The sequence below is a fragment of the Thalassophryne amazonica genome, chromosome 20 (genome assembly GCF_902500255.1).
Source record: "Thalassophryne amazonica chromosome 20, fThaAma1.1, whole genome shotgun sequence".
NCBI classification, from domain to species: Eukaryota; Metazoa; Chordata; class Actinopteri; order Batrachoidiformes; family Batrachoididae; genus Thalassophryne; species Thalassophryne amazonica.
The window spans coordinates 15,648,215-15,892,112 of record NC_047122.1 but is presented as its reverse complement, the minus strand read 5'-3'; the positions used below and the strand labels follow the sequence as shown (position 1 = coordinate 15,892,112).

The following is a 243,898-nucleotide window of genomic DNA, read 5'->3' as shown; positions in this document are numbered from 1 at the left end:
AAGACAGCTGCTTCCAGAATTTTGTCCCCTCATCAGTCCGTCATGATTAATGAGTTGGGCAATGCTGTGTAATCTCAGACTGCGTGAACTCTTGAAGTCAAACGCAAAACAGATTCAATCTCGGAGCAAATCACTGCATTGCAAAGGACTGTACTACTGAGGACCAGAGAATATTCTTCATAAATTTGGACTCTTGATGGTCAGGGGTGCAGTAAATAGAATTCTGTATCTCTCCACCAAACATCAACATGGCAGCCTTATCGGCTCCTGAAGGCCAAATTCCCTGCTCTTCCCCCAGAAGGATCTATGGCCTTGGTGAAGGAATTCGGCTCCCACTTCTCATCTGTTCCCCCTGCCTCCAGCCTGCTGTTGCCTAGCAACATCAGACTTTACACACACACGGACAGAAACTGTCAGACTTTACACACACACGGACAGAAATTGACAGAAATTTAACTCATCTGCACACGATGCATGTCTCCTTCCCTCCATCCCTATTACCCCCCCCCCCCCCCCCCGTGTCTCTCCGCTCCCCTCACCATGACTTCCTCCTTGCCACCTCGAAGGCAGCGCGGTTTTTACTGCTGCAGCCTTCAACCCCCAGGCTGGGCAGCGTGGGCCCCTCCTGCTGCGGCCTTCACCCACTTTGCCTCAATTCAGATGATGGACTGCTTCAAGTTCAGTGCACATAAACAATGTCAAATGTATATGTGTTGTCTTTAATTTTGATGTGTGCCATTATTACGGTAAACAAGTAATTGTGGATTAATTGCTGTATCTTGTCTGAGGTAATTGGAGTGTAAACGTAATTGCCCTTTTTTGGGATCAATAAAGTTGTCTGAAGTCTGAAGACTTTCCTCAGTTACCCACATTAAATAAGAGAACCTCAACCTCAATCAGTGGGCTTCAGACCACGATCCTTGGTTCAAATCCTTGCCAGACTGCAAAAATCATTAAGGGTCCTTCATCCCCCAGTTGTTCCTGGTGTGCAGTTGAGCGTCTTGCATGTCAGCACCTTGACATTGGTGTGTAAATGCAAGGCACCATTGTAAAGCGCTTTGAGCTTCTGACTCAGATGGAAAATGCAGCTTATTTGTTGGTTTATGTTGTGTCTCAGATTTGCTAATTTTCAATTTGACAGTTATTTAAATGAATTATACAAAACATTAATAAGCAACCTCATTGTGTCTCACTGCCTGTCCTTAATGTCTGCATTTACAGATCATACAGTCATTTGTGCAGAGTAAAATGTTACTTTTCGTATTAAATCAACTCAATTAAACAGCTTGATTGAACACAATTTAGAAAGAGGTTGAATATACTGTCCCAGCAGAGTCTAATTTACACAGCAAAAACTAATACAAATAATTCACAAAATACATTCCAGTAATTGATAACAGACTCAATAATAACAACAGTAAGTCCAGACTTCTCCTTTATTTCACTTGGGGTTACCACAGCAATATGAGGTGGAACTGCATTTGATTTGATACAAGATACATCAGATGCTCTTCTTGACATAACTCCACATTACATGGAGAATGTGCAGAGGTGGATTTGAACCAGGAACCTTCTGCTCGAGAAACAAGGGCACTAACAGCTTGGCCTAGCCATCACCTCTAGCCTAATAGTAACAACAACAATAATGATAATAATAACAATGCTAACAAAAACAACAACAATAACACTAATAATAACACTAATAATAATAACACTACTACTACTAGCTCGGTCACTCGGGAGGAGCTCGGAGTCGAGCCGCTGCTCCTCTATGTCGAAAGGAGTCAGTTGAGGTGGCTCAGGCATCTTTTCTGGATGCCCCCTGGACACCTCGCTGGAGAGGTGTTCCGGGCACGTCCCATTGGGAGGAGGCCCCGGGGAAGACCCAGGACACGCTGGAGGGACTACATCTCTCAGCTGGCTTGGGAACGCCTTGGGGTTCCCCCGGAGGAGCTGGGGGAGGTGTGTGTGGATCAAGAGGTCTGGGCGGCTTTGCTTGAGCTGCTGCCCCCGCGACCCGACTCCGGATAAAGCGGAAGAAAATGGATGGATGGATACTACTACTACTACTGCTACTACTACTAATAATAATAATAACAATACTAATACCAACAATCATAATACTAATAATAACAGTAACAATAACAACAGCAACAAGAATAATATTAATAAAAAGTGTAATAATAATATGAGCGAAGCGTTGCGGAGCACCGCGAAGCTCACTCATGGTACAGGGCGTCCTAAACAGGAAGTGCCAATTTTCAAATCCACAGTAAAACAGGAAATGTTAAAATGTCAAACAATTCCTGGTTTGACAGACGAGATCCCATGGTATCTTGCGGGAACTCAGTGGCAAGCTCACACTCAAACAGGAAGTGCCAATTTATCAGTCACAGTCAAACAGGAAATGTCCCATGTCGAACACTTCCTGGCATGGGTGGAGCTAGAGCGGAGGCCAGGGTTTCACTGGACTCTCCTGAAATCTGATTGGACACAGATGACTGACATGTCATGGCACCACACATCTGGTTGGAAGAGCTGCATTTTCAAATCAGTGAGTCACATTGACTGCTAGGTTCCTCCTGTCCAGTAGTTTGTGCTGTGTACCACAAAAAGTTCTAATCCACCTTAGAAGAAGAAAAATTGTTGCTCCAGATTTGAACTGAACACGTCGTTTGAACTATGGACTTCTAATGACACCAAACTTATATTGGTGAGTAAACGACCGTATTTTATGTCAGAAATGAGGTTCAGGTTGTTAAAAGAAGCATTTCTCCTTTAATTCGGGTGGCTTATTGTTGTTGGCTTATTAGTGCAGCAGATAACTGAAACAATCCTTCAAATGGTGATACAAGCATCAGTATTCATGTGCCAAAATTAATGGAGCAACTTTAACTTTTGACCCGTGTAAAAACTGAAAATAACCTTTGTCACCATTCTTGCTGCTTTAACCTCATAACTCCATAACATTCGGTCACAGATTGTCCAAACTATACCTTTTTTTGGAATCTTTATGATCAGGCAAATAATGTGGTGTAGTTGTCTATATGATTGGAGCATCTTTTAATTTTGACCCCTGTGTAATTCTTCAGTTGAATCCTACCTGGCTGCTTATTGAAAATTCAAGTGGCCAATCAGTTTTTTTTTAAGAGTTCATGTCTATGGATTATTTGTGTCAAATTTGATGTTTGTATCACCATTTGCAGGATTCCACTCTAAATATTCTCTTATCTGCTGCACTATATATGAGATGTGAGATGCTGCTCCTCAGTGTTTCTCAGTTGGCCTCAAAAGTATTGGAAGACTTGGTATTTCACACATTTTAATTTGTTTATTCCATTTCAAATACATTTTTTGTTCTAAAATTATCTTCCTTAACTCAAGCTGAAAGCAAATCTCTACAACTTGATCTAAATGAATAAAAAAATATAAAATCCAGCTTCCAGATGAAGTGGTGTAGAGGAGGATTTTCTTAAAAAGAAGACCTGAAAGTTCAGCTACAATTTGACAGAAAGTACATTTGAGGTGAAAGCCTTGTATTTCTTAATAATTAATGTAAATAAAGTCCAAGACATATTCAGTGACTTGGAAATGTTCATGTTTCCATCCCCTGACTTGTCTGAAGAAAACTGGCAATAAAACTGATTATTATTTACAGGTTTTATCAACTTTTAGAGATTTGCTTTCAGTTTGAGTTTGAGGAAGATAATTTTAGAAATTTTTATTCTTTATTTTTTTGTATTGCTTGTATTTAAAATGGCATAAACAAATTAAAATGTGTGAAATTCCAAGTGTTCCAGTACTTTTGGAGGACACAGTATCCTAACCTTATGAGTGCAAAATGAGTGTGGTATTATTACATTTCACTGTTGCTGCACTTTGTGTCAAATTATAGTCATATTGTATATCATATTGATATGAAAATTCAGTAAGGTATATCTTCTATTATACATTCCAAATCTAAGGTGGAACTCTACTAGTGTTTACTAAGGTACACCTAAATATCTTTATAAGAGAGAGAGAGAGAGAGAGAGAGAGAGAGAGAGAGAGAGAGAGAGAGAGAGAGAGAGTCAAGCCACTTAGGTGCCTGGTCTTGAGAACCAGGAATGGGAGGTTGAAAAGTTTTTTTTATTCCATGAGAACTCTCCCTACCCACCTAAGCAGCTCAAGAATATGGACAGCATGTATATGACATTTACATGACAATTTATATGACAGTATTGAGATACAATAATTTGGCCATATTGTACAGCCCTACTGTCAACTAGCTGAAAACTTTGAATATTAATTTACATCTACATTAAAAAAAATGCTTAAAGTGGCAGGGGGTTAAGAGGGCTGTAATGAGGGGGGTCAGCTGAAAAGCAAAAAAAGAAAAATGCTTAAAAAGGTGGAGAGTATGGGGGGCAGAGCCCCTCCAGAAGCTGAAAGGCAAAATAAGGAAAATGCTTAAAAAGGCGGGGGGTCTGGGGGTGGCGGAGCTCCCCAGAACCTGAAAGGTTTTTGCCATGCTAATGCTCCTCTGACGCATTTACTCAAAATAAAGTCTGAAGAACCTAAATGACATGGTGAGATGCTGACGAGCTTCACTCGTTCATGTCTGCGACATATGCATATTAATAATAGAGGGGTGGGGGCAGGTCCAAAATGTCCCATCTTGCTGGAAAAAAGAACACAGACACTCTGCAAGATGAGCAGATGGACTAGTTATGGAGAATGACATGCTAATTAACATTTTCTTGGGTCATGAACAGGTTCTACCATGTTTTCATTCAGGTAACCTGTCTGACAGGACGAGTAAGTGGAGAACCACACCCACACCATGCACCACATACTTAACAATAGTTCAGCTCCAGCAACAGCATCATCAGGCTTTGTTGTCTGTCAAGACAAACAGTGCTTTGTAGATCATGTGTGAGCCACCCGTCGATCCCACATGGATTCATGAGGCGTGCACGATATCCACTGATTTCAAGTTGCAGCACGCCTGATGTGACTTTGTTTCTGTTCGCACGGGGAATAAACACACAGTGCACAAAGGATTACGAGCTGAAGAATGCTTTTGTGCAGGAGTTACAGTATGCGCTTTCACTTTGAACCTTTAAAACCCCCTGACACATTCAGCATGCGTGGTGGCTGGGACCACTGGTGCACAGAGGAGGACTGCACTCTCACAGTCACAGCTGCAGGCACCACTCAGCTGTATGCACTTATTTTCGGACGGTGGGAAGAAACTGGAATAAAAGTGCATATACACACAAATCACAAACTCCACACAGAAAAGGCTCAGACTGAATCAAACCCACAACTTCTCCGTGCCCACCTGCCTAAAACTGATTACGCTTCACATTTAGCCACCACAAGTCTGTTCAGCATGAAATTAACTTTATTTCAGAAATGGAAAGAATGGAACTTGTTTTTGTGAAAATTTAAGGATTGTATGTTACATATCAAAGCAATCAACTTGGAGCAATTAAATACACAAAATCCACATATGTGGTCTGTCCATAAAGTAACGGTCCTTTTTATTTTTTTTTTAAAAACTATATGGATTTCATTCATATGTTTTTACGTCAGACATGCTTGAACCCTCGTGCGCATGCGTGAGTTTTTCCACGCCTGTCGGTGACGTCATTCACCTGTGAGCACGCCTTGTGGAAGGAGTGGTCCCGCCTCCTCGTCGGATTTTCATTGTCTGGAAATGGTGGAATGAAAAGGATTTTTTTTCCATCAGAATTTTTTCATGCCTATCTCGGCTTTCAGTGCTTACCAGTCCAGTGAGTATAAGAGAACTTGTGGAGAGCTGGACATGTCCCAACTTGTCCTCTAACACTACGAAACGGAGGTGTTCCTTTGTCTCGCTTCATCAGCGAATTGGTCGTGACGCGCGAAGCCTCCGCGCGGCTTTCCATGACAAAATCTCTTGTTAAAAGTGAAATCTGCCGGAAAATGGCTGATGTCCAGCTCTTGTGATAACCAGAGAAAGAGCACACGACGGTCTCGTATCCACAGAGCCATCAGCTTAGAAATGATCCAGTGGTTTGTGCTGCGACGTTGCAGCTCGGAGCGCAGCACACCGACCGTCCTTAAAGGGGTCCTTAAAGCTGTAGTTACAAGTCCTTATTCTCTGTGAAGCCCGTAAAATTTTCACCAAAAGCCAGATAAATTTTTCGAATGGTTTCCAGGTGCCAGTCTCTAACAGCTTCTGAAAAAATTCAGATGGAAAAAAAGTCCTTTTCATTCCGCCATTTTCAGACAATGAAAATCCGACGAGGGGGCGGGACCACTCCTTCCACAAGGCGTGCTCACAGGCGAATGACGTCACCGACAGGCGTGGAAAAACTCACGCATGCGCACGGGGGTTCAAGCATGTCTGACGTAAAAACATATGAATGAAATCCATATAGTTTTTGAAAAAAATAAAAAGGACCGTTACTTTATAGACAGACCTCGTACACTCCATAGGTAGCATTGATTATAACCACATTACCTATGATTAGTTTACAATTCTAATGTATTTTTAAGGATATTTGACTTCAAAATGGAGAGAAAGTGTCAGAAAAAAGCTAATATTAATGTGTATGTAACTTCAAAACCATCCATATGTGAGAGAATGAAGAAGCGTCTGCTTGCCTGAAAGCATACAAAATCCTTTCTGCAGGGTTGTGTGGAGTGGAAAAGTTTTAGAATGTAGCTGCTTTTCAATGATCAGAAAATAGTTTATTTCTCTGACTGAATTTGTGGAAATACTGTTTCCCCCTCCACACACACACAGACCCCATTCACTGCTTATATCGCTCCACCACCTCCCACAGTATTTTTCTTTCATGGCTAATTACATAAAAAAAAAATCATTTCCACAGGGCTGTGTGGACATATGACCCTCTTTAGTTATAAATCTTTGAAAAATCTTTGAAAAAGATCAGAAAATAATAATGTATTTCCATGACTTAGTCCATTTATGTACAGAAATGGTCTGTTTCTCTCAAAACAACCACACCTGCTCCTAATACATCACAGCTCCATTATTCACAAATCATCCAGCAGGTGGCAGACATGTCTGTGGGTTCTTACCATAGGCAAAAAAAAAAAAAAAAAAAAAAAAAACGACAATAAAGACTCTTCCTCCTCCTCTTCTTCTGATGTGGTGCATCATGGTTCACTACATATAAATGCATTTGTCCTCATTATGTGTCCTTTTACTTTCACCAAAGTAAAAGGACACATTTTACATTACCTTGTTGTAGAGCTGAAACGACTAAGAGTTAATCGATTAAAATCGCTTATTAAAATAGTTATCAACTAATTTATTCATCGATTAGTTGCTAAATAACTTTGTTTTACCACAAATGTTTCGTTTCTTCCATATAATCAACCGAGCTTTGCTTTGAATCTTGAACTAATGAAGGAGTGCTTCGAGCTGCTGCTTCGTTGGTTTCATTTGTTTTATTTTGCTTTATCTTAATTTTTCTCCACTAAAACCATAAAGAGCATATGTCTGTGAGGAATATTTACCTTTTTTATGTTAAACTGACCTTTTATGGTCTTCTGAAACAGTTGATAGATGTATTTTATGCTAACACAGATGCTAATGCATTAGCATGTCTATGGCGTTTTCAGTGTTAAAGTTAGCATTAAGCTGCTGCCATTTCAGCATGTTTGTGCATTTGTTTTCTCCGAGAAAGAGCACTACAGATGCAATGTTTGCTCTGAGAATACTGTTGGAAAAGTACAGAGAAGGACAGAAAGAGTTACATTGTGTTTTTGTGGACTTAGAAAAAGCTTATGATAGGGTGCCAAGAGAAGAGTTGTGGCATTGTATGAGGAAGTCTGGAGTGGCAGAGAAGTATATTAGGGTAGTGCAGGACATGTACAAGAATAATGTGACAGCGGTGAGATGCGCAGTCGGAATGACAGACTCATTCAAGGTGGAGGTGGGATTACACCAAGGATCAGCTCTGAGTCCTTTCTTGTTTGCAGTGGTGATGGACAGGTTGACAGATGAGATCAGACAGGAGTCCCCATGGACTATGATGTTTGCAGATGACATTGTGATCTGTACTGAGAGTAGAGAGCAAGTTGAGTCTAGTCTGGAGAAGTGGAGATATGCTTTGGAGAGAAGGGGAATGAAAGTCAGTAGAAGCAAGACTGAGTACATGTGTGTGAATGAGAGGGAGCCCAGTGGAATAGTGCGGTTACAAGGAGTAGAAGTGGTGAAAGTAGATGAGTTTAAATATTTGGGGTCAACTGTTCAAAGTAATGGAGAGTGTGGTAGAGAGGTGAAGAAGATAGTGCAGGCAGGGTGGAGTGGGTGGAGAAAGGTGGCAGGAGTGATTTGTGACAGAAGAATATCAGCAAGAGTGAAGGGGAAAGTTTACAAAACAGTAGTGAGACCAGCTATGTTGTATGGTTTAGAGACAGTGGCACTAACAAAAAGACAGGAGGCAGAGCTGGAGGTGGCAGAGCTGAAGATGTTGAGATTCTCTTTGGGAGTGACAAGAATGGACAAGATTAGGAATGAACATATCAGAGGGACAGCTCAGGTGGGACGGTTTGGAGACAAAGTCAGAGAGGCGAGATTGAGATGTTTTGGACATGTGCAGAGGAGGAACCCAGGGTATATAGGGAGAAGGATGCTGAGGATGGAGCCACCAGGCAGGAGGAGAAGAGGGAGACCAAAGAGGAGGTTCATGGATGTGCTGAGAGAGGACATGCAGGTGGTTGGTGTGACAGAGAAAGATACGGAGGACAGGGTGAGATGGAAACGATTGATCTGCTATGGCGACCCCTAACGGGAACAGCCGAAAGACAAAGAAGAAGAAGTGCATTTGTTTTCTGTATAATAATTAATGGCTCAGTGTTTGTCATAAAAGAGTCAAATGTATTACAAATTGTAATATTTTTAATTTATTTTTATTTATATATTAATAATAATAACAAGAATAATAATAGTAATAACTAATAATGCTACAATACAATTTTAGAGAAAGAGACATGAGTCACACGTGTCATTGTGAAATTACCGCATAGTTTACAAGTTATACAGAGAATGTTGCACATATAATGAGTCAGGCTACAGTTTTTAATTTAGGTTTTATGGTTAATTGGTTATGCTAATTGCTCATTTGCAGCAACAAAAATACCTCTTTTCACCGTATATTTTATAACATTTATATGTTTCAATGTTGTTTTATGGCAACTCAGCACTTTGATAAAGCAATGCCATTTGAAATAATTTTTGTTCTTTATTATAAACTGTTTTATTCTTTATTATTTTATATGTCAACAGCCAAGGGTCATTTGATGATTTGTTGATTTTCAAGTATTTTAAGTTTTCAAATAATTTTCTGTTGTTAAATAAAGAGATGGAAGGAGAGAAAAATTGTTTCCCTGGCACATTTAAAAAACTTCCCCGCTAATCCGATTAATTGATTAATCGTGTCGAAACCCCATCAGATTCATCAATGATCCAAATAATCATTTGTTGCAGCCCTACTGTGTTGACAAAGTGGAAGGGACAGACTTGGCCATTTATCTATATTCACTGTTTGCATTTTACAGGCCGAATTAAAGGTTCAACACATCGTAAGAGGTGCGAGTGATGTGCTCCCAAAAGATAACAAGCACCTGTGTTTGACCTTTCTGTTCTCAGGTGGAAACAGCTCTCGGGACGTGTAGCCTGTTAACCTGAGGAACTTCCCACTAGTCCTAGGATACATTAGTCCTAGGGTACACTAACTCTAACACCTAACCCTAACCAGTATTAAGCCTGGGTTCCACCGAATAATAAAGGATGAATAATGAGCCACGCATGGGTGTGTCAGCGATTATTCGAAGAATGATCTATCACATATCTGCTATGAAGGTGCCCGGCATGTGCCACGTAGCAGCCTCTAGTGAGCCATGACCGACCGGTTATTAGAGCCTCGAATGGCTCGCATCATCCACACTAAGCCACGTAGTGCCATGATAACGCCATCCTGGCACACGTTTAAGCATGGGTTTGGTCCAAGCCTCCAGCCCTCACACACCTGGTCCCTTTAAAGTGTGGGTTTTCAATTTACAGATTCACAGCAGCATTTAAAGATGTCACATTTTTTAAATGCAGTCCAAAAACACAGCACAGTGAATTTCAATTTATTATTAATTTATATAGCGCCAACTCACGACAAAGTCGCCCCAAGGCACTTCACACAATTCATAACAACACAAAGTAATTTAAAATCGAAATTAAAATCAAGAAAAACACAATAAAAAAATAAAACACAGTAGAATAAAAAGAAATTACAAAGCAAACATAAAAACAAATTAGATTGATGATAAGACAGTCTAAAAAAGTGGGTCTTCAGTCTTGATTTAAAAGTCTCCACTGTGTCAGACTGCCTAATAACTGCAGGTAGATCATTCCAAAGAGTCGGACCACGGTAGGAGAAGGGGCTATACCCCACAGACTTCTTGTTCACCCTCGGTACACACAGAAGTCCTGCGCCCTGTGAACGCAAGGGCTAACTAAGTCCGCCAGGTAGGAAGGTGCCAGTCCGTGAACAATTTTATAAACCAACAATAAGACTTTAAAATCTGATTTGGCAGAAACCGGTAGCCAATGAAGGGATGCTAGAATGGGAGTAATGTGGTCAAACCTTCTACTCTGTGTCAAAAGTCTGGCAGCAGCATTCTGTACCTGAAGTCCCCAAATGCTAGACTGCGGCAGGCCAGAAAATAAAGCATTACAATAATGCAGTTTGGAAGAAATAAACGCATGTATCAAAGTCTCAGCATCAGCCATAGACAGGATGGGATGAATCCTCGCCACATTTCGCAGATGGAAGAAGGCAGTCCTCGTAATGTCTCTAATGTGGGGGCCAAAAGACAACGTAGGATCGAAAAGTACTCCAAGATTTCTCACTTTGTCCGTATGATGCACAACACACAAACCCAAATTAAGCGCCAGCTGGTCAACTTGATGCCAATGTCTGGCTGGACCAAGAACCATCATTTCAGTCTTATCAGAATTCAAGAGTAGGAAATTACTAGACAACCAACTTCTCACAGATATAAGGCAATCTTCTAAGGCTTTTATATCGGCAAGATTACCAGCAGTTACTGGCATGTACAATTGAGTATCATCAGCATAACAATGAAAGGCAATCCCGTAATGCCGCAGAATATGCCCAAGGGGCGCTATATAAAGTGAGAAAAGCAAGGGGCCTAACACAGACCCCTGTGGAAACCCAAATTTCATTTCACCAAGGCCAGAAGTAGTGTTATTATACACAACACAATAAGAACGACTAGACAAGTATGACGTCAGCCAAGCAAGAACACTTCCAGTAATCCCAAAGTAATTTTCCACCACTCTGGTAAGCGCTGTCTCTGTGGAGTGATGTTTTCTAAAAGCAGACTGAAGTGCCTCAAAAAGATCATTCTCAGTCAGATGGTCCACAAGCTGCCGTGAGACCACTTTTTCCAGAATTTTAGAACAGAATGACAGATTTGATATCGGTCTGTAATTACTCAATACACCAGGGTCAAGACCAGATTTCTTAAGCAATGGTTTAATCACTGCAGATTTAAAACACCCAGGAACAGAACCAGAGCTTAATGAAAGATTAACCATTTCCAGCACAGTTGGCCCAAGAAGGGGCTTTAAACACACACACACCATGATCCCACTATAAACTTTATGTTCGTCTGTTTATTTCTGCAAAATCGCTGTTTTGCACCTGCCCCGCTGTTGTCCATTCCTGGACAGCCGCCTCTCTGCGCCGTCTCACTGGCTTAAATTCCATCCGTGGCTTGCTGGGTTTATTTTTTTCCCTGGCATTAAACACAGTCATTTTTACATCGTGATCACTTTTAACTTTGTGTTCGTCCGTTTATTTCTGCAAAATCGCTCTTTTGCGTGCGGTGCCGTTTTGCAAACAGAATGAGGTGGCCGCTTAAATTATATACACCTGTGGATCACTTAAAAAAAAAAAAAAAAAAATATATATATATATATATATATATATATATATATATATATATATATATATATATATATATATGTGTACATATATCTTTATTTCTTGCGCAGCTTACAAGTCACCAGGATACAACTTTTAACTTTGTGTTCATCCAATATTGACTGAAAAATCACTCTTTTGTGAGCTGGCGTTCTGCCTAAATGCTCGTTTGGAGCGTGATGAGTCACTGCGTCAGTGTGCGCACACAGCGGAGCTCATGTGATCCATTAACAAGATATTAAATCAACCATAGACATACCTTTACAGCTAGGAACTGTTTTATCAAGCTATAAAAACATTAAAAATAGTTACCTTAAGCTGTTTCAAAATACATTCCATGTGGAGCAGGAAAGAGGAAAAAAGTGTCCAGATGAAACAGTCCTCTGTGATTCCAGAAGCAATTAGAGGTGTTTTCAGCATCCAATGTTTGGCAGAAAATGATTAATCTGCTACAAAATAATTATTTCATATACAGCGTCCAGCGCACAGAGCAGGTGGAATTATGTGCGCAAGAGGGCAGCCGCTCCAAAAATAGCCTCTCAGGTCCTGCGTAGTTTCCAGGCGCATGGATAAAGGGCTTTTAGCAGACTTGTAAGCACCACGCAAATGCCCCTAAGCCGTCGCAGTAACTCGTACACAAACTGCGCCATGCTGTTGTTGGTAAATTTTGAACATCTTGAAATTAGCGCCATGCTCAGAGAGGATCCTCTTTAACTGAAGGTAATGCTTCTAAGAGCCACTCAGAGCCACGAAACTCCCACGATAGTTGAAGAAACCCTCTCGTAGCAAAGAAAACATGCTGCGTGGCTCATTATTCATCCTTCATTATTCGGTGGGACCCAGGCTTTAGGGTTAAGGTGAACTTTATAATCAGTTTGGGGTTGTAATATACACCATCAAATAATACAGAGAGGTTAAGACCAGTGGACGCTAGGAGTAGTGGACCCTCCCCGTTGACCTACAGCGTACCCTCTGAGATTACACTTAAAATAAATCTTGGCGCTTCAGTTGTCAGCATTTGACCTGAGGATGGTGGTGAGAATGTAAAAGTTGAGGAATGACAAAGACATGCGCATTAGGATGAGGCCAAAGACTTTTCTAGATTACAAAGGCAGGGCAGCGAAGGCTTCTAGAGAGCCAGAGGTCAACATTTCACACAAAGTCAGATCCGTCATCAGTGCACACACACATAAAGACACAGTGTCTGTGCTTTTAAACGTAGCCTGTTCTGGTGTGCATGAACAGAAAAGCAACAGCTGTGGTCTTATTTCAGGCACCGACAGGGTGGGGGCAGCGAATGTGATCGAGGGAATGTGACTCAACACGTAGACTGGCAGGACGTCAGTGGTGACTCATCCAGTGTGCACGCCCTTTAAAGTGACACCGCGCATCTAATATTCCTCCCGCAAAGACACAATGATGGAACAACCCACAGAAGTGTTTTTGGAAGTTTGACCAACAGACTGAGTTTAAATAGTTTCCAGCAGCTGCAGCATTTAGATTAATGAAAAACAGTGGGGTTTTTTGTTTGTTTTTTAATATAAATCAAGTAGAGAATAACAATGAGGGCCTTGTACATGCAACTATGTTTGTCCTCTGCAGTGAAATCCAGCCACAGTCCAGTGCCCGGGGACCAACTCCAGATCCAGAGACCCTGCTTTGGTTAAGGGCAGAGGAAGGATGGCTTGCAACCCTAATGTGCACACTTTGATGGAGGAATCAAACCCCCAGACCCTGTTGTGAGGCAAGAGTACTAATGACTGGGCCACCATGCTGCCATACAACAAGTATCGATTTAACGTCCAAAATTCAGATATAAAAAGTCAAATCTTGTATTTAAAATGCAGTAATCACACTGCCGGGACTAAGTTGGTAAAGTGTTGATCTAACACATGTGAAGTGTCGGCCCTGAGGCCTATTGTTGCCGGTGTTTAGCCGTGGATACTGTAGCATGAATTTTTCTTCCAACTAAATGTCCATGGATAATTACAGTCAACATATTTTCCAGGTTTCCTTTCATTTAAATTCAGTTTATGTGTTGAGCCGCAAATCGCGTCACCTCCTAGCACATGAGGAAGGTCTTGACGTATGCAGTCATATGGTGAGTAAACTCACTGTGAACCGGTGTAGACTGAAAGTGAGATGTGTACCGCCGTGTGCAAGTGCGCATAGAGAATGTAAAATGGCTGTGAACGTTGCACGATCTACTCGCCAACACTACATGTTGATGCTTGATGGTGCATGAGCTGATACGCGTAGCTCGTCAATTCGAGTAAAGAAGAATTGAACAGTGTGAATGATTGCGTCAGTGCACCGCATCACAGCGCAGCTTGTCTGAGCCATTATAAGGAGATGTTAAAGCTATCATAAATATACTTCTACAGCTGCACACAAGAAGGAAAGAACATGCAACTGTTTTACCAAGCCATTACAATATAAACATGACAATTACTTTTTTCGAAGGCTCCAAATGCTTTCTCCACCTTGTTCAGTGCGCGCAAGTGAGAATGTCCTATCTTCAGAGATTCCCTCCACACTAGCATTCCTGTGTAGGACATCTGCACACTGTATGTAAACAGAAAATGGGCCATCACAGTAAATGCAAATAAAGAACATCAGCAGCACAATTCAATCTCCTGCTGCCCCACAGCTTCAAGTTTCACACATGCAAAAAAAGCACATCTGAATTTGTTCCACACCCACCTTTTACACAAGACTGAAACTCCAGATAAAATCGAAAATTTGATGTTAAATCTGGAGTGGCACCAGAATTTATTAAAACTCTGCCCAAAGACCCTCGATGTTGTCTGCACAGTAACAGACAGGGTGGTCACAGGATCTCCACACCTCTGGTCTGAAGCCCAGTGCTTAATCATTAGACCATCACCTCCCCTACAAAAGAAAATTTTGATTCTTGATGCTAAAAGACAATTACAAGAAACTGATGATCTTGGTGATCCACCAACTCAAGATCAATGGTGGGACATTGTAGAGGAGATATATTCCATGGAAAAATCGACTTTCTCTCTCATGACCAAAGCAGGGACCCATACAAGATCATGGTCCAAATGGACTGCATAGAAGATGAAGGATTACGTTGTGTTTTCAGTTGTCATGAGATCAGATCAATAAGTCTGTGATACAGTTAGTGACCTCTCTTGTTCCAGTGGTGTGTTCTTTTTAACGTGTTCTTTATTTTCTTGTTCTGTGTTATAAACTGAAAAATGAATAATAAGTTTAAAAAAAATATTCAGCAAAAAGAATGGGTAGAAAAAAAATCTAAACCATGCTTATATAGATATATTACAAAGAAGGACCTGAACAATTACTCATTATGAACTACAATATTTGTTCCATTTTACTTTATTCTCTGCAGTGCCTCTAGAAATTTGTGATGGAATTCAGCAAATAATTCACCCAATACATCTCAGTGTTTGTGTCTGTATAGATATCCATCTCTCATCAGAATTCTTTGTTGAATTAATTGCTCAAATCCTGACATTGCAAACTGGGGGTCTGCCACAGGGTTTGTAGTAAAAATGCGGAATCGTTTGTGTGCATGTGTGAGTGTGGGGGGAGGGGGAGTTAATATAGATTTGTGTAAGCAGTAACTTACGAGCAATAAATGCCATCATTGTGTAACTCAACAAATTAAAAGAACATATAATGACAATTAAGTGATCAAATGATAGTTAACTTTAATGCACCCTATCAATGAAAAAAAATCAACTCTGTTTTGCCAATGTAATACCCCACAGATGTGTCTGTCACCTGTTGGATGATTAGTGGGTACTCTATGGATTATGAGGCACAGCTGTGGTTTAACTTTCACATTTTTGGGCAGGCTGGGCGCTCATCGTTACACTTCACCCACCGGCGGCTGCATTCACATTAGCTAACAAGTTAAGCTAGCAAATGCAGAGAGAAACATGATGATTTGTGTGCACAATAGCAAATATATTGAAAAATATGCAACAAAATGGGAAAGTAAAACCATAAAAAGGATATGGCGTTTGGCTTAAGACTATGCTAAATGTTTTTATTCAGACTGCAAATTAGTGATCATGGCAGTCGCTGTTCCCAAGTGTTTCAAAACCTTTGCAACTGCTACATTCCAAACAAACGGTTTAAAAAAATATTCAAACTGACTTAACCCTCTTCTACTGAAGTATAATAAAACACACCAACGGCTACAATCAGTACAGACAAGGAATGTTTACTTTGTGCAAAACTACAGCTGTCATGGCTTGTTTTCCTTCCAGTCCTTCACGGAACAAAGAGGCAAACAAACAAACAGTGATGACAGTTTGTTGTTTTTGGTCATGAGCTATTATAAGGTAAATATTCAGGCTGTTAAAAGAAATGATCATAAACAGATATGGTCATTTCCCCCCAACAAGCTAAAGAGAAAAAAAAAACAAAACAAAAAAACATAAAAGTTGTTACACCCATAGACATTATATACATAGACGCCTCATAACTTGCTGAAACGTAATCCGCAGCGTCGCCGCCATATTGGATGGGTCTCTTCACAATAGTCGCGCACCAGAGTCAATGAAGAGTGAGCAAATTTACCGGTATTTTGTGTTGCTTATGGTTGCAATAACCGGTGCAGTATAGAAACCAAATCGTGTGGGAGTACCTTTTCACAAATAAGACTGAACAATAATTTTGGTTATTTTACCATTTGTAATATTATGCCATCATAACAAACGGTTGTGTTTCCATCCAACTAGTATCGCAACTCGTAAGTGAATTTGCATTAATCCGGCAAAAGGAAGAGTGTATTTGTGCATATTTCCATCCACTTGTTATGCGCTTTTGATCTACAATTCTTTGGAATTGAGAACCATCATTTCATGCTTCAGTCATTTGTGGTGTCTGTATTTCACAAAGTCAGGCTGCACCATATAGCAAAATTAAATACACTAGAGTGCCGGTACGCACAAGAAACTGTGCAAAACAGTTATTTTTCAAGGGTTTTAGCTCTCCAGCCCCAGTTGCAAGCCTAAGACCCTGGACCTGGAACTTTCTTTTCCTGGCCTTGATCTTTACTAAATTATAAAATTAATTTATACATTTATCTATACGCCATATGTCTTTGTTAAAGACCATAAGACAGGGTCTTTCAGCATGAAAGTATGCAAGTATGTATTTTTAATGTGTGACAGCATCCTCTATCATAACGGAACCTCTGCTGTTTCTAACAAACCAAACCGTGGGAAAATCGAGTAAAAATTCAGGGAGTTATGGATTATTGTAGTGCAAATAAATGCATTGGGGCGCAATAGGGACCCATCCAAGATGGCAGCCGCGCTGCTACGTTAGCTCCAATAGGCAGCGACAGTCCATGAGATGTCTAGGTATATAATGTCTATGGTTACACCGGTTTATAGAAAAATAAACATACGTGTCATTCCCCGCCCACAATCTGATGCAAGCGCTTGGTAACGTTAAAAAAAAAACCCAACAACAACTGTAAAGCTTATACACGCTACTATTTTTCAATTTATTATTTAATAGCAAAAGGCAATCGCATAAAATAACTAGTCAAGAATAGATTTTGCACGTTTGAGATGAAATAATGTTTTTAATTTCACTGCTCCACCTGGTGGAAAAATAAAGTAATTGATTAACAGAAAAAAAAAAAACCCGTTTGCCACAACTTGGGATATTTCCTTGTTTGGGGAATATCCACTAAATCACAACAAAGTTTTATTGTGTGTGTGTTTATTTATTTATTTTATGTATTCTGCTGTTAAAAGTACAAAGATTTTAATGTCACCCACACAAACACAGGATTTCTTTCGATAAAACTTTATAATTGCTGACTTATTGTGTATTTTTATGTAAAACATTGTTTCAGCAACTCCAAATTTTTGTATACATTCAGATGTATGTGACAATATAAAAGTAGTAAGAAGTTCATGCTTTTAATAAGACTGATTAAAATAAAATAAAGTCCACAAATGTGTAACTGGTTTTAGTTTAGCTCTAAATAAAACATTTGTTTCTTTTATAATTAAATGTTAAGTGTTATGTTACGCATTTACACATCACCATATGAAGGCACAATATCTTCACAGATACAGTACATTGGGACATAAAAATGTCCAGATTTGTGTATTTCATAAAAACAGTAACTATTCCAGTAGAAACGTGACCTGATGATATTATGCAAAGTAAATGCAATCACAGAACATCACAGTAAAAATGATCAAATTACAGCTGTTGAAGTTTAAAACACTTCATATAAACCTTTCAGCAATAAATACAGGGAAACATTTATTACATGATACAATAGCAACATGACCAAAAATTAAGGCTTTGGATTAACGTCTGTTTGGAAAAAGTGCTCCTATTAGAGTCTGTAAAAGTGGTCAGAATGGATGCACTCGTAGTCCTTACCCTGCTTCTTAATAGAGCATTCAGTCAAAATGCAAGAAAAACAAGAAATACATTAAAAAAACACACATGTTGTTTTGGTCAAAGTTGAGGAAGTGCATAAAGCAACTAATGGGCAGTTAATTCATAATCGCCCAATCACGTCACCCAAATGTGCTTCAGAAGAGTCCTCACCACCACCACCACCACTCTCGAGCGAGCAAGCAGGCGACGGCGGGAAGGAAAAACTTCCTTTGGTGTGTTTTTAGAACAGGAAGAAACCTGGAGTAGACCAGATTCAGATGGATGACCATGTGCTTTTGTTATAACTACAGTAAAAAAAATAAAAAAAATAATAATAAATAATTAAATAATCAAAGCCAATCAAAGATTTGTAACATGTAACAGAGAAGATGGAACTAAAACACATCAAACCTTTTAAAGACTAAAATGGAACTAATTCTAATGCAAATGCGACTTTGTTTATCTGGAGAGGGTGTGTCAGGATTACTGGCGATTTTATTTCCTAAATTAATTTAATTTAATTTATTAATTTAATTTATTAATTTATATAGCGCCAAATCACGACAAAGTCGCACCAAGGCGCTTCACATAATTCACAACAACACAAATTAATCTAAATTCAATATTAAAAGCAAGAAAAGCACAGTTAAAAAGATAAAACACAGTAGAATAAAAAAAAAAAAATACAAAGCAAACACAAACAGATTAAAAAATTAATGATAAGACAGTCTAAAAAAGTGGGTCTTCAGTCTTGATTTAAAAATCTCCACCGTGTCAGACTGCCGAATAACAGCAGGTAGATCATTCCAAAGAGCCGGACCACGGTAGGAGAAGGCGCTATACCCCACAGACTTTTTGTTCATCCTCGGAACACGCAGAAGCCCTGCGCCCTTACTGATCATTACTGATTTTTTCTCTTTGTATGATGTCATTGATATCGGAGTTCTGATACATTTGTTAGGCCCATGAGACCAGGCGTCTGTGCAGAAAACTACATTTCAACAGCTCACCTGGTTGCTGAGATAATGTATTTTAGATGATGACTGGTTTGACCTTGATCTTAGGCCTATGGAGGTCTTCGGTCTAAGCCCTCAGTGCTGTGACAGGACAGTCCACTGAGTGACTCCATCAAGTCTGATTGAAACTGCTCTTCACGTTTTTAAATATACTGACTATGTGTGGCCATGAGAACGACCTCTTTCCGCTTTGCGGCGAACTTAAAGACTGAGCTTAAATCCATTCACATATTTAAACCATTCACTGAGGAAACATTGTGACACTCTGGCCACATGTGCAGAAATAGTTCTACCTGTGGATTTGTTTTACAGACACAGGTCCCTTCATCGCCTCCTTCATAATAAATTCTAAATCTGAGTCCAACGTGCATACCTGACCATTCTGCAATGCAGCGTGCCACTGCTCCTCTTTACCTTTGCAGAGCTGCTGCACCTGTGTGAATTTAGGCAGAAACGGAGCTTCTCCTCTGAGTTTTTGCTTCTGCTCGCTCCTCCTCTGTGACAGCCCACTGCTGGAGCTTCCCACTGCCAAAAATGGCAAAGATGACGGCGCCGACGGCATTGATCCCAGTGGCAACCCAGAACACCTTCTTCCAGCCTGTGAGAGAGTGCTGATGTCCAGAGAAGGAGAGCATTAGTACTGTAGGTTGTTTTGTGTAACAGAAATGGTGAGTTTGTTTCGCTCTCCATGGATGATGATGATGACAGCTGGTTCATCCACTCAGTCACCAGTATCACCAGCCAAAAACAGATGAGGCGGTTGATGAGATTCCTGTTATTAATAGCGTGCTGACACCCGCCACGATGTGATTGTGAATTGCTCATTGATTTAAATGAACATGGTGTGTTATAATGAGAAAGAGAGAGAGAGAGAGAGAGAGAGAAAAAACCCTGCGGCATTACAGTAGCTCTGAGTCAACACCTGATTTGTAGAAAACACGGCAACACAGAGTCAGGGCAATCTGACCTTTGACCTCAATGATCTTGAGCTTCACTCCACTTGCCAGGGCAGTTCTGGAATCCACCCAGTGTGTGCCACATTTAGTTCACCTGAAAATCAAATTTCCTGACCATTGCTCAAATACATTGTTTAATTTTGGGGTCAACCTTCACTGACCTTCCAGGTTTGTTCGAAATCAGCAGAAGGCTCTGGGAGGAGTTGACCACCACACAGACAGGCAGACATGACCTTAACCCCAATGATTGACCTTTGGCAAATTTAAACTCACCCAGCCAATTCCAGAACCTGCTTACATATGTGTGCCAAGTATGGAACAAAATGGAGTGAATAACTCATGTTTTGACCGTTGGGTCAATGATGGCCAACAACTCTGTTTAGCAAAGGCCAACAATGATGTTGGCCTTTGCTAAAACGTAACCCTTTAAAGGCAGTACTGGGGTTGACCGTCAACCACATATCAAGATTGGTGGAAATCAGCCAAAGGACTTTGTAAGGACTAAAAGAACAAACAGACAGATAAACCAAATGTTTGACCTTGACCCCAATGACATTGACCTTTGCCAAAACAATCCTGGTGTCAACCCACACACACACACACACACACACACACACACACACACACACACACACACACACACACACACACACACACACACACACACACACACACACACACACACACACACACACACACACACACAGCAGATTTGGTGGAAACTGGCCCAAGCACCTCGGAAGAGTGGTGGAACAAACACACACATAAACAAACATTTCTCAGTTCGATACTGCACTCAAATACAGCCCAGACTGCTCCCTGTGTGAGGAGTAAGGAACTGTCAGGGAGTCCCCAGTGACTTCACGGGCGAACCCCAACATCACTACAAATATGGATGCCGTTGGTGATGAATACAACCCCTGGCAAAAATTATGGAATCACCGGCCTCGGAGGATGTTCATTCAGTTGTTTAATTTTGTAGAAAAAAAGCAGATCACAGACATGACACAAAACTAAAGTCATTTCAAATGGTAACTTTCTGGCTTTAAGAAACACTATAAGAAATCAGGAAAAAAAATTGTGGCAGTCAGTAACGGTTACTTTTTTAGACCAAGCAGAGGGAAAAAAATATGGACTCACTCAATTCTGAGGAATAAACTGTGGAATCACCCTGTAAATTTTCATCCCCCAAACTAACACCTGCATCAAATCAGATCTGCTCGTTAGTCTGCATCTAAAAAGGAGTGATCACACCTTGGAGAGCTGTTGCACCAAGTGGACTGACACGAATCATGGCTCCAACACAAGAGATGTCAATTGAAACAAAGGAGAGGATTATCAAACTCTTAAAAGAGGGTAAATCATCACGCAATGTTGCAAAAGATGTTGGTTGTTCACAGTCAGCTGTGTCTCAACTCTGGACCAAATACAAACAACATGGGAAGGTTGTTAAAGGCAAACATACTGGTAGACCAAGGAAGACATCGAAGCGTCAAGACAGAATCTCGAATCTGCATTGGGCAAGGTGATGATGCTGGAACTTTTGTTTGGTGCCGTTCCAATGAGATTTATAAAGATGACTGCCTGACGAGAACATGTAAATTTTCACAGTCATTGATGATATGGGGCTGCATGTCTGTCATTATATCATCAATAAATGTACAAGTTTACGTTGATATTTTGGACACATTTCTTATCCCATCAATTGAAAGGATGTTTGGGGATGATGAAATTATTTTTCAAGATGATAATGCATCTTGCCATAGAGCAAAAACTGTGAAAACATTCCTTGCAAAAAGACACATAGGGTCAATGTCATAGCCTGCAAACAGTCCAGATCTTAATCCAATTGAAAATCTTTGGTGGAAGTTGAAGAAAATGGTCCATGACAAGGCTCCAACCTGCAAAGCTGATCTGGCAACAGCAATCAGAGAAAGTTGGAGCCAGATTGATGAAGAGTACTGTTTGTCACTCATTAAGTCCATGCCTCAGAGACTGCAAGCTGTTATAAAAGCCAGAGGTAGTGCAACAAAATACTAGTGATGTGTTGGAGCGTTCTTTTGTTTTTCATGATTCCATAATTTTTTCCTCGGAATTGAGTGATTCCATATTTTTTTCCTCTGCTTGGTCTAAAAAAGTAACCGTTACTGACTGCCACAATTTTTTTTTCCTGATTTCTTATAGTGTTTCTTAAAGCCAGAAAGTTGCCATTTGAAATGACTTTAGTTTTGTGTCATGTCTGTGATCTGCTTTTTTTCTACAAAATTAAACAACTGAATGAACATCCTCCGAGGCCAGTGATTCCATAATTTTTGCCAGGGGTTGTATTATGTGACTAGAAGACTGATAACATGCCCATTTTATGGCACAAAAACCATGTATTTTTGCTAACATGGAAGCAAAAGCAGGTTATTTTCAAATTATTTGTCACTTTCATTTGGAGAAAAACAGGGAATTCACCTGAAGTTCAGTTGGAACCGATCAGCTCTCATTATGCAAATGTAAGGTGCTGTGTGAGGCACCACTGTTCACAAAAACAAGGACATAGGAACAGACTTCAAATTACGACAAATAATTAGTAAGCCCCTTTGGCTGTTTCCTTGTTTTCACTCATCTCAGCAGATCTTGACGGGGCACAAGTTTTATGCTGAATGCCCTTCCTGACACAACTGCACATTACATGGAGAATAGGCAGGGGTGGGGACTGAACCACGAGCCTTCCATACTGGAAACAAGTGCACTTAATATTATACAAATAATGAATGTTTATGAGTTCAATGGCACAAATATTTCATGAGGTGAAAGATGGAATGTACCATTTAAAGAGGCTTCACCTGGAATGGAACAAATCCAATCCATCTTTCACCTCATGAAATATTTGTACCAAAGAAAGAATGGAAAAACATTCATTATTTGTTTTATATAATACCAAAAACAGATCCTTGTCATTTGATATTTTATTAATTTATAAACACAAAAGGGACTTACATTTTGGTGCTCCTCACTCGTGTTTAACAGTCCAACATGAACTTGAAATAGGAGTCCAAAATTGTTTTCAGTAGTCCGCGATGCCATCCACTGACTTCCTGTACAGAATGCTGTCTGCCTTCCTCACTCCAATGAAAAACTGCATCAGAAATTTGTCTACCTTATCATCCTAACTTCATCCTAACAGCTCTTCATGCCTCCAGACAGCTTACGGCGTGGTGGATTTGTTTTTTCTTATTTTGTGTGTTAGAAGAATTGCAGCATCAGTTAGCTCCTTCAAATCATCGTCTGTCAGCAAAAATACTCCACCATGTTTAGCTAAAGGCGACTCCCGGTAGTGTGAGCATGCGTGGTGGTCGGGGTGGGGGGGGTGCAATACCACATTTCATATAGCACCAAAATTGCACGTTAAAAAGAACTATTGCACGGTCATTGAAACACAGTGGCAAATGGTATGAATAATCCATGTCATGTGACATACAAGCAGTGGCTGGCACAGCTAACCAAAAAGTTAGCTTCGATAACCATTAATCAGATAAATGAAAAGTTATCTTTTATGACGATAAACTGCTAAAAAATTTTTATCTTTATTACAGATAACCGATAACTTTTAGTATTGATTTCGACGCGGCCACATCAGATTACACCGTTGGCTTCTGATAAACCAGTTTCACTTTAAGCGTCGCAGGGGCTGCTGGGTAAATTCAAGGATCACAAACACAAAGAACACAAGAAAAATTAATAAATAAAAAATGAAACCCCAAATACTGTCATCATCTTTCAAAAGCAGTAAAACACAGTATTAGAAGTCACAGTTTATCTCGGTATTAGATACACTGTCATTTATGAGCTAAAAGCTGCCGCTTTTTCACATGCTTTGAACCCTGCAGCTTAAACAACCGAAATACGATTGGCAGAATAAAATACAGTTCGTAAATATAAATTCTTACCTGTTAGTTTCAGTGGGATTCATCTGAATAAATAACCTACATAAAGCGTCCTTTTTTAAAATCCAGAACAGTGTCTCAACGTGAAGAAAAGTCCCTCTGTACACACAGCTGCGCTATGAGACCTCCTCTCCCCCACCGAGTCTTGGTGACTAAATTACAGCCACAAAGAAATAAAATAATGTTAAAATTAGTCTGTTTTGTTTTTGTGTCAAGTGGACAAGTCACTGTAACGTCCAAAGTGAACCTGAACTACACTACCCACAATGCTCCCTGCGTCGACCGGCCAATCCCGTTTTGCGTTTAATGATGACGTCATCAGCAAGCGACAGGCAGCCAGTCTGCTCAGTGGCTACAAACACACAACAAATGGACTAAAATATTTGATTTTAGGTTTTACAAACGTTTTTGACCGTTAAACTTTACCATCAAAGAAAATGTTGTCGGACTGAAAGTTATCGGAACTAAATTTATCGGTAGATAAGTGGTCCAATGATTGTTTTAAAACTTATCTGAAAAGCTCACCCAATAGCAAAAACATTAGCTTCGATAATTATCTGCTATCGGATTAGTTGAAATGTGACCACCACTGCATACAAGCCTCCAATCCAATGACAAGGTTCCAGTCAGCCGTTATATAAAGATAAATAAATATATTAAGGTGCATTTTTTTTCCTAAAAGTGTTGACATAAAAGAATGAAAAAGCCAATTTTGAGCCTTGTTGCTGATTGTGCTCATCAGTGTGTAGCTGAATATGCATGATGATGATCACTTACATCTTCTGTAAAGTAGCCGGTAACAATCGGAGCTACAGCACCAGGGATGGTCCCAAACGTGTTTGTGATTCCCAGAAGGAATCCTGCATAACTGAGAGTGGAGAAAAGGAGACATTCAGTCTTATTGTGTAACTGTGCCTCAGTGTGTAGAGTGCTATGAAAACAACACTCTACCGTGGAGCGATGTCGATCTGGTTCATGAAGACTCCAGCGGAACTGATCCCTCCAATGGTTAAGGACAATGTGAAGAAGGTGACGGTCATGATGTGGCTGCAGCCAGTGTAGTTCACTGCCATGAGGAACGCTGCACCAGGCAATACTCCTGCCGAAAGAGAAGGCACGGGAATAAACGAAATGCCACATTAGTTCAAAAACATCATTAATGCTTCATTTTGTTACTTTAAATACTTTAACTAATCAAGGTTAAATTGGTGAGCATTTGCTTGTGCATCCACCAAGGAACCATCTTGGGTCTTGAATGGCAACCACCCAGACAGACATCAAAAATGCAGGGTCTGTCAGCTCCAAGCTTGCCAACTTTGAGGACAGAATATTTGCTAAACTGCTGGCAATTAAGGACAATGCCTCCCACCCCCTCCATATGACACTGGACAATCTTAAGAGCAGCTTCAGCAACAGACTCATGCAACCAGGCTGCCTAAGGGAAAGGTACAGGAGATCGTTCCTGCCCAGTGCCATCAGACTCTTTAATATATTGGTCTCTGCTAGATTGGTGGTCTCTGGTTTTCACAAACACTTTTGGTGCAACTCAGACACATCTTCAGTGATGTATCCTGGGGTCATTGGGTGTTTCAGGTCTCTCAACATTATACACTCTCGCCCAGGCAACCCAGCCGGGGGTGATCAGGACTCGGCTTGTGTCTGAGTAGCTTAACGGTCCTTGGATCACCCCGTTTGATCCACTGCCATCTTGACGCCTTTTCTGCCGCATCAGTGATGTTTTTGATGGCTATTTTGCAATGCAGTCCCTTCACTCACAACATCTTAAGTGCTCTGATGAGTGACTGGTCAACGAATCCTCTGCAGCTGACCTCAATAGGGTTGTATCGAGTCCTCCATCCCCTGCTTCGGCATTCGCTTGCCAACTCCTCATATTTGGCCATCTTCCTCTCAAAGGCCTCCTCCATGCGGTCTTCCCAGGGAACAGTCAACTCCAGCAGGACCACTTGCCTTGTTGTTTCTGACACCAGGACTATGTCCGGCCTGAGTGTGGTCACTGCAATGTTTTCCATGAATTTAAGCTTTCTCCCGAGGTCAACCTTCAGCTGCCAGTCCCGTGCTGTTGCCAGCAGCCCTCCTGTTGGTCTTAGGCTCTGCCATGGTTTCTCCCCAGCCTTTACAAAGGTGATGGAATACCCTGCTGGTTGCTGTTCCCTGCTGCTAGAGACCCCTGTGCTGATGACCTCTGCAATAACCTTCAGCACCTGGTCATGTCGCCAACGGTAGCGCCCATCTCCCAGTGCTCTTGGGCAAGAGCTCAAGATGTGCTCCAGCGATCCTCCTCCCTGGCAGAGTGGGCACAATGGAGTGTCTGCCATGCGTCAGCGGAACAGGTTGGATGGACTGGGGAGAAGATGGTAGACCGACTGAACCAGGAACTTTATCCGATATGGTTCAGACTTCCACAGCTCTGTCCATGGTATCTTCCGGTCTGCTGCCTGCTCCCATCGGGTCCATGCCCTCTCTGAACTAGTTTAAAAGACCAAACTATTTACTATTTACGTATGGTGGTGTGACAAAAACGCTCTTATTATTAATACTGTGAAGACTGAGGAAATCATATTTGGTAAACCAAACTGCCATCTACCCCCAGTAAAGATTCATAATGTAGACATTAATCAAGTTCAAGTCTACAAATATATAGGTGTCATGATGGATGAAAATCTGTTATGGACATCTCACATAGATTATATCTGTAAAAAGATACAGCAGCGCATTACTAAAATCTTTTGGAGCCAGCAGCCAAATAAATTTTTTTGTTTTTTACATCAGTGATTCAGAGTGTCATGCTCTATTGCAGTACTGCTTGGTTGAGTAGCTTATTAGTTAAAGACAAAGCAAAACTACACAACCAAATTAAAATCTGTTCAAAAATCATTGGGCTACCTGTGGATCGATCTTTTCAGGAAGCCCATAACAAGAGTATGCTTAGATTAGCTAGGAAAATTTCTGCTGACTCCTCACGTCTTACATAGAGAATACCAACTTATGCCTTCAGGCAGACGTTTCAGAGTTCCCTCTTTCAGACGTATCAAATTTAAACACTCTTTTGTATATCAGTCAATCCTGCTTTTGAACCAACTATAAGTTCAGTGCAATATTAACCCATGGGGGGTATTCATTGTTGTCTAGGTTGTTATGTTGTCTGCTTTGTTTGTCTTGGGGATCAGCACTTGTACTTGTGCATTTATCTAGTGTGAACACTATGTATATGTATTTGTGTATGTGGTGCATAGCTTTGCATGAATTTATATGTTCAGTTAGCTGTTTTTCAGTTAGCTTTATATACATTTAACTGTTTTCATAGCGATAAATACATTTTTAGATTCAGATAGTGTTATTTTAAGTAAATTTTAGATTGCTATTTTTATATTCATTTAGCTATTTGCATAGCTTTGCATGAATTTATATATTCAGTTAGCTGTTTTTCAGTTAGCTTTATATACATTTAACTGTTTTCATAGTGATAACTACATTTTTAGATTCATATAGTGTTATTTTAAGTAAATTTTAGATTGCTAGCTTTATATTCATTTAGCTAGTCACATAGCTTTGCATGAATTTATGTTCAGTTAGCTGTTTTTCAGTTAGCTTTATATACACTTAACTGTTTTCATAGTAATAAATACATTTTTAGATTCAGATAGTGTTATTTTACGTCAATTTTACAATTTTACTTTGTTAGCTTTATATCCATTTAGCTATTGCTTTGTATGAAATTATGTTCATAGTGATAAATACATTTTTAGATTCAGATAGTGTTATTTTACGTCAATTTTACAATTTTACTTTGTTAGCTTTATATCCATTTAGCTATTGCTTTGCATGAAATTATGTTCATAGTGATAAATACATTTTTAGATTCAGATAGTGTGATTTTAAGTACATTTTAGATTGCTAGCTGTAAATTCATTTAACAATTTGCATATCTTTGCATTAGTTTATGTTCAGTTACCTGTTTTTCAGTTACTTTCAGATTCAGTTAGCTTTATACACACTTCTCTGTTTTCATAGTGATAAAGGTTTCGACTGTGATTGTTTTAAGTGCATTTAGATTTGGTTAGCTTTATATTCCCTCAGCCCCAACCAGTCCCAGCAGAAGACTGCCCCTCCCTGAGCCTGGTTCTGCTGGAGGTTTCTTCCTGTTAAAAGTGAGTTTTTCCTTCCCACTGTCGCCAAGTGCTTGCTCACAGGGGGTCATTTTGACCGTTGGGGTTTTTCTGTAATTGTTGTATGGCTCTTGCCTTACAATATAAAGCACCTTGGGGCGACTGTTTGTTGTGACTTGGCGCTATATAAATAAATAAATAAATTTGATTTGATATTCCGTTTGTTAGCTTACAAGCTATAGTTACATTGTGCTAGATGAATTGTTTTCGGTTTAGATTGAATCAGATTTATTTTCAGTCAGTTTTAGATTGTTTCAGGTAGGTTTTCCTGAGCTGCAGTTGGCTTTTGAGGTTGGCTTTGTGTTTTTGTTGTTGTTGTTTTACAACACAGATATTGTTTATTCAAGTATGGCAGTGGTAGGTCCATGACCTATACGGGATCTAGGCGCTCCCGCCATCACGAGCCTCCCAGCTGACTGGGTTATAGCAGTGGGTAGATGGGACTCATTAGCCCTGGTTAAGGCAGTCCACCTAGGGGAAGGAAAATCCTGATGTAAACCCCCAGCCTGGGTTACTGCCCCCGTGCCTCCGAGGAAGGTTCTTTAGCCAGAGGCTAGGAGAAGGTCACTCTGATGTAAAACCTACAGCCTGGTGGTCGCCACAGCCGTCTCAGCTTGTCTGTGCCACTGTGGAGTGCCACCTTGCCTAAAGAGTGGAATTGGTGTGCGCGAGCTGATCCCCACTTTAAGCAACGAGCACAGGCGGGAAGGAAAGCCCTGCAGCGATGGGAAGAGGCGAAAAACAGCAGGTGCATGATGGCACTGGGAGCTGCAGTCTCGATCCTGCATGCAGGCGGCTCAGGAGCTATGGTCGTTTGATTGCTGACCCAAGACAACAGCATCATCCGGCAGGGCCCTGGGTGACCAAGCAGCCCTGTTTAGGGATAGCCCTGCTTGCTCCACATGGAGACAGACCTAGAAAAGGTGGTCTAAACATGGCTTGTCTCACTAGACCCGGTTGGCTCACCGCTGCCAACGAGCATCACTACACGCGGTGCGAAAAGAAAAACAAAGAACCTGAAAATTGCGTGCTGGAATGTACGCACAATGATGGACTCAGACAATAGCGATCATCCTCGAAGACGCTCAGCCTTAGTCGCCAAAGAGCTAGCAAGGCTTGACATAGACATTGCTGCACTCAGCGAGGTGCGCTTTGCAGACCAAGGGTCACTCACAGAGGAAGGCACAGGCTACACACTGTTCTGGTCAGGGAAGGCTAAAGAAGATCATCGACTCTCAGGGGTCGGGTTCATGATTAAGAGCACCATAGCACACAGGTTACACAGTTTGCCAGTTGGACATTCTGACCGATTCGTGTCACTCCGGCTCCCCATCAACAACAAGGATTTTGCCACTATTGTTAGTGTGTATGCCCCAACCATGCAGGCCGACATCGGAGTTAAAGAGGCTTTCTATAGCGATCTGCACAACCTTCTACAGCGCATCGACACCCAGGACAAGCTCCTCATCATGGGAGATTTCAACGCCAGAGTGGGCCGCAACTCTGATGTATGGAAGGACGTGCTAGGGAAACATGGCATAAGCAACTGTAACGACAATGGCTGCCTGCTGCTGGAGTTCTGCTCTGCACATGACTTGATGATCACCAACAGCCTGTTCCAACAGAAAGAGAGAGCAACCTGGAGACACCCACGCTCCAAACACTGGCACCTTCTGGACTACGTTCTGATGCGACAGTGTGATAGAAGAGACGTACTACATACCAGGGTGATGCCTAGTGCGGATTGCTATACGGATCATCGCTTGCTCCGTTTCAAGATTGCTTTCACTTTCAAGCCCCCTCCTAAGAAGAAAGGCCCACAGTTTAAGAAGCTACAAGTCCACAAGCTGCAAGACATAGACACAAAAATGGAGTTCCAGGCCAAACTAGAGTAGAGACTGGGTGGAGAAGAAGGGCTGCCTGATGACCCTGAACAACAGTGGATGAGATTAAAGACCATCCTTCAGGAGACGGCAGCAGAAGTAGTGGGCTTCTCAGCCAGGAAAAATAAAGACTCGTTTGATGAGTCTGATGCACAGATCCAGGAACTACTAGAAAAGAAACATGCATGCCACAAGACTCTTTTAGCTAAACCTGATGACCACTCTGCCAAGACAGCTTACAGAAATGCCTGCTCCACACTGCAAAGCAAGCTCCACATACTGCAGAACAACTGGTGGCTAGCTTTTGCGGAGAAGACACAACAACATGCCGATGCCGGAGACATGCACTCCTTTTATGAAGCCCTTAAGACCATCCATGGGCCAGCACATCAAGTGCAAGCACCCCTGCGCTCCTCAGACGGCTCCACCCTTCTAACGGACAAGGAAACCATTATGCAGCGTTGGTCAGAACAATTTGAAAACCTCTTCAGTGACAAGCGCAGTATGCAAGAGTCATCAATCGAGAAGATTCCCCAGGTGGAGGTGAAATGGGAACTTGATGACCCCCCAACACTTGAAGAGATCCGAAAGGCCACCACGCAGCTGAATCCAGGGAAGTCTCCTGGCATAGATGGCATCCCAGCAGAGATGTACCAAAATGGAGGTGAGGCAGTCCTCGACAAGCTTCAGATTCTCTTCTCCAGTTGCTGGGAAAAGGGAATGGTTCCACATGACATTCGGGATGCGGTCATTGTCTCCCTGTACAAGAACAAGGGCGACAAGTCCGACTGTTCTAATTACCGGGGCATCACTCTCCTCTCAATAGCAGGTAAGATTTTGGCTCGAGTGCTGCTCAACAGGCTTACCCCTACCATAGCGCATGAAAATACTCCCGAGAGTCAGTGCGGATTTCGGGCCAACAGGGGAACCACCGACATGATCTTCGTCCTGAGACAGATGCAGGAGAAGTGCAGAGAACAGAACATGGCCCTTTATGCAGCCTTCATAGACCTAACCAAGGCTTTTGACACGGTCAGTCGTGAGGGTTTGTGGAAGATTCTTGCACGCCTTGGCTGCCCTCCAAAGCTCCTCACCATCATCCGCCAGCTGCATGAAGGCCAGATGGGACAAGTGAAGTACAACGGGACTCTGTCCGGCAGCTTCCCCATCTCAAATGGCGTCAAACAAGGTTGCATCCTCGCGCCCACTCTGTTCTCCATCTTCTTCAGCATGATGCTTCGTGAGGCCAAAGAAGACTTGACAGATGGCACCTATATCCGCTTCAGAACCGACGGAAGTCTGTTTAACTTGTGGTGCCTTCTGTCCCACACTAAGATCACAGAACAGCTAATCATGGAGCTGCTCTTCGCAGATGACTGCGCCCTCGTCGCCCATACGGAGCAAGCCTTGCAGCACATTGTCAACTGTTTTGATGAAGCAGCAGGAGCCTTCGGCCTCACCATCAGCCTGAGAAAGACAGAAGTGCTATATCAACCGGTCCCCCATACAGCGTATACCCCACCCCAAATCAACATCGAGGGTACCAGCCTGAATGCAGTAGAGCACTTCACGTATCTTGGTAGTGTTATCTCAAACGACGCATCTGTTGCCAAGGACCTAGACAGTCGCCTTGCCAAGGCCAGCAGTTCTTTTGGTCGACTCTCTAAGCAAGTCTGGCAGAATCATGCACTGCGCCTTTCCACAAAAGTGCAGGTCTACAGAGCCATTGTGGTCCCTACCCTCCTGTATGGAGCTGAAACCTGGGTTCTGTATCGTCAGCAGATCAGATTACTGGAACACTTTCATCAGCGTTGTCTCCGAAACATCTTCGGGATCAAGTGGCCGGACTACGTCTCAAATGAGGACATCCTTACCAGAGCCAAATTGCCCAGCATGGAATCTATTATACTCAAACAACAGCTTCGTTGGGCAGGTCACGTAGCCAGGATGGATGATACACGCATGCCGAAATTAATTCTCTTTGGCGAGCTCAAGGAAGGGAGACGAAACCAAGGGGCCCCCAGAAAGCGCTATAAGGACCAGCTGAAGAAACAGCTCTCCCTTGCAGGCATTCAGCATCAGTCATGGCAGCATCTAGCTACAGATAGACTCAGCTGGCGTTCCAGCATCAAATCCACCAGCCTGAAGTTTGAGGCAGAAAGAAGTGAGGCCTCACGCCAGAAGCGTCAAAGACAGAAAGAGCGGGCAGCAGCACAAGCCCAGCCTACTCAAGTGTTCATTTACCCCAAGTGTAACAGGTCTTGTGCATCCCGCATCGGACTTTTCAGCCACCAGAGGGCTTGTAGAAAATAAACTTAAAAAAAAAAAAAAAAAAAAAGGCCTTCCCACTATCCTCGCAAGCGAGGAAACTGCCAACAAATGTGGTGTATTTATTATAATTTTAAACGAGCCTCGCAGGGATGCAAAATGAATTTCAGTTTTAAACTGACAAATAAAGTATCTATCTATCTATCTGTTGCACATATGTGTTTCTACCTCAGCTTTTCTTATTGTCTGTTTGTATTCTTATTGTTTGTATTGTTTTGTTTTTATTTGTCATCTTTTTGAGGTACCTATTTTATTTTTATCTTCCTGAGGTACCTGGCTGCTATGACAAGTGAAATTTCCCTTCAGAGATTACGCAATAAAGTAAAATAAATAAAGGCTGTGGTTTTTGGTTCTTTTTATGGTTATTTTGGTTTGTCCCATGCCTCCTTTATGTGTGTGATGGTGTCCCTCCTGGTACCACGCATGTCTCTGTGCGTATGTGGGTGTGTCTCCTTTGTCCGTGTTTCACATTTATGTGTCCTGTACCGGCATTTGTTGATCACCTGCTGTGATGTTTACTGTTAATCCACCTGCTTTCTGTGCACACAGTTTAGGCCCCCTTTACACATTACACGATTGAAGTCGACTAGTGCACGAAGGAAGAATTGCATGCCATTCGTGAAAAATCAGAGTTTCCTCCAATTATTCGTGCACACCAGTGACCGAAAGAGTGTGTCCTGTGAGAGCCCGTTTGATCCCACTCACGGCAGGTGACACACACAAACATCCAACACTGCTCACTGGCCACTTACAAAATGTGTGGCCATTCATGCTGTCAGCACGAAAACAGTGAGCAGACAATCACATTCGAGCTGGATGTGAAATTTGTCTAAGTGCCCCCACGAGTGTGGCGTAGCAAAAAGCAACACACATGTTGCACACAAAGCTCATCTGATATTGATGAGCTGACTGATGTTATCAGCAGCTATGTAACCTTCTGTGAAGATCTTTTGATTCCTAAAAAGTTAAAATATATCCCAACAGTAAACCTTGGTTTTCAAGATCTGTTAGAATTTTAATCAACAGGAAAATGAAAGCCTTTCGTGAGGGAAATCGGGAAGAGGTGCTAAAGCTTCAAAGGGAGATTAAAACGGAGATCAGGAAGGCTAAATTGGGTTATAAGACCAAACTAGAAAAATAATTTAGCCAAAACCAAATGGGTTCCGTTTGGGATGGTTTAAATTTGATTTTAGGATCAAACAGGAAGAAAAATAATAATCACAAGCTAACTCTTAATGAAATTAAATCTGGAAAAGAACTGGCCCAAGATTTTAATTCTTTTTACTTGAGATTTGAGTCTCTGGATTTTAATCATGAAATTTGTAAATGGAAAAATGACTTGTTATGCCCAGGTTCTCCTCCTTTTAATGAACAGGCTGTGGTTACTTGTTTCAGAAGAACCAAGGCCAAAAAAAGTCCAGGGCCAGACAATATCTGTGGCCGTTTATTATCCTCTTGTGCAGAACAACTAGGCCCAGTCTTTTTTGATATATTTCAAAGGTCAGTCAACGAACAGAGGGTTCCTAATGTTTGGAAACAAAGCACAATAATCCCTGTGGCCAAAACCAAATCCCCCAAGGTCTTCAATGATTTTAGACCTGTGGCTCTTACTTCATTAGTAATGAAGTCTTTTGAAAAATTGATGAAGAATGAACTTCTTTCACAGGTGGAGCATTTATTTGTACTCAATCCTCTTCAGTTTGCTTATAGGGCTGGTTGAGGTGTGGAGGATGCTACTGCCACCCTCTTAAATTTGGTCCTGAAGCATTTAGAAAGTCCTAAGGCACATGCACGTCTTCTTTTTTTAGACTTTTCTTCTGCTTTTAACACTATCCAACCACATATTTTAATAAATAAGCTTGTTAAGGATTGTAAACTGGATTTTACTATGGCAGGTTGGATTTTGAACTTTTTAACAGGGAGATCTCAGCGTGTGAGGGTAAATGGTGGCCTTTCTGATGTTTTATATTCCTCAACAGGCTCACCACAGGGTTGTGTGCTGTCCCCTCTCTTGTATATTTTGTATACAAATGACTATCGCAGCCACTATAAGAATTGCCATATATTAAAATTTGCAGATGATCCTGTTATAATCAGTCTCCTGCATGGTGATGAAAGGGAACATGGCCCTGTCGTGGCGGATATGGTTCAGTGGTGTGATGACTCCTTGCAGCTGAATGTTGACAAGACAAAAGATATGGTTATTGACTTTCGGAAACGGATGTCCTCACCCAAAACCACTACAATCAATGGCCAACAGGTGGAGCATGTGGACAACTATAAATGCTTGGGAACGCTGATCGATAGCAAGTTGAACTTTAATGACAATGCAGACCTGCTCTACAAGAAGGGTCAGCAGCATCTGTTTTGTCTTCGTAAGTTGTCATATTTTCAAGTGGACAGGACAATAATGACCCTATTTTATAAATCTTGTATTGAATCGGTTTTAACTTTTTCGATGATGTGCTGGTACGGATATCTCAGCATTAAAGCAAGGAAGCCACTTCACAACATTGTAGAATTGTGCAGCAAGCTTTTGGGGGCCCAGCAGACCTCACTGTCTGACTTGTTTTCCAGACAGGTGAGGAGGAACGCTCAGAGAATTTTATTTGATCTGGCCCACCCTCTCCATGGTGAATTTTGTTATATGCCATCTGGAGCAAGGCTTAGGTTTCCTACAGTGAGGAGTAATAGATATAAGCATTCCTTTGTACCTGTGGCTATCTCTGTTCTGAATGCTGATCAGAGGAGAGAAGCAGGTACTTAGGGTTGATGGCAAATCGTGTTAGGTAACTCGGTTCCTTTTCCATCGATCCAGGTCTGTACTGTGTCCCCCTTGTGTACTGAATGTTTGGTGTGTTTTTGCTTTTCTTTTTATTCTGTGCTTTTCTGTATACCCATTGCTGTACAGCTCGTTGCTCCTTTGGAGATATTGAATAAATAAAGTGAAGTGAAGTGAAGTGGCGTGCATGTGTATGGCACATGTGCGCATGTTTCGCGCCCCCCCGCTCCACCTACACATGTGGCGTGGGGGGCACACCTGCATAAAATGCTTATATGTATGTACAGACATGATCACATGGGGGCCGGACAGCTACATCTGAGCGCACAGAGCATGGGGAGGAGCCTGTCAGCTGATCACAGCACACTGACAGCTGGAAATGATTGGTTGCACATGACGTGTCACATTACAAACACAGAGACCACCACCTGGAAAGGTATATAAATAATTATGACAATACCTACATACGCAGTTACATAACATATAACTAAAATGAATGACCACATAACACAGAAACAGAGAGTGACATGTTGTTCTGGGTGCACGGTACATGTTCCCAGGTGTGGAATATGTACCACGTTTTGACGGACGTGAACTTACAACTTTCCTCTGTGAGGCACGTGTCTCTGCCTGCTGTACTCACGTGGAAATGCATGAGACATCTTTTGCCTTTGCGCTGGGCTGCAGCGGCCACACACAGTGCACCTCAGCAGGCTGCGAGCCGGCCTGACACGCATGTCCATACATTGTCTAATTTCTCTTTTTTGAAAACATAAGTTTATCTCCTTGTAGATTTTAAGCATTTCACCCTGCTGTTATAAGACAGTGACTGTAGCACAGTGGTAAAGTTTCCATCTGTTAATCACAGCTTTTGTAAACTGCAGGTTCGAATCCCGCGAGTGGCATTTATTTTTTTATTTTAACCAGGGTTATTTAACTGCAGGGTTCTGTATTGGGTCCCCTTTTATTTATTTTTTAGATCAACCCAGTTATTTTCACTAATTATACACCAATACACCACTGGACACTCATCTATGAGTTTATTATTTATATAGCCGGCTGGACATAATAAGACATAATGAGAGTGCACTGCACCATTCATGTCATTTCATGACTGTATGTCTGTGACCATGGGTCATCTACAGAGGAACAGACGGTTCTTACTTGTATTGTCTGCTCAGTAAGAGGGATTTAATAAAATTCGGTGTTTGTTATGGTGTGTGGGTTTTTTTTCTCCACAGCAGAGGCACGATGTGGTGCAACACGTTCCAGCGGAACGCGCACAAGCATGCACGAAACCGCAGCCCGTTTGTCATGTACGCCTGTCCGAACATGCGTTCCTCATGACAGTAGGTGGGTATTTTGTGGTTCCCCATTTTGTGTTTGGTTCACAGATTTTCTTCCGGTTTCTGCATCTTTCGTGTTATGTGTGAAGGGGCCCTTAGTCTCTGTTCCACATCCATTGTTAAGTTTAGTTCTGATTGTTATCCAGTTTTATCACCTTGTTGTATCTTTATCAGTCTTCTATTAGTTGTGTTGTTTTGCCACCATCATGGATGTCTTATGTTCTGTGTGTATTCAATTATTGGTGAATTCTTTTAGTGCTATTTTCTGTATGTGTTCATTTAGTAATTTTGTCTGTATAGGTTCATTCATACACATCTGTGTCCTGATGGTCTGTGTCCCTCATGTTCCACCCCTGCATCGTCACCTGTCAGTATTGTTGTCTTCCAGTTGCACTCCTTCACATGTTTGAGTTCCACATTGCTTTTCTATGTTAGTTCTGGATTCTGGTTGGTCATTATTAGTCTGTGTTCTGTTCACCTCCTTATAGTTTTATGTTCTTTCACTCTTACACTTTATTAGCTCCTGAGTTCTATGATGGTTTGTGGTTTTATGATTTCTCCTCTTCTTTTATTATTGTATTTTATTTCATTATCACCTGTTATTAATTTTATCATCATGATTATTCTTATACCAGTTTTTCTCTGTTCAATTATTTCATCTCCCTGCACTCTGCTTGCCACTTACCTGTTGTTCATTTCACCTTGTTTGTCAGTCAGTGATGGTTCCTTGTTAATGCTTCCCACTGACTACTTTGGTTCTCGTTTGTTCGTGAGTGTGCTACAAGAATCAGTGTTTGAAGTTCCCTGTGTCTTGATTAAGTGACATTCTGGTTTGTTTTTGGAGTGTGTTTTCTGTTGCTCTGTGGATTTTTTGTGGGAACTTGGTCACGTGCACATTTGAGACTGTTTTGGATTTTTGGGGACTTAATAAATCACCTTGTTTTTTGCACCTTATCATCTTGTGTTTTCCTGCCTGCAAAACTGGGGTCGACTAGACCGTATAAAAAAGCAACATCTATCAATATACAGAAATTACCTGCATGTATTAGTTTTGGATGACCAGTCGGATACCATTAACCATCACCTAGTCAATCACTATTTTTAATGAATAATACCAAATGTAAAATGTCTTTGTTAAAAATTATAAACATGCACTAATACAATGAAGTTGTCAGTGAGCAGCTTCAGGCTAATTTCTGCAAAGTGACTTTTGATTCCTCATACCTGAGAAAAGGCCTCTTTCCAGGAAAACTGAAACTGAACAATAGATTTTTTTTTCAACAAAAACATTCTAAGATTCCCCGATTGATTCTTGTGAATAAATATAATCATTGTTGAAGCTCGGGGCCATTGCACATCAACCACAGTGGAAATGTACCGCACATTAAAACTAGTCGTAGTTGACTATTATGACTAGTCATCCCAAACCCAGCATGTTTTATATACATCAGTGGTCGTAAAATACTTGAATTAACAAATTATATAAAAAAACAAAAACAAAAATTGGATGTATGTGTATAGAAAGTTTAATTATCTCTCCCACATTTGTGGATCCAATTACACACGCACAGAATTAAAAATACATTTGTAAATACTTCTGCTACAATAATGGCCCTATACATATATCCACCAAATGTGGCTTAAAGGTTAGCATAAAAATGTTAAAGAAACCAATTATTCACTTCAAGGTTTTATGTAAAACAGCAACATTTTGGTCTGAAATATACAACCCCTGGCAATAATTATGGCATCACCGGCCTCGGAGGATGTTCATTCAGTTGTTTAATTTTGTAGAAAAAAAGCAGATCACAGACATGACACAAAACTAAAGTCATTTCAAATGGCAACTTTCTGGCTTTAAGAAACACTATAAGAAATCAGGAAAAATAATTGTGGCAGTCAGTAACGGTTACTTTTTTAGACCAAGCAGAGGGAAAAAAAATATGGACTCACCCTGTAAATTTTCATCCCCAAAACTAACACCTGCATCAAATCAGATCTGCTCGTTAGTCTGTATCTAAAAAGGAGTGATCACACCTTGGAGAGCTGTTGCACCAAGTGGACTGACATGAATCATGGCTCCAATACGAGAGATGTCAATTGAAACAAAGGAGAGGATTATCAAACTCTTAAAAGAGGGTAAATCATCACGCAATGTTGCAAAAGATGTTGGTAGTTCACAGTCAGCTGTGTCTAAACTCTGGACCAAATACAAACAACATGGGAAGGTTGTTAAAGGCAAACATACTGGTAGACCAAGGAAGACATCAAAGTGTCAAGACAGAAAACTTAAAGCAATATGTCTCAAAAATCGAAAATGCACAACAAAACAAATGAGGAACGAATGGGAGGAAACTGGAGTCAACGTCTGTGACCGAACTGTAAGAAACCGCCTAAAGGAAATGGGATTTACATACAGAAAAACTAAACAAAAGCCATCATTAACACCTAAACAGAAAAAAACAAGGTTACAATGGGCTAAGGAAAAGCAATCATGGACTGTGGTTGACTGGATGAAAGTTATATTCAGTGATGAATCTCGAATCTGCACTGGGCAAGTGATGATGCTGGAACTTTTGTTTGGTGCCGTTCCAATGAGATTTATAAAGATGACTGCCTGAAGAGAACATGTAAATTTCCACAGTCATTGATGATATGGGGCTGCATGTCAGGTAAAGGCACTGGGGAGATGGCTGTCATTACATCATCAATAAATGCACAAGTTTACGTTGATATTTTGGACACTTTTCTTATCCCATCAATTGAAAGGATGTTTGGGGATGATGAAATCATTTTTCAAGATGATAATGCATCTTGCCATAGAGCAAAAACTGTGAAAACATTCCTTGCAAAAAGACACACAGGGTCAATGTCATGGCCTGCAAATAGTCCAGATCTTAATCCAATTGAAAATCTTTGGTGGAAGTTGAAGAAAATGGTCCATGACAAGGCTCCAACCTGCAAAGCTGATCTGGCAACAGCAATCAGAGAAAGTTGGAGCCAGATTGATGAAGAGTACTATTTGTCACTCATTAAGTCCATGCCTCAGAGACTGCAAGCTGTTATAAAAGCCAGAGGTGGTGCAACAAAATACTAGTGATGTGTTGGAGCGTTCTTTTGTTTTTCATGATTCCATAATTTTTTCCTCAGAATTGAGTGATTCCATATTTTTTTCCCTCTGCTTGGTCTAAAAAAGTAACCGTTACTGACTGCCACAATTATTTTTCCTGATTTCTTATAGTGTTTCTTAAAGCCAGAAAGTTGCCATTTGAAATGACTTTAGTTTTGTGTCATGTCTGTGATCTGCTTTTTTCTACAAAATTAAACAACTGAATGAACATCCTAAGAGGCCGATAATTCCATAATTTTTGCCAGGGGTTGTATAAGACTGAAAGCATTAATTCTCACAAATTGGAAATATTACAGCTGCAACTTCAAAGTTATATTTAAATATCAGCTTTTATAACACGGTAATGACACCCTTTACTGCTAAAGTGCTAACCTGTTAATTTGTTTTCAAGAGTCAACCGAAATTGAACCTCTAAACACAATACCTCCCTCATCAGAATGCCTTTTGGTTTCTCTGATCTATAACTCACTCATCAGAATGCCTTTAGGTTTCTCTGATCTTTAACTCACTCCTCAGAATGCCTTTAGGTTTCTCTGATCTTTAATTCACTCCTCAGAATGCCTTTAGGTTTCTCTGATCTTTAACTCACTCCTCAGAATGCCTTTAGGTTTCTCTGATCTTTAACTCACTCCTCAGAATGCCTTTAGTTTTCTCTGATCTTTAACTCACTCCTCAGAATGCCTTTAGGTTTTCCTAATCTTTAACTCACTTCTCAGAATGACTTTAGGTTTCTCTGATCTTTAACACACTCCTCAGAATGTCTTTAGGTTTCTCTGATCTTTAACTCACTCCTCAGAATGCCTTTAGGTTTTCCTAATCTTTAACTCACTTCTCAGAATGACTTTAGGTTTCTCTGATCTTTAACTCACTCCTCAGAATGCCTTTAGGTTTTCCTAATCTTTAACTCACTTCTCAGAATGCCTTTAGGTTTCCCTGATCTTTAACTCGCTCCTCAGAATGTCTTCAGGTTTCTCTGATCTTTAACTCACTCCTCAGACTGCCTTTAGGTTTGTTTGATCGATAACTCGCTCCTCAGAATGGCTTTAGGTTTCTCTGATCTATAACTCACTCCTCCGAATGTCTTTAGGTTTCTCTGATCTTTAACTCGCTCCTCAGAATGCCTTTAGGTTTCCCTGATCTTTAACTCGCTCCTCAGAATGTCTTTAGGTTTCTCTGATCTTTAACTCGCTCCTCAGAATGTCTTTAGGTTTCTCTGATCTTTAACTCGCTCCTCAGAATGTCTTTAGGTTTCTCTGATCTTTAACTCACTCCTCAGACTGCCTTTAGGTTTGTTTGATCGATAACTCGCTCCTCAGAATGGCTTTAGGTTTCTCTGATCTATAACTCACTCCTCCGAATGTCTTTAGGTTTCTCTGATCTTTAACTCATTCCTCATTTAGGTTTCTCTGATCTTTAACTCGCTCCTCAGACTGCATTTAAGTTTCTCTGATCGTTAACTCACTCCTCAGAATGTCTTTAGGTTTATCTGATCTTTAACTCACTCATCAGAATGCCTTTAGGTTTCTCTGATCTATAACTCACTCATCAGAATACCTTTAGGTTTCTCTGATTGATAACTCACTCCTCAGAATGCCTTTAGGTTTCTCTGAGCGATAACTCACTCTTCAGAATGCCTTTAGGTTTCTCTGATCTTTAACTCACTCCTCAGAATGCCTTTAGTTTTCTCTGATCTTTAACTCACTCCTCAGAATGCCTTTAGGTTTTCCTAATCTTTAACTCACTTCTCAGAATGACTTTAGGTTTCTCTGATCTTTAACACACTCCTCAGAATGTCTTTAGGTTTCTCTGATCTTTAACTCACTCCTCAGAATGCCTTTAGGTTTCCCTGATCTTTAACTCGCTCCTCAGAATGTCTTCAGGTTTCTCTGATCTTTAACTCACTCCTCAGACTGCCTTTAGGTTTGTTTGATCGATAACTCGCTCCTCAGAATGGCTTTAGGTTTCTCTGATCTATAACTCACTCCTCCGAATGTCTTTAGGTTTCTCTGATCTTTAACTCACTCCTCAGAATGCCTTTAGGTTTCCCTGATCTTTAACTCGCTCCTCAGAATGTCTTTAGGTTTCTCTGATCTTTAACTCGCTCCTCAGAATGTCTTTAGGTTTCTCTGATCTTTAACTCACTCCTCAGACTGCCTTTAGGTTTGTTTGATCGATAACTCGCTCCTCAGAATGGCTTTAGGTTTCTCTGATCTATAACTCACTCCTCCGAATGTCTTTAGGTTTCTCTGATCTTTAACTCATTCCTCATTTAGGTTTCTCTGATCTTTAACTCGCTCCTCAGACTGCATTTAAGTTTCTCTTATCGTTAACTCACTCCTCAGAATGTCTTTAGGTTTATCTGATCTTGAACTCACTCCTCAGAATGTCTTGAGGTTTCTCTGATCTTTAACTCACTCCTCAGAATGTCTTTAGGTTTCTTTGATCTTTAACTCACTCCTCAGAATGCCTTTATTTTCTCTGATCAATAACTCACTCCTCAGAATGTCTTGAGGTTTCTCTGATCGATAACTCACTCCTCAGAATGTCTTTAGGTTTCTCTGATCTTTAACTCACTCCTCAGAATGCCTTTAGGTTTCTCTGATCTTTAACTCACTCCTCAGAATGTCTTGAGGTTTCTCTGATCTTTAACTCACTCCTCAGAATGTCTTTAGGTTTCTTTGATCTTTAACTCACTCCTCAGAATGTCTTTAGGTTTCTTTGATCTTTAACTCACTCCTCAGAATGCCTTTATTTTCTCTGATCGATAACTCACTCCTCAGAATGTCTTTAGGTTTCTCTGATCGATAACTCACTCCTCAGAATGTCTTTAGGCTTCTCTGATCTTTAACTCACTCCTCAGAATGCCTTTAGGTTTCTCTGATCTTTAACTCACTCCTCAGAATGCCTTTAGGTTTCTCTGATCTTTAACTCACTCCTCAGAATGTCTTGAGGTTTCTCTGATCTTTAACTCACTCCTCAGAATGTCTTTAGGTTTCTTTGACCTTTAACTCACTCCTCAGAATGTCTTTAGGTTTCTTTGATCTTTAACTCACTCCTCAGAATGCCTTTATTTTCTCTGATCAATAACTCACTCCTCAGAATGCCTTTAGGTTTCTCTGATCGATAACTCACTTCTCAGAATGCCTTTAAGTATCTCTGATCAATAACTCACTCCTCAGAATGCCTTTAAGTTTGTTTGATCGATAACTCACTTCTCAGAATATCTGATCAATAACTACATGTGCTGAGGTGTGTGCACAGAGACATGTTTGCTTACCTGCTAGCGTAAAGATCTTGCGTACGGTGGTAACAGTGAATACCTGGCGCTCGATAAGTTTGTCTGCCACGATGCCAGACAGCACGGAGACCAGCAAGGAGCCCACGTAAGGCAGCGCAGACAGGAAGCCATTCTGAAGACACCAGCGGTATTTTTTATTAAACAAATACACCCGGAACATGTTAAACAGTTTGTGCACTAAAAGGGAAGGGAAAAAAAAGACTCACTGGGTGAACTCATTGTGTCAGATTTGCATTCAGCTAGTTTTTAACTAATGTATGTAGGATGTATTGTAATTTTATCTTATCTTATCTCTTTTATCGCTGTTTTATGTGCACTTTGAGATTTGCATTCAAATATAAAGTGCGGTACAAATAAAATTTATTATTATTATTATTCAGTGTCGATTAAAGTCAACAATGTCGCTCGGACGTACTTTGTTTGAGTTTGGTCTACAAATACACTGGATAAAAGTTGAATTTAATTCATCACGTTGTTGCATGTTTTAGAAGAAAAAATGGACAGAACATCAGGTTTTTTGTCTGGAGAAAATGTGTGACATAAATGGGATCCATGCGTGCAAATAAATCAACCAAAGACAACGGCTGTAACTGCAGCAAGTTGGACTCTGAACTATGAATAACTACAAATAACTGCTCCATACCCAAAACACTGTTTGCATCTTTGTACCATCTCACTGTCAGGGCACTAAGATCAAATTTTTATGAAATTTAGCAAAATCTCAATCTTTGATAAAGTTTTACAGAATCACTTCGGGACCATGAGACAAAAGACAAAACATATTTCTACACCAGTGTCTCAAACGTTTTCAGATCAAGAACTATTTAACCAAATAAATAAATAAATATCTGTCAGACCACTAAATTCCCCAGATATCCCAACAGCAATAATAATTTACATACAAGTGGAGCTAATAATGAAAATAATACATACAGTTGAGCTCAAAAGTGTACATACTCTGGTGGAATTTTTGTTTTTTTTTGGCCATTTTTCAGAGAATATGAATGATAACACAAAAACCCTTTTTTCCACTCATGGTTAGTGGTTGGGTGAAGCCATTTATTGTCAAATAACCAGGTTTACTCTTTTTAAATCATAAAGACAACACAAACTACCCAAATGACCCTGATCCAAAGTTTACATGCCCCTGTTCATAATACTATGTATCGCCCCCTTTAACATCAGTGATAGTTTGGAGTCTTTTGTGGTGGTTGTGGACGAGGCTCTCTGATGGTAAAGCTGCCACTGAATATGTCTTGGACTTTATTTACATTAATTACAAAGAAATACAAACAGTATGGCACTTTATGGTAAATCTGCATGGAGTAGACAGTTCTCAAAAACTGAGTGACTGTGCAAGAAGAAGAAGAGTGAGGAAAGCCACCAAGACACCCAGACAACCCAGGAGAAGTTATGGGCTTATGTGGCTGTGACTGGAGAAATTGTGCACAGTGCAAGCTTTGCATTTTGTATCACTACTCTTAGCTTCATAGTGGAGTAGAGCAGAGAAGGATTTTCTTTCACCAAAACAGATCAAATCCAGGCTTGCATCTCAGATGTACCATCTGGCAATTTGTAGTTAAACTTTCAGGTCTTCTTTTTAAGAAAATCCTCCTCTATACCACTTCATCATGAAGATGGATAACTGGAGATACAAAATGCAAAGCTTGCACTGTGCATAATTTCTCCAATCACAGCCACGTAAGCCTATAACTTCTCCTGGGTTGTCTTGGTGGCTTTCCTCACTCTTCTCCTTCTTGCACAGTCACTCAGTTTTTGAGAACTGTCTACTCCATGCAGATTTACCAGAGTGACATATTTGTATTTCTTTGTAATTGATGCAAATAAAGTCCAAAAGATATTCAGTGGCAGCTTTACCATCAGAGAGCCTCATCCACAAAGACCACAAAAGACTCCAAGCTGTCATTGATGTTAAAGGGGGCAATATGCAGTATTAAGAACGGGGGTATGTAAACTTTTGATCAGGTTCATTTGGGTAGTTTGTGTTGTCATTATGATTTAAAAAGAGTAAACCTGGTTTTTTGACAGTAAATGGCTTCACCCAACCACTACCATGAGTGAAAAAAAAAAGTTTTTGTGTTATCATTCATATTCTCTTAAAAATAACCAAAAAAACTAAAATTCCGCCAGGGTATGTAAACCTTTAAGCTCAACTGTATATGCTACAAGTTTGTAATCATTTTTAAACAGTTTGAGAAACACATTTGAGTTTCAGTTCTTAATTTAAAATGTGAAATTTTACCAATTTACTCACAGACCACCAGTGGTCAGCAGACCAATGTTTGGCAAAGGCTGCTCTATACCGTGCCATCAAACCGCCAGATTTAACCTCATCATTTTAACATAACTAGTTCTACTCACAAGAGGGCAGTGGCACGCTAAGCTACAGTGGCGGTTGTCGGTTACCTTGCTTGCTGAGAGACTGGAAGAATGTGCTTCTAAACTATGCTAGCAGCAGGTATGTTTACATTTTTTGTTTTAATGTGAAGGTAATATATAAAGTCCATATTCATTAATAGGATCATCCATTTGGTGCTAGTTTATCATTTCTTTCTCCAAAGTTCTAATTTAAAAAGTTTTGATATTTATTGCTGTTTTGGCGATCATAATGGTTATAAATGCTGAGATCTTGGAGACATCAGATTTAGCTGCTGTACTTTATTATTAACTGACTTTGAAGAACTTTTAGGTAAGTTCTTTCTGCTTCTCCCATTTTCCCCCACTTGAGGGCGCTGCAGCAGATTTGCATGTTGATTTGGCACAGGTTTTACACAGGATGCCCTTCTTGATGCAACGAACCTTCTGCTCTGGAAACAAACAGCTGCCAACTGTTAACCAGGCAGTGGAACTGTCAGAGCAAAAAGTCCTCTTTGGACGTGTTGACGATGTCTGTTCTCTTCTTTCTGTTAACTTAAAACATAAAAAATAGGCAAACAAATGAAGTCCAACCTCACCGACTGGAGGTCAAAGTGGAGGATGTCGGTCATGTAGGTGGGCAGGGAGGTGAGCAGGATGTAGTAGGACCAGTTGGAGCACATCTGGGTGATGATGATGGCCCACAGAGGGACGGACAGCAGCATGGCCAGCAGGGGCACTGACCACCCGTGACCTGTCCCCTATAATTATAAATAATTACCATTCAGATGATTTCAAATGTGTTCTCCACTGCACAATGTGAACGAGAGAAGCTGCAGATAATTTCTCTGTGATTCTGGGAGCGATGAGAGATGTTTTGTGAGAGCAAATGCATCCTCAGCTACGAAATGATTATTTTTATATAACATGGTGTCAAACGGGAAAAAGCACGGCATCCAGCGGGACAAGGTGGGTCGCACTGGCACGATGAATTTTGCACCAGTGAGGGGATCCAATTCGTGGAAGTGTCAAGGTGGCTTAAGGCTGTCTTAAACAGACAAGACGGTGAAAAGACAGAGAGAAGGAGAGACATTCTCTGTATGTTGAACGGCAGTGACTCAGTAACACGCTACCAGCTCGATGGTGCAGCGATAATGTTTGTGGTTGACCTCATCAGGAATGATCTTACTTTTCCCACCCAGTGTAGTAATATAATAACGTCTGAGATGAAGGTCATCACAACATTCCAATACCTGGCTACGGGTTTGATGTGTGGCTATAGAGCGCCATTACTTTTCCCCTCCACCAGGGGATGCTATGCGCATCCGGTATGTCTACTACATGTACCAGAAATAAACGGGTTAACACACAGCTAATTGTGGTCGGTCTTCTCTCGCTCTGTTCAGCATATTGATGCTATACAGTAAGTTAATATTTCGTAAGTTATGACTGAGTCACAAAAATGGGGAAAAAAATTTAAATTCTATAACATTCATACAATTATTAATATAAAAGTAAGCGATGTCAGGAGCCATAGTCTAAATGGTAGCCTACAACACACCTGTTTGAGAAGAACTTCACCTGTGTGCTGCAATATCCACTCTCACTTTGGAGTGTAGCACGTACCAGCACTTCTCACACTCATCGCTTGTGCACAATTACCAGCATGGAGAGTAAACATAATAAACTAATCAATATAATAATCAGCATGTGAATGAGGTACATTCAAACAATTTGAAGCTGTGTAACAATACATTTAATTCTGCTGAGTTTCATCATGATATTTTATTATTTTCACGATTACACATTTCTTAATACAGTTCAGGTTATATGATCGGTTTCTTTTACTGTCCATTCATAACTAGGAGCGTGGAGCCCATTTGTTTTTTTCTCTTTCCTGTTTTGTGATAACCAATCACAGCTCTTAGAGGGCTGCGTCATACCTAGCAATGTGTTCAACCCCGCCTCCTCACAAAGATGTAAGTTTCTGTCCACTCCTTGCTCAGAGTTGCTCTCAGATACTTCCTGGTTCACTCTTTGGCTATGATTCCTTGCTAAGAATCTTTAGGCTAAGTTGGGAACTCCCCGAGACAACTCTGACATTCTTTGTGAATTCGGGCCCAGAACTTTAGTTGCAGGTGGCTCACAATATGCTAAACTGTTATGAAAGTGTAACACAAAGGTCAATTTTTCAAGTTACATGTTTTTATTGCAAACTAGTTTGAAATTGTAGTACACATATATTTCTTTCATAAACCACAAAGCTCAAGATAACTCATTAACTATTAACTTTAAAAATGTCACTTTTCCATTATGGAAAAGTGAAATTAATAAGTGAGTATGGACCCTTGCGGAAGTTATTTTTGACGGACAATTCTCAGGTTGTTTTCAACTTGTTATGATTTCTTAATACACGCATCGTTTATACAAATTGACGATGTATATCGGAGAATACATATTTCAAAGTAGAATGCCCATCTAAGTGTAAATGTTAGCTATATCTATATAACGTCCGCAAGGGTCATTTTTAATTTAAATTTTTTTGTACTTAAAATTGACTCAAGGGCCTTTTATTTACTTTTAATTTTTCATTTCATGGGTTTTCTATTGACTAATGCACAATGCAATTGCCTTGAGGTTGGTTTAAAAAAAATATGACCTGGTTGAAAAAGTGAGGTCCAATCATGTTATATGTGATGGAAAAAAGTGGATTTTCCAAACTTCTTTTCAATTTTTCTTTATTTTATGAGCAACGAAATACACTCAAATTATGCATACTATATATACATTAGTTACAATAGTGTTAACAATAACAAACATTTCTATTCAACAATCCATATTTAATAAACACATTCATGAAGTACCTCAGGTGTAATATAATGGTTTAGCATATTGTGAGCCATGTTTATATTTTTCAGCAGGTGGGCACCACATAACTTCAGCTTTATAAGAATACAAATATTGAAATATTATAGTTGCTCTAAAATCAGTCAGACCTCTTCTGTTTTTGAGTATTTTTTGCTTCCTGTAGCCACTTTTGGTCCTCACAGGATTTTTAAACCATGAATCAATCGCACACTAGAAGATGTGCATCACAATGCCCAAAAGGTGTGAATGTTACACATGTACCTGAGATCCGATGGAGTTGGTGATATAATCTCGCTCCTGTTTGCTGATTCGGCGATGTGTGTGTGGATCATCAGCGACAAAAATGAACCAAAAGACAGACCAAAGGCAGCCAGCGCCCCCTAAGGGAGGAAACAGAAAATGTTTATTTCAGAGTGGTGAATAATTAAAGGAATCTGATGTAAACACGTGTGTATGTGTGTATACCACAGCAGTAGAAAACAGCTGGCCAGCCCAAAGTTTGACAGATGTATCCGGTGAGCAGCAGAGATACAAATGCTCCAAAGGTGCCGCCGGATCCTGACAGGGTCAGCAGACGCGAGCGCTCGAGAGGAGGAGCCCAACGAGCCCACATCGCCATCATGGCAGGGAAGGTCGTACCCTGAAGCATGAATACAGACACACAAACATCTGAATAAAAAATGTGACATAATGTGAGCTCATTTGAAAGGATTAAAACAGATTAATAACTTAATCATTTAGTTTTAGTATGAGGTCTGTTAGAAAAGTATCCGACCTTATTATTTTTTTCAAAAACCATATGGATTTGAATCACATGTGATTGCGTCAGCTAAGCTTGAACCCTCGTGCGCATGCGTGAGTTTTTTCATGCCTGTCGGTTGCTTCATTCGCCTGTGAGCAGGCTTTGAGTGAGGTGTGGTCTACCCCTCTCGTCTATTTTTTATTGCGAATAAATGTCTGAACGATTTGGATCTTTGCTGTATCAATTTTTTTCCAGAAACTGTGAGAGACCTCCAGGTGGACACCGTTCGAAAAATTAATATGGCTTTCAGGGATGATTTTATGGGGATTAAACAGATTACAGGGTGTTACTGCCCCTTTAAGGACGGCCCACAACTGCTGAGAGCGCAACGCGATGGACAGGCTGACACCCCGCACAAACAACCAGATCATTTCCAACGTGAAGGCTTTGTTGATCCGGGACCTCGTCTGACTTTCACAAAAAGGCAGAAGATGTGGACGTCAGCACTTTTTCCAGCACATTCCACCGTTACAGGAGTTTTTTTTTCATGGAAAAAGAAGCCGAGGGACGCACCACGGAGCCGTTCATTACGCGGGACAAAACCACCTCGGTGTTGGTCTCACAGGACGGCTTAAAGGTGGATTTCAGACGGATTCCGGTTGCTTTCCAATCGTGTGAATACCCAATTGTGATTGTGCATGAGCTGGACATGCCAGAACATGTCCTGTGAGGCTTCATCACAGCGTTTCTTTTCGCCATGCAGCTCCGCCGCGACGTGCGGAATTCCGCCGCCTTTGTTCCTCTTTCCATGACAAAAACTCCTGTAACAGTGAAATGTGCCATTCACTTCTAAACTGGATGCTGTCTTGATCTGGTATGTCCTCTAACTAGCACAGGAATTGTGAAAAGACGTGGACATCAGCACTTTTTCTGGCACATTCCACCTTTACAGGAGTTTTTTTTTTCATGGAAAAAGAAACTGAGGGACGCGCCACGGAGCTGTTTATTACGCGGGACAAAACCACCTCAGTGTTGGTCTCACAGGACGGCTTTCAGACGGATTCCGGTTGCTTTTCTGTTGTGTGAATATCCGAGAAATTGAGCTTGAGCTGGACAAGCACCAACATGTCCTGTGAGGCTTCATCACGGCGTTTCTTTGCGCCGAGCGGCTGCACCACGACGCACCGAACTCCTCCGCACATCTGTCTTAATGTGCCGGAAAAAGTGCTGATGTCCACGTCTTTTCACAATTCCTGTGCTAGTCAGAGGACATACCGGATCAAGACAGCGCCCAGTTTAGAAATGACCGGCACATTTCACTGTTACAGGAGTTTCTGTCATGGAGAGAGGAACAAAGGCGGAGGAATTCTGCGCGTCGCGGCGGAGCTGCATGGCGAAAAGAAATGCCGTGATGAAGCCTCACAGGACATGTTCTGGCATGTTCAGCTCATGCACAATCACAATCGGATATTCACACGACTGGAAAGCAACCGGAATCCGTCTGAAATCCACCTTTAAGCCGTCCTGTGAGACCAACACCGAGGTGGTTTTGTCCCGCGTAATGAACGGCTCCGTGGCACGTCCCTCCACTTTTCTTTCCATGAAAACACTCCTGTAACGGTGGAATGTGCCGGAAAAAGTGCTGATGTCCACATCTTCTGCCTTTTTGTGAAAGTCAGACGAGGTCCCGGATCAACAAAGCTTTCACGTTGGAAATGATCTGGTTGTTTGTGCGGGGTGTCAGCCTGTCCATCGACGCTGGGAGCGCGCTGCGCTCTCAGCAGTTGTGGGCCGTCCTTAAAGGGGCAGTAACACCCCGTAATCTGTTTAATCCCCATAAAATCGTCCCTGAAAGCCATATTAATTTTTCGAACGGTGTCCACCTGAAGGTCTCTCACAGTTTCTGGAAAAAAACTGATGCAGCAAAGATCCAAATCGAGACATTTATTCGCAATAAAAAATAGACGAGAGGGGTAGACCACACCTCACTCAAAGCCTGCTCACAGGCGAATGAAGCAACCGACAGGCATGAAAAAACTCACACATGCGCTCGAGGGTTCAAGCTTGGCTGACGCAATCACACATGATTCAAATCCATATGGTTTTTGAAAAAAAATAAGGTCGGATACTTTTCTAACAGACCTCGTATAAATGGAAAAGACACTTCCTTCTAAAGGAGACTGATTGTTTTTAGTGCAAAAATTCCTTTTAACATCATCAAACTTAAATCAAATTTGATTTACACTCGAAAATACTGATCAGCTGATTGAATTTGTATGCATTTTCTGTGTGGATGTAAGACCTGGAACTAAAACTACATCCATATCCCTCCACAACCATTAAAATAAGCCCTCAAAAGCAAGTCTAGTTTTGAAGCTGATCCATTCACAGTTGAGACGTGTAGAATCTTTTAATAAACAAGTACATATTAAGAAACTCAAACCTGCATGTTTAAAGATGATGATCTCATATTAACCTGGGCCCATATCCACAAAGCAGCCTAAGGCTAAAAATACCTCCTAGTGATGTTATTCTAAGAAAAAAAATCTTAGAATTCCTTGAATTCTTAGATATTTCGTAGAATTTTCCCTTGGTAAGATGAAAGTTGTCCACAACCTGAGTGTCTTAAGCAGAGAAGATGTCAGAAAAGACAGAGAGGAAGCAGAGATATTCTCTGTATGTAGAATGACATTGAGTCAATAACACACTACTGGCTTGATCTACGTAATTATTTTATGTTAATTTACTGGCTTAAAGGAAAAGAAAACCTACTGATAATTTACAATTGGGTTGGTAGATTATAATATTGAGAGCCCATATGAAAAGTTGTAGGCATGTGTAATCATTTATCTTAAAGTTAGGGGGTTTATGTAAAGCCACCAGCAGGCTGCCATGCCTTCTGCTAGGGATGTATGACATCACATGGACACAGAGGTTCAACGCTCCACCAGTGTCGCTCTTCAGTAAAGAAGGGGCAAAGCACGTAAGCGGCAATCACCATCCCAGACCGGTATCGGGTTTCGATACGATGTAATTCGTGGATCAGACTTCCCATTCCAACCTGCGGGATTTTCCGATACTGGAGAGAAACCACATCTGTGAAACCTCTCCCGTGCTGCCTGCTCTCTGCTCTGTTTACTCTTTCGTGCCAATGCTACGTCACAGCATTTCCGCAAGCGAGCCGAGGGATATTTTCTGACTGGTTAAGGTTGTGTCAATGGCGACATTTATGAAATCATTGATGACAGATGAATTGTGCTTAAATGCTGACTTTCATTGGTGGATATTTCAGCTGTAAGAGCTCTTTACTTTCATTGATACGCATCAATCAGTTTACAGCAGTATTTTATCAGTGGGTTGTCTTTTCCTTTAATGTATTTCTAAACTGTTTAGGTTCTTGTTATCATATACACACTGTTACTATTATCATTATTTTTATTATTATCATTATCATTTTATTATTATGTTCTTTTATTACTTCTATTTTGTCATTTGATTTTAAATGGACCACAATGGAAATAAGTGTTTTCACTTTCTTGTGTCATGCATGTATTTTTAATGTATTTACAATTATATTATGTACTCACAATGAACATACTAAAACTCATGCATGCACGCTTTTAATATATAGATTTTCGGCATGTGAATGAGGTACGTTCAAACAGTTTGAAGCTGTGCAACAATTCATTAAATTTTGCTGGGTTTCATCGTCATAAAGTTATCCTTACAATTATGCGTTTTAATACAGTTCAGGGTATTTGATCGGTTGATTTCACTGTCCATTCATGACTAGGGGGGCGGAGCCTGTTTGTTTTTTATATTTCTCCTCCCCTTTCCATGACAATCAATCATAGCCCTTAGAGGACTGTGTCATACCTAGCAACAGGGTCAACCCCGCCTCCTCACAAAGAAAGGCATTTCTGTCCCCTCCTTGCTCAGACTTGCTCTCAGACACCTGCTGGATCACTCTTAGGCTAAGATTCCTTGCCAGGAAATTTTAGGCTAAGTTAGGAGCTCTTTGAGAGGGCTTTGAGTTGCTTTGTGGATACAGGCCCTGGGTCCGTACCTTAGAATTCCTTGAATTCTAAGATTTTTCTTAGAATTTTCCCTTGGTAAGACAAAAATTATTCACAGAGCATCTTAAGCCGTAAGAGAGCTCCTAAGGTGAAAAACTGTTAAGAGGAAGGAGGAGGACTTTTAAGAAGCCTACACACTACTGACTTGATGGTGCAGGGATAATGTTTGTGGTTGACCTCATCAGGAAAGAGTTTACTTTTCCCACCCAGCGTAGTAACACAATAACACCTGAGACAAAAGTCATCACAACATGGCGATACCTGGCTACAGGAAAAATGCAACAAAGTAACAGTGTTGACTTGTCTGTCACAATCCTCAGTCAGCAGACTGCTCAGCCTTGTATTGTTGCGCAATTTGTTCACTTTCTGCTGGATGCTCATTAGTTGCAGGCCAACAAACGGGCATTCATGGGCATAGCAGGTTTCCTTGGAGTTGTTGGTGTTATTTATGGGACTCACATCTGCATAGCTGAGGCTGTTTATGTAACAGAAAACAGTTATCAAAGCATCAACACTCAGATTGTCTTTAATGCGGACTATATGATTTTGGACGTTGTGACAAAATGGCCAGGCTGAAGGCATACTGTCTGAGAGCGGTATGCGGTAACACCATGCCTCCGTCCAGACCCAGGACCACAACTAAATTATAACAGGTAATGTAAATATTTTTTGAATTATACACTATTATTCATGAGAATTGAAATTAAAGAGCAGTCAGAGTATCTTATGTCACTCTAAATGTTTCCCTAAAATAATTTTCAGCCATCTATGATTATTTACAATATCCAGCTGTTGAGTGAAGCTGTTCTGTTTTCTTTGCATGTGTATAGGGCCCATAAGAAAACACGGCCCGTGGTGTAGCAGGGTATTGGACAGCTGAAACGGAGGTTCCACGTGTTGCACGGAGAAGTGAGTAGTGGTGGGCATAGCTAACCAAAAAGTTAGCTTCAATAACAGTTAAGCCGCTAACTGAAAAGGTAACTTTTGTAAAGCTAAACCGATAAACCCCTAAAAGATTTAGCAGAAGTTACAGCTAAAAGCTAAACCGATAACTTTTAGTATTGACTCCAGTACAATGGCAGCTACTGATACTTCTGAATAAATTCAAAGGCAATTACAAACAACAGCAGGCCAGCGCTTCTGTCTAAGATCAGCCTTCTCTCAGCAAAAGAAACCTGGTGACTAGAGAGAGGGAAGGAAAAAAAAGGGAGAGAGAAAAAAAATTATTTTTATAGTCACAAGGAGTCATGTACAGCAAGGCAGTTTTGACTTATGGTTAAAATTTTAAACAAACTAATTGTGGACAAGTTATCAAAATTAATGTCACCTTTGTCGATTTTACAAAGTGAAAATATCAGCTATATGTTTTTGTTTTAAAGTACTGCAGGAATTCTGAAGGTTTGATGTTAAACAGACACGTGCCAAAATGCATTATGTATAAAATTCAAATGCCCTGCTCTCATCACCCCCCCCCCCACCTCTGTCAAAATGCAGAGAACACTGCCATCTACTGAATGGGAGTGTAAATAGACCAACTGTAATTTAACTGTATTGACGTTTCAAATTCCAAAAAATGTGGGAAAATTTGAGACAGTTCGCACTGAGACTGTCTGATCAGGCTGCAATTTAAAAGCTGCACTGTCATCCCAACATAAAACTCTTTGTATATTGTGCCTAAAACTCTCGTGAATATATGATCTGGGTTTTTATATGTTGTTATTGGGTTGATTTTATGTAAACCTGTGAAAAGCTCAGATTGTTTCATCGTTATTTACAGTGAGGAAACGCTGTGAGCTGCAATCTCTTTATGTTCACATCATTCTGGAGGAAACTGAAGTTTGCTCTTTAACATCCTGCTTATTGTCCTTTACAGCACTGTTTGTTCCAGAATAATATATATATAAAATGTTTGAAATTCGGTTTGTGTTTATGAAGTTCCACGCAGGTTAAACGTAGCAGACACGGAAATTCAGAATATTTGGAATATTTGTTTCAGCAAGTTTTCAGGGTCTCATGCAGCAGTCTCTTAAAAATGTTATTAAAGGCATAAAATTTATATTTTGGTTAGATAATGTTCATTTGCAATTGTCGTCATGTAGTTTGTAGCAACTCTCTAGTGCACAAGGGATTATGGGATATCTCAATGGGGTGAATTGTGGTACTTTAAAATGATAAGCTGAAATAAAGCTGAAATAAACAAAAACGTGCCAATTTTGACACCCCCTGTAAAGTTACTGTAACTTGTTTGTTGGTTTTTACAATGCCTGTGATCTGTGATCCACTTATATTGAGACGTTCTGAATATGTTGGTCTATTTACACTCCCATCCAGTAGATGGTAGTGTTCTCTCCATTTTGACGGGGGGGGGTGGGGGTGGGGTGGGGTGATGAGAGCAGGTTATCTGAATTTTCCCATAATGCATTTCTGCACGTGTCTGTTTAACATCAAACCTTCAGAATTTGTGCATTACTTTAAAACTAAAACATATAGCTGATATTTTCACTTTGTAAAATCAACAGAGGTGACATTAATTTCGGTAACTTGTCCGGAATTAGTTGGTTTTAAATGAAACCATGACTGAAAGGTGCTTTGTGCTTCATGAAAATTCAGTAGGTATATCTTATATCTTATATCTTATATTCCAATTCTAAGGTATACTAGTAATATAAGATATAAGATATAAGATATATCTAAAAAGGAAGAGTAAAATAGAAGAGTAGAAAAGAGGAGAGTAGAGCCACTCATGACTTCCTGCCCACTCTGGGTATTGATATGTTGAAAATAAATGAGTTTTTTTTCTTCTTCTTTGCAATAACAGCTTGTCTGCCGTCTTTTACTGGGGGAGAACTGAGCTTCTCACAGCGGTTTATTTATTGCAAAGCACATGAATTAACATGTAGGATTTTAGGTTTTACACACACACACACACAAAAATGTTAGCCAGAACTAAATTTAGCGGAAGCTAATTGGTCCACTGATGGTTTTCAAAGTTAGCTGAAGTGCTAATCTGGTAACAAAAACGTTAGCTTTGCTAATTAGCAGTTAGCGGAACTGTGCCCACCACTGGAAGTAAGGCTGTTGCCTGGAAAGGTCTGCGAAATAATAATCGCCTGCACAGTACGCCACAACATCTGTAAGGCCAGGCAAATCTCAGAACCTCACGAGGACAACCAGGACAGCAGTTATGATGCGTATGATGACGTTCATCCTCAGCAGGAGGGATATTTCACTCTGACTGGAAATCCTTACACAGCTCAACTTACACAGTTGGACTTTAGGTACTTTCCCATCAGTGTAATGGTCGCTGCATTGAACCAACATAAGTAAGAATTAAAGATTGTTAAAGTAAAGATACATGATGCACCTGTTGGAGAAGAACTTTGCTTGTGTGCTGCAATCTCTGCTATCACTTTGGACTGCAGCACATACCAGCGCTTCTCACACTCATTGCTTGTTCTCAATTACCAGCATGGAGAGCAGTGATGCCGGTAATGCGTTACTTAGTAACGCATTACTCTAATCCAGTGTTTCTCAACCTTTTTTGAGTCGCGGCACCCTTTTTATATTTACAAAATCCTGCGGCACACCACCAACTAAAATAATATTATAATGCTATTACCTCTGGTTTTGCGCAAAACCCAATTATCGCAATAGAAAATCGATACAGAAAACATCGCATTTCGAAAATCCTCAAGCATTTTGCGCTCTGATCTCAAGTAGGGCTGTCACGATTAGACATTTCTGGAGACGATTAATTGTCAGACAAATAATTGCGATTGACGAATATATTGTCTATTGTTTTTTCTTTTTTTCCCCTTCTTTATATTCTACTATTGTAGTATAATTACACAACTCTGGAAGAACGTTTGGCTTCTGTGAAACTGGGAATGGTGCAACATTTTTATTTTTATCTTCATTTTACATACAGTCCCAACTGTTTCTGATTTGTGGTTGTTTCTGTTGCATTTCTGAAATTGTTTCTCCTCATCAGTCACGTTTTGTGCTTAAACACTACATTAAGCTCAAGACTGAACAAATAAATACCTTTGGAAAATAACAGCTGTTAAAGTTCAGAGTTCTCACCTGCTTTTTGTGATCTGTGCGTCTGAACATTTTTTTTTTGTGTATCTCAGTTCATTCATATATTCGCATTTTTTAAATATGTTTTTAAAGATATTTGACCGTTTATTTCATCTCATGATCTCATAAATTCAGCATACGACGCGCACATGGTGTGAACAGGACGGTAACGGCAGAATCACACCTTTAGAGAAAGTTCAGAGAGAAGTAAAAGCTTCACGTTTTCGTTTTGTTAACATGTTCACTCCATTTAAAATCCTCTCTCTGCTCCGCGCTCGCTGCGCACTGAACGTGTCGCGCCTGCATTCAGGAATCTCCCTCACCCACCCCCTCCCCTCCCTCACCCACCCCCTCCCCTCCCTCCCTCACCCACCCCCTCCCCTCCCTCACCCACCCCCTCCCCTCCCTCCCTCACCCACCCCCTCCCCTCCCTCCCTCACCCACCCCCTCCCCTCCCTCCCTCGCAGTCTGCAGCCTGTTAACTCCGCGCGCGTGCACACACAGGCACAGACACACACACCGACAGCTCCGCATTTTAGACGGCTTTTGAAGGAGACGGCACTGTTTTAATCGGCCGTCAGCCTCCTTGTTATTGTCCCGCCTTAAGACGAGAGCGAGGCTGTAGCACAATGACGTCAGATTCTGAGTCTTTTTATGTTTTGTGGATAAAATAAATAATTCACGGTAATCGCGAATATGAAAAATAATCGCGAATATGAAAAATACCCACGGCACCCCTGACGATCGGCACCCCGGTTGAGAATCACTGCTCTAATCTAACCACTTTTTTTTAGTAACGAGTAATCTAACGTGTTAATCTTTCCAAATCAGTAATCACATTAAAGTTACTTCTCCAAGTCACTGTGCGTTACTATTACTTTTTGCACTGTGGGTCGATAGCAGCATTAATCTTGGTCCGTGGGCAGGAGGCCGGGGTTCGACTGAATTGCCCACTTTAAGTGAGCTGTGAGCTTTTCATCCGTGGTTTTCTGCAGCAGCTATGACTCATCCTCACCTCTTAAAGCGTGGTGACAACAGCACACCTGCACTGAGCTTTACAAAGACATTTTTATGCTTTTTTCTCCTTTATTTAGAATTCTGGGCTGCTCCGTATCTGCTCGCTAAAAACAGCTGATCCTCCGCGACGCGTCAACAACTAACGCTATTTTCCACTCAAATGCACCTAAACTCTTTTTCTGAGGACCGCATGATGTGAAAACGCAATAAAACTTTGTTACCTGTAAATCTGGTCATGTTTTCTGCATAAATAAATGTTATCCATTCTTTGTGCTCAAATGCCAAAGCAGGGGCGAATCCAGATGGAATGAGGGCGTGGGGCAAGGATATACCCCCCCCCACAACACCCCTAGATTAAAGGTCCAGTTTTGAAGTCTTTTTTTACTACAACTACTGATACTACTTATAATAATAATAATTTCGATAAGTAAAATGTTTAGAGAGAATTTAAATGTTAGAAAGAATTTAATAGTTACATTTATAAACAATGTAGGTTAGAAATAGCAAGTTTTACTGTTACAGTGCTGTCAACAGTTAAATATGAGGTCAAGAAAGACTTTACTTTTTATAAAACAAGTATTTTTCATTGAAGTCAAGAAAGGGTGACTATAAAGTGAGTTTTGGCAAAACAAGTATCATTGTCATGTTGAGGTGGCAGAGGGTTGTTGTCGACAGCTGGGGAAAGTAACTAAAAAGTAACTAGTAATCTAACTTAGTTACTTTTACAATTGAGTAATTACCGGTAGTAAAGTAACTAAGTTACTTCTTCAAGGAGTAATCAGTAATTGGATTACTTTTTCAAAGTAACTGTGGCAACACTGATGGAAAGTAAATATAACAAGCTAATCAATATAATAATCGGCGCGTGAATAACATATGTTCAAACACTTTGAAACTGTGTAACAACATTTAATTTTAACGAGTTTTATCATCGTGATATATTATTTTCACGATTACACATTTCTTAATACAGTTCAGATTATATGATCAGTTGATTTTACTGTCCATTCATAACTAGGAGTGCAGAGCACAGTTTTTTCCTCTTTCCCTTCTTGTGACAACCAGTCAGAAGTTTTAGAAGACTGTGTCATATCTAGCAACGGGGTCAACCCTGCCTCCTCACAAAAACAAAGCTTTCTATCCACTCCTTGCTCAGAGTTGCTCTGACACTTTCTGGATCACTCTTAAGATAAGATTCCTTACTAGGAAATTTTTAGGCTAAGTTAGGAGCTCTCTGAGATGACTCTGAGATGCTTTGTGGATACGGGCCCTGGGGAGAGGAGCGTACACCAGGTTTTAGTGCATGCCATGCGCACGCTTTGTACATGAGGCCCCTGGTCTTTAAGAACGTTGCTCAAAGTCCACCTGTTTAACTGTCAGGGGTCCATGGACTCGCCGATGCATCCACATCAATGGTTTTCTTCAATATTTCTGGACCCGTAAGGGTTAAACAGGAAACTGAATCTTTAAAGTTTTGATGACAAACCAGTTTCTCTGAGCTTCAAGCCACAACTTCCTCTTAAATTTTTTACAGTTGCAAAGGATACATGTGGATCTTTATTCTGTGCCACTGTGCATGTTAAAAGATGCCAACATGGTCCAAAATAAGAGGTTCACTGGTCCTCAACCGTATCTATCACAGTGTTTCACAAATCTTTTCAGAGCAAGGACCATTTATCCAAAAAAAAAAAAAAAAAAAGGCTTGAGGATGACCTAACTCCCGAGATATGTAAAAATGGTCTGCAAACCACTCCCACAGTATATTATAATCTATTAGACTTTGGAGTCATTTTTTAAACGGCTTAAGTGTCACTTTTAGGTCAGAATACAATATAAATTTAAACTGATATTTTACCAATATACAGTACTCACAGACCACCAGTAGTCCACAGACCACTCTTTGATTTAGAGGCAAGTATGCATCAGTTTTCATGGAGTTACTGATATAAACACCCGCTGGCTGACTCCATTAATTTTATATTAACTCTGCTGAGAAAAACAGCACAGCTTGTCATCATGAAACAGATTACATCTTTAAGTCGACACCTGGTTTTGTAGGTGATACTGTACTCAAACGTATCCACAACTTTTCCCTCTGCAGGTAGTAAGAAAAGCATTAAGGGAATCCCCCAGAAATAAAACCAAATACGGCTGCTGGTTACAAGGCTGAAAATGTGTCCATTTTAAGGCACACAAACCACATGTAGCCTGGTCACATCTGAGTAATATCTAAAGCAAATTTCTTAACATTTGTCACTTTTCTTTGGAGGAACTAGTCAACCTGTATGCAACCACTCCAGAACAAACTGACTTCAAATTATGTCAACTTACTGCATCGTTTTGATTTGGTATCAAATGTATCTGGTTGGGAAAGTATGGACAGTTGTCATGGTAACAGAAAAAGATACTTATGCCCAATAAATCTGAACCAAAAGTCAACATCAATATATTAAAATGACACCACACAGAAAAATCACAGCATCAGGAGGTTCTCCTCAGGTCATGTTCTTACCTCCGTGAAGCCCTCTAACACCCGTAAGGCAAACAGCCAGCGGGAGCCCCAGCTAGCAGCCAGCGGGGTGAGGAGGGTGAGGACGGCCGTGCTCAGCACACCCACACCCAGGAAGAACTTCCCTCCGTAGTGACTGGACAGATAGCCGCCCGGCATCTGTGTGCACAGGTAGCCAAAGAAGAAGGCCCCCAGCAGCCAGCCCTGAGTCTCTGACTCCCACGTGTACTGTGGAATCTGGGTGGGAGGATGGAAGGTGTGAGTGCAGCTAACAGTTAATAAATGTTTACTGAGGTCACTGAAGGTCGGTTTTACCCCATCAGGCTGGCTGAAGGTCTGACTCGTGTTCTCCTTCACTGATGGCAACGGACAGTCATAGACTCTGGAGCGGTTTAACTCCGGCTTGGGGTCTGTGGTATTCACCATCGCTACCAAGGCAACGCTGAAATTGACTCGCAGGCCGTAAACGACGCAGAATCCAAAGAACATGAGGATGGCCAGGTTGAACCGAACTGAACAGCACTGAGGAGGGACTGTCCACACAGAGAAGAAAAACCAGAATTACCATCAACAGCATTTAATCTTCTCAATGTTTCTTCTTAAGTCTCATCATTCTCCCGATCTGTTCCAGATCTGACGAGGTTTCTGTGCAGGACATTCAGTATTGAGAGAACCACTTCAGATGGAATTTGTAAAGGGCGTATGAAAATTTAAAGTTAGATAAAAATGCCAACTCTCTATTTATCACAAATAACATTCGCAAAGCTAAAGATATAGTTTGTAGAAATTTGCAAACGATTTAAACTCCCTACAATTTTTTTAAATTCATGTGTCAATAAAAACTGTAATTTGAAATGTCAAAGTATTTGTATGGCACAAAAAAGTTAATTTTTTAAACCATCTGCTTCTATATATATTGCTCAAAATAATTAGAAAAACACTGTTTTCCTCTAATTAGCCTTTACAACAATGGGGTGTGGGTTCAAACCCTGGTCAGGACACACATCCAGTAAGGGTTCTCAGACCTGCTACTCCCCCAGCCTTGAAAACATGAACGAGACACAAATAAATAAAACCATATCAGCTTGGATGTCGCCCAGATTAACAAGTTGTTGAGGAACCAGGACACACTGACGGGAAATTAGCATCTGGAACAAGACCTACATAGACAAGGACAGACAAAATGGAACTGATGGAATGCTACTATGACAGCAGACCTAATGAGAGAGGTTTACATGCAATGCATGTGGGAAGTATGGACGAACAGAAGACCAACCTCCACACTGACCAAAAAGCACCTGGTAGCTCAGTGTTCTAAGATCAACAGAAGGAAGCGACAATCGAAACTGGAGATCCAGAGGCTACGGCAGCATGGTACTGAACAATGTGAAAGCAAGGAGCAGAGCCTGGTAGAAGAAAGTAGTGTTAAGAAAGCGGCTGTTACCCAATGAATGCTGAGATGAGGATGAAGACTGTGGCTGGACTACAGCAGATGGCAACACAACCAAGGGTACAACTCCTATGGGCTACTGACAAAGTCCAATCAGAAGAGATGCTTGCAGACATTAACACAGGTCCACTTACCATCCCCACTACCACCATTACAGGAACCAATGAGCTCACTTCATTTCATTTGTTATTTGACAGGGACAATGCAATCCGACATAGACATAGAGCAAGCAGCGTTTGTAACTGATGTGATGCACAAAGAGTTTATAGCTACAGCTAATTCACAACTCTTGTCCCTGGTTGGGCCTTTCTACAATTTACATTATTAACAACCTCATTCACAATTTAATTCAATCATTTGTCCACCTTCTCACATCTAAAATTTTCTTGCATTTCCACACTTACCAACACATTTCTATAATACACAAAACACACTCACTCCTTTTCAGTCCTTCCTTCACCCACTCTCCGAGGAATGAAGAAAAAGCCTGATTTGTTGACTTCTTTTAATAATATTTTTTTCAAGCAGAATCATTTATTTATTGTGAATAATTCATTCATTAATTTTCTAAACCCATTTACTCCAATCAAGGGTCACGGGGGGAAGCTGGAGCCTATCCCAGGGCTTTCCCTGGACAAGACGCCAGTCTGCACACCTACGGTCAATTTAGAGTCACCAATTCACCAAACCTCCATGTCTTTGGAAGTAGGAGGAAGCTGGAGCACCCGGAGGGAACCCACGAGGAGAGCATGCACATTCCACACAGAAAGGACCATGCGGGAAGTGATCCCATGACCTGTTTGCTGTGAGGCAAAAGTACTAACCACTAAGCCACCGTCTCGCCCTCATCGTGAAGAATCTGAAAAGAAATTCAAGCGATAAATCCTTTCAAACCGCACAAACACACCTGTGTCATTACTGATGAGGGGTTCGCCATCCTCGCTGTCATCTGGTGCTGCTGAGTTGATGCAGTAAATGTCTGGTGGCGTCATGGTCGTGGAACCAGACGGGAATACTCTGTAATGTGATGCTACCGGGCCATGGTGGTCAGGAAAACTGCAGCATGGATGAATAATAATAGGCAAAACAAACACAGATTAACACACAAGAAGGAGGCGAGATAAACACATGATAAGTGGCGTGTCACAGCATGTCAGCACATTTTGTTAAGAAAATGCTGACAGCACTTGTTCTTGTTGTTTTTAATGATGCTGCATTGTTCTGTTGTGATTTTTTTTTTATTTTTTGAGGATGCAGCCAAAATTTGACCACAACAAATATATGCCAAACGGGTATCTCCCGGGGCCAGATACGTCCTGGGACATAACCACAACAACACATCTAACTTTGACCTTTTATTCTCTCTGTTGGTTGAAGAAATTTATCCAGACTCGAGAGCACACTCAGTCATTTACAATACCCAGTGGAAATTTAATTGTAGTTCAGGGTCGGACTGGACAATTACTGAAGCACAATCCAAGAATGCCACAATCCTGATAATGTTCCGGTTCAATGTTTTACCCAAAACAGTCTAAGATCAAATATTTGAGTAATTAGACATGAAAGTCTTTGTGAGTCCCATTATGAGGTATGAAGAACAAGTGCACAACATTGGCATCATAATACAACCCCTGGCAAAAATTATGGAATCACCGGCCTCGGAGGATGTTCATTCAGTTGTTTAATTTTGTAGAAAAAAAGCAGATCACAGACATGACACAAAACTAAAGTCATTTCAAATGGCAGCTTTCTGGCTTTAAGAAACACTATAAGAAATCAAGAAAAAAAATTGTGGCAGTCAGTAACGGTTACTTTTTTAGACCAAGCAGAGGGAAAGAAATATGGACTCACTCAATTCTGAGGAAAAAATTATTGAATCACCCTGTAAATTTTCATCCCCAAAACTAACACCTGCATCAAATCAGATCTGCTCGTTAGTCTGCGTCTAAAAAGGAGTGATCACACCTTGGAGAGCTGTTGCACCAAGTGGACTGACATGAATCATAGCTCCAACATGAGAGACATCAATTGAAACAAAGGAGAGGATTATCAAACTCTTAAAAGAGGGTAAATCATCACGCAATGTTGCAAAAGATGTTGGTTGTTCACAGTCAGCTGTGTCTAAACTCTGGACCAAATACAAACAACATGGGAAGGTTGTTAAAGGCAAACATACTGGTAGACCAAGGAAGACATCAAAGCGTCAAGACAGAAAACTTAAAGCAATATGTCTCAAAAATCGAAAATGCACAACAAAAGAAATGAGGAACGAATGGGAGGAAACTAGAGTCAACGTCTGTAACCGAACTGTAAGAAACCGCCTAAAAGAAATGGGATTTACATACAGAAAACCTAAACGAAAGCCATCATTAACACCTAAACAGAAAAAAACAAGGTTACAACGGGCTAAGGAAAAGCAATCGTGGACTGTGGATGACTGGATGAAAGTCATATTCAGTGATGAATCTCAAATCTGCATTGGGCAAGGTGATGATGCTGGAACTTTTGTTTGGTGCCGTTCCAATGAGATTTATAAAGATGACTGCCTGAAGAGAACATGTAAATTTCCACAGTCATTGATGATATGGGGCTGCATGTCAGGTAAAGGCACTGTGGAGATGGCTGTCATTACATCATCAATAAATGCACAAGTTTACGTTGATATTTTGGACACATTTCTTATCCCATCAATTGAAAGGATGTTTGGGGATGATGAAATCATTTTTCAAGATGATAATGCATCTTGCCATAGAGCAAAAACTGTGAAAACATTCCTTGCAACAAGACACATAGGGTCAATGTCATGGCCTGCAAATAGTCCGGATCTTAATCCAATTGAAAATCTTTGGTGGAAGTTGAAGAAAATGGTCCATGACAAGGCTCCAACCTGCAAAGCTGATCTGGCAACAGCAATCAGAGAAAGTTGGAGCCAGATTGATGAAGAGTACTGTTTGTCACTCATTAAGTCCATGCCTCAGAGACTGCAAGCTGTTATAAAAGCCAGAGGTGGTGCAACAAAATACTAGTGTGTGTTGGAGCATTCTTTTGTTTTTCATGATTCCATAATTTTTTCCTCAGAATTGAGTGAGTCCATATTTTTTTTCCATCTGCTTGGTCTAAAAAAGTAACCGTTACTGACTGCCACAATTTTTTTTCCTGATTTCTTATAGTGGTTCTTAAAGCCAGAAAGTTGCCATTTGAAATGACTTTAGTTTTGTGTCATGTCTGTGATCTGCTTTTTTTCTACAAAATTAAACAACTGAATGAACATCCTCCGAGGCCGGTGATTCCATAATTTTTGCCAGGGGTTGTATCATACCGGTGTCACAGACCAAACGCTCCCCCCTAAAACTTTGCGTGCCCTGCCTTCACTGCGCATGCATCATTTGGGACCAGAGCAGCTCGTCTGAGTCTGATTCTCTACACTCAAAGCGATCAAATGGAATAATGTGATGATTAACCATCAGATGACAAAGTAAAACCTCTTAAATCATTCTAAAGTCAATTTTAAGCATAAACAAGGCTGTTTTAAGCAGAAAATGAGGAGATAATCTGTGAGTTTCAACTGTCGCGTGCAGCAGCACGAGTCAGACGCTCTGCTGTGGCGCTCTGATCGCTTCCCCCGTCTTTATGAAATAATGCTGAATTTATGTGGAAATAATTGTTGTACAAAAGCTTCAGATGTCTGTTGCTGAGATAGATGATGACTGAAGTGCAGTTTTAAGAAGAAACGAGGTGATAATCGGTGAATCGCTGGTGACGCTCAGAAATGTTGCTGCTGAGCTCTTAAATGAAGCATGCGCAGTGAAGGCAGAGTGGACCGATTTTTAGGAGGGATGGTTCGGTTGACGACACTGGGATTATGATGAACTCCCGCTGCATGCCGGGGGAGGATATGACCAGAAACTTGATAACTCTAATAAAGGCGAATGTCCTTACGGTCTGCCAGTCCGATACCGCTGTAGCACAGCGTGCTTCGTTGGATGACAGCCGGGAGAGTCGGGGAATCTCAGACTTGCTATGTAGGTTCTGAGGCTACTAAAGGGATCTCTCTCCTCCATATTATTAGCGTGCCTAAATTGAGAGATCGGTCACGTGACTCCTGGTGCCATCTTGGGTTCAAAATAGCGTTCGCTGTTAATCTGTCTGCATGTAAATCCAGCTATTTTATTTATTTATCCACTAAAAATGTCTGGTTGTGCATTTGGAGGCACAAACAGACACAACAAGGGCTTCAAGATGTACAGATTCCCTTCAGATCTGAACAGAAAAAAATTTGGGAAAATAAAGTCAGCCATGTGAGATGGAAGCGACTTCATCGTCAAAGCTTTGAGAGGTAAATTTATTGTTCAGTCTCTTGTACAGTAAAACTCAACTAAACTGTCATCGTATAAACCAGATATTTGCAGTCACCGGACAAAAAAGTCCCAAGGTTTTTGTATTGTTTTCCATGTAATAAACACCGTATAAAACGGATTTTGTACAACGGATTTTCGCTCACATCGGATAAAATGTCCTGTCCGATCACAAAGTACTTCCATTAAACTCCTCGCATGTGGGACCGGAGTCATTTCTGTGATTAAAAGCCTGACCGTTTATTTTTTTTTTTTCCACTATGCTCAGACTCGGACCCGCAGCCTGACGTGCAACTGTTACATGAGACACAAAAGGCTGTGTCAGGATTTGAGTTTGGTTTGCTTTTATTTCTCTGATTTGCTTTTTGGTTACTTTCTGTTTGTTCTCTTGCTGGGGTTTTTCCTGTTTGGGTCTGTCTGTCCCTTTTTCTCTTGTCTGTCTCTGCTGGCTCTTGGTGGTGGGTGTTTCCCTCTCTCTGGCCACACCCCCTTTCTGGTGCGTTCCACACACACCTGCTCCCAATCAGCACCTCATCACCCGGGTGTATTTAAGCTCCTTTCTTTGCCTTATTCCTTTGCCAGATTGATGTGCCTAGTGCCTTCTCTCCAGCTCTGTTTTGTGTATTCTTGACCTGCCTGCCTCACGTGTGTTACGATTGCCTACCTGTATCCTCGACAACGCCTTTGCCTGATGATTTTGATATTGTTACTCTTGTTGGACTGCCTTGCTGTGTACCGGACCCCATTTACTGTTTCAGTAAACTGCTTTTACTTACAGAGCTTGTTGTCTGAGACCTGCATTTGCGTCCAGCCTAACCCATCACCTAGACCTGATAGGCTGTGATTTGACACTTTGCTGCCTTCATTGCTTCATCTGCCATCATATCATAATAGCTTTTTGCAGTGCGCACGCTGATCACATTTTGATAATGTATCAAATACATTTGGCAGAAAAAATTTTCAGAGGAAATTTTTACCAGGTCATTAAATAAGGCACAGTGTTGTGAAAGTGTAGTGACACGGACCCACAACAGGGGGCGCAAATGAACGGCCAATAGATGAGCCAAAAAGTAACAATTTAATGTTGTGAAACGTGCACAACGAATATACAGACAACCTCAGAATATAATTACAGTCAAATCACAAAGGTGACGTGTGGGCAGGCTCGAGGATAGAAGACGTCTGTCCTGAGATGAACTGGAACCACACGATTTCCTCCGCCACCGAACCCAGAGAATACTGGATCCGCCAAGTCCCGAATTCCCAGGTTATCACCGTCCCCGACTGTCGGATCTGGTACTGCTGGCGAGAACAAAGACAGTCAAGTGTGGGTGTGTGTACACCCAGTAACAATAACGGTGGGAATGCCACCTCCACCTCTCACTCAATATGCTGATGTGTTTGCAGTGATCCCTCAGAGAAAAAGAGTGCCGTCCTGCACTCACTCAGCTTCCACAAAACAAGGAACCGGTACGCCTGCAAACACTCACAATGTACAGATTACAGATAAACACAAAAAGGCTGAGGATATCACCTACAATGAAGTACGATATCTCGGCAACGAGGTGGAGATGACGTCTGGTCTTTATGGAGTGTGATGATGAAGAATGTGTGACAGCTGTCAGGAATTAATGAGTGACAGCTGTCACTCCCGGCTGTGTCCGTGGCGGCAGCGCCCTCTCGTGCCTGAAGCCCGCACTTCAGGCAGGGCGCCCTTTGGTGGTGGGCCAGCAGTACCTCTTCTGGCGGCCCACACAACACACAGGTCCCGATTCAGGATTCCCTGTAGATGTTCGGTGCCTCCTGACTGTAACTAATCCATTTCATACATACTCGTATTGCTCACATCAGATCACAATGTATTTCCATTAAAAAATACATTGCTCCCCCCACAACAACACCCGTAGATTAAAGCTGCACTTTTGAAGAAATTTTTCATATTACTACTACAACTGTTTATAATAATAATTTCAAGAACTAAAATGTTTAAATGTTTAAATGCTAGAAAAATGGCAGAAACAATTAAATTGTTACATTTATAAATAATGTAGATGATAAATTGTAAGTTTTACAGTTACAGTGCTGTCAGCAGTTAAATATGAGGTCAAGAAAGATGTCTTTTTTTAATAAAACAAGTACGAGGTCTATTAGAAAAGTATCCGACCTTTTTTTTTTTTTTCAAAAACCATATGGATTTGAATCACGTGTGATTGCGTCAGACAAGCTTGAACCCTCGTGCGCATGCGTGAGTTTTTCCACGCCTGTCGGTTGTGTCATTCGCCTGTGAGCAGGCTTTGAGTGAGGAGTGGTCCACCCCCTCGGCGGATTTTCATTACACTGCTGTGCGCCATGCGGCACCGCCGCGACGCGCGAAGCCTCCGCTCCTCTTTCCATGACAAAAAGTCCTGTAACAGTGGAATGTGCCGTTCATTTCCAAACTGGACGCTGTGTTTTATCCGGGATGTCATCTGACTAGCACAGGAATTGTGAAAAGACGTGGACATCAGCACTTTTTCGGCACATTGAGACAGACGTGCGGAGGAATTCTGCGCGTCACGGCGGTGCCGCGTGGCACACAGCAACGCCGTGATGAAGCCTTACGGGACATGTTCTGGCATGTCCAAGCACATCCACAATTTCTCGGATAATCACTCGATGGAAAAACCACCGACAGCTGTCTGAACGCCATCTCAAAGCCGTCCTGTGAGACCAAAACGGAGGTGGTTTTGTCTCGCTCCAGTAGCGAATCCATCGTGACGTGCGAAGCCTCTGCTCGGCTTTCCATGACAAAATCTCTTGTTAAAAGTGAAATCTGCTGGAAAATGGTTGATGTCCAGCTCTTGTGATAACCAGAGAAATGGCACACGATGGTCACGGATCCAGACAGCCATCCGTTTAGAAATGAAATGGTCGTTCAGCCTGTCGATGGCGGCTTCAGAGCGCGGCGCGCCCCACAGCCGCTGGGGGCCGTCCTTAAAGCGACAGTAACACTCCTTATTCTCTACCAAGCCTGTAACACTTTCACCGAAAGCCAGATAAATTTTTCTAATGGTTTCCAGCTGCCAGTCTCTAACAGTTTCTGAAAAAATTCTGATGGAAAAAAAGCCCAAATCATTCCGCCATTTCCTGACAATGAAAATCCGCCGAGGGGGCGGACCACTCCTCACTCAAAGCCTGCTCACAGGTGAATGACGCAACCAACAGGCGTGGAAAAACTCACGCATGCGCACGAGGGTTCAAGCTTGTCTGATGCAATCACACGTGATTCAAATCCATATGGTTTTTGAAAAAAATAAAAAGGACCTATACTTTAAGGTCGGATACTTTTCTAATAGACCTCGTATGTTCCCACAAATTAAAAATTCTCCCAAAATTTTAATGGGTTCTAAATATGATGTAGTTTATATATTAAACTTCAGACTATATTTTATCTATTGAAGATTGCTGGTATTGTAGCTTTAAGTTTACTAAGAGAAATGTTTTCGATGTTTCAACTCTATTACTTAAATTTGTAGGGGGGGGGCACCCCTCTTGGAAAAGTGTATCTACGTCCCTGTAATTTATTTAGAAATAAACAGACAGACATAAAAAAAAATCTATATTGTAAATTAGTCTTTGCCTTACTCAGCGTGTTACACTGTATGCAACCATATTTCATCTCATTAAACTCTGTTACAATCTATTTCGACAAGTTATGACATGTTCCTAACAGTAGCTTACCTTTAAAATAAAGGCCGCTGGTTCAAAGTCGTCTGTGCAGAAATGAAGATTCGCTTCAGTATTTTAGCCGGTTGGACACTTCTGTTGTTTTTCCTCTTCAGTGAAAACAGTCATGTGATCGCCGTTCGACAGCGCCGATCTCTAGAACACCACAGCTGCAAATCAAGCGCTTCAATCACGGATGTTTTACAAATCAACGCTGACGACAGCAGGGGGCGACATAACGAGCCGGAGAAAGTCGATCACGTGACTCATGGCGCCATCTTGGGTTCAAAATAGTGTTCGCTGTTCATGTATCTGCATGTAAATCCCGCTATTTTATTTATTTATTCGCTGAAAATGCCGGGTTGTTGTGTATTTGGATGCACAAATAGACACAAGGGCTTCGAGATGTACAGATTCCCTTCAGATCTGAACAGAAGAAAAATTTGGCAAAAAAAAAAAGTCAGCCATGTGGAATGGAGGTAAATTTATTGTTCAGTCCCATTCCCCCTATTGCGATATCCCATAATCCCTTGCGCGCCAGAGAGTCGCTGCAGTCAAAACAACATAGAGAATCCACATGATGACAATTGCAAATCGAATATTATACTACAAAAATGTAATTTTTTATGCTTTTTATCACGTTAATAAGAGACTGCATGCATGATACCCTGAAAACTTGCTAAAACAATTATAACAAATAATCCGTGTCTGCTACATTTAATCTGCGTGGAGTAAAAAAAAAAAGAATTTCAGACATATATTAGTCTGGAACAAAGAGGACAAACAGTGTTGTAAAGAACAATAATCAAGACGTTAAAGAGCAAACTTCACTTTCACCCACAACGACGATCAGGAAGCACACAGCAACTCCGATCGAAAATAATGGAGACCTAGCCTTTGATTCTCAAACGCAATAACATCTATAACCCATAGAACATATTCATGAGAGTTTTATGTTGCGATGTTAATGGTGTTGTCCGTGTGCAGCGGTTAAAGTGCAGCCCGATCAGAGTGTCTCAATGCAGATCTCAGTGTTACTGAGATATTGCAGCGCAGCGACCTCTTCAAAGTTTTGTGGGATTTGAAACCTGAAAAGGGCGAATGTACAGTAAAACTCAACTAAAACTCATCGTATAAACCAGATATTTGCAGTCACGGGACAAAAAAAGTCCCAAAGTGTTTGTATTGTTTTCCATGTAATAAACACCATATATAATGGATTTTGTACAAGCGGTTTTCACTCACATCAGATAAAATGTCCCGTCTGATCGCAATGTATTTCCATTAATAACTCCAAGCAGTCTGGACATGCACAATAACAGAGGTACAAATTAAAGTTCAGTGCTCTGACACTCGCCAATTTCAGGAAAGTGTTTTTACAGTGCGCGCTGATTACAATGGATCAGAAAAGTCCGCACATTTACAGCAAAAAGTTGATAAAAGAGGAAATTATACAGCTTACCTTTGATTTGGAGCTGAGAATTGTAGAAAGAAAAGCTTGTTGAGGGTCAAATTAGTCCAGAATAAAGCATAATCCAGAGATAAAAGTGTACATCATTGCATGTCACCGAGTTACAGAGCTGCAGCTGCATACGAGGGCTGTCCATAAAGTATAGGTCCTTTTTATTTTTTTCAAAAACTATATGGATTTCATTCATATGTTTTTACGTCAGACATGCTTGAACCCTCGTGCGCATGCGTGAGTTTTTCCACGCCTGTCGGTGACGTCATTCGCCTGTGAGCACTCCTTGTGGGAGGAGTCGTCCAGCCCCTCGTCGGAATTCCTTTGTCTGAGAAGTTGCTGAGAAACTGGCGCTTTGTTTGATCAAAATTTTTTCTAAACCTGTGAGACACATCGAAGTGGACATGGTAGGAAAAATTAAGCTGGTTTTCGGTGAAAGTTTTAACGGCTGATGAGAGATTTTGAGGTGATACTGTCGCTTTAAGGACTTCCCACGGAGCGAGACATCGTGCAGCGTTCCCAGGCGCCGTCGTCAGCCTGTTTCAAGCTGAAAACCTCCACATTTCAGGCTCTATTGATCCAGGACGTCGTGAGAGAACAGAGAAGTTTCAGAAGAAGTCGGTTTCAGCATTTTATCCGGATATTCTACTGTTAAAGGAGATTTTTTTAATGAAAGAGGTGCGGGCGGATTGCAGCGTCGGCTCACAGCCACCGCGATGCTCCGCCACAGGAAAAACACCTCCGTTGGAAGCCTTAAGGACAAGTTGGAACATGTCCAGCTGTTAAACAATTTCTCATATACTCACTCCACTGAAAGCCATCAAAAGCCGCCTGGATTTTACAAATGGTTATCAACACAGAGGTGTTTTTCCTGTGCCGCCGCACTGCGCCGGCTGCGTCCTGACGCGCGGACCCGTCCGCACGTCTTTCATTAAAAAAATCTCCTTTAACAGTGGAATATCCGGATAAAATGCTGAAACCGACTTCTTCTGAAACTTCTCTGTTCTCTCACGACGTCCTGGATCAATAGAGCCTGAAATGTGGAGGTTTTCAGCTTGAAACAGGCTGATGACGGCGCCTGGGAGTGCTGCACGACATCTCGCTCCGTGGGAAGTCCTTAAAGCGACAGTATCACCTCAAAATCTCTCATCAGCCGTTAAAATTGTCACCGAAAACCAGCTTAATTTTTCGAACCGTGTCCACTTCGATGTGTCTCACAGGTTTAGAAAAAATTTTGATCAAACAAAGCGCCAGTCTCTCAGCAACTTCTCAGACAAAGGAATTCCGACGAGGGGCTGGACGACTCCTCCCACAAGGAGTGCTCACAGGCGAATGACGTCACCGACAGGCATGGAAAAACTCACGCATGCGCACGAGGGTTCAAGCATGTCTGACGTAAAAACATATGAATGAAATCCATATATTTTTTGAAAAAAATAAAAAGGACCTATACTTTATGGACAGCCCTCGTATATCAGGCTTTAAATTAATTCAATAAATTATCATGATTGTAAATTTATGTAAATTTGATAGCTTAACTATTTTTATATTTATTTTGATAGTTCCTGGATGTGTTGCTCTATGTTGTTGAGTGATTAAAAAAAAATGTTGAAAACATTAAAGGTTCATTCAGGAGCTCAGCACAGTTGGAACCAAAATGGCGCCATGTTCTGAGTTGACGCCACTTTCTCAATGAACACTACCAAGGTGTTCCCCGCCTCACGCCCTATTGTGCCTTGAATAAATAAAGGCACTGAATAAATAAATAAAATAGCTGGGTTTACATGCAGTTAGATTAACAGTGAATGCTATTTTGAACCCAAGATGGCACCAGGAGTCACGTGACTGATCTCTCAATTTAGGCACACTAATATGGAGGAGAGAGAGGGCAGCCGATCTGCTCTGTGTAAGCCTGTTCCCGTCAGATCTCAGAAGCTAAGCAGTGCGGCATCTGGTTAGTACTTGGATGGGAGACCTCTTTGGAACACCAGCAGCTGTGTGTGTTTCTCCAGGTTACACTGGAGTTGCGTCAGGAAGGGCATCCGGCGTAAAACTTGTGCCACATGCCAATGCGGATCTGGCTGTATCCGCTGTGGCGACCCCGAACAAAACGGGAGCAGCTGAATGGACAACAATATGGAGGAGAGAGAACCCTTTAGTAGCCTCAGAACCTACATAGCAAGTCTGAGATTCCATGACTCTCCCGGCTGTCATCCAATGAAGCACACCATGCTACAGTGGTATCGGGCTGGCAGATAGTAGGGACATTCGCCTTTATTAGAGCTATCAAGTTTCTGGTCATATCTGGCCCTTGCGTGCAGCGGGAGTTCATCATAATCCCAGTGTCGGCGACTGAACCATCCCTCCTAAAAATCGGTCCACCCTGCTTCATTTCAGAGCTCAGCAGCATCATTTCTAAGAATCACCAGCGATTCACCGATTATCAGCTTGGGACTCCGACAAAGGCGGTCGCATCTCCTCCACTCTTCCTTATCTCTGCTTTCTGCTTTAACCTTCAAGTCCCTACCTCACCAGACTGTGAATTCCTCAAATTATATTGGCTACTGGATCTATTGGACTACTATTGGATTTACCATGGAATTGATCAGCTGGTCTCTGAACGCTATTGACACCATTTTTTCTACAAGAAGATCAGGACCGGGGGATCCTACCTGCCCAGATGGAACGTATCCTGCGGGCTATGTTATCGACTCCTGGGACTCTTGGCGTGTGGCATGCTTGGTGCCTTTCTCCGTTGAGGACGTAGAGGATTTATTCATGTTTGGTCTTACGGTAGCAGGGCTAGTACTTTTTGGCTTATGTACTGCCCTGATCTACCAGAAAATTGGCAAGATGGCAGCATCAAGAACCACGGCCCCTCGCTTGTCCATTATGATTAATGAGGTTGGCAAGGCAGTGCATTCTCAGACTGCGATGACTCTTGAACTCAGACACTTATTGGATGACATCTTGGAGCAGATGCGTGCCTTGCAGTTGAAGTTGAAGGTTTCGGAGGCCGGTGAATATTCTTAATTCATAATTGAGAATATTCTTAATTCATAATTGGGATTTGGTTGTTCAAGTGGAACTGTTAAAAGTGTTTTTCACTGCTCAACCACAACACTGCAGGCTTATCAAGCCTGAAGGACAAATTGCCCGACTGTTTTCCTCCAGAGGAATTTATTCAGGCCTTGGTGAGATTATTCAGCTCCTTTCTTATCTCAACCCACAAAGACAATAAACTGACAGACTTACACATGGACAAAGACTGAAGCATGCTCCATTTTTCCCTTCACCTCCCTTCCTGCTCCCCCATCACACACCCCATCCCAGCCACTGCTCATGCCACCCCTTTCCCCTGTGGGGGCTGCGCGGTTTTTAGCTGCGGCAGGTCCCCGTTCCCCCTCAAGCTAGCGATGGCGCAACTCCAGTTGCAGCAGCTACCACACACTCACATCGCCTCAATTTGGAAAACGGACTGTTTCAAGTTTAGTGCACATAAACAATGTCAAATATATATCTTCTTCTTCTTTGTCTTTCGGCTGTTCCCGTTAGGGGTCGCCACAGCAGATCAATCGCTTCCATCTCACCCTGTCCTCTGTATCTTCCTCTGTCACACCAACCACCTGCATGTCCTCCCTCAGCACATCCATAAACCTCATCTTTGGCCTCTCTCTTCTCCTCCTGCCTGGTGGCTCCATCCTCAGCAACTTTCTCCCTATATACCCTGGGTCCCTCCTCTGCACATGTCCAAACCATCTCAATCTCACCTCTCTGACTTTGTCTCCAAATCGTCCCACCTGACCTGTCCCTCTGTTATGTTCATTCCTAATCTTGTCCATTCTTGTCACTCCCAAAGAGAATCTCAACATCTTCAGCTCTGCCACCTCCAGCTCCGCCTCCTGTCTTTTTGTTAGTGCCACAGTCTCTAAACCGTACAACATAGCCGGTCTCACTACTGTCTTGTAAACTTTCCCCTTCACTCTTGCTGATATTCTTCAGTCACAAATCACTCCTGCCACCTTTCTCCACCCACTCCACCCTGCCTGCACTCTCTTCTTCACCTCTACCACACTCTCCATTACTTTGAACAGTTGACCCCAAATATTTAAACTCATCTACTTTCGCCACTTCTACTCCTTGTAACTGCACTATTCCACTGGGCTCCCTCCCATTCACACACATGTACTCAGTCTTGCTTCTACTGACTTTCATTCCCCTTCTCTCCAAAGCATATCTCCACCTCTCCAGACTAGACTCAACTTACTTTCTACTCTCACTACAGATCACAATGTCATCTGCAAACATCATAGTCCATGGGGACTCTTGTCTGATCTCATCCGCCAACCTGTCCATCACCACTGCAAACAAGAAAGGACTCAGAGCTGATCCTTGGTGTAATCCCACCTCCACCTTGAATGAGTCTGTCATTCCGACTGCGCATCTCACCGCTGTCACACTATTTTTTTTACATGTCCTGCACTACTCTAACATACTTCTCTGCCACTCCAGACTTCCTCATACAATACCACAGCTCTTCTCTTGGCACCCTGTCATAAGCTTTTTCTAAGTCCACAAACACACAATGTAACTCTTTCTGGCTTTCTCTGTACTTCTCCAACAGTATTCTCAGAGCAAACATTGCATCTGTAGTGCTCTTTCTCGACATGAAACCATATTGCTGCTCACAGATCTTAACCTGTTTTCTAAGCCTAGCTTCTACTACTCTTTCCCATAACTTCATGCTGTGGCTGATCAACTTTATGCCTCTGTAGTTACTGCAGCTCTGCACATCACCCTTGTTCTTGAAAATAGGAACCAGTGCACTTCGTCTCCACTCCTCAGGCATCCTCTCACTTTCCAAGATTTTATTAAACAATCTGGTTAGAAACTCTACTGCCATCTCTCCTAGACATTTCCATGCCTCCACTGGAATGTCATCTGGACCAACTGCCTTTCTACTCTTCATCCTCTTCATAGCAGCCCTCACTTCTTCCTTACTAATCTCTTGTACTTCCTGATTTACTCTCACCACATCATCCAGCCTTTTCTCTCGCTCATTTTCTTTATTCATCAGCTCTTCAAAATATTCCCTCCACCTTCTCAGCACACACTCCTCACTTGTCAGCACATTACCATGTGCATCTTTTACCACCCTAACCTGCTGCACATCCTTTCCAGCTCTGTCACTTTGTCTGGCCAATCGATACAAGTCCTTTTCTCCTTCCTTACTATTCAACTTCTTGTACAGCTCACAATGTGCCTTTTTCTTTGCTTTTGCCACTTCTCTTTTTGCCTTACGCCACATCTCCTTATACTCCTGTCTACTTTCTTCATCTCTCCGACTATCCTAAAACTTTTTCACCAACCTCTTTCTCCTTATGCTTTCCTGGACCTCTTTATTCCACCACCAAGTCTCCTTGTCTTCCTTCCACTGTCCAGATGTCATACCCAGTACTGTCCTAGCTGTCTCCCTCACCACATCTGCAGTACTTTTCCAGTTGTCCAAAATTGCTTCCCCTCCAACCAGTGCTTCTCTCACCTGCTCGCAAAATTTCACACAACAGTCTTCCTCCTTCAGCTTCCACCATCAGATCCTTTGTTGGGCTCTCACTCTCTTCTTCTTCTTCTTCACCTCTAAAGTCATCCTACAAACAACCATCCTATGCTGTCTAACGACACTCTCTCCTGCCACCACCTTACAGTCTCTGATTTCTTTTAGCTTGCATCTCCTATAAAGAATGCAGTCCACCTGTGTGCACCTTCTTCCACTGTTATATGTTACCCTCTGCTCCTCCCTTTTCTTAAAGTAGGTATTCACCACAGCCATTTCCATCCTTTTTGCAAAATCAACTACCATCTGTCCTTCCCCATTCCTATCCTTGATACCATATATACCCATTACTTCCTCATCACCTCTGTTCCCTTCACCAACATGCCCATTGAAGTCTGCTCCTGTCACCACTCTTTCATGCTTGGGCACACTCTCCACCACCTCATCTAATACACTCCAGAAATCGTCTTTCTCCTTCATCTCACAACCTACCTGTGGGGCATATGCACTGATGATATTCATCATCACCCCTTCAATTTCCAACTTCACACTCATCACCCTGTCAGACGCCTCGCTTAACCTCCAACACACTTTTAACATACTCTTCCTTTAAAATGACCCCAACACCATTTCTCTTCCTGTCCTCACCATGGTACAACAACTTGTACCCACCGCCGATACTCCTGCTCTTACTTCCCTTCCACTTGGTCTCTTGCACACACAATATGTCTACCTTTCTCCTCTCCATCATATCAGCCAGCTCTCTCCCTTACCAGTCATACTACCAACATTCAAAGTCCCCACTCTTATTTCCACCCTTCTAGTTTTCTTCTTCTCCCACTGTTTGTGGAAACGTTCTCCTCCTCTTCTTCGTCATCTTCGCCCAGCAGTAGCCCAATTTCCACCGGCACCCTGTTGGGCAACAGCACCGGTGGCGGACGTTGTTAACCCGGGCTGCGACCAGTCCTGTATGGAAATTCGATTCTTAGTCTGCATAGTCGGGTTGGTTTGTTTTACGCCGGATGCCCTTCCTGACGCAACCCTCCTCATTTATCCGGGCTTGGGACCGGCACTCAGAATGTACTGGCTGCACACCCCATGTGGCTGAGTTCACACCCCATGTGGCTGAGTTATTCTTTTGCTGGAAATAAATAAAATAAAATAATAATGGAAACACAGCCAGACAAAGAAATGAACACAACAGAAAAACACAGAAGTGCAGTCTGACAGGTTTTGTGTTTGGTATTTTTAAAATCATTATTATTAATAATATTATTATTAAATTTGATACGTGTTGGGTCTTGTGACAACAGCAAAGCAACTACAAATCTTATTTACGGATGGTTATTTCAGCAAAATATTTCATCTCCAGTTGTGAATTCTTTAACACCAAATTTCCATTTGTTATATTTGTTTATTTTGTCAAGAATAATTAAAAGAAACAAGAATAGAAAAAAAAGTTTTTGTTCCTTATGTGCTGTAGATTCTGAAAATAAAGTTATAATAATTATATATAATCATTATAATTATATAATAATAATATATAACCATTATAATTATATAACAATAATATATTATATAATAATAATTGTAAATAATTATTGTTATTAGTAATTCAATCATTTCTGATGGGATTTAAAGGTTTTTGGGAAACTATTTGACGTGACGTTTTTGAACATGCTGACGTGGGTCACGTCACTACAACATTGAAACGTATTTCAACTAAAATAATAATAAAAAAAAAAAAGTATTTCCGCGTTTGGTGTGTTGCCGTGGCAACACATCCACCTCCTGAGTCCTGAAGCAGCTGCTCGCAGATCGCATTTAATTATAAAAAATCTCAAGCGGACCAACATTTTGCAGCTCAGGTCGCACTCATGGCCCATTACAGAGTGAGTATGTGATAAACTCGCTGTAGGTGCTTCATTCTGGCCAAGTTTTGGTTCTTCTGTCGTTTGTTGTTAGCATACGTTAGCATAATATGCTCGCTGTATTTAAGAGCAGTGAATACGTAAACGTTTATAGAAGGACTCTGCTTCTGTTCAGTGCAACTAGGTCATATATGGATAACTTTCTCAAAACTGTGACTCTTGATTCTACTAAAAACTGACCCAGCATCAGGAGTTAATGTACAGAAAATTGAGTCAGTATTGGGAGTTAATGTGCAGAAAATTGAGTCAGTATTGGGAGTTAATGTGCAGAAAACTGACCCAGTATCAGGAGTTAATGCACAGAAAACTGAGTCAATATCAGAAGTTAATGTACTGAAAAGTGACCTCGTATTATCAGGAGTTAATGTACTGAAAACTGAGTCAGTGTCGGGAGTTAACGCACAGAAAACTGAATCGGTATCAGAAAGCCTGATTTATATCTCTGCAGCTCCGTAGTGACGTAGAGCCCTCTGTATCACTGCAAACTCTCCCTGAGCCCCTCTTCGTAGCCTGACATGCATCCCCCCAAACACATCAAAATGACAGAGACCACAAGGGCTGTGATTGGTTACTTTCCCATTTCATTCCTTCCTCTTCTGTCATATTTAAAAGTTTTTGCAGTGGAGGGTGATTACATTTTGATCATGGATCAAGTAGAGGAACGTTTGGAGGAACAAATGACCCACAATTCATGGAGGGAAATTGCACATAATGTTGGTTTGGAGGTTGATGATTGTACAAAGATGTGGAGCCTGTAAAAACGGGAAGGAAAAAAAAAAGATCAAGAACATTGGCTGTGCAGGTGGACAGAAAGCCCCAGTCATGTTCTACCCATCGCATCCAACTAAATGTGTACTTATTGTGTGTTTCAGTCCTCAGAATCAAAGAGAGAGCAGTTTAGAAGATATCTTGAAAAATCTGGAGTCCTTGACACGATCACGAGCAGTAAGTATGGCGCTATATCTAAAAACAGGTTGTGTGCATGAGAAACCAGTGCATGCAGTCGTTGTCCTGCTTTAACACCAGAATTCTTCTTCCCCCCAAGTTTTAGTGGCTCTTTATGAAGAACCAGATAAACCTGACAATGCCTTGGAGTATCCTTTCTGTCTATATGAGCTTCCTCTGGGTTTATGGGTGAAAAGGTTTAGCTTTTAGTCATAAATGTGTTACAATTGGCCAGAGATCACTCTGAAATCATACATTTAAAATATTGCAAGATGGGACATGTTTTATATTTATGGATTTGGCACCTGCAATTATTCAAGTCAAGTTTCATATTCAAAGAGGAGGACTAAAGGGCCTTTCATACTGCAAGCTTCAGCGCGATGCTTTAACGCCCCCCTAGCGCGTCAGGCCCATGCATTCCAACGCGTCGTGACGTCAGACGCGTCGCTTCAGAAGCGGCAAGGGGGCGGAGATTGCGGCTATGTCACACTCTGGCTATTTCACACCCTGAAAAAAGTTCAGCAATCGCCATCTTGAATTTGGGTCGCCTGAACCACAAAAAAGCTTTAAAAAACAGCAGTAGAACGATTCTCCCATCACCCTGCTGGGAGAAGCTTTTTTTCCAGCTACTTTTTGGAGGGAGGACTGACGACTTGGTGGGATATCGATCGAACTGCGACAGCGGGCCGACCCGCACGGAGAAGACGGCCTTCAGGCATCATTCTTGGGCAGATCGAGGCAGGCAGCCGGGGTGATGGAGCAAACCCACTCAGTCCGAAATCTCCCACTTTTTGGATATATGCGAAGTCCCAGTTTGCCCAACGGAGGTTAGTTCTGCAGCTTTATCGAGGTGAGGATAAAATGAAAGTAAAACGTGACGTTTCTGTACTGCTGTGAAGGTTTAATGATCGGCTAACGTTAGCTTAGCTTTTTAGCACAGTTGATCTGCATGAATGCTTTAATTTCTAAATGGTTCAGTCTTTTTTATTTTTACCAAATAAAGCTACAGCTTTTTTCAGACACCACAAAAGCTCACCTTTATATAACTTATTTTTTCGGGCGTTTTTTTCCATTGTTTTTTTTTTTGCTGTTTTTTCCCTTTTTTATATATAAACTGTTTTGTGTTTCTTTATATTTAAAAAAATATTTTTATTTGTCCCAATCAGGAACATTTGCTGTGCAGACAACTAAACTTCTACTGATGAGCTGAACACCACGAAGTCCAGTTGAAGGAAAACATCTCTACTCTTCAAAATAGGACAAACGTGTCTTCAGCAACACCACCAGAGTTCAAAGCTGCAGAAGAGACCTTCATCTGGTCCCAAGAATCCAGCATAACATCACCTGCTTCTAAATAAAAGGCTCTTTGAACAGCAACTATTTTATTATTTTTTAAAAAGCTGTTTCATTTTATATTTTAACAATAAATGAACGGATCATTAAAAATGTCCACGAAATCAAAGTCAAAAGACATTTGCACAGGTAGAAGTTCTCCACTTATTGTCCTCAAATTCATATTTTAGAAATGACTCTGTCCTGATAACAGCATTAAAGGCAATTACATATTTTGACGAAATTACAAGTTTAAATGACTATATAAAAAAAAAATTCATCATGAGGTTTATGTCACAGAAATCCTACTTTACAATCACACTGCAGTCATTGTTAAATATTTCCTGTTACATTTATAATACACATTTGTATTTATTTAGTGTCTTTTTCTGGTTGAAATGAGATATAATCTACCAGACTTTAAAAAAAAATGTACAAGTTTCCATGTTATTTTATTTGTCTAAATGTCCAAGGTTCCTTATGTTAAACAAGAAATTATCTAATCTGAAATAACAGGTGGTTTTAATTTACAGATGAAAGAACCATTTATTGATTTATTTAGCTATTTTATTGTTCTAAACTTGTTTTTAACAGTAATCAGAAATTTTGAGGTAACAACAAAAAAACATTTCCAATGATTTTTCTTCAGAAAACTGCTCTATAAATGAGCAGTCCTGTGACACGTTTCTGTTTTGTACAGATCAGTGGTTTCTGCTTGTGTTGTGGCCCGACGTATCGTTGCTATTGGATCACACGAAGGTACGTCAGCTCAGTGTGTCGAAAGTTGGGTTGAACTTTGACCGCGTCAGCCTGCTGACAAGCGGCAATGCGCGCTCCCGCGGCTTTTGACGCGACGCTTCCGACGCATCTAAAAAGCAACGCATCTCATTGAAAATAATTCTTTTTAGACCGATTTTTGATGCTTCTGACGCGTTCAATGTGAAAGGCCCTTAAGAGCTTCAACATTCAGTGAATCTGGGAAGTATTCACAATGCCTCACTTTTTCCACATCTTATGTTACAGCCTTTCTCCAAAATGGATGAATTTTTTTCCCTAAAAATTCTTCACACAATACCCCATAATGACAATTAGGTTTCTTTTTTTGAGCGCGAGAGAGAGAGATATGCAAATTCATTAAAAATAAAAAACTAAAACCACATGTACGTAAGTATTCACAGCCTTTGCCATAAAGCTCAAAATTAAGTTCAGGTGCATCCTGTTTCCACTGATCATCCTTGATGTTTTACAGCTTAATTGGAGTCCAGCTGTGGTAAATTCAGTTGATTGGACATGATTTGGAAAGACACACACCTGTCTACATACACTCAACAAAAATATAAATGTAACACTTTTGGTTTTGCTCCCATTTTGTATGAGATGAACTCAAAGATCTAAAACTTTTTCCACATACACAATATCACCATTTCCCTCAAATATTGTTCACAAACCAGTCTAAATCTGTGATAGTGAGCACTTCTCCTTTGCTGAGATAATCCATCCCACCTCACAGGTGTGCCATATCAAGATGCTGATTAGACACCATGATTAGTGCACAGGTGTGCCTTAGACTGTCCACAATAAAAGGCCACTCTGAAAGGTGCAGTTTTGTTTTATTGGGGGGGGGGGGGGGTACCAGTCAGTATCTGGTGTGACTACCATTTGCCTCATGCAGTGCAACACATCTCCTTCGCATAGAGTTGATCAGGTTGTCAATTGTGGCCTGTGGAATGTTGGTCCACTCCTCTTCAATGGCTGTGCGAAGTTGCTGGATATTGGCAGGAACTGGTACACGCTGTCGTATACGCCGGCCCAGAGCATCCCAAACATGCTCAATGGGTGACATGTCCAGTGAGTATGCCGGCCATGCAAGAACTGGGACATTTTCAGCTTCCAAGAATTGTGTACAGATCCTTGCAACATGGGGCCGTGCATTAACCTGCTGCAACATGAGGTGATGTTCTTGGATGTATGGCACAACAATGGGCCTCAGGATCTCGTCATGGTATCTCTGTGCATTCAAAATGCCATCAATAAAATGCACCTGTGTTCTTCGTCCATAACAGACGCCTGCCCATACCGTAACCCCACCGCCACCATGGGCCACTCGATCCACAACATTGACATCAGAAAACCGATCACCCACACGACGCCACACACGCTGTCTGCCATCTGCCCTGAACAGTATGAACCGGGATTCATCTGTGAAGAGAACACCTCTCCAATGTGCCAAACGCCAGCGAATGTGAGCATTTGCCCACTCATGTCGGTTACGATGACGAACTGGAGTCAGGTCGAGACCCCGATGAGGACGACGAGCATGCAGATGAGCTTCCGTGAGACGGTTTCTGACAGTTTGTGCAGAAATTCTTTGGTTATGCAAACCGATTGTTTCAGCAGCTGTCCGAGTGGCTGGTCTCAGACGATCTTGGAGGTGAACATGCTGGATGTGGAGGTCCTGGGCTGGTGTGGTTACACGTGGTCTACGGTTGTGAGGCTGGTTGGATGTACTGCCAAATTCTCTGAAACGACTTTGGAGACGGCTTATGGTAGAGAAATGAACATTCAATACACGAGCAACAGCTCTGGTTGACATTCCTACTGTCAGCATGCCAATTGCACGCTCCCTCAAATCTTGCGACATCTGTGGCATTGTGCTGTGTGATAAAACTGCACCTTTCAGAGTGGCCTTTTATTGTGGGCAGTCTAAGGCACACCTGTGAGAAGTGCTCACTATCACAGATTTAGACTGGTTTGTGAACAATATTTGAGGGAAATGGTGATATTGTGTATGTGGAAAAAGTTTTAGATCTTTGAGTTCATCTCATACAAAATGGGAGCAAAACCAAAAGTGTTGCGTTTATATTTTTGTTGAGTGTACGTTCCCACAGTTGATAGTGCATGTCAGAGCACAAACCAACCATGAAGTCAAAGGAATTGCCTGTAGACCACCAACAGGATTGTCTGGAGGTACAGAAACCTTTCTGCTGCTTGGAAGGTCCCAATGAGCTCAGTAGCCTCAATCATCCGTAAATGGAAGAAGTTTGGATCCACCTAGAATCTTCCTAGATCTGGCCACCTGTCGAAACTGAGCGATCCGGGGAGAAGGGCTTTACCAGCAGGTGGCAGTGTATTTTCCCTTTTTCTGTTATTTTCAGAAAAAAAGATTGTTGCATGTATACTCAACAAAAATATAAACGCAACACTTTTGGTTTTGCTCCCATTTTGTATGAGATGAACTCAAAGATCTAAAACTTTTTCCACATACACAATATCACCATTTCCCTCAAATATTGTTCACAAACCAGTTTAAATCTGTGATAGTGAGCACTTCTCCTTTGCTGAGATAATCCATCCCACCTCACAGGTATGCCATATCAAGATGCTGATTAGACACCATGATTAGTGCACAGGTGTGCCTTAGACTGCCCACAATAAAAGGCCACTCTGAAAGGTGCAGTTTTATCACACAGCACAATGCCACAGATGTCACAAGATTTGAGGGCGCATGCAATTGTCATGCTGACAGCAGGAATGTCAACCAGAGCTGTTGCTCGTGTATTGAATGTTCATTTTTCTACCATAAGCCGTCTCCAAAGGCGTTTCAGAGAATTTGGCAGTACATCCAACCAGCCTCACAACCACAGACCACGTGTAACCACACCAGCCCAGGACCTCCACATCCAGCATGTTCACCTCCAAGATCGTCTGAGACCAGCGACTCGGACAGCTGCTGGAACAATCGGTTTGCATAACCAAAGAATTTCTGCACAAACTGTCAGAAACCGTCTCAGGGAAGCTCATCTGCATGCTCGTCGTCCTCATCGGGGTCTCGACCTGACTCCAGTTCGTCGTCGTAACCAATTTGAGTGGGCAAATGCTCACATTCGCTGCCGTTTGGCACGTTGGAGAGGTGTTCTCTTCACGGATGATGCAAAGGAGATGTGTTGCACTGCATGAGGCAAATGGTGGTCACACCAGATACTGACTGGTATCCCCCCCCCAATAAAACAAAGCTGCACCTTTCAGAGTGGCCTTTTATTGTGGGCAGTCTAAGGCACACCTGTGCACTAATCATGGTGTCTAATCAGCATCTTGATATGGCACACCTGTGAGGTGGGATGGATTATCTCAGCAAAGGAGAAGTGCTCACTATCACAGATTTAGACTGGTTTGTGAACAATATTTGAGGGAAATGGTGATATTGTGTATGTGGAAAAAGTTTTAGATCTTTGAGTTCATCTCATACAAAATGGGAGCAAAACCAAAAGTGTTGCATTTATATTTTTGTTGAGTATATGTTGAAGTTGTTCTGATGTTATTTCCCCAAAAAATATTTGCACTTTACCTGAAAATAAATGTCTAAATTCTGTTACGTCTAATATCATGCACTCAAAGGCGTGCACAGAATTTATGAATTTCAAAATCAGAAAAGGGCAGTCTTTAATATGTCATGCCAGTGTGTGAAGTGCATGAGCAAAAACATTTCTTGAGAATCACAATCCCTGCAAGACTCTAATCTTACTTTCACCTCTACCTCCATGACAGGATTGTTTCAAGGCACAAATCTAGGGAAGGGTACAGAAACATTACTGCTGCTTTGAAGGTCCCAATGAGCACAGCGACCTCCATCATCTGCAAATGGAAGAAGTTCAGATCCACCAGGAGTCTCCCCAGAGCTGGCTGCCCGTCTAAACTGAAGGTTTGGGAGAGAAGGGCCTTAGTCAGGGAGGTGACTAAGAACCCAATGATCACTCGGTCAGAGTTCCAGCATTCCTTTATGGAGAGAGGAGACCCTTCCAGAAAGACAACCATCTCTGCAGCAATCCACAATCAGGCCTGTATGGTTGAGTGGCCAGACAGAAGCCACTCCTTAGTAAAAGGACATGGCAGCCCACCTGGAGTTTGTCAAAGTGCACCTGAAGGACTCTCAGACCATGAGAAACAAAATTCTCTGGTCTGATGAAACAAACTTTGAACTCTTTGGCATGAATGTCAGGCACCATCCCTACAGTGAAGCGTGGTGGCGGCATCATGCTGTGGGGATGTTTTTCAGTGGCAGAAACGGAGACTGGATTGAGGGAAAGATGAATGCAATAGTGTAGAGACATCTTGGATTAAAAACCTGCTCCAGAGCGCTCTTGACCTCAGACTGGGGTGACAGTTCATCTTTCAGCAGGACAATGACCCTAAGCACACAGCCAAGATATCAAAGGAGTGGCTTCAGGACAACTCTGAATGTCCTTGAGAGGCCCAGCCAGAGCCCAGACCCGAACCCGATTGAACATCTCTGGAGAGATCTGAAAATGTCTGTGCACCGACGCCCACCATCCAACCTGATGGAGCTTAAGAGGTGCTGCAAAGAGGAATGGACAAAACTGCCCAAAGAAGAAGACTGGGGGCTGTAATTGCTGCCAAAGGTGCATCAACACAGTATTGAGCAAAGGGTGTGAATACTTGCGTGCATGTGATTTCTTAGTTTTTTTATTTTTAATAAATCTTTGCAAAAATCTCAAACGTTTTTCATGTTGTAATTATAGATACCGACATGTTCAACAGAAGATACATGTTGCTATGAAGGAGAAGCACTTTGCACACATCCTAATGGATAAATGAAGGTTATTGTGCTGTATCTTCTGCAGAGGAGCTTTAATTCTCAGACACTCGTGAGAGAGTGCACATGCGCACACACCACCACCTGACAGCAGTATCAGACTCTCCAGATCTGTGAGGAGGTACACAAGTCAGGCTACAATAATGTCAATTAATTTTTCTCTTCACCACCTGCATAGTTTCATTAAGCTCCACCTCGGGGCAGCTGGCCCAGAACCGGCAGATGCTGAGTCTCTTCGCACAGAACTGGTTGAGCTGCAACAGAAATGTAATCTGCTCATGGAGGAGAACAAAGAGCTGAAAAACAGGGTGAGGTGCTGTTTGACATTTCGCTACCATCACAGTCACATCAAACCAGCTGTATTTTGACCTCTAACCTCTGTCCTTATATAATGTTTCAGCTGGCACAGTTTGAACCGCCGCACGAGGATGGAGCAGTGCAGTAGGAGCAAGGGTGTTTTCATATTGCTCTCTGGGGAGAAAACACTTTTTTTTTCTTTTTTTTTTTTTTAGTAGACTAAAAGTTTATTTTAGAAGATGTACAGTGGAGCCTTAAATCACTGCTAGTTTTTGTTATATAACTATGATTTTTTTTTGTTATAAATAAAAACGTTTCCCAAGCAAGAAGTGCTGCTAAGTTACTCGAGCACTGCTATTAATAATTACAAGGTTACTTTGAGAATGGATATTTACTTTAACCAAACTTGTTAAAAAAATATAAAATTGTTTTGGGTTTCATATAAACTCAAACATTTTCACATAAAAATAAGATGTTCTTTAAATACACGAAGTGAAGGTCTGTTTGACATGTTACCATCTGTACCAAGATATTTAGTTGTTTTTTTTATGTTGAGTGATTTATTTGACTGAAATAAAACATGTTGCAGTTGAATTACTTAAGTGTGTTACAGAATCACAGGTTCCAGGTTATGTAATGACACTGTTGCCACAACTAAATTTATTTGTGGCCCAGTTTTGTGTTTCTCTCTGACATTGTGCATCTAAACCATCACAGGTCCATCTGAAACGTTACAAAACAACAATACAGTGTGGTCCAATAAACAGATGCTCTGGTTTATTCTTTTTTTTTTTTTTTTATGAAGTGAAATTCACAGTGAAGCGTAACAGAGGGTTTTGCTCATATTACATTGTTTTTAAAATTAAAGGTATGAAAACTGCAGCTACAAGGACACTGACCAGAGTGCAGACCTCTGCCACGGTTGATGTCTAACTTTTGTGAGAACAAAAAGATTTTTTTCCCCCACTTTCCCATTTGTTTCAGTAAATTGACCAAAATGCTAGTTTTAAAAAGTACTTAAATAAACCAGCCACAGTTTAAACTTTGCATTTCAGGACTTTTTTTTTCTGAGGTGTGATTTAAAAGTACAGGATTTTGAGTAATCCTGCTAAAAAACAACAAACAGGCGGGTGAAAATGTGACCTCTGTGGTAATGGTAACAATACGCTGTTAGTGTTCCTTCAGAGAAGGCTCATTATTCTGGCTAGGGAGGCAGTTTTCACCTGCATGCTGCGGATTTGTGCTGCCCTGTTGGCAGGTTCGTCTATATCTGCAGATCAGTTGGGGCGCGCCGGCTGCTGGCGCTACTTGCTGCTGATGCTCTGCGATTGGGAGAGGAAGCACTGGGGCTGTTGCTGTCACGGCTGTGCCGAGATATAGAACTGAGCTCCCCAGCAGAGTCAGGACTCTGAGATCTGCTTAGTCTTCTCATGTCTGATTTAGACAGAATCCTCGTTCTAGGAGCAATACAGCCACTACGTGGCTTCATGCTGCTATCGGGATAAGAATTTCCGCTGTCCGAGCCATGTCCCTCCACCACTGTGGAGCAGTTCCACGGTGGACTGACCCGCCGCGATTTCCTGGCAATGTGTGACAACTTGGTACAGGAGGAAGTCATGGGTACAGGGAGGACGGGAGATTCAGAGCTCACACATTCAAGGTCCTCATGATGTACTGAAGACTGCTCCTCCGGCTCATCTTGTTTGTCAGTAGGAGGAGAACGTGTCTCACTGCTTGTGTTGTTGGAGTTGCTTTTCTGCTCAATAGAACTTGGAACTCCCTCTGTGCCACTCTTGTGGCGCTCTGATCCGAGCTTGGCTACAGGGTCTCCTTGTATTGGGACAAAGGCGGAAGAGGCACTGAGCAGTGGGTAATTGGGGCCGTTGCCCTGCTTTTCAAACAGCAGCGTGTATCCACTGGGAGCTGTGGGAATTGTATTCTTGCGGCCCGCAGAAGGGCCCATGCAAACCTGATGCACTACGGAGTTCTTTTTTGACTTGTTGCCATAATAATCATCAAGCTCCTCCCTGAGATGTGGGTAGTAGTCCAGGAAACCCTTCTTAAGCTTCTTGAAGCCTAAGTGCATTATCTCAAGGAGGCTTAGGAAAAGAGAGATGCAGGCGATCGTTTGCATGAACATCATGAAAACCGTTTTCTCTGTGGGTCTAGAGACAAAGCAGTCTACAATGTTTGGGCACGGCTCTCGTTCACATTTGTACAGAGGTTTGAGGCGGTGGCCGTAGAGGACGTACTGGCCTGTCATGAAGCTCACCTCAACCACAGAACGAGTAACAATATGCGCGATGTAAGTACAGAGCAGCGACCCCCTCAGAGGAGCCTTGTTGAGCTTCCCCTGCTCCAGCTGCCTCATCTCCTTCTCAATCCGTTTCCGTACCTCCACCAGCTCAGTGTCCACCGACTCCAGCTCCTGACGGAGTGCTACCTTCTTGCAGTGACGCTTCTTCTCCAGGGCTCGTAGCCGGTAAATTGCATGACCCATGTAGACCAGGGAGGGCGAGGACACAAATATCACCTGTAAGACCCAGTAACGGATGAGGGAGATGGGGAAGGCCTGATCGTAGCAGACGTTGCGGCAGCCAGGTTGCTCAGTGTTGCAGATGAAGTCCGACTGCTCGTCGTTCCACACGTCTTCTGCTGCAATGCCCAACACCAACATCCGGAATATGAAGAGGATTGTCAGCCAGATCTTACCCACCATGGTGGAGTGGATGTGCACCTCCTCCAAGATCCCACCGAGGAAGTTCCAGTCTCCCATTTTCACACAAGCAGTGCTATAACGAGGTATCAGTCAATCAGTTATACTACTGGAGCACACTCGTAATTTTCAAGCAGTTATCCTCATGTTACGGTGATTTATGACCACAATACTCTGAAACTGTTTAAATAAATATACAGAGGTGTTTAACGGGAAGGTATATTTCTCACAAAATAATGACTGGATAAAAGGTCAAATGGCAATAACCAGATATTAGTGTTTATTCCTAAGAAATCAAAAGAACAGGAATGTATTTGCCACACAGCAGCTGCAGTTAGTTCCACATAGTCTACATTACAAAAGAAATCTGAAAAACTCACCTTTCATTTTGGATAGAAATGGTACTGCAGCTCTGCTGTGGAACAAACTCCTGCACGTGCCTAAATAATCATCTTTATCCTCTCTGGTTAAAACTGATTTTGGGCTGTGTTCTGGCTGAGAGCTGTGAGTTGCCTGCCGTCCGCAGCTTGTACCCCGTGAAAGATAAAAAGTCAATTCCTCACTCTGCTGCCATTTCCCTTGCAGCAACATGATGGAGCGTAATGATCGCCCCACGATCGGGTCACACAGGGTGAAACCCGGTGCAAAATATTCAACTATGGTGCTGACTGATGGTTGGCTCGAGGGTGCCATGGGGTTGCACGCAATGATTTAATGCCCTATTCTATATATTAAAAGCTAAGTGGCCTCTGTGTATGCGTGTGTGCATGGCTTCGATTACAGAGAAACTGGGGAGAGCTGACATTTGCCATTTGGAATGTTTATGTGTTTTTGGTCAAGGATGAACTCCGCCTAAAGGACTAATATTTTTGGAGAAACTACAGATAATACATAACAGTTAACAGGGATGTTGATGATTCCTTTCTGGACTCACACACTGTTCCAAATCATTAAAGAAACTTTGCACAATTTATTACCAATTTTACAAACACTACCCATTCTAGAGCCCGTGGATCCCCATGGGCAACATTAACAGTGACTCATTTTGGAACATACAACAGGGGCAGCACAGTGACATGGTGGCTAACACTGTTGCCTGACAGCAAGAAGGTCATGGGATTGATTCCTACCTGTGGCCTTTCTGTGTGGAGTTTGCATGTTCTCCCTGTGTTTGCGTGGATTCTCAACAGGTGCTCTGGCTTCCTCCCACATCCAAAGACATGCAGGTTAGGTGGATTGGAAATTTTAAATTGTCCTTAGGTGTGGGTGTGAATGTGTTTGTCTACATGTGTGGCCCTGTGATGGACTGGTGTCCTGTCCAGGGTGCACCCTGCCCCCGCCTCATGCCCTATCACTGCTAGGATAGGCTCCAGCCCCATGTGACCCTTAATTGGAGTAAACAGTTAAAGATGAGTGAGTGAGTGTCTCCTACAGCTATACAGGTGCTGGTCATATAATTAGAATATCATAAAAAGTTGATTTATTTCAGTAATTCCATTCAAAAAGTGAAACTTGTATTTTATATTCATTCATTACACACAAACTGATATATTTCAAATGTTTATTTCTTTTAATTTTGATGATTGTAACTGGCAACTAATGAAAATCCCAAATTCAATATCTCAGAAAATTAGAATATTGTGAAAAGGTTGAATATTAAAGACACCTGGTGTCACACTCTAATCAGCTAATTAACTCAAAACACCTGCAAAGGTCTTTAACTGGTCTCTCAGTCTAGTTCTGTAGGTGACACAATCATGGGGAAGACTGCTGACTTGGCGTCTTGCCTGGGCTAAAGACAAAAAGAACTGGACTGCTGCTGAGTGGTCCAAAGTTATGTTCCCTGATGAAAGTACATTTTGCATTTCCTTTGGAAATCATGGTCCCAGAGTCTGGAGGAAGAGAGGAGAGGCACAAAATCCACGTTACTTGAGGTCCAGTGTAAGATTTCCACAGTCAGTGATGGTTTAAGGGGGGCCATGTCATCTGCTGGTGTTGGTCCACTGTGTTTTCTGAGGTCCAAGGTCAACGCAGCCGTCTACCAGGACGTTGTGGAGCACTTCATGCTTCCTACTGCTGACCAACTTTATGGAGATGCAGATTTCATTTTCCAACAGAACTTGGCACCTGCACACAGTGCCAAAGCTACCAGTACCTGGTGGACCATGGTATCCCTGTTCTTAATTGGCCAGCAAACTCGCCTGATCTTAACCCCGTAGAAAATCTATGGGTTATTGAGAAGAGGAAGATGTGACATGCCAGACCCAACAATGCAGAAGAGCTGAAGGCCACTATCAGAGCAACCTGTACTCTCATACCACCTGAGCAGTGCCACAGACTGATCAACTCCATGCCACGCCGCATTGCTGCAGTAATTCAAGCAAAAGGAGCCCCAACTATGTATTGAGTGCTGTACATGCTCATACTTTTCAGTTGGCCAACATTTCTAAAAATCTTTTTTTTTTGTATTGGTCTTAAGTAAAATTCTAATTTTCTGAGATACTGAATTTGGATTTCCATTAGTTGTCATTTGTCATCATCAAAATTAAAAGAAATTAACATTGGAAATATATCAGCCTGTGTGTAATGAATGAATATAAAATACAAGTTTCACTTTTTGAATGGAATTACTGAAATAAATCAACTTTTCTAATTATATAACCAGCACCTGTAAATGATTAGAACATTATCTCCTTCAGCACTTAGGTGCCTTTTGAGAAATTAATTGTAAATTTTCTTGCCAGTACTGGAACACACTGCACCTGTCATTTAGTAAATTAGTTGGTTCCATTCTTTTCAAATAAACCAACCACTTCAACTGAGATTGTCCAGTCATCATGTTTCTCTGCAGCCATGTCCATGATTCAATTTAATCCACTACATTCAAACTTTGGACAGTTCAGTCACATCAGTGTCTCTGCAATAAACTGGAAACTCTTCTTTTGCATTTAAAATCAACTTTTTTTCTTTCTTTTTCCAACTATGACATGAAAACAACAGACCTTTAGGTCAGGCCAGAGAGCATGCCGCCACATCCACAGCACAACGGAACTGTCCTGGATCCTGGATGGCAACCAGTCAGCCAGACAACTCGTTCATCCTCATCTCTCTGTCATTACCAGGTGAACCATGGGCGTGTCCAGGGGCGTAGGTTTGCATATGGACCATAGGGACAAGTCACAACCAATATTTTGGGATGGCAAAATAGACCCTACCAATATTTAGCATTTTTGTTTATATAACAAAATCATTCACTATTTTTTTTCGAACTCGATACTATAATTTTAGTCGTCACGTTTTGTGTTTTCGACGTGCCAGAGTGACAGGGTTACCCATGTTGCAATTTCATTGGCTCACGTTCTTCTCACATGGACGTAAACAAAGCGCATCTCGTGGCAGGCAGCGCTTCATTTGTAAAGTGGGAGGTCCCGGAGCGCAGAGGATGGGTGGCTCCGGTGCAGTGTTGCCAGATGTACGATAATTATCGTATTTGTACGATAGTTTTGCCCTCTGTACGATCAATAATGGGAAAAAACCCAAATATGTACGATAATTTCAGTTGTTGCCCAAACACGCATCTCTCTCTGACGCCCAAGAATCATTTTGCAGGCGTTGCACTCAGGCGGCATCAAAGACACACCACACACAGGGCTGCTGCTGGCTTTGGGCTGCCGGGACAGTCATTTGAATGAGTTCCCATCCAATCTGTGCAGGACAGGACAGGAAGATTCCTCAACCAACATCTTTTTTTTTTTTTTTTCTCAAAACTGTATTTCAACAAATGCAATAACAAACGAACAAAATACAAGAGCAAAGAGATATACAAGAAAAATAAAAAAAAAAGTTCAAGTTCCTTATGGAGGTGTCAACATTTTTTCTGTGTTCAACAAAATCTGCACAAGTGGCATCGGATGACGACAGCGACCTCGAGGTTGAATTCGACTCTTTCTAGTCTGGTATTTAACACGTTTGTGTTACTTCACAGTCTGGTAGTGCATTTGCTTGTGCGTTTGCGTTCTTTTTGTGCCATAGTTTCCCCATTACTATAATTACTGTTTAAAAATGTGACATAAAATTCTTTGTAAATTAAAAAAAAACGCTAAAATAGCTACGTTGTATGCGTTTTGTTTGTGTACGATAATTTCTCCGAAAATACGATAATTTTGAGGTTTTGGTACGATAGTTTCATATTTCATATCTGGCAACACTGCTCCGGTGCAGAAAAACAAGAAGGGCGGGGGAGAGGGGTTGCGAACAATGCTGTGCACCACTCTTAAACTGCACACCCACACAAACACACCTTCACAAATGACACTAACACCCTGCCTTTTCCTCAAAAAATACTACATTTATGTTTGCTGTCTGTCTCTGTACTTTTCTGTCACTTTTGCGCTTTTTCATACTTTTCCCTCGTTTCAAAAGTCACCGAACGCGCTTTACCGTAATATATGCAACATATAGCACGCTGTTGGAAAGCACGGGTTCTTGGCTTGCTGTCAGTGTTGAAATTTTTCAGAGTGAGGGCTTACATGAGAACTTACGGTAATGAGAATCAGCGGCGCACTAGTGTGAAACTTCCGTGTTTTTCCTCTGCGTTATGACATCACAGGCTTACGTTTACCGTAATACACCATATATATAATTGGAAATCCTTTTTTTTTTTTTTTTTTTGGCAAATTAGGTTGCCAGATACCTACAACTGCATTATTGATGAAGAGAATAGATTATACATCTTGTTTGCAAAAACTTTTTTTTGTTAGCTCCACAAGTATTTTTTTGTTGTCTTGTTCTCTCAGGTGTAGGCCTATAGAATAGATTCGTGATTTTGGGTGCAATTTTGTTATTTAAGCTATTTGTTTGTTTGCCTACACACTTAATATTGTAAATAAAGTGTTAAATTATTCAGCATTATGTCGTCATATGTTATGTATTATGCTGTACTTGTGCATCTAATGGTATGAGTGGGTTAGGGGGTGATGGTGGTGCGCAGGGGGGCCGGGTGGGGTGTGTGGTATTGTCCCTACCAAAGCTGAGACCAAACCTACGCCCTTGGGCGTGTCATTGACCTTCTCCAGCTGGTGGAGTCTTGAATACTGAGGCTTCTGCAACTTGGATCACACAAACTTGATCATGTGCACAAAATGTGGTATCTGATGTGTACTCACAAGCAATCCTCCTCATCAAAGTCTCACTAAGTAACCATTTATTTGACACTGTCATTCCAGCTGGATCCAAGGAACCTCGAGAGAGAGACCTGGTACAAAAGACATCCAGTCATCACATTAGGTCACTGGTAGAGTCCAAGTCTCACCATACAGCAAGACAGGAAGCACCAGGATCTTAAAAACTTGGGCCTTTGTTCTCCTGAAAACATATCGGCATCACCATCATCTCTGACCTCATGTATCCATAAGATTTTCCCAGGCATCTCTTGATCTCAAAAGCCAAGGTGAAACCTATTTATTAATTTTAAAACATCTTGTTAGAAAGTGTTTGTAGCTTCCCCCCCACCAGACAAGTATCAGAAATGCAAAACTATTCTTCCATTTCACATTTAATATAAAAATGCTCTCAGTCATCAAACTCTAAATGCCAAATGTAGATCATAGACTAGTTACATTGTACCAGGTCAATTTAAGGTTGTACTTCATCATTGCTCAGCTAATTAACCATTTATTTATTGGATTGAAAAGATTTCTTCAATTACACAATACATGCCACCTTTAAGTCACGACTATTTGGTGTGGTAAAAAAAAAAAACAAAACATACTGTGCAACATCAGCTCATTTTCAGGCCACCATGTGTTACTTAATGATGTGGGTTTTGTCCAGTAGTGATCAATGGGACACGTCCCATTTCATACACTGCTGATCCACTGTTAATCTTTAAAGTTCTTCCTCCCAGCGAGTGCATTTTATGTTCCATTAAGAGGAAATCAATGGGCGTGGCTGGACCGACAGACTGGGTCTGTTTCCACGGTGGATTCAGTTTGTGTCCCACTGAAGTATCAACTTATTTGCACAGCTCCAAATCATAAGTACCCAAAGGCCATCACCACCTGAGACTCACTCACACATTCTATTAATCTTTACTGGGTCTGTGAAGCTTCAACATGCTGCAGGTTGGGTCTGAAGCACCATAACGTCTCCAGTCAAAGTCCTTCAGGTCCGACTCTCAAAGCTACCCAAGTAAACAGGAGCAACTGAGTGTTAGCGTATCCTTGAGCAAATCCTCAACCCATCGACTCGACTCCACATGAATACGGGGATTTAAAAAGCCCTGTGAAGTCTATTTGGATACTTTTGTGCAGAATCAGTACACTTCATCCAGGTCATGCCTACAAGCCAAATGATCACAACAGGATGTTTTACTCATTTATTACCTGCAAAATAATACAGACAAGAGGTGAAAACAAGCTGTGGAAGGATTCATTCTGGAAAAGCTACAACAGCCACTAATAACTGTCCACAGACTTCTATTTTCACAAATGATATCCAGAAATAAGTCTGAACATACACTCAACATAAAACTGAAGATTTGAACCAAACCAACAATTTGAAGAGACCAGAACATTTCTGTGTATTGTCCTGGTTGATATTGGTCAACCATTGTCTGGCAGCCCCTGGCGGTTAGTGATGGTGCTGCAGCTCAGCTTTGATTTTATACACTGAACAAAAACACAAATGCAACATTTTTGTTTTGCTACTATTTTTCATGAGCTGAACTCAAAGATCTAAAACATTTTCTGTCAAATATATCCAAATCTGTGTTAGTGAGCACTTCTCCTTTGTCAAGATAATCCATCCCACTTCACAGGTGTGGTGTATCAAGATGCTGATCAGACAGCCTGATTATTGCACCAGGTGTGCCTTAGGCTGGCCACAATAAAAGGCTACCCTGAAATGTGCAGTTTTGCTTTATTTTCTTTGGGGTTGGGCAGAAAACAAGTTAGTATGTATCTGGTGTGACCTCACACAGTGCACCACAACTTCACAGAGCCAATCAGCAGCCAGATACCAGTGAATATGAGCATTTGTGCCCACTCAAGTCAGTTACAATGACGAACCACAGTCAGGTCGAGACCCCGATGAGGATGATGAGCATGCAGATGAGCTTCCCTGAGACAGTTTCTGACAGCTTGTGCAGTAATTCTTTGGTTCTGCAAAACGACTGTTGCGGCAGCTGTCTGGGGGGCCGGTCGCAGATGATCTTGGAGGTGAACATGCTGGATGTGGAGGTCCTGGGCTGGTGTGGTTACATGTGGTCTGCGGTTGTGAGGCCGGTTGGATGTACTGCCAAATTCTTTGAAATGCCTTTGGAGACGGCTTATGGTACAGAAAGGAACATTTACTACATGGACAACAGCTGTGGTGGACATTCCTGCAGTCAGCATGGCAACTGCACTCTCCCTCAAAACTTGTAACATCTGTAGATTGTGCTGTGTGATAACACTGCACATTTCAGAGTGGCCTTTTATTGTGGCCAGTCTAAGGCTCACTAATACAGATTTGTCAACAATATTTTAGAGAAATAAGTCTTTTGTGTATACAGAAAATGTTTTAGAACTTTGAGCACATGGGAGCAAAAACAAAAGTCTTGCATTTATATTTTTGTTCAGTGTATTTTGTAGTAAAGTTTTCAATTACCAACATATTTATTGTTAAATATTTTTCTGGTTGGGTTCAGAGAAACTATTTGTGTGTGTACAGGAGAAGAAATAGGAGAAAGTCCTCTTACTAAAGCACCTCAAAGAAATTTATGAAACCAAACAGCATCTGCAGCTTTCTAAAAAAAAAAACAAAAACTGTCCAGAAGACTTTATGTTCATATGAAAAATCTTTCACCCTTTTGTTCCTGACAAATGCTCAAACTTTCAGAGCGGTCTGATAGGAAGACAGAAGTTAACACTTTCTACCGCCCCCTGACTTGCGTCCAGACCAGGATCGGGAGCGGGATCTGGAGATGGACCGAGACTTTGAGCTGGAAGGGGAGTGCATGTCTCGCACTCCGCCCTGCGTGTAACGGGATGGCGACGCTGGGCCGGCTTCATCCCGATGACCTCCAGATCTGGAGCGGGATCGAGAGTGGCCTCTGGATTCTTTTCGCGGTCTCCGTCTGTATGTGAAAAACAAATTCAGAGAAAACCTGTGAGTGAGCTGAAAGAACAAATTTAAACAAAGCAACATCAAAAACTAGAAGCATTCAGAGAGTGCAAACCTCCCGCCAAGGCCACGGGGTCACTGACGCCATAGCATCTACACGCCGTGGAATCATTGAACCTAAAAAATTCTAACGATGTTTGCTCAGTAGTAAAAAAAAGTTTCATCTGCTGTGACTGGATAGCATGTATCCTTAGCGCTTGGCATCACAGTTTATTGCAACTTGCACCTTTCCCAGAAGCTACTGTCATTACAACATAATCTGTGTCCACAGAAATAACATTACAACCTTATGACATAAAGTAATATTTATCCTACAGTGAAACAAATAACACATTACCAATTTGATAATAACATTACATTATGAATGTCAAAATAACCCCTATCCTGCAATGGTGAAGAATCCTTTAAAAAAATTCCTGGATCCGGATCACCACTAAAATTTAATCACTTGTTCCTCTTGTCATTTCCAACCACTCCACAAAATTTCATCAAAATCTGTTCAAAACGTTTTGAGTTATCCTCCTGACAAACAGACAAACAAACGCGACCGAAAACATAACCTCCTTGGCGGAGGTAACAACATCCAATGCCAAAGGATCACTATTAAAGAAATGTGTGGCATTGGAACATAGCTCTTTCATTTCAAGAATAACTATCCTTAATTTGCGGTAAATTAACCATAAATCACAAATGACTGCATGAACATGCACCCCCTTTACTACAACACACCCACACAATAAATAAATGGACTTCATTTACAACCCCTGGCAATAATTATGGAATCACCGGCCTCGGAGGATGTTCATTCAGTTCTTTAATTTTGTAGAAAAAAAAGCAGATCACAGACATGACACAAAACTAAAGTCATTTCAAATGGCAACTTTCTGGCTTTAAGAAACACTATAAGAAATCAGGAAAAAAAAAAAAAAAAAAAGTTGTGGCAGTCAGTAACGGTTACTTTTTTAGACCAAGCAGAGGGAAAAAAATATGGACTCACTCAATTCTGAGGAATAAATTATGGAATCACCCTGTAAATTTTCATCCCAAAAACACCTGCATCAAATCAGATCTGCTCGTTAGTCTGCGTCTAAAAAGGAGTGATCACACCTTGGAGAGCTGTTGCACCAAGTGGACTGACATGAATCATGGCTCCAATACGAGAGATGTCAATTGAAACAAAGGAGAGGATTAACAAACTCTTAAAAGAGGGTAAATTATCACATAATGTTGCAAAAGATGTTGGATGTTCACAGTCAACTGTGTCTAAACTCTGGACCAAATACAAACAACATGGGAAGGTTGTTAAAGGCAAACATACTGGTAGACCAAGGAAGACATCAAAGCGTCAAGACAGAAAACTTAAAGCAATATGTCTCAAAAATCGAAAATGCACAACAAAACAAATGAGGAACGAATGGGAGGAAACTGGAGTCAACGTCTGACCGAACTGTAAGAAACCGCCTAAAGAAAATGGGATTTACATACAGAAAAGCTAAACGAAAGCCATCATTAACACCTAAACAAAAAAACAAGGTTACAATGGGCTAAGGAAAAGCAATCGTGGACTGTGGTTGACTGGATGAAAGTCATATTTAGTGATGAATCTCGAACCTGCATTGGGCAATGTGATGATGCTGGAACTTTTGTTTGGTGCCGTTCCAATGAGATTTATACAGATGACCTGCCTGAAGAGAACACGTAAATTTCCACAGTCATTGATGATATGGGGCTGCATGTCAGGTAAAGGCACTGGGGAGATGACTGTCATTACATCATCAATAAATGCACAAGTTTACGTTGATATTTTGGACACTTATCCCATCAATTGAAAGGATGTTGGGGGTGATGAAATAATTTCTCAAGATGATAATGCATCTTGCCATAGAGCGAAAACATTCCTTGCAAAAAGACACATAGGGTCCATGGCCTGCAAATAGTCCGGATCTTAATCCAGTTGAAAATCTTTGGTGGAAGTTGAAGAAAATGGTCCATGACAAGGCTCCAACCTGCAAAGCTGATCTGGCAACAGCAATCAGAGAAAGTTGGAGCCAGATTGATGAAGAGTACTGTTTGTCACCCATTAAGTCCATGCCTCAGAGACTGCAAGCTGTTATAAAAGCCAGAGGTGGTGCAACAAAATACTAGTGATGTGTTGGAGCGTTCTTTTGTTTTTCATGATTCCATAATTTTTTCCTCAGAATCGAGTGATTCCATTTTTTTTTTCCATCTGCTTGGTCTAAAAAAGTAACTGTTACTGACTGCCACAATTTCTTTTTTCCTGATTTCTTATAGTGTTTCTTAAAGCCAGAAAGTTGCCAGTTGAAATGACTTTAGTTTTGTGTCATGTCTGTGATCTGCTTTTTTTCTCCAAAATTAAACAACTGAATGAACATCCTCCATCAGAAGCTCAAAGCACTTTACAATGACGCCTCACATTCATCCATTCAAGCACAGATGTCAGGGTGCTACCATGCAAGGAGCTCACTACACACCAGGAACAACTTGGGGATTCAGGACCTTGCCCAGGGGCTCTTAGTAATTTTCCCAGTCAGGGTGGAGTTTAAACCGAGGATCCTCTGGTTTGAAGCCCAACGCTTAACCACTAGACCATCACCTCCCCAAAGCTACCTTCAAACATTTTTAAATACCATGAAACATTGAAATGAAAGGTTTTAAAACTTCTATCGAAGAACAATATTTACTGTAATTCAACCCTCAAGCAAATTTTGAAAAATTGTAATATTTTATCTCATTCATATTTTAGCTTGATACTGTAATTATTTATTAGCAGTATTACTGAAATAGGCAAATCTAATTAATTCTGGTTTCCTTCATACTCGCATATGATTATATAATACATATTTTCTATTCAAACAAATATAAAAAAAAAACAAGACTGCTAGGCGTAGCTGATGATCATTTCCAGGAGCTGTGAGACCATTTCATTCGATACAACTGAGTACCCAGCTACAGATAAATAAATAAAAACACTTTTACAGCTAGTAGGATGATTGATTCGAAAGAGAAAAAGAAAAATCCTGAGTACCTTTTGAAGTTCAGACAATCATTAAGAATTGGAAAACCGGACAACATATCAAGAGTAGACTGAACATGCAACACTGTAGACACACGAGGGACCAGACCAGAGAACTTCAGTCAAGTTTTAACTGTCGGAAAAATACCAGTACTGTTCGTTCAGGGAACACTGATGAAAAACAATTTAAAGGCTCTAAATATGAATTAGCACCTGGTCACATGAACAACTCAGAGCAACAAAAGGAGAGGCAAGCAAGCGGAAAACCATTTAGCTGTTCTGATCGACAACAAATACTGGAACAGGAGGACACTCGGCTGGATAATCCACCAGATCAGCATAGTTCTGATCCTGGACTCCTGCAACAACAACAGCATCAATGGGCCAGAAGAAACAAGCGAAACTACAGCACAGTTAATTGGACCACTGAAGAGGAAAAAAAGATCTTTCACTGCTTCACTTACTCAAGGCATGAGAAGTGGGGCAGAAAGAAAAAGGCAGTATTTGAGGAACGCATAAAAGAAGCGGATTTACCTACACAAAAGAAAGAAGCCACCACAACCGCAAAACTGGAATCGATCGCCTCACAGATCACAAAATATCTGACGGCTGAGAAAAAAAATAAAAAAAAATAAAGGAAGAAGCCCAAAAGGAAGCGATAAAAGACCATCAGTTGCTGGATAAAGAGAAGCAACTCCAGTTTAAAAGGAGTCAGAGTGGATACTGTTGTGGGCAAAGGAATGCCAAAATAAAATACCCCAAAAATCAGACAAAGAGATCCAAAGAATGGCAAAAACTATTCTACCACCACTGCCCAAATAAGAAAGACATCACTTGTAAGAATCTCACAACCCAAAAATCAAACTTTAACAAGAACATTTCTCGGATAATGAAATAAAAACGATGCAACAGGAGGTTGAGCAAATGATGAGACGGCATCTGCCCTCTGACACAACCCATTATACCACCAAAAAAAAAATGATTCCCCGAAAAAACAAACCATCCACTGCCCCCCGAAAAAACAAACAAACAAAAAAAAACGAGCAACTCACTGCCCCCCGAAAAAACGAGCAACTCACTGCCCCCCCCAAAAATGAACAGTTCACCAGCTCATCTACAAAATAATATACAGGTGCACACAGACCCAGAACAGCAGGAACGAGAAGAGGAATTGGCAAATAAGATTGAAGAAACAAGAAAAATAGACATGAAAGAGCGCCCAAAGCTGACTAAACTAAAGGAGAATACAAAATTTAAAAATATCCTTCAAAAAGTTAACATAGGACTGACCAAACTGGTCCCAAAAGGACCCACACTGACAGAGTTAAACTCTGTAAATTATGGAGCGGTATGGTACATACAAAGTAAATTAGCCCCACAAGATTTGGAGAGAAACGGCACCACAAATAAGAAAAAGAATACCATGCCACGATGGAAAAAGAAATTACAACAAAAAAATCAGCCACCTAAGAGCAGAGATCTCCCAAATGGCCACATTTTTGGGAAACAAGAACCAGAAAAAGTAAATCGCATTAAAAGAAAATACAATGTTGAAGACAAACTGCTAGGTGGAAGGCTGGCTGAACATCAAGCCTTAGTAAAAGCTTTCGCAGCACAAATTAGGAACAAAGACAAGAAAATACAAGCAAAACAGATGAACTATTTGCAAAAAATCCCAGACTAGTGTACAGAAAGCTGGCAAACGACACAATAGAAGTACATCAGCCACCTGAGAGAGAAGCAATTGAAAAATTCTGGAGACCACTCTTTGAAGACCCAAAACAACACCAAGAGGCTGAGTGGATTGAAAAAATAAAACAGAAAAACCAAGACAAACAACAAATGCCAGCAATTGTAATCACTGAAGAGGACATTAGAAAGAAAATGAGTGAATACAGTAACTTCAAGGCACCTGGCATCGACAAAATCCAAAATTTTTGGATGAAAAGACTGACAGCATTACACCAACATTATGCTGTGACTTTCACAAAAATACTGAACGGAGAAGAAGACACACCAGACTGGCTAACGACAGGGAACAAGCCTAATTCCAAAGACCAAGGAAACACAGCTTCCCAACAAGTACAGACCCATCTGCTGCCTAACAACAACGTACAAATGACTGACAGGAATCATAGCTGATGCCATTTATGAACATCTTGACACTGGTAGCTACCTGGAAAATGAACAGAAAGGATGTTCCAAAAGAAGATTAGGAGCTAAAGACCAGTTACTGACAGACAAAGTTATCCTTGAGGATTGCAAAACAAGGCAAAGGAACCTCAGCATGGCCTGGATTGACTACAAAAAGGCATTTGACAGTGTACCACACTCCTGGATCATGAGGTGCTTAGAACTCTACAACATCAATGAGGAAATAAGATCTTTCCTGAGAGCACAAATGAACAAGTGGAACACCACCATCACCCTCAACCACACAGAGGGACAACACACAGAGTTCAGAGAGGGATACTTCAGGGAGACAGCCTTTCGCCTCTCTTATTCTGCTTAATCATGGACCCGCTCAGCAAGATCCTGAAGGAGCATGACATCGGATATGACTTAAGTAAAGACAAAGGAAAGGAAAACCAAAAGCTTGTGAACCATCTGTTGTTCATGGACGATTTGAAAATCTATGCCAACACAAAAAACGAACTCACTCAGCTTGTGGAAACTGTCCATAAGTTCTCAAAAGACATTGGCATGGAATTTGGACTGGATAAATGCTCAAAATGCACAATGACAAAAGGGAAAGACAAAAACCGAAAACATACAATTGGATGAAGGGAGCTACATTGAAGATCTGGCTGCAGACTCCACATACAAATACTTGGGAATTGAACAAAGTAATACAATTGAGCACAAGAAAATGAGAAAAAAAACAACAAAAGAATACCTAAACCGCTTAAAAAAGATCTGCAAAACACAGCTGACACCAAAAAACAAGATCACAGCCATAAACCAGTTTGCAATACCAGTGGTGACCCATGGGTTTGGCATAGTGAACTGGCCACAATGTGAGCTTAATAAGTTGGACACAAAAACCAGGAAAATGCTCACCCTCTACAAAATCACATACAGAAATCAGTGCATGGACAGAATATATCTCCCTCGCAGAGAAGGCGGTATGGGTCTCACTGAAATCAACCAGGCCTACAGAGCATTGATAATAAGTATTGGACAGTACTTAGAGCTCTGAGGAAAACGTAAAAACGGTCACACAACACCAGGAGGCCATAATTGAACGGACCTCAATCACTAAACTGGCAAAAAAAAAAAACTTTGGCGGAGAACTTCTACAAGAAAGAAAAAGCAACAGTCTCATGCCTGCAACAAAACTTGCAAGACAGACCAGAGAACAATACAGCAAAAGAAAACATCGAGTGGACAGATGGAAACAGCACAAAAGAGCCGGACGTTTCCAAGAAGAACTCGAAAAGGAATACATCGACAAAGTTGGATCAATGCAGTGGCTAAAAAATGGAAAACTTGGTTTTGATGGAGAAAGAATTGATTGGAGCACAAGATCAGGGACTTTTAACAAATGGCTTCAAAAAAATGGCAGGGATCTCACAGAATGATAAATGCCGATTCTGTCATACAGCTGTTGAGAGTGTAAACCATCAAACTTCAGCATGCCAGATCCTCATGGCAGATGGGCATTATACATCCAGACACAACAAGATCTGTCAATATCTCCACTGGAAGGTCTGCAAGGAACTGGAGATGGAAGTCAAAGAACATGTCTGGGAGCACGAGCCAGCACCAGTCTCATCCAACGGAAAAGTTACGATCTTCTACGACAAAAAGATCCCAGCAGGAAGACACATTGAAGGAGGTGCAATCAAACCTGATATTGTCATCTGGAACAAGCAAGAGAAAACAGCCAAAATCATCGATGTGACAGTCCCCAATGACTACGGTCTGAATCGAGCTGAAAGGGGAAAGATCTCAAAATACCAAGACCTGAAAAATCACCTACGAACAACATGGTCATTGAAAGACATCGATATCATCCCAGTTGTGGTGGGAGCAACAGGCCTGATGAAGAAGAACCTGAAGAAATACCTTGAGGCAATCCCCGGTCACCCAAGTGCACATGAGGTTTAGTTGTCTGCAATTAAAGGAACGATCACCATCTTGAAGAGAGCCCTCGGATACAATGCCAGATCTGGTTAGGATAACTATAGAGCCTAGAGTGCAACTTTAGACCCCAGGTTTGGGGCCCATTGCATTCTACTAAAAAGACAAAGATAAATGAAAAACCAAAAGACGAGGGAAACCAGCAAGACACCCATGAGTCTGAAGTTACACGCTGTGGTCTAGACATGGGCCAATAACCAGTTTCATGGTATACCGCGGTATGAAAAAGCCACAGTATCAAAACCACTAAAATTTTCCATTATACTGTCCCTACAGTATGAGCGGGTTATGAGAATTCTTGACAGGCAGAGCGGACGCGGCCGCTGCCACCCTTCCCCCTGGCGCGCACCTCTGTCTCTGTTTACAAAACAGGCAGCTAACATTAGCTAGCTCTGCATCATGGCTGAAGGAGGCGAAGCCTGCACTGAACTTTTCCCTCCATCTAAAAGGACCAAGTCTGCCTTTTCATTTTATTTTCAGCGAAATAGCCCTTCAAACCAAAAACGGTGGCAACAAAGCACCGCAGCTATGGCCTGTGTCGGACACGAAGTGATTCAAGATACCCGCAAAGGATTACATAGAAGGAGTAAACTTTATCCCATCTTTGAAACCACTGAGAAATACAAGGGGTGGACTCGAGTCGTGCTTGTGGTCGTCCAAATTTCTCCCACAAAGATGTCAAGGACAAATACATCTATTCCAAGCACTTTGTTGGTGAAGCTGGGCGAAGTATTGAGCATCCGGAGTTCCAGATGTTAATCCAGCCACGTTTCTCCCTACGCAAGTAAGTCATGTTTCCTATGGGGCAGATGCTACATGTCTAAAAGACAGACGATCATTTTGGTATTTTCTCTAACTTTATCAGTGGCATAGTGCTTGTAGCGGTAGACATCGCATCAATTAGTGCACCTGAATCATGCGCGCTTCATATGCAAATAGCCATAATGTTGTTAAAGCACATTTTAAAGCTATACATAATACCATGAAACTGTGGTATTTTGCCCACGGTTATCATACCGTCCAAATCTCATACCGGCCCATGTCTACTGTGGACACAAGTTTCCATACATCTTGGCAAACAAATGTATAAATAAATTATCTAAATTCTGTTTTTATTCCTCATGTCAGATTTTCGGTGGGTGAATTTTTTCCAGTTCTTATGTCTGCAACTGTACCTTTTTGCCAGATCCTACACCAGCAACATGGTAGAGTGACGGAGAGAGAAACATTGCCAAAGCATCTTCAAACCACACTCTGGTTCACCTTCTACATCTCTGACACAGGTCAGTTAATTGTAGGGATGGGTACTGATAAGAATTTTTTGATATCGATGGCATTATCGATTCCGCTTATTGATCCGATTCCCTTATCAATACCTCCTGTGAATTTTCTGTGTACTAAAAGTACGCTTTACAGGTTTTCTATGCCAACATTTTAAATTGGTCACTGGATCCATGATCTCTAGACATGAATAAAATCTGCAGTTTTTGTCAAAAGCATTTCCTTTCAGGCATTTTGGCATGAATGTCTCTCCATACCTCTGAGCTGAGCTCAGCCGGCTGCTGCACATCAGTGCAGGACGTCTCATTTTGGGAGGAAAAACACGGTTTGATCGACTGCAGCTTGTTTGTATTACAACATTTGAAAAGAGGTGTCATTTGATTTAAACAGTGTTTTTCTCTGAATTTATCAATTTAGACTGGACTCTATCGTTCTAATTTGACTCGGAAGAGAGCCGCGCAGTGTTTGGAGCTATGTGAACAGAACGGAGGATGATTTTCATTTCTTTCTTGCAACAAGACAGGAGTCCCAGTTAGTGACTTTAATCTGCACAAAAGTGACTCATGATTGACATATTCAGAGATGAAGGTGGTGAGAAAAAAAAAAAAAAATCTGAAATGCAAAATTATTTACATAAAAATTTTTGAACTCTAGAAACTCTAAAATGCAATCTGGGGCTATTCCAGACAATAAACTGCAGTGAGTGCAGCATCCATTTTGGTAATAAAAAGAAAAAAACATTCCTTGTTCAAATTCATTCCAGTAGTATTCTGCTCTTATTAGGATGCAGCAGTTTTCTAGCTTTGGTAGATAATTCAGGAGGAAATCACAGAAGAAATTAACAAACTGAAAATATGGTTTGACCGAAACAAATTGTCACTGAACTTAAATAAAACAGGGATGAAGTGGAGGTGTCACTAGGTGTTCACAGGAAACAGTTATTTATTTCTATATTTACTTATTTATGTTCATTGTTAGTTGTTTTTTTTCTTTTCTGATGTGTTTTGTTTTATCAGGTTCTTTTTATCTCTTTCTCTAAAATTGTATTGTAGCATTATTAGTTATTATTACTATTATTGGTGTTGTTGCTATTATTATTAATAATATATAAATAAAATAAAAATATTACAATTTGTAATACATTTGACTCTTTTACGACAACAAACGCTGAGCTATTAATTATACAGAAAACAAATGCACACAAACGTGCTGACAGCTGCAACAGCTTAATGCTAACTTTAACATTGAAAATGCCATAGACATGCTAACACATTAGCATCAGTCCCATTTTTAAGTTATAAAATACATCTATCAACTGTTTCAGAAGACCATAACAGGTCGGTTTAACAAAAAAGGTAAATATTACTCACAGACATATGCTCTTTAGGGTTTTAGCGGGGAAAAATTAAGAGAAAGTGAAATAAAACAAAGAACCAACAAAGCAGCAGATCGAAGCACTGCTTCATTGGTTGAAGGTTCAAAGCAAAGTCACGCTGCAGAAACTGATGATTACAGACACGCTGCAGGGTCTGTAATCAATGTAGAGCAATGATCATTTTCCTGACAAACACCCCAAAAATAACGGCCGAGCTGAAGAACCGATAAGGGAATCATTAAGCAAAAAGGCTATTGATGTCGATTGACAAAATCATTTCTTAACGATACCCGAAAAGAACCGGTTCCCGATACCCATCCCTAGTTAATTGTTATCCCAGTGCCCCAAAAATATCTAAAAGTTTCACCTGTCATCTTCACGGCTCCGACTTTTTCTTCTTCTTCTGGACATCCGTCCACGAGAGCTGAGGAGGAAAACTCATAATTCAATGAGGTGTTTACTGAGAACTCAAAATGCACCAACAAGCTCCTTACTTAAGACTTACTCTCGAGGACTCTCAGATCGGCGGCGTCTGCGATCATATGATGGGCTACGTGATCTGTATCGCTCAAAGCTGCGGCTTTGAGAGCGTCTGCGTCGCTCATAGTCATCATATCGCGAGGATCTGCCCGGAGATCGCCGTTCCTTTGCCTTCATCTGGTTTGGTGCTGGTCAGAGACAGCATGAATACAACACAATATATAAACTTTCCACCATTATTACACTCAACAAAGGGACTCTGCTGTTACCGCAGTTTAATTCTGTTAGCACAAATTACTCAAAAACAGCTTTATTAAATCTTTTAAGACACAGTTGTTGCTATAAGAAAAATAGCCCCCCTAACATATCAGGATAATCTGTCAGCTAATTTATAACCGATGACCATTGGACAGAATGAGTCACATGACTTCATGAATTAAATATAAGCTGGATTTGAACAAAGGTGCAAATCTGACAAACTGTTGGCCCTTAATATAGTTTTGTATCACAATAAATCAAGTTGGTTTTTCAAATATTCACAATATGGTTCTTTCGGAAAGTATTCACAGCACTTTGCTTTTTCCACATTTTATATTACAGCCTTATCCTAAAATGAATTCATCCCCCCCAAAAAATTCTATATACAGTACCCCATAATGACAATGTGAAAAAATTTTTTTTTAACCCCTTAACACCTGAATTTATATAGCTGTATATAAAAAAAAATGTTTTGTGTGTGTTTTTGCCTTTAAGTAGATGGTAAATAATGTTGAGATTATTAATTTCACTTTTGCACAAAAAATAAATAGTAATTTGGTATTTTGGCAATAATTTTTGTTATAATAATAATAATGGTATGTTGCAAATTTGCAACAACAGGCATACTGGTCAATTTGGTATGTTGCATATTTGAGTCAAATATTGTAGCATATATGCGACAATAGACGTTAAGGGGTTAAGATTTTTTCAAATTTCTAAAAACAAAACATAAAACTAAGAAATCACATGTACATAAGTATTCACAGCCTTTGCCATGAAGCTGATAATTGAGCTCAGGGGCATCCTGTTTCCACTTATCACCCTTGAGATGTTTCTACAGCTTAATTGGAGTCCACATGGGGTAAATTCAGTTGATTGGACATGATTTGGGAAGGCACACACCTGTCTACATATATAATAGGAGTATTAACAACTCAGTCACCTAAGTCCAGAAAGGGCCGAGATGGTGCAGGTTTTCTTTGCAACCACCCACTGCACCAGGTGATTTCACTGATTAACTGATACCATCGTTAATCAGTGAAATCACCTGGTGCAGTGGGTGGTTGCAAAGAAAACGTTTTTTTTTGTTTGAGACAAAAAAAAAAAAAAAAAAAAAAAAATCTGAAATGCAAAATTATTTGCACAAAAATTTTTGAATTCTAGAAACTCTAAAATGCAATCTGGGGCTATTCCAGACAATAAACTGCAGTGAGTGCAGCATCCATTTTGGTAATAAAAAGAAAAAAAACATTCCTTGTTCAAATTCATTCCAGTAGTATTCTGCTCATATTAGGATGCAGCAGTTTTCTAGTTTGGCAGATAGTTCTGGAGGAAATCACAGAAGAAATTAACAAACTGAAAATATGGTTTGACCGAAACAAACTGTCATTGAACTTAAATAAAACAGGGATGAAGTGATGAAAAAGTTACACAAACTTTACAGAGGATAACCTACAACAGGAAAAACAACATATTCAATAACAGGTTAATTCACAAAACAGATCAAGCCGATACACCTCAGAAGAGCAACTTTCACCCCTTCACACAACGCGAGCCCTTTCAATTTTCAAGCGAATTTCTCCTAAATAAATGTAAATTTGATGAATACACAAGAATCATCAACAGAATGTGACACCCGTGACGTGTTGAAGTATATTTTAGTGTGCCGAGGGTTAAAAAGAAATTAAATATTTAATGTCAAGGATTTGAGAAACATACTGGATGATTATCATCCTTGTTTATGCATAGTACAAGTGTTATATCTTATTACTGAGGCATAGTACCTTGGTGTTTTCTGTTTTTGTGTTCAAATAAACAGCATCAGCAGGACCCTAGAAGCAATAAAAAAGCCTGCAGAAGCATTATTCTGTGCCACCAGCAGGTGGCAGTGTAGTTTACCTTTCTGTTATTTTCAGAGAAAAAAAGATTGTTGCATTGTTTAATGATGTTGAAGTTGTTCTGTTGTTGTTCTGATGTTATTTCCCCAAAAAAATATTTTACTGAACTACTTTACCTGAAAATAAATGTCTTGTATAAATTCTGTTACATGTCTAACATCATGCACTCAAGGGAGTGCACAGAATTTAAGAATCTCAAAGTTAGAAAAGATCAGTCTTTAATATCTGTCATGCCAGCGCATGAAGCGCATGAGCAGAAACATTTCTTGAATAGCACAGTCCCTGCAAGACTCTAATTTTACTTTCACTTCGACCTCCATGACAGGACTGTCTTGAGGCACAAATCTGGAGAAGGATACAAAAACATTTCGGCTGCTGTGATGGTTCCAATGAGCACAGCGTCCTCCATCATCTGTAAATGGAAGGTCAGACGCACCCGGAGTCTTCCTAGAGTTGGCTGCCCGTCTAAACTGAAGGATTGGGGGAGAAGGGCCTTAGTCAGGAAGCTGACTAAGAACCTGGTGGTCACTCTGTCAAAGTTCCACCATTCCTCTGTGGAGAGAGGAGAACCTTCCAGAAGGACAGCCATCTCTGTAGCGTATGGTAGAGTGGCCAGATGGAAGCCACTCCTTAGTAAAAGGTACATGGGAGTCCACCTGGAGTTTGCCAAAAGGTACCTGAAGGACTCTCAGACCATGAGAAACAAAACTCTTTGGTCTGATGAGACAAAGATTGAACTCTTTGGTGTGAATGCCAGGTGTCATGTTTGGAGGAAACCAGGCACCATCCCTACAGTGAAGCATGGTGGTGGCAGCATCATGCTGTGGGGATGTTTTTCAGCAGCAGTAAGTGAGAGACTCGTCAGGATTGAGGGAAAGATGAATGCAGCAATGTACAGCGACATCCTGGATGAAAACCTTCTCCAGAGCGCTCTTGACCTCAGACCGGGGTGACGGTTCATCTTTCAGGAGGACAATGACCCTAAACACACAGCCATGTTATCAAAGGAGTGGCTTCAGGACAACTCTGTGAATGTCCTTGAGTGGCCCAGCCAGAGACCAGACCTGAATCTGATTGAACATCTCTGGAGAGATCAGAAAATGGCTGTGCACCGACGCTCCCCATCCAACCTGATGAGGGTGCTGCAAAGAGGAATGGACAAAATGACCAAAAGATAGGTGCACCAAGCTTGTGGCATTATTTTCAAGAAGACTGGAGGCTGTAATTTCTGTCAAAGGTGCAACAACAAAGTATTAAGTAAAGGGTGTGAATACTTATGAACACATGATTTCTTAGCTTTTTTATTTTGCGTAAATCTGCAAAAAATAAAAAATAAACAAACCAAAACACATTTTCATGTTGTCATTATGGGGTGCTGCGAGTAGAATTTTGAGGGGAAAAAATTTATTTACTCCATTTTGGAATAAGGCTGCAACATATAATATGGAAAAAGCGAAGTGCTGTGAATACTTTCCGTACGCACCGTCTGTAAACTCACAACGTGTACAAAATATGCTACATAGTATGAGCCAGTGAACACCATGTTTGCTAAAATGATACAGTGATTACATTTTGTGCAATTAACTTCTCCATTCAATCACAGGAACTGGACAAAGTCCAGAACACAGTCACCAAACAAGCAAACTATTAAATGCAGCAGAACCTGATGCTCTATTCCTCACAAAGAAATATCATTTTTCTCTGAAAGGACAAATTAAATAAAGCCATGAAAGCACATGGAGAACTAATGACTCTACAGATGAAGGCAAACTTAATAAGTAGTAGTAGAGCACTTACTCTTTCTGTCGCCTTGAGCAAACTGGATTTCAATCTGCTGGCCACAAACTCGCTTCCTGTCCAGGCTGTAAAGAGCATCTTCAGCATCACGCACATCCTCAAATGTGCTATGTGGTTAAGGAGGTTTGCTTTGGGTGGAATTAAAACAGACCTGATTTGATAGAAATGCTGATCATCGGCCATAGTGGATTATTACTACTTTTAAAGCTTATACAGAGAGCTAAAGTCAGTGTCCCCAATTCTAACAGGATATAAAGAAAATTTTATATTTATATTTACACACACACACACACTAAAACCCAGCGAATTTTGCCAATTATAATCGAAATCCGCTATATGCATAAAATGGACAAAATCTGTTATTTGTATGTAATGGATTAGTTTCAGTCAGGAGGTGCCAAACGATCTATGGGGAATCTCCAGCACCAATTAGGCTTACGTATTTCCCCGATTAAACACCTGGACCCATATCCACGAAGCACCCTAAAGCTAGAGTCCCTTGATACAAAGAGTAGTGACATGATGAGTCGAAAAAACAGTTACGCAAATCATGGTGCCATCTTGGGGCCAAAATAGCATTCGCTGTTAATCTATCTGCATATAAATCTAGCTATTTATCTATTTGCTGAAAATGCTGGGTTGTTGTGCATTTGGAGGCACAAATAGACACAACAAGGGCTTCAAGATGTACAGATTCCCTTCAGCTCTGAACAGAAGAAAAATTTGGGAAAATAAAGTCAGCTTGTGGGATGGAAACGTCAAAGTTTTGAGAGGTAAATTTAGTGTTCAGTCCCACATACAGTAGAACTCACCTAAACAGTTACCGTATAAACAAGATATTTGCAATCACCAGTCAAAAAAAGTCCCAAAGTTTGTGTATTGTTTTCCATGTAATAAAGACTGTATATAACATTTTGTGTAACTGATTTTTATCTCACATCGTATAAAATTTCCTGTCCAATCGCACTGTATTTCCGTTAAAAGCCACTCTCATGTGGGACTGGAGCCATTTCTGTGATCAAAAGACAGAGTGTTTTTTTTTTTTTACAGCGCTCAGACTCAGACCTGCTGCTTGACATGCAACCTGTTAAATCAGACAGTGCAAAAAGTTGTGATTTGACACTTTTCTGCTTCACTCTTTCTTCTCATATTTTAATAGGTTCTGCAGCGCGCATGCCGATTACATTTCAGGATCACATACGTTTGACAGAAAATTCTGCAAATTTACAACACGGAGTCTGAAAATGAGGAAATTGTACAGCTTACCTTTGAAATGGAAGTGATGATTGTAGAAAGAAAAGCTTGTTGAGGGTCAAATGAGTCCAGAATAAAGCATAATTCAGAGACTGAGAACTTTAAAACTGTCATGCACATCACTGCTTGACAGAGTTAGAGCTGCAGAAGCATAAATCAGGCTTTAAAATTCATTAAATAAATCATCATAAATTGTAAATTTATGTAAATTTGATAGCGTAACTATTTTTATAATTATTTAAATGATAAAAAATATGTTGAAACATAAAAAAGGTTCATTCAGTAGTTCAGCACAGTTGGCCCCAATATGGCACCATGTTCTCATTTGACGCTACTCTCTCAATAAAGGGATGCTACCTAAGGCTAAAAGCAGCTCCTCGTCATGCAGCAGACAACTGAAACAATCTTTCAAATGTTGATACAAGCATCAAATTTGGGAAAAAATACTTAGACATTACTCTTTTCAAAAAAAAAAAAAAAAAAAAAAAAAAAAAAAGCAGAGCGTCCACTTGAGTCTCCAGTGCTGGCTAAAGGCGCAGAATTTGAAAAATCTACCCAAACATCCCTATGTCTGTTCTGTTTATTTTATGGAGAAAAAACCCCCACACCACTGGATCTTTACCCAGAGAAATGGTTGGACTATAACGCTCAGTTTAAGAAGCCATAGCGGATGCTAGTGAATCAAACGGGTAAGCTGTGTTTGTAGCGTAAGCTGTTATCTAATTTACTCATTTTCTGGTGTTTGATACAACCAAGCACTACATGAAATAACACCATATGTATATTAAAGTTCCGTAATCTTGGTATTACGGTGGTACTACTTGTTGGGTAGTATTTTAACTTGATTGTGGTTTTATATGAGCTTCAGCGCTATGAAGCTCGTAGTTCCTCATAGCCAAACTGCCCACGCCAAGTAGACAAAATAGTTAAAAATAATCGAGGGCCACTTTTTCATGTCTTCTTCCCACTCTGTTATGACCCGTGGGCGAGCCAGAGTCGTTCCTTTGAGCTTTTCAAAAAGGTTTTTGTTTCTACCCATGGAATAGCTTCCATTGTTCGATATTGAAAACACCGCTCACCGGAAGTCCTATGACAAAATGGAAATGCCTGTGTTGTAAAAGTGGGCGGGGCTGAACAAGGTGAACAGTTTATTTTACTTTACAACCCCAATTCCAATAAAGTTGGGACGTTGTGTAAAATGTAAATAAAAACAGAATAGAATGATTTGCAAATCCTCTTCAACCTACGTACTCATATATTCAATTGAATACACAACAAAGACAAGATATTTAATGTTCAAACTGATAAACTTTGTTTTGTTTTTTTTGCAAATATTTGCTCATTTTGAAGTGAGCAAATATAACATAATAATAATAAGCTAATCAATATAACTAAGTGCCAACATGCTTGATGGATTGAGTGGTGTTTATAAAAGAGGAAGCTGACATTTTTCAAGAGTGGCAATAACTTATGCAAAGTTTCTATAATGACTTGGAATGGCATTTGAGTCCAGAATGTTTTTACAACCTTAGACCTCAACAGTTTTTAGAAGGACTTGACCCTTTTTCATGTTAATTTCATTATTTTTTATCATATGTTGTTGTACATTCGGCTGCTCCCGGTTTTGTTTGGGGTCGTCACAGCGGATACAGCCAGATCCGCATTGGTAATTGGCACAAGTTTTGTGCCGGATGCACTTCCTGACGCAACTCCAGGTTTATCTGGAGAAATACACACAGCCGCTAGTGTTCCAAAGAGGTTTCCCATCCAAGTACTAACCAGAATCCTGCACTGCTTAGATTCTGAGATCTGACAGGATCAGGCTGACACAGAGCATACTGGCTGCGTTCTTGTTATCATATACACACTATTAATATTATTGTTATTTTATCATTTGATTTTTAAATGGACCACAATAGAAATAAATGTATTCACTCGTTTGTGTCATGCATGTATTTTTCTAGTTTTTACAATTATACTATGTACTTACACTGAACTTGTTAAATAAACCACACATGCATTTAATATACACATAATCGGCATGCGGATGAGGTACATTCAAACATTTTGAAGCTGTGTAAATATTTAGTTTTACCAAGTTCCATCATCGTGACAAATCATTTTCACGATTACACATCTTAATGCAGTTCAGGTTATACAACCCCTGGCAAAAATTATGGAATCACCAGCCTCAGAGGATGTTCATTCAGTTGGTTAATTTTGTAGAAAAAAAAACAGATCACAGACATGACACAAAACTAATGTCATTTCAAATGGCAACTTTCTGGCTTTAAGAAACACTATAAGAAATCAAGAAAAAAAGATTGTGGCAGTCAGTAACGGTTACTTTTTTAGACCAAGCAGAGGAAAAAAATATGGAATCACTCAATTCTGAGGAAAAAATTATGGAATCACCCTGTAAATTTTCATCCCCCAAATTAACACCTGCATCAAATCAGATCTGCTCACTGACATTGACCCTATGCCATGACATTGACCCTATGTGTCTTTTTGCAAGGAATGTTTTTGCAGTTTTTGCTCTATGGCAAGATGCATTATCATCTTGAAAAATGATTTCATCATCCCCAAACATCCTTTCAATTGTCCAAAATATCAACATAAACCTGTGCATTTATTGATGATGTAATGACAGCCATCTCCCCAGTGCCTTTACCTGACATGCAGCCCCATATCATCAATGGCTGTGGAAATTTACATGTTCTCTTCAGGCAGTCATCTTTATAAATCTCATTGGAAAGGCACCAAACAAAAGTTCCAGCATCATCAGCTTGCCCAATGCAGATTTGAGATTCATCACTGAATATGACTTTCATCCAGTCATCCACAGTCCACAATTGCTTTTCCTTAGCCCATTGTAACCTTGTTTTTTTCTGTTTAAGTGTTAATGATGCCTTTCGTTTAGCTTTTCTGTATGTAAATCCCATTTCCTTTAGGCGGTTTCTTACAGTTCGGTCACAGACGTTGACTCCAGTTTCCTCCCATTCGTTCCTCATTTGTTTTGTTGTACATTTTTTGATTTTTGAGACATATTGCTTTAAGTTTTCTGTCTTGACGCTTTGTCTTCCTTGGTCTACCAGTATGTTTGCCTTTAACAACCTTCCCATGTTTGTATTTGGTCCAGAGTTTAGACACAGCTGACTGTGAACAACCAACATCTTTTGCAACATTGCGTGATGATTTACTCTCTAAGAGTTTGATAATCCTCTCCTTTGTTTCAATTGACATCTCTCGTGTTGGAGCCATGATTCATGTCAGTCCACTTGGTGCAACAGCTCTCCAAGGTGTGTTCACTCCTTTTTAGATGCAGACTAACGAGCAGATCTGATATGATGCAGGTGTTAGTTTTGGGGATGAAAATTTACAGGGTGATTCCATAATTTTTTTCCTCAGAATTGAGTGATTCCATATTTTTTTCCTCTGCTTGGTCTAAAAACGTAACCGTTACTGACTGCCACAATCTTTTTTTCTTGATTTCTTATAGTGTTTCTTAAAGCCAGAAAGTTGCCATTTGAAATGACTTTAGTTTTGTGTCATGTCTGTGATCTGCTTTTTTTCTACAAAATTAAACAACTGAATGAACATCCTCCAAGGCCGGTGATTCCATAATTTTTGCCAGGGGTTGTATGATCAGTTGATTTCACTGTCTGTTCATAACTGGGAGCGCAACTCGCATTTGTTTTTTTATTTCCCCTTCCCATTTTGTGACAACCAATAAGTTCTTACTTAGCAACAGGGTGAACCCCACCTCCTCAAAGATAAAAATTTCTGTCCCCTCCTTGCTCAGAGTTGCTCTCAGACACCTCTTAAATCTCTCATAAGCCTCGGTCTCACTGAATAATAATCCATGAATAATGAGCCACGCACGGGTGTGGCAGGGATTATTCAAAAAATGATCCACATTTTAAGATATTGCATATCCGCTACTAAGGTTCCTCTATGTGACTCTCTGTACCTCACATGTGCCACGTATCAGCCTCTTGTGTGCCACGACCAACCTGTCATTTGAGCCCCGTTCAGCTTTGAATGGTTCGTGTCGCAGCATATGATCCACGTCAAGCCACATATGATCCATGCAGCGCTATGTAAATGTGACGTTTGTGCATGTTTAGGAAGGGTTTGGTCCAAGCCTCCAGCCCTCCCACACTTGGTCCCTTTAAAGTGTGGGTTTTTAATTCACAGCATCTATTCTGGACAGTCGCCTCTGCGCTTCTTCTCACTGGCTTATTTCTTCCGCGGCTTTGACACCGTGATCCAACTTTTAACTTTGTGTTTGTCCGTTAATGTCTGCAAAATCACTCTTTTGCACGCTGGTGTTCTGTGTTCCTTGACAGTCACCTCTGCGCTTCTTCTCACTGGCTTTATTTCTTCCGCTGCTTTAAACACACAGTCATTTTGACACCATGATCCAACTTTTAACTTTGTGTTCATCTGTTACTGTCTGCAAAATCACTATTTTGCGAGCTGGCGTTTTGCGTAAATGCTTGTCTTGAGTGCCAGTCATTGAGTTGGCGCACACACACACAGCGGAGCTCATCTGATCCATTAACAAGATGTTAAATCTATCATAAACATACTTTTACAGCTGCTTATAAGAAGAAATGAACATGAAACTGTTTTAGCAAGCTATTACAATAAAAACATTACAAATACTTACCTTTTCAGGTGTTCCAAATCCGTTCTCCACCTCAGTGCACGACACAGGGGGGGGGGGGGGGGGGGGGAGGATCCAGATGAAACAGTCCTCTGTGATTCCAGAAGTGATCTGAGGTATTTTCAACTGCCAAGCTCTGACAGAAGATAGTGCGCGAGAGGGCGGAGCCTGTCCAAAATAGCCTGTCCGGTCCTCGCAGCTGCCAGGTGCTCGAATAATGGGCTTTTAACAGCCTTGTCCTCACTACAAACATGCCTCTAAAATCCTCGTTTGTCTTCGTAGTAACCCATACACAAACTGCCCCATGCTGTTGTTGCTTAATTTTGAACTTCTTGAAATTAGCGTCACGCTCAGAGAGGAGTCTCATCAGCCGAATATTCTGCCTCTAAGAGCCTCTCAGAGCCACTATTCTCCCAGGAAGGAGTGAAAACATAAAAGTGACAAATGACGACCCTTGCGCCTCGCGGTCGCCGTCATTTAGCAGGTTTGTGTCAGGCTGAGGGGAGGGTCCATAGTCACGCAGAGGCCACTGATCTAAAGTGGTTGTCTTTGCTTCCCCACGCCTGGGGATATGTGTATTTTCACGGTCTTTTAATCAAGGAAATACAGTGCCTGCTTTCCTCGAATCGGTGAGTGTCAGTACTGAACTTCATTTCATACCTGTTACTGGGCACGTCCAGACTGCTCTGTCCAGTACATGCGAGGGGTTTTTAATGGAAACACTACGATCAGACGGGACGTTTTTGTCAGATGTGCGCGAAAATCCGTTATACAAAATGCGGTATATACAGTGTTTATTACATGGAAAACCTAAAACTTTGAAAATTTTGAAATCATAGGCCGTAAAGTGCTAAAGATAAAACGTCAGCAAAGAAAAACCAGGGCTGCTGCTGCCCTAGAGAACCCAAATCCCAATCTGACCTTTAAATGCCACCACTGTACCCGAACCCGCCTGTCCCGGATTAGCCTCAGCCATAAGCGGGCCTGGAGTAGACGTGGACACCATTCCTAACAAATCTTCGCTTGTGAAGCCAAGCCAAGACACGGAAAACCCATACAAAAGCACTGGAGCGTTTGCTTTTGTTCGGTGAGTGAGAGTATCCGGTTTATAAGATGACAGTTTAGGCAAGTTAAATTACCGTTTGGGTGTTTATTTTTAACAATAATTTTGTGCAAGAGATAAAGTATGTCAATCATTCAATCAATTTTTTTTATATAGCGCCAAATCACAACAAACAGTTGCCCCAAGGCGCTTTATATTGTAAGGCAAGGCCATACAATAATTATGTAAAACCCCAACGGTCAAAACGACCCCCTGTGAGCAAGCACTTGGCTACAGTGGGAAGGAAAAACTCCCTTTTAACAGGAAGAAACCTCCAGCAGAACCAGGCTCAGGGAGGGGCAGTCTTCTGCTGGGACTGGTTGGGGCTGAGGGAGAGAACCAGGAAAAAGACATGCTGTGGAGGGGAGCAGAGATCGATCACTAATGATTAAATGCAGAGTGGTGCATACAGAGCAAAAAGAGAAAGAAACAGTGCATCATGGGAACCCCCCCAGCAGTCTACGTCTATAGCAGCATAACTAAGGGATGGTTCAGGGTCACCTGATCCAGCCCTAACTATAAGCTTTAGCAAAAAGGAAAGTTTTAAGCCTAATCTTAAAAGTAGAGAGGGTGTCTGTCTCCCTGATCTGAATTGGGAGCTGGTTCCACAGGAGAGGAGCCTGAAAGCTGAAGGCTCTGCCTCCCATTCTACTCTTACAAACCCTAGGAACTACAAGTAAGCCTGCAGTCTGAGAGCGAAGCGCTCTATTGGGGTGATATGGTACTACGAGGTCCCTAAGATAAGATGGGACCTGATTATTCAAAACCTTATAAGTAAGAAGAAGAATTTTAAATTCTATTCTAGAATTAACAGGAAGCCAATGAAGAGAGGCCAATATGGGTGAGATATGTTGATGCAAAAACGACTGCTCTGTAAATTACACCTCTATATTCAGAGAGAGAGAGCGAGAGAGAGAGCGAGAGAGAATGCATGGGGGGGTGTTTAACTGGACCTTCAGGTAAGTTTCATTTCTACAACCTGGTGTATAAGGAAAAACAGTTTAAAATGGTGGTTGGGGGAGGGGGAGAGGAGGAATGATGATTACAATCTGACCTTTGAATAAAAGTAGCTACCAAGAACCCAAAACAGAAGGGAGAAAAAAGTTTTTCATACATCAAGTAATTTATGGGATCAAGATTACAACTGCACAAACAAATCAAACATCATTGAGTGATAAAACTGCTTTGGTTAATTTGTAGATTTGTCTTGAGAGGATACAAAATAATTCAGACTCATTACCTTGCTTCACCTTGAACTTCATCTTGATCTTTACACTCTTTAACCGATTCCAAGAGACACTTGGGTTTCCTGCTTGCCTTTTCCTCCCAAACCTCTTTTCTTTAGCCCATTCTTTGCCGCCATATCCAAGCTTTGTCTCCGTGCCCTTTTTCGTCTTCGTGCTTTACATTCTCTTTTCAACCTTTGCCCTCCCTCTGCTCCTGAAGGTCACTTGTCTTTACAGCTACTCTACACGGGTCTTTGTTACTCTTTGTGGCGGTTCCACAACTGGATGCTTTTACATTTTCTGAAGCAATAACAGAGAAATTAATGTTAGATATTTAATCATATAATGTGCAAGAAAAAACAATTATATAACAGCATCTTCTCACTGAAAGAAATGAATAATCCTTTTGTCAGCATGACTACAAAACTTAATTAGGAAAGGATATTGTATGTATGCAAATCCTCTTGGTTGACGTGTATAGAAGTCAAGTGGGATGTAGACATCTACTATGGGCCCATAGCGGCCAAACTCACGCCGCAAATCCTCAGGCCTGAACACCGTAAATACAAGTATGACTCAGCTGTCCACAAATGTCAAACTTACCAGTTACCTACAACAATAACTGACATACATCAGGATGAGCAGCTGATCAGTGTGCAACAAGGACAGTTCACTCAAAAATCTCATCTTTGTTTCCCCAAACTGTTACAGCCCTTAAAGTAGACCTGCATTGAAATAAATGCAGTCAGATTTTTGGACCAAAAGATGATATATTTACACATAAGATCCTTCTGAATGTAATAAAGTAAATCTGCAAGCTAAGATGTCATTCAACGGAGAAGTCTTCATTTAAAGAAATGACAAATTTACAGTTAAAATTTGGCCCTTCCGCAAAACTGTCATCACATCTGGGACGTTGCTGAGGCATAAGAGAGAAGACACTGTCCCAGCATGCATTGCACGCACCAACTGTAATTTGTGGATTTACATCAGTTTGCATCTCTTACAAAAGCACCTTTTTATTGTCTTATACAGAAGGATTGACTTTTTTTTAAAACTTCATATTGTCTTGCGGGACATTTGGTAAGTATACATTTCTTTATTTTTTCCCGAAAATTACGCCCATTTGATTGAGTGGTGTCGCATTGAAAATCTACTGTCCTCCTTTAGCCTACTGCCATTTTGAGGTTGTTTCTGATTGTTTTGCCTTTAGACTAGATCTGTATTCAATCATATTTCCCCGTAAATTGGTAAATTATTGGTGAGTTTTATATTATCTTGCTCTAAGACTGAATGTTTGTGGACTGCATAAAAATGATATTTTCGGAACTTTTTGCAATGCAAGTAGGATCTTCATGATCAATGCAGCTGCAGTATGAACGAACAGACGGAGGCACTCCATGCAAGCCAATATTTTCATTCATAAGCGTCTTCAATCAATCAATCAATCAATTTTTTTATATAGCGCCAAATCACAACAAACAGTTGCCCCAAGGCGCTTTATATTGTAAGGCAAGGCCATACAATAATTATGTAAAACCCCAACGGTCAAAACGACCCCCTGTGAGCAAGCACTTGGCTACAGTGGGAAGGAAAAACTCCCTTTTAACAGGAAGAAACCTCCAGCAGAACCAGGCTCAGGGAGGGGCAGTCTTCTGCTGGGACTGGTTGGGGCTGAGGGAGAGAACCAGGAAAAAGACATGCTGTGGAGGGGAGCAGAGATCGATCACTAATGATTAAATGCAGAGTGGTGCATACAGAGCAAAAAGAGAAAGAAACAGTGCGTCATGGGAACCCCCCAGCAGTCTACGTCTATAGCAGCATAACTAAGGGATGGTTCAGGGTCACCTGATCCAGCCCTAACTATAAGCTTTAGCAAAAAGGAAAGTTTTAAGCCTAATCTTAAAAGTAGAGAGGGTGTCTGTCTCCCTGATCTGATCTCCCTGGTCTTATAAATACATATCAGCTATTTCTTTCTGAGATTTGACCACATTTATTTCAATGCAGGTCTACTTTAACTACTGATGTTTGGATTCACCAGTTACTGTTTCTTTGTAAATTTCCAAGCTCAAAACCATTTTTAGTCCAGCAGCTTTTGTTTCTTGGGTTGAACCTTTTTCCACATGCTTCTTTACAAACTCTCTCATAATTAGTAGTCCTGGTGGCACACCTGATTTACAAAAAGAATTCCGGAAGAAAATCTTGAAAAATACAGCAATTTAACAAAGATGATCAAGTTCCAGCTCCTGCTGTCTCTATTTTACATCACTGTAAATTCAATGCTTGAGTGTGGAGCTGTTGGTGAGATAAAAGATTTGAAGAAACCACCTTTGACAACCATGTTCCGTCATGGAAGTGGCTATTCATATGTAGCTGTATTAATAGCTCTAAATTCCATTCATATGTAGTGCAGCTTGTTATGGTTATGGTTTGGAAGCCAGTTTTGAGTTTATCAGTGCGCATGCACGGAAAGCTAGCTAACACTTCCAGTTCACAGGTCAATGCATACAATCAAACTGCTGACGCTGGTAAGAAGACACTGTTTTTAAAGCAACACAATGGCTTAAAGAGCCAAAATAAGTTATACCTGGCGTGCCCAACCAGCCGATCGCGATTGACCGGTCGATCGTGGGCTGAGTTCCAGTCGATAGTATGGGGGAAAAAAAAATAAAAAATCTGTCACTACACTCGAGAGGATTTAGTGCTGCTATAACAGACTTTGATGCAGCAGGTGGCAGCAATGCACCAATAAGGATGACGGCTGCCAGAGAAGCGCTCTTCTGTGGTGGAAGAAATGAAAAATTCTAATTTTCATCCTGGATTATTTTTTCATTTATTCAAATGGCAAATCCATCTGTCTTATCTGCAATGTAAATGTGGCTTTACTGAAGAAAAGGAATTTGGAGCAGCATTTCAGACATTTCACAAGAAATACGCTATGTAAATATGCTAACCTGGCTAAATCCCTTCTGCTCGCCGGGACAGTCCAGGAATTGAAAAGCCGGCCAGCAGCACAACGGTCCATAAATACAAAGAGTGATGAATGTGGCAAACAAGACTGCAGTGTTCTGTTCGGGCCAGGAGTCTGAAGATGCATTTATTCTTTATTTATTTAGTTTTCTCTGTTTTCCATGTGTGGAAAATATATATGTGGACTGTATATCATCCAAAGTGTCATCACTCTTCAACCTGGAGTAGCTGCACTATTGAAAATGAGATCCTCACACTGAAAAATGACACTGAGCTCAAACCCAGAGCAACACCTAACATGAATGTCAAAATCTGGAATCTAATGCAGAAAGAGAGTGCCTGAGAGTCTCCTTGTGGCTGCACTCAGCTCCTACCGCTCGGACTATGACAGACCAGCTTCCTCCTCTCAGTGCCAGAAGACCGACGAAAGTAGGGAACAACTTTTCCAACTTGAGGCCAGTCCTAGGCCCACTTGTGCTTATTCTTTTCCGCCACGCACATTTACCTTAAAAATGCATTATTATTGTTAAAACCTGCAAGAAAATAGTATTATATTGGTGCACAATATATTGTGAATGCACTATGGCATTCAATATGGCTTGGTAAATCTCGATACACTGTCAACTTTAAAAGTATTTCTCAGTTCAGAAACGTTTGGGCACTCTTGAGTTACCCTGTAGGCAAAAACAATATATAAACAGTTCAAAAGTCAGTATGTTTATTCATTTATTTTTTTCGTGCATTTGTTTTGTGTTTGTGAACCCAATACAGGTGAGCTGTTAGTTCCATTAATAGCTATAAATATAATACAGCGATAAACTGTGACTATTAATTCTGTGATTTACTGCTTTTGGATTATGACCGTGTTTTTTTTTTTTTTTTCAGTATTTATTTTTCGTGTGTTTGTTTAGGTTTGTGTAATGTTTATGAATGCAACAAGGGTCAGCCGTTCCTGTAACAGTTTATAAATATGATACAGAGATAACCTGTGACTTCTAATACTGCAATTTACTGCTTTTGATAAAGATGATGACCGTGTTTGGGATTTTATCAAGTGTTTTTTTTTTTTCCATGTATTTGTTTTGTGTTTGTGAACGCAATATGGGTGAGCCATTAGCTCCATTAATGGTTTATAAATATAATACAGAGATAAACCATGACTTCTAATACTGCGATTTACAGCTCTGATAAAGATGATAACAGCGTTTGGCATTTTTTTTTGTGCGTTTGCTTTGTTTGTGTTCCTGGGAATGCTGGTTTGTATGACTTGACCTTTGAACTTACCCAGCAGCCCCTGCGGCACTTAAACTCGAAACGGGCTTGGTTAATGTAGTTTCGTTAATAGAAGTACACAGCCTCATGATCACGGGACCTAAAGTTCACTAGCCACTGCCTTTAGTTACGGACAATTTATGGACTTTTATAAACTTAAAAGAACACAATTTATTTTACACTGATGGCATGCTGGAAGATACATCTACGAATCTGCCACATTAAAAACATCAAGAGAAAGCCGGGCCAAATCTGATAAGCTAACCGCTAGCTGCTGCCCCTAGATAGCTGCTTAGGCTGCAGCGCGTTAATTGTGGACTCACCTCGACTGCTCGGAGATGTTACGCACAAACAAAGATGTAGTTGGGGGTCTCATGTATTTGGCCATAAAATAACACTCAGCCAGCAATTTACACAAAACCACAGAACACAAGGAACCCCACTCGCGCTTCTTCTTCTTCTTCTTCTTCTTCTTCCTTCGAGTTTACTGGCGGTTAGCAAACCAACATGATGCATTACTGCCACCAACTGTTCGGGCGTGTGGAGCATTAATGGAGTCTGGAGTAGGGAGGCTACACGTTTACGGCTGCACTTTTTAAAGTACAAAGGTATGCCAGGGGTCAATACACGAATAAAGAAAAAATAAAATAATGAATATAAAATAGATATTCTGTCAGCACTTATAAATTTAAAATGTAGAATTCTGGCAGGGCGACAGATGGTGGCTGTCACAAAATGTTTCCCTTATGCAACTCTACTAAATAACCCTTACCAAAAAATAGTACTGATAAGTATATAAAAAGTAAACTAGAAGTATACTTGAAACATACTTGCATATACTACTTTTTGGTAAGGGAAGGACAAAACTTCCTCAAATTTACTGTAGTAATTGTGTATGAGCTAAAGTATATATGAAGATAAAACACCTGATGGTAGGGTGCAATACCAGCTATAAAGATAGGGGATACAAATTCTGGCAGGCCGACAGATGGTTGCTGCCAGAAAACATATCCCCTATGCAACTCCACTAAATAAAGACAAAACTTCCCCAAAACCGTACAAGTGATTGCCTGTGTTAACTGTAATCTGTTTGTCCATATGCGGTGCATCCAGAAAGTATTCACAGCACTGCAGTTTTTTTTTTAAAATAAATTTGCAAAAATAAAAGATTTTTTTTTTTTCATGTCATTATTATGGGGTGTTGTGAGTAGAATTTTGAGGCAAAAAATGAATTTCATCCATTCTGGCATAAGGCTGTGGGATGAGGAAACACTTTGGACTATGGATTTTGGCATGTTGAATTCAAATATGACAATAACAATGGCTAACTGGCCACTGTTTCCAAGATAGATATATAAGGTTTCACATTTGGCATCTACATAATTATATCGTGTTAACAGTAGAGTTTTCATGAAAAATCATAAACATAGGTCTTTTTTTATGATTCTCTGACTGTTTATATAATTTTTCACCTGTTTTCTTTTTGTAACACTTTAAAAATCAACAAAAGGGTTACATATTAACCCGTAGTAGCAGTTAAGCACAGTAGTAGCATTTCTTAAAACTACAGCTAATCAACACTTTCAAACAACATTTTCATTGTCAGTGGCCCAAAATTAGTAAAGTTTGAGTATCTTTATTACCTCCGCCAAGGAGGTTATGTTTTCGGTCACGTTTGTTTGTCTGTCAGCAGGATAACTCAAAACGTTTTGGACGAATTTTGATGAAATTTTGTGGAGTGGACCGGATCCCGATGCTAACGCGTTAGCAAGTCTATGGCATTTTCAATGTTAAAAGTTAGCATTAAGCAGTTGCAGCTGTTCTCACGTTCGGGTGCATTTGTTTTCAAATTGTAATATTTCTTAAATTTATTTTTACCTCCGCCAAAGAGGTTGGAAATGACAAGAGGAACAAGTGATTAAATTTTAGTGGTGATCCGGACGATCCGGATCACGATGCTAACGCGTTAGCATGTCTATGGCATTTTCAATGTTAAAAGTTAGCATTAAGCAGTTGCAGCTGTCATCACGTTCGGCTGCATTTGTTTTCAAATTGGAATATTTCTTAAATTTATTTTTGTTTATATATTAATAATCGAATGATTATTATGTACAATTTTAGAGAAAGAGACAAAAAGAAATAGCCAAGGAGGGAATCTCTTTAGGGTCAGGGACCCTATGGCCTTGTTTAGAGAAGTGTTTCATAAATGTTAAAAAATTCATATATTTGCAGTTTAGTTGAATAATAAAGTGAATTTTGTCTCTTATTTGTTTTTGTCTATAAGCACATGCAATATCAATATCAGTGCTCAGATGACAGTAGCTTCTGGGAAAGGTGCAAGTTGCAGTAAACTGTGATGCCAAGCGCTAAGGATACATGCTATCCAGTCACAGCAGATGAAACTTTTTTTTTTTTTAACTACTAACATCATTGTTAGACTTTTTTAGGTTCAATGATTCCACGGCGTGTAGATGTTATGGCGTCAGTGACCCCATGGCCTTGGCAGAGGTTTGCACTCTCTAAGTGCTTCTAGTTTCAGAAGCATTTTGGCTGCAGACGAGTTAACAGTAACAAGTTGAAGGGAACAGTGAGGACGGTGCATTTCCCAAACAAATATCAGCGATCAGGCCGGTGTGTCCAGTGTGAGATCAACTAAATATGACTTCATCCCTTTTCATTCCTCCTAATCCCTTCTGTGTCTGAAGTCGGTTTGCTCATATTGTGGAGAAAAAAATACATCCATTGTGTTGCAGTTCAAACTGATCCACACTTTAAAATCCACTGAAAACATAAAGAATCAGCAGTCAGAATCAGCATCAACAGTAATTAACGTCTGTCTTAATGTTCATGCAGATGCCTGAAGATATGATGCTTCCTCTGTTGGACACAACATCGATGATGTTACCTGGGGAGCCCCTGGCTGTTTGGGGTGTTTAGAACATCGTACACGCTCACCTGGGTGATCCAGCTGAAGTTGTTAAGGTGTTTCATGATGACTGTGAAGATCGTGTTGATTTGGAGGTATTTCTTCTGCTTACATCAGTTTTCCAGCTGTGGAAGGTTTCCAACATTGGATTTTTTTTTTTTCTGCAGATGGGCTCAGCTGCTGCCCTCAACCAGGCCTGTTGCACGAAGGAAAGCAAACACAATAAATTGTCTGGGTCCCCAACCTTGCCTGGGGTCCAACCACAACTGGTTATGAATTTTATGCAACAACAACATTCTGCGCCCATCCAGACGCGAAGAAGCTGTAGGCCTCCAAACATCTGTATGCCTTCAGGGCTTCTTCTGTGTAGGGTGTTGGAGTGTTGATAAAGTAGTTAAAAATGTCTGGATATCATACCGCCATCTGGTTTCTGCTCAAAATTGATAAAACTGGTGAACTTCTGAGGGAAATATTGAACAGATCCACATTGATTCTCTGTATTTTCCCTAAATACCTCTTCTGATCAGGATCGAGCGCTTTAGCTATATCAAATACTTGTACAAATGAGCTTGTCCGTCCACGGACGATCCTTCACTGGCCATACTGTGGTGTGGAACTTGCTGTCCAGTATGACTGCGTACACAAACCTGCGTGTTGCGTGTGCCGTCAGTGCACATTGTCTAGAGGGCACCAAAAGGTCTCGAGCCAGCTCTGTTTAACAATCGGAATTTGTTCCATGTGTGCAGTGCACGTAGCTTTAAGATTTGGCTACAGGCTGTTTCTGAGTAATGCAAAAGTAACAAGTAATGAGCTACTTTCCATTGAAAGTAAAATCATTTTTGAAGTAACGACTGACATTACATGTGACATTACTTTTTTTGAGTGACGACCTCAACAATATTCAGCATTGTTCCACGAAATGCTTTCAAGCTGTTGGAAAAATACTGAAGCTTCATTTCCAAAATGAATGTTGATAAAAATTTTGAAATTTCCAGATAAGTAAAATCAACTCTTCAAAGACAAAAAAAAAAATAATAAAAATTCTCGTAGAACCGCCATCAAATCATCCAATCATGATTCGTCCAGATACTTTATGAGATGCCAAAATTTCTGTCTACAAAACAGGTAGCACAGAACAAGAGTAAAAGTCTTCAGTGTGAGTACATGGATCCATATAATGAAATATGTCCTCTGCATTTAACCATCTTAATTACAGTTAGACACAGTCCAACCAGAAGGAGCCATGTGCAGCCACAGTCCAGAGCACAGGGACCAACTCCAAATGTGGAGATGTTGGAGTGTCCAGAGGAAATTCAGACACCAGGAGAACAGTGGGAATTCTGGAGTCTGTAGGGGCCTTTAACAAAAGTTCACAGGGGGGCCTCCAACAAGGGTTCATCACCATGATGTTGTAGGTGCGGCCCTGCACTTGTTCTCACCGTCACTGTGAGGCCTTTACCCGGGTTCTGCACTACTTGACCACCTGAATCATTTTAATAATCTTCTCCTATTTATTTAAAGTGACTGGAGACCAAAAAGATTCCAAATGATCTTTTAATTTGAAGTAAGAAATATTCACAATACAGTGATCAAGGAAAGTAATTCATTATGTGCTTGAAGATAAGTCGATGTTACATTAATGCTGCTGTGAAAAGATGAACAAATATAAGAATAAAGTGAGATAGCAGGGTTTTTCTTGGCTTTTTTATTAGCAGCTGGGGCAGGAAAGGAAACGCCCTCCAATCTACACTAAACATTATTATTATTATTATTATGTAAAAAATGTCTTCAAACATGGGTTTTGGAGTCCCTCCTGTCATCGCCATCCTTCAGGGTGGGGTCCTGCTGTACAGGATGATCTTCCTTGGGTCATCAAGCAGTGGACAGATGATATCACAGACGTCTTTGAGGAGATCCAGGTTCTCCAGGACGTATTCTGGCAGTTTGGTCTGGAAAAGATAAATAGATTTAGAGTTAAAAGTCCATCAGGTAACTTTTCACAAGAGTTCTCACAGACACTCATTAAGTCTGTTTTTAATAACGTGGTGTTTTGTAAAGTCATTTCTTGATCACAGCTGCTCTGACTGATGAAGAAGGTAAAAGCAGGTGGAGTGTTTCAGAATGTCACTTACTTTGTATTTGTCCTGGAAAACCTTCGGCAGCGCGTTGGCCCACAGTCCATGAGGGAACGTTTTCAGCAGCTCCTTCAGCTTCAGCTTCAGTTCTGGACTGAGAGCTGCAGAGGAGGAAGGAGGCCTGGAGGAGGAGAATTGGAAAGAATTCATCAGACGATTCACTCTGTGATACTTTACCATCACTTCACTGTGTGTGACATGAGTTTCATCTCAGCTTTAATTCAACATTTCAACTATTTCACTCCCTCACTGTTCCCTCTTCTTGTTCCCCACAGATGCTGATTTACCCTCAAACATCAGACCATCATCTGAATGTTTGTCCAAACTTGATATGTAGATGACAGTCAGCTCCGGGGGTTGCCCCTAAAGGGTTTGTTTTGGCAAAGGTCAAGGTCAATGGGGTGAAAAGTCAAAATTTGGTGCACCAAACACAGCACACATTTGGAGGTGGTTTCTGGAATTGCTCAGGTCACACTGAATCGATGAAGGTGCAGGTCATTGTTGTCAAAAGTAAAAAAAAATTTAAGTTTCTCAGTCTGATTTACATGAAACTTGGGACACATTTGGAGGAGGTTTTTGGAATTGACCAGCAAGTTTACATTTTCCTGACCTCCGTCATTGGGGTCGAGCTCATGTCTTCCCGTCATTGTTGGCTGACTCCTCCCAAGTCCTTTTGCTGATTTCTACCAAACTTGGCATGTCAATGGCAGCTGACCCTGAAACTGCCCTGAAATAATTAATTTTGACAAAGGTCAAGGTAAAGAAATTTGATTTTCAAATCACAATCGGGTCTCCATGCAACCAAAGTAGGGGTTGTGTCCAAATTCTTGCCACTTCATTGGACCTGTTTCTTGTGGCTGTTGAACTGTCCCAGGGATGTCCCTTGTCAACAATCCTGTTTGTGATTTTTGTTTTTCTTACGGACAGGATTTCAAAGCTCAGTCAGAGATTGGAGGGTGTCCAGTTTGGTGACCTCAGAATCACATCTCTGCTTTTTGCAGATGATGTGTTTCTGTTGGTGTCAGACTGAGACCTCTGATGTGCACTGGGCATGTTTGAGGCCCAACGTGAAGCGACTAGGATGACAACCAGCACCTCCAAATGGTCATGAGCTTTGGGTAGAGACTGAAAGAACAAGATCATGAATAAAAGGGAAATGAGGTCCTTTTGTACGGTGTTCCAGTCTTACACTCAGGGACAGGGTGAGACGCTTTAACAGTAAGAGAGACTTGGAGTAGAGCCATGGATTTTTCAGACTGAAAGCATCTACTGAGGATGCCCCCTGGTCATCTCCCCCACAAAGTCTTCCAGGCACGTGGGAGGAGGCCGCAGGGAAGACCCAGAACACACTGGAGGGATTTTATCTCCCAGGTGGCTTGGGAACACAGAGGGATTCTCCTGAAGGGGGTTAAAGGTCAGAACAGGGAAGTTTGGGTTGAGCTGCTTCGTCTGCTGACACATGACCCAGACCCAGATAAGTGGCAAAAATGAATGAATTTGTAGCAAATGTGAGTTAGACTCTGGAATCGCCTTGCCTAGGTCAGCAAGAAGTCAATCATTTGAGAGAAGTCACGGTCAATACGGTCAAACATCAGACTGATGTAGCTGTTATTGTCTTCATGTCCACAATAAGTCCTCTTACTGAGTCATAAAAAAAGACACAAGGAACCAATACAAGTGTGTAAGTCCAACCCTAAATCACATCATTCACTCACTGTGCTGAAGGCGGGCGTGAGGACCTTCGTTCTGACGGGACCATCCTGATGTCCCTCGTCATGATGACACAGACATTCTGTCCATTGGGGTTGGACAGCCTGTGAGGAGTCTGAGGTTTGTCTGCAGAGAGAAAGAAAGAGAAACAGTCTTCAGCTAAAGTCCAGACCTGCTGAGACAGAGACGTGTGTCTGTCTGACTGCTACTGACTGTACTGATCTGCAGAAATCTGATGCATCAAACACAATAATAATTCAACTAAAGGTGGCAACATAACGAGACACAGACAAAATAAATGTCCACGTCTCTCCTGGACTCAGCAGTTGCACACAAACATTTCCTCAGGTTTAAAGTTGTATCAGGTAAATTTGGCTCAGGGTTGTTTTATGCAAAGCACCAAACCAAAACATTTACAGACTTTTCCAAACTGTCTGAAAACCTTTGTCATGACTTTAATGTCATTTTGTATTTATTCTCAGACAATGCTGCACATGCAACATTCATACTGTAGAAAAATTAAGAACATGGATATGAAGAATGTTTTGTTTTTTCCTGAAAAGGGGTTCGATCCTCAGAGTGACAGACTCAGGAACATCTTGATTGTCTGCTCATTTTGAATCCAATTTCATTCTTGTCTGTTTCTGATTATTCATGTTAATGTATTATTCTGTGTTCTTGGTCTTGGTTCTTTATTGTATTCTTGCTTCTCTCTTGTATTGCATTTTCGGTTTAGTCATTTATTGCTTTTCTTTCTGTATTCTTGAGTCACTAGTATCATTCTTAGTTATCTTTTTTTATTTGTCATGTATGTATTGGTTTAGCTTTTCACATTCTTTACATTATGCTTTAGTCACAGGTTTTGCTTATGTTTATCTTTAGTGTTTTGTATCTGATTATGTTCCGTTTGTGATTTATTTCTTATTGTAGTAAATTTGTATTGTCATTGTATTTATTTCTATACTTTATTCAGTGTCAGTTCTGTTCCAGTTTTGTTTATTATTATTATTATTATTATTGATCTCCTGATTTTCCACTTTGATTAGTCACATTATCTCCTAGTTTTTTTCCCCCTTTTGTTTTGCTCACTCTTATTATTGTCTGCCTTAAGCACGCCTCTTTTTCTCCATTAATTTTCCAGTCACTTGGTTCTTTTGATTTGTCTGCGTTGCGTTTTCCTCCCTGACTCTCTTGCACCTGTTCCTCATCTGTCAGCCACGCCCCCTTTCCAGATCCTTCGTCCTCACGTGTACCTTGTTTTCCTGTCACCGTCTTCCTTATTTAAACTGCGTCTGTTCACTCCCTCACTGCTCATTTGTTGATGATGTCCGTCACTTACCAGCACTTCGTCTCGTCCTGTTTTTGCTCTAGCCGTGTTTTGATTCTGCTCTGTGTACCGGATCCTGTTTTTGCCTCAGCTCTGAAAGCCCAGTTTGCTTGTGTACTAACCCTGCTTGTTTTTGACCACGTCCTCTGCCTCGCCCCTGCCTGGTACTTTTGTTCTGAGAACTGCCTTCCTGTCACCGAACCCCTGTCTGTAATAAAGACCATCCTTTTTACTCATACGTCCTGTTTGTGAGCCTGCATTTGTGTCCAGCCTCTGTCTGTGCCTCGCCTTTGCTCAGCCTGACAGTTTTCAGATACGTTAATCTGTTTGTTTGTGAAATTACGCATAACTTTTCAAGAAGTTTCCAGAATCATTCAGAAGAACGAGCCCCTCAGCGACAATCGACTTGTAATTTCTGTGTGCGCAGCAGCAAAAGTAAGGTGAATTAATGCACAATCATTTTATAAGTTCTTCACATTTCTCCCTTTGTCCTCGGGTCGTCATAGCAGATCCACAATGGAGCCGCATCTTGATTCAGTAAGTGTTTAAGGTCACATGACATGGAAAACCAGCCGGGGTGGCCTTGAACAAACAACTCTATGCACCGGAAAAAAGTGCACAAACCGCTTGGCTACCTTCATTTTAAAGAGCATTTTTTGATGTTTACTGAGAAAAACATGTACACGTGTACACCCACAGAATGTCTCTTCAGCCGACCAGATGTGTCTGATTAGACATTCACTGATTCTGTTCCGACATTAAGTGGTTATCTTTGAGCTTTGAGCCCCGTACCGTTACATTGTTCCAACTCCACAATGGAACAGTTAAAATCGTTTTTGTCCCAAGTGAAATGCTGAATCTAAAAACATCTAAAAAATAATGCTCAGGTTGAAAAAACCCACAGTTCCGCTTTAAAAGTTTATATTCCAAAACCAAAATTTACCGTTGAGTACTCGCGGTGCAGCTGGTCTGACCCTCCCATCGCTGTGGATCTGGTGTGGTTTGTTCATCTGCTTGGAGACCTGCTGAGGGCTTCTCACCTTGGCTGTCTGGGGTTCGGTGGAAGAAAAGCACATCATCTGCAAAAGAGTCAAAAACAAACACTGATATGTAAAATCCATGACCAACAGTAAAATATCAGTATTTGGTGTAATTATATGGATATTGGATTGTATCATAATGGCACATATTGTTTTATCAGGGTAAGTTAAAAATCACAAACATTTATTTTCACGTTACCTGTAATCTTGCCATGAGACACCAGCTGCTGCGTTCAGCATATCAAGTTCATTTGTCAAAATATTTCAGCTATTCATAATTTTACGCTGCCAGCTGTTTATTTTATGCACCTTGTCTTATAGATATGTTGTGAAACAGGAGTCCCCATGGACTATGATGTTTGCAGATGACATTGTGATCTGTAGTGAGAGTAGAGAGCAAGCTGAGTCTAGTCTGGAGAAGTGGAGATATGCTTTGGAGAGAAGGGGAATGAAAGTCAGTAGAAACAAGACTGAGTACATGTGTGTGAACGAGAGGGAGCCCAGTGGAATAGTGCAGTTACAAGGAGTAACTTACCTCCTGTCTGATCTCATCTGTCAACCTGTCCATCACCACTGCAAACAAGAAAGGACTCAGAGCTGATCCTTGGTGTAATCCCACCTCCACCTTGAATGAGTCTGTCATTCCGACTGCGCATCTCACCGCTGTCACACTATTCTTGTACATGTCCTGCACTACCCTAACATACTTCTCTGTCACTCCAGACTTCCTCATACAATGCCACAACTCTTCTCTTGGCACCCTATCATAAGCTTTTTCTAAGTCCACAAAAACACAATGTAACTCTTTCTGTCCTTCTCTGTACTTTTCCAACAGTATTCTCAGAGCAAACATTGCATCTGTAGTGCTCTTTCTCGGCATGAAACCATATTGCTGCTCACAGATCTTCACCTGTTTTCTAAACCTATCTTCTACTACTCTTTCCCATAACTTCATGCTGTGGCTGATCAGCTTTATGCCTCTCTAGTTACTGCAGCTCTGCACATCACCCTTGTTCTTGACAATAGGAACCAGCACACTTCGTCTCCACTCCTCAGGCATCCTCTCACTTTCCAAGATTTTATTAAACAATCTGGTTAGAAACTCTACTGCCATCTCTCCTAGACATTTCCATGCCTCCATTGGAATGTCATCTGGACCAACTGCCTTTCCACTTTTCATCCTCTTCATAGCAGCCCTCACTTCTTCCTTGCTAATCTCTTTTGCTTCCTGATTTACTTTCACCACATCATCCAGCCTTTTCTCTCGCTCATTTTCTTTATTCATCAACTCTTCAAAATATTCCCTCCACCTTCTCAGCACACACTCCTCACTTGTCAGCACATTACCATGTGCATCTTTTACCACCCTAACCTGCTGCACATCCTTTCCAGCTCTGTCCCTTTGTCTGGCCAATCGGTACAAGTCCTTTTCTCCTTCCTTACTATTCAACTTCTTGTACAGCTCGCAATATGCCTTTTCCTTTGCTTTTGCCACTTCTCTTCTCGCCTTACGCCGCATCTCCTTGTACTCCTGTCTACTTTCTTCATCTCTCCGACTATCCCAAAACCTTTTCACCAACCTCTTTCTCCTTATGCTTTCCTGGACCTCTTCATTCCACCACCAAGTCTCCTTGTCTTCCTTCCACTGTCCAGATGTCATACCCAGTACTGTCCTAGCTGTCTCCCTCACCACATCTGCAGTACTTTTCCAGTTGTCCAAAACTGCTTCCCCTCCAACTAGTGCTTCTCTCACCTGCTCGCTAAATTTCACACAACAGTCTTCCTCCTTCAGCTTCCACCATCTGATCCTTTGTTGAGCTCTCACTCTCTTCTTCTTCTTTACCTCTAACGTCATCCTACAAACAACCATCCTATGCTGTCTAGTGACACTCTCTCCTGCTACCACCTTACAGTCTGTGATTTCTTTTAGCTTGCATCTCCTATAAAAAATGTAGTCCACCTGTGTGCACCTTCCTCCACTCTTATATGTTACCCTGTGCTCCTCCCTTTTCTTAAAGTAGGTATTCACCACAGCCATTTCCATCCTTTTTGCAAAATCAACTACCATCTGTCCTTCCCGATTCCTATCCTTGATACCATATCTACCCATTACTTCCTCATCACCTCTGTTCCCTTCACCAACATGCCCATTGAAGTCTGCTCCTATCACCACTCTTTCATGCTTGGGCACACTCTCCACCACCTCATCTAATACACTCCAGAAATCGTCTTTCTCCTTCATCTCACAACCTACCTGTGGGGCATATGCACTGATGATATTCATCATCACCTCTTCAATTTCCAACTTCACACTCATCACCCTGTCAGACACTCGCTTAACCTCCAACACACTTTTAACATACTCTTCCTTTAAAATGACCCCAACACCATTTCTCTTCCTGTCCTCACCATGGTACAACAACTTGTACCCACCGCCGATGCTCCTGCTCTTACGTCCCTTCCATTTGCACACACAATATGTCTACCTTTCTCCTCTCCATCATATCAGCCAGCTCTCTCCCTTTACCAGTCATACCACCAACATTCAAAGTCCCCACTCTCATTTCCACCCTTCTAGTTTTCTTCTTCTCCCGCTGTTCGTGGCAACGTTTTCCTCCTCTTCTTCATCGTCTTCGCCCAACAGTAGCCCAATTTCCACCGGCACCCTGTTGGGCAACAGCACCGGTGGCGGACGTTGTTAACCCGGGTCGCGACCGATCCGGTATGGGAATTCGATTCTGAGTCTGCATAGTTGGGTTGGCTTGTTTTATGCCGGATGCCCTTCCTGACGCAACCCTCCTCATTTATACGGGCTTGGGACCGGCACTCAGAATGTACTGGCTGCACACCCCATGTGGCTGAGTTAACTGATGGTTAGTAAACAAACTGGAAATTTAATTCTGATTTGAAAAATATTCAACAGGCAGTAAGTATACGTATAATATAGAGATATGTCCACCATTGGACATGTGAAGGTTCTTCAGCCAGTCTGTTTTGTCCTTTCTTTGGTTTTCTTTTAGGATCTCACAAGATCACTTGCTTAATGCGACTGAAATCTGATTTCTTCTGTTTACGGCGAATCATTCCAACTTCCATCATCTAATAAAGACTTCAGCATTCACAGGTTTGGTTCAGTTCTTTCAAGAAGAAACTTTAAAAGTGAATTTACAGGGTTTGATACAAGTTTCACTTCAAGACCATGTAGTTTTTGAATCAGATTTGATGTAATCAACCTGAAGTTGATTATATTTGACAAGAGAAGTGTCAGAAATTATTTTATTCCTCAAATAAAAGGAATGTAATATGCTGCTAAAATTAAGAACAGATATTATTTATACTGGAGTTTCTGTTTTAGATTTCTGAGTCTCACAATTAATGTTGGTAAAACAAAAGGCAAGAAAAATCTTCACATTTAATAGTAAACACTGGTATACAAATATTTAGAAGTTGTCTGCTTCACAAATAAAATGTGCTATTTTTTATGGATTTTGGCATGTTGAATTCAAATATGACAATAACAATGACCAACTGGCTACTGTTTCCAAGATATACAAGGTTTTACATTTTGCGTCTACATAATTATATAGTATTAACAGTAGAATTTTCATGAAAAGTCATAAACATAGGTCTTTTTTACGTTTCTCTGACTGTTTGTATAATATTTCACCTGTTCTCTTTTTGTAACACAAAAAGGGTTAGGAAAAGGGTTATATATTAATCCTTAGTAGCACAGCAATAGCATTTCTTAAAACTACAGCCAATCAACAATTTCAAACATTTTCATTCTCTGTGGCCCAAAATTAATAAAGTTTGACTGTCTTTATTTCAGAAGCATTTTGGCTGTAGACCAGTGAAATTGATCCTTGGGGGTTGATCCGAATTCAATCACGAACCTCTCCAAATTGATTCTGCTGCATGCGGATGATGGAGGGCAGGCTGAGGAGCAGAGACATCAGCGATCTGTGTCCCATGCGCCTGAAGGCGATGTGTTCTCCAGTAAGCAGCTTGTATTCTGACTTAAGTCGGGTCAGTGACAGTCGCCCCTTGTTCATCTGGAGGATGGCTTGGAGAGTTTTCTGAAAAAGTTCAAGATCTTCCATCTGTGGAAAAACAAATTCAGAGATAAACAAACAAACAAACAAGCTGAAACTTTTATTCATTATTTCCTTTCCTTACCACTGTCGTCTGTGTGCTTGCTCTCGGGGTTCTGTGAAGCGCCTTGAGGCAACTCTGTTGTGATTTGCCGCTATATAAATGAAGAAAAAAAAAAAGAAATTGAAATTGGAAACTGACAAAGTGAAAGTTGGAGATGGAGAAAGTGAAAATTATCATGTGTCACGTAACATATAGAATCTGGCCTTTATGCTCCACTGATGGATAAAGTCAAACTTGAGTAAATCTGCAGTTACTTGGTGGAATATCACTTTAATTTCTCCAAATTATTTTAACATGACAGAATATTTTTAAATGTCTCTACGTGATTTTAAATCTAAAACAGATAAATGATTTGACAGCTGTAAACAAATGTTTACAAAGTGATTTAAGTATCAGAAGAAGCCTTCTTGATTTATTTTTACTCTAGATAAGGTATGATCAGACAAACATCCCCGTTCAAGTGAAACACAAACTGCAACTGATAATTAAAACCATTAAAAACGTAGCTACACCCAATTTTGTATTTTTTATTTATTTTTAAAGTTATGACTGGAGGTTGCCAGTGACGATATTGGTATTGATACGGTATTGATCCGATACCAAGTAAATACAGGCCCAGTATCGCCGATATCGATACCGATACGTTTTCATATTTAAGCTTCATAGATCCAAAGGATCCTGTTGACATATGTGTATGACTGACTGAATGTATTCTGTACACGGTATTCCTGTTCCTCTCCACAAGAGGGTGCTATTGTTTTTTACAAGGTAAAAGTTACTGGTGACGTCACACCTCATATAAAAATGAGTGTTAGCCTTTTTGAATCTCTCTCGGTTCTCTCTCTCTCAACATGACGGCTCATGAAGAGCAGTGAGGTATTGTTTTGCCTAAATAAATATGCCAGAAAGGCTGAAGAAATATTTCGTCTCATCTACCTTTCTATGTTGCTAATTGTTGTCCTGCTGCTGTGTTAGTAGTACACCTGCTAACAGATCCAAAAGACCAAGGATAGAATTTCGCCAAACATTGTACTTGACAACAAAATACTTTATTATCACAATCAACATTTTTGTTTAAAAAAATATCACTCGACCATCTTCTTTACAGGCAATTCTTTATGCTTCTGTTAAAGCGACCATCCCCAAAATTAAGAATCTTGTAGTTTCCCACTCAATAAAAATTCTCCACCAAATCAGAAAACATGTCAAGTGGAAAGACATTTCACTGTTGGCCCCGATCATGCATAATCATGAATTTACTCCAGCTCTGTCAGGAGTCTCCTTCAATCAGTGGATTAAGGCTGGTATAAATTCTATGCAAGATTTGTTTATTCAAAATACTTTTGCCACATTTAATCAACTTTGTGAAAAATATAAAATACTGAAAACAGATTTTTTCAAATACTTACAAATTCGTAGTTTTGTGAAATCAGTGCTCCCATCTTTTCCATATCAGCCTCCTGAGTACGAACTGAATACAGTATTCCTGAAAGAACCCTTGAAAAAAGGTTCAATTTCAAAAATATGTAACATTTTGTTTGAGATTGAAAATATGCCCACATTGGACCATTTAAAGGAAAAGTGGCAACAAGACATTGGAATTACCATCACTGACTCTTAATGGACCAAAACTCAAGACAACGTCCACTCGTCCTCAATCTGCGCCCGACACGGCCTGATTCAATTCAAGATTCTACACAGTTACATTACTCCAAGATGCGACTTTCCAAACTGTTTCCTGGTGTAAATGCAACATGTGATCGTTGTGGACAAGATCAAGCCTCACTTGCTCATACCTTTTGGGGATGTCCAAATATATCCACATATTGGGTAAAAATATTTACTATGTTGTCAGAAATCTGTCAAATACGAATTTGTCTAGATCCTGTACTTGCGCTGTTTGGTGTACCCTCACCCACTCTTGGTCTTTTGAATAAACACAAAACATTTATCAAATGTATAACTTTGCTGGCCAGAAGGCTAATTCTATTGAATTGGAAACAAAAGAATCCTCCAACCTATTACAATCTACTATTGGATGTTATGAAACATGTTAATTAGAAAGGATCAAGTTTGAGCTAAGAGGGAAACTAAACACTTTTCACTTAATTTGGGATGCTTTTCTAAAATATTTTGAAAAAAATCAGGGGAAATCTTAGTGCAAGATAACATAAGAAAACATAAAATATAGTAATAGTAACATGTAATGAGAAAAATAAAGTAACAAATAAGGTAACATAAAAGTAATCTGGCTCCACCCCCCTCCCTTCCCGAAATCCCCATATACCACCTTTAACTTTTTAGTTTGCTTTTATCACTAATAGCATATACAGCAATGTTGATTGGATAATGTCAATATTGATTTGATACTCTCTACCTGGGTGTTATTTTTTCATAACAGTTCAATTCATGTTTTATGTACACCTTGTATTATTTCTGTTGTCACTGTCAACACTGTAAGATGACATCTTTTGTATTGGCTGTGAAATTATTGAAAATGAATAAAAATATTTACAAAAAAAAAAAAATCACTCAACAACTTAAAACAAAATCTCCTGAGACAGAGGGCTGCCTCGAGGAGAGCGCTGAGTGGGCGGGCCAGGCTGAGCCTACCTGCATGGCTGTTGGCTGGCGCCGCTGAGCCACGTGACGGCGCAACAACAAAAGACCAGAGGGGGGAGGGTGCGCTGCTCCGTGTTGTGTGACACAGCGCAGCGCTGCTCTTACAGGCAGAGAGTAGAGTTTGATGAATCTGCGTGCACAGCAGTCATTGTGTGCGGGAGAGAAAAAAAGCTTGAGTATCGATCTTTTTACACGTGGATAGTTCATTATCAATACCAGTGTTGGTATTGATATTATCGATATTAGGATCGATCCGCCCACATTAGCAGTGCTTAGCTTACAAATGATTTCCCCCTGCTCCCAGACAAAAATAGCAACATGTTTCATATTCTATTGATTGATTGATTGATTTTTATTCGTATAAAATGTAAACATGTGTAAGATAATACAGTATAAAAATGTATTAAATAAACATGGATACGTAAATATACAGGGTAAAAAAAAGCATAAAATGCTTGTTTCCATTGTGGCCCAATGTTTAATACGTGTGTCTTCACGTCAATTACACGCACTGCACAGAAACAGTGTCAAACAACACACTGTAAGATGTTTATTTAAAAAAAACAAAAAAAACATGCTGTAAGATGTTTACGAACGCACCACTGTCAAGATAATCCAATGACTTTCACTCTTTCTTCAGTTTATTCAAGATTAAAATATGAACAGTTATGCACAGATTTTTTTTTACACATTTGTGAATCTGGTTACAGACACACAGAATTTTTTACACATTTGTGGATCGAAATACACATTTGCAAATACTTTTGCTACAATAATGGCCCCATAAAAACTAAATATAAAAAAACAATGTTTGAACAAGAGCTGCCTGAACCTGAACTGATTTGTCAAACTTGCTCTTTTAAAAATGAAATAAATTAAAAACTTTTTGCAAATGATTGTGAGATCATTTGGAAACAGTAAACAGTTTGTGCAGTTTCTCTTTTCATGTGACAATGAGTGAAGCTCTCCTTCCTCCTCTCCCCTCCTCCTCTAGCCCGACAACTGGCCCTGAATTGGGCCAGATACTGGCCTCTCTCTCCTAGCCTGTGATTGATTGGCAGCGGAGACACTGACATAAGCCTCACTTTGATGTGGTGGGAGCACGGCTCTCTAGAGGTGGGTGGATCAATCCTAATATCGATACCAACGCTGGTATTGATATTGAACGATCCTCGTGTAAAAAGATCGATACTCTAGCTTTTTTCTCTCCCGCACACACTGACTGCTGCACACACAGGTTCATCAAAGTCTACTCTCTGTCTGTAAGAGCTGTGGTGCGCTGTGTCACACAACACGGAGCAGGTCACCCTTGTATTGTGGTTTGTCAGCCCTCTACCTCAGGAGATTTTGTTTTAAGTTGTGTTGAGTGATATTTTTGTAAACAAAAATGTTGATTGTGATAATAAAGTATTTTGTTCTCACATACAGTGTTTGGCGAAATTCTATCCTAGGCTGTTTGGATCCTTTGGATCTATGAAGCTTAAATATGAAAAAGTATCGGTATCAGTATTGATATCAGTGATACTGGCCCTGTATTTACTTGGTATCGGATCAATACCAAAATTCCCGGTATCGCCCACCTCTACTGCTCTCCCACTGGTTGTTTAGGAGTGGGAATTCCCACTCCAAAATGGAGGCCAATATCTCCTCCTCCACGCTCCTCCTCTCCCCTCCTCCTCCACTCTCTCCCTCGCCCCTCCTCCTCCATTCTCTTCCTCACCCCTCCCCTCGCTCGGCCAAAGTGTTGTTTTTCCTCCTTTGACCAATCTTAAGAGCTTTTTGAGAACATGAAGCCTTTCAAGTATAATAAATTGTAACTTTCTGAAAGTACAGCAGCTACGGATGCAGAATTATTGGATTAACTGGATTATTTAATGAAATATTTTAACTGAGTGTTTTGAGACGCTGTTCAGAGTGCTGGAGCTGATCAGAGCACAGGCAGCTGACGGCACAGTGACGTTGAAAACAGATGCTGCTGTTTTTCAGCGTCACTGTGCTGAACTGTTTGTCGGCGTCTCTGTACTGGATGAATTGCACGTCTCACATGAACAGTGACAGACATACCCCAGCTCAGAACACCTCCACCCCCACACTCAGCTCTCTGCAGCAACAGAGCAGCAGTTCACAGACACTTCACACAGAAATTTTCCTGGATTAAAAACCTACACAGGTGTTATCGCAGTTAGGCGGTGGAGTCCAAATCTCTATCGTAGGCCAAATTTATACCATATACCGCATAAACAGTACATACCGTGCAGCACTATAGTTTATCATCCTTGACATCAGAAAAAAGTGATGAGGGAGGTATTTTTTTTTATCATTCTGTCTCAGCTCCTTCTTCACCACGACTGTCCAGTACAGCATCCAAAAAACATCAGATGCTGCCCTATTGATCTTATGCTACAACTTACTCTCACTCATGAACAAGACCATGAGACACTGAAACTCCTCCACTTGAGGTAATAACTCTCTCCTAATCCAGAGGGGATTTCTGACAGAGGACCATGGCCTCAGATTTAGAGGCGCTGATTCTCATCCCAGTCGCTTTACACTTGGCCTCAAACCTGCTCAGTGAGCATCGGAGGTCACCTGATGAAGCCACATCATCCACAAAAAGAGACCAACATAATCCTGCACCAAATCAAATCCGATGGTTTCCCAGGTTTATTAGTTCATTTTGCTTTATTCATTTCAAAGAAAATCTGTGAGGGATCCACATGGATGGTTGACTAGACGCGTCTGCTGCGACTGATGGACGTTACAGATCCAGCGGTCATAGTCTGGAGACATAAGGGAAGACAGACGGAATATATATGGGGTCAGATCTATAGAAGAGAACTCATTTATTATTCTAACCTTAACTAAACCCACAAACCTCAACCAGCTCCTCGCCTTGGATTTCCCGGACACAGGTGAATTTATCACTCTCAGTGATCAGCTTCCCGTTCTCCTCTCTCACCGAGCACTGGTGAAAAACAAACAAAACCATGAAGATATTTCCTCTGCTGTTCACAGCACATCATCTGTTTAAAAAAAAAACATCACCACCTTAAACTTTCTGCCATCCATAAACGTAAATTCTGACTCTTCTCCGAGGGTGAATGAGGTGACCTTGGTGCAGGACGGCGTCTTCACGGTGTAAGTGAAGTCGTTGCCGTTCTGCTCAATCACGATCACTGGTTTGATGTCCTTGCGCATTTTGACCACTATTTGAGGTGCTCCTTAAAATATATAAATATATTCACGTGGAGGAAAAAAATACTTTAAATATAAAACGAGAAAATATTCTTACCCATTTCCTTCAGGAATTCTTCAAGATTCTCATCAGAATAAACTTTCCAGGTGCCGCTGAAGTCCATAGCTGATGTTGTCTGTTTGAGGATAATTTCTGTTCTCATTCTAATCCTGCAAGACACCAGCAGGTTGCCATGTCAGGGATTTTAAATTCCCTGTTATTCGAAGTTGCTTAGTGTTCTGCCTGTGTGGTTGCCATCCAGGGCGCAAGGTGGTTCTGTAATGTGGTGGATGCAGCGATGCGCAGCATCAGTGCACGTGACCTGTTAGTGAGAACTGGAATCTCCTCTGAGGCCCATGAAGGAATAAATTTACAGCCTCCTCACAGCCTGTTGTGTCAGGCTTTTCAGATCGGGACAATAAAATAAACCATAATTCACTGATGTATCAACAAGGCAACACCTACAGTTTATCATAAAATATCTTCTAAATATCACCTTCATAGATTCTCAGTCATTCAGAAGATATTTAATTTGCTGATCATCAAGTTTGAAATGAGTTGTATCCATTTCCATGTGCAGAGGATTTTTAGGATATTTAACATGCAACTCCAGCATCATTTAACTGCTAAAAGGTAGTTTAACAAACATTTACAAAAAAATGCCATGTTTAACTAGGTCATTGTGAAATACATATTGATGCTTCTATATACTATGTGTGTGTACGTGTGTCCCTCCTGTCCAAACGCCATCTCAGAATTGAGCCAAACTTGGCACACATATACTCTGACATACAGGGAGTGACATAGGCTTTTGATGTCCCAATAGGACTTCCTGTGCCAGCTGCATCACAACATCAAAGCACCCATTTCCTGCAGCCGTACAAAGGTGAAGTCATCCTCAGCTCTGTACTTTCCTCTTTACCACTGCTAGATGTGTTTTCCAGTGTGACAAGTTTTTGTTTTTTCAAATGAAACTACCTAAATGTACTCTTTGTCAAATTAAAATACACTTTTAACTATCTTTACCTCTGCCAAGGAGGTTATGTTTTCACCGGCGTTTGTCTGTCTGTTAACAAGATAACTCAAAAACTTTTAAATGCATTTGAACCAAATTTGGTGGAATGATGGGAAATATGTCCAGGATCAATTGATTAAAATTTGGTGATGATCTGGATTAAACTCTGGAATATAGTGTAATGTATTAGTTTGCCCTTTTGTGAATCCACATCCTTCAATATTGATATGTGGCGTGGCAGAGAGATGTGCTCTACTGAGTGCCCTTCTAGTTATCTTCTTTTTCATACACACTCTCAAACGCTGAAAAAAAATTACAAAAAAATCTGGCATTGTTGAAGATACTTTTAAAGTTCATGCAACTGCATCTGGTGCACTTTAATGGATGAGGAAGTACTTATTTTGGATAATTATGCTATCGAAGTGTTTCCTTTAATAGCCCAGATAACTTAAAAATCTGTAAGGAATGCCCTTTTTTGTCCAAAATCCATTTGAAATATGTCCTGGGGATATTCACATATTTGGGAAAATATATCCCTCATCTGTTAACAGTGGGCCAGGCATTGTATGAACTACTGAGGTGCAAGAACTCATGGATGTGGGACCACCCACAACAGGAGACGTTTTAGTATATCAAAGACATCCTGTCTACATCTCCACTACTGAGGTTCTATGATGGGAGTTGACCTACAACTGTCTTATCAGCAGACATCAGCAGCTACGGCGGCAACATAATGGAGACCGGAAACCAGCCGCATACTGTTCACACTGACTATCAGATGCTGAAACCAGATACAGAGAGATCAAAAAGAAATGTCTGGAAAGCATCTGGATGTGTGAGAGGTTTGAAAAGTATCTTGTTGGCCTTGAGAATGTTAAATTGGTCACAGAGCACAAGCCTTTACTGCCACTGATGAATAAAAAGGCTCTGGCTAATGTTCTTATACGCTGTCAGAGACTCTTGGTGAGACATATTAAGTTTAAGCCTACTGCTGAATATGCACCAGGCAAGCTCCTAACTGTAGCTGACACACTCTCATGTAGCCCAATACAGAGTGCGATGGAGGTGAGTGACGCTCATTCAGATGTAGCGTTACATTGCAGCCATTATCAGCAGCATGCCAGCTACACCACAGAAGCTAGAGACCATAAGAGAGACCACTGCAGCTGACAGTAATCTACAGATGGTACTGCAGTACATTAAGTCAGTCATCAGCGACTATTACACCAACAAAAGTGAACTGTCAGAGTACAATAAGATTGTCACAAGAGGCTGTCCATATGCTTATCCCGTCCACTTTGAGGCCTGACATTAGATCAAATACATGATGGACATCAGAGAGCGGGCTAACACATCCGTGTGGTGGCTCAGCATCTCGTCTGACATTAAATAGTTCAATCCTGTCAGATATGCCGCGAGATGAGACGCGCAGTGTAAGAAGCCCCTTATTGCAACCCCTTTACCAGATAGGTCCTGGGAAAGACTTGTAACTGCAGGTGTTAGTCCAGCTAAAATGCTCATGGTGAGGAAGATTAAAATGACACTTCCCACGCTTGAGACTAACCTTCGACCCCAATGGCCAAATCTTCAAGCCACCAGGAGTAAAGATGCAGAGGAGAAACAGAAACAAGCTTTCTACTTCAACCCGCTTGCTACAGATTGCCAAAGGTAATAAGGAATCAGGGTGAACCTTGTGGAAAAACTGCAGAATGTAAAAGGTGATTTTGCACAGTATGAACCCTTTAAGAATTATCTTATTGGATCCAAGGCCATTTGATTTTTAAACCTGTCCATTGAACATTAAAATACAGATGGAAAACATCATGAATCAAACATCAAAATGTTTTAAACCTGTCAGAGCTCCATGAGGCTGGTAATTAATGATAATTAAAGCCAAACAGAGTTTCAATGTCTGTAAAAGCACAAACTCCCACATTTGAGATTTAACAACAGCTATTAAAGCAAGTTTACTTTGATATGAATAATATTGCTGGATGAACCTGAGAGCAGATCCTCCCAGTCATGGGATGCTTCTCATCCTACAAACTAAACTGACCAAAGAAAAATCCAGTCTACAAAATCCAAACCTGCCCCTTAAACCAAACACGTGTTCTCTTTATGAGCAAAACAATAATTTAATAATAATCACAAGATGGATTTGTATCACCAATCAATTAATACGTCTTTTCACGGATTCTGGTTCAAGAATTCTTCCAGATCTTCTTGTAATTGACCATCACTATACTTCCTTACATAATCCACCAAAGAATAAACCAGAAGCACTCAGAGTGCAAACCTCCGCCAAGGTCATGGGGTCACTGACGCCATAACATCTACACGTCGTGGAATCATTGAACCTAAAAAAGTCTAACAGTGATGTTTGCTCGGTAGTAAAAAAAAGTTTCATGTTGTGACTGGATAGCATGTATCCTTAGCGCTTGACATCACAGTTTATTGCAACTTGCACCTTTCCCAGAAGCTACTGTCATCTGAGCACTGATATTGATATTGCATGTGCTTATAGACAAATACAAATAAGAGACAAAATTCAATTTATTATTCAACTAAACTGCAAATATATGAATTTTATAAAATTTCTGAAACACTCTAAACAAGGCCATAGGGTCACTGACCCTAAAGAGATTCCCTCCTTGGCACAGTGATCTATTCAACAATTCAGTGTTACAATCAAACCTATGATACATACACTTTTCTTTCCTTTATATTTGACATCCTTGACCATGAAAACATACCACTAGAACTTGGAATCACTTTTATGTCTTTATTAGTTCAAAAGTTATTGTATAAAAACGATTTTTCGGTAATGGCGGTTTTCTTCTGGATCTACCTCCGTAACATTTGAAGCTACATCAAATCTGATGACACCTTACTGAATCAGTACAGATTCAGATACAATTTGGTGTTAGTTGTGCATCTCTAGCTTCATTTGTCAGCTCACACTGACACATTTTCTACATTCCCTATATTTTTGCATATTCTGGATCAACAGATCTGGAATCCGGATCCGATCATCACCAAACTTTGTTGTTTGATAGAACATTTGACTATGTTACACCCTAATTTTTTTCAAGCCTTTCTGCCTTGTTTTTGTGGAGTTAGAAACTAGAATGTCAAAATTCCCCCTATCCCGCAATGGTGAAGAATCCTTTAAAAAATTCCTGGATCCGGATCGTGATCCGGATCACCACTAAAATTGAATCACTTGTTCCTCTTGTCATTTCCAACCACTCCACAAAATTTCATCAAAATCCGTTCAAAACCTTTTGAGTTATCCTGCTGAGAGACAAACAAACAAACATGACCGAAAACATAACCTCCTTGGCGGAGGTAATAAATGGAAAAAAAAAAAAAAAATTACTGAACTTAATCTTTATTTCAGATAAATTAAAGCTTTTGTTTATTTGACAAACAGATATTTTTTTTCCAAAATGCATAAAATACTGGCAGTGCTTGTTACTTCAGAAAACACACAGCGTGCACACGTCAGTCATCAGATATGTGGAAGTGCAGCGTTCACAACATGTAACAAAACAGTTCAGGAATATTCAGTGCAACAGTGAAAATGTGCCCAATTATTAAAAAAAATGTAATAAAACTGACAGTGGACACATGATGCATAGTCTGATTTCTGCACAGTGTCTCAAAGCTGTTAAAAAGAAGTACAAATACTGAAGAAAAAAAAAAAAAAAACTCCTTCACAGGCCCTCTAATAATACAGGAGAGCTTCAGCTGAGATGATATTTGACATTCTGGAAGCCAAGAAAATAAACTCTGACAAAGCATATTTTTGAGCCTTTGCTGTGATTTATCACACTCCTTTATCTGGTTTTCTAGCAAATGCATTTGACCAATCAGCTGGTTCAAATAAAATTTCTGTCTCATCGGTGAGCCACAAAATTATCACAGAAACGTTGGATGAAATATCAAACGGGCAGCGCTGCACGAAAACATTAAAAACTGCAGAAGTTTACATAAAAACAGAAAAATAACACTTTCATTTTTTTTTAAATAAATACCTTTGCTTTGACTCCTGCTCTGGTTCAGATTTCCACTCTTTGGATGCAACATTTAACAAGGTAACGAAGAAGAAAATTCATCTTCAAGCGATTTCTTCACAATGAGAGGTGGGGGTCGGCCTCCTCCCTCTCGGGGGGGCCGGGGTCACTGAGGCAGCGCGACATCTTCAGCTGGTCCTGTTCGTCCCCCTTCAGGTAGGCGTCGGCCTCAGCTTGCTGCGCACTGCTCTGATTGGTCCATCGGGACGACTCAGCTGACAGGCTGACAGCTGGACCAGAGCTGGGTTTTGGCTGAACTGTGCGTCTTCGGGGGGCTTGGGTCTCATCGTCTTCATTGTACATGAAGACCTGGTGTTCTGAGAAAAGAAAAAAGTTTTATTGCAATTAGATTGTTGGGCATTTTTTCACTCCTGCTTATATTATTATTAATAATTTTTATTATTGTTATTATTTCATGTCAAGTCCAGTCTGGGAACATGTGCATGTGGTGCACTTCATCGCATCCATGACACCACTGAACCACCTTGGGTCCTGGATGACAACCCACATCTCTAAAATAATGTGTCTGCTGCAGCCAGGTGAAATGTGGGCATGTCCTTAGTCTTGTCTAGGTACTGGTGTCATCAACACTCAGGCAAAATAATAAAAAATAAATACACCATATATATTTTTGTCTGCCCAGTTATCTACATTTGCAACCAGATTTTATGAAAATCATTTCATTATAAAATTAATGTCCTACAACAATTTGAAAATTTCTGCCTGCGCCTGTTTGTCTTATTCCCGACCACTGCTTCAGATTTTGTTAAAAATCAGGACATATAACTGCTGTTACGGCTGCCATTGCAAGCAGCAAAAGCAGGACTCTGGCACTGACAGGCTCGAGTACAGCTGACTTGAACACTAAGACACGCTGCAGGAAGATGTGGTTAAACAGAAGACCCACCTGAGCAACGTGGAGTCCAGCCTGAACAGATACTCAGATAGGGCAGCTACTATTAAAAATGAGGTCACTATGCTAAAAGCAGAAGTCACTTCACTCCACCAGAAAGTGGAAGAAATCAATGGGACACTGTGCCAATTTTGTGCGCATCTGGTCTGAGAGATATAGGGAAGATTCACCCCATCCTGTCTATGGCTGATGCTGATTCCCTGATTCATGCATTTTTCTCTTCTAGACTGGATTATTGCAACGTTTTATTTTCTGGGTTGCCACAGTCCAGAATCAGGGGTCTTCAATTGGTTCAAAATGCTGCTGCCAGACTTTTGACACGAAGCAGAAAGTTTGACCACATTACACCCATTTTGGCATCTCTTCACTGGCTTCCTGTCTCTGCGAGATCAGATTTTAAGGTCTTACTACTGGCCTATAAAACTGTTCACGGACTGGCACCATCCTATTTGGCTGATCTACTTAAACCCTACGTACCGGCCCGGGCTTTGCATTCACAGGACACAGGCTTACTGTGTGTCCCTAGGGTGAATAAAAAGTCTGCGGGAAACAGAACCTTCTATTATCGTGCCCTGTGTTGTGAAAGTGTAGTGACACGGACCCACAACAGGGGGCGCAAATGAACAGTCAATAGACGAGCCAAAAAGTAACAATTTAATGTTGTGAAGGTGCACAACGAATACACAGACAATCTCAGAATATGATTACAGTCAATCCACAAAGGTGACGTGTGGGCAGGCTCGAGGATAGAAGACGTCTGTCCTGAGAAGAGCCGGAACCACACGATTTCCGCTGCCACCGAACCTGGTGAATACTGGAGCCACCAAGTCCCGAATTCCCAGGTGATCACCGTCCCCGACTGTCGGATCTGGTACTGCTGGCGAAGAACAAAGACAGTCAAGTGTGGGTGTGTGTACACCCAGTAACAACAGCGGTGGGAATGCCACCTCCACCTCTCACTCAATATGCTGATGAGTTTGCAGTGATCCCTCAGAGGAAAAGAGTGCCGTCCTGCACTCACTCAGTCTCCACAAAACAAGGGACCGGTACGCCTGCAAACACTCACAATATACAGATTATAGGTAAACACAAATGGCTGAGGATATTACCTCCATTGAAGTACGATATCTCGGCGATGAGGTGGAGATGACGTCTGGGTTTTATGGAGTGAGATGATGAAGAATGAGTGACAGCTGTCAGGAAGTAATGAGTAACAGCTGTCACTCCCGGCTGTGTCCGTGGCGGCAGCGCCCTCTCGTGCCTGAAGCCCGCACTTCAGGCAGGGCGCCCTCTGGTGGTGGGCCAGCAGTACCTCCTCTTCTGGCTGCCCACACAACACCCTGATCCTGTGGAATGCTCTCCCTGCGTTAGTGAGGCAGTTGGACTCTGTTGAGACTTTTATTAAGTTGCAATTGAAGATCCATTTGTTTTCTATTTTATATGATTAACACATTGTTTTACAATGCTTTTTATTCTTTTTACTTTTTTATTATGCTTTTAATCTTTTAATTACACTCTTTGATATTTTTGTTTAATTTGTTGTTTTTTGTGAAGCGCCTTGAGGTGATGCTGTCATGATTTGGTGCTCTATAAGTTCAATAAATTGAACTGGATTGATAAAAGGTCTTGAATCGTGTGAGGGACAGTGGCCCACTGCGAGTATCGCTAAACTACTGCAGGAGCTGTTGAGCCTTAAGTTCACCTCAGCCTTAGATGCGGCATATCACAGCACTTGACGCACTAATAAAGGGGGACCTCCCAGAGTCATTGTGATCAGATTCCACAACCTACGGGAACGAGAAGAGATCTTCCATACAGGGAGTCGCTTGGCATCGCTGACCCTGCATGACAAGAGAGAGAGCACATTCCCAGACTTCACGGTGATGGTAGCAAAGAAGAGAACTGCCTTTGCCGAAGCTAAACGTCTACTCCAGAGCTGCCAGAATATGAAGTTTGGTGCCACTGACTCGACTGGGCAGGAGAGGCAGTTTGAAGATCCAGCAACAGCTGTGGAATATATTAAAAAGAACCTGAAGCATTTGTTGGAGCACAGTATGATGCCACAACCAGTATGATGCCCCCCCCATGACCACCCCAGCTGCACCTGCTGCATTAATTGCACGCATCAGATGTGGCTGTTCTGCAGGTTGTTCAAGAAACTGCAGATGCAGGAATCATGGATGATCATGCACAGGAGCATGGAGCTGTTCAAACAGTGGGTCCTGTGAGAACATCCAGACTGAAGAACTGACACTGTGCAGCGAGATCAGGCTTCAGACTGTTTGATTTTACTGCCACATGGTTTGTTACACAACCAGTTAGTTGTTAATAGTATATAAGCCTGTATTTACAGTAGTTAGTGAACATTCAACTTCTACTTGAACTGCAGTATTATCCACAGGCATCACTTGCAGCCAGTGGGTTTGTTGCAATTTGTTGTAAGTAGTATACAAGACTGTAGCTAATGAATCTGTTAACACTCATCATTTACTTGTACTGAACATTACTCACAGGCCGCACGTTTTCCGAGTAGGTACATATACCAAATTACCAGTTGTTTAAAAATGTCTTATATCACTGGAGTAGCGCAAGTAACAAATGTTTCATAGTTTTTATGTTAAGTCTGAAGCTAATACTGTGTAAAACCATATAATTGTGCACAGAAATTTCTTTAGATGCTACATAGCAACAATTCCACATAATGTTATGTTACGTCACGTCTTATGAATCTTCAAAGCTCTGTTACATGATTGTTATATAGTCTTATATTGTGTGTTTTGAGCTTAAAAGATATCTATAAAATACAGATATAATTCTGGCATACCTTGTCCATGAACATGTGACTTTATAATTTGCTCTTCAGGAACAGTTATGCCCATTTAGTGCTTTAGATATACTTTTTTTTTCCTGAAATCTACACCTAACATGTACAAAACTCTAACAGAATCCAGGCTATTTAATGCAATGCCAAGAGCAATGATACACACACATTTAGTACAAATAGAATGCTGAGATTCTAAAAAAGATTTTACAGTTTAAATTGTGTTTCTATCTGTAACAGAAAAAAATACTTAAAACATATAGTGGGTATGTGATAAAACTGCAAAAAATCATAGGAAAATATAGCAATAAATTTTCACTGAAAATGAAAATGTGAAACAGTGTAACATTTATTAGTTTAAAATATTGCACTAGGACATACTGTTCAGTTTGAAAGCATTTGGGTTTTGATATAAGGACTATTTATCATTCTGTAGCTGCTATTGTGAGTTTCATCAAAATATGGCTGACATCGGCACAAATTACCCCATTGCGAGTTATGCACCTACGTAGACAAGTAAACCCACCCTTTCGAGGTACAGACTTGGGTACCCTATCACCCGAAAAAGGTCAAACTAAATCTACTCAAAAATGTAAAAATCACATTTCAGGAATTGGCCCTACAACTAGAATTTGATAACTTCTCCATTAAACAAACAGTTATTTATTTTTTTTAATCAAAACAAAAATTTTATGAACATGGGGAGAAGGCTGGGAAGCTTTTAGCCCACCAAATTAGACAGTCCACAGCAGAAAGCACTATTACTGAAATCCGAAACAGAGCTGGGGGAGAAAACAACTAACCCAAACACAATAAACCATGAGTTTAAATCGCTACAAATCTGAACCACCAGACGACCTGTCAGGTATTATTACATTCTTGGAGGGGCTGACTATTCCAATGATCACCCCAGATGACTGTTTACAGATAGTCAGCTGACTCACAACAGACAAAGTAATGCATGCAGGCAATTACATCAAAGCAAAGTGGTAAGGCCGGGGGAAATGATGGGTTTCCTATTGAGACATACAAGGAATTTGCTGATAAAATAGCACTGATACTTATCCAGTTGTACCAGGACATTTTTGAACAACAGAAATTACCCCAAACCATCACTCAGGCCATGATTTCAGTACTGCTCAAGAATGACAAAGACCCTTTATCATGCGGCTCGTACCGCCCAATAAGCCTTTTAAACTGCGACTAGAAAATTCTCACAAAAATACTAGCCACCTATGTAGACAGTGTAATTCCAATAGTCATTGATCCAAATCAAACAGGCTTCATCTCAGGTAGACAATCATTTTATAATATCCATAGATTATTCAATATCCTGTACACTCTGCACTCGATCACCTGAGGAGACCACAGAGGTGGTCTAAAAAGCATTTGATCGTGTTGAATGGCAGTACCTGTTTTCCGTCTTAGAAAGATTTGGCTTTGATTTATCATTTTTAAAATGGATTAAAATATATGAAGCACCCACTGTGGCTGTACGGACCAATAACAATATCTCTGACTATTTCCTTCTTCACAGGTCCTGCAGACAGGGACGTGGCCTCTCCCCATATCGGTTCGATTTGGGGGTTGAGCCCCTTGCTATAGCCCTTAGAGCAGAAGAGGGTATGACCGGTATCTCCCGTAGCAGCAAAGTCCACAAGGTGATGCAACTCAACAGTATTGCTTCCAAAATTATTGTTGATGCGAGAAAACTTCAGACACCTCTCAGGCTATATATTGAACTACTCAAAGAGCCTGCTTTTTTCAACTGACCACACAGACGGAGATTATTCCAAATTTCCGTTCAAAGTAGAATGCAACATGTTCACATATCTAGGAATTAAAGTTACCCACAAGATAGAGAATTTTGAGAAACACAACTTTAACTCATTATTAGAACAAACAAAACAAGTTTTTGGGAAATGATCAAATGTACCACTTTCGTTAGCAGGCCACATTAATATAGCTAAAACGACAGTCCTATGTAGATTTCTTTATATGTTTCAGATGATCCCCATATTTATTGCTATGAAAAGTTTAAACAGTTAGATAGACTAATTTATATAGAACAACTCTAACCTTAGGATAAAAAAGATCTACCTGGAGGTTCCTAAAGATGCTGGTGGGTTGGGATTAACAAGTTTTCTTTGGTATTATTGGGCTGCTAACATAGTAAAACTAATTCCTTGAATTGACACATATGAGAATAAGCAGGGTCCAGACTGGGTCCATATGGAACTATTATCCAACCCTCTACCAACACTCATATTATAGTTACCACAGAACTGTAGTATACTGTTCCCAAACCTGGTTGTCAAAGCTTGACTTCGGATATGGTTAGAGTTCAAGAGACATTTTTATTTAAAGCAGCATAGCAGGTATTTCCAAGTAGCAGATAACTACTTCTTTCTTCAATCTCAGTTCGACAATACATTTCAATATAGGCATAGAAATGGATTGATATTCTTCTGACTTGTATCCTGATAATGTGTTTAACTCACCTGAAACACTTGAAAATGATCACAATATACCCAGATCACATTATTTTAGATTTCTTCAGATATGCAGCTTTACCAGAGCAAAGTCTCCCTCATTTCCTCTCCCACCACCTAAGGATCATTTAGATCATGCAATCCTACAGCTGGATCCTTATAAGAAGAAACGTGTATTTTGTGATTTACAATAAGACTGCAGACTTGAAACCAATGTCATGGGAAAAAACTAAAATGACATGGGAAAAAGATTTGGGGGTTGAGCTCTTGGAGGATACGTGGCAATAGTCTACAACGTATTCAAACCTCCTCATTGTGTATACGCCATGGTTTAATTCAATTTACAGTACTCCATCGCTGCACTATTCAAGGGATGAATTGTCCAAACTCTTTCCCACTACAAATCCTGGTTGTCCAAGGTACAGCTATGCACCCACCACAATAGGACACATGTTCTGTTCAGGCACCTCCCTCAACGGCTACAGGAAACAGATATTTAATGTATTTTCCAAAATCTGTGGCCAGACTGTAACACCTGACTATCATACAGCCATCGTTGGCGTACCACCTCCAGGCCACAAAGTCTCAAACTGACAAGCAGATGCTTTGGTGATTGCCTCCCTGCTCGCATGCAGACTCATACTTTTTAATTGGAAATCAAATTCAGCCCCGTCATTTCTGTAGTGTGGTTGAGGGATGTACTATCTTTTCTACCTTTAGGGAAATTGAGATATAAGAAATGTACAGCCCACAGAAACTTCACCTTGACCTGGAGTCCTTTCATAGAATTTGTAGAATGTTTTAAATCAATGATGCACCTTAACATTAGTTGTCCTGGATAGTTAAAAGTACTTCATAACATCCTCAAAACACCAGTTCGCTCAACATACGACGAGAGGTTCCTGAGGTATCAGAGGTGATTTAGTGCTCCATCATATTCCTGTTGTTTAAGGATGCAAATGCTCTGTAGATGTTTCTTCATGTTGGTTAAATTAAAACAATTTAATCCAAACCTTTTTTTTTATCTGGCGTCACTGACCTGGTTCGAAGTTTACTTTTCTTGCTGATGGCGTTTCCTGCTGGTTGGCAGGAACTGTGAGGTAGCTACTCATCTGCAGAGGAGATAAGCACATGTCAGTGCACTCGGTTCATCACAAACACATTTGTTTAGAACCTACAACCTTCTGGAGTATTATGAACATGTTACAAAACCAAAAACCAGTCTGAGAATGTAACTCCACAGTGATGGGGACTCACCCTCCGCTCCATCTCCACCCTCTGCTTCCTGAAGCGAACTTCACTCACGTCGTCCTCAAATGGGTCCACGTTCAGGTCATGTCTGCTGTAAGAGCGCAGCTGAGGACACACAGGAGCAAACCCACAACATTTCTATTTCTCAGAGCTCATCTGTCACAATCTGGATAACTGAAGATTCTGAACACACAGGTTTTAATCCACTGGAAGAGCACTCGGTGATTCTGTCCTACCCTCTGTCTAGTCTTCTGCAGGTTGCCTCGCAGCATCCTCCGGATTTCTTCCTCACGGCGTTTTGAGATGCTCGGTATGGCCCTGGTTTTATCCGGACCCTTTGGCTGAGTGTTCCTGTAGGGACACACAAACGTAAAGGCTTTGGATGGATTCCTGTGCTTCTTAGCTCAGTGTTGTAGTCAAGACCCAACAGCTCAAGGCAAGGTCTTTGATCCCTCAAGGCTCAGAACAAGGCCAAACACTGCCTACCAACACAATGGTCAAGCACCCCCCCCCCCCAAAAAAGTGTCTTAAAAAAAAAAAAATTAGGCCTCAAGGACATGGCTGAGTATCAAGGCACTACAGTACAGATTTTGTCTAGTTACTTCTGGCAAGTAGGTCATGTGATCACATGTATGTGTTGGGTAGTTTGCATGACTTTTTTGCATACCATCCCCCCCCCCCAAAAACAAACAAACAAACAATGACATTTCTATGAAATTGGTTGTTTTTCAAACTGATCCTTTTGAGGTAATAATAAAAGTTTTGCAGCATCAATATATGTTTTGTACTGCAAAGATACATACATACACACACACACACACACACACATATATATATATATATATATATATATATATATATATATATATATATATATACTCAACAAAAATATAACGCAACACTTTTGGTTTTGCTCCCATTTTGTATGAGATGAACTCAAAGATCTAAAACTTTTTCCACATACACAATATCACCATTTCCCTCAAATATTGTTCACAAACCAGTCTAAATCTGTGATAGTGAGCACTTCTCCTTTGCTGAGATAATCCATCCCACCTCACAGGTGTGCCATATCAAGATGCTGATTAGACACCATGATTAGTGCACAGGTGTGCCTTAGACTGCCCACAATAAAAGGCCACTCTGAAAGGTGCAGTTTTATCACACAGCACAATGCCACAGATGTCGCAAGATTTGAGGGAGCGTGCAATTGGCATGCTGACAGCAGGAATGTCAACCACATGTGGTGCTCGTGTATTGAATGTTCATTTCTCTACCATAAGCCGTCTCCAAAGGCGTTTCAGAGAATTTGGCAGTACATCCAACCAGCCTCACAACCGCAGACCACGTGTAACCACACCAGCCCAGGACCTCCACATCCAGCATGTTCACCTCCAAGATCATCTGACGCCAGCCACTCGGACAGCTGCTGAAACAATCGGTTTGCATAACCAAAGAATTTCTGCACAAACTGTCAGAAACCGTCTCAGGGAAGCTCATCTGCATGCTCGTCGTCCTCATCGGGGTCTCGACCTGACTCCAGTTCGTCGTCGTAACCGACTTGAGTGGGCAAATGCTCACATTCGCTGGCGTTTGGCACATTGGAGAGGTGTTCTCTTCACGGATGAATCCCGGTTCACACTGTTCAGGGCAGATGGCAGACAGCGTGTGTGGCGTCGTGTGGGTGAGCAGTTTTCTGATGTCAATGTTGTGGATCGAGTGGCCCATGGTGGCGGTGGGGTTATGGTATGGGCAGGCGTCTGTTATGGATGAAGAACACAGGTGCATTTTATTGATGGCATTTTGAATGCACAGAGATACCGTGACGAGATCCTGAGGCCCATTGCTGTGCCATACATCCAAGAACATCACCTCATGTTGCAGCAGGATAATGCACGGCCCCATGTTGCAAGGATCTGTACACAATTCTTGGAAGCTGAAAATGTCCCAGTTCTTGCATGGCCGGTATACTCACCGGACATGTCATCCATTGAGCAAGTTTGGGATGCTCTGGACCGGCGTATACGACAGCGTGTACCAGTTCCTGCCAATATCCAGCAACTTCGCACAGCCATTGAAGAAGAGTGGACCAACATTCCACAGGCCACAATTGACAACCTGATCAACTCTATGCGAAGGAGATGTGTTGCACTGCATGAGGCAAATGGTGGTCACACCAGATACTGACTGGTATCCCCCCCCCCCAATAAAACAAAACTGCACTTTTCAGAGTGGCCTTTTATTGTGGACAGTCTAAGGCACACCTGTGCACTAATCATGGTGTCTAATCAGCATCTTGATATGGCACACCTGTGAGGTGGGATGGATTATCTCAGCAAAGGAGAAGTGCTCACTATCACAGATTTCAACTGGTTTGTGAACAATATTTGAGGGAAATGGTGATATTGTTTATGTGGAAAAAGTTTTAGATCTTTGAGTTCATCTCATACAAAATGGGAGCAAAACCAAAAGTGTTGCATTTATATTTTTGTTGAGTATATATATATGTGTGTGTGTGTGTATGTATATGTATGGGCCTTTCCATGTCAAATCAACTAATATCCAAAAAAGTTCCAGCAGTAGCACCTTTGATTAGCATCATAGTCCGTCTCTGTGTGCCATTTGGTCTCAAAGGAAGGTAGGAAACAGGTTTTCTGTAATATGTACGAGGTCTATTAGAAAAGTATCCGACCTTATTATTTTTTTCAAAAACCATATGGATTTGAATTGCGTCAGACAAGCTTGAACCCTCGTGCGCATGCGTGAGTTTTTCCACGCCTGTCGGTTGCGTCATTCGCCTGTGAGGAGGCTTTGAGTGAGGAGTGGTCCAGCCCCCTCGGCGGATTTTCATTGTAAGGAAATGGCGGAATGATTTGGGCTTTTTTCCATCAGAATTTTTTCAGAAACTGTTAGAGACTGGCAGCTGGAGACCATTCGAAAAATTTATCTGGCTTTCGGTGAAAATTTTACGGGCTTCACAGAGAATAAGGACTGTTACTACAGCTTTAAGGACGGCTTTAAGGACGCTCGGCACGCCACTCTCCGTGCCGCCATCAAGAGCCACAAACCACCGGATCATTTCTAAATGGATGGCTCTGTGGATCCGAGACCGTCGTGTGCACTTTCTATGGTTATCACAAGAGCTGGACATCAGCCATTTTCCGGCAGATTTCACTTTTAACAAGAGATTTTGTCATGGAAAGCCGAGCGGAGGCTTCGCGCGTCACGACCGATTTGCTGATGGAGCGAGACTAAGGAACACCTCCGTTTTGGTCTCACAGGACGGCTTTGAGATGGCGTTCAGACAGCTGTCGGTGGTTTTTCCATTGAGTGATTATCCGAGAAATTGTGGATGTGCCTGGACATGCCAGAACATGTCCCGTGAGGCTTCATCACGGCGTTGCTTTGCGCCATGCGGCACCGCCGCAACACGCGGAATTCCTCCGCACGTCTGTCTCAATGTGCCGATAAAGTGCTGATGTCCACGTTCACATTCCACTGTTACAGGAGTTTTTGTCATGGAAAGAGCTGATGTCCAGCTCTTGTGATAACCAGAAAAAGTGCACACGATGGTCTTGGATCCACAGAGCCATCCGTTTAGAAATGATCTGGTGGTTTGTGGCTCTTGATGGCGGCACGGAGCAAGGCGCGCCGAGCGTCCTTAAAGCCGTCCTTAAAGCTGTCCTTAAAGCTGTCCTTAAAGCTGTAGTAACAGTCCTTATTCTCTGTGAAGCCCATAAAATTTTCACCGAAAGCCAGATAAATTTTTCGAATGGTTTCCAGCTGCCAGTCTCTAACAGTTTCTGAAAAAATTCTGATGGAAAAAAAGCCCAAATCATTCTGCCATTTCCTGACAATGAAAATCCACCGAGGGGGCGGACCACTCCTCACTCAAAGCCTACTCACAGGCGAATGACGCAACCGACAGGCTTGTCTGACGCAATCACACGTGATTCAAATCCATATGGTTTTTGAAAAAAAATAATAAGGTCGGATACTTTTCTAATAGACCTCGTATATGCGTTTTGCTTTTACACCCCATTATATAGGGGTAAGTTAAGGCCTATATCTGATGGCTGTCATTCAGGTAGATAATTCACAAGGCAACAATTCTTTAAATATAGCAGCTAGGGGCATGAAATTCACAGTATCATCTCATTTTCTCTGGTGGTCACAAAACAATCAGATTTTTAGCCCTAGGTAAATCTTGATTTGGTTAATGGTTAAAGTGGTTAATGCGCTTGCTTCAGTGCAGAAGGTTCCGGGTTCAAATCCCACCCCTGCCACATTTCTCCATGTAATGTGGAGTTGCGTCAGGAAGGGCATCCGGTGTAAAACCTGTGCCAATTCAACATGCAGATCCACCTTGGATTTGCTGTGGCGACCCCAAGTGAAAAACAAGGGAGCAGCCGAAGAGACTTACTTTCTTTAAAGTTGTCTGTTTATTTGTTTATTTATTTGGATCCCCATTGCTGAGCTGCAGCTATTCTTCCTGGGGTCCACACAAGTCAACAAACAATATACAGAAATCAAACATGCATTCAAAAATATATAAAATGAGAAATAATAAAAAAGGAAAAAAAAAAACCAAACAAACATAAAACAATCAAGTTCCGATCAAATCAATCATCACATCTTGTCAATTCACATACACAAAAAACCCATCTATAAATGATCAAAAGCCATACCCAGATTGCTTGTTATGTCCACAAATATAGTTTTAGAAATACCTTAAAAGAACATTCATTTGAAATGAATTTGATGCGTTCTGGTAATGAATTCCATTCCTTAATACCCCTAAATATGACAGTGTTTTTTTTATGGCATCAGTCCTGGCTACAGGTAGCATAAAGTTTCCCACCACAGCATGTCTGGTTATGTATTCATGATTTTCTGAACTGAAAGAAATTCCTAAACAAAATACACAGTAACTTAGTGACAATAATTTTTTCTGGTAAAAATGATCAGTGAATATAAAAATCATTTTTTAACTAACATCCAGTTTAAATTTTGTATGCATTGTAATAGTATTTGTCCTATAACTGCGGCTGAGTACTATACAAACAGCCTTATTCTGAATGATCTGTAATTTATTTATCATTTCCCCAGAGGCATTTGACAAAACTGTTGGGCAGTAGTCCAGGTATACTACTAATAATAATGCTTTAATAGCATAATTCAAAGTTGCACAACTTAAAAACCTTGCATGTCTTCTCATAATCAATAAACCCCTGCCCATTTTTACACAAATATCATTTATATGTTTTATCCATGATAATTTTGAGTCTACCATTACACCCAGCAGCTTAGTCTCATCTACTTGATTTATTCTCATATTATTAATTTTAATGTTTAATACGGGATTTTTCATAATAACACGACTGGAAACAATAATCATGCAGTTAGTCTTTACTGTATTTAACACTAACTTACTGGGCGTTACCCAGTCAACTACCTTGTCTGTGTGCTATATAAATCAATAAATCATGATTCAGAGTATTTGATCATTGCGTATGGGTCTTTTCTGACATTTTCTAACCACTGTTGAAGTACTCAGCTGTTTTGTATGTCTGCAGGACCTACTTTGTTGAGGGGCGAATCTGAAATTTAGTGAAATTCAACCATATTTTTCACCATGAGTGATGAACAGCACCACTCTGAAACTTTTTACAGTGAATCTTCATATTCCAGTAATAAAAACTTCAAAAGATTGAATTGGTGTGCTGTTTCCTTCATATGGAAAATCTCTAGGTCAAAGAGGGGCCTAAAAGTGCCTTTGAGCAGCATTTCTGCCATATAACATTATTTTGAAATATCAAATTGGTCATAGTGCAGCTCAGGTAGAAAGCAGATGTTATTAAACCACACTGCTGAGGCCAACACACTAGGGGTACACAGTAAATGCGGTAGACTGTATAAATGATATAAATTTGGCCTACACTAGATTTGGACTCCACCGACCAATCGCAATAAGGATTGTTGACGCAAGCACAGAGACCAAAGAGCAGGAGGAGCTGTCTGTAAATAGGCCTACTAGAATGTGAATTACAATTAAGAATTTACGCAATGTTATTTTGTGAATTTTAAGGTCATATTTGGTGTGCGTATTTGCAGAAAGCCGCGGCAAAAAATGTAATTTCCTCATTCAGCTCCGACAGCAATTGTTTTTCTGAGTGGCATCTTTTTGCATGTACGTAGTTGTACAAAAAAATGCCTGAAGCACTTCTTACATTTTAATGTAATTAGTTATATAGAACTTATTTTTACTACATTTGTTCATGCTTTTGAAATTTACAATTTATACTTCCATTCTAAGTTTTAAAAATGGTGTTTGTTTCCACTATTTTGCATTATAGAGTGCTGAGTTTTAATTTTGAGTTTTGAGATCTGCACAATAAATGTCCCCAAAAATCATATCTGTTTTGTTTTTTTTTGTTGTTGTTTTTTTTAACCAACTTAGTTAGCTTTGCTAAAGGACTATATAACCCATTCAGAAACACTTCGATTATAATTATTACTTACGTTTATATTGCGATATATACCGTTACCATGAAGGGATTCAATTTATACCGCGATATGAATTTTAGGTTATATCGCCACACATCAACACACCCAGTCTAGGAACGCCACAAATATTTATACTGAAGGTCCTCAGAACTCTCTGCTCTTCTGTGGGCTATTGGAGATTAAATTACTTTGGTACCTTGAACTGTACTGTAAACCAGTATTTGTGAATTATACTTTTCTGTTCTAAAGGAAGGGCAGCAAGATGGCTAGAGCCACACAATCCTGCTTGGTGGGGCAACACAAAACAATCCAGTGATTACCATAAAACCGCATAAACCTGCAAATGTGGAGTGATGCCAATAAATTTTTCAGATAAGGAGTTTGTTTGAACTCCTGTTTTTGTGAGCTGGGTTCAGTGCTGGAACAAATATTGAGGGTCAAACAATCTGTTATCATCAGTAGCAGCAAGTTCTTCTTGGAACATATGAATTCTTAGAAAAGAATGGCTGTGATCCCTTTAGTGCCCACAAAAAACAGGACAGCATGTCATACGTGGACAAAAATATTGTCCTTCATGTAGAAAGCAAACCAACTTCTTGGGTCTAGTATCATGAGTCTGACAGATGTGTGTCAGATAATGGATGGTGACACAAGCCCAGATTATAACACAGTTATGAGCGTAATATTTTTAAATCATCTCCATTAAGGCCTAGATGGATGTTGCAACCATCTCCTCATATAAACAACACAGAACACCTGTAACCTCTGAGGGCCTATGACACGTTCTCTTGCCTTAAAACTGGCAAAAATGATGGCCGAGGGCATTTTTAGGCCACACTTTGGCCCAGATTTTCCAATATGAAGGAGACAAAACACCAATTAAATCTTTTGAAGTTTTGACAACTAGTACTCAAAGAATTTTTGCAAAACATTTCAGAGTGGTGCTATTTTTTTCAAAAATGGTGAAAAATGTGGTTGAATTTCCCTAAATTCATATTTGCCCCTAATTAAAGTAGGTCCTGTGGACACAACGGATCAATACCTCAACAGTGGTTTTAGCATGTCAGTAAAGACCCATACTAAATAATTAAATACTATTTTACAATATTTTTTTAGATTAAATGGAATACAGAGGCCTTTTAACACACGGGAAAATTAAGATTCATTTTTTGCAGGTATTCCACCCTCCATAAAATTTTTCCACACTCAGGCTTATGACTAAAAACATGATTGTTTTACAGCCAGCAGCCTCTAGCTGTTATATTTCAAGAACTGTGGCCCTGTTAAGTACCTACCTGAAGGACGGCCATCAGATGTAGGCCTAAACCTGCCCCCTTATAATGCGGTGTAAAAGCAAAATGTGTACACATACTACTAAAAAAACTGTGTATATATATATATATATATATATACACACACACACACAATTTTGGTTTTAGCTCCTTTCAAACTACAAGTGCGCAGGTCGTGTGACTTTCCTTGGCTGTGTACTTACTGCTCGGACATGGTCAATGCCATTGAAGGCAGCTTGGCGGAGCTGCCGCTCTCCACCAGCATCATGGCGTTCTTCATCTCCATCTTGTGATAGAAGGAGATGAGCTGAGGCTCGGCAGAGCGTTCGCCTGCGATCAGCCACGGCTTGATGTAGGTCTTATTGAAGCGTCTTAGCCTGGGCACAGAACAATCACAGCCTGCTTTCAAACAGTACATTTAGAAAATAACATCTTTCATTCATTCTGGGCAATTTATACCTTCTGGCAAAAACTCTGCAGCTGACCTTTTGATTTTATGTGTCAACAACAAAGTGACAAAGTGCTGAAACATACAGGTACATCTCAATAAAATAGAATACCATTGAAAAGTTAATTTATTTCAATAATTTCAAAAAGTGAAACTCACATAGATTCATTACACACAGATTACAGATACAAGTGGCAGAAGGGACTTCCGTTCGTTGGGTATCTGGGCTTACGCTCCTGGACAGAGTGAGAAGCTCCACTATCCAGGAGAGACTCTGGTCGTCTCCCCAAGGAGGTCTTCCAGGCATGTTCAACCGGGACGAGGCCCTGGGAAAGACCAGGAGACACTGGGAAGATTCTATTTTCCAGCTGGCTTAGGAATGCCTTGGGATCCCCCGAGAAGAGTTACAGGACTTAGACGAGGAGAGCAAAGTGTTCGCTGAGCTGCTTGCTCTGCTGCCAATGCAACCCAGATAAGCTGCTTAAAATGAATGAATTACACACAGACTGATATATTTCAAGCATTTATTTCTTTTAATTTGATGATTATGGCTTACAGCTAATGAAAACCCAAATATTCAGTATCTCAGAAAATGTGAATATCGTGAAAAAAATTCAAGATTGTAGACTCAGTGTCACACTCTAATCAGCTAAATAACTCAAAACACCTACAAAGGTAGCCTGAGTGTTGTGTGGGCCGCTGAAGAGGAGGTACTGCTGGCCCACCACCACCAGAGGGCGCCCTGCCTGGAGTGCGGGCTCCAGGCACCAGAGGGCGCTGCCGCATCATGGGGTAGCCTGGGTGACAGCTGTCACCCATCACCAGACACAGCTGTTCTACTCAGCACCGAGGTATATCAGGAGGACGGCGTCTCCACCTCAGTGCCGAGATATCGCCTAAGACCAAGGTAGTATTCTCTGCAGTTATACATTGCATCATCAGCTAAGACTGTTAAAACCTTTTTCAGGACTGGTGACTACTGAAAACCTCATTCTTTGGATAAGTACTCACCTTCCTGCTATACTTTGCCAAGAGGTGGAGGCGGCTTCTCCCCTCTCTGTTACTGGGTGCGTTCATCCACTCCTGTGTGTTGTTGCTCTCTCCTGCCAGCAGTACCGGATCCGACGAGCGGAGGCAGTGGCCACCTGGGAATTCGGGACTTGGCGGTTCCAGTATTTCCAGGGTTCGGTGGCAGAGGAGATCTGGGTGGTTCCGGTTCGACTGAGACAGACGTCTCCTACCTTCGAGCCTGCCCACACGACACCAGCGGATTCGACCCCAAATTGTGTTTGTTGTATTACTCGTGCTTGTTTCAGTAGTAAATCTTGTTATTTACTCTCTCCATTGTCCGTTCATTGCGCCCCCCTGTTGTGGGTCCGTGTTCCTACACTTTCACAACACTGAGCCTTTAAATGATCTCTCAGTCTGGTTCCGTAGCCTAAACTATCATGGGGAAGACTGCTGATTTGACAGTTGTCACTGACACCCTCCACAAGGAGGGTAAGCTACAAAAGGTCATGGCTAAAGAAGCTGGCTGTTCAGAGTGCTGTATCCAAGCATATTAATGAAAAGCTCAGTGGAAGGGAAAAGTGCGGTAAAAAAAGGTGCACAACCAACAGGGAGCCTTTAGAGGATTGTGAAGTAAAGCCCATTCCAGTATTCAGGGGAAATTCACAAGGAGTGGACTGCTTGTTTTTTCCCACTTTTGTTTTGCTCACATTAATTATTGTCTGCCTTACGTACATCACATTTTGCACCATTAGTTTTTCCAGTTCTCTGCATTGCGTTTTCCTTCCCTCACTCTCTTGAACCTGTTTCTCATCTGTAAACCACACCACCTTTCCAGATCTTTCGTCCTCACATGCATCTTGTTTTCCTTCACCGCCTCTCTTATTTAAACTGTGTCTGTTCACTCCCTCATTGCTTGTTTGTTGATTTATATCACTTACCAGCACTCTGTCACAGTCCTGTTTTGCCATTTTTTTTTGACTCTGCTCTGTTTACCGGATCCTGACTTTAACCTCAGCTCTGATAACCCATTTTGCTTGTGTACTGACCCAGCTTGTTTACGACCATATCCTCTGTCTCGCTCCTGCCTGGTACCTTTGCTCCGCAGACTGCCTTCCTGTATACCGAAACCTTGCTTGTATAAAAGACCATCATTTTTACCCATACGTCCTGCTTGAGAGCCTGCATTTTGTATCCAGCCTCTGTCTGTGCCTCGCCTCCTGCTCTGCCTGATAGAACAAACGAACCAGACGTGGGCGCAGCAGGCTCCAGGAATTAGGACGTCAACGCCATCAGAGAGATTTTTGACGACATTAATTTTTTTCTTTGTGTGTTTCTGTAACTGCTACTCTCCAAAGGAGAAGGGAAAAGTGCAGTAGAAAAAGGTGCACAACCAACAGGGATAACTGCAGCCTTTAGAGGATTGTGACGTAAAGCCCATTCCAGCATTTGGGGGAGATTCACAAGGAGCGGACTTCGACAAGAGTCAGTGCTTCAAGAGTCACCACAGATGTATCCATGACATGGTTACAACTGTCATATACTTTATATCAAGCCACAGAGGCAATGCCAGAAGTGTCTTATATGGGTTAAGAAGAAAAAGAACTGGACTGTTACTCAGTGGTCCAAAGACCTCTTTTGAAATTAAAATAAATTTTGCATTTAATTTGGAAATGAAGGTCCCAGAGTCTGGAAGAAGAGTGAAGAGAAAGAGAGAATCTAAATTGCTTGAGGTCCAGTCTGACGTTTCTGCAGTCAGTGATGATTTGGGGTGCCATGTCATCTCCTGGTGTTGGTCCACTGTATTTTATCAAGTACAAAGTCAGCGCAGCCATCTACCAGGAAATTTTAGAGCACTTTATGGTTCCCTCAGCTGACAAGCTTTATGGAGATGCCAATTTCATTTTCCAGCAGGACATGGCACCTGGCCACAGTGACAAAAGTACCAACACCTGGTTTAATGACCATGGTATCACTGTACTTGACAGGCCAGCAAACGCGCCTGACCTAAAACTCAGAGAATCTACGGGGCCTTGTCAAGAGGAAGATGAGACACCAGATTCAACAATGCAGATGAGCTGAAGGCTGCTATCAAAGTAACCTGAGCTTCCATAACATCTCAGCAGTGCCACAGGCTGATCACCACCACACCACGCCTCGTTCATGCAAAAGGAGCCCCAACCAAGTACTGAGTGCATATACTGTACAGTACACATTGCACAGTGCACATACTTTTCATTAGGCCAACACTTCTGTATTAAAACTCCTGTTTTTAAGTTGGTCTCATATAATATTCTAATTTTCTGAGATGCTGAATTTTGTGTTTTCATTGGCTGTAACCCATAATCAGCACAATAAAAATAAAGAGATATTTGCAGTATATCACTGTGTGTAGTGAATCGATATGAGTTTCACTTTTTGAATTTAATTACTGCAATAAATGAACTTTTCAATGATATTGTAATTTATTTAGATGTACCTGTATGGCCACTTGAGGCAAACACAGAATCTCATTTTAAAATATCCATGTTTATAACATAAACAAATTAAAGCCTTTTTTCTTTTTTTTTAAATAACGTTTTGGAGTGTAAGACTATTTTCATTTTTGATAAATGTAAATGCTCAAAGTAAGATTAATCAGTGAAATCACCCGCTACAGTTGGTGGCTGCAAAGAAAACCTGCGCCCTCTTGGCACTTTCTGGAATCACATGGAGACCACTGGTTTAATACATAACGTTACAGCGCATCCAGAAAGTATTCACGGCGTTTCACCTTTTCCACATTTTATGTTACAGCTTTATTCTAAAACTAGCGCTTTGCCCGTGGGGATCCACAGGCTCTAGATTGGGTAGCGTTTATAAAATAGGTAGCTGACAGTTTTTCAGTGGTGGTAATAAATTAAGCAAAGCTTGTATAATGTGTTGGAATGTGAGACCAGAATGTTTTTAGAACATTAAACCTCAGCCTGTTCTCCTCGGACAGGAGGTACAGGTCAATCAGAGCCCAAACCTCCAGGATGAAAAACACTTTCTTTCCCTGGGCTGTCAGAACATTAAACACTCATGTGCTATAACTCTCACCACCATGTGCAATAACAGCCTTATCCAGAACGTATATGTAATTGTTTTAAATACCTTGTACATATATTCACTTATTTAAACTCACATTTTTCACTTAATCTGCCAAGTTAGTTATTTACAAGTCATAGGCAATAGTTTCTTTTTATCGTTTCTTATTGTCAAACTCAGTTGCAGAGTGGCGCCCCTAATCTTGTATGTGCACAATGACAAATAAAGCTTCTATTTCTCAAACTTTTTTAGAAGAGAAACTCAATCCTTTTATTTCTTGTTGAATATGTAATTTTTATATCAATTTATTGGCAATGTATTTCTAAATTGTGTAGCTTGTTCTTATCATATACACACTATTATCATTATTATTTTATGATTACTTTTATTTTGTCATTTGATTTTTAAATGAACCACAGTGGAAATAAGTGTTTTCAATTTCTTGTGTCATCCATGTATTTTTAACATATTTACAATTATGTACTTACATTGAACTTAGCAAATAAAATCATGCACACACACACATGCACGCTTTTAATATAAAGATGATTTACCACCCCCTGCTGGAATGGTATGAGAGTCCAGAATGTAGTTAGCAACGTTAGCTAATATCCATGGCTTCTGGAAAAATATTAGTCCTATCAACATTCTGCTTTGGCACCAGTCATCTCTGACCCCAAAAGAGATAATCATACGAAATGGCAAATGTCAGCTCTCCCCAGTTTTGCTGGGATAAAAGCCATACATACATGTGCACACAGGCCACTTGGCTATTATAGATACTAAACAGCAAATGTCAGCTCTCCCTGGTTTTTGTGTGATCAAAATTGCACGCATGCAAAACTTTTAGTCTTTCTGCAACTGGCTGTAAGCAGGTGCTTCTAATTTGATAAACAGAGATGTGGTGGAAGACATTAAAAGCACTAAACATTTCGCTCATGGTACCAACATGACACTTAAGTCACTCATGGTAGCATGAGACTTAACTCACTCATGGTAACGGTTACATAACACTTAACTAAAGTGACTAAACCAATTCAACTTCAAAAACAGAATAAATCAATATCACTAACAACATTGTTATTCTAACATGAACCACAATAAAAACATTTAAAACGTCAACGTCCGACTCCCATGATGCATTGCAGCACAATGTCCATTGTATACTGGTTAGCTTAAATTGCTAATTTCTAAGAAAAAAAAAAATTGGTCCCATCAACTTTCTGTTTTCTCAGTGTTCATCCTTGACCCAAAATACAATCAGCATACTCAAAGGCAGCTCTCCCTGGTTTTTGCACGACCTGGTCACCAAAGTAGCCTGTGTGCCAGTATTTAACAGAGAGTGAGATTTTGTGTGTTAGCAGCGTTAGCACTAATAACGAGTATCAATAGGTAGGTTTACAAAGATGGTTAACGAGGCCTATGCATGTTATAGTTTTTAATACCAGCAGCTAAGCCGTCTCTTATTAGAACCACCATTGAGACCACAAAAATATTTGTTTATCAATCACCTTAATGCAGACTACCTAGCCTGTTAGCTTTAGCTAACTTGGTACCTTCAAGAGATGTGCATGATTTAGCAGATGGGCATGTCTGGTGTTGTGAAAGTGTAGTGACACGGACCCACAACAGGGGGCGCAAATGAACGGCCAATAGATGAGCCAAAAAAGTAACAATTTAATGTTGTGAAGGTGCACAACGAATATACAAACAATCTCAGAATCTGATAACAGTCAATCCACAAAGGTGACGTGTGGGCAGGCTCGAGGATAGAAGACGCCTGTCCTGAGAAGAGCCGGAATCACACGATTTCCGCCGCCACCGAACCTGGTGAATACTGGAGCCGCCAAGTCCCGAATTCCCAGGTGATCACCGTCCCCGACTGTCGGATCTGGTACTGCTGGCAAAGAGCAAAGACAGTCAAGTGTGGGTGTGTGTACACCCAGTAACAACAACGGTGGGAATGCCACCTCCACCTCTAATACACACTCGTGCAGCGTCTGTGTAACCACTTATCTGACAGGAAGTAGGACGAAACAGTCGTGACCCACGCCGGTCCTCTGGTTAGACAGCTGCAACACAATAGCTCTTGGAATCAATCAATACAGGCAGAGAAAGTTACCTCCATAGAAGTATGATATCTCTGCGATGAGGTGGAGATGACGTCTGGGTTTTATGGAGTGAGATGATGAAGAATGAGTGACAGCTGTCAGGAAATAATGAGTGACAGCTGTCACCCCCGGCTGTGTCCGTGGCGACAGCGCCCTCTCGTGCCTGAAGCCCGCACTTCAGGCAGGGCACCCTCTGGTGGTGGGCCAGCAGTACCTCCTCTTCTGGCGGCCCACACAACAGGACCCCCCCTCAACGGGCGCCTCCTGGCGCCCGACCAGGCTTATCGGGGTGTCGACGGTAGAAATCGGCCAGGAGGGCCGGATCCAGGATGAAGCTCCTCTTCACCCAGGAGCGTTCTTCGGGTCCATACCCCTCCCAGTCCACCAGATATTGGAACCCCCGGCCCATTTGACGGACGTCCAGGAGCCGGCGCACTGTCCAAGCCGGCTCCCTGTCAATGATCCGGGCAGGAGGCGGCGCCGGACCGGGAGCACAGAGGGGTGGAGGTGTGGTACGGTTTGATTTTGGAGATGTGGAACACCGGGTGGATCCGCAGTGAAGCTCCCAGGGCTAAGGACCTTGAGGATGCGAAATGGTCCGATGAACCTGTCCATCAGTTTCGGTGACTGTACCTGAAGTGGGATGTCCTTCGTTGACAACCACACCTCCTGCCCGGGCTGGTATGCAGGGGCCGGGGACCGCCGGCGGTCTGCATGGGTCTTGGCCCTCGTCCGGGCCTTCAACAAGGCAGAACGGGCGGTGCGCCACACCCGACGGCACCTCTGAAGGTGGGCCCGGACCGAGGGCACACCGACCTCTCCCTCCACCACGGGAAATAATGGGGGCTGGTACCCCAAACGGGGAGAGGCCGGTAGCAGAAGACACCTGGCTGTTATGCGCATACTTGATCCAGGCCAGGTGGTTGCTCCAGGCCGTCGGGTGCGCGTATGTCACACAGCGGAGGTTCTGTTCCAGCTCCTGGTTGGCCCGCTCTGCCTGTCCGTTCGTCTGTGGATGGTACCCGGACGAGAGGCTCAAGGTGGCCCCCAGTTCCCTGCAGAAACTCCTCCAGACGTGAGAGGAAAACTGGGGACCACGATCCGAGACTACGTCAGTGGGGATCCCATGCAGACGGACGACGTGGTGGACCAGGAGGTCCGCTGTCTCCTGGGCCGTAGGGAGCTTCGGGAGGGCCACGAAGTGGGCCGCCTTGGAGAATCGGTCCACTATCGTGAGGATGGTGGTGTTGCCCTGGGACGGTGGGAGACCCGTGACAAAATCCAAGCCGATGTGGGACCGGGGGCGATGAGGCACAGGAAGCGGTTGGAGCAGACCTTGGGACTTCCTGTGGTCAGCCTTGCCCCTGGCACAGGTGGTGCAGGCCTGGATGTACTCCCGGACATCGGCCTCCATCGACGCCCACCAGAAGCGCTGCCGGACAACTGTCACGGTCCTTCGCACCCCCGGATGACAGGCGAGCTTGGAACCGTGACAGAAGTCAAGGACCGCAGCCCTGGCCTCTGGTGGGACGTATAGTTTGTTTCTTGGTCCAGTTCCCGGGTCCGGGCTTCGTGCCAGGGCCTCCCGGACGATCTTCTCCACGTCCCAGGTGAGGGTGGCCACGATAGTGGACTCAGGCAGGATGGGCTCCGGTGGATCCGACAGTGCAGTTTTGACCTCCTCTTCGTGTACCCGGGACAAGGCATCCGACCTCTGGTTCTTGGTCCCGGGGCGATAGGTGATCCGGAAGTCAAAACGCCCGAAGAACAGTGACCAGCGGGCTTGCCTGGGGTTCAGCCGCTTGGCGGTCCTGATATACTCCAGGTTCCGATGGTCAGTGAAAACCGTGAACGGCACAGACGCTCCCTCCAACAGGTGTCTCCACTCCTCAAGAGCCTCTTTCACCGCAAGGAGTTCTCGATTGCCGACGTCATAGTTCCGTTCAGCCGGGGTCAACCTGCGAGAAAAGTTGGCACACGGGTGAAGAACCTTATCAGTCTCTCCGCTCTGGGATAGCACGGCTCCTATCCCTGAGTCAGAGGCGTCCACTTCAACCACGAACTGGCGGCTAGGGTCGGGCTGCACCAAAACTGGCGCAGTAGAGAACTGTCGTTTCAACTCCTTGAACGCGGCTTCGCACCGATCCGACCAGGTGAAGGGGACTTTTGGAGAGGTCAGGGCTGTCAGGGGGCTAACTACCTGACTGTAGCCCTTAATGAACCTCCTATAGAAATTAGCGAAGCCGAGGAACTGTTGCAGCTTCCTACGGCTTGTTGGTTGGGGCCAATCTCTCACCGCCGCAACCTTGGCCGGATCAGGGGCGACGGAGTTAGAGGAGATGATAAACCCCAGGAAGGACAAAGACGTGCGGTGAAACTCGCACTTCTCGCCCTTCACAAACAGTCGGTTCTCTAACAACCGCTGCAGGACCTGACGTACATGCTGAGATGAGAATATCGTCCAGATATACGAAGACGAATCGGTGCAGGAAGTCCCGCAAGACGTCGTTAACCAAGGCTTGGAACGTTGCGGGGGCGTTGGTGAGGCCGAACGGCATGACCAGGTACTCAAAGTGACCTAACGGGGTGTTAAATGCCGTCTTCCATTCGTCTCCCTTCCGGATCCGAACCAGGTGATACGCATTTCTAAGATCCAGCTTAGTAAAGATTTTGGCTCCATGCAGGGGGGTGAACACGGAATCCAACAATGGCAACGGGTATCGGTTGCGAACCGTAATCTCATTCAGCCCCCTGTAATCAATGCATGGACGGAGTCCGCCATCTTTCTTTCCCACAAAAAAGAAACCTGCACCCATCGGGGAGGTGGAGTTCCGGATCAGCCCGGCAGCTAACGAGTCCCGGATGTAGGTCTCCATTGATTCGCGCTCAGGTCGTGAGATGTTGTACAGCCTGCTGGACATGAACTCAACGCCTGGAACCAAATCAATGGCACAATCGTACGGACGGTGCGGGGGAAGGGTGAGTGCCAGATCCTTGCTGAAGACGTCAGCAAGATCGTGGTACTCAACCGGCACTGCCGTCAGATTGGGAGGGACTTTGACCTCCTCCTTAGCATGTAAACTGGGAGGAACCGAGGATCCTAAACACACCCGATGGCAGGTTTTGCTCCACTGAACCACTACCCCAGACGGCCAATCAATCCGAGGATTGTGTTTCAACATCCATGGGATGCCCAAAATCACGCGGGAGGTAGAAGGAGTTACAAAAAACTCAATCTCCTCCCGATGGTTTCCAGACACCACCAGAGTTACTGGTTGTGTCTTGTGTGTGATTAAAGGGAGGAGGGTGCCATCTAGTGCCCGCACCTGCAATGGCGAAGGAAGCGCCACCAGAGGGAGCCCTACCTCCCTTGCCCATCTGCTGTCTAGCAAATTCCCTTCTGACCCCGTGTCCACCAGTGCTGGGGCTTGAAGGGTTAAATCCACCCACTTAGGTTTCAAACACGCTATGGTCATCTGTCCTGAGGTGACTTATTAAACTACAGTCTGTATTTGTGTCATGTTTTGGTCCTGTTTGGGTTCCAGTTTTATTCGTCCCCTTTTCTTTTCCTTCCGTTTACCTCGGTCTTAACTTTATGGTTGTTTTGCCACTTGATTATTTTCATTCTAGTATGGTTCTGATTGTTCCGGTCCATGCATTATTCTGTGTCCCTGGTTTTGGTTCCTTATTGTATTCTTGGTTCACTCATGTATTGCATTTTCAGTTCAGTCATTTATTGCTTTTCTTTCTGTATGCTTGAGTCACTAGTTTCATTCTTGGTTATCGTTTATTTTATTAGTCATGTATGTATTGGTTAACTTCCTTCAGTTGTTATACATTCTCTGGTCTTGCTTCTTATTTATCCCTTCCGTCTTATTATTCTAGTTGTGTTCTGGTAGTCATCAGTTTTACTTTCTGTTACTATTCATTTTGTGTTCGGTCTTAGTTTTTTAACATTCTTTGCATTATGCTTTAGTCACAGGTTTTGATTATTATTTATCTTCAGTGTTTCGTATCTGATTATGTTCCATTTGTGATTTATTGCATTCTCTGTTTATCAGTTATTTTATATTAACATCTCAGTTTTTGCATTTACTTTTATACATTATTCAGTGCCAGTTCTGTTCCAGTTTCAATTAGTATTACTGATCTCCTTGTTTCCCGCTTTTTAGATTAGTCACATTATTTCCTTGCTTTTTTCCCCCCTTTTGTTTTGCTCACATTAATTATTGTCTGCCTTAAGTACATCACATCTTCCACCGTTAGTTTTTCCAGTTCTCTGAATTCTGTTTTCCTTCCCTCACTTTCTTGCACCTGTTCCTCATCTGTCAGCCACGTCCCCTTTCCAGATCTTTCGTCTTCGCGTGCGTCTTGTTTTCCCGTCACCGCCTCCCTTATTTAAACTGCGTCTGTTCACTCCCTCATTGGTTGTTTGTTGATTTACGAGGTCTATTAGAAAAGAAACCGACCTTTTTATTTTTTCAAAAACTATATGGATTTGAATCACGTGTGATTGCGTCAGACAAGCTTGAACCCTCGTGCGCATGTGTGAGTTTTTTCACGCCTGTCGGTTGCGTCATTCGCCTGTGGGAAGGCTTTGAATGAGCATTGGTCCACCCCCCTCGTCGGAATTCCTTTGTCTGACTTCTTCCTGAGAGACTGGCGCTTTGCTTGATCAAAATTTTTTCAGAAACTGTAAGGCACATCCAAGTGGACACCATTCGAGAAATTCAGATGGTTTTCGGTGAAAATTTTAACGGCTGATGAGAGATTAAGGAGTGTTACTGTCGCTTTAAGGACAGCCCACGGCGCCGGACAGCGCGCCGCGCCCCGAGCTGCCGTCGTCAGCCTGTTTCGAGCTGAAAACTTCCAAATGTAAGCCTCTGTTGACCCAGGACGTCGTGAGAGAACAGAAGTTTCAGAAGAGGTCGGGATCAGCAGTTTATCCGGACATTCCACTGTTAAAGGAGATTTTGTAATGAAAGACGTGTGGACAGATTTGCGCGTCGCCACCCAGCCGCTCATCGCACGGCGCCACAGCAAAACACCTCCGTTGGAAGCATTACAGGACAAGTTTGAACATGCCCAGCTGTTAAACAATTTCTCGGATACTCACTTGACTGAAAGCCATCGAAAACCGCCTGAATCTTACGAATGGTTATCAACATGGAGGTGTTTTTCTGTGGCGCCGCGCCATGAGCGGCTGGGTGCCGACGCGCGAATCCGTCCGCACGTCTTTCATTACAAAATCTCCTTTAACAGTGGAATGTCCGGATAAACTGCTGATCCCGACCTCTTCTGAAACTTCTCTGTTCTCTCACGACGTTCTGGGTCAACAGAGGCTTAAATTTGGAAGTTTTCAGCTTGAAACAGGCTGACGACGGTGGCTCGGGCGCGGCATGCTGTCCGGCGCTGTGGGCTGTCCTTAAAGCGACAGTAACACTCCATAATCTCTCATCAGCCGTTAAAATTTTCACCGAAAACCGTCTGAATTTCTCGAATGGTGTCCACTTGGATGTGCCTCACAGTTTCAGAAAAAATTTTGATCAAGCAAAGCACCAGTCTCTCAGGAAGAAGTCAGACAAAGGAATTCCGACGAGGGGGGTGGACCAGTACTCACTCAAAGCCTGCCCACAGGCGAATGACGCAACCGACAGGCGTGAAAAAAACTCATGCATGCGCACCAGGGTTCATGCTTGTCTGACGTAATCGTATGTGATTCAAATCCATATAGTTTAAAAAAAAAAATAAAAAGGTCAGTTTCTTTTCTAATAGACCTCGTATACCACTTACCAGCACTCTGTCACAGTCCTTTTTTGCTGTTTTTTGACTCTGCTCTGTTTACCGGATCCTGCCTTTAGCCTCAGCTCTGATAACCCAGTTTGCTTGTGTACTGGCCCTGCTTGTTTTTGACCACATCCTCTGTCTCAGCCCTGCCTGGTAGCTTTGCCTTCCTGTATACCAAACCCTTGCCTGTATTAAAGACCATCATTTTTACCCATACGTCCTGCTTGAGAGCCTGCATTTTGGGTCCAGCCTCCGTCTGTGCCTCCGCTCCGCCTTTTGGAGTTTGGCGTTCAGACGACTGACTGTTCAATGTTCAGAAAGTTCAACCTGCACACTTTGATTACATTCTGCATCATCATCCATTTTATCCAGTAATTACACAGACACGTCTTCTCTGTCAGCAAATGACAATAACGGAACAAACATACTTGTCTTTCCAGTGGTGATGTCCGTAATGTCCACAAATGTCTTCAATTCCTGTCAGCAGATGATCCATGAACTGAAGACAAAACAAACCTCAATCATCTGCATTTTTCCTTCATGATGAACAATAAAAAAAAACAAAAATCACACAAATTTGAACCTCTAAAAGGACTTAATCTGTTGTGTTGTCCTAATCTATATTAAAAAATGTAATGTTAAGCAGAAGTAATTGTTTTATGTCTCACTTGTGTATGAATGGCCTCATTAATTGATTCTTTGCTCTCCTTCTTCATCTTAACAGCGAGGAGCTCCACCAGAGGCCTGATGGTCATTCCCTGCAGACACAAACACCGTGCACGTATGTTATCCACACAACAAACACAAACCACCCACGCCTCGCGTTTGACACACACACTCATTTTGTGTATTTGAGCGAGATCATAATATTTGATCAATTACACATAAACCTGCTGCCAGGTTTAATCCAAATACTTAAACAGTCTCGACCTTAAGTTTGACCTTTCAAGGTCATGGTCGCGTGACCAACAGAAAGGTGATGTATGACTTGATATTAGTAACCACATGTGTGTGTTTTACCTCGACCTGTGACGTTGATTTTTAATGGAATCATCTAAAAATCAAAGCACTTTTTCAACGCCTGACCTTCAATTATTCCAACAGGTTTGGTCCAAACTGGATCATGACAGAGATTATAAACGTAGCATCTCAGTGGGAAATAAACGGCTGTAAAAAAAAACAAATTCCTTTTCCAAACAGTTGTCAAAGCTTCACCCTTCCTATTGGCAGATTCTCAAAAGCGCTGTTGGTCCTTTGAGGTAGGGAGGATAAGGAGGAGGCAAGGAAGTAAAGATGAGAGTTAAGGAAAGAAGGTGAGGAAGTGTTAGAGTTGAGTGAGTGGATGTTTCTCAAGGAAAAGACATTTACTGATAGTGACAGTCACGCTGAACAAGGTCATTAAAAAAAAATCATAATGACAAGAGAACCATAAAGAGACAAAATAATAAAACTAGAAGATGGTAATATTTTAAAGTTCTATGTTGTGTTGAAGGAAACACTGAAGAGTGAAATTTTCAGGCTTCCAGCAGTAAATAAATAAATAAATGCTGCTTCTCATTTTTAGTTCCGAGCCTGGGAACAGAAATCAGACCAGAACCAGATGACCCAAGAGGTCTACAGGGTTCAGAATACAGACCCAGAACTGAACTGATGAGCTGTTTTTTAAGTATCGAGGGGATAGTTGGAAGACGACCAGAGAAAACGACCCAATATCAGTTCATCCCAGTAAAAATAAAAGAACATCTTGTCTGCATGTGCATTTAAGTGTGCTGATGTGTTTAAGGTGATGACAAGTTACAACAGCGTGAGCTCATGATTTTTATTTTTTCCTTTTTTTTTTTGTCTTTGGTTCTTCGGATGAACACATTTCTTTATTGCCATTATTTAGTCCGTTCATGGGGCTGTGTTTTTTTTTTTTAATATATGCAGTGTTGCCACAATTACTTAGAAAAGTTACTTTATTAGTTACTTTATACAGTTACTTCATTAGCAGCTTTATGCAGTTACTTTATTAGGAGCTGCCAACAACTTGTAACTAATAAGGTGACCAGTATACTAACATGGTTACTCAAGATTGAGTAATCAGCAAAGAGAGTAATAGTTACTTTGCTGAGTACTCTAGCTTAAAAATAACCAAGTTAGATTACTCATTATTTTATTAGTTACATTCAACAGCTGCTAATGAAGTTACTGTATAAAGTAGCTGTAAAATGTAACTGTTTAAAGTAACTAATAAAGCAACTTTTCAAAGTTACTGTGGCAACACTGAATATATCATTATATAGTTAGTCTGAATAAAAACAGGAACAAACTGTGATATTTTGGCTAATTTGTGCCATTGGGACAACATCAAGTTGCAACAGCAAACCCTAGGAAGGGAACCCTGAGGAATCCCACCTATCATCTTTGTTTTCTTCTCCTTTTTAAATGGCATTTAAACCAATGCGCCACAAATCCAAACTTGGTTCAAGACCTGTCCAGTAATGCAGCATTGTCACAAGGTCAAATAATACAAACACAAACGTTTCTCCCCAGCTGGTGTTAAAACTTTATGACGTCAACATGGAGGTGAACAGAAACCCAAATTTGAACTTTAAAATGACGTAAGCTATACACTGGGTGATGATATTTTTGTTCATTCCTAAAAGATTGAGAGAGGCACGATGATTGTTTTCAAACACTCTGGAAGTCTGACTGGATTAAATCTTCTGAGCTGAATCTCCTCTTCCACTAATCTGACTATAAAGGTTCACTGTGCCATACGGTAATCTGGATCTTGGACCAGAGTCAGCTGATCTGGGAGGAGAACCATATTACTGGAGGCAGGTCAAAAACAGTTCTCACCTGCACAAAGACGGTGAAGAAGATGACTGTGATGATGGCGGTGAGAAACAGGTCTTTCCTCTCGTTTGTCAGCAGGAAGCCCAGCGAGAAGGCAATGGCGCCTCGCAGGCCACCGTAGGCGATGATGAACTGGTCCTTTTTGGTCAACTTCACAATGCGGAATTTATTGATGATGTACGTCAGGCCCATGACTCCTGAAACACATCATGACTGGATTCATGAAGAAAAAGAAGAACGCTCACACACAGCCAACAAGATGCAAACATTTAAAGCCATTTATGAGACAAACTAGGACAGGTGTGGACTCTCAGGGCGCTCACTGACCCAGCACTCGAGAGGCCAGGCAGAGGACGATCGTGGAGCTGACAAAGATCCAGTTCCAAGCGTGATGACCAGCCACGGTGGAAATGCTGAGGAAGATGAAGATGAGCGTCTCGCTCACACTGCTCCACATCTTCAGGAAGTATTTAATGGTGGTGTAGGACTTGTGGGAAATGTTGGCTTCCACGTATGGTCGCATGGTCACGCCACATGCGATCAGCCTGACCAGACAGGAAAATGTGCTGATCTCAGAGGAAATTAATGATTTTTTTTTTTTTTTTTAAACACAGCTGTGTAACATTTCTGACGTTCAACAGCTTCCGCTTACGACATAATCCCAGACAGGTGGAAGACTTCGGCAGACAGGTACGCCATGTAGCTGTAGAGGAACACAAACAACGGCTCAATGACACGCGTGTGTGAAGTGAAGCGGGACGTGAAGCCACCCAGGATTCCATAGATGGCTCCCACCATGACTCCGCCCACCGAAACCACGAAGAAACACACCACGCCGAGGAAGGCGTCACCAACGGTCACACTGCCTGCGTGGGAAAACTCCTCAAACAGGTGGTACAAAACCTGCAGAGAGGATTCAGGCACAAAGCAAAATAATAGTATATGCAATTGTTTTTTCATTTTTAATTTTGTAAAAATTCTCATGCAATTTCCAACAATCAATGCACGTGCTGCTGCACGTACAGACCCTGTGCCAACTTATGTAACCTTTAAAACTCGTAATGAGATACGGATGCACTTTCCTGAGGTGTCCAACAGGTGGTGGTACAACGTGTGACTCACCACAGTGACGGCATCATTAAGAAGTGACTCGCCAAACACCAGGATGTAGAGCAGCTCGTTGATGTGGATCTCCTCAAACACGGCCAGCACTGCCACGGGGTCTACGGCCGACACAATGGAGCCGAACAACAGGCAGGAGAGCAGATTCACGTCGGCCAGGTGGGCGCCTTCAATCTGACACACCGCGTACATTGTCCCCCCAATGAAGAAGGCGTTCCACAGCGTGCCCACCACTGCGAACACCAGGATGGTGCCCAAGTTCTCCGTAAAGGGTCGAATAGGCAGGAAGTAGCCGGCATCCAGAATGATGGGAGGCAGCAAGCAGAGGAAAAAGAGCTTTGAGTCAAGAACTGGGATCTCCTCGCCGATGGCCTTGATGATGCCGCCAACCAGCAAGCCAACGACGATCAGCAGGCAGCTCTCAGGGACGACGCTGGACACTCTGGGAATAATGTGAAAACCTGCAGAAGAACCAGCAAAGAATAAAACAAACAAACACCAAGAAAATACCTCAATCTCATAAAAATAAATAAAAGAAATTATTTATTTTTCCAGTAGTGTCAAACAACCACAGCAGGATTTGCACAGAATCGATATTTTGTGTCTGATGGCTGAGTGCACTAAAACAGCATCTCAGGATGAAACATCTTCATGAATTATAAAACATGTCCGTACAAGGAAAAAAATAACAGCCTTGTGCTTTAAATTATTCAAATGCAATGAGGTTTCTTCATAAAATTAATATATAAGCATTCAAATGTATTTAAATTTTGGGCCAAACTGTGCATCCGGAAAATATTCACAGCGCTTCACTCTACCCACATTTCTTTATATTACATACATTTTTTTTCATCAAAATTCTACACATCGCACCCCATAATGCCAAATTGTTTTATTTTAATTTTTGCAAATTTACACACACACACACACACATATATATATATATATATAAACAAAAAACTAAAGACATCGCATGTACATAACTATTCACAGCCTTTGCCATGAAACTCCACATTCAGCTCGGGTGCATCCTGTTTCCACTGATCATCCTAGGGTCATTCCATGTCAGTTCAACGTATATTTGAGGGGCCTCACGCACTTTGTCTCAGATTTTCTTTAAATATTAATAAAATATTCCCAGACTATTCAGAACAACAAATCTGAAGTTTGAGGCCTGTAAGCCAAGTAGTTTCCGAAATATGGCTAATTTAGTGTGCATGGGGTCTGCTGTTTATTAGGCAAAAATTATGGCAGTCATTTCTGGAGCCATGTTCAAGGTAGAATATCTAAGCAAATAATGGACTTAGAGGCCTGAGATTTTCTGTGGCAGTTGTCATGGACACCCAGACTTGGACTATAGTCAAACAACATATACAGACACTAAACTGTGAAGTTTATGTATCCTCAAACTACTGCCCACATGAGCAATAGTCAATGTAATATTTTCCATAGTTTGAGGATACATAAACTTCACAGTTTAGTGTCAATGTCTGCTGTTTGACTATAGTACAAGTCTGGGTGTTCATCACAACTGCCACAGAAAATTTCAGGCCTCTAGTCCATTATTTGCTGAGATATTCTACCTTGAACATGGCTTCAGAAATGACAACCATAATTTTTGCCTAATAAACGGCAGACCCCATGCACACTAAATTGGCCATATCTCAGAAACTACGTGGCCTACAGGCCTCAAAGTTCAGATTTGTTGTTCTGAATAGTCTGGGAATATTTGATTAAATTTTGAAGAAAACCTGAGACAAAGTGCATGAGGCCCTCGTTGAATTGACATGGAATGACCCCCTTTTTAATGTAATTTTTTAAAAAGGTGTGTGTAGGTTGTATGCTGCGCATGCCATTACACCCCTTGATTATGCAGTTGTGTTGGTGTGGGGAACTTTATATATGATATATTGTATTGCTATATGTCTCTACCTGCTGAGTTATGTTTGTATTACATTTATTTGTATTTGGGGACTGCAGATGCAAATTAGTCTAAGGCTAACTCTGGTGCAATGCATCAAATGGCTTCATTTATGTTTCAATTGCAAATGGCCCCAATCAATCAGTCAATTAATTTTCAGTCAATTAATTGACTGATTGAAATGTTTCTACAACTTAACTGGAGTCCACCTGATGGAAATTCAGTTGATTGGACATGATTTGGAATCGTCTGAGACAGGATTGTCTCGAGGCACAAATCTGGGGAACGGAACATTTCTGCTGCTTTGAAGGTCCCAATGAGCACAGTGGCCTTCATCATCCATAAATGGAAGACGTTTGGATCCACCAGGACTCTTCCTAGAGCTGGCCGTCCATCTAGTGATTGGGGAGAAGAACCATAGTCAAGGAGGTGACAAAGAACCCAATGGTCACTCTGTCAGAGTTCCAGCATAACTCTGTGGAGAGGAGACCAACCATCAATCCACCAATCAGGTCTGTATGGTAGTGTGGCCAGACTGAAGCCACTCCTTAGTAAAAGGCACATGACAGCCCACCTGGAGTTTGTCAAAAGGCACCTGAAGGACTCTCAGACCAGGAGAAACTAAATTGTACAGTCTGATGAGACAAAGATTGAACTCTTTGGTGTGAATGCCAGACGTCATGTTTGGAGGAAACCAGGCACCATCCCTACAGTGAATGTTGTATGGTGGTGGCAGCATCATCCATGATCAAAGCCACACACAAGCATGTGCGCGCACACACACACACACGGCTATTATTAAACAGAAAACCTGCAAATATGAAACAATGGAGTAAATAATTTTGACAAATGATTAATCATAAAAATATTTATTTTTCTAGCAACCAACTAACTGATTAATATACAGAGTTTCAGCTCTAATTAGTTAGTTTTCTTTTAACTATTATTGTAGATTTTCTGACACATTCTGAAAAAGTCAACAGAATTAATTTGATTAATTTTCCTTTATTATTTCCTTTTTTTATTACATGGGAAATGAGTTGTATGGGTTTTATTTTTAAGTGATGAACATTTATTTATGTGACTCCAAGAATGAATTTTTCTTTTCAGCGCTTCACATGCTGTTACAGGGTCATGTGACCACAGGTCGTGACCCCTGTCCTCTGCACACTGGGGACGTTGTTTTTGAGCTGCTCAGCTTCACAGAAGACAGCTGCACAAAGTGATAAGATGCTCCACAGCTTCATTCTGCCTCCTCAGCCAATCACAGCCTGCAGGAGCTCCTCCTTCAGCCAATCAGTAGCTTCTGAGCTTCAACATGGTCACATGGTCACCAGACAGCAGATCATCCAGATTATACTCAAGTTTTTTTTTTCTTTAGCAGAATTATTCAAAAACAAAAAGGTTGATGAGAAAGTGTCAATCAGACTTAGAATAAATACAACTTTAGAACTCTTCCACAGCATGTCTTTTTCCTGATTCTCTCCCCTCAGTCCCAACCAGTCCCAGCAGAAGACTGCCCCTCCCTGAGCCTGGTTCTGCTGGAGGTTTCTTCCTGTTAAAAGGGTGTTTTTCCTTCCCACTGTCGCCAAGTGCTTGCTCACAGGGAGTTGTTTGACCGTTGGGGTTTTTCTGTAATTATTGTATGGCTTTTTCCTTACAATATAAAGCGCCTTGGGGCAACTGTTTGTTGTGATTTGGCGCTATATAAATAAAATTGATTTGATTTGAACTCTGCAAAAAGGGGTGGAGCCAACAGGTTGGGTCAACTTGCATTATTTACATATGTTTGGAATTTAATGTGAAACATCATCAAAATATATGAAGAAATTCAAAACTTGAAGCAGAAAAATATTCAGCCTGAAACAGCTCATTTTAGACATCTGTGACATAGGTCACATAACTGGACTTCATGCTCTTTTAGCCACGCCCACTGAGACCAGGAGGAGGCTCCACACCTGAGACTCCTCAGGGAGGCTTCTGAGGATAGAAGGCTCATCCTGAGGACAGGAGCCTCCACCCGAGGACAGGAGGATTAACCTGAGGATGAGGACAGGAGCCTCCACCCGAGGACAGGAGGATTAACCTGAGGACAGGAGGATTAACCTGAGGACAGGAGGCTCAACCTGAGGAAAGGAAGTTCATCCCAAGGACAGGAGGACGCTTCCATTAGTTAATCGGGTCAGATATTTCAAAGGTTCTGTGTTTTACAGTTTCATGACCACAGAATCAGACACAGAATCTGACCTGAACTTTCAGCTCTGGGTTTTATTTTAACCTTTTCGTTTTTTATTATATTATTCTTTATTTCACTGGGATTTCTCACCAAGCTTCATGAGCAGCGCGAGCAGGATCCACAGGGAGATCTCGAAGGGTTTCTTCACGTAGTCATAGTTGAAAGACAGGACCGGAAAAGCCTTCTTGTGCGGAGCGGTGGAGTTGGTCCGGTGGTGATATTTCTCCTCCTGGCCGTTGCTCCACGTGCGGTTGTTTTCGCGCCTCTGGCACGTGGCGGTGAAGCAGAGCAGCAGGAGCAGCGCGCACAGAGGCCACCTCCTGTCGGGAGGCTGCAGGAGCCCGCTGAGGAGCACCGACATGTTCAGATGATGCTCTGACGGCTCAGATGTTCGTCTCCTCCGGGTGTGGATGAGGACGATCGGAAGTGATCGAGGCGCGCGCTCTTACGCACAGAGTCCGGACGCATCTTTAAATAAAACGCTGACGTTAGAAGAAATGAAGGTCCACATCGCGTGGACACACGTGTAAAAGATTCAAGGTCTGTTTGTATACCGACATCAAAGAGCTCCGCCCGCATTAACAAGCGACTGCAGCGACCTCTGCTGGAGCGGGAGGACTAACTGACGTGCAGGAAGACCGTTTCATTTTTCTAACTGCTTTCAGTTTGAGCAGTTTGTTGTCGTTCTGTTTGTAACGGAAAACCTTTGAACAGTTATTTTCTGCGTGAATTTGTGACTCAGAACTCTGGACTGATGCTCATGTTATTCTTAAATCAAATATATTTTATTTAGTTTAGAGCACCAAAAATCACGCACGCACGCACACACACACACTTATGAAAATTTGAGGTGCTGATTTTACCATGTATGTTTTTATTGTTCTGTGGGTCAACAAACAGTTCTATAACATTTAAGACATTTTCGCCCAATTTCATTAAAAACGGTAATTATTAAGTTACAAATCCATAAACTTGATTTCTGTGTGGCTGGACTGATCAGTACATGACAAAAGAAAAAGTTGAATGAATTAATTTTACAAACCGGATTAAATCATTCTGAATCAGTTTTTATGGATTATCAGGGGAAACTTAAATTTTATTACATAATACGTATTTTTTAAAATGAAAAATCAATTATTTTGCATATATTTATTTGTTTCTTTGTGTTTTGATTTTTCTCATTATTTCAGCACAATAAACCTGAACCTCCTGCACATCAATAACGTGGAGAAGCTGATTTCGAACAGAATAACTGCACAGTCAAACCACATGAATGACTCTGCAAAGATATACTCACCCAAATCATCCAAAGCCATTTTCACTCAGCCTGGAATTACGGTGCATCAGGAAAGTATTCACTTTTTCCACATTTTCTTATGTTCCAGCCTTATTCCAAAATGGAGTAAACTTTCCCCCTCAAAATCCTGCTCACAGCACTCCATAATGACAACATGAAAAACCTGCAAATTTATTAATAAAAACTAATAAATCACGTGTACGTAAGTATTCACACCCTTTGCTCAATACTTTGTTGTTGCACCTTTGGCAGCAATTACAGCCTCAAGTCTTCTTGACTATGACGCCACAAGCTTGGTGCACCTATCTTTGGGCAGTTTTGTCCATTCCTCTTTGCAACACCTCTCAAGCTCCATCAGGTTGGATGGGGAGCGTCAGTGTACAGCCATTTTCAGATCTCTCCAGAGATGTTCAATCAGATTCAGGTCTGGGCTTTGGCTGGGCCACTCAAGGACATTCACAGAGTTGTCCTGAAGCCACTCCTTTGATACGAGGTCTGTCCAAAAAGTATCAGACCTTTTTATTTTTTGCAAAAACCATATGGATTTGAATCACGTGTGATTGCATCAGCCAAGCTTGAACCTTTGTGCGCATGCGTGAGTTTTTTCACACCCGTCGGTTGCGTCATTCGCCTGTGAGCAGGCTTTGTGTGAGCACTGGTCCACCCCTCTTGTCGTTTTTTTATTGCGAATAAATGTCTGAACGATTTGGAGCTTTGCTGCATCAATTTTTTTCCAGAAACTGTGAGAGACGTCCAGGTGGACACCGTTCGGAAAATTAATATGGCTTTCAGGGACAATTTTGTGGGGATTACACAGATTAAGGAGTGTTACTGCTGCTTTAAGGATGGCCCACAACTGCTGAGAGCGCGCCATGCTCCCAGCACTGATCGACAGGCTGAATCAACCAGATAATTTCCAAAGTGAAGGCTTTGTTGATCCGGGACGTCGTCTGACTTCCACAAAAAAAGGAAAAAGGCATGGACATCAGCACTTTTTCGGCACATTCCACTGTTAAAGGAGTTTTTTCATGGAAAGAAAAGTGGACAGATGCGCCACCGTGCCGTTTATGGCGCGGGACAAAACCACCTCTATGTTGGTCTCACAGGACGGCTTTCAGATGGCTGTCGGTGGGTTTTCAGTCGTGTTACTAACCGAGAAATTGTGGATGAGCCTGGACATGCCAGAACATGTCCTGTGAGGCTTCATCATGGCGTTTGCGCCATGCGGCTCCACCGCGACGCGCAGAATTCCTCCGCTCCTCTTTCCATGACAGAAACTCCTGTAACAGTGGAATGTGCCATCCATTTCCAAACTGGACGCTGTGTTTTATCCGGGACGTCCTCTGACTAGCACAGGAATTGCGGAAGACGTGGACATCAACAGTTTTTCAGCACATTGAGACAGACGTGCAGAGGAATTCCACGCGTTGCGGTGGAGCCGCATGGCGCAAAGCAACGCTGTGATGAAGCCTCACAGGACATGTTCTGGCATGTCCAGGCTCATCCACAATTTCTCGGTTAGTCACACGACTGAAAACCCACCGACAGCCGTCTGAAAGCCACACAAAGCCTGCTCACAGGCGAATGACGCAACCGACAGGCATGAAAAAACTCACGCATGCGCACGAAGGTTCAAGCTTGGCTGATGCAATTACACATGATTCAAATCCATATGGTTTTTGCAAAAAATAAAAAGGTCTGATACTTTTTGGACAGACCTTGTATCTTGGCTGTGTGCTTAGGGTCATTGCCCTTCTGAAAGATGACCCTTTGCCCCAGTCTGAGGTCAGGAGCGCTCTGGAGCAGGTTTTCATGCAGGATGTCTCTGTACATTACTGCATTCATTTTTCCCTCAATCCTGACTAGTCTCCCAGTTCCTGCTGCTGAAAAACATCCCCACAGCCTGATGCTGCCACCACCATGCTTCACTGTAGAGATGGTGCCTGGTTTCTTCCAAATATGACGCCTGGCATTCACACCAAAGAGTTCAAGCTTTGTCTCATCAGACCAGAGAATGTTGTCTCTCATGATCTGAGAGTCCTTCAGGTGCCTTTTGGCAAACTCCAGGCGGGCTCTCATGTGCCTTTTACTGAGGAGTAGTGAAGCTTGAATCTTCGACTGGACTGGGTTGCTTGACGCGAGGACGTTCCGCTTCAAATTGGAGAAGCTTCCTCAGCTAAAATTCTTGCTCTGGTGGTCTGACTTCTGTCTTGACTCTTGTAGAGAACAATAATATAGAAGTCACAAAAGCTGGAGTTTTAAACCTAACCAGACCCCTTCTACCGAGAGGCAGACTGCTATAGGCTAGTGACTAAACAATAGCTCTAATTAGCACCTATTATGCTCTACAACAACTTGTCCGGAAAGCCCTCACAGTATGTGGGTACCCACGATGGTCCCTGGACAAAGTGCAGAAGTCCCAGAGAACAAAGAGACCAGATAGACAGGAGACGGAGACAAGAAGAAGAGGAGTGTCTCTCCCTTATTTAGCAGGAGTAGGGGAAAAACTACAGAGGATCTTCAGACAGCACAAAATCCCAGTTTACTTTAAACTGGTTAACACCTTGAGACAGAAATTAGTTCACCCTAAGGACAGGATCCCTAGTTACAAATAGAGCAATGTAGTGTATTCTATCAGATGTCAGGAAAACTGTAACGAACACTACATAGGTGAGACTAAGCAACCTTTACACAAAAGGCTATACCAGCACCGCAGAGCGGGCGCCAGTGGACCTCAGTCTGCAGTTCATCTCCACCTTAAAGACACTAACCACACGTTTGAGGACAAGGAAGTTAAAATATTAGCCAGAGAGAAGAAATGGTTTGACAGAGGGGTCAAGGAGGCATTCTTTGTGAAACATTTGAAACCCAGCCTTAACTGGGGAGGGGGTCTGAGACACGCTTTATCCCCTGTTTACAATGGGGTACTCAGGTCAAAGCAGTTTCAGTCTTTTGTTTATAGTAATGAGTCATTCACGTCATCAGCAGAGTCGTCAAGGGAGCCATCAGGAGAGGGTCCATCCCATCATTAGGAGGGACAGCTGCCCTGTCATTAGGAGGGTGCTAACTAGAGCACAATAGGTGCTAATTAGAGCTATTGTTTAGTCACTAGCCTATAGCAGTCTGCCTCTCGCTCTGAGGGGTCTGGTTAGGTTTAAAACTCCAGCTTTTGTGACTTCTAGATTATTCTTCTCTACAAGAGTCAAGACAGAAGTCAGACCACCAGAGCAAGAATTTTAGCTGAGGAAGCTTCTGCGATTTGAAGCAAAACGTCCTCGTGTCAAGCAACCCAGTCCAGTCGAAGATTCAAGCTTCTCTACTATGGAAACCACCTGGACAACTGAGAGCCTACACAGAAACATTGCGACCAACTGTGGGCATGAGGCCCTGGCACTGGTATGTAAGCTGGAAAAGACTGCTAAAAAGATAGCTAACTTTAGAAACCACTTAAGATTTAACCTGAGATGCAAACAAAACAATGTTATTCCCAAATGCATGAAGCAAAAGGCACTAGAAGCAGGTCACACAGCAGAAAAGCTCCAGCACAGTTACCTTAGGAGGATTTTGGGTCTTAGAATTAGAAGGCTTCATTTTAAAATATTAGACCTCCAAAATAATCTTGATAGTCTGCACAAAATGTTAGAAACTTTAGTGGAGGAAGAGGCCCATAATAAGATCACAAAGTTCATAGTTAAAATTCAAATGGCTGAGCATTTAAAAAGTAAGGAGCGGCAAATCAGGAAGTTTCACAACCTTTTAGTGCAGAAAAGGCATACTTTCAGTGGGAGTATTTTTAAAGATACACCCAGACAAATTAGTGACAACAGGGAAAATTGGGTAAAGAATCTCTCCAACAGGGTTCTTACACAGACAGAAAAGGATGTGCTTGCTAAAGGACTAAATTTCTCAGTGACCCCTAAACATATACCGACAGTAGATTACATCACTGCAGTAGAGTCAGCCATTAAACATAACAGTTTGTCAGAGTCAGAAGCTGGGGACCTCCGACTAAGAGTCACAGCAGTGCTGAACAGTGCTAAGCCTCCTCCGTCCAACATCACAGGAGAAGAACGGAAAGCTTTGTCAGCACTGCAAAAGGACCAAAGCATCCTTATCCTGCCAGCGGATAAAGACAGATGCACAGTGGTCCTGAACACATCGGACTACGAGACCAAGATCAACAACTTGCTCAGTGACTCCAATACATACGAACGTCTGAAGAGAGACCCCACGAGCGGCTATAAGAAGAAAATCATTAGCTACCTCCAAAACCTGGAGAAAGAGGGACTCATTGACAGGCAGACATACTACAGGCTGTACCCTGGGGACGCCACTCCATGCATCTATGGACTGCCTAAAATCCACAAACAGGACGTGCCACTCAGGCCTATTGTATGTAGCACAGATTCCATCACGTACAATTTGGCTAAGCACCTCAAGTGGATTTTGGCTCCTCTAGTGGGTAACTCAGACCACCATGTGGAGAACACACAAGATTTTGTGAACAAGATCAAGGACCTGCAGCTGGAGGCAGATGAAACAATCGGGTCATTTGATGTGACTTCGTTGTTCACCTGCATCCCCACCGCTGAGGCCATCTCAGCTGTGAGGCAGAGACTGTTGGAGGATGTGTCTCTACTTGAAAAGACCAAACTCACACCAGACCACATCTCCCAACTCTTGGAGATCTGTCTTAACACCCCGTATTTCCTGTTTAGGGGGAATTACTACAGGCAGATTCATGGTTGTGCGATGGGGTCTCCGGTATCCCCCATTGTGGCCAATCTGTACATGGAGCGAGTGGAGAAGACAGCCTTGACGTCTTTCACGGGCATCTCTCCCAGTCACTGGTTCAGATATGTTGATGACACATGGGTTAAAATCAAGCAACAGGAAGTTGAGGACTTCACAGAACACATCAACTCGGTGGACGGCAATATCAAGTTCACACGTGAGGATGCCAGAAACAACCATTTAGCCTTCTTGGACTGTGATGTTACGATTGGAGAGAACAGGCAGCTCCAGACAGGGGTTTACAGAAAACCAACTCACACTGACCAATATCTGCTCTTTGGCTCAAACCACCCCCTTGAACACAAGCTCGGGGTGATCAGGACGCTTCAACACAGAGCCCTACAGGTGCCCACAACTGCAGAGGGAAGGGCTAAAGAACAACAACTTGTCCGGAAAGCCCTCACAGTATGTGGGTACCCACGATGGTCCCTGGACAAAGTGCAGAAGTCCCAGAGAACAAAGAGACCAGATAGACAGGAGACGGAGACAAGAAGAAGAGGATTGTCTCTCCCTTATTTAGCAGGAGTAGGGGAAAACTACAGAGGATCTTCAGACAGCACAAAATCCCAGTTTACTTTAACACCTTGAGACAGAAATTAGTTCACCCTAAGGACAGGATCCCTAGTTACAGAGCAATGTAGTGTATTCTATCAGATGTCAGGAAAACTGTAACGAGCACTACATAGGTGAGACTAAGCAACCTTTACACAAAAGGCTATACCAGCACCGCAGAGAGGGCGCAAGTGGACCTCAGTCTGCAGTTCATCTCCACCTTAAAGACACTAACCACACGTTTGAGGACAAGGAAGTTAAAATCTTAGCCAGAGAGAAGAAATGGTTTGAGAGAGGGGTCAAGGAGGCATTCTTTGTGAAACGTTTGAAACCCAGCCTTAACCCGGGGAGGGGGTCTGAGACACGCTTTATCCCGTTTACAATGGGGTACTCAGGTCAAAGCAGTTTCAGTCTTTTGTTCATGGTAATGAGTCATTCACGTCATCAGCAGAGTCATCAAGGGAGCCATCAGGAGAGGGTCTGTCCCATCATTAGGAGGGACAGCTGCCCTGTCATTAGGAGGGTGCTAACTAGAGCACAGTAGGTGCTAATGAGAGCTATTGTTTAGTTACTAGCCTATAGCAGTCTGCCTCTGGGTAGGAGGGGTCTGGTTAGGTTTAAAACTCCAGCTTTTGTGACTTCTAGATTATTCTTCTCTACAAGTGTCAAGACAGAAGTCAGACCACCAGAGCAAGAATTTTAGCTGATCGAGGAAGCTTCTGCGATTTGAAGCGAATCGTCCTTGCGTCAAGCAACCCAGTCCAGTCGAAGATTCAAGCTTCTCTACTATGGAAACCACCTGGACAACTGAGAGCCTACACAGAAACTTTTACTGAGGAGTGGCTTCCATCTGGCCACTCTAGCATGCAGGCCTGATTGGTGGATTGCTGCAGAGATGGTTGTCCTTCTGGAAAAGCCAGAAGGTTCTCCTCTCTCCACAGAGGAATGCTGGAGCTCTGACAGAATGACCATTGGGTTGAAGAAGAAATCTTATTTAACTTGGGTAGCCAATGCAAACCCAGACCGCTGGCATTCCAGTTCAACCTGTAAAAGTGGGTTCTTGGTCACCTTGCTAAAGCCCTTCTCCCCCAGTCACTCTCTTTAGATGGGCGGCCAGCTCTAGGAAGAGTCCTCACGGATGCCAGCTTCTGCCATTTACAGATGATGGAGGCCACAGTGCTCATTGGTACCTTCAAAGCAGCAGAAATGTTTCTGTACCCTTCCCCGGATTTGTGCCTCAAAACAATCCTGTCTCGGAGGTCTGCAGACAATTTATTTGACTTCATGCTTGGTTTGTGCTCTGATAATATAATGAGTTGGAATGGTGTGAAATGTTTTTAGAACCTTAGACCTCAACATTTTTCAAAGTACTGAACCCTTTCATTTCCTGTTAATTATGTAATTGTTTAATGTTAATGTACTGTTTTAATGTATTTATAAATTGTTTAGGTTCTTGTTATCATATACACACTATTATTATTATTATCATTATTCTTATCAGTATTTATTATTTAATTTTTACTGCTATTTTGTCATTTGATTTTTAAATGGATCACAATGGAAATGTTTTCACTTTCTTGTGTCATCCATGTATTTTTAATGTAATTACTATTATGTATTATATTGAACTTACTAAATAAAATTACACACATACACATGCACTCAAACTTTAACAGATAGATGGTTTACCGTCCCCTGCTGGATTGGCGTGTGAGTCCAGAATGTAACTATCAATGTACATTGTTCAATGTTGTTAGCTAATATATGTAGCTACTCTAAAAATATTAGTCTTATCAGTCCTATCAATGTTCGGTTTTGTTGCCGTTTATCCTTGACCCAAAATACATAAACATATCAAACGGTAAATGTCAGTTCTCCATAGTTTGTGCGTGATCAAAATTGCATGCATGCACGCACAGCTTTTTGACTTTTCTGCATTCTGCTGTAAGCAGGTGCTTTTAATTTGACAAACAGTCACTGTGGTGGAAGAACTTGTGTTACTGGCAGCATGACACTTAAGTCACTCATGGTAATGGTAACATAACACTTAACTGACTAAAGCAATTAAACTACTAAAACACAATAAATCAATAACACTAACAACACTTAAGCCAAGATGAACTGCAATAACAACATTTAGAACCCCCAAACCCTAAACTCCCATGGTGCATTGCAGCACAATGTCCACTGTTTACTGGTTAGCTAAAATCGCTAATTTCTCAAAAAATATTTGTCCTATCAGCTTTCCGTTTTTGCAGTGTTCATCCTTGTCCCAAAATACATAAGCATACCTAATGGCAAATGGCTCTCCCTGGTTTCGCTGTGATCAAAGCCATACACACGCACACAGAGGCCACCTGGCTATTATAATATAGATGAATGAATGAAATGGTGTTACGTGAAAGTATTTTCCACAAGGAACTAACTCTTCAGGACAGAGTTTAAAGTTTGGCATAATGATGACAAAAACCCACAAAGGCTGAGTTTAGTTTTAATGAGAAGAGAAAAGATTAAACACACATTCTGTCAAGAAGATGTCAGTCTTTGGCAGAGACGGTGCTGAAGTATTCCGGAGGCGTCGAGTCTTCCTGAGTCGCAGGTTTGATTGGAGCTCTGGCCAGTTTCAGCTTTACACCAAAAAGACCCAGAGCATTGGATGTCTCTACTGCCATCATCCGGCCCATGAAATGCTAAGAGATACAGAAAACAAGTCTGTGACTCAGATTTGAAGAACATCTACAGGTAGGTTGTTTCAAGAAAAAAAAACAACAAAGTGGGCGTTGGGGTATGTGGCAGAAATTGAGTTCCATCCCAATGATCATTTCACAACATCAGGTTTATCTTCTGATCCTGTGGAAAACTGAAGTTATGACCCATATATTGGAAACCACTTAAGAGACTATGAAATATTTGGGCTTAAAATGTGCACATTTTGTGAGGATAAATTAGGACCATGAAGCTCGCTTTGAGAAAAACAAAGCACAAATAATTTCACTCACATTTTCTGGCATTTAAGAAAAATACACGAGGATTTTCCCTGTGGCATTTATAGGATTAGTGGAGTCTCTCAGCGAGTCAGTCAGTGGCTGAATCAACTAAATTTCAGTCAGTAATTTGATAAAATCTGCCGAGATTTAATTCTGAAACTGGGGGAAAATTGAGGGAATCAAGAATTCTGATCTCCCTAATATGTTTAACATTTTTTATTCTCGATTTGAAAAGCATGAATTTTTCTGAGACATCTCCCTGTTTAGAGAGTCTTTTAGTCCTGAGTCTGATGTTGTCATTGACCAGGAAATGGTCAAAAATATTCTGAAGGGTATAAACATTAGAAAGGCTCCTGGTCCAGATAACATCTGTGGGCGCACACTATGATATTGTGCGGACCAGCTTAGTGGTGTACTCCAGCATATTTTTCAAATGTGTCTCAATTCTCACCAAATCCCGGTTAGTTGGAAATCATCTAGTGATCCCAGTCCCAAAGACGACTAAACTGAAGCAATGTAGCGATTTTAGACCTGTCGCTTTAACGTCATTAATAATGAAATGTTTTGAGAGAATTGTGAAGAATCTTATTCTGGAAGGGGTGGATGGAACCCTGGACACACTTCAATTTGCTTACCAGGCAGGGAGGAGGATGGAGGATGCAAAGCTTTTTATTCTCAAATCCCTGTATAAACATCTGGAGAAGCCTCAGGCACATGACAGACTCTTGTTTGCAGACTTCTCATCAGCATTCAATATGATGCAGCCGTATCTTTTAGTACAAAGGCTGTGTGATCATCTCCACCTGCCTCACCAGCTTGTTTTATGGATTTTTAATTTTTTATCTGACCGAGAGCAGAGGGTCTCTGTACATGGCTGCTTCTCAGACAATTGTCCACAGGCTCACCACAAGGGTGTGTTCTCTCACCCCCGCCCCCCCCCCCCCCCTTTTTATTATGTATACAGATAGCTGCAGGAGTTCTCAAGACGACAGCTGTTTGGTTCAATTTTCTGATGACACTGCACTGTTGTCTCTTCTCCACGGTTCAGAATCAGACCACGGTGCTGCTTTATCAGATTTCATTTGTTGGTGTGATAACAACTTTTTGGATTTAAATGTGTCCAAAACTAAAGAAATGATCATTGACTTCAGATGTAACAGGGGTGTGGCCAAGGAGTGTATTATACACAATGAAAAAGTGGAACTTGTCACATCAAGTATTTGGAGACTGTTGAGAAGCTGAAGTTTGATGTGAACACGGACACCATTGTGAAGCGAGGTCCTTTGTCATTTTTATCAGTTTTTTTTTATTGAGAATCTTTTGTGTTTTTCATTTATCTGCTGGTTTCACAGCCTCTCAGTGAAAAACAGAAACAGCCTGAACAACATTGTTAAAATCTCTTCAAAGATTATCGGAGTGAAACAAAGAGACTTACACTCTTTCTGTAATCAAAAGATCCTCCGGAAGGCTGAAAGCATCTTGTCCTTGTCAGGTCATGTTTTTTCAGGGGAGTTTTTGCTGCTTTCTTCAGGATGCCGTTATGCTTCCCCAGTGTGTAGAACCAAGCGGTTTTTAAAGTCGTTAATCCCTTTGGCGATTCGACTTTTAAATGCTCTGTAGGTCTGCCATGTTTTTATTTATTTATTTATTCTTGCTATTCATTTTAACTCCTTAAGTCTGTTTTTATTTGTTTTTATTAGTTTTATTGTTGTTATATGTTGTTATGTTATTGTGTTTTTTTTTAACAGACTACTCAAATGAAATTTCCCCTTGTGGGATAAATAAAGTTGTTGATTGATTGAATGATTGAGGTGTTAATTGTCCATTTCAGATCCTTTGTAATGTGGAGTCCCAGGAATTTGATGTTGGTAACCCTCTCCACTTCCTCTCCATCGATGTATTCGCCCTATTGAGGTTTCAAATCCCGAAAATCTCGCAAGGTTTCAGAGAGTTCGTCGCTCTGCAAGATGTCAGTAACATTAAGAAATGCATTGAGATGGGTCTGTTAAAGCTGCAATTTAACCACTGCACACGGACAACAGCATGAACATCGCAACATAAAACTCTGTGTATTGTCCCTAAAATGCTTGTGAATATAATATCTGGGTTTTTAGATGTTGGTATTGTGTTTGCTTTATGTAAACATGCGAGAAGATCAGGTTGTTTTGTAGCGGGATGAAAGTACCGGGTCCCAATTGAAAAGACGTTCCCGCTAGCTTGGCTAACGGGGAGTTCCCCTTTGGCTGACCTGGTAGAGAAACGTCTTTTGTGCGAGCCGCGTGGGTTCGATCCCCACCGTCGTCCCGGCCACGAAGGTCCTGCTGCTTCAGTCTGGCGTCACGAACAGGATGTGGGTCACAGAGTATGCTAACATGCACCTGTGACTTCGGGACAAAGTCAAAAATGGTGGGGAGATGTGTAGCGGGATGAAAGTCCCGGGTCCCAATTGAAAAGACGTTCCCGCTAGCTTGGCTAATGGGGAGTTCCCCTTTGGCTGACCTGGTAGAGAAACGGTCTTTTGTGCGAGCCGCGTGGGTTCGATCCCCACCGTCGTCCCAGCCACGAAGGTCCTGCTGCTTCAGTTTTAACGTTTTCAATGGTAACTGTTGTGAGCTGTGATTGCTTTCTGTTCATGCCGTTCTGGTGAAAAGTGAAATTTGCTCTTTAATGGCCTGGTCAAACAGCATACGAAAAAAAAAAAATCACAAATTGTCGAGAAAAGGTGGATGAATGAGCTTTTTTTCCCCATCACAGAATAACCTCTAAATGAAGAGCGCAAAAGAAACGAAAGAGGAACAAACTGTTATGTGTCGACGCGGGTTGAGGAGCGGACCTGCGTCAGACAGAACCCAGTGCTAAAAATAACCAGAAAGCGGTTCCAATAACAAAAACAATTTATTTATTTCACCCGCTGGTGCATAATAAAGTGTAAAAACTGAAATAGCGTCCTTCTGGTGGAGTGAAGGCTGGCACGCTCTCCAGCGCCCAAAAGGATCGAAGCCCGGTGCTCCTGGACCCACTATTACCGCCAACCACCCCCCAGGTGGACACGACAAACCGACTCTCTGCGAAGGATAGAAGAGGTGAGGTAAGTCAGCAGTTACAACTAATATCCTTCAAAAGACACACACTATCAGCAACACATTCAGGTCTGTATTTTGAGCTTTATGCAAATGAGCAGCTTCTCACAACAGGTGGAGGATCACTTGTCCGCACGTCACAGCCGTGAGAAGCAAGCTGCACCATTCTCATCACAATTCAAATATACTGCGTAACAAAATAGCAAGTTACTATCAACAATTAGTCAAACACTTAATCACCTCTGATGTGTGCTGACAGCATGTGTCCTCACCCTTCCTCCTTCACGGGCTCGATGTGTCAAACCCAGGCGCGGTCCTCAGCGTCTCACAAACGAACATCACAAGGTCGAGTTCCCGGCAGTTCTGCTTGAATCACACATGACTTAAATGCAGAACGTCATCCAATTATCTGCTTCAGCTGAAAGTCTTTAAGGCTGCACGTGAGCACCATTCACAGGTGCTGCACATGATGTTGATGAGGGTGAAGGACTCTTCAGCCAGCACCTTCTCCACAGACAAATCAGTTTTCATGTCACCTGGAGAGCAAAGAAAAGAAAAGAACACCAAAATGTCCAGCCACACCCCCCAACACACAACACAAAACAAAACCAAAGCTAACGTTGATCTCCACGCTTTAAACAAAATGCACCTGGAGCCACTGCTGGGGCAGTGTGTGTCTGCATCCTGTTCTGCATTCCAGGACTTGGCGCTGAGATGAAGCTCTGTAGCGCCTGAGTCCTGGAGAAGCTGCAAACAGAAGTGCGCGATCCGACCCACTGTGGAGATCTGTGCGCACGTCGGTGGATCCACCTGTTCCGTTGTTCCTCCAAAACAAAAGAGAGATCATCTCCTTCATTATCAGAATCCTCACTGTCTGGTTCAGACTCTGACAACACGCATGAGCACTCCATCTCGCTCTAATTTTAAAAAAAAAGCTGATGTGCTGTGGTGACTGCTGTATCACTGTATTATGTTACTAAGCCATATACAGTGAGGAAAATAAGTATTTGAACACCCTGCGGTTTTGCAAGTTCTCCCACTTAGAAATCATGGAGGGGTCTGAAACTTTCACCTTAGGTGCATGTCCACTGTGAGAGACATAATCTAAAAAAAAACAACAAACAAACAAAAAACAAAACAGAAATCACAATGTATGATTTTTTAATAATTTATTTGTATGTTACTGCTGCAAATAAATATTTGAACACCTACCAACCAGCAAGAATTCTGGCTCACACAGTCCTGTTAATTTTTCTTTAAGAAGCCCTCTTATTCTGCACTCTTTACCTGTATTAACTGCACCTGTTTGAACTTGTTACCTGTATAAAAGACACCTGTTCACACACTCAATCAATCAAACTCCAACCTGTCCACCATAACCAAGACCAAAGAGCTGTCTAAGGACACCAGGGACAAAACTGTATACCTGCACAAGGCTGGGATGGACTACAGGACAACAGGCAAGCAGCTTGGTAGAAGACAACAACTGTTATGATTATTTATTAGAAAGTGGAAGAAACACAAGATGACTGTCAGTCTCCCTCGGTCTGGGATTCCATGCAAGATCTCACTTTGGGGGGAAAGGATGATTCTGAGAAAGCTCAGAACTACACAGTAGGACCTGGTCAATGACCTGAAGAGAGCTGGGACCACAGTCACAAAGATTACATTAGTAACACATGATGCTGTCATGGTTTAAAATCCTGCAGGGCAGCAAGGTCCCCCTGCTCAAGCCAGCACATGTGCAGGCCCATTTGAAGTTCACCAGTGATCACCTGGATGATCTAGAGGAGGCATGGGAGAAGGTCATGTGGTCAGATGAGACCAGAATAGAGCTTTTTGGAATCATCTCCACTTACCATGTTTAGAGGATGAGAACAACCCCAAGAAAACATCCCAACCGTGAAGCATGGGGGTGGAAACATCATACTCTGGGGGTGCTCTTCTGCAAAGGGGACAGGACGATTGCACCGTATTGAAGGGAGGATGGAAGGAGTCATGTATTGCGAGATTTTGGCAAACAACCTCCTTCCCTCAGTAAGAGCATTGAAGATGGGTCATGGCTGGGTCTTCCAGCATGACAATGACCCCAAACACACAGCCAGGGCAACTAAGGAGGGGCTCCGTAAGAAGCATTTCAAGGTCCTGGAGTGGCCTGGCCAGTCTCCAGAGCTGAACTCAGTACAAAATCTTTGGAGGGAGCTGAAACTCCAAACCTAAAAGATCTAGAGAAGATCTGTATGGAGCAGTGGACCAAAATCCCTGCTGCAGTGTGTGCAAACCTGGTGAAAAACTACAGGAAACGTTTGACCTCTGTAATTGCAAACAAAGGCTGCTGTACCAAATATTAACATTGATTTGCACAGGTGTTCAAATACTTATTTGCAGCAGTAACATACAAATAAATGATTACAAAATCATACATTGTGATTTCCGGATTTTTTTTTTTAGATTATGTCTCTCACTGTGGACATGCACCTAAGATGAAAATTTCAGACCCCTCCATGATTTCTAAGTGGGAGAACTTGCAAAGCAGCAGGGTGTTCAAATACTTATTTTCCTCACTGTATATTGATTTATAACAGAAAACTGTCAAAAGGGGGAATAAATATAAGTGTAAAGATGATTTAATGTATCAGAGCAGTAAACTGATCAGTCCGTGTGAACACTGTGCATTGACTCCCCATGTGCGGTTATTTTCACCAGCTGCAACTGATCCACAACTTGAATTCTGCCTTCCAGAACAGCTATTTATATAATCCTATGAATCATCTACCTGTTGTCACATGTACAGAAGGGCTGGATTGTCATTCCTACGCTCATATTCTTATATTTAATAAAAAAAAAAAAAAAAATATAAGCACGATGGCTGCTGCTGCTTCTGCCGCTGTATTCAAGTACCGTCGGAAATTACATGACATTTGTTGCTCAAATTCAGCAGTTGATTGTGGCAGGAGCATGGTTTTCATTTTATTTTTGGTAAAATAATTAATTGTATCTACACAAAAGATTAATTCTGGCCTACAGTATATAAGGTGCCTGAGCCCAGTGAAGCAGACCCCCCCCCCCCCCCCCCCCCCACCCAGATAAAAAAAAAACAAAACAAAACAAACAGGCTGAGTTTGCCCTGTAATTTCCGACGGTACTTGAACGCAGCAGCAGCAGCAGCAGCAACAGCGCTCACAAACCGGCTTCTGTACTGTATGAAAACATTCAGCTGGTCGAACAAAAGTCAAACTAAACGCTAACGTTGCAAAACTAAGCAAATGATAAGAAACCGTCAAGAACAACAGCAAAACGAAATCCGGACAAATTGAGGTTTTTGGCGGCATTCATTCAAATTTTTCAACAGTTTAAACATCCTGACAAAGCACCAGCTGCAGGAATGAAGCTGCATGAAGGTTAAACGATGTCAACAAAAGTCAACCAAAGTCCAGATTTCTTGTTTCGTTTGGGCTTTGTTGCCCTTCGGTGGGCTTCGTTGCCCAAGATTATGTATGGGAATATTTTTAACTACTTTGTGTTGTCACTCAGCATGGACGGTTTGGCTATGAGGAACTATAAAAGCACCGAAACCTATCAATACTACCCGACAAGTAGTACGACCATAATGCCAAGATTACGTAACGTTAATATACGTACGGTGTTTTTCATGCACTGCTTGGCTGTATCAAACACCAGGAAATGAGTAAATTAGATAGCAGCTAACGCTACAAACACAGCTTACCTGTTTGTCTCACTGGCATCCGCCATGGCTTCTTCAACTGAGCGTTGTAGCCCAACCATTCCAACCATTTGTCTGGGTAAGGATACAGTGATGTGGGTTTTTCTCCACAAAATGAAAAGAACAGACATAGGGACGTTTGGGTGGATTTTTCAAATTCAGCGCCTTTAGCCAGCACTGGAGACCCTCGTCTTTCGATGGAGGAGGGCACAAGTTAAATGCTGGTCCACAGCACTCAGATCTCTCCTTTCAATCCAACCACCGTCTCTGCCACAAGGGTTCCTACGGCGATGGGATCGAACCCCAGACTACTCGCACTAAAGACCAGAACTCTACCAGGTCAGCCAAAGGGGAATTCCCCATTAGCCAAGCTAGCCTGAATGTCTTTTCAATCCGGACTTCATCTTACTACATAATTCCCCAACATTTTTTACTTTATCCCGAAGTCACAGGTGCATTTAAGCATGTTCTATGGCTACCCACATCCTGCCGACAACGCCAATTGTGACCGTAGGACCTTTGTGGCCGGGACAGCGGTGGGATCGAACCCCGGACTGCTCGCACTAAAGACCAGAACTCTACCAGGTCAGCCATAGGGGAATTCCCCTTTGCCTCAAGGAGCTCCTATCCTCACATGTCATGAGCTTTGGGTAATGAGTGAAAGAATAAGATCATGGATACAACTGGTGGAAATGCTGCTGCTTCTTCGCATCGAAAGGACCCACTTGAAGTGGTTCGGACATCTGGCGAGGATGCCCCCTGGTCATTTCCCTAGGGAGGTCTTACAAGCAGCACGTCCAACTGGAAGGAGGCCCTGGGGAAGACTCAGGACACGCTGGAGAGATTATATTTCCCAGATGGCTTAGGAATGCCTTGGGATCTCCCGGGAAGCTTTACAGGACTTTGCTGAGGATAGGGAAGTGTGGAATGAGCTGCTTGCACTGCTGTCACTGTGACCCAGACCCACATAAGTGGCTGAAAATGAATGAATGAATTTAGTGACTGCGTGTGTGTGTGTGTGTGTGTGTGTGTGTGTGTGTGTGTGTGTGTGTGTGTGTGTGTGTGTGTGTGTGTGTGTGTGTGTGTGTGTGTGTGTGTGTGTGTGTGTGTGTGTGTGTGTGTGTGTGTGTGAGAGAGAGACCTCTGCAGTGTGTGTGACCTCTGGAGGATGGAATGCAGCGCCTTTGTCCTTTGATTTTTCTCTGGATGATTCCATGTGTTTCTCACGCTGCTCTTTTACTTCCTGCATAGAATACAGTCAAATAAATTCCTTGTCGGTTAGAGGGCGGCTTCTGATTATGTGTGAAGAGGTAAAAAAAATCTAACCTTTAGAATGTTGTAATTTGAAGTCTTGGCGACATAAAGTTCCCACGACTTTGCTGTGAGTTCCTGTTGTTTCCAGTGAGACTTTATCTGTGAGACAAAGACGCCAGAGGACAGACAGTTCATGTTTTAAGACCATCTATCTGCTGATGGAGATAACAGTGAGGAAAAGTTTGCAGAGAAACTTTAAATGCACTTAAAAAAAACAAAAACTATGAAATAACAGGATCTGCATCAGAAACTGGCCGTGTTTTCCCTAACTGGGTGTGAACAACATTTCATGAGGTAATCTCTGGAATCACACCAAAAATAAATCACATGACTTCATTTTATCTGATGACATCATTCATATCTTCTGGGAGTGACAAAAGCAGATCTCTGACAGCTTTTCAGATATTTTTAAAGAATTATTCTTCTGTTTTTAACCCTGCTGGCTGGGTGTATTGACTTAGAGAAATACTCCAGATGCTTGTGAGTAAAACAGCAGCTGTAAGTAACTCACCCTGTTTGTCTAACAACACTTTTAACATAATTTTCTGGTGAATTCTTTGTACCTCGGTGTAGAGGAGCTGGTCCTCCTTGGCGTCCTCCTCTTGCTGCTGCTTCAGGATGCTGTTCTGCTCCGCTACCGTCCTGCTGGCTGTGTCCTCTGTAGTCGAACAGATGGCACTCAGAGCCTCCTCGTCTGGGCTGACCGGCCTCACTCCGTCCAGACTCAGCTCCCTCCTGACCTCCTCCCACACTTCACCAGCCTACAGTGTTGCAACACAAGCCTGTTCCTGAGTTTTTAACACTGACAGGTGTTCAGTGGGGTTCTGTGCTTGCTCAGCCTCATTATTATTATTATTATTATTATTATTATTATTATTATTATTATTATTATTATTATTATTATCAGTCACTGACAGACACCTTATGAATGAACAGCAAATAAATTATTACCTTAAAATCCAGATATCTCCTGACAATGCTCAGGGTCACATAATCGGTTGTTGACAATCCTGGAAGGTGCAGAAAACCTGATGTCGCAAAAGTAAAAACAATATTATAATTTACAGTTTTTGTGAATGCATGACTGTCATTTTATTATAGAGTCCACTGAGGACTATTATGACTAATCAGTTGTAGCAGTAACCTACAGATGTGTCAGAAAGTATTAAAATGCCACAGTGTCCCAGAGAACAAAGACAATGTCATACTACATCCAAAAGTGTACCTATTGCTTAGCCTGTTCTAATTTGTTTTCTCTGACTTAGAACTGTCTAAAAAGTGAACTCTCGGTTTAGAGCCGATTAAAATCAGGATGTTTGTAATGTCAGGTCTGGGAGCGTGTGCTGTGTCACCACAACCACCACACCACAGAATAGCCCGAGGTGCAAGATAGCGACCATCAGGCAGAGGACCGGTCATGTGAAACACTGGCATCCCCTTGACCTTCTCCATCTGCTGAGATCCTCAACACTGTTGGAAACTGACCTGGCAATTTTCTCCCAGATGGAGTGCTGGCTTGAACGAAGCTCTTCTAATTAATATAAGGTTGTAACTGTAACTTTCTTACTTCTGGTGGCTGCAAGTATGGTCCCAACCCACCCCCCGGCAGGCCACATGTATTGCGGATAGTGGGGGGCCACACACGCGTAATTCACACACACGGCACGTGTTGCTGCGGGGGGAGCTGACACTCTCGCATGCCACGTGTGTTGCATTTTTGCAACGCCACAAATTTCACATCTAGCATAAAAGTGATCGTCTGCTCACAGTTTTCATGCTGATAGTGCGAATGGCCACACATTTTCTAAGTGTCAAGCAAGCCGTGTTGGATGTTCATGTGTCACCTGGAATTTGGCCGACATCTGCCAAGATATCGAATGGGCTCTCACAGGGCACTCTTTGTCTTTCAGCCGCTGGTGTGTGCAAATAATTGTAGCGACAGGTGTACAAGGCGTTGGAGGCAGCTCAGATTTTTCATGAATGGCATGCAATTCCTCCGTTGTGTGCTAGTCGGCTTCAATCGTGTTATGTGTGAAGGGGCCCTTAGATATGACTGGTTTATGTGAAACCTGGCTTAAACCTACGGCTGTCCTCCCCTTAAATGAAGCCTGTCCACCAGCGTACATATTTAGTCACGTCCCTCATGATACGAAGCAAGGTGGGGGTGTTGCTCTAATTTATAAATCTGGGTTTAGTTTACTAGCTGTTGGGGGTCTAAAGTATAATTTGTTTGACAATCTGACTCTCCACTCTGCCCAGGATACTACATATAACCAATGTCAGAAGAATAAAAAAAAAATCACCATATTTTGTCACCATATATAGGCCCCCGGGCCCATATTCTGAATTCTTAGATGAATTTGGTGAGTTTATGTCTAACTTGGCAACTCGTGCAAATATTCTGATTGTTGGTGACTTCAACATTCATATGAATAAGCCTGCTGACCCCCTCTGAAAATCATTTATGGACATTATGGATGTATTAGAATTCCAGCAATGGATTCAGGGTTCGACACACACTAGTGGAAATACCCTGGATTTGGTCCTCGTGCACAGTATCGCTGTCACAAATATTGACATCATGCCTCTTGTGTCAGTGTTCTCTGATCACTCACTTATTAAGTTTACATTGCAGTGCATTGCAGTAAGACAGGAAACGGGCCCGTATGCTCGGTGCATCTCAAAGTCCTCTCAAAGAGCTCCTAACTTAGTCTGAAATATCCTGGCAAGGTCTCCCAGCCTAAGAGAGACCCAAGAGGTGTCTGAGAGCAACTCTGGGCAAGGAGTTGACAGAAACTCCTATGTTAGTGAGGAGGCGGAGTTGACCCTGTTGCTAGGTATGACATGGTCCTGTAAAAGCTGTGATTGGTTGTCACAGAAAGGGAAGAGGAAATAATAAATAAAAATGCACTCTGTGCTCCTACATATGAATGAACAGTAAAATCATCCGATCATATAACTGCATTAAGAAATGCATAATCATGAAAATAATTTAATGTCATGATGATAATACTCAGCATAATTAATTTGGAGCGACCGCCGGGCCGGTCGCTAAACCTGTAAATTCTTGTGCTGCAATGCATTATGGGATTTCTGGGTTTTGGGGTTTTAAATGTTGTTATTATGGATCATGTTAGTTTAACAGTATTGTTAGTGTTACTGATTTATTGTGTTTTTGTAGCTCAATTGGTTTAGTGACTTAAATGTCACTATGTTGTCACCATAAGTGAAAAGTGTATCGTGTTTCATGTTGCCCCTTCACGGCTGTGTTGTTTTATCTGAAAAATAAGAGTGCCTCTTAGTGGCAGAGTGCCAAAAAAACACAGTTCACCACAAAATGAATTGTTACACACCTTGAAGATGTTTGAATGTATCTCATCTACATATTAAAAGTGTGTGTAAGTTTATTAATAAGTTCAATGTAAGTACGAGGTCTATTAGATAATAAACCGACCCTTTTATTTTTTTTTTAACTATATGGATTTCAATGACGTGCGATTACACCAATCATGCTTGAACCCTCGTGCGCATGCGTGAGTTTTTTCACATGTCGGTGACGTCATTTCCCTGTGGGCAGGCCTTGAGTGAGATGTGGTCCAGCCCTCTCGGCTGAGTTCCTTTGTTTCACACGCTGCTCAAGACGGCGCGCGTTGCTTTATCAAAATTTTTTCTGGACCTGTGAGGAATATCCGAGTGGACACTATTCGAGAAATTAAGCTGGTTTTCGGTGAAAAGTTTAACGGCTGATGAGAGATTATGGGGTGTTTCTGTCGGTGTGAGGACTTCCCACGGAGCGGGACGTCCTGCAGCGCTTCCAGGCGCCGTCGTCGGCCTGTTTCGACCTGAAAACATCCTAATTTAAGGCTTAATTCACCCAGGACGTCGTGAGAGAACAGAGAAGATTCAGAAGAGGCCGGAATGAGGACTTTATGCGGACATTCCACTGTTTAAGGACATTTTTTAATGAAAGACGTGCGCGCAAATTCGCAGAGTCGTTTGTGTGACGACTCGGCAAATCTGTGTGCGCCGCGACAGGAAAAACACCTCCGTGTTGAAAACCATTTGTAAAATTCAGGCGGTTTTTGATGGCTTTCAACAAGTGAGTAACTGAGAAATTGTTTAACAGGTTGGGCATGTTCCAACTTGCCCGTTAAGGTTTCCAACGGAGGTGTTTTTCCTGTCGCGACCCCCCGCGGTCGGGTCCGGCCCAACATGCGACTCTGCCCGCACGTTCTTTCATTACAAAATGTCCGTTAACAATGGAATGTCGAATAAACTCCTCATGCCGACTTCTTCTGAAAGTTCTCTGTTCTCTGACGACTTACTGGGTCAACAGAGCCTGAAATGTGGAAGTTTTCAACTTGAAACGGCGAGACGCTGCCGCCTCGAAGCGCAGATCGCCGTCAGGCGCCATGGGCCGTCCTTACGGCGACACTACCAGACCAAAATCTCTCATGGTGTCCACTCAGTTGTGCCTTACAGGTTTGAAAAAATTTTGATCAAACAAAGCAGCAGTCTCTGAGCCATTCCTAAACAATGAAAAAACGACGAGAGGGTGGGCCACTCCTCACTCAAAGACTGCCCACAGGCAAATGACGTAACTGACAGGTGTGAAAAAACTCTGGCATGCCCACGAGGGTTCAAGCATGTCTGATGTAATCACACGTGATTCAAATCCATATGGTTTTTGAAAAAAATAATAAGGTCGGATACTTTTCTAATAGACCTCGTTGTTGTGTGGGCCGCCAGAAGAGGAGGTACTGGTGGCCCACCACCAGAGGGCGCCCTGCCTGAAGTGCGGGCTTCAGGCACGAGAGGGCGCTGCCGCCACGGACACAGACGGGAGTGACAGCTGTCACTCATTATTTCCTGACAGCTGTCACTCATTCATGCTTCATCATCTCACTCCATAAAACCCAGACGTCATCTCCACCTCATCGCCGAGATATCGTACTTCTATGGAGGTAACCTTCTCAGCCTGCAGATTCAGATAAGTGGTTACACAGACGCTGCACGAGTGTGTGTTAGAGGTGGAGGTGGCATTCCCACCGTTGTTGTTACGGGGTGTACACACACCCACACTTGACTGTCTTTGCTCTTCGCCAGCAGTACCAGATCCAACAGTCGGGGACGGTGATCACCTGGGAATTCGGGACTTGGCGGCTCCAGTATTCACCGGGTTCGGTGGCGGCGGAAATCGTGTGGTTCTGGCTCTTCTCAGGACAGACGTCTTCTATCCTCGAGCCTGCCCACACGTCACCTTTGTGGACTGACTGTTATCAGATTCTGAGATTGTCTGTATATTCGTTGTGCACCTTCACAACATTAAATTGTTACTTTTTGGCTCATCTATTGATCGTTCATTTGCGCCCCCTGTTGTGGGTCCATGTCACTACACTTTCCCCAACAGGATATCTCGGCCAGCGTCATGGAGGGGCGTCACCCATCTGTTGGACAGCCAATGGAAGAGCAGGGTGCACAGGCGTCTGCAGGAGGCGTGCTCGGTGAGTTGCAGCAAATCCTCACCGCCTTTACCGCTCGGCTGGATTTGATGTCCGAGCAAAACATCATCCTTAATCGCAGGATGGAGGCTCTCACCGCACAGGTGGAAGCGTGCGATCAGAGCGCTGCTGCGGCTCCTCTTCCTGCCGACCCGGTGCCGGATATCAACATTCCACTGGTCGTTCAACGAACCCCCCCACCATCCCCTGAAGCATACATAAGTCCCCCAGAGCCGTACGGGGGTTGTGTGGACACGTGCGCGGACTTTCTGATGCAGTGTTCGCTCGTCTTTGCACAATGACCCGTGATGTACACGTCTGACGCCAGCAAGGTGGCTTATGTTATTAACTTGCTTCGGGGTAAGGCACGCGCCTGGGCTACGGCGCTCTGGGAACAGAACTCACGGTTTTTATCAGCATACACTGGGTTTGTGAGGGAGTTCAGAACAGTGTTTGACCACCCTAACAGAGGAGAGACCACTTCAACAGTGCTGCTGTCAATGCGACAGGGGCGCCGGTGCGCAGCCGAATATGCAGTCGACGTCCGCATCGCGGCTGCGAGGTCCGGCTGGAATAACGTTGCGCTCCACGCCGCCTTCATAAACGGACTGTCAACGGTCCTGAAGGAGCATCTGGTAGCTAAGGAAGAACCGCGGGATTTACATGGGCTTATCGATCTCGTTATACGGTTAGACAATCGGTTGGAGGAACGCCGTCGGGAGTGAGGCGAAGGACGTGGCCAGCTACGCGCCGTCCCTCTCCCTTCCGGGTTCGAAAAGGTTCCGCCCTCCCCACGCTCCACAGCCGCAGCGCTCCGTGGGGCAACAGCTCCCCCTGCTGACGTTGCTAGGGAAACGCACAGGGCCAAAATGAGAACAGATGACAGAATGAGGAGGCTGGTCCGCGGGGAGTGTTTTCTCTGCAGCTCAAAAGAGCACATACAGAAAAACTGCCCCAAATGGCCACAACGACAACAACCGCCCTTAGAGACTGGGCTAAGGGGGGGTCATAACATTCACGTGGGACACACACATATTGCCACACGACTCCCAGTTACAATCCTGAGCGGGGATTTAACCCTTCAAGCCCCAGCACTGGTGGACACGGGGTCAGAAGGGAATCTGCTAGACAGCAGATGGGCAAGGGAGGTAGGGCTCCCTCTGGTGGCGCTTCCTTTGCCATTGCAGGTGCGGGCACTAGATGGCACCCTCCTCCCTTTAATCACACACAAGACACAACCAGTAACTCTGGTGGTGTCTGGAAACCATCGGAAGGAGATCGAGTTTTTTGTAACTCCTTCTACCGCCCGCGTGATTTTGGGCTTCCCATGGATGCTGAAACACAATCCCCGGATTGATTGGCCGTCTGGAGTAGTGGTTCAGTGGAGCGAAACCTGCCATCGGGTGTGTTTAGGATCCTCGGTTCCTCCCGGTTTACATGCTAAGGAGGAGGTCAAAGTCCTTCCCAATCTGACGGCAGTGCCGGTTGAGTACCACGATCTTGCTGACGTCTTCAGCAAGGATCTGGCACTCACCCTTCCCCCGCACCGTCCGTACGATTGTGCCATTGATTTGGTTCCGGGCGTTGAGTTCCCGTCCAGCAGGCTGTACAACCTCTCACGACCTGAGCGCGAATCAATGGAGACGTACATCCGGGACTCGTTAGCTGCCGGGCTGATCCGGAACTCCACCTCCCCGATGGGTGCAGGTTTCTTTTTTGTGGGCAAGAAAGATGGCGGACTTCGTCCATGCATTGATTACAGGGGGCTGAATGAGATTACGGTTCGCAACCGATACCCGTTGCCGTTGTTAGATTCTGTGTTCACCCCCCTGCATGGAGCCAAAATCTTTACTAAGCTGGATCTTAGGAATGCGTATCACCTGGTTCGGATCCGGAAGGGAGACGAATGGAAGACGGCATTTAACACCCCGTTAGGTCACTTTGAGTACCTGGTCATGCCGTTCGGCCTCACCAACGCCCCCGCGACGTTCCAAGCCTTGGTTAATGACGTCTTGCGGGACTTCCTGCACCGATTCGTCTTCGTATATCTGGACGATATTCTCATCTTTTCTCCGGATCCTGAGACCCATGTCCAGCATGTACGTCAGGTCCTGCAGCGGTTGTTAGAGAACCGACTGTTTGTGAAGGGCGAGAAGTGCGAGTTTCACCGCACGTCTTTGTCCTTCCTGGGGTTTATCATCTCCTCTAACTCCGTCGCCCCTGATCCGGCCAAGGTTGCGACGGTGAGAGATTGGCCCCAACCAACAAGCCGCAGGAAGCTGCAACAGTTCCTCGGCTTCGCTAATTTCTATAGGAGGTTCATTAAGGGCTACAGTCAGGTAGTTAGCCCCCTGACAGCCCTGACCTCTCCAAAAGTCCCCTTCACCTGGTCGGATCGGTGCGAAGCCGCGTTCAAGGAGTTGAAACGACGGTTCTCTACTGCGCCAGTTTTGGTGCAGCCCGACCCTAGCCGCCAGTTCGTGGTTGAAGTGGATGCCTCTGACTCAGGGATAGGAGCCGTGCTATCCCAGAGCGGAGAGACCGATAAGGTTCTTCACCCGTGTGCCTACTTTTCTCGCAGGTTGACCCCGGCTGAACGGAACTATGACGTCGGCAATCGAGAACTCCTTGCGGTGAAAGAGGCTCTTGAGGAGTGGAGACACCTGTTGGAGGGAGCGTCTGTGCCATTTGCGGTTTTCACTGACCATCGGAACCTGGAGTATATCAGGACCGCCAAGCGGCTGAACCCCAGGCAAGCCCGCTGGTCACTGTTCTTCGGGCGTTTTGACTTCCGGATCACCTATCGCCCCGGTACCAAGAACCAGAGGTCGGATGCCTTGTCCCGGGTACACGAAGAGGAGGTCAAAACTGCGCTGTCGGATCCACCGGAGCCCATCCTGCCTGAGTCCACTATCGTGGCCACCCTCACCTGGGACGTGGAGAAGATCGTCCGGGAGGCCCTGGCACGAAGCCCGGACCCGGGAACTGGACCAAAAGACAAACTATACGTCCCACCAGAGGCCAGGGCTGCGGTCTTAGACTTCTGTCACGGTTCCAAGCTCGCCTGTCATCCGGGGGTGCGAAGGACCGTGGCAGTTGTCCGGCAGCGCTTCTGGTGGGCGTCTACGGAGGCCGACGTCCGGGAGTACATCCAGGCCTGCACCACCTCTGCCAGGGGCAAGGCTGACCACAGGAAGTCCCAAGGTCTGCTCCAACCGCTTCCTGTGCCTCATCGCCCCTGGTCCCACATCGGCCTGGATTTTGTCACGGGTCTCCCACCGTCCCAGGGCAACACCACCATCCTCACGATAGTGGACCGATTCTCCAAGGCGGCCCGCTTCGTGGCCCTCCCGAAGCTCCCTACGGCCCAGGAGACAGCGGACCTCCTGGTCCACCACGTCGTCCGTCTGCATGGGATCCCTACTGACGTAGTCTCGGATCGTGGTCCCCAGTTTTCCTCTCACGTCTGGAGGAGTTTCTGCAGGGAACTGGGGGCCACCGTGAGCCTCTCGTCCGGGTACCATCCACAGACGAACGGACAGGCAGAGCGGGCCAACCAGGAGTTGGAACAGACCCTCCGCTGTGTGACATCCGCGCACCCGACGGCCTGGAGCAACCACCTGGCCTGGATCGAGTATGCGCATAACAGCCAGGTGTCTTCTGCTACCGGCCTCTCCCCATTTGAGGTGTGTTTGGGGTACCAGCCCCCATTATTTCCCGTGGTGGAGGGAGAGGTCGGTGTGCCCTCGGTCCGGGCCCACCTTCGGAGGTGCCGTCGGGTGTGGCGCACCGCCCGTTCTGCCTTGTTGGAGGCCCGGACGAGGGCCAAGACCCATGCAGACCGCCGGCGGTCCCCGGCCCCTGCATACCAGCCCGGGCAGGAGGTGTGGTTGTCGACGAAGGACATCCCGCTTCAGGTACAGTCACCGAAACTGATGGACAGGTTCATCGGACCCTTCCGCATCCTCAAGGTCCTTAGCCCTGCCGCAGTGAAGCTCCAGCTCCCAGCTTCACTGCGGATCCACCCGGTGTTCCACATCTCCAAAATCAAACCGCACCACACCTCACTCCTCTGTGCTCCCGGTCCGGCGCCGCCTCCTGCCCGGATCATTGACGGGGAGCCGGCTTGGACAGTGCGCCGGCTCCTGGACGTCCGTCGAATGGGCCGGGGGTTCCAATATCTGGTGGACTGGGAGGGGTATGGACCCGAAGAACGCTCCTGCGTGAAGAGGAGCTTCATCCTGGATCCGGCCCTCCTGGCCGATTTCTACTGTCGACACCCCAATAAGCCTGGTTGGGCGCCAGGAGGCGCCCGTTGAGGGGGGGGTCCTGTTGTGTGGGCCGCCAGAAGAGGAGGTACTGCTGGCCCACCACCAGAGGGCGCCCTGCCTGAAGTGCGGGCTTCAGGCACGAGAGGGCGCTGCCGCCACGGACACAGCCGGGAGTGACAGCTGTCACTCATTATTTCCTGACAGCTGTCACTCATTCATGCTTCATCATCTCACTCCATAAAACCCAGACGTCATCTCCACCTCATCGCCGAGATATCGTACTTCTATGGAGGTAACCTTCTCAGCCTGCAGATTCAGATAAGTGGTTACACAGACGCTGCACGAGTGTGTGTTAGAGGTGGAGGTGGCATTCCCACCGTTGTTACGGGGTGTACCCACACCCACACTTGACTGTCTTTGCTCTTCGCCAGCAGTACCAGATCCGACAGTCGGGGACGGTGATCACCTAGGAATTCGGAACTTGGCGGCTCCAGTATTCACCGGGTTCGGTGGCGGCGGAAATTGTGTGGTTCCGGCTCTTCTCAGGACAGACGTCTTCTATCCTCGAGCCTGCCCACACGTCACCTTTGTGGATTGACTCTTATCAGATTCTGAGATTGTCTGTATATTCGTTGTGCACCTTCACAACATTAAATTGTTACTTTTTGGCTCATCTATTGACCGTTCATTTGCGCCCCCTGTTGTGGGTCCGTGTCACTACACCTTCCCCAACACTCGTACATAATACAATTGTAAATATGTTAATATTACATGCATGACATAAGAAAGTGAAAACAATTATTTCCATTGTGGTTCATTTAAAAATGCAATCACAAAATAGAAGTAATCATACTACTACTAATAATAAAAAGAATGATAATATTAATGTGTGAATACGATAACAGCAACCTACACAATTTATAAATACATTAAGACAGTAAATGAACATCAAATAATTATGCAGATCAAGCCGGTAGTGTGTTACTGACTCTGCCATCCTACATACGAAGAATATCTCTGCTTCCTCTCTGTCTTTTCCACCAGCTTGTCTGCATAAGACACTCTTATTAGGCTTCTTAAAAGTCCTCCTCATTACTATTAATAGTTTTGGCACCTTAAGAGCCCTCTTAAGGTCTAAGGTGCTTTGCGGACAGCTTTCATCTTACCAAGGGAAAATTCTGAGAAATGTATAAGACTTCGAGGAATTCTAAGATTTTTCTACGAATAACGTCACTAGGAGCTATTTTTAACCTGCTTCGTGCATACGGGCCCAGGTATTTTAGGACCAGGTGGTTCTCAGTGGGACTTAATGGCATTTGAAATGAATTTTCTTCAAAAATATTTGAAAGTGAACTGTGTGTTTACCAAATTTGCAGAAGATGTAGTAAATCTTTGAGCGCAGGTTCTCTGACATTTCCAGCACTGCTGCACTGGGAACGTTGGCAGGCAAAGACAGGTGTGTGTCCTCCAGCTGGTGACGAGTGAGAGTGGGCCTGCTGGGATCTACAAGTCAAAAAAATTGATGTGGTGGACACAAAAATATAATAAGAGACTGACAGTGTTGCTTCAAAGCCAACTCCTCCTTTTGTCTGTATTATATTGATCCTGATTCTACAACCCCTGGCAAAAATTATGGAATCACCGGCCTCGGAGGATGTTCATTCAGTTGTTTAATTTTGTAGAAAAAAAAGCAGATCACAGACATGACACAAAACTAAAGTCATTTCAAATGGCAACTTTCTGGCTTTAAGAAACACTATAAGAAATCAAGAAAAAAGATTGTGGCAGTCAGTAATGGTTACTTTTGTAGACCAAGCGGAGGAAAAAAAATATGGAATCACTCAATTCTGAGGAAAAAATTATGGAATCACCCTGTAAATTTTCATCCCCAAAACTAACACCTGCATCATATCAGATCTGCTCGTTAGTCTGCATCTAAAAAGGAGTGAACACACCTTGGAGAGCTGTTGCACCAAGTGGACTGACATGAATCATGGCTCCAACACGAGATATGTCAATTGAAACAAAGGAGAGGATTATCAAACTCTTAAAAGAGAGTACATCATCATGCAATGCTGCAAAAGATGTTGGTTGTTCACAGTCAGCTGTGTCTAAACTCTGGACCAAATACAAACAACATGAGAAGGTTGTTAAAGGCAAACATACTGGTAGACCAAGGAAGACATCAAAGCGTCAAGACAGAAAACTTAAAGCAATGTGTCTCAAAAATCGAAAAATGCACAACAAAACAAATGAGGAACAAATGGGAGGAAACTGGAGCCAACGTCTGTGACCGAACTGTAAGAAACCGCCTAATGGAAATGGGATTTACATACAGAAATGCTAAACGAAAGCCATCATTAACACCTAAACAGAAAAAAAACAAGGTTACAATGGGCTAAGGAAAAGCAATCGTGGACTGTGGATGACTGGATGAAAGTCATATTCAGTGATGAATCTCGAATCTGCATTGGGCAAGGTGATGATGCTGGAACTTTTGTTTGGTGCCGTTCCAATGAGATTTATAAAGATGACTGCCTGAAGAGAACATGTAAATTTCCACAGTCATTGATGATATGGGGTTGCATGTCAGGTAAAGGCACTGGGGAGATGGCTGTCATTACATCATCAATAAATGCACAAGTTTACGTTGATATTTTGGACAATTGAAAGGATGTTTGGGGATGATGAAATCATTTTTCAAGATGATAATGCATCTTGCCATAGAGCAAAAACTGCGAAAACATTCCTTGCAAGAAGACACGTAGCGTCAATGTCATGGCACAGGGTCAATGTCAACGAGCAGATCTGATTTGATGCAGGTGTTAGTTTTGAGGATGAAAATTTACAGGGTGATTCCATAATTTTTTCCTCAGAACGACCGGGGCTGGCGGCGGCTGTGAACGAGGTTAGCAATGGGGAGGGTTGGGGTGCGGCTACCGGACCTGTGGTGGTGAAGGCTACTGGTGAGAATTGTTTTTGTAATCAATAGTGGCCATACTGAGCCACGACAGTCGGCATGGCACCACCCAGGAAAACAGATAAACTCGAGGAAGATATAGAGGAGATAAAGACCTCATTAAACCATATATCAAAAGACATGTCTAATCTAGACAAACTGATGGTGGAAATTAAAGAACTCCAAAATCTGGTTAAAGAGAAGGACAAGATCATTAAGAAACTTGAGCAACGTGTAGATGAACTTGAACAATTTACTAGAAAAGATGACGTTATAATATCTGGACTAGAAACAAGGCATCGGACATATGCAAGGGTGGTGGATTCTGGTGTAGCCAGTGGGGAGGATGCACCACCTGAAGAAAGACAATCATTGGAACAACAAGTTACAAACCTTTTATATCAAAAAGGTGTTGTCATCCATCAAGACACAATATCAGACTGTTATACTATTCCAACTAAAGATAGAAAAAATAAACTATCTAACATTGTTATACGATTTACAAGCAGAAAATATAAAAATGAGTTATTAAGACAGGCAAAGAATTTGAAAGGAACGAGTGTCTATATAAATGAGCATCTAACAAAAAAAAAATGCAGATATTGCTAGGGAAGCAAGACTACTAAGAAAACAGAAACATATTGTTGCTACATGGGTCTGGAATTGTAGGGTGTGGATTAGAGTGAAAGAAGGAACAAACGGTATACAAATCAAAAACATGGAGGACCTTACGAATACAGACCTGAATAGACAATCAAATATAACATCTGTTGGTAATTGGACCAACAAAAAATCAGATCAAACATGGAAACAGAGGATAAAATATATGACATAGACACTAATATTGATGAAAGTATATTTGACTTAAAAACGATTGGTTGTGAGTATTATACAGTAGAACAGCTGAATAGTGAAAAAATTGCAGAAGATACCCTGTCACTCATACATATAAACAGTTGAAGCTTGTATTGTAAAATGTCACAAATAAAAGATTATTTAAATCAGTTTAAAAATAGATTTAGTATTGTTGCAATCACTGAATCTTGGCTTAAAGATGATCTCATGGATGAAGTTCAAATGGAGGGATATGAGCTGTATTTTGTAAACAGAAGATATAAAAAAGGCGGTGGTATTGCTCTGTATACAAAAACAGATCTGATGTGTACAATTGTTGAAGAAATGACAATTATGAATGATGTCATAGAAATTGTAACAGTGGAACTTGTACATGAAACATCTAAGAATATTTTAATCAGTTGTGTATACAGAGCACCAGATTCTTGTGTTGTGAAATTTACAGATAAAATAATTGAATTATTCCATCAAATTAAAAACAAAACGCTTTTTATGTGTGGGGACTTTAATATTAACATAGAAAGCTCCAGCTGCCAAAGATTAAGTGATTTTGTGAATTCAATGTATAGTTTGGGGTTATTCCCCTTGATAACAAAACCAACCAGAATTACATCGCAAAGTGCAACGGTAATTGATAATATATTTACAAACAGAACAGATGAAATTATCAAGAATGGGATCTTCATGACAGATATTAGCGACCATTTACCAAATTTTTTCAATATTTAAATCTAAAAATAGGTACAACAAAAAAACTGATATAAACTTTAAAAGAGATAAGTCAGTAAAAGCCTTAGAGGCATTAAAATATGACCTTAAAAATCAAAACTGGGAAGAAGTTTATGTCAGTGATGTTAATGTAGCATTAACTCATTTATGAAAATATTGATGAAATCATACAATAAAAATTGTAAATTAATTGAAATTAGTAAGAAAAGAGTAAATAAACCATGGCTGACAAAGGGAATAAAAAATGCTTGTGCAAAGAAAAACTGTTTATACAGGTGCTTTTTAAAATTGCAAACAAAGGAATCAGAACATAAATACAAAAAATATAAAAATAAACTATTAACAATAATTAGGAAACAAAAAAAAGATTATTACAGTGAAAAACTAAATAAGAGTAAAGATAATATGAGGGTAACATGGGGAATTATAAAAAGTGTGATTGATAGTGATGGAACGAAAGAAACTATTCCAAATTACTTTGTTAAGGAAAATAAAGAGATATTGATATAAAAGAAGTTGCAAATGGGTTTAATGATTATTTTCAAATGTAGGGTCAAGTCTGGTGGGAAATAAACCAATAATAGAAGATAAATTATGTACATTGGTAAATATGGTCAATAGTATTTCCTGGACAATGTGGAAAAAGATGAAATAAGAAATATTGTAAAAAACTGTGTAAGCAAAAGATCAACTGACCATGAAGATTTAGACATGGTGACTGTAAAAAGTATAATAGAATTGTTATTGAAACCATTTACTTATATTTGTAATCTGTCTCTGTCAACTGGGGTTTTTCCAGATGAAATGAAAATTGCTAAGGTAGTCCCATTATATAAAAATGGAAACAAACATAATTTTTCTAATTACAGGCCAGTATCATTGCTTCCACAGTTTTCTAAAATTATGGAAAAAGTTTTTGTAACAAGATTGGATAAATTTATTGAGAAACATCATATTTTAAATAATGCTCAGTATGGATTCAGAACAAAACATTCGACAGCTATGGCAATTATGGAACTAATAGAGAAACTATCAACAACAATAGATAATAAGGATTATTTTGTAAGTATTTTTATTGACCTGAAAAAGGCTTTTGATGTTATAGACCACTCAAGATTGCTCCACAAGTTACAACAATATGGAATAAGAGGTGTTGCACATCAGTGGGTAAAAAGCTACTTAGAAAATAGAAAACAGTTTGTTCAGATAAATAATACCAAATCAGAATTGTGTAACATTATTTATGGAGTACCACAAGGATCGGTACTTGGACCCAAACTGTTTATTTTGTATATCAATGATTTTGTGAATGTATCCAATGTGCTTGGCAGCATTTTATTTGCTGACGATACAACGCTATTTTACTCTGGATCAGATATACAGGATGTAGCACAAGTGATAAATACAGAGTTGGAAAAAGTTAAACATTGGTTTGATATAAACAGATTGTCACTAAATATTAATAAGACAAATTTCATATTGTTTAATGATAGAGCAAAAAAAACAATGTGTCATTACAAATAGATGGAATGGATATACAAAGGGTAAAAGAAATGACATTTTTAGGAGTCATGATTGATGAAGATCTTACATGGAAGTCACACATAAATTACATAAAAGGAAAAATAGCGAAAGCCATTGCTGTTTTGCATAAAGTAAAATATTCATTAATAGTTATGGTTTATTAACATTGTACAATTCATTGATTGTCCCATATTTAACTTACTGTGTAGAAATCTGGGGATCAACATATACAACCTATATACAACCTTTATTTATTTTGCAGAAAAGAGCTTTAAAAGTGATTAGTAACAGTGGTTTTAGAGATCCATCTAATCCATTGTTTATTAAGTATAGGGTACTTAAATTTCATGATTTAGTCAATTTGAAAATATTACAAACGATGTACCAAGTTAATAAAAATACTTTACCAACAAACATTCAAAATATATTTGAAAAAAGAGTAAGTAGTTATAAATTGAAAGGAATAGAAGTCTTTAAAAAAACAAAATTTAGAACCAAAGTAAAGGAAAGGAGTATTGCAGTAAATGGTGTCAAATTATGGAACAATCTTAATAAAGAAATTAAAGAATTAAGGTCGCTTAAATTATTTAAAAAACATATTAAATTAGATGTATTAAGTAAGTATGAAACTATGAAGTAATTCAGTGGGCTGCAAGAAAGTCAAAAAAAAAAAAAAAAGTAACTTAATAATGTTTGGAGTGTCTTAAGTTTAAATGTAACCTATCAGTGATGTAATCTATTAATTAATGGTCATAATTATGAAATGGGTCAGTGGTATGTGACAAGTTAAAGAAATGCAATCTGTTAAATAATGTTGACTATGATGCTGTATACTGAAAGACTGTATTGTTAAAAGGGCAGAAATCATAAGACTTGTTCTTCTTTCTGCTCCTTTTCATTCTGGTATGTGGTGCTTTTGTTTTTTGCTTTTCTGTTTTTCTTTTAAATTAATGAAATAAAAAAAAAAATAATAAAAAAAGTAACCGTTACTGACTGCCATATTACTTTTTTTCTTGATTTCTTATAGTGTTTCTTAAAGCCAGAAAGTTTCCATTTGAAATGACTTAGGTTTTGTGTCATGTCTGTGATCTGCCTTTTTCTACAAATTTAAACAACTGAATGAACATCCTGCGAGGCTGGTGATTCCATAATTTTTACAGGGGTTGTATACACTGCAAAATATCTTCTGTCCAAAAAGCACCCACAGGGCTTTCACGTGCCCTCTGACCTGCGATCACGCCATGCTGGTGGCGGCTGACTCCCAATTCTGCCTCCTCCTCCCTCCACAGCTGCAGCAGCAGTCCTGGAGCCTTCTGACCGCTGATGCTCCTCCAGCTCAGGATGTCAGACACGCGCTGTGGTTGTCACCTATTCTAACACAGTGGCGAGGATGATGTTGTGCACACTTCTGGGGCTTGACTGAGAGAGAGAAAACCTCTTAGAGGAACTACTTTTGATGAGCAACAGCAAACAGTTTTACGCTGAAAACAGAGAACTATTGGACAAACTCTAAAAAGTGAAGAAATTGATAACACTCAAATTAAGTTCTTCAAAATTAACAAGTAACTTAGTTAATTTGTGTTATTGATTGAATCCATTTAATTAGATTTATGAGTGTAGGAGTGTATAAAGTTGGACGTACAGTACATCCTCTAAAAACCAAAACTAACATGATCCACTCTGTGCTCCATTAAGGTACAGCGAACTCTGCTGAATCTGCATTATTTTTGTTCTTTGTACTAAAAAGTGTTGAGTTGCTTTCATTTGAATACTGTAGAAAATATGAGTTAATTTCACCAGTATTTTTAATGCAGCTGCAATTGAAAGAAATGAGCAACGCTAACTTCAAATATTTAACTTACAATAATTTATTTTGAGTACATAAGCTTTAAAACATTTGATTGAATCAGTTACATAATTTATTTATTTGTTATTTATATACATTTTTTTTTCATTCTGTCAACTTGTTAAGCTTGTTAAGCTCCTTACGCTGAGAAGGTCAAGCAGAAGAAACACCCCCTCTTTAGCCAAAAAATAATCCTCTGTAGTGTAGCAGCCAGTGACACATGACCTGATGGACACAAGCACAAAGAGGAGTCAGACAGCGCTTCTCTGGGATTTTTATCAGCCACATTTACACAATTTCAACGTACTTTTTTCAATTGATTTTATTTTATTTTTTGTGTAGCGCCAAAATCACAACAGTGTAGCCTCAAAGTGCTTCAGATGAGTAAGGTCTAACCTTATCAACCCCTGAGCAAGAACACAGGTGACAGTGGTAAGGAAAAACTCCATGTGGTGATAATGAGGAATAAACCTCAAGCAGACCCGACTCAGAGGGGTGACCCACTGCTTAGGCCATTCTAACAGTTACAAGATTTTTACAAATTTTACAAGAATTTCTAAACAAAGAGAAGAAACAGAAAATAGAAATTAACAGGAGCAACAAAATAGTCCTTAAATGAAACTAAAGCAACAGTCCATCTTGGGTCTTTAATCTACGTGTGTCCATGTACAGCACTGGTCAGCAGTGAAGAAACACGACTTCCAATCATTGGTGCAACAGGCAGGGCATCCTAATATCGTCTGGCACCCTGAGGTACCTCAACAGAGAGGAAAAAAGCAGAATCACTCAGCCGGAAATAAACTACAACTGAGGTATTACTTCACCAGCAGTAAATTAACATGGAAGTAGACAGAATTACTAATGTGGTTGGCAGCAGCTAGCCCTGTGCTTCACTAACAGACCCAGAATTTAGATGTAGTGAGGCCGGGACCTTTTCCATTGCGAAACAATATCAATTAAATGAGAGAATTCACACTTCCATACTACACTGGTATGCTAGTCTGGACTTGAAAAATCTCTACGGAATCTGACTGTTTTATCTCTGTGGGGAGATCATTCCACAAAGCAGGTGTAGCATAAGAGAAGGCTCTGTGGCTTGCCAACTTTTTTTTTAGCCATAGGGACACAATGTAGTCCTGCGTCCTGAAAACACAGAGCGGTACGTAGGATGTAATTAGGTCAGCTAGGCAGGGAGGAACTAATCCATGAATAATTTTTTTTGTAACAGAACTTTAAATTGGACCTCACAGAGACAGGAAGCCAATGAAGGAGGTGAAAAACACCTTCTGTGTAACCACTTCGGCGGCCCTTGTGCGTGTTGATGCCTCACGTGGAGTTTGTGCGCTATAGATGACGTCATATTTCCATGGAGATCTGACACTTTTTTGACATATATGCTAGATTTTGAGCAGTTTGCTCATTGTTCCTCACTGTGTGCAGTGAGCAGGAGAGAGAGAGACAGAGAGAGAGAGAGAGAGTAGAAGGGAGAGAGAGAGAGAGGAGAGAGAGAGAGATGAGGAGAAGAGAGAGAGGAGAGAGAGAGAGAGAAAAATGATGGTAAATATTACATGGTTAATTTTTCACAGTTTGGATTTATCTTGTGTGGCTACACGTGCATTTTCACATCATTCACGGAAGCGTCAGCTAAATCTCCAGAAAAATGACATCACTGGACCATAGATTTAGAAAAAGTTAATTTCATCATAAAGTGTCGACAGACAGAGAAAACAAATAAAAAGTCAAGTGTAAAACTGCAGGAGACCTGACACCTGTAATGTTCCCATCACATCACATGTCTAAATCTTGGAAGAAATATGATCTCTGACCTCTACTGGTGGTTGGCTCTCACTGCGGTACTGTATCACTTCCTGTTCCGGAGCACAGCGGTGTTTTGCTGTATATGTTAGCTGTTTAATCTGCGCAGTTAGATTGATCTAGTTAACTAGATAATGATTTGTTTCACAGTGTAATCTTAACGTGCCTTAACTAAAGCACTCCCTCTGCTGAATCACCTCTAAATTATTTACACATTATTCACTTTGCGTGTTTTTCGGAATCCATTAGCTTAGCGCAGCTACTAGCTCTTAGCCGGTTTAGCATGGCGGCTTCTCCTGTCTCTCCCGCACTTTTCTGCTCTGGGTGTGAAATGTTTAGTTATTCGGCCTCCTTTAGCAGTAATGGTACTTGTAATAAGTGTAGCTTATTCGTAGCTTTGGAGGCCAGGCTGGGCGAATTGGAGACTCGGCTCCGCACCTTGGAAAATCCTACAGCTAGCCAGGCCCCTGTAGTCGGTGTGGACCAAGGTAGCTTAGCCGCCGTTAGTTCCCTCCCGGCAGATCCCGAGCAGCCAGGAAAGGAGGCCGACTGGGTGACTGTGAGGAGGAAGCGTAGCCCTTAACAGAAGCCCCGTGTACACCGCCAACCCGTTCACATCTCTAATCGTTTTTCCCCACTCGGCGACACCCGCTGAGGATCAAACTCTGGTTATTGGCGACTCTGTTTTGAGAAATGTGAAGTTAGCGACACCAGCAACCATAGTCAATTGTCTTCCGGGGGCCAGAGCAGGCGACATTGAAGGAAATTTGAAACTGCTGGCTAAGGCTAAGCGTAAATTTGGTAAGATTGTAATTCACGTCGGCAGTAATGACACCCGGTTACGCCAATCGGAGGTCACTAAAATTAATTTTGAATCGGTGTGTAACTTTGCAAAAACAATGTCGTACTCTGTAGTTTTCTCTGGGCCCCTCCCCAATCGGACTGGGAGTGACATGTTTAGCCGCATGTTCTCCTTGAATTGCTGTCTGTCTGAGTGGTGTCCAAAAAATGAGGTGGGCTTCATAGATAATTGGCAAAGCTTCTGGGGAAAACCTGGTCTTGTTAGGAGAGACGGCATCCATCCCACTTTGGATGGAGCAGCTCTCATTTCTAGAAATCTGGCCAATTTTCTTAAATCCTCCAAACAGTGACTATCCAGGGTTGGGACCAGGAAGCAGAGTTGTAGTCTTACACACCTCTCTGCAGCTTCTCTCCCCCTGCCATCCCCTCATTACCCCATCCCCGTAGAGACGGTGCCTGCTCCCAGACCACCAACAACCAGTAAAAATCTATTTAAGCATAAAAATTCAAAAAGAAAAAATAATATAGCACCTTCAACTGCACCAGACTAAAACAGTCAAATGTGGTCTATTAAACATTAGATCCCTCTCTTCTAAGTCCCTGTTAGTAAATGATATAATAATTGATCAACATATTGATTTATTCTGCCTTACAGAAACCTGGTTACAGCAGGATGAATATGTTAGTTTAAATGAGTCAACACCCCCGAGTCACACTAACTGCCAGAATGCTCGTAGCACGGGCCGAGGTGGAGGATTAGCAGCAATCTTCCACTCCAGCTTATTAATTAATCAAAAACCCAGACAGAGCTTTAATTCATTTGAAAGCTTGTCTCTTAGTCTTGTCCATTCAAATTGGAAGTCCCAAAAACCAGTTTTATTTGTTGTTATCTATCGTCCTCCTGGTGGTTACTGTGAGTTTCTCTGTAATTTTCGGACCTTTTGTCTGACTTAGTGCTTAGCTCAGATAAGATAATTATAGTGGGCGATTTTAACATCCACACAGATGCTGAGAATGACAGCCTCAACACTGCATTTAATCTATTGTTAGACTCGATTGGCTTTGCTCAAAATGTAAATGAGTCCACCCACCACTTTAATCATACCTTAGATCTTGTTCTGACTTATGGTATGGAAATTGAAGACTTAACAGTATTCCCTGAAAACTCCCTTGTGTCTGATCATTTCTTAATAACATTTACATTTACTCTGATGGACTACCCAGTAGTGGGGAATAAGTTTCATTACAGTAGAAGTCTTTCAGAAAGCGCTGTAACTAGGTTTAAGGATATGATTCCTTCTTTATGTTCTCCAATGCCATATACCAACACAGGGCAGAGTAGCTACCTAAACTCTGTGAGCGAGATAGATTATCTCGTCAATAGTTTTATATCCTCATTGAGGACAACTTTGGATGCTGTAGCTCCTCTGAAAAAGAGAGCCTTAAATCAGAAGTGCCTGACTCCGTGGTATAACTCACAAACTCGCAGCTTAAAGCAGATAACCTGTAAGTTGGAGAGGAAATGGCATCTCACTAATTTAGAAGATCTTCACTTAGCCTGGAAAAAGAGTCTGTTGCTCTATAAAAAAGCCCTCCGTAAAGCTAGGACATCTTACTACTCATCACTAATTGAAGAAAATAAGAACAGCACTGTAGCCAGACTGACAAAGAGTCAGAGCTCTATTGAGCCGAGTATTCCTTTAACTTTAACTAGTAATGACTTCATGACTTTCTTTGCTAATAAAATTTTAACTATTAGAGAAAAAATTACTCATAACCATCCCAAAGACATATCGTTCTATTTGGCTGCTTTCAGTGATGCCGGTATTTGGTTAGACTCTTTCTCTCCGATTGTTCTGTCTGAGTTATTTTCATTAGTTACTTCCTCCAAACCATCAACATGTCTATTAGACCCCATTCCTACCAGGCTGCTCAAGGAAGCCCTACCATTAATTAATGCTTCGATCTTAAATATGATCAATCTGTCTTTATTAGTTGGCTATGTACCACAGGCTTTTAAGGTGGCAGTAATTAAACCATTTCTTAAAAAGCCATCACTTGACCCAGCTATCTTAGCTAATTATAGGCCAATCTCCAACCTTCCTTTTCTCTCAAAAATTCTTGAAAGGGTAGTTGTAAAACAGCTAACTGATCATCTGCAGAGGAATGGTCTATTTGAAGAGTTTCAGTCAGGGTTTAGAATTCATCATAGTATAGAAACAGCATTAGTGAAGGTTACAAATGATCTTCTTATGGCCTCAGACAGTGGACTCATCTCTGTGCTTGTTCTGTTAGACCTCAGTGCTGCTTTTGATACTGTTGACCATAAAATTTTATTACAGAGATTAGAGCATGCCATAGGTATTAAAGGCACTGCGCTACGGTGGTTTTAATCATATTTATCTAATAGATTACAATTTGTTCATGTAAATGGGGAATCTTCTTCACAGACTAAGGTTAATTATGGAGTTCCACAAGGTTCTGTGCTAGGACCAATTTTATTCACTTTATACATGCTTCCCTTAGGCAGTATTATTAGACAGCATTGCTTAAATTTTCATTGTTACACAGATGATACTCAGCTTTATCTATCCATGAAGCCAGAGGGCACACACCAATTAGCTAAACTGCAGGATTGTCTTACAGACATAAAGACATGGATGACCTCTAATTTCCTGCTTTTAAACTCAGCTAAAACTGAAGTTATTGTACTTGGCTCCACAAATCTTAGAAACATGGTGTCTAACCAGATCCTTACTCTGGATGGCATTACCCTGACCTCTAGTAGTACTGTGAGAAATCTTGGATTCATTTTTGATCAGGATATGTCATTCAATGCGCATATTAAACAAATATGTAGGACTGCTTTTTTGCATTTGCGCAATATCTCTAAAATTAGAAAGGTCTTGTCTCAGAGTGATGCTGAAAAACTAATTCATGCATTTATTTCCTCTAGGCTGGACTATTGTAATTCATTATTATCAGGTTGTCCTAAAAGTTCCCTGAAAAGCCTTCAGTTAATTCAAAATGCTGCAGCTAGAGTACTGACAGGGACTAGAAGGAGAGAGCATATCTCACCCATATTGGCCTCTCTTCATTGGCTTCCTGTTAATTCTAGAATAGAATTTAAAATTCTTCTTTTATTTATAAGGTTTTTAATAATTACGTCCCATCTTATCTTAGGGACCTCATAGTACCATATCACCCCAATAGAGCGCTTCGCTCTCAGACTGCAGGCTTACTTGTAGTTCCTAGGGTTTGTAAGAGTAGAATGGGAGGCAGAGCCTTCAGCTTTCAGGCTCCTCTCCTCTGGAACAGCTCCCAATTCGGATCAGGGAGACAGACACCCTCTCTACTTTTAAGATTAGGCTTAAAATTTCCATTTTGCTAAAGCTTATAGTTAGGGCTGGATCAGGTGACCCTGAACCATCCTTAGTTATGCTGCTATAGACTTAGACTGCTGGGGGGGTTCCCATGATGCACTGAGTGTTTCTTCTCTTTTTGCTCTGTATGCACCACTCTGCATTTAATCATTAGTGATTGATCTCTGCCCCTCCACAGCATGTCTTTTTCCTGGTTCTCTCCCTCAGCCCCAACCAGTCCCAGCAGAAGACTGCCCCTCCCTGAGCCTGGTTCTGCTGGAGGTTTCTTCCTGTTACAAGGGAGTTTTTCCTTCCCACTGTCGCCAAGTGCTTGCTCACAGGGGGTCGTTTTGACAGTTGGGGTTTTTCTGTAATTATTGTATGGCTTTGCTTTGCAATACGAAGCGCCTTGGGGCAACTGTTTGTTGTGATTTGGCGCTATATAAATGAAATTGATTTGATTTGATTTAAACAAGATCAGATTCTTGCACAGGGCCACATATCAGGATGGATCTGAAAGTGAGACAGTCTCAATAAGCAGATGTGAGCACTTCTTTCACCTAGTGATCCAGACCCCTCCTTTACTACGTTTATTATGTCACGTACTGAGGTGACCCCCGTACCAAAATTGTATATTAAATATCTTCACATGCGTGATCTATCTGCGCATGCACAAAAGCTGGTGGAGTTGGGGCACTAATGGACAGATGATGTCACATTTTCACAGAGTGTTACACTAAGCAGAAGGATTTTCCCGGTTTACAGACAAATATACTGCATTTGAACCGAGTTTGGTACTCTGACAGCATGAAGTTATATTTCCTCACTCAAACAGCTCCCCTGCATCTCCTAGCTTAGATAGAGAGAAAGAGAGAGTGAGACACAGAGAGAGAAAGAGAGAGAGGGACAGAAAGAGAGACACAGAGAGAACATCTATTTCTTCCAGACATGGATCTTCGCTTACTGTGTTAGTACTTTCTCCGCTTGCTGGACTTTTAACCAACAGAACACCAGAATGAACCATGGAACAGCCGCAGGAAAAATAAAAGACATGCAGAGGACAAAATGGCAAACAAACATGCAGATTTTCCGATTTTCAGATTTTTGAACACGCATAAAAGTTTCTGACGAACTTGGCGGACATCAGCTGACAAGGAGTGCATTTTGCAAATCGAAAAAGAACTTTTGTCAAAAATGAACATGAACGTATAGAATCAATAAATGGACTGCATTTATATAGCGCTTTTCCATCTGCAACAGACGCTCAAAGCGCTTTACAATTATGCCTCACATTCACCCCGATGTCAGGGTGCTGCCATACAAGGCGCTCACTACACACCGGGAGCAATAGGGGATTAAAGGCCTTGCCCAAGGGCCCTTAGTGATTTTCCAGTCAGGCGGGGATTTGAACGGAGGATCTTCTGGTCTCAAGCCCAACACCTTAACCACTAAACCATCACCTCCCCCAATCAGTTCCTCATGTGTTTTGATGATCCATCACACAATATCTGTAACAGAACATCAGATGTATTTCTGGTCCATTTTCTCTCTAACTGTGGCATTCAGAAAAGCGACAGGCAAAGATGATTTGGTGGATGTGTCTGTAGTTGTAAAATCTGTTAAATGAAACATCTGCATGTTCAGTAAATCAGTTCATTAAAGTGAGATTGATCCATACTGACCACACACAGTCAACGGTGGACAGGATGAGCCTGTTGTGTCCAAGGCCGCTGTAGAACTTATCAGAACCTTTCCTCAGGAAATGAATGACCATCTCAACTCCATCTGACCCAAACAGTTCCTGCCGTACAATGTAAGGGCACAATTATCCATCAAATGGCATCAATATAAAAGTCACAAGGAACATCATTCCATCATTCAGGTTGAATTAGACTTTTGTCTTTCTGACAGCTGGACCTTTCTGTGTGTGTCATCCTCACACAGCTCGGACAGAATCAGCTGAATATCTGACTTCATCTCCACCATGACCTCGTTCTCCTCATCAGGACTTGCTTCCATCTGCATCAGAATTCCTGAGAGAAATTAGATTGGATGTTGTTCCAAACATGTGAAAAATAAAATCACAGTTGGAGTTTCTGGGTTCCATTTACCCACAAGCTGACTTATGATTCCTTGATCACAGAGGTCCTGATTGACCGAATCATGAGCCTGAGACGTCACAGATCTTAACACTCGAATACAATGTCGCATCTGAGCCTTCTTACTGACTCTTCCTCCAGCGCCATGGAAGCTGTGATCCTCGCCAAAGTATGTGTCTAGAACAGCACAGACAGTAATGTCAGTGGAAATAATTCCACTTGTCTGTAGACTAAAAAGATCATTTTTACCATGAAAGCATATGCTTTTACATGTAAACATTTTAGGAAGGTGATAACTTATTACAAAATGATGATACAAAACTGTTTTCTGTTTAGAAAAAAAAACCAAACAGTTCTGGTGGTCCATCAGAAAACTGGGATTGCTACATGTTATTAATTCTGACTTAAGTGCAATCAATTACTAATCCTTAAAAAATAAAGTCACAATTTGCATGGATATTTGTGAACACAATGGAAATGAATTAAAAAAAAGTCACAAGAAATAATTTGGTGACTTAATAACACTTAGACCGTCTAATTACGATGGTTCACCTGCTTCGCGGAAGTTGAGTAAGTTGAGTAAGTCATGGCATTTACTCAGTAATGACTGAGCTGAAATTACTGAAAAAGATCCATTCAAATTATTGCATTCACTTTGTTAAAGTTGAGTCAGTGGGTGTTCTTTTTTAAGAGTGTAAAACCCACAGCTGAATTTATCTGCAGATTTCTGTGGTTCTGAGTTAATGTTCTGCACTATCCAGACAACAACATGAATCTGTGCACAAATCTCCATTTGGACACTTTTCTCAGCTCTGATTGGTTATTTGAAAGCGATGAGACAAACATTGTAACTGGACAACAGCACAATCAACATCTGATTTATGTTCCAACTGATCTGGTACTTTAGATTTTTGAAACATAAAGTCCTTGTGAGTTTGCATTAGTTATTATCATATCTGTTGGGAAACATGACTGTGATGTTTGAGTTTGGCACTCTGATACAACAGTTCTCACCTCGCCCGATGCACCAGTCCAGCAGGAGTAGGAGACACGAGTTTCCCTGATAGTACACATACTCGTCCAGTAAAAGAGGTGCGAGTGTTGTCAGGACAACCAGTGCCTGGAGCTGCAGCTCCTCGTGGTGCACAGAGGACCAGTGACGTACGGTGTCCCGGCCCTCAGAGGAGGTCGCCTGTAGCTTCGTGAGCATCAGTAGAGACAGCATCACTCGTTCCTCTTTGAAAAGCTTCAAGAGGGAGACAAAATCACCCCAAGGATAAATCAGTTTCTTTCAAGAATTTACACAACAACCAGGTGAGGCTGCACAGTAAATTTTGCAGTATAAAATAAAATATACTCTGCCGGGATAACATTTAGTCCCAGTCCAAACAGAGTTAAATATACTCTATCAGTGTTAAATTAATTCTAGCACAGTGTAAAATCAACTCTGTCATGCTGTGAATGACTCTTATTGGAGTTGAAAACTTGATTTGACAAGACGGTAGAGCTGATTTCACACTAAAATAGAGTGTATTTCTATTAGGACCAAGACCAAATGTTATCCTGGCAGAGTATATTTTATATTTTATACTGCAGAATTTACTGTGTGGTTCTGACCTTCAGTGCCGAACTATCCTTGGACAGAGACACCAGCAGGTTCAGAAGCAGCTTCTTCATTTTAAAGTCTTCGTTATTGTAGGTTAGTTGGAGGTTGCGGACCAAAGGATTGTGACTTTTCACTAAAACCCATACGAAAGAGAAACAGAAAACTGCTGCAGGAGTAATCACAAGTAAACAAGTAAAATTTAATGTATACAGGAAAATTCCTCACACTCTGGAAATGTGACGTAAACCATGAGCTGCTTGGCAAATAATCTCTCCTGAAAATGGGAAACATGACATCAGATTATCTATGGTTGCACATCTTACTTAGCCAAGTATCACCGGCCCTGTACTCACAATCAGCAGAGATTTGGGATTGTCAGCAATAAGTGTTGTGATCAGAAGCAGATCGTTTCTGAGCTGGAGATCAGCGGGACAGAAACTGTTCTGCAGCTGGTAAAAAAATGCCTCTTTCAGAGAGCTGTGACACAAAAACACACATTAGTTTAAAATGGAGAGGTCTAACATTTACTGATAAAAATAACCTCACAAAATGGTTCAAACTTATAATACTGAAAATGCATGGAAAATATTTTGTTGCTGATATGGATGCGTTTAGAGTTTGCAAAATCTTATTTACTTCACAGTTACACAAAAGTCTTTATTTGTACACATAACTCAACTGAACTCAGAATCATCATCCTCCAAATTATTGGACCTGTGAATTTGAAATATGTTCAGAAATCAATGCAAATGAACCAATTATTTTTAAAATATATTTTTCACTGTATGAAACCAAGTTTCTTGTTGTTATTCATTAACATTCTACTGATTGTTGTGATTATAGACATTTATATATTTAAGTGTGCTTGAATCCGTACAGGATGCACTCCATGCTGCCGAGCTGAGCTGTGACCTTCTCCTTGCTGCTCCTCTCCAGCAGGTTCAGGAGGATCTCAGTGGAGTGCAGCAGGATCTGACCGGACGGATCTACTTCATTCATATGAAGACAGATTGTCTCTGCTCCCTGAACGTTCAGCATTAACTCACAGTTCACATCTGTGGTTGTAAAATAAAATCTGGTAATGAGTAAAACACTGACACAAGGACGGTCTGAATCGATGGTCTGATTGTTATACGTAATGAAGTGATTTGTGGAGGTCATGCGCAGTCCCTTCCTCTATTAAATCTACTGACTGACCGGAGGAGCTGGAGAGGAGCTGAAGTGTCTGGAGGAGCTGCAGCTTAATGGCTGGCTGCCTCTACAGCAGCCATGGAGAGGAGTAGTATCTGAGCCAAACCGCTGCGCTCTAGGAGCTGCAGCTTGTAGCTCGGACAAGTCGGCTGGAGCACTGCAGAAACAACACAAATGTAAATACACAAAAATGTCATTCAGTCTAATTTAAATGACACTGTTTACAACCCCAGTTCCAATGAAGTTGGGACGTTGTGTAAAATGTAAATAAAAACAGAATACAATGATTTGCAAATCCTCTTCAACCTATATTCAATTGAATACACCACAAAGACAAGATATTTAATGTTCAAATTGCTAAACTTTATTGTTTTTGTGCAAATATTTGCTCATTTTGAAATGGATGCCTGCAACATGTTTCAAAAAAGCTGGGATAATGGTATGTTTACCACTGTGTTACATCACCTTTCCTTCTAACAACACTTAATAAGTGTTTGGGAACTGAGGACACTAATTGTTGAAGCTTTGTAGGTGGAATTCTTTCCCATTTTTGCTTGATGTATGACTTCAGTTGTTCAACAGTCCAGGGTCTCCATTGTCGTATTTTGCACTTCATAATGCGCCACACATTTTCAATGGGTGACAAATCTGGACTGCAGGCAGGCCAGTCTAGTACCCGCAGTCTTTTACTATGAAACCACTCTGTTGTAACACGTGCAGAAAGTGGCTTGGCAATGTCTTGCTGAAATAAGCAGGGACGTCTCTGCACTGATTCTCTGAATCTTCTGCTTATATTATGGACTGTAGATGATGGAATCCCTAAATTCCTTGCAAATGAACGTTGAGAAACATTGTTTAAACTGCTGGACTATTTTTTCACGCAGTTGTTCACAAAGTGGTGATCCTCGCCCCATCTTTGCTTGTGAATGGCTGAGCCTTTTGGGGATGCTCCTTTTATACTCAATCGTGACACTCACCTTTTTCCAATTAACCTGTTCACCTGTGGAATGTTCCAAAAATGTGTTCTTTAAGCACTGTTGCCCCTGTCCCAGCTTTTTTGAAATGTGTTGCAGGCATCCATTTCAAAATGAGCAGATATTTGCACAAAAACAAAAAAGTCTATCAGTTTCAACATTAAATATCTTGTCTCTGTGGTGTATTCAATTGAATATAAGTTGAAGAGGATTTGCAAATCATTGTATTCTGTTTTATTTACATTTCAATTGGAATTGGGGTTGTAGTAGAAAAGAATGAGGAGAACATAAAAAGTGACCTAAAAAGAAATCTATCAGCGAGTATAATTTTTAAAAACCATAGCAGGCACAGAGCAAGAAAGAAATAAAAAAGAAAGAAAGGCAGAGTGATATTATGACAAAAACCATGAGAATGACTCACTTGGAGAAGGTGCAGAATGTGTGCTGTTCCGCTGTGTGTCGACTGGACAGTCTGTAGCGCAGCTGTAAAACGATTTCACACATTCAATAACCTGCTGTCTGACTTCAATGTGTGGCACCCTCATCAGATACCCTGAACGAATAAAAAGAGCAGTGATTTAACTCCAGCAGGAAGTCTCGAGTGCACAGACCTCTTTTAAAATGATCATGATGATAGTTACAGTGTGAGAATGTTTTATGTATAAATCTGTAAAAAGCAAAATTGTGCACCGAGGTCAGAGATGAACTCTGTGACATTCTGGGCGTAACTCAGTTCATCAGACACCTTTTCCTTCAGAAAGGGAAGCCTGCACACAGGACAGCAGGTCACCAGCAACGCCGTGAGGACAAAAACTGTTTCCTTTACAGTGCGCCAGGTACCTTACCTGCAAATCCTCAGCAGGTCACATAAGAAGGGCACATATTCAGGATGATCTGCCACTTTCTCTGCACAGATGTTGAGTATTTTGGTGATGTCTGGCAGCTCTCTCAAAAGCTTTAATGTCATTTAAGGAGTGAAACAGCAGCAGCAGAGAATTCTTACAGATACCATTCATCACTGTGCTGAAATGTTCCATCCGGTTTAAAGAGTGCTGTTTAAATGCTGTTTAAAGGATCTTAAAATAATCTGAGACCATCCAAAAAACTAAAGCAACCCCCTTTTAGTCACGTTACAGTCAATTTAAGACATGTCTTTTTTTCAGAACCATTTAAAACCACCGAGCCCTGTGAGAATGTCTGATTTAAAGCACTGTAAAGGTGTAAACTTAATGCAGTTTGAAAGCAGTTAAAATAAATCCTAATTAGTGATCTCAAACAAAACAAAAAAGTGACTCTGCTGCACCTTTGCAAAGCTGGAAAAAGTTAAAACAGGCATGTTTATTTTCTTAATTCATGATCCAAAGGTCCAAACAGATGTGACTAACTGACTTTATTCTTCTCTCTCTCTCTCTCTCTCTCTCTCTCTCTATATAATATATATGTGTGTGTGTGTGTGTGTGTATATTATCTCAATAGGCAGAAAAACATCTATATATTTAAAGAGTGCATGCATGCGTGATTTTATTTACTAAGTACAATGTAAGTACATAATATAAATGTAAATATGTTAAAAATACATGGGTGACACAAAAAAGTGAAAACACTTATTTCTATTGTGGCCCATTTAAAAATCAAATGACAATATAGAAGTAAAAAAAAAAATAAAATAGTAGTAAATAATAATAACTAGCGTGTTGCCAGTGGGAATCCACGGGCTCTAGATTGGGTAGTGTTTATAAAATAGGTAGCTGACATTTTTCAAGGGTGGTATTAAATTGTGCAAAGTTTCTATAATTCATCCTTGACCGTGAATTCATAAGCAGACCAAACTGCAAATGTCAACTCTCCCCAGTTTCTACATGATCAAAGCCTTACACATGAACGAACACACGCATACACACACACAGAGGCCACTTGGCTATTATAATATAGATAAGGGTTGAATTCTTCTAAAAACTGTTGGTCTAAGGTCCTTAAAAGATTCTGGACCCACACACCATTCCAAATCATTATAGAAATGGTACAATTCATATATATATATATATATATATCAAATCAAATCAATTTTATTTATATAGCGCCAAATCACAACAAACAGTTGCCCCAAGGCACTTTATATTGTAAGGCAAAAGCCATACAATAATTACAGAAAAACCCCAACGGTCAAAATGACCCCCTATGAGCAAGCACTTGGCGACAGTGGTAAGGAAAAACTCCCTTTTAACAGGAAGAAACCTCCAGCAGAACCAGGCTCAGGAGGGGCAGTCTTCTGCTGGGACTGGTTGGGGCTGAGGGGAGAGAATCAGGAAAAAGACATGCTGTGGAAGAGAGCAGAGATCAATCACTAATGATTAAAAGCAGAGTGGTGCATACAGAGCAAAAAGAGGTGAATAAAAAGAAACACTTGGTGCATCATGGGAAACCCCCCAGCAGTCTAAGTCTATAGCAGCATAACTAAGGGATGGTTCAGGGTCACCTGATCCAGCCCTAACTATAAGCTTTTTCAAAAAGGAAAGTTTTAAGCTTAATCTTAAAAGTAGAGAGGGTGTCTGTCTCCCTGATCCGAATTGGGAGCTGGTTCCACAGGAGAGGAGCCTGAAAGCTGAAGGCTCTGCCTCCCATTCTACTCTTACAAACCCTAGGAACAAGTAAGCCTGCAGTCTGAGAGCGAAGCGCTCTATTGGGGTGATATGGTACTATAAGGTCCCTAACATAAGATGGGACCTGATTATTCAAAACCTTATAAGTAAGAAGAAGAATTTTAAATTCAATTCTGGAATTAACAGGGAGCCAATGAAGAGAGGCCAATATGGGTGAAATATGCTCTCTCCTTCTAGTCCCCGTCAGTACTCTAGCTGCAGCATTTTGAATTAACTGAAGGCTTTTCAGGGAACTTTTAGGACAACCTGATAATGAATTACAGTAGTCCAGCCTAGAAGAAATAAATGCATGAATTAGCTTTTCAGCATCACTCTGAGACAAGACCCTACTGATGATGTGTTGTTTCAATAGTAATCCTGCTCAGTACGAGAGGAACCGCAGATTCAGCCATTTGGTGTATGTGCTTGGCTGAGGAGCCAATGGTGCGAAGCTACCATCTGTGGGATTATGACTGAACGCCTCTAAGTCAGAATCCTGCCTAGACAAAGCGATACCGAAGCGCCGTGGATTTTTGGTTGGCCCCTGATAGCTCCCCATGTGCGGTTATTTTCACCAGCTGCAACTGATCCACAACTTGAATTCTGCCTTCCAGAACAGCTATTTATATAATCCTATGAATCATCTACCTGTTGTCACATGTACAGAAGGGCTGGATTGTCATTCCTACGCTCATATTCTTATATTTAATAAAAAAAAAAAAAAATATAAGCACGATGGCTGCTGCTGCTTCTGCCGCTGTATTCAAGTACCGTCGGAAATTACATGACATTGTTGCTCAAATTCAGCAGTTGATTGTGGCAGGAGCATGGTTTTCATTTTATTTTTGGTAAAATAATTGTATCTACACAAAAGATTAATTCTGGCCTACAGTATATAAGGTGCCTGAGCCCAGTGAAGCAGACCCCCCCCCCCCCCCCCCCACCCAGATAAAAAAAAAACAAAACAAAACAAACAGGCTGAGTTTGCCCTGTAATTTCCGACGGTACTTGAACGCAGCAGCAGCAGCAGCAGCAACAGCGCTCACAAACCGGCTTCTGTACTGTATGAAAACATTCAGCTGGTCGAACAAAAGTCAAACTAAACGCTAACGTTGCAAAACTAAGCAAATGATAAGAAACCGTCAAGAACAACAGCAAAACGAAATCCGGACAAATTGAGGTTTTTGGCGGCATTCATTCAAATTTTTCAACAGTTTAAACATCCTGACAAAGCACCAGCTGCAGGAATGAAGCTGCATGAAGGTTAAACGATGTCAACAAAAGTCAACCAAAGTCCAGATTTCTTGTTTCGTTTGGGCTTTGTTGCCCTTCGGTGGGCTTCGTTGCCCAAGATTATGTATGGGAATATTTTAACTACTTTGTGTTGTCACTCAGCATGGACGGTTTGGCTATGAGGAACTATAAAAGCACCGAAACCTATCAATACTACCCGACAAGTAGTACGACCATAATGCCAAGATTACGTAACGTTAAATACGTACGGTGTTTTTCATGCACTGCTTGGCTGTATCAAACACCAGGAAATGAGTAAATTAGATAGCAGCTAACGCTACAAACACAGCTTACCTGTTTGTCTCACTGGCATCCGCCATGGCTTCTTCAACTGAGCGTTGTAGCCCAACCATTCCAACCATTTGTCTGGGTAAGGATACAGTGATGTGGGTTTTTCTCCACAAAATGAAAAGAACAGACATAGGGACGTTTGGGTGGATTTTTCAAATTCAGCGCCTTTAGCCAGCACTGGAGACCCTCGTCTTTCGATGGAGGAGGGCACAAGTTAAATGCTGGTCCACAGCACTCAGATCTCTCCTTTCAATCCAACCACCGTCTCTGCCACAAGGGTCCTACGGCGATGGGATCGAACCCCAGACTACTCGCACTAAAGACCAGAACTCTACCAGGTCAGCCAAAGGGGAATTCCCCATTAGCCAAGCTAGCCTGAATGTCTTTTCAATCCGGACTTCATCTTACTACATAATTCCCCAACATTTTTTACTTTATCCCGAAGTCACAGGTGCATTTAAGCATGTTCTATGGCTACCCACATCCTGCCGACAACGCCAATTGTGACCGTAGGACCTTTGTGGCCGGGACAGCGGTGGGATCGAACCCCGGACTGCTCGCACTAAAGACCAGAACTCTACCAGGTCAGCCATAGGGGAATTCCCCTTTGCCTCAAGGAGCTCCTATCCTCACATGTCATGAGCTTTGGGTAATGAGTGAAAGAATAAGATCATGGATACAACTGGTGGAAATGCTGCTGCTTCTTCGCATCGAAAGGACCCACTTGAAGTGGTTCGGACATCTGGCGAGGATGCCCCCTGGTCATTTCCCTAGGGAGGTCTTACAAGCAGCACGTCCAACTGGAAGGAGGCCCTGGGGAAGACTCAGGACACGCTGGAGAGATTATATTTCCCAGATGGCTTAGGAATGCCTTGGGATCTCCCGGGAAGCTTTACAGGACTTTGCTGAGGATAGGGAAGTGTGGAATGAGCTGCTTGCACTGCTGTCACTGTGACCCAGACCCACATAAGTGGCTGAAAATGAATGAATGAATTTAGTGACTGCGTGTGTGTGTGTGTGTGTGTGTGTGTGTGTGTGTGTGTGTGTGTGTGTGTGTGTGTGTGGTGTGTGTTGTGTGTGTGTGTGTGTGTGTGTGTGTGTGTGTGTGTGAGAGAGAGACCTCTGCAGTGTGTGTGACCTCTGGAGGATGGAATGCAGCGCCTTTGTCCTTTGATTTTTCTCTGGATGATTCCATGTGTTTCTCACGCTGCTCTTTTACTTCCTGCATAGAATACAGTCAAATAAATTCCTTGTCGGTTAGAGGGCGGCTTCTGATTATGTGTGAAGAGGTAAAAAAAAATCTAACCTTTAGAATGTTGTAATTTGAAGTCTTGGCGACATAAAGTTCCCACGACTTTGCTGTGAGTTCCTGTTGTTTCCAGTGAGACTTTATCTGTGAGACAAAGACGCCAGAGGACAGACAGTTCATGTTTTAAGACCATCTATCTGCTGATGGAGATAACAGTGAGGAAAAGTTTGCAGAGAAACTTTAAATGCACTTAAAAAAAACAAAAACTATGAAATAACAGGATCTGCATCAGAAACTGGCCGTGTTTTCCCTAACTGGGTGTGAACAACATTTCATGAGGTAATCTCTGGAATCACACCAAAAATAAATCACATGACTTCATTTTATCTGATGACATCATTCATATCTTCTGGGAGTGACAAAAGCAGATCTCTGACAGCTTTTCAGATATTTTTAAAGAATTATTCTTCTGTTTTTAACCCTGCTGGCTGGGTGTATTGACTTAGAGAAATACTCCAGATGCTTGTGAGTAAAACAGCAGCTGTAAGTAACTCACCCTGTTTCTAACAACACTTTAACATAATTTTCTGGTGAATTCTTTGTACCTCGGTGTAGAGGAGCTGGTCCTCCTTGGCGTCCTCCTCTTGCTGCTGCTTCAGGATGCTGTTCTGCTCCGCTACCGTCCTGCTGGCTGTGTCCTCTGTAGTCGAACAGATGGCACTCAGAGCCTCCTCGTCTGGGCTGACCGGCCTCACTCCGTCCAGACTCAGCTCCCTCCTGACCTCCTCCCACACTCACCAGCCTACAGTGTTGCAACACAAGCCTGTTCCTGAGTTTTTAACACTGACAGGTGTTCAGTGGGGTTCTGTGCTTGCTCAGCCTCATTATTATTATTATTATTATTATATTATTATATTATTATTATTATTATTATCAGTCACTGACAGACACCTTATGAATGAACAGCAAATAAATTATTACCTTAAAATCCAGATATCTCCTGACAATGCTCAGGGTCACATAATCGGTTGTTGACAATCCTGGAAGGTGCAGAAAACCTGATGTCGCAAAAGTAAAAACAATATTATAATTTACAGTTTTTGTGAATGCATGACTGTCATTTTATTATAGAGTCCACTGAGGACTATTATGACTAATCAGTTGTAGCAGTAACCTACAGATGTGTCAGAAAGTATTAAAATGCCACAGTGTCCCAGAGAACAAAGACAATGTCATACTACATCCAAAAGTGTACCTATTGCTTAGCCTGTTTCTAATTTGTTTTCTCTGACTTAGAACTGTCTAAAAAGTGAACTCTCGGTTTAGAGCCGCTTAAAATCAGGATGTTTGTAATGTCAGGTCTGGGAGCGTGTGCTGTGTCACCACAACCACCACACCACAGAATAGCCCGAGGTGCAAGATAGCGACCATCAGGCAGAGGACCGGTCATGTGAAACACTGGCATCCCCTTGACCTTCTCCATCTGCTGAGATCCTCACACTGTTGGAAACTGACCTGGCAATTTTCTCCCAGATGGAGTGCTGGCTTGAACGAAGCTCTTCTAATTAATATAAGGTTGTAACTGTAACTTTCTTACTTCTGGTGGCTGCAAGTATGGTCCCAACCCACCCCCCGGCAGGCCACATGTATTGCGGATAGTGGGGGGCCACACACGCGTAATTCACACACACGGCACGTGTTGCTGCGGGGGGAGCTGACACTCTCGCATGCCACGTGTGTTGCATTTTTGCAACGCCACAAATTTCACATCTAGCATAAAAGTGATCGTCTGCTCACAGTTTTCATGCTGATAGTGCGAATGGCCACACATTTTAAGTGTCAAGCAAGCCGTGTTGTTCATGTGTCACCTGGAATTTGGCCGACATCTGCCAAGATATCGAATGGGCTCTCACAGGGCACTCTTTGTCTTTCAGCCGCTGGTGTGTGCAAATAATTGTAGCGACAGGTGTACAAGGCGTTGGAGGCAGCTCAGATTTTTCATGAATGGCATGCAATTCCTCCGTTGTGTGCTAGTCGGCTTCAATCGTGTTATGTGTGAAGGGGCCCTTAGATATGACTGGTTTATGTGAAACCTGGCTTAAACCTACGGCTGTCCTCCCCTTAAATGAAGCCTGTCCACCAGCGTACATATTTAGTCACGTCCCTCATGATACGAAGCAGGTGGGGTGTTGCTCTAATTTATAAATCTGGGTTTAGTTTACTAGCTGTTGGGGGTCTAAAGTATAATTTGTTTGACAATCTGACTCTCCACTCTGCCCAGGATACTACATATAACCAATGTCAGAAGAATAAAAAAAAAATCACCATATTTTGTCACCATATATAGGCCCCCGGGCCCATATTCTGAATTCTTAGATGAATTTGGTGAGTTTATGTCTAACTTGGCAACTCGTGCAAATATTCTGATTGTTGGTGACTTCAACATTCATATGAATAAGCCTGCTGACCCCCTCTGAAAATCATTTATGGACATTATGGATGTATTAGAATTCCAGCAATGGATTCAGGGTTCGACACACACTAGTGGAAATACCCTGGATTTGGTCCTCGTGCACAGTATCGCTGTCACAAATATTGACATCATGCCTCTTGTGTCAGTGTTCTCTGATCACTCACTTATTAAGTTTACATTGCAGTGCATTGCAGTAAGACAGGAAACGGGCCCGTATGCTCGGTGCATCTCAAAGTCCTCTCAAAGAGCTCCTAACTTAGTCTGAAATATCCTGGCAAGGTCTCCCAGCCTAAGAGAGACCCAAGAGGTGTCTGAGAGCAACTCTGGGCAAGGAGTTGACAGAAACTCCTATGTTAGTGAGGAGGCGGAGTTGACCCTGTTGCTAGGTATGACATGGTCCTGTAAAAGCTGTGATTGGTTGTCACAGAAAGGGAAGAGGAAATAATAAAATAAAAATGCACTCTGTGCTCCTACATATGAATGAACAGTAAAATCATCCGATCATATAACTGCATTAAGAAATGCATAATCATGAAAATAATTTAATGTCATGATGATAATACTCAGCATAATTAATTTGGAGCGATCGCCGGGCCGGTCGCTAAACCTGTAAATTCTTGTGCTGCAATGCATTATGGGATTTCTGGGTTTTGGGGTTTTAAATGTTGTTATTATGGATCATGTTAGTTTAACAGTATTGTTAGTGTTACTGATTTATTGTGTTTTTGTAGCTCAATTGGTTTAGTGACTTAAATGTCACTATGTTGTCACCATAAGTGAAAAGTGTATCGTGTTTCATGTTGCCCCTTCACGGCTGTGTTGTTTTATCTGAAAAATAAGAGTGCCTCTTAGTGGCAGAGTGCCAAAAAAACACAGTTCACCACAAAATGAATTGTTACACACCTTGAAGATGTTTGAATGTATCTCATCTACATATTAAAAGTGTGTGTAAGTTTATTAAGTTCAATGTAAGTACGAGGTCTATTAGATAATAAACCGACCCTTTTATTTTTTTTTTAACTATATGGATTCAATGACGTGCGATTACACCAATCATGCTTGAACCCTCGTGCGCATGCGTGAGTTTTTTCACATGTCGGTGACGTCATTTCCCTGTGGGCAGGCCTTGAGTGAGATGTGGTCCAGCCCTCTCGGCTGAGTTCCTTTGTTTCACACGCTGCTCAAGACGGCGCGCGTTGCTTTATCAAAATTTTTTCTGGACCTGTGAGGAATATCCGAGTGGACACTATTCGAGAAATTAAGCTGGTTTTCGGTGAAAAGTTTAACGGCTGATGAGAGATTATGGGGTGTTTCTGTCGGTGTGAGGACTTCCCACGGAGCGGGACGTCCTGCAGCGCTTCCAGGCGCCGTCGTCGGCCTGTTTCGACCTGAAAACATCCTAATTTAAGGCTTAATTCACCCAGGACGTCGTGAGAGAACAGAGAAGATTCAGAAGAGGCCGGCATGAGGACTTTATGCGGACATTCCACTGTTTAAGGACATTTTTTAATGAAAGACGTGCGCGCAAATTCGCAGAGTCGTTTGTGTGACGACTCGGCAAATCTGTGTGCGCCGCGACAGGAAAAACACCTCCGTGTTGAAAACCATTTGTAAAATTCAGGCGGTTTTTGATGGCTTTCAACAAGTGAGTAACTGAGAAATTGTTTAACAGGTTGGGCATGTTCCAACTTGCCCGTTAAGGTTTCCAACGGAGGTGTTTTTCCTGTCGCGACCCCCCGCGGTCGGGTCCGGCCCAACATGCGACTCTGCCCGCACGTTCTTTCATTACAAAATGTCCGTTAACAATGGAATGTCCGAATAAACTCCTCATGCCGACTTCTTCTGAAAGTTCTCTGTTCTCTGACGACTTACTGGGTCAACAGAGCCTGAAATGTGGAAGTTTTCAACTTGAAACGGCGAGACGCTGCCGCCTCGAAGCGCAGATCGCCGTCAGGCGCCATGGGCCGTCCTTACGGCGACACTACCAGACCAAAATCTCTCATGGTGTCCACTCAGTTGTGCCTTACAGGTTTGAAAAAATTTTGATCAAACAAAGCAGCAGTCTCTGAGCCATTCCTAAACAATGAAAAAACGACGAGAGGGTGGGCCACTCCTCACTCAAAGACTGCCCACAGGCAAATGACGTAACTGACAGGTGTGAAAAAACTCTGGCATGCCCACGAGGGTTCAAGCATGTCTGATGTAATCACACGTGATTCAAATCCATATGGTTTTTGAAAAAAATAAGGTCGGATACTTTTCTAATAGACCGTTGTTGTGTGGGCCGCCAGAAGAGGAGGTACTGGTGGCCCACCACCAGAGGGCGCCCTGCCTGAAGTGCGGGCTTCAGGCACGAGAGGGCGCTGCCGCCACGGACACAGACGGGAGTGACAGCTGTCACTCATTATTTCCTGACAGCTGTCACTCATTCATGCTTCATCATCTCACTCCATAAAACCCAGACGTCATCTCCACCTCATCGCCGAGATATCGTACTTCTATGGAGGTAACCTTCTCAGCCTGCAGATTCAGATAAGTGGTTACACAGCCGCTGCACGAGTGTGGTTAGAGGTGGAGGTGGCATTCCCACTGTTGTTGTTACGGGGTGTACACACACCCACACTTGACTGTCTTTGCTCTTCGCCAGCAGTACCAGATCCAACAGTCGGGGACGGTGATCACCTGGGAATTCGGGACTTGGCGGCTCCAGTATTCACCGGGTTCGGTGGCGGCGGAAATCGTGTGGTTCTGGCTCTTCTCAGGACAGACGTCTTCTATCCTCGAGCCTGCCCACACGTCACCTTGTGGACTGACTGTTATCAGATTCTGAGATTGTCTGTATATTCGTTGTGCACCTTCACAACATTAAATTGTTACTTTTTGGCTCATCTATTGATCGTTCATTTGCGCCCCCTGTTGTGGGTCCATGTCACTACACTTTCCCCAACAGGATATCTCGGCCAGCGTCATGGAGGGGCGTCACCCATCTGTTGGACAGCCAATGGAAGAGCAGGGTGCACAGGCGTCTGCAGGAGGCGTGCTCGGTGAGTTGCAGCAAATCCTCACCGCCTTTACCGCTCGGCTGGATTTGATGTCCGAGCAAAACATCATCCTTAATCGCAGGATGGAGGCTCTCACCGCACAGGTGGAAGCGTGCGATCAGAGCGCTGCTGCGGCTCCTCTTCCTGCCGACCCGGTGCCGGATATCAACATTCCACTGGTCGTTCAACGAACCCCCCCACCATCCCCTGAAGCATACATAAGTCCCCCAGAGCCGTACGGGGGTTGTGTGGACACGTGCGCGGACTTTCTGATGCAGTGTTCGCTCGTCTTTGCACAATGACCCGTGATGTACACGTCTGACGCCAGCAAGGTGGCTTATGTTAT

The 243,898-nt window shown here is 41.8% G+C and overlaps 10 protein-coding genes and 1 long non-coding RNA gene across 12 annotated transcripts in view; 2 read left to right on the top strand and 9 right to left on the bottom strand.

Moving 5' to 3' along the window:
* Positions 1 to 19,770: 19,770 nt before the first annotated feature.
* On the bottom strand, positions 19,771 to 70,605 carry si:ch1073-513e17.1 (sialin). Its single transcript, XM_034160200.1, has 11 exons — positions 70,468 to 70,605; positions 63,300 to 63,448; positions 61,258 to 61,475; positions 60,946 to 61,179; positions 48,984 to 49,158; positions 48,780 to 48,898; positions 46,250 to 46,411; positions 43,254 to 43,386; positions 25,272 to 25,419; positions 25,098 to 25,188; positions 19,771 to 20,040 (listed from the first exon to the last, which is right to left on the bottom strand). The coding sequence occupies exons 2-11, from the start codon at positions 63,382 to 63,384 to the stop codon at positions 19,873 to 19,875; spliced, it is 1,533 nt and encodes a 510-aa protein (XP_034016091.1). The 5' UTR covers positions 63,385 to 63,448; positions 70,468 to 70,605; the 3' UTR covers positions 19,771 to 19,872.
* An 8,621-nt stretch (positions 70,606 to 79,226) lies between these two features.
* On the top strand, positions 79,227 to 87,911 carry mycbp (MYC binding protein). Its single transcript, XM_034160203.1, has 5 exons — positions 79,227 to 79,360; positions 80,272 to 80,344; positions 80,445 to 80,493; positions 87,466 to 87,595; positions 87,688 to 87,911. The coding sequence occupies exons 1-5, from the start codon at positions 79,346 to 79,348 to the stop codon at positions 87,730 to 87,732; spliced, it is 312 nt and encodes a 103-aa protein (XP_034016094.1). The 5' UTR covers positions 79,227 to 79,345; the 3' UTR covers positions 87,733 to 87,911.
* A 755-nt stretch (positions 87,912 to 88,666) lies between these two features.
* On the bottom strand, positions 88,667 to 90,405 carry LOC117501348 (gap junction alpha-9 protein-like). Its single transcript, XM_034160201.1, has one exon. It carries the CDS (start codon positions 90,358 to 90,360, stop codon positions 88,849 to 88,851), a length of 1,512 nt encoding a protein of 503 aa, XP_034016092.1. The 5' UTR covers positions 90,361 to 90,405; the 3' UTR covers positions 88,667 to 88,848.
* Positions 90,406 to 97,932: 7,527 nt separating this feature from the next.
* Positions 97,933 to 125,709, bottom strand: LOC117501349 (serine/arginine-rich splicing factor 10-like). The gene is made up of 6 exons (XM_034160202.1): positions 125,549 to 125,709; positions 121,429 to 121,533; positions 112,730 to 112,833; positions 108,802 to 108,964; positions 108,664 to 108,720; positions 97,933 to 98,416 (listed from the first exon to the last, which is right to left on the bottom strand). Exons 1-6 carry the CDS (start codon positions 125,611 to 125,613, stop codon positions 98,203 to 98,205), a joined length of 708 nt encoding a protein of 235 aa, XP_034016093.1. The 5' UTR covers positions 125,614 to 125,709; the 3' UTR covers positions 97,933 to 98,202.
* A 4,124-nt stretch (positions 125,710 to 129,833) lies between these two features.
* Positions 129,834 to 134,577, bottom strand: LOC117502387 (tudor domain-containing protein 7B-like). Its single transcript, XM_034161416.1, has 5 exons — positions 134,563 to 134,577; positions 134,267 to 134,402; positions 132,002 to 132,122; positions 130,284 to 130,407; positions 129,834 to 130,100 (listed from the first exon to the last, which is right to left on the bottom strand). Exons 1-5 carry the CDS (start codon positions 134,575 to 134,577, stop codon positions 129,981 to 129,983), a joined length of 516 nt encoding a protein of 171 aa, XP_034017307.1. The 3' UTR covers positions 129,834 to 129,980.
* Positions 134,578 to 143,789: 9,212 nt separating this feature from the next.
* LOC117501812 (fatty acid-binding protein, liver-like) lies at positions 143,790 to 149,560 on the bottom strand. Its single transcript, XM_034160770.1, has 5 exons — positions 149,428 to 149,560; positions 144,433 to 144,545; positions 144,189 to 144,361; positions 144,016 to 144,105; positions 143,790 to 143,920 (listed from the first exon to the last, which is right to left on the bottom strand). The coding sequence occupies exons 2-5, from the start codon at positions 144,536 to 144,538 to the stop codon at positions 143,870 to 143,872; spliced, it is 420 nt and encodes a 139-aa protein (XP_034016661.1). The 5' UTR covers positions 144,539 to 144,545; positions 149,428 to 149,560; the 3' UTR covers positions 143,790 to 143,869.
* On the bottom strand, positions 148,765 to 185,908 carry slc9a1b (solute carrier family 9 member A1b). Of its 2 annotated transcripts, none has more exons than XM_034160768.1 (12): positions 185,376 to 185,908; positions 181,129 to 181,589; positions 180,659 to 180,909; positions 180,334 to 180,551; positions 180,010 to 180,203; positions 177,834 to 177,923; positions 177,594 to 177,664; positions 164,946 to 165,119; positions 157,180 to 157,294; positions 156,950 to 157,048; positions 156,732 to 156,816; positions 148,765 to 149,783 (listed from the first exon to the last, which is right to left on the bottom strand). In XM_034160768.1, exons 1-12 carry the CDS (start codon positions 185,644 to 185,646, stop codon positions 149,524 to 149,526), a joined length of 2,289 nt encoding a protein of 762 aa, XP_034016659.1. In that variant the 5' UTR covers positions 185,647 to 185,908; the 3' UTR covers positions 148,765 to 149,523. The 2 variants fall into 2 exon arrangements, with proteins under 2 accessions (XP_034016659.1, XP_034016660.1); XM_034160769.1 differs by having other exon boundaries at positions 156,732 to 156,804; positions 185,376 to 185,902.
* Positions 162,074 to 166,773, top strand: LOC117501813. Its single transcript, XR_004558093.1, has 3 exons — positions 162,074 to 162,086; positions 165,590 to 165,593; positions 166,664 to 166,773. It is a non-coding gene; the product is annotated as an uncharacterized LOC117501813 (long non-coding RNA).
* Positions 185,909 to 194,402: 8,494 nt separating the features above from the next.
* LOC117502386 (cilia- and flagella-associated protein 69-like) lies at positions 194,403 to 233,533 on the bottom strand. Its single transcript, XM_034161415.1, is given in 22 exon segments — positions 194,403 to 194,618; positions 202,879 to 202,962; positions 203,046 to 203,132; positions 203,597 to 203,794; positions 203,985 to 204,061; positions 214,171 to 214,308; positions 220,101 to 220,228; positions 220,230 to 220,291; positions 220,862 to 220,943; positions 228,379 to 228,497; positions 228,614 to 228,729; positions 228,808 to 228,972; positions 229,810 to 230,041; positions 230,413 to 230,534; positions 230,627 to 230,675; positions 230,755 to 230,878; positions 231,279 to 231,456; positions 231,599 to 231,657; positions 231,659 to 231,749; positions 232,988 to 233,119; positions 233,257 to 233,333; positions 233,412 to 233,533. Coding segments are annotated over 22 exon segments (2,595 nt in total). The 3' UTR covers positions 194,403 to 194,465.
* Positions 233,534 to 237,870: 4,337 nt separating this feature from the next.
* LOC117502287 (cilia- and flagella-associated protein 69-like) lies at positions 237,871 to 238,832 on the bottom strand (the record flags this gene model as incomplete). Its single annotated transcript, XM_034161335.1, has 3 exons — positions 237,871 to 238,011; positions 238,096 to 238,182; positions 238,644 to 238,832. Coding segments are annotated over 3 exons (417 nt in total), but the record flags the coding sequence as incomplete, so codon positions are not given.
* Positions 238,833 to 238,971: 139 nt separating this feature from the next.
* Positions 238,972 to 243,898, bottom strand: part of LOC117502385 (cilia- and flagella-associated protein 69-like) — a 49,085-nt gene continuing 44,158 nt past the window's right edge. Inside the window, 1 exon segment of the mRNA XM_034161414.1 lies at positions 238,972 to 239,096. Coding sequence (XP_034017305.1) covers positions 238,972 to 239,096 — 125 coding nt within the window.

Excerpts from the sequence above, each read along its gene's own strand:
- si:ch1073-513e17.1 (XM_034160200.1), bottom strand. The coding sequence starts at position 63,384 with ATGACGCCACCAGACATTTACTGCATCAACTCAGCAGCACCAGATGAC. Across the intron at positions 61,180-61,257 it reads CCTTCAGCCAGCCTGATGGG|ATTCCACAGTACACGTGGGA; the intron begins GTAAAACCGACC and ends CCTCCCACCCAG. Across the intron at positions 20,041-25,097 it reads CCGGCTACTTTACAGAAGAT|CACTCTCTCACAGGCTGGAA; the intron begins GTAAGTGATCAT and ends TCTGGACATCAG.
- mycbp (XM_034160203.1), top strand. Across the intron at positions 80,494-87,465 it reads AAACCTGACAATGCCTTGGA|TTTCATTAAGCTCCACCTCG; the intron begins GTATCCTTTCTG and ends CCACCTGCATAG. Across the intron at positions 87,596-87,687 it reads ACAAAGAGCTGAAAAACAGG|CTGGCACAGTTTGAACCGCC; the intron begins GTGAGGTGCTGT and ends ATAATGTTTCAG.
- LOC117501348 (XM_034160201.1), bottom strand. The coding sequence starts at position 90,360 with ATGGGAGACTGGAACTTCCTCGGTGGGATCTTGGAGGAGGTGCACATC.
- LOC117501349 (XM_034160202.1), bottom strand. The coding sequence starts at position 125,613 with ATGGCCAAATACATGAGACCCCCAACTACATCTTTGTTTGTGCGTAAC. Across the intron at positions 121,534-125,548 it reads AACATCTCCGAGCAGTCGAG|GCCTGAGGATTTGCGGCGTG; the intron begins GTGAGTCCACAA and ends TACGGTGTTCAG. Across the intron at positions 108,965-112,729 it reads TGCTCAAGGCGACAGAAAGA|CACCAAACCAGATGAAGGCA; the intron begins GTAAGTGCTCTA and ends GTCTCTGACCAG.
- LOC117502387 (XM_034161416.1), bottom strand. Across the intron at positions 132,123-134,266 it reads TGCACCGCGAGTACTCAACG|ACAAACCTCAGACTCCTCAC; the intron begins GTAAATTTTGGT and ends TTCTCTCTGCAG. Across the intron at positions 130,408-132,001 it reads TCACGCCCGCCTTCAGCACA|GCCTCCTTCCTCCTCTGCAG; the intron begins GTGAGTGAATGA and ends CTCCTCCTCCAG.
- LOC117501812 (XM_034160770.1), bottom strand. The coding sequence starts at position 144,538 with ATGAGAACAGAAATTATCCTCAAACAGACAACATCAGCTATGGACTTC. Across the intron at positions 144,106-144,188 it reads TGGATGGCAGAAAGTTTAAG|TGCTCGGTGAGAGAGGAGAA; the intron begins GTGGTGATGTTT and ends GTTTTTCACCAG. Across the intron at positions 143,921-144,015 it reads AAGGCGAGGAGCTGGTTGAG|ACTATGACCGCTGGATCTGT; the intron begins GTTTGTGGGTTT and ends TTATGTCTCCAG.
- slc9a1b (XM_034160768.1), bottom strand. The coding sequence starts at position 185,646 with ATGTCGGTGCTCCTCAGCGGGCTCCTGCAGCCTCCCGACAGGAGGTGG. Across the intron at positions 180,552-180,658 it reads CACCTGTCTGGGATTATGTC|GCTGATCGCATGTGGCGTGA; the intron begins GTAAGCGGAAGC and ends CTGTCTGGTCAG. Across the intron at positions 156,817-156,949 it reads GGGTGGAGATGGAGCGGAGG|TCTCCTCTGCAGATGAGTAG; the intron begins GTGAGTCCCCAT and ends GACATGTGCTTA.